Raw genomic sequence first — 288,358 nt, 5'->3', positions numbered from 1 at the left:
AATTCGTTCCGACAAATTTATTTTTATTGCTTTTGACGTGAGTTTTTGACTTCTGAGAAGTGATAATTGTTTTTTGCGCTTCCTATTGTCCAAAATTAGGTTGAGATATGCTTCATTCGATTCTCACTTATTATGAGTCATAATATTGTCATTAAAAATCTTAACTGCAATAGCGACGGTACGATTTTATTGCATTTGATTTGGATTCGGTCAGAAATTAGTCAGAAAAATTTATTTAATCAAAAAAATTTATGACATTTATTGAAATACTATGACTTAATAAAATTGAAAATTATACAAACGACCACTGACTGGCCAACTTTTACCCCCCCCCCCTCCCCGGAAAAAGCTTAACCCTATGGACGCGATAGTCGACTACAGTTGCTCAATTGATTTTTTTATCTCTTTACGCAAAAATCAGTAAAAAAAAATGTTTTTAAGAAAAAACTTTTTTTTGTGAAATAACATAAAATATCATTTTAAATAAATAAAAATTAAAAAATCAGAACATTTAAACACAAAATAAAATTTTAATTTAAAAAAAAAAAAAATTATATTTATTTTTGATTAACGCGTCCAAAGGGTTAAATGAAGTCTATGGACAGTTAGAAAGATGAGTGAAAATCTAAATATCAGGATAGCAAAATTGTAAAATAAATTCTGTTGAAAGTGAAACTATCTGGTATATTAATTTACTGTAGCACAATAGACCAGTGGTTTAAGTAGGTGATTAATACCTGAAAGACCCGGGTAGTAATACCTATATATATATACACAGTTTTTTAAACTTTATAATAGAAATAAAATTAATGATTTATAAATTGTTTTTGAATACGGCAGATGGTATTCCATGTATGACCGATGGTAATAATGGTTTTATTTCTTTATTCCAGCAGGATGATAATTATCTAAAAATTTTATCATACCACTGCATTATCCACCAAGAAGTTTTATTAAGAAAATAAAAGAAAATTACAGAATTTGTGTTTAAAATCATTATACTTACTTTCTTAACTTAGCGTCCATCAAGTAGCGTTCTTTGCGTAAATGCGTGACATTATCTAATGAAGCGTCGATTTGCCTCAATATTGATTTACTATGTAATAAATTATCACAGAGACGCGCTAATATACTAGCTTTCGTAGTTGGATCAAGAGCGGCATACGGACGACTCTTCAATCGTTCTGCGAGCTTCCACGACGGCCGCGAATGCAAGTGCTTATAATATAGAGCGTTACGGCCGTGGCACGATTGCTGCAGCACCTCACTATCGTTCTGGTGGTGATCGGCCACCCGCCTTTCTCTGTCTCTCTCGGGGTTTATACCTAAAATAATCATTTCATCAATTACACACGTAATTTAAGAGTTGAAAATACAGGAAAGGAATGTAACAAACCAGTGAGAACTTTAACTTCATGAGTGGCACTGGCATATAAGTAGATCCTTAACAGTTCACTTATATTACCAGGTGTAATCTCGTTAGTGCGTAACGTTTGACCCAATATAGTCGTATGACGACCAGGATGAGGTATACCAGGATCCTCTGCGATAAATGGGAATCATATTAGTAAGAAAATGTTTGTATCTATAGATCTGATTATAAAACTCACCGATAGCACACGCTAATAAATGCGTTAAAACTGAAATTAGTTCCTCTTCAGAGTCGATGCAACAGTCGGGTAATAGAGCCATTTGTAACGTGTTTAGGGATGGCATAGTTTCCATATCTAAAAAATATATTTAATATAAATACCTCGTTTTAATTGTTTGGTTTAAAATTTTTTAAGAATTTTGGTTTCCTGTTGTTAATAAGATATAATAATTTAAGTTTGCTCCAGTCGATTATTAGATATACTACTGCAAAATTGTGATAATTTTAATGCTATGGAATACGATAAATAATTTTATTTTTATGAAAGACGGTTAACAAGACTGGCTGTTTTTCTGAAAGTACCGTATACGATTGGGTAGATCGATTTAAAATGTCCACCAAAAACTAGTCAATGAAGAATATATTACTGCTATGAAAAAAGAGGGCAGATCCTCAACTCAAAAATAAATGAAACAATTACCGAATCCAAGCGTTTGTCCAAAATTGTTCAAGAACTCAAACACCATCAATATATCGGCCATCGCCTGCCCTGGCAACTTAAGTCCCGGGATCCGGTTAAACGTCGGCAGCTGCTTTTGGTCCGATAGCGTCGAGTCTTCTTGAGGTTTTCTGTCATTGAAAGAGCAAAAAAGATTAAGGTTAGACTATGCACGCATCAAAGAAAATATACAGCATGAAAAGAGTGACTAATCACTGTTCATTACCTTAACTCAGCTAATAATTCTAATTCTTTCTTTCGTTGCTCTAACCTTCGTTCTTTCAACAGTAACTTGTCTAAAAGAACCCGATGCTTTCGTTTCTCTCTTTCTTCGAACCGACGTCGGCCGTCCAGCTGCTTCACTAATGCCATGTGCTGTCGTCTTCTTTCACGCTCCTAAAACAAGCAAAAGTTTACACCACATTATTATATTCCACCGTATTGCCTTACGTGAATAAAAATGTGTAAAACATGGAAAAAACATGCTCCAACTGTAAACTGTAAAGCGTAAAATATATATATTTATATACACATACAAACAGCAAAAATAATGACAAACCAAGGGATAATATAAAGAGCAAATAATATTACCATAACATTTCAGTGAATAGCAAAAAAAATATTATTGCACTTTTCTCTAATAAATAATTTATACTATAATATAAATTAAGAAACTTATTATTATATAGTCAATCGAATTATATAGTATAATTACTAAGCCAATTAAATCATCTGTATAAATTTAAACCTAACCATTCAAACATGAGTAACGGTATCAACCCAATTTGAGTAAAAAAAATATTTATGAAGAAAACCTGATTTATAATATATTATATATGTATATATTATATTTATATATATTTATATATATGTATATATAAAATCAATTTTTTTATCTTTTTTTAGAATTTAGAAAAAAAAAAATTACAGCATAATAATATAAATCACTACAATAACGAAAACTACCATTTTGTAAAAAAAATGGGTGGTTATTTTAACAATTTTTTTACTAAACGAAATTGTGATTTATAGCCAAAAACTAAGTTTAAAATCAATATAATTTAATTGCATCTTAATCAATAATACAATTACAAATGATTTTAAAGTATTTCGTACACAGCAAATGTACTATTATTTTTGCCAAAAAAAGGTACTATTATTTTGTCTATAAAAAAATATGTGCTTAGAAAGTGCTTTTAATTATAAATCAGGTTATCCTATCTTTTCAACTAAAATACCTATTAATATAATATTAAACTGCTTATGATCAGACATGAATTATGGAAGTGTTAAAACGTTGATTCTAATGATTTATAAATAACCATGCAAAAAGAGTTAATTTGATTTATTAAAACGCCAATGTAACTGAAATTCGACATTAAATCATTACAAAATGTTTAAAGTAGATTGTTGACAATTTTCGAAGAAACCATTTCAAAACGTTTGCTCATTCCAAATAAACATTGCGAATTCAACAGTAGCAAATAAAATGAAAATAACAATCACTTGCGTTAAAAATTAACACAAACGAAAATTAAAAAAGCATTATTTTAAAACACCGAAACAAGGATTCTGACTGCTGTAAGGATCCATATATACCTTAATTTGTGATTTGGCTGGAACGTCCGAGCCGTACATCTCAAAGTCTGCTTCGGATTGTTTTGAACGAACGCGTGCTTTTTGACGTTTGTTGGTAACACGACTAGTGGGATAAGAGGCTCGACACGCTTCGGTCATATAATAATTTTCGTACATGTAGCGGTAATCGTTCTCGTATTGCGGCATTGTCTAGAAGAGTCAAGGAAAAACATGGTACAGGTCGAGATCTTCCAGCCAAATCGCACAACGGTGCAAACAAATAAAGAGTAAAAGTAATTATTTATTTCATATTTTCTTTAGAAGAAGAATCAATACGAAGAAAGAAAAATAATATATGCGTTTAGAGAAATAAATATTAAACTTAGTATTAGATTAAAATATATATTGGGAACACAAAAAGGATGCTTAAAACAGTATCAAATTAACGGCAATATCGTTTTCATATCTTTTACGATATTATCCCCTAAGTTGCCAAGCGCTTTGGGATTACTATTACGTAATAAAAATATACATATGTTTGATTTATTAAAGCAAGTACCCTTTAGCTCATTAAAATCTATCCGATTTTTTCTTAAATGATGATTCAGATCCGGCAATTCTCGCTAAAGCAGCAAAAGCCGTAGTATTGGATTTCAGCAACTTAAGGGTTAAAGAAAGAGATGTTGTAGTATTATTGAAATACTATACAATTAGTAGTAAAAATTGAATAAATAATTCTTAAGCCTTGCAATGGTAAATAAACTTTGAATAAAATACAAAGTCTAATAAAAAAAAAGGTTGCTAAAATGCCAACCAGTTGCAACTTGTGTATGCTTTTTTTATTATAGATCGTGCAGACTATTAGTCGCTGCGTGTAACTGTGAAAGCTGAAGAGATTACTCAGATAAATTAACGTTATCTTCGTTTAAATGGCATTTGAGAGTAATAATAACAACTGAAAGACACTCGATCGTCAACATGACATAATGTGATGGTTAGTAGCAGTAGATTGTAGAGAATGAATATTATGCAGTGGTAAGATTCTCATCTTTCAGATTTTTTGGCGTGAAGATTTGACACGCAAGTTTCTGGCAGAGTTGGAAGAATGGCAGAAAAATGCTGGATGAAGTACATTAGCTCAAAAAAATATATTTTGAAAGGAACCAGACGTTTAACTAAATAAGTGAGCTAGTTTTTGTTTTTCCATGTAAATTCGGACACTTTTTGGAAGGAGATAGCAGTTAGGACTAACATAAAGCTTTGAAATTAATAAAGTAAAGTTTTTCTTCTTCTTGCTTTAAAAAATATGTATAAAATTACCTAATACGAATCAAGTATTTTTGTTATTGTTTCTGTACAATAGTGATATTCTTGTTAGATCTTGTTAGATATATAGTAACACTACTCTTATTTAATGATATTAAAAACACTATATAAATAATATACTGCGACTTTTTTGCGATATTTAGGACAAAAACATTTTTTTTAAATAGTCGTAAGTCAAATTGAAATGCAATTTTTATGACTGTTTTTTTGTATTTGCAATTGTAAAATCAACAAACGTCAAACTGTGGATCGTGTACCAATAAAATAAAAAATAAATTCGTGACCAATAAACAGATCGAGAGCGTTAAGATAAGTTAGGGATTGATGAATGTGCATGGGAAAGGCGACAGAATGTGACGGAATATAAGTAATAAAAAATAATCTCGAAATGTGTTTATTACCTAAAGAAACAAAGTGATATTGATTTTTTAAACCATTTTAGTAATTGTGATACTAGAGATGTCTTTACCTAAAGAGATAAATGAATACGTTACAGTGAATATGTTTTAAGTTGAGACTAAGAACTTCCTTTTTGATATTCCAAATATATATTATTACACATGCAAATATATGTAAATATTATATAGACGTTGAAATAACTTCGCGTTTGAGAAAAGTAAACGTGTTAAAAGCACAGTATTGGCAAAAGAAACTCATAAATAGCGTGACATAGTAATTGGTCGGTAGAAGCCGTTCCGAAAATGACCGTTCTAATTATTTACAAATGTATTATTGAGAATGTGTGTGTATATTATATTATATATATTTAGTAACTTTCGGGAGACTATCATGCACATGCATCGATGTTGAACGTACCAACTCCACAGTAAACATCATCTCGCGCTGCTTACTCATCTCTGCAAGGTACATCTGATGAACGAAGAGGAGTCAGGCAAAAGGGAAAGAAACACACACATGTACACACCATAAGACAGATCGCTATTAGCATCTCATTCGTAATAATATCGAAAGTCTTCAAAGATATAAGAAAAAACCTTTCGAGATGCTCGATATTTTATTATTATTTTAGATGGTGTGAAAGCTTTTCCCTATAAATTAAATTATCGCATAAGTTCCGACATCTTTTCGCATGTGCAAAGCTTATTGTAGTTGTGATATAAAAAATAAGTATAATATACACATTATTTTAAAGTAAATATTTCATTCTGAAAACAGCACGTTACCTAGAACTACTGCATGAGGAACGCCTCAATGAAAAATACATCATCTGACAAAATTTTCAATTACCTTAAAAAAAAAAAACTTTCACGATAAAAATATGTAAAGATATACAGAACTTATGCAACCGATAACTTAATATAAAACCCTATTTTTTGCATAATATAATAAACATGCCACAAGAAACCTCACGAAAAACTATAACAATCACAAGCTACACTTGCACTGTCGGATATGCAAACCAATCGTAATAACGTAATTTTGAAAACACTACTGATTCTAAATTCGTGTAAATTTCGACAGAAACAAACCAATCCATGTAATATCAACAACTATCGAACAGATCGTTATGCATTTATCATTATTTTATATACATAATTACAATTTTGTTATAAAATCATACCCATGTTAGTCTTACTTAATTATGATCAATGCTTAACAATCTAAGGTTAATCGGATTAATTATTTAAATGGATAAGAATTCTGAGGTAAAAAGACATACTAATATAATAAACATGACATCTTTCGATATTCTTATCCAATGAGATGATAACACACAACATTTATAATGGAAAAAATACGACAGGGGACTTGAAACCGTGTATCTTTACGCATCATACCTGCTCTTTCAGCATCACGGCCTGCTGCCTCTTGAGTTCGCGCTCCTGAAACACAAAAAAGATACGAAATAATAAAATAAGAACCGACGCCAACGTATTAACGATAACTCCACATATGCATAAAACAGTCAATAATATCCTCTACTTAGAAAAAAGACGCAAATGGACCGAACCTGTTGTTTTCTCGTTTGATCTTCGTGTCTTTGCTTTTCAAGTTCTTCTTGTCTTTTCTTTCTTGCCTGTCAGCATTTTATCGAAACAATATTTTTTTAAGTCGGCGTCGTTAATGAACATACGGCGATATGCAACAAGGAGAAGATATTATTGAATTTTTCATATATACGTATCGGGGTGAAATTGTAATTGCATTTTGTGTATATTATTATTACACACGTGAGAATACTGGCAATTTATTATATACATAATGGATGAGATAGATTCATTCCCACTGATAAAAAATCAATCAAGCATGTATGGACTAGCTAAGGCAATCTAAGAATAAAAATTAAATTAAAAATATACTAAAATAAATCAAGAGCATTCCAATTCAAAGATTGCGTTAACTATAACTATTTTAGATGGAAATAAAAATAATAATAATGCAACAAGCAAGTATTACCAAGAACCGAGAGGTATATTAATATAATAGATTATTTCTTTTAAATAATTTATTTCTTATAAAATTACATATCTTTTTTAGATACATTTTACAGGCGGCACAAAAGATCTCTGAGTTTTCTAGGAGCAATAATTTAGGAACAATTACTAGATCAAAAAAAATGTTGAATTGTAAATTAAAAATAAATAAATATGGTAAGTTTATACAAATAATACGATTATTAAGTATTTTGAGTATTGCATAACTATAAAATTCACCATAAATTCGACTAAATAAATAATGGTAGATATTAAATCAACACATAATTTTACAAAAAATTATTTGTAAGAAAAAAATGTCGTACATTGTAATCTGCTAAGTTCCCAAAATATAGCTTCCAAAATTTTTTTTTTACAAACCATTTACATTTTTAGAAAGCATGCATATGTATTGTTTTCTCGTGCTACAATAAGAAAGGATTCTATCATAAAATTATGACATGCAGTGTAGTTAAAATTATAAAATAAGAAGATGTAAATAATAATCTATTATTAGTCAAACACCGCATGTTAAATTAATCTAAGGTGTATCGAAAAAGCCGCACTACATTTTTGGTACAATGTGTACTAAAACAATACGTTTTAGCTGCGAACGTACATTGAACAATTTTGAAACGAGATATGTATATATTCATAAATAAATATATATGAAAAATAGTTAATATGAATAGAATTAATATTGTTATAACAATAAAGCAAAGCGTTTTCGATGTATAACAAATATATAGAAGATTTGGAAAAATACATGTGTGTAAATAATAATATATAATAACAATGTATATAATATAAAAATATATATTTTTAAATATATATATATATACCAAAATGTAATGCAGTTTCCTTTCATTAAATTGTTATATATATGTTCTCTTCCAACGTACATATAGTCATATATGTATGGTTAACTTTAATAATAAATAATCTTTATTATCAGGTAGGATGGGACATACCGGGACATATTCTTGTTCTCTGTTGTTGGATCTCTTCATTATGGACGCTTGAATTTTATCAGTGCCAACATTGATAACGGGTATGATTTCTGTATCGAACTTATTCGATGCCCACGAGTTGAACCTATGCGCTTCTCTTTTATCATCGACTTCCTCAATCAAATCAATAACGTCTACAACTTTATTCCTCTTCTCGGTGTAAAGAGACGTTATAGACTTTGACAGTGTATTGGAGTTTGATAGTAACGCAAAGTTTTCAGACATATACTCGCTCTTAGCTTTGATGTAATTCCCTTCTAGTTCTTTCAAGTACGATACGTCTTTCTTCTTACCCTTTGGCATGACTGAATCGGGTTTGATCCAATCGCTTTTACCCGACATGAACTCTTTCAATCTGGAGTACGATTCCAACATCTTGCCCAATATGACCGTATAATCTTCCTTCTTGACTGGTTTTATCGTGATTGTGTCGCCCGGATAACTTTTGCTAGACGCTGGATGCTGAGAGCTCAAATTGTTGTGCCTGACGTGATTCCTTACGTTTTTCCTCATTTCTGCAGAGCCTTTCTTTGATGGACCAAAGTCCAAGGCAGCGTTTTCGGCAAAGTTCACAATTTTATCCAACGCATTGTACTCGTCCTTTAACCAACCCTTTTCTGGCGTTAGCGAGGTCGAAGTCGGCACTGCAGTTAGAGTGAGATTCATGGTGGGCATGCTAATAGAAAACGGCGCGTCCGTTGAAGCAACGTTACTCAGACTACTCCACAAATCATGCATGTTTGTTCTATTGTCAACGTGTTTGGATTTTGACTCAAAAGTGGATGGGAGCCAATTCCGGCCCTGCCAAAATTCGATTAATAATTGAAAAATAATAATATAAATAAGCAAAGCAAATATAACGAAATAACATAAAAGTAAATTTTGATCATACATTTATTTCCCAAGACGTTTTATTAGTCCATTTTAATCAACTGCATAATTTATTTTTAACTTTACTTTTATATAAATAAAAAAAAATTACATTAAAACATAAATGCATTCTAAACATGCATAATCTAAACTAATACCAAATGTTTTAATGATGTTGTTTGGAAAAGTATTTTGCTATATACACAAGTTGACCAAAAACATTCTTAAATGCCTTTACCTGGTGATCCACTAATGCTTGTTGTGATTATAAAGAGCATAGAAATCGTTGATATTAAAAAAATTAAAAATAAAGCAACTGTTTTTTTAACGGCTGCCATGTCCATTACAACGGTTCTATTAATTACAAATTATAGATCAATGAACATGGATTTTAACTCGTCTATTTTTTATTTCTTATATTTTTGGCAGTACACAGGATACGAGCCTTTAAAATACTTTTATGTTCTCTTGTATTTATAACATAGATATAACTTTTCCAAAAACATTATCAAAAAAATGTTTTTTGATCTTTGCTGATGCTACAATTTACGTACACACTTATAGTCTGTAAATTAAAAAAAAAAAACTACCCCTATTTAGTGAAATGATGAATGTATGGTATATGAACTATAAAATGAGTATGAAGATAATAATCAGAAAATAAAAAAATATTTTTACCTCCATCAGTTGCTGATTCCTAACTTCTCGGTCCCGTTTGGCCTGTTCTGCTTTCTCACTCCTTTCTTGTTCTCTTGCTAAACGAGCCTGTAAATAAAATGAATAAATTTAGGAATGAATATTAAAATAATTGAGGCGGCAATCTGAAAAGCAGAATAGTATTGAAATTTTCTTCATCATTTTAATTTCTAAATTAACTTTTAAATAAAATTTAATTTCAAGACCATTCGCATTTTTAAGTTGCCTTTAGTTATTTTAAGACGTAATTCTACCATTGATTGACTCTATTGTTATTTTTGGTTATGTATTAATTCACAAAAATCTTACTCTATTTGCGTTAATATAGTCAGTTCAAGAGCTTTCCATTTCATCATTATTCATAATTTAGAAAGAGATGGCAAATTTGGTTTTACGTCCCTATTGTTATAAAAGTCGTAAAAAACCCATAAAAAATACTGTCTGATGCAAATCAAATCAGAATACAAATTAGAAACCCGTACATTTTACGGGTGCCGTAAATCTAGTGTTAAAAAGGACTGTGACCGGGAAGTGGTTAGAAAGCCACTGAATATAAATACATAAAAATAAATATTTATGATTTTTAAAAGGTCACTGATAAGATAGAAAAAATAAAACAATGATATAGAGCAAAGCCTGAGCTGCCAGCAGGCTTGACCTGATCAAACCAGATTTAGTCATGCCAAAGGTTAAGAAGAAAATCATTAAAATATTCTGAAAAATAAAATCCTTGATAATTCTCGCCAATTCCTAACAATTCGCTATGTCGATTCTTAACCTCAACAAAAGAATAATTTATAAGGATAGTCACTCAATGTGATTAATGCTTCTCTTACAAACGATACAACTGGGAACACAATGGCAAAGCAAGGTACAAAAGCTACTTCTTTATAAATAATAACCTGTTCACGGCCTTTGACCGCATCTTTTCTCGCTTCTCTAGCAGCTTGTTGCTGTCTTGCCAATTCGATTCGTTGTTCAACGGCCAATGCGGCTCCACCCATTCCGCCTAATGCTCTCCTCGCTTCTTCTAACCTGAAATACAGATATTTAATTTATTATTTGAATACAAAAGCCATATTAAGTACATAGACAAAGTTCAACGCACCTTTTGGCGACTTCAGTTTCGGACATTTTAACTATTTCAGGTTCGCCGAGATTGAACGATGGAGTTATTTGTAAAAATGATCCTATGAGCGGACGAGATGAATAACTAAAGTTGTCTTTAGTTAACGGAGGCATCGGATTCTTCTCTAGATACTGTGAATAATTAATCACAAAATAAGCTCATTTCATAAGCAATATTAGTTATAAAAGTAAGGGTTTGATATATTACCGATGCTAAGTCTTGCGTATTTTTAAGTTTTATAGACGAATGAGGTTCCGGCGGATAGTAAACGACGTCTCCTTTAATACCGCCGCTTTTGGATAGTCCTTTCATGAGTGTTTCTCTTTTCCAGCCTTTAAATAGTAACGTATAGTAAAGTGTCGATTCTTTTAAGATTATTATAATGCAATAAATACCCATTGCTATCGGAAGTCGTAGATGTGCATGATCCGAAAGTCGCCTGCCACGATTTCCGTAAGGATCTGCGCCTTCAGAATCAGACGGACATGATTCCCAAGGTCCTTCAGATTCACTTTCGGATATTTCCAACGCCGAGGCCGGATCGTTCATCGCAGCTTTTAACTTCTCTTGCAATTCAGGGTTAAGCTACAATGGGATGGAATAATGATATGTTATGAATTCTAATATATTATAATATAAAAGAATAGGATTGATCTTACAAGGTCAGCGGCTTCTTGTAAGTACTGATGCGCCAAAGCCGGTCGTATACCTAACGCCCTCGATTGAGCTAACAATGAAGCTACAGTATTCTTTTTCGGTTTCGATACACCGCGTCCCAAATTTCTCGGTCTACCTTCTTTATTGGAATGCCAAGGACCTACTAAAAAAATTCCAGATGCTATTTAATCAAGAACTATCTCGACGCAAATGCATAAATTTGCTCGACTTTAAAAAATAAAATTAAAACAATATGCATCACACCAGTAAAAATAAAAATAATAATAATAATAACCGAACATATATTAATTTAATGTTTTTAAAAAAATTAAGGAACTAACTATCATTATCTTCACTACCACTAGATTTTGGTCCGGGACTTTCACTAGTTACTGGTGTTCCAAGTAAATGGGCCAATCCGCCAATACTACCCATGCTATCACGGTGAGGTAATGACGGTGAAGATGAGGTTCTCTGTGGAGACGCCGAAGATTGTATAACACTATCTTGGATTACTCGTCGGGGTTTAGCACCAGGTTTTCTTCTAGCTGTAATCGGAGAATATATTTTTAAATAGTTACATCAAAATGCTCCAATAATAGCAACATAAAACTTACAAATTCTTTCAGGTGGCGGTGGTACCGATTTCGAACCAAGATTGGCGGTAATACTACTTAAAGAATGAAGGGAATTGACTGTATCGTCTGGTGTTTTCGATGTACGACCACTACCTACTGATAAATTCATAAGATTAGTTACAAAATATAATATGTACTAATATAAGTGTACACAAATGAGTTTTCATTTACTTCAATCCTGATCATTAAAAAATTTTAGTTTAAGATATTGGCAATATTTTCTTCAAGGTTCTATAGTGCAATTGAGAAAAATTTGTAAGAAATGACGTTTAGTATAATACATATTTATATCAAGGAATGTGGGGGTGGCTGATTTGAGCAGTGTTCTAAAAAGTAACTCGGTTTCATCCTATATATGGTAGAATATGAAAGGATTATGACAGATATTTGGTAGATAAAATGGAACGGAAGTCATATTAACCCTGTGGTTGCCGAAATCCAATACATAAGCTTTTATTACTTTGGCCAAATCCGATGTCATTATTGAATATAGAATTGGATACATTTTTAATGGGCTGTGATTCAGGAGATACAATTATATATTTTTTTAATTAACCACTTCATCCTCGGGTTTATTTTTAAAAAATGGCCAAAAATAATCACCTTTTTTTATTGCGATTTATTATGCGATGTGCTATGAGAATGATGAAAAAAATCAGTTTAAAATTATTTATTCATAATTATTATTATTATTAATTTTTAAATTTTTTTTTTTAAATTACTAAAAATTAAAAGTTGCCTCCTTTTCTGTTTCTTTTCATTCAAACATAAAATAAAAATACATATGTATGCGTGTGTATATATACGTAATGTTTGTTGTTAAATAAAAAAAATACCGTGTAATACAGTATGGTGATTTTTGAAACAAGGTATGCATAAAGCAACCATGCATTCTGGACAATGATATTGTGTCTTTTTTAATTTTTTTCCCATTCGCGTCAAGTAAACTAAATTTTGGTTCTGATTTTTATGAATTTTACACGAATATATTTTACCATTTGGATATAATACGCAGTTCTGAATGAGCAGATCCTCTGGGAAAATATTTGAAACTTACAGTTTCTGTTTTGTTACCTAATTTATGATGACATCCAGAAATAAAGCAAATATATTCGAATTGTCTTTGATAATTTCCGAAGTCCATGGAAGTGGGTGAAATGAAAGCAATCTGAACAGAAACGTGTAAAATAAATACTAGCATCATAAAGTGTCAGTTTTTATTTGATTTATGAGGGTTAAATATCTTCAACATAAATGCACATATGAGAGAATGCATAGATACACGTGTAAAAAAAATACTAACATCGTAAAGCAGGGGTAGCCAACACAAATGATCTTGCAACCACTTTGGAAATGCATCATAACATCGCGAAGCAGATATAAAATTATATATCCCCATATTAGATTTTGATACACTGAAGACATTTTTTGGAGTGAAAAATTAAAATGTAATGAATTATTATTATTGTATTTACCATTATTCCCTCATGTAAACATAGAACATATAATAATAATGATACTAAACGTACATTGTAAAAAATATATAACACTAAAAATTAAATATAAAAAAAATTTAAATAAAAATGTTCAAGGCGAGCCGCGGGTTGGCCACCACTGTCGTAAAGTGTCATTTTTTTTTATTTAATTTATGAGGATCAAATGTCTTCGATACAAACGCACATATGAGAGAATGCGTAGTAACGCAAGGTATTACGCAGAGCGTTTTTTTTTTAATCTAGAGTTCACACGCGCCGGTGCGTGCATGCGTCTAACGCCAAAAACATTTTGAACGCGCCCGTGCATATAAAAGGGTAAAGTGGTTAAGTGATAAATTGATATTTACTTAGTAATCCCAAAAGACTCAGCAACTAAAAGGTTAGGGCATGACAACGCTAGACACAAAGGTGTCCTAAATTAGAGCAGGAGAATTTTCTCATATATAATGTATTCATTAGATATGATTACCGCTTATTTAAATCTCAAATTCACAATCTTTTTTAATTAGGTGTTTGATTGTCATAAATTTTAAGATTGAAGCCAAAACTAAAACTCGTTTGTATACTAATTAATAATGCAATTAATGTATTCAACTAACCACTATCACTACGAGAAGAGCTTTTAACACATAAATTAAGTGGGCCGTCATCGTCGTTGTTTACGCTTGATGGTGAAGCATCCCTTTGAGATGTATTCGATGTAGGTAAAGGAGATTGAGATGGCTTCGAGCTGAGATTCAGTCCTGGTTGATAATAATAAACTTTGTTTTACAAAAAATGTATATTTTAATATGGTATTCTATAATTACCCATATCGTGTGCAGCACTAGAACTATTTGATGCAAATCCAGTAAACGGCGACGATTTGTATGACGAAGCACCAAACTGTTCGGCGAATTGTTTTTCGAGAGCCGCCAAATTTAAACCACTTTGATTTGCTATCGATTGTAACAACTCTTTCGATAATCCTGTATATCCTGACATACTGAAAGGAGGTGAGTTTTGCGACCCACTTGAACCGGGCGGCAATTTTATGACTTCGACTCTGTCTGATGCTGAATTCCCACTCGACGTAGCATTGCTTGAATTGGCAGAGTTTTGATGCGCCATCGGTAAATGACCATAATCTGAATCCTGTAAAAAATAATTAAAAATTAAATATGCAGCAAAAAGATTTTACAAAAATATTTTTTTTACAAAAATTAAATGCGAATATCTATTATTCTTTAATTTTTTAATTAGTGATATTTTGACACAAGTTGAAATCATCAATTTCGTTGAGAATTTAAGAAAAAAATTGTAATATTCATAATAATTGGACTACATATTATGCAAACTATTGGAATTACAGATTAGGTTTATCTAGATTTTCTAATCTCACAGATGAATATCGTGATGATACATTAATATCGAGCTAGGTCGTACATATCTGGCATTGAAACTTCTCTAATAATGAGCTAATATAGCTCATAGAGAATATCTTATATGTATTAAAAAAAACAAAAAAAAATTGCTTCAATTCGAGTATCCTATGCTGGCAGCACTAAATCAGACAGCTGTCAATAATCATGTGTGTTCAAAGAGTCAAATGTTAGTTTGCAACAACACATTTACAAAATGGATCGTTTAACCAGCACTCAACACGTTAAAATTGTTCCACAGAAATAACAACTTTGTACAAACTGCGTATCAAAATGTACGGGAAGATTATGGTCAATTTCATCGTAAGCGAACAATTCGCAACGTAGTGAAAAAATTTGAAGAGACTGAAAGCATTGGAGATAGGGTAAGGCTTATGCAACATCATGGTGCCCGTTCAGCCGAGAATATTGCCGCTGTAAGTAAAAATGTCAGCGTTCGAAACTTTTTGGCTTTTCTTATGGCTATTTTTGGCGCATTTGAACCGAAGCCTAAAGACCGTGGGCAGCGAAGAATGTGTTAGAGCAGCAGTAGGTTGATGCTGATTTTTCAAAGAAAATCTTTTCTGATCAGGCACATTTCCACCTCTCTGGGTACATTAATAATGAAAATTGCTGCATATGGGGAGAGGAAAACTTCATGTGATTCACGAGACCATTAAATGCCCAAAACATTACTGTTCGGTGCGCATTAGGTCAGGCAGCGTCATTGGGCCTTACTTTTTTGAAAACGATGAAGGTCGAACTGTAACAGTCAACGGTATGCGTTATAGACCCATGATAACCGATTATTTTTGGCACAAAATCGAAGATATTGATGTGGAAGACACGTGATTCCAACAAGACGGCGCAACTTGCCACACATCGGATGCAAACTTGGATGTTTTATGTGAAAAGTTCCTAGATTGCATTATTTCACGTTTTGGTGACAAACCTGAAATGTTGGAGCACTTAAAAACCAACATCCGCCAAGTTATAGCAGAGATACCGTCCGAAATGTATGAAAATTACATAGAAAGGATCGGCTGATGCAAAGGGTCTAGAGGCGGCCAATTAATAAATATTATTTTCATGATTAATGAAATAAATCTAATGTTTGATAAGTAAAATATCGAAGATATCCTTAAATTTGTGTTTTTTTTTTAAAAAGTTCAGAAACTAAACTTGAATTATCCTTTAGTTTGTCAATAAGGGAGACATCTAAAGAAAAATGTAAAAACTGTTTATTTTTATACTTTGAAAAATCACAATTTTTTAATTGACATTTCTAATTACTTCTCAACTATTTAAAATATAGAAATTGTTAAAAAGTCAGTGGCTTAAATTTAAACAAATTTATATGTAAAGGCAAAAAGTTGGCTTTCTGTTGTCCGTGTTAGTTCAACTAAAGCCAATTATTTGGCTTTCCATCGGTAATAAATTAACACACATAGAAACAGATATATTTATATTTATTTTTATAGTAATATTCGTAAATCGTCATTTACTTACAAGCTTTGGTCTTTTGGAAGGTCCTCCTCGTTCGACAAGCAAACCAGTTGATGATAGAGCCGGTAATACCGAAACATGAGGCGGATCTAACGATATAGTTTTTTTCCTTCCTCTATTTGTCGTACCAGGTACCTATGATATAAAAAACCACATGAACTATAAATGTCTTGAACATACATTAATACATCGTACTGAAAATCAAAATTTATATCATACCGACTATACAAGAAACTAAAACGAATTGCCGAAGACCAAACCTATTTTTTTCCTATAAAAACTTAAAAAATGACAAATAGTAATAAAAATTGATAGCAAACCTTTCTCACCTTAGGCCCCACGATGGATGACGTGTACTTAATTATTTCTGTATCTGGAGGTAGGCGAACGCCGCCAAGAATTGAAGTATTATCACTGCAATGAAAAATCGGTTTATTAAATGAAACTAAACTTATAATTGATAGATTGAAAAAATCTACATACCTTCCTTCCAAAGCAGCACTGCAAGTCGAGCAAGAAGTAATCGAGATTTAAAAAAAAACACTTGGAAATGATAACTCAAAATAAAGATTAATAAATAAAACATACCTAAGTATTGTGTGAGGAAGATTAGACATGGATTCCATAACATGTCGGTCCTTTTCAGAACCGCTATTAGTCGAACCGAGCCCGAATGGATTGTTGAAAAGGGAAGAGTTCTAAAAAAAATCGTAATTAATTAGTCGATCTTCAGTTTGATAAATAATTCATCATGCATCACAGTACCTTTCCTCCTTTGTGCGAGGCAGCTGCGACTGCAGCTTGATAAGCGTTTTGTGCAATGGCTGCTTGTGCCATTATAAGATCACCGCGCAACATTGCCATCTCTTTCTCTTTCAAAGATGATGAACTATTCGAATTTTTACTAGAGCTTCCGCCACTAGTACCCTGAGCCAAATAAGCACCGCTCAAAGCACTAGCCTTCGCGGCGGCTGATGATGAAGACTTTCCTGTAAAGTAGGCTGACAATAATTTAAAAAAATCAAATCCGTATTCAACTCGGCCTAAGAAGCACCTCGAGAGGGATATTCAAAAGCACAACTCTTCGTTGCACACTTACTAGAATGCTTAGACGACGAAGATGAAGTGGAATGAGTTGTCGCTTTTCCGTGCGATCCGGCTAAGCTGTTTAATCCGAGGGCGGATAATCCTTGAGATGATGAGCTACTTTGTGCACTCGATAAAGAAGGAGATGATGTTTTAGGTAAACCATACGATGATCCTATTAAAATAAAATCAATGTAGTACACTTAAAAACAACACTTAACGTAAAATATCTATCAGTACCATTATTACTATTACTCTTTTCTTTATTATGAGATCGATGGGAGGGAGCACGAGGGGCGCGGGGGCCTCGACTTGAATTACTCCTCACACTGTTGCCAGTAGCAGCACCACCGAGAGCGCCCAAAGCAGCGGCGTAAGGATCAGGGGGAAACGCGGCTAGTCCTGATGCTTGTAGCCTTGCAAGATAATCTTGAGCAGCCAATTGCGATGCCATCGACCACCATGCAGCACCTAAAATTAATTTACATTAATAATATGGGGTATTATGATAGATGTAATAATTTTAATGAGGTACTTACTAGCTGCTGGATGTAGTCCTAAACTGGCAGCTTGACTAGCAGCTACTGATAAGGTGGACGTAGGTGGATATCGTCCGCCTGTAGGACCAGCACTACTGGTGCTCGCACCGAGCAAGCCGAAGCCGCTCATGGAGCCCGCTCCACCAGGAAAGCCACCGCCACCTAGCAACGAAGCCGCCGCCGCCTGAGAGCTTGCATCTCGACCCCAGTACGCTAAAATAAAATGAAAACATGATATAGCCATAGTATTGAAAACACGGAGAAAAGTCAGTGTCCTCCTTAAAAATTAGGCATTTTCCAGCAAAAATTCTACTAAAGAATTCATTAACCAGGACTACTTCACTCATTTATCATACTCTAAAACTATTAGAAGCCCATTCAACCAAGGTCGAATGGGCTTCAAATCACGATTGGGTGTTGTTTAACGGGAAATTATTTTAAAAGATTTGTGCATTTAAATAAATACTTTGTTCCATAAAACGAATTGTTTGTGCATTTATGTGAGGTAAACCTTCAGATTTTTTCTTCGGAAAAGTATTCGTTGCAGACGTTTATTCATTGGTCAGAATGTGTTCACTGTTCTGACCAACCTAAGCTGTCCAACATTAATGCACAAGCAATTCATTTTATGGAATAATTAATTATTTATTTTATTTAAAGAAATAAAATTTATTTTATTTAAAACTATCCATTGCAAGATTCTAGGTCAATGGTCTTACAAATTTTTTAAGAGCCAGTGCACAATAGCACGCTCAACGCGTGATCATCATGTACTCTTAACTCTTCGAAGCACATAAGCCGGTAAACCGACCTGAAGAAGTAATGCATATGTGTCTGAAACCTGAACGGCTGATTTACTGCCCTCAATATCTAACATCATTACTCTACAGGCCTATAAAAATCCGGCCTGCAAAAAAAAATCTTGGAGGATACCTATGAATAGTCAAATGACGTGATTTTCTAATATGGTGAAAATTTTGCTTTGTCCCAATTGTACTGCATTGAGTTTGTGTACCATCCTAGCACCTAATGCGCCACATTTTAGTGCGAAAAAAAAGTGCAGCCGGCATATTTACGCACAATCGAAAAATGTGCTAAATAATCGCAATTTTCTAATTGTCATATTAGTAAAATTACTCTATTGATATTTGTTAAAGTTGGTGTTGGTACTCACCAAATACAATATCAATGAGAACGTTTCGGTCGTAAATATTCAATTTACGCAAAATTTTTGTCGGCTTTTGCAAAATGCCATAAGGCATAAAATGATAATTCAGAATACGAACACATGTGTAACTATCCTAGAATTTGTCGGCATCGATTCTAAATGAGAATTCGTTATGGTGTGACATTTATATAAACCGATTTAGGATAATATATATAGATATTCAAAAAGATTTTTTTTTTTAACAAAATCTCGAACTACTAATTATTTTTTAATTATTTAATTTTATATGGAAATAATTATAAAAATGACATATGTTAGAAGAATATACTATCTGAAATATAATTAATTCCTTTTGGTGCCCTAAAATATTCAAAGATGTCAGTAAGTCGGTTAAAGATCGAGTTTCATAAAAGCATGTTAACATGCGTCCGGCTGTCAAATCCCCAAAAAGCATGTTGATCGGATTCCGGCGCTTTCAGTGCTAAGATTGAATTCTAGCAATAATTGATTTTTATTGTTTTATTATATTATTTTTATATGCAATAAATATTTTTTTATTTTCTGAATTGCTTTTTTTTTGGTATCAAAAAGTGTGTGCAATTATTAGAAATTAAATTATCAAAAACTGATAAAAGTTTTTAAATCAAAAATTACTTGCTTGTTTTTTTTGTTAATTGCTTTTTTAGTTAAATATTCTTTCTTTGTCAAAAATTATTCAGGAGCTCACGGTTCAAAGTGGTAAATTTGTGCAGTGATTGGTCTTTCGCCGTGGAGGATGTGCCAGTACATATAAATACACAGAGCAGTATTGGTTTGTTGTTTTAAATTTTTTTAATTTTCATTAAATTTCGTATTAATTTTTCACTTGCTAAAAATCTGTTATTGCAAATTTTTGGATCCATTTTTTTTAAATATCAGAAAACAAAGTCTAGATGTGCACCATCACAGATATAACAAAATACGTACTCAAGTATCAACAGCCAAAGCACGACAGTCTGTTAAACTTAAATTTAAAAAAAAGACATTCAAATAATGCAGCTTTTATAGCTTTCTAGATATACAATTTGTGACTGTTTGTCGGTCAACTTTAGCAAAGGGATGAAACATATATAATAGATAAAAAAGACAAAAAAAATAAAGGCGCATAAAGGACCATGGATTTTGGAGCAACACTAGTCGCTCGGGTATATTGAGAAATAAAAATGACTACCCGAATTGCTCAAGTATACAAAATATTCCAGTCTAAGATTTTTTCAAATTTCATTCGAAATAGTATAAACGAATATTTGATAAATTATTTGAATATTCATATAGTTGAAAATCGGACAAATAATCGAATATTCGATTGAGAACACTAGTCGGGACCATCCATGATTGTTGCGTCAAAATTGGCCACAAGGACTTACCATAAGCTTATAAAGCTAATTGCTTTATTTGTGATTTTTAAGAATGAATTTTTATTATTGTTGGTGTTTTACAAACCATTAATCGGTTTAAAATGATCTGAAAGTTGAATGTTCAGTGATAAATACAAAAGAATGCACTGCATATCTCAGCTGATCAGTACCTGGACCTTCTGACCCACATTTCATAGAAATTAAATCATCGTCAATTTGACCGATATTTTAATCATTGTACGCAGATAGTACTTATTAGATAATAACAAAGAGTTTTAAAATGATTAAGAACTGGAAGGGAAATGATGGACTCCAAATTCTCAAGGAGTATAAAAGTTCAACCAACGTCATACTGAATTCAATTCCATCGAAAATATACTTTCTTAAATTAATACCTCGTTACAGACTTGGAATAAGCTGTAGTTAAGCCAAACTTACACTAAGTGGAGCTATGTTGTATAATGACCGAGTCAGCTCTTAAAATAGTGAAAAATCAGCCGCTTTCCAGTATCTTAAAAGTTTGACCTGATCTTCTTGGTGAAAACAATTACGTATTTTTACTTATAATTACACAAATTGCACGGAGTGCTTGGATAAGAATAATTCAATACTTATTTTAATAATCAGGGTCTTGCATGCCCTACTTCAAACAATATTCAGGAATACAAACACTGGTAATTAGGTAGCAAACAAAGACGAAGTTTTTCCAGAATTCTTGGATTATGTATATTCCCTATCAGCAGCTTGAAAAGTGCTTTCCCGAATACACTCATTGACGCGACTCAAGGAATCATAACCCAACATAACTTGTAAGAATTTTGTGGGAAATATAAATGAATATTTATATTTCATTATACAGTGGTACTTGGTATACATCTTTAATCCGTTCCAGATCCTTGGACTTGGACCAAATAGGACGTATACCAAACGTATTTTTCATTTTTTATACCAAGCAAAATGTTTCTCGTCCAAACATGATGTATACCAAGATGGACTTATTCCAAAGCGGACGTATACCGAGGTACCACTGTATACAGGTATCTGAGAAACCTATTGTGAACCTTTTATATTAAAATTAATTATTATTTTGAAACCAGACCATACAAGACATACAGTGCTCTTAATTGATATAGCCTCTTGGTCTTTTTATTGAGTATCCAATTAATATTGATATTTAGAGCCTTTTTCTCCATCAATCTTTCAACAATTATATCCTTTATGCAGGGATGCTTTCCCAAAATTTTACCAGAGGGTTCGCATTCGCAGTGAATATTTTCTAACATTTTTTTAATATTAATATTCCCATTGAAATATTATTTGGCAGAGTAGCACACTAGCTGATGATTTTGTTAGAAATCACTTGAAAGTGGCTAGTTCGAGGCCTAGGAGGAAACTTCACCATATTCACCACTGCACGAGAAGTTTGGAAATTAAGGCGAAAAATGTGGTCACGGTCAGTGCATGGTTACCAAAAACTAATGCCGCCGTCTTCGTAGAGATCGTTTTTATCGACATAGAAAATTTAACAACGAAATTTGAATATTGGCGCCATAAATGACGAAATATGATAATATTTGAAAGAAACAGTTAAAAATCGAAAGAGTAGTATAGAAAATCACCGATAATCATAAAAAACGAAAGTATTTTTTTCTGATTTACGGGGGGGTTCGCACGAACCATAGCATTCACATCAAAGGGTTCGCGCGAACCCCCAGGAAAGCATCCCTGCCTTTATGGCTATATAGAATTACAGTTTATGATTGCTTTTTATTATGTAAATCTTATCTTATATAAATAGAATAACTTGTCTCGAGTATTTAAAATCAAAACTATTTTTACCAGATGGTGTTGTTTTTAGTATTAATATTATATACTATTTATGAATAGTCGAACTTAAATATCAAATTACACGTACCTCCAAATAACGATGCAGCATCGAGCAAAGACGTATCACCTTTGGAAGACCCGCCGCCTCCTCCCATTCCATCTGCTGCACTGCCTGATTCACCATTTTCCTTCTCCATAGTTCTCAAGGCACAGATGAGAGGTACTAAAATATATAATCGATAAATATATTATCTATATATTTCGCAATATAATAAAATACGATATATACTGCAAAAATATAATTACATGCATCATATTAACATCTCTATGAAAACATAGAAACATGAGATTGATTGAACGCGTTCCCATTGTGAAGATCACCATGCACCATCATTTCTCAATCACGACATCCGAGGACACCTCAGCGTTGTTTTGGATGATAAAATCTGCAAAGAAAAATTATGTTATAAACTTTGAAGAATCATATAATCTAATAGTTATGGAGCAAATAAAACATAATTTTGATAATAATAGTAGATAATAGCTAAATGTGCATGTTTGTACGTTTACATTATTCGATTCATGCGAAATGGATTTCAGGTTCGATCCCAATATTTTTTTTGTATAATTCAGTTAAACTTATATAATATGCTCAACGTGTACAACGTTAATTATCCTACAATTTACAACAATTGAAATCAACATTCGGCGAGAGTAAATTCCATCGACCCTTGAACCCTCGTTAGCGCCGGAGTTTGTACATAAAAGAGATTATTAAGTTGACAATCGCTGGAAAAAGTCCAATTACAAAATTAACCGTTTAACCGCGCGCTCGCGTGAACCTTTTTAATTTTTATACCCCCAGAAGTTGCCAACAATTATGGAGCGTGCATATTTTATAATTCGCAAACACTCGCGCAACCCTCGCAACCTACCCCACGCGGGGCCAAATTAAGAGCCCCTGATGTGGATTGACTCAAAGGCGCAACCGAGAACGATAATGGGGAACTTGTGCGCACATACTAAAACAACAAAACTCCGATTAACCAAACTCTCCCTTTCGCTCTTTCTTTCCCTACGCTTAACTGAGTGTTTGTTTTGTACACATAAATAAAATTACTGAACAAACTTACAAGAGTTAACTTGGATCGCCATCGCGGCGAAAATGTGACGCTTTCGGATTATTGTAAGGCTATGGTTACTCAAACGTTGCAAACAAAGCGTATCACAAATGTGCTCCAAATAACCGTTTAAGATTTGTTTGACGAATGTGTGGAAACACCTTAAAAGAATTCCAATCGCAGTGTTGACAAATGTCAGGTTTTAGACCACGGTGCAAATAAATTAACCCTTAGAAGCCATATTAGGTGTCCACTACTATATTAATACATTACGGTCCGTTCACGCATTTTCGAGGGTTTAAAATAATATAACTCAAGCTTATAAAAATATCGTGCGAACGTAATAAAGATTTTTTTTCTAGAGATGGCAAAGTATACATTTATAATTTTACGTTTTGTCAAAGCATAGAAATATATATATATGTAAATTTAAAATTCCAAGTTTGTTTCAAGTGTCATTTTTTTAAATTTTATATTAATATTCTTCAAACTTTCGATTTAAATATATAACTTTAAAGGCTTATTTAACCCTTTGGTTGCCGATCTAAATATCCATGTATTCATAATAATAAAAATATATACATGTATGTTTAGAAAAAAAATTATTTTTCTGCGCTGGCATATATGATTATTAAATAGTCATATTAATCGAATAAATTATTATTGAAAATATAAGTTGAGAGCTGTGTGTATTTTTAATCTTCAGCTATAACAGAAAAGTCGTGAGCCCAATGCGTTACAACGGAGAAATTAAATTAATACACAAAAAATACCTCCAAGTATTAAAACACTAATCTGAAAGTCTGAGCATCAGTGACATATATTTTATCAATTATAAACTAATATTATAATATACAATTAATAGATGTCACTTTACAGCTGAGATCTGTTTTTAATAATAGCGCATTTAACGATTACCTTTTGGACCATTCCAGCCTTATATGTTTTTGTCATGAGTTATTTTATTTGTTTTAGTTTTTTAAGCTTCGTAATGCATCTTAATGCAGTATGAATGTAAGATATTATTTACACTAGCTTACAAATTTTAAAAATATGCGCTCTGAATCCAAAAATCAAGAAAGTAGAACAGTTTTCGATATATTGCTAAATTTCCTTACTTTTCACTCTGAAAAGTGTTTAACTTATTTGCAAATATATTAACACATTACGGTTCACGCATTTTTGAGGGTTTAAAATAATTTAACTCAAGCTTATAAAAAATATTGTGCGAACGTAATAAGATTTTAAATTTATTAAGCATATATAATATTGTTGCACAATAATTGAAGCGGGGTAATATAATACTATGTATAGGAAGCCCTCCGCTTATACAAATGTGTATTACTATCCATTACTACCACCTATTTTAAAATTATCTGAGTTGCACTCTAAGGCCATGAGACAAATATAGTTAACCCACACCCCAGCCCCGGATTTTCGTCCCTTCTCTAACTGGACCAAACTTTGCTTACATCAGAAAGGAAACGCATGAGTACTTTCATATTAATTTAAATAATAAACATAGCACATAGATCTATATATATATATATGTAACTGCATTCTTAATATTAATATTCTCATATATCATAATCGATATTTTTAAGCAGTAGTTCAATATTTATTTTATATGAGCTTTTGATTCAATGTAGTAATTATGTAAAAGTGTTTATGACAACACGGTTTTCCACTCAAGAAGCACTGGTGTATTTATGGTTATAATAAACAATTACTTCGGCTTTCGGGGGGGGTGTTTCCTAATAAAACTCAAAGCATTGCACAAGAGCGCTATAATAACGAAACGGCGCTAAGAGGGGAAGCCAACTCAACTCATGGGTTTTACTTTTTACTTTATATTTCATAGGATGAATAAAACAAGAAACGTTAGGTCGAATTGGCGAATCGCAGTACGGATACGGCTCGTATATACAGTACCCCAATTATGTCGGAATAGGGTCGTACGCCACTATCTGATCGCTCATGACCCCCGAAATTACTACATATACACTAGGGGGGAGAACGTATCGTTCATGGGTACCAACATAATGCGTATATGAATACATTACAGAGCTGCCACTACACGGGAGAAAGGGAGAAAGACGACGCGCAATTATATTGCAAATTTTGCTCATAAACCGTTCTTGTTCGGCAACGACCTTGAACCGAAACAATGCACAAATTGGCGAAATTCGCACAAAGCGCAGACGCATAGGTATGCGGGTGACTAATGGAGGCGAAAGCTAGTTTTTAGTCATAAATAGTTTCTCAGTTTTGTCATAACTACCATTACGATAATGTAATTCAGATTTGAAGATCAAGGGGTGCATACTTTTGTAACACCCTCAAGGGGACATAACAAGCGATGCATCAGGCGTGGGACATTTACTACCAATATACAATGTTTGAAACTTCACATGTCTGTCTCAGTAAGAAAAGTCTTAGTCACACTATCTGTTATATTCAGATCAGGTAATGCGAGACCTTGTTTTATGTCTCACGTCATCAATATTATTACTAAATGAATATCAATATCAGTTTTACAACGGACATTTGAAACAGTAGTACGATAACCACTTAGTGCTCGTTTTTTTTTTAACAATTTCGTTAATTTATTTTACATAATTTTTATATATTATTCGCATTTTGTGGATTTTTTTATATCAATTCAGAATAATAATAAATAAAATAGTTTTTGTTATATTCATTTATTTTCTATAAAAAATCATTTATATTAAATTAAATTAAAATAAAAAACATTATAAAAATAAAATGTTTTTTATTTACTTTTTTTCAGTTATATATGTAAATTTATTTTTTATTTTTATACTACAAATATGACCACCGTGACAGGTTTACCAAATGTGTCATCGTGTTCTTTATAAAAAATAGTTGTATTTGAAATTTAATAAACGTGTCAAAAATGCATACAAAATGTTAAAACTATTTTATTATATAAAAAATGAGTGGCGTACACATAACCATCACGATGCTACAGACGTTAGTAGACGTCAACATAAGATGTTAGACAAGTGCTATGGACGTCTACTGACGTCACCCGTTTATGAGGTTTGGGGAAGTAATATTGAAAAAAATAATTCAAGGAAATACAGTTCCATCTCTGGAGAAAAGATTTGGGTTTTATATACACATTGGTATTTATTTTTGTCATGACGCTCCCATCAGTGTTGCCACATGTGAAAAACTCCCAGATTGCGAGGAATTGCCGAATTTTTTATCAATTGCTTTTACTTACATATAATTATATAGATTTTCAGTAGTGACTTTTTATATTATTGAAATTATTTTTTCTAAAAATGGAAGGCAGTTTTGAAAAGTACAGAAATATGTGAGGATCTAAGAATGCACACTACAATATCACTAAGAACGCCAAATATAGTGATATGTTTATTTTAAAAACAATTAGATTACTATGAATATCGGGCGAAAGGATAACAACGCCTATAAAATAAAAATGTTTTAAAATTATTTTCAGTGTCGCCTACCATATATAATAAGTGACAGCAGTTTCAGATGAAATTGGAGACACAAACAATAGATAACTTTCAAAAATCAATTCACTATATGAGCAGCCTTTAACCTAATTATAATATTTCGTATAAAATTGTCGCAACGGTGGCTAATTATTATATTTATATGTAGTAAAGAAAGGGCTTAAATAGCACCATCTCACATAAATTGTTCCAGCTTTTCGAAAACGGCAGTGTGTCTGTAGAATGTGGAGCGTTTTTGAGCGCTGACATCCTGGACGTAACGGTAAGAATAAAGGAGGCAATCGCGACTTTTGATAATATTCCACAATACGCAGCTGAAAATTGCCGTGCATCGACACATATTAGTATAAGCTTTCCAGTTTATGCCGAACAAAAAGCGAACATTTAATAATGAATGTATATAAAAATGTAATACAATCGATATTTGGTACAGCACAAATAGGTGGTGTAAGTAAGTAAACGGGAGGATAGTCGTTTGTCCAGACAATATTATATAAATACACAAGACAATGCTGACTTCACTGATATAGGTTGTGTGGCACATCTTCAGCTAGCGATACGTGATTGAGTCTTACGGTACTAAATATTGTATTTATTTTTCTATGAGCATTAGTTAACATTTTGTTTAAATTAAAAAATATATTTAAAAACTAATAATTTTATAAACAAAATAATTATTTATATTAATTATTGATATAAAAATATATTAAAGCACAATTGTGTTTGCAGAAAATATTAATCTTAAAACCTGTTATATTTTTAATATAGGTTTACACTTGGCAAAGAATAATAAACTCTAATTGATAAACATAATTTTTACCTCATATAATAACTGTAATCAGACAAGCATATGAACTTTAAGTTTATTTGCATCATAATTGCACAATTATTTACCTGAGCGAGTTACATGAGTAACAAGCAAAAGTTTGAAACAGATGTTAACTTCTAGCTTAAATAGCTGTTTCAAATAGAATCCGCATGCAGATATTTTAGGAAAGTTTACATTATAATTGATAAATATTCATATTTTTCATAACATAAATTAATTGGAGTTTTTAATTAATTTTAATCTGTCACACAATTCCGCGAGAATTAAGTATATATCAAGAAAAGGTTTTGGATTATGCAACAGTAGATACGATTGAAAATTCACATCATTCTTGCGAATGATAAGGTGAGTCGTTATCAATAATTTGGCTGCCAATAAGATATCCGTTACGTGGCAATAAATATGTAGTCATTATATTATAGTATCTGTTTTATGCATAGAAATATTAATTCGAGGTTTCATATACATTTACGGTTATGTCATTCGGAGCAGGTGTCCTTTATTTTAAAGTTCATGTGTTCTCTCCCCCATTCGGAACGTGTTCGATGCGGATTTAATTATGTCTGTACATGGTCATTCTTGTTTGAGTGTAACGTTAAAACACTACTTTTATATGTTTGTAAAAAAAGTATCAGTTTTGACGTATAAAAGTATTTTCATGCCCCACATAACACACGCAAGTGCGTGTAAGTCAATTCATCTTTCATTACCGCCAGTTAATGCAGATGAATTACACGTCTTACTTTTATATTATAAAAGTAATATATACAGTGTTAATAATATAGTAAACTAACATGTGTTAATTTATACTTCGAAGGCATCATAAATAAACATTAGCATATTCCGAGTCATCAATACGATTTGATTAATCTATTTGGATTTTTTTTAATCAGAAATTGAAAAGAAAACTTTGTTTTTGTGCAAAGTTTACTTCCTTAGTCGTTAACGGTATGTGTGCTTAGAATTATCCAGTTATTTTTGTCTGGAAAGACTCAAAGAAAACGTTGCATAAGTCAATCATCAGCAGTTGTATGGTATTATCATATCTATTTATGTTTTGGTTTATGTATGATACACACGTCTTCTATGCTCCTGTAAGAAAGTTACTGGATTTGATATGTATATAGTAGACATCTGCAGCGTTTCAGAAATGTATATATCATATTCAACAATTGCATCCTAATTACCGCAATGCACTTTAATAGACTCATGGGTCAAAAATCGCAAAATCCGCGCAGCACGAAATTTTTCGCATGAACTGCCTTATCCTGAGAAAGTACAAAAGCATATTTGTGACTATAAAGATATTTAATATTTTAATCATTTCTTCGTTTACTGAGTATAGTAGCTCGAATAGCAAGTTATGCACGTTGTCTTGTGTAACGATTGGTAGTACTATTTTTCCGTTGCTCTCTACTAGCTCAAAGTTCGACAAACTTTTCAGATAGAAGCACTAAATATGTGTACCACCATGATTTAAAAATAACTTTGAGTCTGTAACATATTATTTTATTAATACTGATTTGGCTGTGCAGCGCGAATTTCTAGCATATTTTGCTATAAGTTGCTCTTTCAAACATCGAACTGTTGCATTTAATGATGCAAAATCTATTAAAAATATGTACAGATATGATGGTTTATCAACACATTCTATATCCACAAGATAGAATTTAAGAAATTAAATACCCACAAAGCTAAAACATAACTGGCATAAAAGTGATTTTGAGATATTATGACATGCAAATTTTTCTGTTCCATTGCAGTAAACAGCTTTTAATCAATTACTAAAATTAAGAATATGATATTTAAATATAAATACACTTAAGTAGCGATATTTTAATGTAATGCATACATAACATAACCTAAATAAGATTTAATCATTGATTGTAACTTGACAGGCGTGAGCCCAATGCGTTACAAAGGAGTAAAGACGAGCAACACCTACAAGTAAAAAGTAAAAGAACAGACTTAAAAAAAATCAGCAATATATATTTTATTAATTATAAATTATAATTACAACTAACAACTATGGTTCTCAATTAATCATAGTTTTTAATTATTCGAATATTAAATAAAAATTGGATTTCGATTTTTACCAATAAAAATATATTTAAGCAATTAATGCAAAAAATCAATTATTTGCCTCTACAATATTATTTGATTAAAAAATAATTATTTTAATTAATCATTAATTATTTGCATAATTGTTAATTTTTTAGAATTTCATAAAATATGTATAACACAATGTTGTGCGTGTCAAAAGGAAAATGCTAATTAATTCAGCAAAATTGATAAAATATTTTAAATACACAATTTTTTCGAATTTATTGTATATATTATACAATAACTAAATGTTTAGAACAAATTTATTATAAATAAAGATCGGATCCGTATCGGGGTTGGTTTTATGCATATTTGCATATAAATGAAATAACTATGAATAAATTAATAACGATCGAATTATTGAACCGATTGAAATTATATCTTTGCATCATGAAACAACAATGGCAAAAACGTAACACTTCATAAACATTTGCGAAGCACGCCTATTTTTGAGATAAACGTTAAACAGTAATAAAGGGTGGGCCATTCCAACATTTCGTTTCGTTCAACGAACGAATTCTGCGAATTTCGTTCATAGTACACACTGATACACTTTATTCACAAATGTTTTTCGAAGGCGTAAAGCATTTTTTTTTGTTGAGAAGAAGCGTTTAATTGTCTCGCATTTCAAAACAACAAAATAAAGGCGCATTAAGAACCATGGATTTTGGAGCGGCATTAGTCACTCGGGTATATTGAGAAAGAAAACGAATACCTGTGTTGTCGTTTATACCAATTGTTTCATTCTAAGATTTTTTTCAAATTTAATTTGAGATTGTAAACGAATATTTTATCAATTATTCGAATATTCATATAGTTGAATATTGGGCGATTGAGAACTCTAGTTACCAGTCAAGACTATATTTTCTTATATATATAATAAAAATTGGGCATGCATGACATAACCTTTAATATTCGGTATAATAAGATTTAATGTAAATAATAAATATTCAACTACTTACACAGATTTATCCTCATAAATAATAATTATAAAACCCTTATATTTAAATATCTAGCTACCATAGAAAAGTGCGGTTATTACGTTCTTAAGTTAATATATTTACACTTTATATTGTATTATAGTAATATTTGAACTATGCGAGTGAAAGAGCTCATGAAACATATTCAAATAAAAAATAGCAGTTAACTTGATTGAATTTTTTAGTATAACTTGACCTGTTTAAAAGACGGACTCAGACAGCCTTGGTTCATTATATGTTTTAAATATATAATTGCAGCGGATTAAGCTTTAAAAGCTGCAGAGTCGCAAACAGAACAAAGCTTTCGATTACCGTTTCACAGGCATACATTCGTAATCCCCGAAAAAGACTTAGCCCTTTACGGCCGTCACAGTTATCAAAACAGCTACATTGTCCAGGTTAATTGGCGATGGGGAGAGCGAGCGCAAAAGGCGTCGCTTCGCAGCGCCACCCTTGCGCCGCTCTACAGTTTTGTGCCCACCCTGCCGCCACCCCCTTTGGCTCGACTTGCATTTCTGTGTGTCGGACGTGTTGCGGGCAAAAGCAAGTGTGTGTCTGCGAGGTATTATTGATCAGATGGCGGGGGGCGCCGCGTTGCCAGATTACCGGCGCAATAATGACGAATGGAGGACCCCTCGAAGGGGGCGGATGCACGTCGACGTGGTCACCGGCGGCGGCGCCGCCCCCACCCCGCGGACCGACCCCAAAGTTGGCAACCCCGCCGACTTTATTTGTCGCATCGCAACACCGATGCGGGCGACATCTATAACGGCGAGGGGTTGATTCGCGCGACGCTCGTTATAAGATGGCGAACGCCCCGATGCGTCCCTTCCATATCCTCTCTCCGTCCGACCCCCATCCGCACCCCCGTCCTGTCCCATTCCGATTACTCGTTGTGCGAACGTTTTCAATCGAACCGACCGCCTCACTCCTCCTCGCAAATCCGGCGAGATCGGCTATACCTAGACTTGTATTTCCAATAAGACAAGCGGCCATGTTCCAATCTGTAGCTTTTTAAGGGATTGCAGGTTTTAATACTTGCACATAAGTGGATAATGTAGTACTTAAAAACATTGACCATCTACTACTATCATAAAAAACTGAGCTAATTTAAAGACGTCGTTTGGAGGGGGAATGGCAGGTGGGGACATTTGCCCCCCTTTAAATTTAACCAGAAAAATGCATATCATTTCATTAAATACTATGAATCTTAATGAAATACAAATATTAAAAAATCTGAAATGACGTCCCTGGTGGGAAATTGATACCAATAATTATCAGGTTATCCTTTAAAATTAATTTAAAAAAAAAACAGTATCGAATCTACACCGAAAATATTTTTTAAAATATGTCGTTTCAGTGAAATCATATCGGAATACATTTTCACCGACAGATATACATACTATATATATTTTTACCAGTGAAAATATAATTTTTCTGACAGATTCTAGTAAAACCAAATGATTTAAGCTTTTCCATATGTAGTAACATATACATACTTCTCATTATTTATTTACATGTGATGTACAAATGTTACAGTGAATGTGTATTCTTCAGTGAAATTATATTTTCACTAGTGAAGCCCAAATTTTCACCAATAGATACATATTTCTACTAGCGAAAATACAATTTAATTGATAGGCACTAGTGAAATTATATGCTGCTCTAAAATGTCTAGTTGCGAAACGTTCATTTGCGGTTCAAACCCAAACCTAACCTAATATAGGTTCATTTTCAAGTCCACAACAAACTAAGCCAACTCATCTCTCAAGGAAAAATAACCAGAAGATGTACAGACAGACGTCGCATCTCGCATAGTTAGTATGCACTTCGATTTTACACTTTACTGATATTACTACGGACTTCGGATACATGAGTATTGGTTAAAATGTATACAAACCGAATTTTGGTCAATAGGAGTGCGCAAAAACAATTATCACTTCTCAGAAGTAAAAAATTCACGTCAAAAGCAATAAAGTCGTGTCACGATTTTATTGTTTTTGACGTGGATTTTTGCGCTCTCCCATAAGTCGAAATTCGGTTTAGATGTGCTTCAGTGGAGTTAACCCAATGCAGAGGGAACGCTCGGTAAGTCACTTTGAAGTCTATCCATTTAGTCATTATTCATAAGTGAAAAAGATGTGTGTACGCCCCCCGCCAATTTGCTCTAAAGTACAAGATGCGAATATACGATCGATATACTAATCATTACTCATTTATATATTTTAAACAAATTTAAATAAATCATTTACGTATCTATAGCAATAACAATTTGAAGATGTCCGTGCGCTGCGAGTGTCGGAATATCAATGAAGTAGTTGGAACGTACATGACAACTTTTCTCTGAAATACAAGATACGCCTCAAAGTGACTCTGTTAAATGAAACGAAGTATAGTTCTGCGAAGAGAACGCTTCAGATTCACGAAAATTGCAAAAAATACTTACAAAATGATTAAATTATTTTCTTAAGAGCAATCATTTTAATACCATACAGTAGACCCCCCAATAACACGGTAAAGTGAGAACGTGTTATTTGGGTGCGTGTAGTTGGGGGTTTAGAAAATACTCTAACAATTTTTTGCAATGCGTACCTACGTATCAGGTGCGTGTGGTGAGATCTTATTTTTTGGCTCGCTCACACAGAGTAACAAGCATCCAAATAGTACGTTCACAATTTACAATGTTATTGGGGAGTCTACTGTACTTACTTTTGATTATTGTTTTGATATTATATCCTATTTTATGCAATTATATGTAACATGGCTAAAAAAGATGTTCAATTAGAATAGAATTTAAATATTATTTACTAGCATTGTATCTGCTAAAAAAAATTTAAAACAAAATATTTATGAACTGTTCGAAAATATTGTTGTATTTTATACAATACATATAGACCTACTAAGAATCATATATTTGTACACCTACATATTGTATTTGTTAAGACAAATCATCTGGGTGTTGCTTATTTTAATTCATTAGGTTATAAAATAAAAAAATCCTAATTTATATTCATAATACGGAAACAATATATCACGACAATGATCCGAGGCACGCCATTATTTATTTATTATTCTATTCTGGAATACACAAATAACCAATTCTGGCCGGATGTTATAAAATCGATAAAGGTGAAAGGTAAATGTAAAACGTTTCTATTATTTCAAGGAATTTCAATAATATATGGTATTTCGCGTTTTGTAAATACATATTGAAATTAATAGTTTAGTATATTAAAATGTATATATAGCATATCCATATATAAAATATCTAAGCGTAGTTAACACAGCATAATTTACTATAAAGTGCTTATAGAAATTCATCCTGAGTTCAAGAAAGTGTGTTAAGAAGTCGAGGGCTTTGTACAAACATGTATGCAATAAGACTTAATAATTAAGATTAGTGTGGTGATAATAATATTATATGTGTTATAATGCGTTCTAAAGCTCACACGCTTTTAAAGCCTATTAGTTCTCAAGTAGTTAACTTAAACTACATGCATATAAATCATACAATAATGCGGATATTCTGTGTACAAAAAAATATAACAAAAATATATTATGTTTATATGAAAGGGTCGTCAAACAGTTCGCAGTTGTAAACATTGCATACTAGTGTTACATGGGGGAGAAGACGATTCACAAAATGGTCGTTTAGCTTCAGTGGTGAATGATTGGGGTTTATATATTATGCTTAAACCAAAGTTCCATAGTGGTAGTGTTCATACATATACATACATACATATGTTTTTACGCTATTGTTCCTCAAATGGGCGTTAAATCTGTTTAGCATCGTAGAAAAGATAAACGATGAACTGTTATAAATCATAATAATAAAATTACTTAATTACACGTCGAGAGTCCATAATCGTTTAATAATAACAATCGATTAATCGGTGAAGGTTTCGCGCTAAGAAAACATTCACTCGCTTTATCTTTGTTATCTTATCGTTGCATAACATAACAGTCGTAACAGTGATGTAAGAGATTAGCCGATATGATTAATATTATTAAACATTTTAACATAACTTGAATAGCGCAGATTTATTTCAATATCCAAGCTTAAGGGTACTTCAAGTATATCGCATCTTCCAGCCAATAAACTAGCCAGTTAATTTGACCGCTCTCCATAACCCACAGATAATTTGCTAATTGCTAATAAAACTCGTTAGCTTGCACCCACAGGAGGAATGTACACTAACTAGTGTTAGTATCTTCAAGTTGTATAATACATACAGTTTTTATAAATCAAACAACGGTTGGGTTATTATTCTATTTTAACTGCACTGTGGTAAAACGGCTCTAGCGTTAACCGCGACTGTCATGGGAGACGAGTTAAAATTAACTGTCCGATGGAGACAACTATGCGATTGAGTGGAAAAAAATATATTACACACTCCAGTAAAAACGGCCGTGCGAACGAGTTAACTACAAGAAATCTGGCTATAAACGCAATGGTTAAGGAAAATAATTGATAATTACTGTCGTTAAAACTGCAGTATAAAGACATTTAAAAGTAAAATATACGACGATCAAAAGCTTTTCGATTAATTTTATTTGTTGGGAGTAGAGCGACCTTTGATTTTTTGCCAAACCATGCAAACCTTCAATCGTTGCCAGGAAGTTGTGGTAATCGATCTTGAATATTGCGTTAACATTAAATTTTGTCAAAACTCAGTGATAATTAAACATATAGATATATGTGATATAATATATGTTTGCTAAATACAAAGTATATTGTCGTTTCAAAAACGTTAAAAGCAGCATAAATCCCAAAACAATTAATTATTACGTTTTATTATAATACATACAGTAATGTGCAAAAGTCTTAACTACACTCTCTATCGTAATTTGAATGTTCAACTTATTATTATTTTATGCATCATTTTATGCTCTCGTATATTTCCTTAACTCCCGGCCTTTGTCTCTAAAGTAACTGAACCCAAAAAAATGAGATTTTTGGAACATAAAACGGATTCATAGAAAATGATGATATCACTAAAATATAGAAAATATATTTTTATTTATTAGAGAATGGCATAACTTAACAAATGATTTTAATAAATTTAGACACCCATATTTTATTTTAGCCAAACTCCTTAATACAAATGTGGCGACCGTCAAAACCAAATTTTAATCAAAGCTGGGCTTATCGAAACAAATTTTGGTTAATCATGCGTTGCTGAGGGATTTTTGGCTGCAAAAAACTTGTCTTATATTTAAAGGATCCTCCGGAGGTAGCATCCTAATAGTGCATACAGAGACTACAGCCTTTCGAGCTGAATTCACGGAATGAGGCACACCTTAGAGCAGTGTTTCCCAACCTTTTTTTGATTTCGAGTGAGGTACCTCTAAGCATCAGACTATTTTAAAGCAATTTCGATTTACATAAGTACAAATTTACTTATGAGATATTAATGTGCGCTTTGGAACTTAACTGTGGAACACACTTAATAATTATTACCAATTGATTTCATGTCAGTACGAATTTCTTGAAGTAGTTTTCGAGCTCCATATTCGAATTTTAAAAATAACAATACACCCAATTATTTATTCCAGTAGCAACGTAACCAGTGTCTTATCTGTATTTGCTTTTCATATACGGTAAATTGGAGACGTGTTATTCGGGTGCGTGTAGTCAGGGGACTAGAAAATATTTTGCAATATGTACATATAAATCAGGCGCGTGGTGATACCTCCCTTTGGCTCGCTCACACATAAAGTAACGGGCATCCAAATAGCATGTCCCAAATTTACCGTGTTATTGGGGGGTATACTTTTTAATTTAATAAAAATGTATGTATAACTATAAATATAATTGTGTCTCCATTAACAAACCTAAGATCCGCACAAACATATTTATATAAAGAACGCTCAGCTTTGCGAATAATGCATGAAGTTAATCGTGAGTGGATTATTATAAATGGTTTAAAAGCTAAATTTATTTACAAAATAGAATCAAATATTTTTTGTAAAAATATAATGATTTTATTTTATATTGATTGTAGATCTATATATACTGTATTAAATACATGCAATGTATTTAGAAGAGTAAGATCACAGTAAAGTAATAATGAAACTAATGTTTTAGTTTATTGTAGTAAAAAGTAATTTCATGCGTTTTAAATAAAAAAACAACAATATTATTCTCACGCGATAAAATCGATTCAGAGAATATAAATAGTCTGTAATATAATACAAAGCTATTTGAGCCGTTCATAAGTATTTAAGATTAAATAAATACTTATGAATAGCAAATAATATAAATAACTATGGATAATATACACATAAAAAACATTCAGATAATTTATTCTTCTTTTGTGTACTATCCGTGGATTTAATAAAAACGATACTATTTAGTATAGTATATATAATTTCTAAAAATAGATTTTTGAGACAAAGCGATTATTATTAGAGCGACAAACTAATTAAAACAAGTTTCATTGTTATTGTATTTTTAGAAGATCAGGACTCGAATCCTATATAGACTCTTGAGTTGTTAAATTTGTATCGTGTTTGGGAGATCTGAATTAATGCTTATTATATAATTACACACTTAACTCTCGTTTTACGTGGTTAAGAAAAAAAAATATTTTAAATACTCCAAAATATTTGGTTCCAAGCGTTTGGCGCGGCAATGTACAAAAGTATCGGTTAATGGCTTACTCTCACTTGCACTTGACCTACATCTGGAACATCTCCCACTGCCCATGCAGTGTGTCCTGAGTTGCTTTTTGTATCGCTCGTTTACTTTATAAGTTAAGGAAACGTTAAAAAGTACAAGTACATACTATTTGATCATTTTATGCCCCGATTTATGCGATATTTCCTGGAACGTATCTACCGCGTAAATCGATCGATTAACACAGGTTAGGTTTTCATAAATTTTCCAAATATCAATTAAAAATAAAATCGAGCTAGGTCGTAAGATCTGATTGTAAGCTGTAAATATATAATGTTATAATCAATAAAATATGTCAATGATATAAATACTGATTTCAGTCTGGTGTGTCACTACTTACTTAGTAGTTGTGATTGTGTTGATATTGGGCTAAAGCTCGTCAAGTAGCAGCGGAAGATTTACAATATGTAAAAACAATGGTTCAAACGTATGATAGCTAAAATATAAGATTAAAATCATATTTTTGATTTATACTATAGAATAAAATCAATTCTTAAAATTTATGAGCCATTCAATGTTAAGGATGTCAAGGTCATGTATTCGAGTAACGAAAAAGTCAATGAGGAATCTTATAAAGACCTTTTTATTTAATTTTATGATTTGACGTCCAGATCAACCTTAGCCCTCATGCGCAACAAGTTTCAAAAAGTTAATGAATGCACTGTCCATTTATATGCAAACGCACATCAACGTCACATAAACTGCGGTTAAAACCGTTATCTCGTCGAGTGATAATATTACAATTGAATCATCGTACGAATGCAAAACGTTTTCGGCAATTTGCCATTTGAACAATGAGTTACGAGGGGAATAAACAGTAACTAACATCAACAACAAAACTGAGTAGCTGTTGCAGAACGGGACAACAAACACAATGAATTCTCGGATATGTGGAGCATAAATAAACGATACATAAAAACTTAAAAGGTTTCATCACGGTGTGTGATTTCTTGAGTCTTGACGTGTAACAACGTCAACGTGTTTGTAAACACAACGCAAATATAAGATAGGATAACCACAAAAGATACACCTTATTTTGCTGTTATCAACTAGTTAAATAATTAAGTTGACTACTAAAAGCATCTGATTAATGTTTCAATCATGTTTGTGTTGTTTTAAGTTAACCTATATGATAAATAGTTGAGTTAAGTCAAACTATAACACAACAAAGAAGAGTATATATGTATGTAAATATAATCAAAACTTAACCAATATACCAAGCAATGTTTACCTAATTCTTACACAAACATAATAGTTCTATAAACTGCTCTTGTACATAATATTGTTCTTTAAAAATATCCAAAGAGAAAAAGCTAGTAATTAAAATAATTTTATATAATCAAAATCGGTGTTTATGCTAATATGGTTTATTTTCCTGGAATTCAGAGTGAAAATCCGAGAAGGTTTTCATTTTTAGAGTTGTAAATTAATCTTTAAATAGCTTTTCATTACTTAAAGCTCTTCATTTATGAATTTTATAAATTAACATGAAATGATCGTTCTGAGAAAAAAGTATATTGTATAATTGTTGTATTCACGTCGCTGTTTAGCTTAATTACTAGAATTCTGAAGAATATAATTATAAACTTGATTAAATATTTTATTAATAACATCTTAATAACAGAGACAAAGTTTTTATTCAAAAAACAATACTTATACATGCTAATATAAATGAAATAACCAATTTTCGCATTTCACCATTATCTCACAGTTACTTTTATAAATTTGCGTATTATAATAATATATAACCAACATCGTACCAATTGTATAAATTATACAACTTAACAGACGATCTAATTTAATACATACCTAACTTTAACGATAAAAAAACTACGATTACGTCTGTGCCTATATTACGTATCGGCAATAGTGGGTGCTGTTTCTGAGGATTATTTCAATCCTGGGAGTCAGGATTGAAAAATTGTAGAATCCTAGAAATTTTAAGGTTTTGAACATAACAATGGAAGATATTAAAAAAAATGTCATCACGGACATTTTTATATTTTCTCGTCCCGGTTTTTGAAACGTAAATCCCAGGAGTCGGGATTATAACAACCAGAAAATTCAGAAAAGGACCAACGAATCAGCAATATATTTTTTAAATTCTGAGAGATCGAAACTAGTGATAATTATATAATTATAATTACGGTAAATTATCACAGATTAGGTTTTCTTAGCTTTTTCTAATCTCACGGATGAATATCGTGATGAATAATTACAAGTGACATATATTGATTAAAAACTGTTGGTGTCTTACTACTTACTTACTTAGTAGTTTTTTATTGTGTTCACCCCGTTGTAACACATTGTACTAACGCAGTGAATATCACGCCTTCCACTTTTTATCCAAAACACACCGATGCTTTACTCGCACAATCGTATTGTAGGAGTTGACAACCAGTTACTGTGATATTACATATATTTTATTTTGTGCAAAATAGACCGAAATATTTATTTTATAACCGAATGTGAGACAGACGAAAATCCTTGAAATGAGCATTGCCGCTTCAACAAGAACAAGCGAGACAACGAAAATTCTTACGTCGCTTTCTAAAGGCGTAGGCGTATTTCGCTGTTCTACGAAGCGACTGCAGCGACTGGCTGGAAGATCGCTGCACATATGCGATTGGCCAACAAGCCTTTAACCCCTAAAGTATATAAGCTCAGACTCTGATGAGGAGAGGCAGACAATCAGAGAGGAAGACATTCGGAGAGTGAGTCACCAGCAGCCACCCGAAGAGACCAACAGACGCGCCCTCAGTGACAGACGCAGAGAGACGACCTGGAACTCCAGAACGACCTTCGCCGCAAGAAGGACTACCTCCTGACGTTCGCTGCAGGCAGCCACAAGAACCCTAAGGATAATCGCGATAATCATCCGTCGCACTCATGTAAATATATCAATAAAAAGTCTTACTAGATTCACATTGAGTCTCATTGGCCGCGAGGTTAATCACCCCTAGGGCCACAACCCCTAAAACCATTAGAGTAAAACTCCGTTAATCTTGATGCAAAAAATACATTAGGGGATCTTTTTATCTGCTCTATTGCAGCAATTTTTTACCATTTAAATTTTTTGCAGTGATCTGAATAAAAGATAATCGGAAAGAGCAAGGTCTGGAGAATAGGTTGGGTGCTTGATAGCATCACAATTCAATTAATTTAGCTTATGTTGGGTCATCATCGCCACATGTGTTCGTGCGTTATCGTGATGAAATACTACTCCTTTTTGTTTACCAATCAAAGGCGATGTTTAATTTGGTCAATTGTTGACAATATTATTTCGCTGTAATTGTTTGATTACGTTCTAAAAGTTCGAAATACATTTGCAATCCCACCAAACACAAAGTTTACTTTTTTATGGATTTCAGCCTTTGAAGTCGTTAATGGGGCTTGTCCCGGTATACTTTAATGTATTTTTCGTGCTACGTTATTATACACAACCCATTTCTTATCTTTAGTAACCAATCGATGCAAAAAAGGGTCGTGCTTTTGTCTCGCACTCAAAGCGACACATAGTCAATAAATTGGCACGTGACAATTGAAGACATTTTGAAAAAAATATAATGACTACTGTACGCTGACTTGACCAAAACTGAATAGAAAGTAAAGCGGTAGTATCATTTATACAAAAGGACATTTGAAAACAGATGTTATCATCAGTCCGAGAAAAAAACTGTTTGCTAGGATCATACAAAAACGTCAAAACTTTTGCATCAACCCAATAAATAAACGTTCGTACTTTAACTTAAAATACTTTAACCTTCTTTCTTAGCCTTAACATTAATACTTGGTCTTAACAATTAATATAGTGGCTAATATTTTAATACTACATAATGGATTTTCATTAAATAAGCAATAAAATTATTTTATAAAGATATAAAATACTGCAATTTTATAAAATATAATATTTTTTAACATGAAATAATTGGCGTATTTAAAATCGGTTAATTTAGGATACGATACTAGTAAATAAATAATGATTAGACATATGACATTCTATAAATGCGAAGGATAGACAATATTGATAATCAAAACAAAAAAATCGTATAAATGTACCTCTATTTACATGTAAAGCAAAGTTGAAAGTTTTATAAGAAGACCGCGACAATTCTGGAGAATAGAATCGCATCAGGTAGTGCTACTCTTGGGAGATTGATCCGGTGGAACGAGGAATTCAAGCTTAAGAATCGCAATACATTTAGAGCTCGTATATGTAAATAGTCAAAATCAATAAAGCAGAGCATCGCACAATGAATGATGCAGAATTTTATTCTCGGAAATACATTTTCTATAAAAATATACACCAATTAAGTTATGTAGGTCGACCTAACATGAAAATACGCTTTGCAACAGAACGATCTAATTGTTCATTAAAATCAAATACAAATACGCGAATGTATTTTGCCAATTATTGAATAAATAATTAAGCCTAACGTAAAATTTATGAACGTGACATCAAAGCATGTAGTTGTCGTATTGTGTGTGAAAGGAAAAGGGCGAAAATATGTATTAATTATTTAAATCAGTAAGGTTATCAATAAATCTTTTGGCATTTATAATACTTCTTTATTCAACTTTACTTTGAATTTAAAATTAAAACTAGTAAACACGTATTTTGAAGCTGGAGAAGGTTACATAATTTTTAATTATGTTTTTCTGTTTTTACCAGCTTCGCTCATTACTAATTAAAGGAAGTTTAGATAATTGGAAACAACTGAGAGAAAGTTTATATAAATTAAAAAGGGTTGGTAAAATTATATGGTTATATAAATCATTTTAGAACATGCCTTTAAATTACGCAATATTCATCAACTTTTTTGACGCAAACCAAAACTCGCGTGCTGATCTCAAAACGCACGATATATAATGCAATTAAAAATCCCTAATCAAGTAATTAGAATCGGTATAAAATTTATAACAGAAAATTCCAGTATTATTTAGTGAATTCACAATGAATCCGAATGTACGTGCAATTGACCCGTAACTAAAACATTGTTACAAGTTTGTAACGGCAAGTCTGCACGTACTTGGGATAGTATCGTTTTCCCTATTACAAGTGGTTTAATCTCTATTCTAATTGTGGAAATTCAGCGTTTGATCAATGCAATCGTGAAAGTGAGACAATAATTGACACGATCAACAGCGTAATCTGTATAAAAATGAATAATTGCAGATTTTTGTTACCTCTTCGACTCCCAATTCTATACGGTTGATTACGGTATTGATACTAATATTGATTCTAAACAGGGACGCCCCTTGAATTTGGTCAGAAAAATGCATGTCAATAAAATAAAAATAGTATGAATTTTTACGAAATCTAAATATTAAAAAAATTAACACTGACTGACTAACTTTTGCCCTCCCCTCTGAAAAAACGAGGTCCCTGCGTTTGACACTTTGAACATGCGTGTTTATTGACAGCTGTCTGATTTACAGTGCTGCCAACATATGAAACTTGAATTCGATCACTCTGCCAATTCTAGACGTTAATATTACTAGCTGATATTTTGCTTTTCAAAAAAATATGTAACAAGTACAGTTAGGTACAAAACAATAAAAAAAATACGTAAGGGAGTTGTAACATATAAATGAACAAACAATAATATTTAGTATTTGCATCAAAGGATAAAAAATCGTCGCGATGTGGACTAGGCGTGGCTTATCAAATAGGTCTATTCCCATATAGTAAATTTCTATATTATGTAAAAAAGATTTTTTTAAAAAACGTAATTTAAAATCATATGGAAGATTGCTTCGGGAAATATAACCAAACACCGAGTATATAAATATATAAGTAATTGTAATGTAAATACATAGATATATTTAGTGTTTCATATATCAAAGTAATAAAAAAACAACATTAAATTCCGAGCGATTAAAAATATGTTGTGTGAATTACAATGGTGAACAATTAAATAAATACTTTTACAAGGGTAGAGAGAAACATTTGTACTTTTGTCATTTTATTCTCAGGTGGTTTTTTTCGGGTAGTGGTCCCAACATCTGGAATGAGTATAGGATATACCCTAAATAAATGATATATAAATAATAGGTAAAAAGCTTAATTTTTGTCATTAAATAAATTGGACCGCAGTGGATTCAATAAGATTTTTTTTGTCCGGTAAAGGTTAATGGATCGGAAGGAGAATCCTATCCTAGTTTAGGACTATTGAGTCGCAGAAGAGCAGGCTTATGTGCCATGACGCATCAAAAATATGAAGAATGCGTTGCAATGAATCAGGCACGCAGCCTAGCATCGAAGTGCTTCGCTCCGATTCGAAGTAGACGAACCGAGGGCTGATCAGCAGCGGGCGACCAAATCGGTCCTCGCGGAGGAGTCCGATATGTGCGTGAACCGGTCGCTTTCACCGCCGATTCGTAATTCGAACGCGTCCGGCGGTCGTCTGTCTCGTTCTCCTCCTTCCTCCTCCTGTACCACGTATATCTACGCGTGTATACTACATACACACAATTTAGCCGGCACGGATCGATCCGCGCGCTACTATTCCGCCGACGAAGGCGAACGGGTCATCTCCTCAGCGGCTCTTTTTTCGTTCCGTTCGCACGATGACAAAGAGCGGTCGAGTTTCTCGACACGTCGCCGCCGTCGGCCATTGTTTGCTAGTGATCGCAAACCTTTTCGGCGAATTGTGCCAAACGGCGGAAATGGATCAGACTTACGTAAGCAAGCCTATGTCAAAGTTACGAATAAAATCAGTCGAATAGTTTTTGAGTTATCACGAGTAACAGGCGACTTGCTATTGTAACAGTTACACACTGGTGTAAAAAATAATTCATATCATAAAATTCATACAGAAATTGATGGTTTTAATTCCACTATATTATGCCGAAGAACGGTGTCTTCAGAGAAAAAAAAGACGATATTAAACTTGTTTCATGATCATAAGATAATAATCAAGGATATATGTTTTCATGATTGGGCGAGTTTTTAATACAATTGGATAAGAATACCGTTTGTTAATCCTCTAAATGTGAGCATTATTTTTAAATAGATGATCCTAAAATAAATTATAAAAGTACATAATATGACATGCATTGGAATGTGTTCAAGTTCACAATCAACATAACACTAGAAGTTTCTCACTAAGTAATTACCATTAAAACTTTTTACAACATAACTTAATTTAACAGCTCGGTCTATTGAAATTGGAGTTTGGGCACCTAAAACAAGATGTTCTCGGGTAATATATGTGTATATTAAATTTGAGTTTGGTTTTGTCGTAGTTACAGATACTTGAGATTAGTATGTTCTCGCGAAATATCTTTCCGCATGCTAATGAGTGTCCGATAATGTCATGAAGTTTTTTAACCCATTCCCGGTCATGCCCGAGTTAACTCGGAAATTTGTTTTTTTGTTAATTCTCATATCAAAAATCAGCAAATTAATCGAGAAAATATCATAGCCTTTTTTTGGTAAAAATTAAATTTGTAGGAATGTTTTTAATTGTTTTACAACATTAGATTTTTTATACCGCTGCATAGGAAAGGGTGGGTCTGTGCCAAACATTTTTGAGCTATTTAAAAAAAGTACTGTGACCAGGAAGTGGTTTTAATGATAGTATAAAATAGAGATTACAATCCAAAATTTTCAAAATTGAATTTTCTGGATTTTTAAAATTTGGATTATAAAAAAATTAAATTAAAAAAACATTATATAAGAGGAACACAATACATCATATTTAGACTTTTAAAATCATATATATTGATTTGAGTTATATATTCCGCTTTTGTGGATTTTTTATATCATTTCAGAGGTTATTTTTAATAAAATTAATACAAAATGTTTTTTGTTACGTTATTTTATTTCGTACTCTTCACAAGAAATCACAAAAATACATATTATATAAATATAATATTTTTTATTTATTATTTCTTCAGTTATATACATATGTATGTAAATATACAACTATCTGGGGTACCTCAAAATAGTTAAAGATGAAAGAAAAATATTTTATATTAATTTTATAAAAAAAGTATTGAGTCTATGAATTGATATAAAAACAATTACATAAAAAATATGTAAAATAAATTTACAAAATTTAATAATAGAAAAGTGTTGAATAAATTATGAAAACATACTCACACAAAAAATAAGTAAAATAAATCAAAGCAATACAACGTTAAGAATACTGTTGTATTCTTGTAATCTATAATTTACTATAAATGCATAAATAGCAACAAAAATAATTTTGGAAATATACGTAAAATTAACTCACTCAAGAAATTAAAAAAAAATATGTACAAATTAGCTCACTACTCAAAGGGTCAATAGCGGTCTAATTAGTTTTTTATAAGTTAATATTGTACCTGTAATGCCAATGCTCTTTTCTGTGAAATATCGGTCTCGGAGCCGCAATGGCGACAAGCACTTTTGATTTGATTTTAAATATTCCTATGTAATCCGATTTACAATTTTTTTCAGTTCTGTAGGGATATTTGTAATATAAATGTAGCTGGTTTAATACAGCCTGCATACATAAGTGAGTCGATTAGTATATAGCAGGGCCGGCCAACAAGTCGATCGCGAAACAACGTATCAAAATATTCACAGTTGATAATCGTGCGTGTCATCTACATATATAAGCATGCGGTTAGAGATATTTTGTCGCGGTTGAATTTTCAAAACGCGTATAAACATTATTGGAAGTGTTGTTTCCGACGCTAGTAGCGAGTTTAGCGGAAAGGATCAGAATCTTGCCAGTTCGCTTTACCCGCTGCGGCCTAGTGACTGTGTGTCGCGGTTAAATTTATTATTATTATTAGCATTGTATTGTTAAATATTCATATTGTGTTTTTTTTATTAATACTAATTTGGAGTAGATCATAAACAATACAAAAAAGGCAAAAACGAATTAGTCAATTCTGTGTCATGATTTAAGAGAAATATTAGTGTTTGGCTTATGGCGCATTAAACAATAACCAATAAAATAAAATTCAGAGCGCCATTTAAAATATGTTAAATTTAATCTAATTTTCCTATTAATAGTGAAAAAGAAGTAGAAGTTATAATAACTAAAATCAAGATTAATTACATAACAAAAGATGTTTTCAAAGCCAATCGAGTTATCAAATAGCTAAAATAACAAGATTGTTAAGTAATAGATTCATATTTTGCATACTTCAAAAACCAAAACAGAATAATAAAAAACATTCAATATATAGAAATGGACGTATAGAAAAAAATAACCAAAATTTAAATGAACATTCCATGAAATATTATTATCGATGTGTTTTATTTTCCTTACAATTGAATCAATCGTCAGATATCGGTGATATTGATTAATAACTAGTTTTTGTTATAATGATTTCTGCAAATATTTTTACTAAACTATTGAGAATAAATCTCCTGATTTTATTGATTTGGCAGAAGAAATGAAAGTACAAACCACACATAACCCACCACTTTATGTACATTGAGTCATCTATAGAGAAACGTTTAAAATTACCACCACTCGATAGCATTCATAAAATGTCGAAAATGAAATGTTAACTTTTCAACGTCGCCAGGGTTGTCAAAAGCAAATTGTGCCTTTGTAATTTTTAATAACAATGGCTGGCATTGCGGTGGTATATTACGCCAAGGTACTTTGGCACATAAAGGGTTAAACCAAACTGAATCGAAAAAAGGATCAAAAGCAGCAAAAGCAAATTTTATTCAACAATATAGTATTTTTCATGATAAAAGGGTTTTAGATTTTACTATGAATTCATTTCTTGCCCAAATAGCTTAAATATGCTTTTTATTTTATATGACGATTTTATAATCTAAAAAGTCGAAAAGTTGGCTACCGCTGGTATATAAGATACTTTACCATAAATATAACAATGCCATCATATTTTTTAATCTTTCTTTGTAATTTGCAACTTTTAGCCCAATGTGTTATAGCGGGGTAAACACAGTCAACACCCACAAGTAAATAGTGAAACACCAGACTGAATCAACAGCTGTAAATCAGTGACTTATATTTTATTAATTATAAACTATCATTACAGCTTACAATTAATAAATGTCACTATGCACACCTTAGCTCTACTTTACATGAATTAATTATAACGATATTTGTCAATGAGATCAGGAAAAAAATATGATGGATCGGAATTTTAATTATATAATATTCACTAATTTCGATATTAAGAGACACGCTAGAAATTAAATAACAATATGGTTCAGATGACATTTAAATAACAAATAACAACAAAGTAAATCTTCTTTTTAAAAAAACTACATAGTGTTAATTCTGGTTAGTGGCCTAAAAAAAGGTCATTCGCGAGAATATTAATTGTTATCATTATTCACATATCTCAAACAATTTAAAAAAAGGGCTTACGTGGGATTTAAGTAAACGACATTTCAATTGGTAAACAATGACTTAGGTACTGGTATTGAAACATTATGTTCTCATAATGAAAGCGTTTCTCAAATATATTTATATGCACGTGATATTGTGTTGACTAATTAAAAGTAAGATAAAATTTCTTATGATGATTTTCTTTAACTAAATGAACAAAAGGAAGCAAAGCAATTTACTCTCAAATAGATTATTGTGATTGAAAAGCAGTGAAAATGAGCATTAAACCAACCGACAATATCTAAATCCAAAGAAAATGGGTTAATCACGTCAAATTACTAGGTCACTTACTCAGTCGATCGCAAAAATAAACATTCATTTTATAGATTTACATCTCTTGGTGATTTTCCCCGCTTTCATCGCCTTGACCAAATACTGAGAAATAACCGTTAAGTCGGTCGGGGTCAGTTATCCTATGACCTACGACTCTCATTCCACAAGAACCCAACCTTACATGATTGACAATATTAACACAGAAATTTCAGAAGGTCTGGAAGTATAAGATTAAACTTGAACATCGTAAAAATTTCAACAATAACTGTTTTGAATAAATAATTGTTTATACATATATATTAATAATGGGTAAAACGTTGAATAAACGTATTTACATCATAATTATCATATAAAGCTATCCCTCAATTGACGCAGTTAAGAAAAAAACTTAAAATAAAAATACACCAAATTAATCATATATGGTTGATATATAAACGCATGGTTTAAATAATAGCTTACTCCTAGTTATTACACTTGACCTACATCTGGAACCTCTTCCAATTCCCATGCAGTGTATCCTGAGTTGCTATTTTTAATGCAGCGTGTCGCTGAAGATTTTGCTTGTTTACTTTATAAGTTAAAGAAACGTGAATACTATTCCATCGTTTTAATACAAATTTCGTTCTGATTCTATTTATTTGATATTTCCTAGAACTATATTGTTTTATTAGTATTTTTGTTGTTTGTATGGTACTCACAATAAATAATGAATTATACCCAAAATCCCATTCAGCAATCGCATATGGAGATTTTATCCCACGCGAATGTTAAAAACCAGTTTTGTTAATCGTTTGCAACGATCTAAAGTTATATTGATGGCTGAATCATCAATCAAATAAAACGCAAGACAAATATTATGACAATAATAAATTAATTACCGTGAAAGAATTGTGTCGGTTTTATGGTTATTAGAAACGTTCGCACAAGCGTCAGATACTTATTATACCATCATACTGGATAATAATGACTATGAAATCGAATTTAACTTATAATTGCGTTAATCGTAAAATCTATATGAAGTAGAAATGGAGATTATAAATAAAACAAAAGGGCAAATTGCCGCTATTAATGGCAGTGACACGCATTGGAGCAATCTATTCAATTGGGCAATAAATAATTAAACCGTGTATAATCATATATAAATAGTTTAGCTCATGGGGTGTTGTTATATTACGCTTTGTTACATAACAGTGAGTATTCTACTGGTTTCGTGATCTATCCTATATTATATGAGCCCTACGAAAGCCTTCAATCAGTTCTGCAATTTTTATCTTCTGACAATGAATCCAAATACCATTAAAATCTGAATTCAGACATATTTTCAAGTATGTGTGCTAGAGAATTGGTCTATCTGTAAAAGGACGAAAATCTGAGATAACTACATGTGGTATTCGATCTCTCAGGTTTTATGTATATGTTCCCATTAAAATACAAAATGCAAATGGAGCACAAATAATAGTGTTTAATGCCTAACATACGAGGCTGTAAAAGCGTATCATTAGAGTGCTGGGCTTAATAAAAATCCGTCGTGCAAAGGCCGCAAGAATTATGTAGATTTCTGTGTATAAAAGTGTGTGAAAACAATGTAATTTATTTTTTATTATTTTAACATCTAATATTTGCGAATTTTTAATTATTTAATATTTCAAACATAATAAGAAATAATTTTTATTTTATTTTCATGAATATAAATGTTTACCCCACTGTAATACATTATGCTAACGTCCGTCATGATACAATTGAACTTTACAATTAATAATTATTTTTACAGTGTCTTAATGTAGAACAAATATCATTTCGATATGACAAAAACTAAAGCAGTTATCATGTCATCAACTATTTACTTAGTAGTTGTTGAATGTGTTTACCCCGCTGTAATACATTGGGCTATCGTCCGTCATATTGCAAATGAACTTTGCAATATATAAATAAAATATTTACTCACAAAAAAATAATTTAAATTTGTTACTTCAAAACGGTTCGATAACAATTTTCCATGTATCGGACAAAATTATTTTTATAAGTTCAAAAATAGCTTTTTAGAAAGAAAAAACAAATGAATTGTGCAAAATTTAAAATATGATACATACAAGATCTATTTTTAGAACAAGTTTTATGTCGATATTTACGGCATTTATTCTCATAAATAGCAGACAGGTAAAGTCAATTTTTATTTATATTTTAAAAAGCTTTTTTAACCAAGCTACGAATTTTCTAATATTTTGAAATAAAGTGGCAGATCTGGCTAAGACTATTTTTACAAAAAAAATTATTTCGATAAAAATAAGATAATTCTAATACGAGTGTATTTAAAAAATATATTACCAGGGTAATGTTATATTTGTCTATTTTTTCTGAAGAACTTACACTTGATTTCTACAGAAGTTTAAAAATCAGAAAGATAAGTAACACCTGACTGATCTTTGCAAATACAATTTAATAACTTACTGTTTAGGTATAAACATAAGCTACCTAAACATATAATATATTAAGAAACGAACCGTCCGAGAAGATTCATGATCTGCATTCAGGTGTTTACTGCTGTGACACCTGCAAGTCCCCGGAGAGAGTGGGGGCGCTAAATATTCGGTTTAAAATCTGCCTAAGAGTCTACCATAGCACTCAACATTGAACCAAAAATGGCATGTAAACCTTTTGTGCGAGTATAACCATTATTATAAACGGTTAAATAGTTATAAGATAAAATTGCATTTAAAATATTTTTCGACAACTCGCCGAAATTGGTATAAAAATTGTTGATTTTAAAAGAGATTTTTGTCTACTTTCCTAATAATTTAGACTAAGTCAATAATTTTAGGAAACTGAAAATGTTATAGATTAATAATATAAAAATGTATTACACCCAAAATGTAAACTTATTAACAAATAAAGAACCTGTTGAATTAAATTTTAATTTCTGAAGAACCTTCTGATCTATGTATGTAATAATGTTTCAATTTAATAACAGATTAGAATATCTTAAACTAAGAGAAAGAAAGAGAAGTAAGAATTATTCTGAATACTTTCTTAGCACTTAATAAAAAAATAGTTTATTACTTAATGCAATTAATTTATATCCATGTAAACATTTTTGGATAATAAATATTCAATGAGCCTCATTCACTTTGATTTAAATCAAATTCGCATCGATACTCTCTAGGACCCCTCTGAAGACACACATAATCCCTACCTATAATCATGAATGGCATACGCTAGAAAATCATTTATATGTAAAAGAATAAATAAGATAAACCTATTTCGAACGTATGTATTTAAAAATTAGATAATTCTATAAAATAGCTATTCTTTCTACACATTTAAACCTATTTATATATATGTGAATATAGGTGTATAATAAGGAGTTATAAGTAACATAAGGTATTTTAAAATAATAATCGATTAAGTTATTTTATTATTGCCTACTCTTTCTGAAGAGCCCCCTTTTGATCTATGTATGAAACAACATTGATTTAATCACATGTTTGCTCGCGTGTTATTTTTATCCTTGGCAACTTATTGTATAATCAATTAATAAAAAATAAAGATACCTCTAATTACCAAAAACCGCTTTAGGCTAACGCCTGTTATGTTACAGCAGTAGATATAAAATAATAATAAATAAAAATAAGCAACAGTTGTTCATAAGGCAGCGAAAAAAACTTTTAGCATTAATACTATTAATTATCCGCTTAGACGCGGTACTTCATTGGTAACTTTTGAAATTATACCAGCGTATTGTCTTACTCTAACGCACACAATTCCATAGATCACATCAATTACTTGTATTAGTTTTTGTACAACATATTATTTTTTTATAACATATACTGTACAAAAGTATAATTAAATTGTTAAAAAAAACTCGATGAAATTTTTAACTAAAAATATAAGGTACTGTCGTTTGTCTAAAAAAAAACGCAGCGCATTTTCAATAGACTAACGGTACAAAACGCCCCTCGTTTGCAAATTGGCGCCCCGGGCATTCGCCCTTTCAACCCGTAACCATACACAACACAATGGAGTACAGCCCGAGACAGTTCCGGAAACTAGGTTCAGAAACGTTTCGACCATTATTAAAAAAATAGCAATTAAAACGCGAACTGTAATTAGGGTAGCTGGGAAAGTTCCAACGCGTGTATTATGAATGTATCATATTACATTTTTTGCGGGGAATCTGTCAAACCGATCGGAGTGATGTCGTGCCACAGTTCCAATTACGAGAATGTTGTTTCTCCGGTCGAAAACACCACAATTTACGAGCACCAAAGAGACTCGCTTGTGTGACCTTTAAAATAATGGAATGACCGGATAATCAAGAGTAAAGGTAACGGTTCGCTATACACGCACTCGTCGTAAAACGATCGCCATTGTCAGATAAGAATACGATTTAACACGAAAAGATTTAGCATTCTCAATATATTGATATTTGCAGAGCATCAAAGGTAAGTGCAATACGTTCAAAATGGCAATAACGGTACAAAATCAGCACCGAAACTCAAGATGGAGCATCATACGAATCTAGTAATTTGTATCGTATTGTTTCTCACGAGAAATGCTACGAAATAACACATCATTAGTTGAATGGTAGAGTTAGCAGACAGTTATTAGTTCATTCCCTCAATTTATACTATGTGAATCTACCTTATACGAAGACGTCAGATTTCACGATAAACTATCCAATATGACGCTTTGAGTTTGATTACACTGGTTCTCTCAAACTCCATCTATTTGAATAATATTTATTTTTTACAGGTGGAGTACAACAATTTATGACAATTTGTGCCTTGTGGATGACACTACACTGACCGCTAAATCTACAAATGATGTATGAATCACTCTTTAGTATAATGAAGTGGACTTTTTGAGATGAATTAATAAAAAACCAAGATCATAATCATTGACTGAAGAATCACGATCTCGAAATCATTCATAAAAAATAACGTGCCACAATAGTTTTCAATAGACATGCTTTTACAGTTAACTATCGTAGTTAATTTTTAATCTTATTTGAGTGATCCGTTTATTTTGCGCAAAAAGAGAAACTGTTGCTTAATTTCATAATCAATTTGATTCTTTTATGATACTGACATAATGAACGGGGAAAGTGTGATGGTGAATTTAAAGCAGGAAGAAGTAAAAGGTCATCCATTGCCACTGATTCGTTTTGATTAAAGAACATCATTGTATCCAGAAATGTTATTTATGAAACGGTTATGCCATTAAAAATTTGAAAAAAAAGTTCTGGAATTGATAGATTAGATTGATTAAGCACCTTTCTGGAATTTATTACCAACATTTTACATAGAGTACCATATTTTGAAAAATTGAATCCATATGCGTTTAAAATAATCAGCAACTTAATAGTTTAACTAAGCACATACGCATTAATTTTAATATGAAAGAATGTACGGATCTTCTAATGTTAGATATAGAAAAAGCTTTCGACATTATATGGCATGACGGTTTGATTCATAAACTATACAAAAACAAAGGTCCTGACTATCTGCTACGCTTAATATGTTTATACCTGAAAAGTAGAAGCTATGTTGTTTCACTAAATAATGAACACTCAATCCCAAGTAAAATTTCATCTGGAGTTCCTCAGGAAAGTTGGCTCAGGCCGTTCCTCTTTATCTTGGATACAAACGATATCCCAAAAATAAAAAATACGCGTTTATCTCCGTACGCTGACGATACCAATCGCGAATAAATTACAACAAAAAAATCTTTGAGAAGTGGATAATTAAAATCAACCAAATTAAAACAATTATTTTCACAAAGCGTAGACAAACTTTGCCGCCACCTCGTAACGTAAAATGGAAAACAGGCGATAAATACCTGGGCTTACACCTGGATTCCAAGCATAAATTTAATAAACATATTTTAAAGGGCTTGCCGCCATTGCGGTACAATTAATTAGACCAATTTTAACATATGCCTGTCCGGTGTAGAGTAACATCAATAATATTATTTTTTAATAAATTGCAAGTCATTCAAAACAAAGGTATAACAATAATGTATAATACACCTTAATATAATAATCTTTAAAAATGCATTAATCTCCAAATACCAACCATTAAAGAACACTGTTATTTTCATACCAAAAAATATATCACGAAACCACACTAACTCACTAATCTCCTGTATCGGTAACTACGATAAAAACAACCTTCAATTTCAATAAAAGCATAAAATGTCCAGTTCTCCAATGAAATACATATACCCAAATTATCACTTAATTTATTGGTTTTATTGATTACTGTATTTTTCTTTTTCTTTCGCTTAAATTATAATCATAGACGTTTTGTAGCTAATAACAAATTGTAAACATGAAAATGGTTATAAATCTGTAACATCTACATACATATATTATATATAATTAGCATGACTTTAAAATTATTTGTTATTTAATAAACTTGTTTAAAAAAACTGAAACAAAGTTTAGGCAATCAAAATTTCTGCGTACGTTGGGTGCCGATAAAGAAAGCTGGCGCGAGACATCTATGACGTTGAAATCAAGAAAGTCGTACCGAGTCTATATTTAAGTTGAAAATTAAAAAAATAATAAAGCAGTAAATTATACTAATATGGAATAATAATATATTATGGAATATATACTAATATTACAATTTCTATGATAATGTCGAATATTTAACTGCATTTTCTTTGAATTAATATGACGACATCTAATTGGCCGCGCAGTAAAAAGAAATTTTTAAATAAACTGTTAGTTTCCATAAATAAAATAAATACGAGCAACGTATTTATTTAGGTAAGTATTTTTTTTTAATAATTAATTAAAACTAGACTGGAAGACGCTTAGACCAGTGGTATAGTCGGTGACTAATACCTGAAAATACCTGGTTTAAAACCACATGTGAACCTTAGTGTTTTTAAATTTCTATAGTGCCTAAGAGAGTTTTTAAATTTCTATAGTGCCTAGTGCGTATAGGGATATATTTCGTAAACTAACTTTGTCGGGCACTAGTGCACACTATGGCGCAATGCCACGACTACTGGGCACCAGTGAATACAATAGTAGTTAACATGTTAACAATGACCTATTAATCGACTGGCCGATCTAGGATATAATTTATAAATATAGGTCATACTGCCATTGCTGCACGCAAAAAAATACCACTATATGGCGGCGGCTGTATCACGTTTTGCACTCATAATTTCGCAACTCGCGCTCGAAATTTTGCACTTACGCACATATTTTTTATTTATTGATTTTTTATTAGTATAACTAACAAATATTTAACTGCATTATCTTATTTATTTGTATGAATAAAATATTGATATTGGGTTATTAAAACAATATATTAACTATATAAATCCGCGATTCTAAAGTAATTGCTAGATATTGTATCATTAAAATATACAAACGCTGGCTTAAATATGTTACAATTAACAGAAATTCAGAAGACACAACTATAACTAGTGAATATTATTATAAGATAGATGTATGCGGAAATGCAATGCCCATAAGTGTTTGCTATTTCCTAGTAAAACTGAACTAATCATCGCAATGCTGAAATAGTAATAATGTTAAATCTTGCTCTTACAGTAATTGGATTGAAGAACAGCCGGGAATGAAACTGCACTCCATTAATTGGCCATTAAAATTCGTATCGACCCACAAGACACAAGAGGACCGAACCTCATCTCACATCCAGCAGCCATCATGCATATTTGCACACAACACACGCGTAACAACACTTGGCAAAAACTGTCTTATGCCCATGCGTGTCTCGGATCGAAACGAGCGTACCTGCAACAGAAAAAAACAAAAGTTAGTTAATAGCTCGCAAAACGAAACCGAAAATCGATTGAAAAAAGGTGAAATGAATAAAGTTATAGATAGAAAATCAGCGGCGGTGCAAGAGGACACATTTTAAAAGGAATATAAGAAAAATATTAACGGCTAAACTACAATGCTTCCAACAACTGCGAGTACCTGGATGAGAACCAAGAATTGTACAATGATCTCAAAGACAGACAGACTAGATTCACCTAAGCATGCTTATTGGTATTTCGCACTAGGTGATTATATAAGGTGGGCCATAAAGCTTTGCATTTTTAAAAATTCAATAAAAAAAAACTACGGGTTGTATGATAATGAATGTTTATTTTAATGAAAGAAAACAATTTGGAAGAGCATGTCTTATAAATAATGTCGTTTAAGTGTTCATCATCCCGCCGCGAGCAGTCATCAAATCCGGCACCTAGGTTTTGAAACACTATGACACATAGCGCGTGGGATGTTGGCTATCTCTTGACAAATGTTCGCCTTAAGCCGAGTTATTGTGGCTGGTTTATTTAAGTAAACACGACTTTTAAGATAACCCAATGAATAAAATCAAGAGGTGGTAAATTTAATTTGGGCTGCGGAGGGGGGGGGGGAGCATTGGATGTCATCTCGTATTGTTAAGAAACATTTATTTTATCCAAATTGGATATACCGGTGGTAAAAGTTAATGGCAGGTTGCCCATTATTGCACCAATTGGATCTTATGAATTTTAGATAGGCTTTGTATTATTATTATTTAGCGTTAAACCGGTCTTCTCATACTTTCTGAGCAACGATTTAATGAAATTAACACTCGGACGTTGATTCACACATAAGAATCGTTGTTTTACTGTTGTATTTGTTTCCCCCGTGAAGCGATCCATTGCAACTAAATTTCCAAAGACCAAACAACCGCGCGGTTTTCACTCAGAAGCGATTTAAAAAGAGCAAGAACTTATGGCCCACCATGTACAAAGCAAACCGTGCCCTCAAGCTCCACTATTGATGCGCGTATCGCAGAATTAATCGCAACATCTTAAGAGACTGTATATGTATTTTTTATGCTGATGAAATCTGTAGTCCACTTAAAAGTTAGCGATGTTAAAAAATTATAAAAATATTTTTAATGGAAGGTTGAAAACAAATTTCAGTGAATGCGATAGTCTTGCATTTATTTAAGCATATCAGCTAGTATGAAAATAAATCGTGCTGATGTTTTTGCTTTTATTTTCCTAAAAGCATACTGAAGGTCAGAAATTCGTCACATTCAGATTCATTAAAATGCATTTACTTAACAGTATCCAAACATCGAATCAATATTTGAGAAATAGAGACTGTGAAAAAAAATCATAGGAGATGCTCTCTATGATTTTTTTTAAAATGGTTGCCCAGTTTTTATATTATAACTAGAGGAACCGGCAGTGCTCCACTATTGCTATACTTGAGAATACATATATGTATATTAATTAAATAAATACAATTGAAATCAATTCATTCATTCAATTAAAATCACATGAATTAAATTGTGTGAAATAATTCATTTTTTCTATTTCATTGCTGTATTTTTTCTTGTTCTTCAGCTTTAGTGCCATCTGGATATTTTACAAAAACAATATCATGTGAAAAATCAATACTAATTTTATTTGAATTAAATAAATTCAAATTAATGAATTATTTACACATACAAATCGCTTGATTTTCCTACACGGGAGCATGCAACGTATAATTGACTATGAGAAAACATGGATTCTCTATATTCAATCCACATATTTGCAACGATTGACCTTGTAATACTAAATTAATATATATTTAAACAAAGTAAAATACGACGATAGCGATATGACATGAACATCGAAATGAGCGAGAGCGCGTTTGAATACAAAACTGTAAAAACAACAGCGCTACCTATCGAATTTCATTCGAATCGTTCTCTAAACACTCCCGGCCCTAATAAGAGCAAACTTTGAAAATTTCAGCGAAATCGGTCCAGTAGTTTTTGAGTCTATAGAGTACACACATACGAACCTTTTATTTATATAGAAGAAGATTAAGGCATGGGTTTATCACTATCAACCTGCATCAAAACAGCAGTATAAATAATGGAAGAATATGGGTTTACTACCACCCTAAAAACAACGTCGTTGCATTCCGTCGGGAAAGTGATTTTTAGGACGCGAAAGGAATATTGATCGTGGATTACTTTCCTAAGGATCAAATCATAACAGTCTTGCGAAAGTTGTAGGAGTTGTAATAAAGTGTAAAGACTTTACTATATACTATCAAAGTAGTATATAGTATAAGTTTTCTAACGTTTTACATTAAATAAAATAGATTGAAGTACCGCTACTGAGAGGCAGCTGCTTATTTATGCAAATGCGCCGAATCGAAACTGCACATCTCGGACCCATCATTTTGACGAACTTGACGCATGCCCCTCTATAATAAAAACAAGGGTGTAGCTTTGAAGCTATTATACACACATAGGAGAGCGAGAGGAGATTGCTCGGTAGCAAAAGGGGGAGTCTCCATGGTGATCATTAATAGAACAATTCGCGTTTTAAAAGCTTGCCAGCGCACGTTTTTATGCATTCGCGCGGCGTGCAGCTCTCGAAGGGCCCAGCATACACTAATAATAGATTCCAAAGTCGGCTTAGGAAATAGGAGAGCGAACGAGAGAGCGCAATCGTGTACCATCGAATGAGTCACCGCAAATCGGATCGAACGGATTTGTCTCCGTAGCACAAAATATGACAAACGCTGCTCGAAACAATAACTAGAGAGAGAGAGAGAGAGAGAGAGACACGGTCGGATAGAATTGAAAGATCCGAGAGGCCTGTCACGATCGATCACTCTCGGCGTATTGGACTTAAAAGGTATATATGTACATATATACAACCTTGATATGGAATTGAGAGAGTAGCAAAAAATAAACATCATGAAATGTTATAAAACATGTCCATCCATCTAGATATGCGTTTTGGATTTTGTACTTGTGAAATATTATATAATATTTTCGAAGAAGATTAGTTACATAACCACATACATACGTACCGAATAGAAATAACTTTGAAAATTCTGATTCTGACATTAATCGGTATTGTTTCAATACTCATCTGTAATTTGCAATAAGCAAGATTTGATCATTCGAAACCCATTAGTCTGTAGATTATATACATTATTACTTACGGACGAACGTATCGCATAAACACGAGAAGCATATACTGTCGAAATATCAACATACTGCTCAACCGATCCAAAGGAGTGTATCAAGACATCAATATCAATGTTGATATCGATATTATTACAATATATTTATAACTAAGAGCTTAGCATTTATTAGAAAATTAAATCAATTAGTGTATCACATAATGCAACCAATTAACACTCATGGAAATATATTTAGCTACGAAATACTAAATTTATACATTGGAAAATTTATAGCCTCATTCATTTCAGATTGATTGGCTTGGTTATTTTCAGCTAAATGGCTTCTAAATACAAATTATAACAAATTCGATTTGCAAGCGAGAAACACGTTGCCAAGACTAGGACAAACTAGAATATATTTGCATGCAAAAACTAGGACATATTTGCACCTATAGCGCACGTAGTGCAAAAATTAGATTCGTCAATTTTTCAAAGAATATTTTGTCCTGATTTGTTCGGACTTTTCAAACCAAACGAGTTATATACTAAAATTTGATTCAGATGCCATATTTTCAACTCCAGTCAGTATTAAATATGACAATCTTTAGATCTGACAATTCAACCAAAAAGTTGTATGGTAAAAATGATAGCCCTGATTTTGACAGCTGTCTTTCAAAATTTACTATGAAAACAGTACGTATTACACCGCTTATGGGACACAAAACAAAAATATATATTTTGAACGTTTACCTTATCCCTATATTTAAGTAAATTCTTATGTAAGTCGGTGTCTTATGCCTTAAAAGACGTGATTCGAATTATATATGGACCTTAGTGTTTTTCAATGTCCATCGTGTTAAGGAGATTGGAATTAGTGATTGTTATATAAATACTTATAATTCTAATCGATTATCACAGATTAGGTTTTCTTAGATTTACCTAATATCACATGTGAATATCAAAACGAATAATTTAAACGAATCGAATCAGGTCGTTTATATATATTAATTGTGAACTGTAATAATAGTTTATAATTAATAAAAAGTCATTGATTTACAGACTTACTTAATATTTGTTGATTGTGTTGTCTCGTCGTAACGCATTTGGGCTAACGCTTGTCACGTTGCAAAGGAATATTTACAATTATTATATAAATTATAAAATTTTTAAAGCAAACACTTTTTTACTTTTTTAGCTATCCGTAAATCTCATGGTCACTTTTATAATCTAAAGCTCCTAATAACCAGGCGCGTAAGGTGAGATACATTCCCTTTCGTTCGCTCGCGTGTTAAGTGACAAGTAAAGGCTTGCGGAGCGCATGTAACGCACGCCCGTCACTCACTCTCGTCACTTCCAACGCGAGCGAGTGAAAAGGAATGTATCTCGCCTTACGCGCCTGCTAATAACACGTTACCTGATATTTTATCGATTTTTTAATACATAATGTATTACCTCATTATTAAAGAATTTTTAATACCAGATATGTACAATCTAGCTCGATTTTAATTAATCATCATGATATTCATCCATGAGATTAGGAAAATCTAGGTAGACCTAAGCTGTGACGATCGATCGGAATTATAATTATATAATAATCACTAATTCCGATCTCCCAGGCACGATAGAAATTTAAAAACACTAAGATCCGTATGGGATTCGAACTCAGGTCTTTCAGGTCAATAGTCAGGAACTTATACTGCCCGTCTATCGAGCTAGTAAAATCCGCTACACTGTTATATATTTTTATGATCAAATGCATTACTTTAAAACCAGCGTGTGAAGAACATGTTAAATGAGAGCCAAATACAACACTTATATCAAGAATATGTTAAATTGCCATTAATAATTTTTGATATTTAGCTTTATTGAAACTTACTTAATGAGAAGAAAAACTGTTTCATGAATCTGTGAAAGATTTGTGCGTTTCGTCATCACGATTTTACACAAAAAAAATACTGTGTAACATATTTATCACGCTATTTAGCTAAAGATGTAACAAAAATAGATTTTTGTGTTTTCGACTACAATTCGAATACATTTTTATTACTTATATACCGTCATCATTTACCGGCCTTCCTACGCAGATTCATCAATCCCTAATTTATCTTTAAAATCTTCTAAACTTTTGCCGCTAATCTTGGCCTGTTTAAAGCTGGTAAGTGGCAATCAACATTTTTTTAAATGCTCGGTTTAACGTTTACTGATTTTATTATTATGAATACTCAAATATTGAAAACGTTGATTAATAAAAAAATTATACACCGCATTGAGTTTGTTACATATTATTGTACTGAAAAAGTAAGATATATTATATAATCCTTCATGAAATATGGTCAGCTGTTTTAAAAGAAAATTATAAAAAAAATATATTTCAACTCTTTTATCAATGTTCTAGAAATAACAAGTGTAACCTCGTTTATACGGAATGGCGCAAAAGACACTTTACATTTTAAAAAGAAAATATCTTTTTTTTTAGAGATATTTGAGAGATTTATTATGAAGAAGTACACAACTAGAAATTGCAATACCGGTATTTCAAAATGAAATACCGATATAACAAAAATAACTAATCCGTACATTTTATCTAAATATGGCTTAGAACTACAAAAACAAAGATTCCCATATTGTTTGAAAATAGAAGCGGAGAATAAAATAATGGTCATTGTGAATGATCAATCTAAGAAGTGTTATCGGCGTAGGATATTAATGTAAAAAATATTATGCAATACAGTAGACCCCCCAATAACACGGTAAATTGGAAACGTGCTATTTGGGTGCCCGTTACTTTATGTGTGAGCGAGCCAAAGGAGGGATATCTCACCACACCACCACACACACCCGCCTGATTCGTACGTATAAAGTATTTTTAGAAGTACCTGAATGTAAGGAAGATTGTTTAAAAGCTTCTTATTCTTTGAAACACGAAACATGCATTAACAGACAGACAGATAACAGGAAAGAGATACCAAGGGATGATTGAAAATTTTATTCGTCCAGAGATAGATCTCATATTTATAGTTTCAGCAAGATAGGCCAACTGCCCACACTGAAAGAGCAACAATATAGATTCTTCAAATATTCAATGACAGAAACATAAATTAAATGGCCACTGCGTTCGCCTGATCTGACAGCTCCAGCTGTTTTCTTTGGGATTATCTTAAGAAAAGAGTTTACATAAACAAACCACAAAACCATAAAATAATAATATTCGAGAATAAATCAGAGCGTTAGAACTAGAAACATTGCAAATTGTCATGGAACGCTTCCTAGAAACAGCTCGGATTTGTGAAGCTGAAGAGGGAGGGCTTTTGAATGATATTATATTCCACAATATGTTTATAGTAATATCCAAGAGTATAAATAAATATAACTAAAAAAAAATCTACATGCTATTTTCATTCAAAAGTTATTCGATTTTTATAATATAAAGTGATTTTTGCGCTACCTTTTGTAAATTGACACTAAGAGTTTCATTTTTCACTAATTAAAGATGTTAAAAAGATTAATGAAGGTTGTGCATGATTGCAAATAGTAGTAGTAAACGTCTTATAAAAACACCAATATGATTTGATTACCTAAGTTAATTTTCATAATCTAACATTACAGAAACTTCGTTTTCATACAATGTTTACCACATTATCTGGTATTTGCAGTCTTTCATCTCCTTCATTCGTCTTCTGAACATCAAAATTGGAATTATCCGTATTAATTAACACCAAGTGAACACGCGAATAGATACCAAACCATTAGTATGTATCCAGATTGTACAAAAGAGATAAAAATAGCAGATAATGCTAATTTGTTGCGTAGCACGTAACGGACAATGTCATCAAACAATGAAAATAATGTCTGTAAGTGTAAAACAAAGATATCAGCATGTGGTTAAACTGATACGATCCTAGATCCCAAATTTTGAATGATGAATAAATAATTGAGACCATATCCAACTTACAATCTGAGGCAGAATTTTCAAGTGGTTTGAGAGACCAAAAGACTCAAATCAACATCAAAAATATACGCGATTTCATTGCTTCGAAAATCTGATGTTTCGTTATCTGAACAATCATTATCCCTATTTAGTCCTACTTTACTTTTAAAAGTGCCACCCACGATAGATACTCTAGTAAATGGAATTGCGATATAATCGCTTCGGTAATTTGCGGCATTCTACTTGTGGGTTGAGGGTCAGTATAAATATCGATTTTGGCAAAATAAAAAAAAGGTTTGCAATCGCTCGCGTCAAATAGTTCCGACGCCGCACTGTGGTTCAAATCGCGATTCTGGCGTGGCATGCGATCATTATGGATGTTTATGAAGATTTTACCCTATACCTGGTTTAGAAGTGAACAAAGAATTAACGCAGGTCTACCACATAAAACATTTAGTTTAGTTAACAAATTGAACCCTTTGGTTAAAGCGCTGATTTCACAGGTAGGTGCGAATTAGACGGCAGTGATTTTAAGCATCGAGTTGAAACGATGGAGCCAAGTATTTAGCATGCAATTATGGATAGTATCAAGAACTCACAGTTGTGAATATATAAAATGGGGGTCATTTATATTTATAGGTATAAAAAATAGTAAAATGGCGATTAAGATCTGAGTTCGAAACCCATATGGACACAAGTATTATTTATTTTATTCTTTCGCAACTGGGAGATTGGATTATTGTGTAATTATAATTCCAATTTATTATCACAGATTTTTTCCTAGATTTTCCTAATCTCACGGATGAATAATTAAAATAATCTCTAACGTCTATCAATTGCAAGTTGTAAAAATATTTTATAATTAATAAAATAAGTCTACATTCCGTTTCTTTTAACAGTCACTATGAAGTAGATCCATTTCGTATACTTTGAAGTATAGTGAATCACTACTTGGTCGTCGCTGTCGCAGTGGAAGCGCTCCGTCATATTAAGACTTTTTTATAACAATATTACGACGTACAATAATTAAGAAGCGAATGAAGCATATCTAAACCAAATTTTGATTAATATGAGAGCGCAAAAAATAATTATCCCTTCTCAGAAGTCAAAAATCAACGTCAAAAGCAATAAAACCGTGTCGGCGCAGTTGGAACGCTCGTTACCGAGCGTTCCCCCTCCCCCGCAATTAACATCTATGCTTATAAATTATACGAAAAATATATTGATTTGATTCGATACATGTAGTAAGAGGTTTCTTAAGTGGCAGCCCATTTTTAATTAAAAGGGAGCGCAATGATATGCAATATTTAACATGATTTATTTTTATTTTTTAATTAAAAATCTGACCATCACGGCATGACAGATTCTCTCCAAGCATTTCATACATATACACGCATTTACGCTCCTCATAGGTATCAACGAAAACATCTTTGTATATTTAACAACAATAATACTGTTTTTTCTAAATTACAAGTCAGTCAAAATAAAGCCATAAAAGTAATATATGATAAACATTTTAATACTTATCTTTAAAAAAATGCATATTAGCACATTCAAATGCTAACAATAAATATTATAAAAATATTTCGCGAAACGACACTAACCCACTAATCTTGTGTATCAGTTAATACGATAAAATCAACCTTAAATTTAAATACAAAATGCCAATCACATATTGCTTTATAGGCTAAATATAACATAATTTATTGTTTTTATTTTCTATATTTTTCTTTTTCTTTCGCTAAAATTGTAAAGGTTATTCCATAAGTTATAACCAACAACATTTTAAATTATATTCTTATTTTTTCATCAAATTTTAGCTAATAACTAATTATAAACATGAAAATAGTTGCTGGTATAATTAGTATGTTTGTAAAATTATTTATATTATTGAAATAAAAGTTTTAAAAAAACTTGTATATAAAACTTGTATGAGAATCTGGATGGCTCGTGTTAAATAAACGGTCGCTGTCTTTCATTATGTTCTTAACCCATTGACGCGCTAATCAAAAATATATATTAAATTATTTACAAAAAAATATTTTTTTGGTAAATAAATCAATCGAGCGACTTAAGTCGATTTACGCGTTCAAAAGGCTTGTAGCTCAAAAATATGTTTTCCAAGAAGGTATAGGTCAAACATAATGGCCCAAAGAGTCTTATAGGTTAAGGTTAGCTACTAGACAGCCCGCAGCATCGCCGGATTGTCGACGCCACCCTTCAGAAATTTCAAAAATGATTCATTAAATACATGTTACAAAGGCACATGCAAATACAGATACGATCAGCAATTTTCTCTGAATCCTTTCCAACAACAACGAGTACTTCACTTCGCTATTATTTCTAACAATGAATCATTTTTTTAATAATACTACGAAATAATGTATCGTACATTATAAATTGTTAAAAATAACGCGCGCTCCACATAACGAAGACGAGCATCTTCGACGCCTTATGGTAAACTTTTGCGATATGCATACTGAAACTCCATCCGTGCATACACGTCATTCCAAGATTTTCATTTTACGTATTTCTGATTAAAAGGAATGCTGAAAGGTAGCAGGTTGTCGAACAACCGGAGCATATTTTAGTCATAAAAATATAATAATTAATTCTATATTCGTAATTGCCGCATGTTTGTCAGTAATAAAAAAGAGCAAAATTATCGTGCGGTACTCCAGAACTGGCGACTGACAATAACCACTTCATAAATGGTTAGCATTATTGAGTTCATGATAAACTTTGTCAAATACTATTTAAAAGTCGATATAGACTAGGTATTTTAGTAACAAGGGATTTTGTCACTGCTTTAGTGTAACACAAGAGGTTAAGTTTGTGAAACGATGCGGATAAAAACCGTGTTACTGGTTCACTAAAGCCTGTCAACACTAATTATGGATATATTTGTGAAGAATTATATCAAACAATTTAGCGGGTGTCGAAGGAACCGGTCTACATACTTACAACACGGAATTCAAAAAAGCGCTGTACTATATTAATTATTTTTGTTATAAATTAAAAATAAATTACTTGCGATATTTATTAGCTAAATCATTTCACAAGTTTAAAAATAAAGTAAAAAAAGAGTGGTTAGGGTTAGATAATAAAGTATTGTATGGTTAGATTTTAATAATGAACTACTGTGCGCCGGTGCACTACGCACACGGACGTTCGCATCTCGCGAGTGTTCTCATTGTGCGTTTGTCGGTTTGTTTGGTTGAGAAAAGTGTTGCGGGCTTTATATCATAAAAGACAATCGGGGGAAAAGTAATTTCGTAGACGGTTCACCGATGAAGAGGAGTTCGGCTGACGGCAACAATGGCGGCCGAGTCGGAGTCGCAGTCGCGAGAGCGCTAGGGATGGGCCGTTTGTAATTGGTTTGTAACGCGTTGCGAACTCGTAACCGTTACCGGCCGGCGCTCGATAATCGACTGACGGGCACTAAAGCACGCGCACACACACGCTCACCAAAACAAACATACTCGCGCACGCACACAGAGACGGACATTATTTTATCGTGCGTTTTGTCATCGGCTCTCGAGACGCTTTCATTGTATTCGCCGCGACCGCCGCCATCTTTGTTTGTGTTTGATGCACGACCAATTTTTTTAATCGGATATCCAATTAACCTTTTGCACTCGCGCGACTCATCCGAAACAATGCTGAAAACTTTTTGTGTGCGGCATTAGATGACACGCTTTGCGAGAAAAGTGTTTCGAATGATGATTTGACATGCTAAAAATTCAAGTAGTTTTTGCGCCACCGCGGACATACAACATTGTAGAATACATGACACCTGACAGGTGGTCAAAATCGACGTGTGTTACAATACCGAAAATACGAACCTTTACCCAGCACGATATACCAGTGCTATAGGTCGGTGACTAATACATAAAATACATGGGTTCGAATCCCTTGTAGACCCTAATATTTTTTAATTTCTTTCTTGTTTGGGAGATTGTATATAATTATAATTCCAATCGATCATCACAGATAAGCTTTTCCTAGATTTTCCTAATATCACTGATGAATATATAAAAATAAAATCGGTCGTGGATAAAAATTGGTATCTATACTAATAATTTATAATTATTAAAATAGATGCACTGCTTTACAGACTTTGATTTTGGCATTGCCCGCCATGTTTCAACGGAAGATTTACAATAAAAAAAAATTATAAAGAGTGAAGAACCGAATGATAATTTTTAAGAGACAATTCATATCATAATAAACCCTAAAAATTTTCAAACAACATTATCGCAATTTTATTGTAAATGTTGACTAATGTTTCGTGGACTTTGAGAAGGCGTTTGACAAAGTAAGATATTGATAAAAAAATTAAATCCACTATTGAGTGAATATTGATAGGATTGCATTTTGTACCCTGTGATTTTTTAACACTTATCCATATAATAAGTTTGGGGAAATATTGATAAACATAAACACAGACAAAGGGAGAAAATAAACGGAGTCTCTTTAATAAATATACTGCGATATGCTGATGATACGATATACTCATAGGAGATAGTCGAGAGGGTTTGCAAATTCACATTGAAAAAATAACAAGCCTGAAAAAGATTATGAGCATATAACCTGAGATAAAATGCCTAATCGAGAAAGTCAGGACATAATCCACTCGATTTAACCCTTTGAGTAGTGAGTTAATTTATACACATTTTTTAATTTGAATAATACCTGGGAGTTATTTTGCGTATTTTTCACATATTATGTGTGTATAAAAAATGTTGAATCAAACTCAAAATAATTCTGAAAAAAAACAAACATTATTTTCATTAATCAGTTTAGAGTAACGTCTAAATACTATCTCACATGTGTGTGGAAAAAATGGTAGAAACTCAATATAATACAAAAAAATGCTGGGATATGACTAAGTATATCGTAAATTTTATTTTCCAGTTAACGAGTATGGGGAGTTTATAAAAGCGGATAATCAAATTTTCGATAATCACTCAAAACATAGAGTGGTCAAAAGCTGGGTGTGATTTAACAGGAAATTATTATAACTAAGAGATATGTGCATTTAAATAAATACTTTGTTCCATGAAATGAATTGTTTGTGCATTTATGTAAGGTAAATCTTCGAAATAGGATTTGTTGCAGAGATTTATTCATAAGGTGTTTACGGTTCTAACCAAAGCTCGCTCGCACCTAATTTGTCCAACAATAATGCACAAGCAATTCGTTTTATGGAGCAATTATTTTATATATTGCTCATTTAAATTGTCCTATAAAAAGTTCAACGAAGTGTTTCGGGTATTAAAAGACCTGGGTTCGAATCAAATATGAACCATTATGTTTTTCAATTTCTATCGTATCTAGGAGATCGGAATTAATGATTACTATATAATTATATCTCCGATTGATCGTGATGATTAATTCAAATCGAGTTGGCGGTACATATTATGTATAAAAAACTAATAATGAGCTACATCAGTTCATAGAGAATATCATAAATGTTTAAATAAAATAAAAAAAAACTACTTGAATTTTGTAAGCGATTTCGAAAAGAGGTTTGTTTTTTGCATGTTTTTTTTTTTAAATTTTGCTCACATTCGTAAACTTGTGTGTACATATTTTCTTTAATTGTTAAATAAAATTGTGTGTATTTTACTATTACTGCGCGGATTAACAACTTAAAAGCTGCTTTTCTTTCGGGAAAATAAAATTAATAAAAAAATCGAAATTCAGAAGATAGCAATTTTTTCTAGATAAAAAACGAAAATAATTCATTTAAAATGACTGCAAAAAATATATTTTTCAAAATTTATATATAGTCAAACTCATTGGAAGCTTTTATATATAAAAAACTTCCAATGAGTTTAACACAAAGAGCTTTTCTGATATAAGTTAGATTTTTATAAACCCGATTTTAAAATGCCATTGAAATCGGTCAGGTAGTTTTGCGCAATAGCGGATATTTTTTTTGTTCACAACGACATTTTACCTCTATATATTACATATGCGAAAGGTAAAATTCGGGGAGTTTTAGAGAAGTTGGGGAGAAAAATACATGGCATACACATACACCGATATCAAAAGGGGACATGATAAATGAAATCTGTCGTTGCCTTTATCATGGTTATACTTTACTGATGTATTTACTTGAAATACAATATTAATTTATTAACATAATTTTTGCATATAACAAAATTCAAACGTTACTTTCAACATATCATACATAAGATGAAGAACGAGATGAAATTTTAAAATAAATAATATCTTGTAAATTAGTATTAACGACCTGACAGGAAGGATGTGTCATCATACCTCACATGGTAACGGGTGAGAATGTGCGATCAAAGATGTTTCGCAGCTATAGCCAATGAACGAAACGCATGCCGAAAATAGCACGTAAATTTTTCTGCGGTACGCTAAGATTTTACTATAAAAAATATTATTTCTCGTTATGGGGCCTGATTAATACGAATGAATCCAATAGTGGTAAATAAAAAATATAATAAATATTGGACATTTACTTATAGAGATGTTATTCGTGATAAAAGTACTTGATTAATTTGCAATTAAATATTAGCATTTTGGCAAAAACCTCGCCATAGAAACAGGTACACGTTTATAACCAAAAAGATCCGCAATGAAATGCTCGAATGTCATGAGAGCGATAGCCATTGGAAGCAGGTAGACCGAACCAGGGTCATTAATGGTATACATATTCTGCAATAGTGAAAACCACAATAGACTGTATAGGGACAAACTAAACCTTAAATAAAAAAAATTACCATCCTCTTTCCTTTTATGGAGTTGAGTCTGTGTTTCAATTTGATCTAATCTATTTTATAAAAATCTTAAGAAACTATTTCCCAATAGTTATTCAGTTATTTAAATCTTTATAAACCAGTGGCAAAACTTTAAATTTTCTACTTTTGTATTAAAAAACGTATAGGAGTATTAGACCGCGCAGTGCAATTTTTTTTAAATATTTTACTAGTAAATATTAATTTAACTCAAAGCGAACTTTTAAGTTAAATTGGTTGCTTGAAATATTTTTATTACTTTATAATTTACTTATAACGCAAAATGTAATACAAATGTATGGGTAATAAAATCCCGGGATCGCGAAAGATTTACGATTAGTTAATATAATCTAGAAAATAAACGTTTGATACGCTTGCACTGTCAGTCAAAATTACCATTACACTCATCCCTTGATTTACACGGTAAATACTTCCAGGAAATAAAGGAGACAAAGAACGAAATTTCTAATGATATTCACGTGTAAATGACTTCAGATTATAAAGTAAACGAGCAAAATCTTCAGCGATATGCGTGCACTCCAAAAAGCAACTCATGACACAGTAGGAGAGGTTCCAGATGTAGTTCAAGTCCAATAAATGGGAGTAAACCATTAACCCATGCATTTATATATCGCCGTGCTACACGATTTGGAGTATTTAAAAAAAAAAAATTTTTGTAAATCCCTTAGCTGCATGTACAGACTGTAGTCAGTTTTTTGATACCTAGTTACGTTTACAAAGAAAATTTTTGAACAATGGCACATTGAATTGAATTTCATTGAAGATTATGGAGATGTCACTAACCATGAATGTGTTTTTTAGGTGGCACAAACCCTATAAAGAAGGTCGAGAAAATATTTAAGACATTCTTGGGCTTATTGCCAAACTAACGGACTTGGATAGAAATATAATTCATAGAATTTTACACCAGCCAAAGTTTCTGCAGAATTAGTGTTAGAATTTTTCGAGAAGTAATTGAGTCATTCTTCACGGCAAAGTGAGGAAAACGATCATTCTTATCGACAGCCGTGAGATTGTGCACAAATATGTTTTACCTCCAGAATAGACAATACATTCTACAAAGATGTAATGGAACAGTACATGGCAGATGATTGGATGCGAATAAAAACACCACCATACTTCCATGGTCGCCATTTGGGAAAGGCAGGTGGGGGCATCTGCTCCCCCCTCCCTCTTGAATTGAGCCAAAAAATGCATATCATTTAATGAAATACTATGAATTTTAATAAAATCAATATATTAAAAAACGATCACTGACTAATCAACTTTTACCCCCTCCCCTGAAAAAAAAGCTAAAATGACGTCCCTGATTCTAAATCAGAAATTCTCGGGTTATTCCTAAATAAAAATCCAAAAAGCAGTCTTGTATCTATCTCGAAAATATTTCTTGAAATATGTCAATTCAGTAAAATCATATCGAAATACATTTTCACCGGTAGATATATATTACTAGTGAAAATAAAATTTATCAGTCAGGTGCTAGTAAAATTATATGATTTCAACTTTTCCATACGAAGTACATAATTATTTATTTACATGCGATGTATAGTAAATGTTACAGGGAATGTGTATGTTTAAGTTCATATTTTCACAAGAAGATATATATTTCTACTATCGAAAATATAATTTAACTGATAGGCGCTTGTGAAATTATATACTGCTCTAAAATGTCTATGAAGCGCCATTTGACAGTTGCGAAACGTACATTTTCTGTTCAAACCCAATCCTAACTTAATGAAAGTTCTAAACCTAATTATAGTTTCATTCGGTCAAGTACAAGTTAACTCAACTCTCAGGGGAGAATAAGCTGAAGATTAAGTCAATACAGACATCACATCTCACATATTGCTCCATGGTTTATCTACATTTCGATATTACACTGTTTTAAAAATATAATAGCTATACTTACAAAAATTACTATGGACTTCTAATATAAGTGGGATGATCAAAGTATATTCAAACCGAATTTTGGTCATTAGGAGCGCAAAAATCAACAGCAGAATAAGTACAAACAGGCGTCACATCTCGCATATTGCTCCATACTTTGTCTACACTTGGATAATACACTGTTTTAAAAATATGATATTACCGATATTTCTATGGACTTATATAGTGTAAATCAAAACACATTCAAAGCGAATTTTGGTCAATAGAAGGGCGCAAAAAACAATTATCACTTCTCAGAAGTCAAAAATTCACGTCAAAAGTAATAAAATCGTATCGGAGCCGTCGCAGTGGGAACGCTCGATAACGAGCGTTGTCACTGCGACGTTGACGGCACGATTTTATTGCTTTTGACATGGATTTTTGACTTTTAAGAAGGGATAATTGTTTTTTGCGCTCTCCTATTAGTCAAAATTCGGTTTAGTCAAACTTCATTCGATTCTCATTTATTGTAAGTCGTAATATTGTTATCAAAATACTTAATATGAACTCTACACAACCGAGCTTTTCTACCGCGACGGCACTACTTTAATGCTTTTGACGTGGATTCTAAAAAATAATTCGCCAGGAAAACGCATGTAATTTAATAATATACTGTGGATCTAAATAAAATGAAAATATTTAAAAGGCGACCGCTGACTTGCCAACTTTGCCCCCCCCCCTCCCCTTGGAAAATTCTGAAACGACTTCGCTGATCTCAGATGTATATACATATATTGTTAACATACCATCAGAGTAAGCAACTAGGGGACTCCCTAATCGTTTGCTTTACATTTTAATTAGGCTAATCCAAGCCAGGGTTAGGCGATTTGGACTCCCACGCGTTCGCACAATAGTAACCGAGTAACAGTTACTGATGCCTGTTCCGCGTTACATACTCGACGCCCACCGACAATATAACGAACGATTCGGCTCAAGATCCGCTCTTACCTGGTCTCACCGGCGATCAGGTATTCACGGAAGGTGAAAAAAATGAACGTCCGAACCTTGTCACACGACGTCAGACGGCGCAAAAGAGGAGAACGGCGGGGCCCCGGCGAGACTCGAAGATAAATCAAACGGTCACGGAATTATACCACCGCCAGCGCGCGTATGTCGTACCTGAGACGGCGGACCTCGAAGAGAAAGAGAGCTGCAAACGGCACCTACGCCGTCCGCCAATTGCGAATTAACTGCGAAAACGACGCCGAAATGGCCGATGCGGTCGATCGCCGCCAGGTCACCGGTTCAATTGCCACCGGTGTGTGTGATGCGGAGAACGCCAAGTTTTGCGCTGTCTGTTGGTCGAGAATGAAACGAAACAAAAATTCGACCAGCTACTCTATCTACCTACCAGACGTGCGGCGACAGATGCACTTTTGGGCTGCATGACGTACATACACACCGCGCCCATAAAAACGCCGGTGTGTTAATTTTTCGATCAATGAAAAAAAATACATGATATGAAACATCTTGCGTGACTTTCAAAGACCCACGAGGCAATCCTCGCCGGGCTGACTACCTGGATCAAGACGTAGCTTTTGTGTGTGGATTTATAATTCATGCTGTGGAACGCACCAAAGATTTGCAGTTTTGTTATGTCGATTTTGCTATTATACATATATTGCCCTAAACTAGGGTTACCAGACATGACCTTGTTCTTAGGGTGTCCTAGCTGAAACTTGTACTTGCTTTTGGGTAGATTTCAATATATAAGGGATAAAACGGTTTTTGAGGTTACGATAACTACCGTATTTTTTATCACATTTTTAGCAAACGTATCTAAAGAATTGACTTTGTAAATATATTTCTGACCAAATAAAGCCAATCTTATATATATATATAATATTAATTTAAAACGGTGGCTATTCAATTAAATTGTATCTAAAAAATCCTGTCTTTATTATAATACGACATTGTTGTTAGAGACAAGCATTTGCTCTAAGTGTAACTAAAATGTTTTACAAGTATGTTGACACTGAGCACAAAATGTCTTTAACCACCAGAACGCCAGTGTCTCACCGGTGAGTCGCTTATTTAGTTATTTTTGAAATAAATTCATCTTATTAAACAAATTAATGAGTTATTTACAAAATATTTCTATTAATTCGTATACTAAGTATTTTATATTTATTTTTAAAATGAGCTACGACGACGCGTGAAGAGAAATGACAGGTGACTTACGGATTTGTCGCCGGCGTTTAAAGGGTTAAATCGTTAATTGAATGGCTTTCACTATTACTTGCTGTTAAACACAAAATAAAAAAATTTGGAGAAATAAATTCGTTTATAAATATATTATATTACAAGATAACGTAACATCATTGGAAAGTAAGGAAAATTCTGCGAAAAATATCATTGAGGATAGAAAAAAGTTGTCATTGATGTTTCATAATTTAAAAATTAATAATATTATGATATAAGGTATTTAAAAATTTTATACCAAACAGTGTTGCGCTTTAATGGCATTTTAGGCAAGTCAGTCGTAAAAAATCGACCGACTCACTCTTGTTTTATCATTTTCTGTCACGTTACATGCCGATGACTCAAATGTGCGTCATGGTAAAAATATTGATTCGCTTATGCGTGGGGATTGCAATAATATTGAAAATTTCAATACCGGTATTACATAGAAAAATAGTATTAACATTATTATTATTATTTTAATTAATCGAGCAAATGATTCACAATGTTTATTGATCAGAAAAACCAAAACATTCGAATACCCCGGCAAGTATTGTTTCAAAATATTAAATATATAATTAAAAATTATTTTAATTTAAACACTTTTTTCTAATTTTGGAACAATATCGTATTTGATCGACAGCTTCTGGGTGCCTCCTAAATTTTTATACCAGGGGCCAGAGCACCACTCGCCAATTTATTCCAATAAAACATATTACTCATATTTTTTTGTCAGTTACGATTATCCGTAAAAATCTTATGAGAAAGGAGTGCATAGAAAATTGTAACTGTTCAAAATGCGACATATTTTTTTTTTAATTGATGATTGTGATTTAAGATTAATCTCTCGCATAATTATTTATTTCTACTCATGTTAAAAGTATCATCTATTAAATTTGAGTTGTAAATGTTTATGTATATACGCAAATTTTTTTTGAAAGATCATTGATTTGCATAATTTAAAAAAAAATGTTGTATGTGTTTTAATAATTTGAAACTTTTTTGTGTAAAGCAATAATATTTAGTTGTTATGACAATAAAAAATATATATATTTATTGACTAACATGTTTTTAAAGTTTTTTTTAAATAGATAAAAGTCAACACATTTTAATTATATCGTTTAGTACAATCTGTCATCGCATTATATTCCAATGCAATAGGTTTTTATTTAAAAAAACAATTCGCGCAATACGTTTTTTATTTAAATATACTTATTGAGACTTATTGTTAATATTTAACACTTATGTTTAGTGAAGCATATTTCGTGGACAATTTGTGTAAAAATATGTCTGAATGGAGATAAAAATATATAAATAGTAGAAATAAACCTAAACAAAAAACAGTCAGTAGCTTTATAAATATTATATTATATTGTCAAGTGCGAACAAAGCCAATACATACAAAGATCCAATCAATCAATCTGTTTCCACCCCCATTGTCGCATTGGATTAAAAGTCGAGAGTAAGAAAAGCAAAAGCACCTCCCTTACTTCGAAAAGCGTATATAAGCGCAAACATAGTTTCTTCCATCAGTAATATTATTTCGCTGAAAAATTACTAATTTAATTTGCAGCAAAGAATAAATAATTATTATAATAATATATGTATCTCAAGTTTGTGTTGGTTATTTCATATTATTATTTGATTTTAGGGTGTAGTGTGAGTCCTAAAGGGTTTTGTATTATATACACTATCTGGAATCAATTGGGGTAACACAATTTCATTACACATCCAGCCATAAAACTACATAAATGAGCCCCAGAATGAGATTCTTCGCCACGACCATAAAATACACCGAAATTTATAAGAATGTGGCTGCGTGATGCGTATCTTAATTTATTTTGCTAGCACTAAATAAATAGATGGCAGCCAGTGTAGAATCTACAAAGTAGATGGAGCGTCACGTAAAAAGAAAGTGGACGCTAGGCGCATTTTAAACGCCTACTTAATAATTATTTTTTGACAATTTCCTGTAGCACTAAACACTTTTCATTGATGTGCTACATAGAAAAGTTGAGCATTCTCATCCATGGTTATCTGCAATACTTTTTTTATATATATATGTATATAACATAATACTGTATTATTTGGCTTCGAGTCCACGAACGAAACGATGACAGCCAAATCAAGAAAAAAACGATAAAACTAAATCCTGATTTTTTACACGCACATAGAAGATAATGGACTAGCTCAATTGTGTTTACCGTCACTGCTTTGAACTTCCTTTTTTTATCTAATCAATATTTTTCATTCCATGTTTAATCGAGTTTGCAACTACAATATCAAGACAAGGTCAAAATGCGCAGTATTATAAAATTCATGAGTAGCTCCAAAATCGAATGTAAATTTAAGATAATTAGTATGCAATAATTTAACTATAAACAACCACATTTGATCATATTACACAACAAACTATTATGCAAGTTATTTTTTTAGTGATTAGAAAAACTCGTTCATTAACTAAGATATGTACAGGTACTTGATTTGTCGCATCTGTCGTCATTAGTATTTTATTAAACATCACCAATTATTTTATTTTTCTTTGAATGCAAGTTGAAAGACTGAATCAGATGGATAATTTGCATCATTACTGCTCAAAATATTAAAAAATAATTCATTTTTCATATTTATATGCACATGATCAAGTAACCATAATTAATTATTATATCGAAAGCATAGCCTTCAATTATAACGCGATACGGCGTAATTCTACGAAAATAATTAGTATACAAAACCAACGTAAAACAATCAACAGATGTCGCCGAGATATAATAACCACTTATAAATATATATTAAATTCTTCCATTAATGGTTAATTATAATATAAATATTATATGGTAGATGAAATGAGTAGTTACGTAAAAAATATGAGAAAGTGGAGTAGTGATATTTTAGTTATTTTAGTAGCCGGCTTTATCGAGTATGTGTCAAACTGTAGTAACACATCACTGGACAGTTTTAATTATAGACTTTCATTCCAAAAACCACAGAGAAAATGCTAAAATAACGCAAGAAAACTCAAACACCTATATTACTACAGTAATAGTACAGTTTTGGAAGTATTGATACTAATGAACGTGAGTATATAATCAAATGAGAGGTAATGGCACATACACTCGCGACCAGAGATACTCAACAGCGTGGCCAGGAGTATACAACTCCGAGCCGAGCGAAAATCATCAACGCATCGATTTTTGCGTTAAGTAACTTTGAGCTGAACTCCACTCCCACACCTCCCTCAAAACATTTTAATTTTATTATGAGGCCCTCCGCGCCTGTGACCTGGCTGCTGCTGGGTTACAAGGTCGCAAGGTTAACGCCTGGTCCTTGACCTATTTACAGGGTTCGACAACCTCGCGGCGGAATTTGCCTAAACGCCCGCCCGACAAAGTGTGCAAACTGCATGTGGGGGTGTAGTGACGTTCGCATGGTATGCAAAAATCTCACTAGATTGGCTTCTTCAAAAAACTAGATAATTAAAAATATTTTTTTTATATTCCCTGTTAATCGTATTGTTTTGGCAAACAAAACGATTAACAGATAATAATCACAGAAGCTAAAAATAATAAAAAAAAACACGTACCAGTGAAATGCTTGCCATTTGTAATAATATCAAAAGAATCAAATCGAACACCGAATAAGTTTGGTTTCCGCAAGATTTCGAACTGTTTATACAAGTTAACCTATGTTTTATCAACTTTGAGAATGCGTCAAAAATGAGAGAATGTTTAACATACATATTTACATCAATAAGAATATACGATAAGGATCTGAAATTATTGCGTATTTGTACTGGAAACAAATCAAGGAGTGAGCCAAACTTGTACATTGATTGATTTTTAACATTTATTTCGAAAAGATTTTTGATCAGCTGCTCCGATTAAAAAATACAACAAAATGATTTTATATACTCCAGACGAAAATCTGAACCACATACTAAATATAAAATGCTGGTCCGAGAAAGCCAGGACAACATTCATAAAAATAAAGAAAGTTGAATGCATGCAGGATTAGAGTTTACGTTTAAGAATGAGAATAGGAAGGCGTTATTTGTTTTTTCATATCATGGGCCGCAATTAGTAAAGGCGTTTTACTAATTGCGGAACAAAAATTAAGTCCTCTCCCCAAATATATCAGCACATTGAATATCATGTGTACACATAAGTGTTTCGTCATTTCAACTACATACAAAAAAAAAACACTCTAAGCTGCGTATTTAATATAACATATTTATTTACTCCTTTAGCTAAAGATGTCACAAATATCATAATAACACATTACGTTCCGTTCACGCGTTTTCGCGTTACTACTCAATAAGTCCGTTCATGAGTTTTCAAGAGCTAAAAATAATGTAAAGCTTGTGAAAATATCGTGCAAATGTAAAATTTTAACTTTTATCAAAAGATAACTATAAATACATTTATAATTATTTTATAAAAAATGTCACCTTTTGACAAAACATACATTTAAAATCCCGCGTAACTAAAATAGTTTTAAAAAAATCGATATCCTCCTCTACATCAATCTTATGTCTCTAGTTATAAAACATGTTTCGGGACCTTTTATTACTTACATCCCTGTCTGTTTTACTAAGCACATTCATCAATTTCTATCTTATTTTATCATTATTATTTGGCTCTGAAATCGTCCCAACTAGGTAAAAATGTCAGTGACTTTTACCCTCATTTAAAACACAAATTTATTAACACAATTTATCATTTACTGATTTTTTTCGAGGCCTTATTTTATTACTTACATCCTTGTCGGGTTTACTACGCACATTCATCAATCTCTAGCTTATCCCTAATGTCTTGTGAAGTTTTGCCATTATTATTTGGCTCTGAAACCGTCTCAACTTGTTTAAAATAGGTCAGTGACTTTCAACCTTATTTAAAACACAATTTATCATTTACTGATTTTAAAAATTGCGAATACAAAAAAACAACCGTTAAAAATTGCATTCATATTTTTTTTATATTTTAATATAGAATTAAAGAAAAAAGCATTTCCATAAAAAATCGCAACGAGAAAGTTTTTAATGCTCTACTCATATACTTCAATAAAAGTAAACGTTGAAGACTAAATAGCTACACGGCGTATTTTTTGCTAATTGACGTTTCATGGCCACACAGAGTGAAAATATGCTATTATGGTTACACGAGTTATTGATGGCGAAAATTTAGTTAATATTTTTCATAAATTACTATTTATTTAGAAATGGCAGAGGTGAACTTAACTGCGCAGCGCAAAATTGTTGGATTTTAATAAAAATTGGAACGTTTAATTACTCACGCAATAGAAACAATTTTGTAATCAAAAGGTTAGGTGCGAGCGAGCGTTGGTGAGAACATTGAACATCCAAACAAATCTAATTAATCGTATATAGGACGCGAAGGTATTCATAATGACGAACGAAGCGGGAATAGCGAAAGAGCGGCCTCGGAGATCACGCTTTGCTTTTTGCCTTAACATCTAGCAATGTTGCGAGCACAATTAAACAAGTTGGCCATAATAACCATGTATTATTATACTGACCATCTGTCAAAATAAAACTGATCTTGCGATTAAAATACAGATAAAAGATTGCTGACCAATAAATTGTAATAAATACTGACTGAAAAAAATGATTCTGACCATCTGTCAAAATAATTCTCACCATTTAATATAAATTCTGACCATCTAATATTTATTCTGGCCGCTTATATACTGATTTTTTTAAATAAATTTTGACCACACGCCTTAAGAAAATTTCTTTACATACATATATCCTCTTAACAAGTGATGTGTAAAAGGCAATGGAAAACCTTTATACATAATTCGTTTTTCCTGAAAAGTAATTGGGAACTCATTGAGAATATATTTTTCTTAAAAGCTAATTTTATGAAAGTATATTTTTTATTTAATTGAAGATTTAAATTCATATTAATTGCCACTAAGCTAGTCATTCAAATTACACTTTCAGGATCACTCATATAAAAATTACACGAGCAACGCATGAACTTTGACCTTATATTTCGCACGCAAACCTCCAGTTTATTACCAGTGACTAATCCACGACAGTAATGAATCATCTCTGCTCTTTCGCGACATTTTTCTTATCCCATTTCACTGGAATTCCCATACATAGTAGCGACGGTCTCGAGACGAAATTTCAAACGAACGAACGGTGCTTTGTCCTATTACTTCACGTATATCATACACATTTGAGTGTGTGTTCTAGAAAATTCCGCAATTTGACCAAGCTCTTTGTTCGTCTTCCGTTTCATACATAGAGAGACACACTTATCGATCATGGAGACAAAGGTGGAGATATAAAGTATAAAACTATACGTATCACAAGCTCGAAAAATATAGTATCCATGTATGTGCGATATACATTTTAGATTACGTGTGTCGTATATATTACAAACCAGTCAAAATTATATAATCACAAGTACATCGGAACAACATGCAAGCGTAATAGAATAATTGTTCTGTTTGATGCTTACCCTAGTATATAATTGACTCATGAATATGTAAGAAATATACGAGTGAAAGTAAAATCATAAATAGAAACACACGCTCATAAACATAAACATACCTCATACCGAAACGTCCGACAAAGATAACGCAATGAAATAAATAATGGCTGATATTATGCAAGTGTGACAAATACATGTGTCATAAATAATTGTTAATTGTGATCTTGGGTCTTTATTTATAAATATTATGCAAAAAATCGATGGACAAGAACAATAGAACTGGGTCAAGAGCCTCGAAAAAAATTTTTGCATGCACTGCAGTGGTAAATATTGTGCAATTTAGACGACGCTCTGTATATCACATAATCGAATCAATTAGACTGTGCCACTTCCTCGATGATCAGCAAGGTTAGAAAGGCAAGAATGTGCGATATATGCAACTGTCTTTGGCGGGTCAAAGTAAAACTGGTCACACGTCACACAAGCTGGAATAATTCACGTTTAGAAACTCTAAACGAGAACATTCGGATACGTACATGATAGCAAATGGCATTAGTTAATCTTGGATTCTACAGCAGTGACCGATTTGAAGCCATTTACCATGGCACCAATGTCTCTTCAAAAATAGACAATAAAATCGATAAGCTGGCGGCAAGTGTTCTAGATAGAGTACATATTTAATTAACGTGAGATAAAAATTAATACGTCTAACGATCTGAAATTTAAAATTGTTTATTTATGGTGATTAGTATCGTAAATATTTATAGTAATATACACATACACTAGTATTTCTAAAAGAGAAATTGAAACATATGTTCATTTCCTAACCTCGGTTAACGAATAGGTGGGAGATCATTTAAACATAAATATTTTAAGAAAGTTAAAACATCGGTTTCCATAAAATCAGCTCAATAGTTTAACGGAGCATATTTAAGCTAATTGTAATATGAAGAAGAGTATGCCTTTTAACCTTTTGCTACTTTGCCTATAATTACCAAAACTGACGTCATCATTGAAGAAAGTATCAGATACATTTTTAATGGGCTATATGACATTTACTTCAAGGGTAAATAACATATTTAATACATCAATATTTAGATCTCGGCAACTAAAAGGTTAATTGTGTATGTAGAAAAATCCTTCACGTGGAAAAATGTCTTAATTTACAAACAACAAATATTTGCTAATACTTAAGAGGTAGAAATTTCCCTCGATAATATTTAGAGATACAGGTAAAACAACAGTGAGTTCCTCGAGGGAATTTGTTCGGAGCGTTTTCTTTCTTATATGTACTAATGATAAAAATACGATTATCTATAAGTGCAAACGCTAACGACACATACGTATATATTAAAAAATGCTTACGGTCTTAAACCAATCGCGAGTCAATTATATGTATGAAACGTAGTCTCCGAAGTGAACAACAGAGTAGTAGTATTTGATGAAAAACGAGCGTTAAATGCTTTGGTTTAATATTGCCGCCATAGAGTCTCTTAGCGTTAAAGAAAAAAAATAATCAAACTTATTTTAACATATTTATAAACTCATGCAAATAATTTAAATATAAGCACAACATTGTTTTAAAGGCAAAGGCGAACATTTATATGGCACACGATACGTTCGATATATTTATCATTACCATATTTTTAATATTGATCAATCAATCGGAGTAATGATAAATATATCGAACGTGTGCTTTAGAGCTAATAGTAGGAGGGCGTAAACCCAAATTTGCCATCTCTTTCTCAATTATAAATAATGATGAAATGGATAGCTCTCGAACTGACTGTGTTAACGCAAATGTAGTATAAATACTATTTCTTTAAGTTCCACAAAAAAAATATTTACGGGTGGCAATTATACATAGATTGGGCCGCTGCAGTGGTATTTGATTTAAAGTTTATTTAATATTTAGTTACATGTTATATGATAGAAAAGATCGGCGGACGAGACGCAAACGGTTGCCCTACATCGCCTAGTTTTTGGCCATTGAAAGTAAATCGGCCCTGACACCCTCATTTTCTTTCTTTCGATGCAAGAATATCGTTATTGAAATGTTTCATGAATTCTATAAATATATAAAAAAAGGCTTTATTTACTTGTCCCAACACGGATTTTAGATATTGAGTTTTATGCAAGACAAAATCTGATTTTTTTATATATTTATTTATATACGCATTTGAGCGAAGAATGACTGTATTTTTAATTAACATCAAGTTATAAATAGAGGAGTCTCCTATGTTCGTGGAGGGGATATTATCATATAATATTCTGTACTATACGGTCCCTCAGGACACTGTTAATATCGATCTTTATTCGTAGTGATAACAATTATTTTAATTCATATCAATAATACACGGGAGTTAATTAGATTACTTAGCATCAAGATTCAGCAACGACACAGAATAACAACATAAAATTGGTATTTTACCTTTATCCGAAAACACATATCCTATCAAGAATTACAGTGTAGAATGCAACAACTGGAAACATTTACATTTAATGCCTAGCTAGGACTTGACACACCAATCCTCCGTAAATGGGAAAAGATTGTTCTTATACGTTTGTTGTATATATGCAATTCAATATAATGTATGACTTATAAGAATTTGAAGCTGTTCCACGAAAACGACACTCGAGCGTTCGCATTAAGGGGCCCGACGAGCTGACGAAGCAGGTGATAGATAACACAGGTAAATTCAGCTCGATGTTCATAAAATCGCAATTGGACTAGAATTAATTGGAATTATATAAATGAAAGCAAAGCAAACCTTTGAAGCAGGAAAACGCTGGACTAGGTAATTTTCGCGGAACAAAGCTCCAACAGTTACACATGGCAAATATATCTGACGTTATTGCACACACAGACACACACATAGAGCACGAGGAAAAAGTGACGCTTCCAAAGCGATGTCTGATTTGCTAAAATGTGACGCCAACGCGCAGATAATGCATATATATTTTCGAATACAATATTCCGCTTTTGCTCGGAATAACGCCAGAGAGCGTATCTTCCATTTTATGGCATGCTTCTATACACAAGATTGGATTGAGAACATCGGCTTGTGATATTCGACAGAACCGGTTGTCCGACTGCATTTAGTGCATTTTGAATTATAATTTTCACGAGAACACACACACACGAGTGAAGTTCTTTTATGGACGTTTCGGCTTTGTTTTAATTGAACATCGCAAGGTTTGGCATCTACTACGTCATGCTTATTTATATAAATAATTAGAAAAGCAAGATTGGGAGACACCTGATCAATAGTGTTCAATATGTAAATGGACGATAAACATTGCGTGATGGTTGGTCAGCTACGAGGCGAACAGTGCGGCAATTATATAATTAAAAACAGTGTGAGCCAGATATGAGTAATAATGCGACGGATAGAACTAAGCGTCGAATTTTATTCGGAACGAATTACGTCATGCAAAATTTACAAAAAAATATCGAACTGCTTGATATTATATATACTGGTAATACCACTACATACTTTGATTTGTACTAATGAATCACATATCGAGTCATAATATACATATATATGTATATGTTACAGGCAAAGTGTGAATTTAGAAATGCATACATTAACAAGTCAATGTATGCACTGTCAAATCATTTCAGTTACAGTACTCACAAAATAATTTATGAACAATGTAACTAGTAATTGTATGCTCTCACTGTTCGGTGTTTGGCAAAATATCCAAAATAAAATAATTTATATATTAAATATGTATTTTGAATCATTTATGTAAAGTAAACCTTGTTGCCAATTAATATAATCCGCATTTTAAGTAGATTCGTTGCAGCGAGTTATTCATGTGGTGTTCACTGTTCTGACAAACTCTCGCTTGCACCTACCTAACCTGTCCACCACGGCATTTCATTTTTTTCTGTGTGGGGGGGGGGGCAAAATCTAGTCAGTAGTTGTGTTTTTAATATTTCCATTTCATTAAGTTTCATAGTATTTCAGCAAATGACTGTTTAGAACCTACGACAAAAGCAATAAAAATCAGCAGTGGAAATGCTCGGTTATCTAGCATTCATATTAAGACATTTTCTAACAATATAGTAAGTGAGAATCGAATGAAGCATATCTAAACCGAATTTCTACCAATAAGAGGGCGCAAAGTATCCCTTCTCGAAAGTCAAAAATCTTCACCAAAAGCAATACAATCGTGCAGTCGACACCGCAGTGGAAACGCTCGGTTATCTAGCGTTCATATTAAGACTTTTTGAAACAATATTACTTACAATAAGTGAGAATCCAATGAAGCACATCTAAATCAAATTTTGACCAATAGGAGCGCAAAAAACAATTATCCCTTCTCAGAAGTCAAAAATTCACGTCAAAAGCAATAAAATCGTGTCGGCGCCGTCGCAGTGGAAACGCTCCGAGCGTTTCCACTGCGACGGCGCCGACACAATATTATTGCTTTTGACATGAATTTTTGACTTCTGAGAAGTGATAATTGTTTTTGCGCCCTTCTATTGACCAAAATTCGGTTTGATTATAATTTGACCAATAATCTCATATCAGAAGTCGTATTACTATCGTTAAGCATAGCTATCATATTTTTAAAACATAGTGTATTATCGAAGTGCTATGAGACAATATGCGAAATGCGATGTCTTCTTCTTGAGAGATGAATTGGCTTAGTTTATATTTTGGACTAACCTAATAAAAGTTCTAAGACTATAATTAGTTTTAGAACTTTCATTTAGAAAGTTGGGTTTGGTTAATTCGCGTAGGTTTGGTTTGTAAGTGCAAAAAAACTATGGAGCAATATGAAAGATGCTGTAATTAGTTTTATATTTCCATTAGTTTAGATTTAGATTTGAACAGAAAATGGACGTTTCTCAACTGTCAAATTGAGTTTCATAGACATTATAGAGCAGCATATAATTTCATTAGCGCCTATAAGTTAAATTATATTTTCGCTAATCGAAATATATATTTACTAGTGAAAATATATTTGGTCTTCACTAGTGAAAATATAACTATTGAAAAATACACATTCACCGCATGAAAATAAATATGTAAATGTATATATGTGTGTGTGGAGAAGTTGAAAATCTTATAATTTTACTATTACCTGCCAGATAAATTATATTTTCACTAAAAATGTATTCTGATATGATTTCACGGAAATAACACATTTAAAAAAATATTTTTAGGTTAGCTTTTTTTAGAATTTCTTTGAGGGATAACAGAGAATTTCTGGTTTAAAATCAAGGGTGTCATTTTCAAAAAATGACCACTGGTTTAGAATCAGTTTCGATTTCATTAAATTTCATAGTATTTTTATAGCCAAATTCAATTGGGGGGGGGGGGGGGGGAGGCGAAGTACGAGATAAGCCTCAAGTGACTCTTATGTAGCATTGTAAGCTTTAACTAAAACTTGTACTTGATACGTAATTTGTCTATATAGGTATTGTTTATTTTATTAAAATTTAACACTTTAACTGTAACATATACTCAAATAACATAATTTACATAACATGATGACATAAAAAATGTGTTTACTGGTATATCAAACGCTACACGTGAACAAATATAATACGGGCGTGGCGGCAATAAACACAAAGACATCAAAGCAATGATCCAACTAGCTTTAAATTACGCAGAAATGCTTATTTATAAGTCGCATATGTCAGCAACTCTTAGTGAACGGAAATATTGAATTAAATTAGAAATTATATCATTAAATTTCATCGTTGACAGACAATCGCAATTTAATTGAACAACAATGAGACTGTGTATTAATGAAAGGTAAACATTTGTGTATCATATAAATTTTTATTACTTATACCAAATCGGCATTTAATGATTCTAAAGTAATCGTTTATACTGTAATCCACTAAAAAATAGTGAATGGAACACTAGCGTTATTAAATTAATTTTACAGAGCAACTTGTTTTAAACAATATTATATAAATAGGTTTTGAATAACTATGTATTTAATGTTTTTAAAACTGAAAATGCCAGTTGCAGCACGTTCATTTTACACAATTGTCAAGATAATGGACGAATATTTAAATTCCCTGAAAGTAATTCTAAAAGTTGGAAGCTCTATAATGCTGTTGAGGAATTTGGATCTATTAAAACTGTGTAATTAAGTGTAGTTGGCTGTGAAGGAAACTTGTTAATACAAGAATTCGCTAGACAATATTCGTTACAAAGATTTGAGTAATTTGTGGAATTTTGTTTGTTGGTTATTATATTTTATGGTCATGATTTTATAAACACAATAAGAAAAATAAAAATAAAACTCCAATATCGTATATAACACTACGTTAACCACGAGTAGCCTATTATAGGGTATTTTTTTATAGTACTTGAAAGTGTATAACGTCATTAGTTGCTACGCAATTTAACAAAATAGCACTTTGTATATTTTGGAAAAAAATACAATTTTTAAAATTGAACGGCTAGGAACGGTGTAGAAAGGTGATGCGTGTATGCAAATATCAGATAAGGTCTATAAAATCAACAATGTGATTTATTTTATCTACGCTATTTTTCATCAATTATTGCAGTAGATATTCGTTCAACCGCAATTTGAAGTGTGATCATTGATGTCGATGAGTCATATTGCATCATGAACTTTAAACTGTATTGATGATCGTAAAAAGCGTAGGCGTCATGTCAAATAGAATCAGCCAATATATTCCATAATTTAGTTAAAAACGTTGATTAAAAAAATACAATAAAATAAAGTATGAAACGTTGAATAAATATTGTTGAATGAGGCTATTTATAAATATAAATATGATTTTTAGACATTAAGACTAAACACAAAAAGTATAAGAGAACAAAAGTTATCAATTGAAACTCAATTACGCACTTACTATGTACGTAATAAATTCCTCACTTGAAAAACAAAATTGCCTTTTGATAGCTCAGGGAAAGAAGCCCTTTTCGATAGAAGAATATTTAATTAAGCTCAATCTTGCAATTATCAGTAAATAGACGATGTACGTTTACCGTTTTGGAATTACGTTTATTTATGAACAAGCTTTCTCATAGATAAAATAAAAAAGAAACTCGATTTCTGTTTCTACTACCTATAACTTTAATCTAATATAATACATTAAACATTAGAAAAGTGGCAGTTGGTTTAAAAATAGTACGCTTATGTAGTAAATTGCGGAATCAAGTGTTCGTTATTCAGGTAAACAACGCGGCTTTTACCTCTCAGGAATTAGCGTTTAATACACTACACTTAATGTGAAGATGTGGGGGTCGTATACGAGGGGAGATTGAAAACTTCGTCGCCTGACACAGAGAGAGCAACACTAGACGAACAATTATTTTTGTGAGGTTATGAAAACTGTTATTAATGCCTTTGCATATCCGTTAAACCGTTAATTTGGGACTTTTATCAAATACCCGCACAAGGTGTTTAAATTTAAAGCAAATTGAAAGAAACTAGAAACATATTGTTTTTGTTAATAAGTAAAATCAAGAATGCTCCTTTTACAGGAGTCGTTTAGCTTCTAACCAAGCTTAGTCACAAAGATATTTTTAGTGATAGTTGCTTGAAGCTGGAACAATTAATCTTATTTGGCTTTCCATCTTTATATTCTATACATTAACTATATGTCAATTGCTATCGAATGTTTTTAAGTCGAACATCATTATAAATCAACTTCAGGGGGCACTACTCAAATTAGCGACGTACTATATAGCCAATGGAAGATAAAAATAAAGAGGTCAAAACTGAAGCGATAATTTTGACAAAAATGAACGTGAAAGATTCACTAGTAAAATGAAGTAAAAAATATATATACCTATGCCTACTTTTAGAGCGTAGATTATACTTTTAATTTATTTAAAAGCACTAGCTAGGAAGCAAGTTAAGTAATAAAGACAAATTAACTTTATTGACCGTTTGTCACTTATGTAGCATCGGTCTGACGGTCAATTTAAAATAGTACAAGTTGTGCGGAATAAGTGTATTGAAAATGCACTAAACGCGCATCCCAGAGCAAGTATTATTCGAGCAGTAAAATAACTATTATAAAAGTGTTTTTCATAGGCAAACCACTTTCATGTATGTACAAAGCATAAAAAACTAAGAAAGCCAACTCTCCCTGGGGAAGAAAGGTAATTAATTACATTATCAAATGCCATACAAATATAAGCATAAGCTTTACAAGCACATTTTAAGGAATGACATATCCAATAAAATCGACCATCAAAGTATGAGCGATAAATGTAACGCATGAATGTCCCCGAGAGATCGCTTTCGCATAGTCGAGGCAAACGTGCACAACATTCGGTACACAAAACTATAAGCTAATAATTTAGCATTAAAAAGACTTTGATCTCTAATGCTGGTGTAAATCTATCATAGTTATATTGACTTAGTAAGTTTGAAACAATCAAAATATTGGCAATCGGAGATTTTTGACAACTTTTCATCCACCTAAATACCCTGTAAGTTGTCGAAATGCTTAAAGCAGTGATTATTTTTGGCGAGATGTCTGGCGAGTATGGTGGATGAGGCAATATTTCATAGCCCAACTCCTTCAAATTTTGAAGTGTCAATCGTGCGATATGTGGTCGATTATTGTCGAGCAAGAAAATTGAACCTTTTCAATTCACCTGTGCGGAGAGCGACTTCGCATTTCTTGATTATGTTATTCGATTTCTTAACAATAGTTCTTAAATGTAATGGTTTCGCCAGGATTTAAAAATGAAGTGTATTACAAGATGTCCAATACTCAAAGTTTATTCAATATATACATATGTATTTTTATTTATAATTTAATTTAATATTTTTTTCATTCATATCTTAAGTGAACATTTAAACGGTTCTTCCTAATCCACATCCTTCTTTGTAAATGCACATTTATTTTACTCTCACTATCACCAAAGCAATATGTTCCAAGGCCTCTGAGCTTCATAGGTGTTATCTTAACGAAAAATACTCGCCTACAACCAGCGTTTTTTTTTAATTTTACAACCTTTTTGTGAAAGGACGCTTTCTCATGAAACAAACATTACAGTCAAAATTAACCTCTCATTGATAATACATAAATGTACGAATATATTCTCTATCTCTCAAATGTGTAATTTTTTAAAGTTCATGACAAAAAAAAAATATTTTACTAGATCCAGTGAGGTATTGGTTGTTAAATTAACGATAAAATACAATTCAAACAAAAGCGCGAAAAGGGAGCACAAAGGGGTGGTTAAGTTATGCACCTGTCGATTTTTTAGGGAGAGGGTCCGAACCAAGGACTCTGGGTTATACTGAGCGCAGACCACAAAACAGTCACCATGAATTTGTTTTGGTGTACATTAGGTTTCGCGAAATACTTGAGGGTTTTCCCATTCTACTTTTCGTCGCACGTTGCAATTAATGATTTATGTTCCGAGTCTTACATATTTGGATGTATTTGCTCTTACCATTCCACTAGTAGGGCACAGAACTTTAACTAAATTACCGACAGATAAGATTGTTTTTGAACTTCAGCAACATCATTTTAAAGTTGCATTAAAATGCATAATAAAATGAAATCTTGAAGAAATAATATATATTTATATATAATTTTAAATTTTACCAAATATTTGATACGGTTTTTGTACAAACATTGCAATGATAAAATAAACTAATAAGAGATTTGCAATTAGTTAATGAATAACAATGGATAAATTATTTAATTTTAGTGTCATTTATTAACCGACTTCTTAGCGAATTTTATGGGAAATAAAAACGGAGGGTATTTATATTTCCTCATGTACAGGTATGAGAAACCTTTTATTAAAAGTGAGTGGATTACATTATTTGGCAAAATTTTGTAGTAACTTATTTTTATTTCTGTTATAATTTACGTTTTTATATATTATTATTTGGCCGTATTGTTTTGGTTAGAATTATTTTGACAGATTTTCAGAATATTTTTTTACAGTTAGTTACGTGATAGCAATAGTGTTGTTATTGCTATCACGTTGACAATTGGTACAATTGGTCCACCTGTCATTTGCATGTCGGCAGTTCATTATCATTATCAACGTGTTTTAGGGCCAACTTGTTTGGTTAGGCTCGAAACATGGTAAAATCTCAACACAACAAGCCAAGCCGCTTTGTCGTTATTCCCGCTTCGTTCGTCGCTCTAAGTATCTTCGCGTCCCACATACAATTAAATACATGGTGGTCCGATTATACGGCTCTCAATAATCACGCGTGTTCATAGTGTAACATTCGACACTTTGATCAGAACTTTGAGTTTGCAACAATGCATTTATGAATAGTAGAGTTCAATTAGGAACTAAAAATTGTTCAAATGTTCTACAGAAATAACAATTCTGTACGAACTGTGTATCGATATCTACGGGATGATTATGTATGATAAAAGAATGTAGGTCAAAGTATATTCAAACAGAATTTTGCTCAATAGGAGTGCGCAAAAACAATTATCACTTCTCAGAAGTCAAAAATCCACGTCAAAAGCAATAAAATCGTGTCGAAGCCGTCGCAATGGGAACGCTCGGTAGCGAGCGTTCCCACTGCGACAGAAGGGATAATTGTTTTTGGCGCTCTCCTATTGGTCAAAATTCGGTTTAGATGTTTTATTCGATTATCACTTATTTAGGCCATAATATTGTTATAACAAATCTTAATATGAACGGTAGATAACTTAGCGCTACCACTGCGACAGCGACGGCACGATTTTATTGTTTTTTACGTGGATTTTTGACTTCTGAGATGGGATAATTGTTATTAATCAATCAAACAGGGATCCCCTTCAAATTTGTCATATTGATATACTATGAATCAGAATGAAATCGAAATATTAAAAACATTACTGACTAACCTAATTTTGCCTCCCCCCCCCCTCTTGGAAAAAGTTGGAACGACGTCTCTGCATTTGAAAGTTTGAGAACGCGTAATTATTACTTGATGATCATTTATTTTTCCAAAAAATATATTTTACTAGTTAGTTAGGATTAACATAAACAATACACAAATACACGCAAGGGAGAAGTTGTAACATATAAAGAAACGAGCAATAGTATTGTAGTATTTGCATGGAAGGATAAAAATCGTCACGATGTGGACTAGGCGTGGCTTATCAAATAATTACTATTCCCATATTGTAAATGCATATATTATATATATTTAAAAATAACGGTGAAAAAAAACAAAGGAAATGTTTGAAAACGTAATTCAAAACCATATATTCATATCGAAGATGCTTCGAGAAATATTTTCAAAAGTTTTTGTCAGGTAAAGGTTAAGAGGTCCAGGACTATTAGTAATTCAAAGAAGTACGGCCACGACCTTCTTCCAGAGCATTTTTTCGAACTACCATTGCACTGTACATTATTTAACGATAACCACACCTAAGGCATTGTGTATTTGCGAGCACTTTTTGTTACTTGTTTTGAGCTCATACTAATACATACTTTTCTATATTCAATAGCCCAATTATAAGCAAAATGAACAATAAAATAAAATTAGAAGTAGAAACAAGTAGAATGATGGAGAATGCATCAGCAAACGAAATACAAATTGTGTTTACGTTGTTATCCGTGTTTATGGTTTGTGTTTATCTGTTGACATTTAAAGCGAATTCGCAATGTTTACGAATCGGCCGTGACACTGCAGGCGAAAATTAGTAGAGGCGGAAGCGTCGCTGTCGAGGCAGAGGCATAGGCAGAGGCAGAGGCGCCGTACCTTTTTGGCGCGCGGTTAAAAGTGAAAGCCGCCCGGCGAACGGCGAACGGTACTCTGCCATAAAACAAAGGCGGCGCGGCCGGTCATCCGCGGGGCCGTCCATTGCGCAAGTGTCTCGTCGGGGTGACACGAACAAAGAAAACGCGTCCACCGCCACCGTCGCTATTGATTTCCAGCCTAATCTAAATATAGGCGATCCGCGCGTCTCCCGTGCGCCGGCCGAAAAAAAGCACACACAAGCGCGCGACGCATCTATACGTATAACATGTACGTACATGACATAATAGTACGGGGGCGACCTAGACCCCGGCTCGGTTCGTCGACCGGTTCGGGGTTGGAGTCGATCGCCGGCTATTTATTTACCTGGCGCAGCATCTCCCGGCGAACAGCTGACTGCGGCGATCGATCGATCGGCTCGTCCGGCGCGAAGGATCGGTCGAAGGATCGATCCGTTCGGCGGATCTTACGCGCGAACTCCGCGCGGCGAATCGATGCGCGATTGATCGGTTGCCGTGCAACGTCCGTCGGCGATAACGCGGGAGCCGCTCGCTACGGCAGACCCGGGACGGCCGGCCCGGCGAGTGTCACTGGAGCCGAGAGACGAGCGACGAGCGCGCGGAGGCAGCCGGAGATGCGAGGCGCCCGATACACGTACGGCATTGTGCGCCGATTTTTTTATTTTTATTATTTTTAGATCATCACTCCGTTTTATTACATATTATATTTACCGATTTTTATATTATAATATTACTTTTAATACATAATTTAGAAACCTGTTAGTTAGCACGGCGCCACTTCTGTGCGCAGCAAATCAACATTCGCGCGTTTATCAATTTATTATTTGGAATGGAAATGTATATGAAAATAACCAATACATAGTATTATTATAATAAGTAAAAAAATAATAATATAAAAATAATAAATGTGCAATACCGGCGTATTAAGGAGTCGGATGGCGACAGCCATAGGCGAGTTGGCAAGTACAGATGTCCTAGCACTAGGGGCGCTAGTCCACGACATCCTGAAAAAGTGTATTATATATATCTATAATATTTTTTTTGTTGAATACACGTAAGATATCCTTTATGAGATGAAGTAAGTAATTATTTTTAATACCTTATATATACGAGACTATTCACCGCTATTTTTATTTGTGAGATTGGAAAAATCAATTTAAACCTAATCTGTGATGATCATCGATCGGAATTATATTAATATAATAAGCACTAATTTCAATTTTTCCCAGACAGTTTAGAAATTGAAAAACACCGTTTAAACTCAGGCCTTTCAAATCAATAGTCAGCGACTTCTACCATTAGCCTACGAAATTTATTTAATATATAAAAGTTTATTTATTGTCTAAATAAAGCAAAATCTTTTGAAAAATACACGATTTCCACGCTATTCGCTATATTTTATAGAAATAATATTTTAGATTTTTCAAACGAAACATTTTTAATAAAACGAGATTGAGGCAATTGCATTTTTGATGAGTAACTATATTGATTTTTTAATTTTCTAATAAACTCTAATTAGTTTTAGAACTTGCATTAGGTTAAGTTGCGGTTTGAACAGCAAATGGACGTTTCGCAACTATCAATTTGCGTTTCATAGATATTTTAGAGCAATATATATTTTCATTGCGTTTTATAGATATTTTAGAGCAATATATACACATTCGCTGTAAAATTTATTTTACAGTGAATGTTAAAATCATATAATTTTACTAGCACTTGTCAGCTATTTTTTTCAAGTAAAAATATATATTTACTTGTGAAAATGAATTCCAATATGATTTTACTGAAATGACAAATCGAAAAAAAAATTTTAGGTTTAGATTTAAGACTGTCTTTTTTAGATTTTCTTTGAGAGATAACCCGAGAATTTCTGGTGTGTGCACTGTTAAGTACGGTGTACATTGTTCTAAAGATTTTGCGCTGGGGTCGAAATTAGGGTTCTCTAATATTCGAATTATTTGACCGATTTTAAAATATATGTATACTATATAACTATATGAACATTCGAATAATTGATCGAATGTTCGTAAAATATTCGTTTTAACTACCTTGAATAAAATTTGAAAAATCTTAGAATGCAACAATTTTTCTACTTTAACAAAACAATAAGTCGCTTTTTCTTTTAATATACCCGAAAGACTAGTGCCGCTCCGAAATTCATGTTCTTTATTTTGTTTCGAAATGCGAGTCAATAAGATGTTTCTTCTCAATAAAAAAATGCTTTTACGCCTTAAAAAACATCTGTGAATAGATTGCTAATTGGCGGTATCTACTATGAACAAAATTCGCAGAATTCGTTCGGTGAAAGAAAGAAAATATTAGAAAGGCTTACCCTTAATAATCGTTCAACGCTTATCTCAAAAACAGGTATGCGTCAAGCAAATTTTACGTTTTTGTATTTGTTGTTTCAAGACGCAAAAATGTTATCTCATTTAATTCAATAATTCGATCGCGATTAATTTATTTATAGCTATTTAATTTATATGCAAATCCGTACAAAACAAACGCCGATACGGAGCCGATCTTTATGCATCAATAGCGAATTCGTTCCAAACATTATTAGCTATTGTATAAACAATAAACTAGATAAAATGATGTATTTAAAATGCTTCATAAATTTTGTTGAATTTATTTAATCGCAACTGAACTTTTTAAGTTTAGATAAAAGGAGGGGTGGGGGTCAGCGACATCATTTCAACTTTTTCCAAGGAGTTGTTGTGGATGTTTTATTATTATTTTCATTTTAAAAAATCATTAAATTACATGCATTTTTCTGGCCAAATTTTAGGGGGAGGGGCAAACGCCCCCACATGCTCCTTTTTCAAATGATGTCCCTGCTTATTTAGAAGTTTAGAGAATTTTTAAATTCTATTGTTAATTAAAGAAAGCTTCATTGGGAGACTTCCTATATGTTATTTTTGATTTACCTTGTCCAAGATCCATGTTACTGGAAGAAAGAAGATACAAAACATCCAAGATGTTAGCACTCATCATCGTTGTGTTGGAAATAAGGGTGCGTGTACGCATGCATACATACATAGTTTTCCGCGAATTTGTTTACACCGATAGGAGAACGTTACAAATACTAAGTCAGGACTTTTTTAATAGTAGGGTGACCATACGTTGGAAATTTAATTAAAAATTATAATGTGTTATATTTTTATTATAAATTATTGTCATGTTGTGGTATTTTGTAATCAATAAAACAATTCCTGTAATATTCTATTGTTTTTTTTAAATATTATATTGAACAGATCTTCAACCTGGAGAGTGATACCAAAACTGCTCTCATGTTTTTGAGTTAAAAATGTATATAAATAAATAAAATAAGTAAGAAAGTGATATTTTACATTATCTTCAACAAATTAAATTAAAATATGAAAAATTAATTGAGCGTTAAATTTTACATGGTTACCCTAGTATATTATCTCACCAATACTGTAGCAATGAGCGTTCATATCTTGGATGGACTATACGTACATATATTATAAGAATTGCTTATTGCCTAAGTAGGCAATAATGTTTTCAATTTAGACAATGTATCAGCGGTGCTTGCTAAAGTTTGGATGCAAGACCGTTCCGCGTTTTTTGCTTCTTTGAGATTATTGTAAGATGATTGACTTTTTAATATTCAACGGCAGTGCAATTAAGTTTGGCGGCGAACTGCGAAGTGGGAAAATATTTGAATACGGGCCACAAAGCAAATAGTTGGCCGGACCCAACTTGACAATTAAAAAAAATGACATCCGAAAAAAAATAGCAAGCTAACTGGTCCTATTGGTGTTGATTCTGTTTAGTAACTTAAAAAAATTCATTCGTGATTATTAATAAAGGGTTACACAAAAAAATGCGTTATGAATTGATCGACTGGTAGTGAGGTTCGTTGCAATAGACGTACTACCGCACAATTTGGCTTTCGATACCGAGCGTGTACGCCGGCCTCGCGGACGAAACAGTGAACAGTTGTGCGCGCAAACAAAAAAGCAATATATGCGATCTGTGGTCGCGAAGGAGACAGACGCCCCCCGCTCTGCGCCGCTCGTCACTCCGACACGTATCGCCCGCCGTGTGTATATGTACCCCGGCGATGAAACGATCGGCCCGTATCACACGCTCACGCACTGCCGCATTTTTATTCGGCCGATGCGACGCGAGCGCCCGCTGCCTTCGGACGGAGCGTCCGTTGCCTCCGTACGAAACGCTGCATATAATTCGCGAACGGCCAATAATGATCGTTGATCGATCACTGATTATGATTATAAAGGACGAATGCGACGTTGCTGTCAGCCTGTCGACGGGGAGGAATCCGACGCGGCGTAATAGGGGCCGAGACCCCGCGCCCCCCTTTGACGGCCGGACGGGACGATTCGAATTCGGAAAACGGCCAGTCGATATTCGCCCTCGTTCGCCTGTTCCCCACCCATTTTTTAGATTCACCCGTTCTGGCGACAATTAGCGTCGATTTATTTGCCGGCTCGTTCTAACTAGGCATCCCCTCGTATGCTGAGTCATTTGGGCGATACGTCGACTAAGCGCAGCCATATCAAACTCATTGCACATTGAACCTTCAAAACAAAACAAAAAGGCAATCATATCAAAATATTGAATGAAGCGTTGTAATATGTGGGCCAACCTACAATGCACTGTCTGTCAGTCAAGATGTTAAATGGTGGGTGTACGGAAGATCACGTGTTCTATGTTGAGTTTGTCTTTAGCCTTTTACGATCAAATTTAACTATTTTCCTCTGTTCTACATTCTAAAATCGGAAAAGTTAAAATATTTTCATTTTTTACTACTTTTTGTTAAAATGCTAAACATAGTAAATATTTATATTATATAATATTTATATACAAAATAAAATATTGAATTGCGAGAAAAATAATTTATAATAATATTTTTTTTTCTTTACGTTAATATTATTTTAACCCTTTGAGCCCTTTGTCCATTCGTATTGGACATCTGTTTTTTACTGGTAGCTCCTATGTCCATAACGTCTGGACATTTTTTCGCAAGTTATTCAAAAATATATCGCAAAATCTATAATATTATAAATAAAATGAATAAGTAAACAAAAAATAAAATAAAACGAATTTTAAATATTTCATTTGTTTTATAAATATCTCTATATAATATATAATAAAAGAAGAAATTAATAAAACGATTCTTATAAATAATAAACTTATATAAGCAAATAAGATAAATATTAGTAAATTTCTTAAATAAATATCAATTTAATTTCATTCAATTATAAAATTAAATTTCAGTAATAAATAAATAAATCAACATAATATAATTTTTTTATGAAGGTGTTTTTTTTAGATGTGTGTTTTTCGAATTAGTAACACTTTTTCCAGCGACATCCAAATTTGCCAGCTGACAGCTGATTTGTGCTCAGTTTGGTTTGCCATTTCACCATGAATAGACTTACGCCAGAACAACGCTTGCAAATTGTGCAAATTTATTTCGAAAATCGTGGTTCAATTCGCGAAACTTACCGTGCGCTACGTCCATTTTACGGTTGACACAAACGTCCATCCGAGCAAGTAATTTGAAAAACTATGGATCGTTTTCGTACTACGCATACTTTAATTGATAATACGCATCCGCAGAGACGTCTTACAGTGCGCATCAAATAAGTTGCTTCTTGGAAAAATCTTGGTTTACGAGCTTACAAGATCCAGCTCGTGCAAGAATTGAAGCCGCTTGCCCATCGTATGCGTCATACACGGCCAGAAACTTTTAGAAAACAAGTATGAGGGGTATATAAAACTTCTTAAGATCTAGTTTCATATTTATGTTATACTTTATTGAGTAGTAATTTGGTATTTATTATTTATTTTTTTACCTGGAAAGATCTGTTTTTATATTTAATAAGTTAGTTGTTATATGTTGCAGTTTGGTTTAGTTAACTATATTTTGCGCCCAAGAGTCATTGAATTATATGCGTAGCTTAAATTATATTTATATAGTTTATGTAGGTTATTTAATATAATATTTTTTTGTTTTATGATTAATATACATATCATAAAACTATTAGTGTATAATTTTAGGAAAGATGATTTTTTGCAGGGGTATAAAATAAAAAGTTCCGCCAACGGTTTTTGGATAATATCGCGGAAATCAAGTATACCATGTGGTAATAACTCACAAAAAGTTTCTCGGTGTACAGCTCTTATGACCACATTACATTAAAGCTAAGAAAAAGATTCTTACCTTATATTTAAGTGTGTGATACTTCGAGGAAATCTCTCATCCGATTACGGTTTTACATCATTAGAGCAGATCTTGCTCTTATAATTGAAAACTGATTCATTAACGAACCATTATTCATTCAAAACGTATCTAGCAATATTTTATAAACCCCTTTTAATCATTTCTAATGCGAATATCATTAAATATCTTAATAATTTTCAAATAAATTAATCATTTAATGGTAGATCTTGTAACTATTAAATATAATTTGCTTCGAAATCACCCTAAAAGAATTGTAATGGTGAACGAGTTAAATCAGCTGGCATTTTGTCGTCTATTCGCGAGTCCACTTTTTTAATTAAAAAGCGAAGAAAGATGACACATGGATTTAAGATACCAGATAAGAAAGCAAACGTCGTATAAAAATGTTTTTTTTACCCTTTTGCAGTAAAATTTAATTATTGTATTACAACCCTCGCTGTACACGTTTTTTTAAGATTAATAAAATGATTCCTACATAATATTTGGGTACTGGCTGTACGATTAAGTTGTTAAGTAACTATCTGCCAAAATATTAAAGAATATGTAAAATAAAAAAAAAATAATAACTGTATGTTAACTTAGTGTATATGTAAAAATGTGCAAAAATTAGTAATTTTAAATTGGAAAAAAACAAATATTATTACGAAATATTCATTGTCGAAACGTATGAAGTTTTACTAACACAAAAAAAACATAACACAAAACGACTATTTCAGACTAAATTATCAGTGCAGTTAGAACTAGCCGACGTAGCACAATAACACCGAAAAAAATAATGTGATTAAGTGGCAAATCATATATCAAGGATTAACGGCAATTTGACAGCAATCAGTATAATGCGCTTTGAACTCCATTTTCAATGAAGACTGTACTAAGACTAGAATTTAGTATGTTCAAAACATATTACTATAATAAAAACTTTCACAGACTTAAAATTAAATATTATTATAAAACAAAAAAAAAGAGTTATTTCGGGAATATCGGCAATCACAAAGAGTTTTTTTATTATTATTATTTTTATAATTTACATCCCTTCATCGATGAAACTGTAAAGGCTATTTGAAGTTGAAATTATTATAGCTAATATTTTTATACTGGCAGAATTGTTATTGTAATTTCTATGAGATCTTTAGATTGTGAAATAGAAACTAATCTTTAGATTTGACTACTATAATTATTTATTACATATAATTATTTATTTTTTATAATTGAATATTTTATTTGAGCTAATCTTGAATAATCGAACCGATTGTTATCCCTTTTTTAAATGACGTCACGAGCAGACTATCCGACCTTATTTAGTAGGTATTACGCACTACCTGAGCGTTCCCACTGTTCCGAGTTAATTTATTTTGACTTAAATCCGAGACGCAAGTAATTTTTTCAAGCCTCTGTGGATTGGTTGATTATCATCATCTTAGATGCGTATTAAAAAAACTTAATGAAAATGTCATTTGTTTTATTTAAAATTTTATTATAAAAACGACGGGCGGTGGTGCGGCAAGGAACAGGAGCGCATAGACGCGAGAAGATATACAATATCGTTCACTCCCCCATGCGAGAGGCGTCTGCAAACGCAGGCCAACAAAGCTAGCAGGAGTACAAAGACGCTTTCCTAGAATCGGAAGAAACAACCAAACTTCTGTTATCCTAAAACCAATTGCCACTCTTGCTCTAGCAGCCCAAACCTCCAATGATGAAAAATTATATAACTTTACTGCTTGGCTTATTAGACCCGATGGTAAGCAAAGGGTTAACAGTTAATCGTTTAGTCCTTCATAGTGTGAACGATCAGTACGTCATTCACTCACTCCGAATCCGATTACCAGCTGATCGCACAGGTGGTCGATGGTAGGAAATTGTTCGGCTCCCCTGGCCGCGTCTCCTGCGTTCGGTTCACGAAATGGCGCTCGTTTCTCGTCCTCGGACCGGCGATACTTCCGCGAGATCGATCCGCGTCGGTCGCGAGACGCACAAAGGACCGGCCGGTTCTTTTCCGATCCGAACGCTCTCGCACCTGCGGCTATGGCCCGAAACGCGTTAATTAGGGCCGCGATTTATCGCTCGGTCATCTCGACCTCGAGAAATGTCGCGCTGCATCACAAAATACCGACGAAAGATTTGTTACTCATTTGTTCTTCTAGCTGGTTGGCAGCTTTTCTATTACTGTCCCACCAGAATTAACCAATTCCAGAAAAAATAATTTTAATTGCACGTACAGTGGTATGATGCCATCCGTTTGTGCAGTACCGGCGCAAGGCATGCAATAGGCTGAGTGATAATATTAATTATATAAATATATATTTTATTTTTTATTTAGTTTTAGTTAACCCTTACATGGGCATAATAATTATATTTTGAAAAACTTGATTAAATGTTGTACAGCTTTTTCGGAGTTTGGCGCTACGCGTATGTGAGGGAGACATGCATATACATACATATGTGTAGTGTGACAATCGTTTCACAACTAATATGCACTCGAGAAAAATGAAAACGGATTTTTTTTAATAACGAATAAACATTAATATGTGAACAAAAAACATTAAATTAGTTAATATATAAACGCAACAAATTAAATGGTCAGAACTTTAATCATCTTTTGGTCAGAATAAAAATTAAATCTCGGTCAGAATTTTATTAACAACCTGATCATAAATATATTATTCAGAATTAAAAAATGTATCAAACAAATGCTTTACAATTTCACTGCTCAGTATCATTAAACTGTATTTGTTATAATCAGAGATTCACAGAATTTTGATTCATATCGTTCGACAAAATGCTACAATATTTAAAATAAATTGAATCAAACCCAGACCTAACCTTAACAAATTAACCTAATAAAAGTACAAAAACTATGGGTAATTTTAGAACTTTTATTAGGTCTAGTTGGGTTTGGGTTTGAACAAAAAATGGACGTATGAAAATGGCTTGCTATTGTTTTACTTATTACATTCACTGTACATACATTATTGCAAGGTTGCGATTTTTTACTTATTTTTACACCAATAAGAATAAGCGTATTGCTTTGACATTTTCAGTAGTTTATAATTGAAGTTAATTTTTTAACGTTTCTTTAATACAGTCTAGAATTATTATCTTAATCATTATCATTTCACTATTTTGTCAATTACAAAGAATTATGCTCACTTCTTTATCCACTTAGACTAGTTAAACATTGATTTATTACCGCAAGGAATAATTTATTCGTACCCTATTCTGATCGAATGATATTTTTGAACTTTTAATTCGTCCTCCAACTTTGTATATAAGCAATTGGTAAATAAATACCAATTAATATAAAATACAAAGTTTATATACTCAGTCATTATATGTAGTATATTGTATTTTAAATCTTTAAGACATGTTATTCGTCCCGAATTTGTTAAAAATGAAAAAACAAACTTATTTTAAAAAAATGTTTGATTTATTTATATTATTTTTTCATATTATTTACTCACTTAGTATTTTAAAAATAAATAATAAATTAAAAAAGCTCAATGTAGTTTCGGAATATATACGCGTAAGATTTAAAAGTTGTTTCATTCTAGCCAAACGATGGTCACCCACTACTTGATTAGTAAAAAAATGGTTCGGAAAGATACAAAAACAATAGAAGACTGCAATAAATCTTTCCTAGGCGGTTAATAAATAAAAATTCGATGTCTGCAAATATTATTAAATTCTTCGATAAATCAACGTGAAAATAAACTGATTAATAAGTTAATTTATTAATGGCCAATGATAATACCTCAAAAGTAACGATTTAACCCAAGATGAAATGCCATAAAATTGGATTTGCTTAAAAATATTACGACGGTAAACTTAATATAGAAAGTCAATCGAAAACATAATGTCTAGTGTATTTTAGGATAGCCCTATAACTATTATTACATACACATATTCTTATAGGCATTGCAGTCCACGCTTTTACTTACTTAGACAACAACTAGTAGCTCATCTGGACCAATCTGTGCAGATCTGCTCGAGGAAAATATGGAGAAAAAAATATTCTTAGCTTATATTTTAGTATTAAGATTTGCATTTCTAAAGATTTTAACAATCTGAAATTGACAATTGTAGACTAAAAGTTTTACACAAACTTTCGAAAGCCTATAATTATTATCAATTACTACAAAAAAAAAAAATTTATAAGCTTCGAAACTCAAAAACACTAATGCCGTCATATAAAAATGGAATTGTATCCTTTGTAATTATTGGACGGTCGCCTAAAATATGGCCTTAAAAATATAAACTTTTACAAAGAGTTGTATTTGGAGGTGGAGTTAAACCATAATGCGATTGGCTCTCAATTTGCCTCATCTCTGATACTGACACCTACAGTTTTAGTACATTATATATGTTGTATAATAAACTGTTATCAGCTCTTCTGGCGTCTAACTGGCTACAAAAGTGCACTAGACCCAAAATAATAATATATAATACATATTATTCTATTAGTTCAGTTTTAAATATATCTTCGTTTAATATTAAACGTATGTCTGGAAAAGAAGATTTACTAGATTTTGAAATCTTAATAGAAAATAATTTGTATTCAGAAAAAAAACTTTCTTTTGGAGTTCCACTTCGCTTCAGACTTGGAATATATGAGAGTTCATTTCGAGCTCGAATCAAATGGAGCTAATGCTAAATCGATCCAGATGATCATTATACAATTAAAAAATGCAGCTGATTTCACTTCAATAGCCGATTTTGGTGTAGCCAAGTAGTCACTATAAATCTTCAAGAGTTGGATTCAATCTTGAGACGTCTTGAAGGCTCATACGACGTAGCTTATAGTTTTTAATTGAAAATAAAGGCGCGTGCCGAGCAATGTACCGCAACAAATTATTAATACATCGATTCAAAACATCAAGGAAAAATAATTATTTACCCTATTAATGAAATATATTTTCAATCAATGTCAACTAAACATCGATCCTAAAAATATACGTTTAATCTGAAATGTAATATATTTTATCGAATGTTTACGAAAAGAAATTCTAAAATAAGCCTCACAAGAAAGGTTTTTTTATAAATAAATGAATTCCGATAAGCAATGTTTATCTTGGATTTATTTTAGAAAAGGTTAAAACCATTTGCGTCACAGAAACAAATATGTATCATTGATCATGAAATCCGTAAATATTCGTATTTACGTTTACATGTATATAAATATGTGAAAATAAACCTACACTCTTTACGTCAGTGAGACTTGATTGTTGTAATTTTGACAGCAGAAAGATCACGGTCATTTGTCAGGAACGGAATAAAAACGTTATTTTCTCTCAAGCGTGTCTTTCGGTTTAATCGTGCATGGAGGAGGTTAGTGGTTTGGTCTTGCTCTTTCCCATCGTGCTAATCGAAAATTAAATCATAGAAGTTCTGCCGATCGATAACTTTTGTCATTATCCAAGATTTGGCACGATAGGCTATTGACTGCAAAAATTGCGTTTTGTATATAAAGTTTTACTATTCAAGCGATAATCGATGTTTGGTTTAGCTAAAAATAGCTAATCGTTAAACCGACACGGGGCTTTCATTTAAATAAATCAACTAGAATCGAATACAGTAATTGGTTAATTGAAACACTCGCCTTGATGACTGTATACAATTTTTAGAATTAATGGCTTATATTTTATTGGGTGAAACGTTAAAATTATATAAAAGTTCTAGATTAAATAAGAGCTATTCAATATATTATACTTGATGTAAATCTAATTCTGAAAAGCGTTTAAAGTCATAATTTTAAATTAAATTTATACTACGTAACCGTTCGTTGTTTGAAGGATACTAATATTATATAATAAAAATATGACACCTTGTTGAGTTCGCCCTTAATATTTTAGACATATAATATGGCGTCTTGGGGCAAATAATGTAAAGGTCGATGAAATATTTTTTTTTCAATTTAAGAGATGATTCCAGTTGTCGTCCGTTAATTTTACTAAATTAACAAAATAATGGACAACGAAAAAGCTTTTGTACGTGTGTTGGAAGCACTATATTGCTGCTGAGGAATTTGGATGTATCAAAAGTGTGATGCCATTACATATGATACAGCGATCTTGACATAATCATTAAAATACGAGAATCTCTTTATTCGCAGAAACCCAGAAATACATTTGCTATAACAATAAAAAAAAGCCATAAAGATGCGCAACATGACAAAAATTAATTTGAGAAATGAATGCTTCTATCCAGGTAAAATTTAAGTACAAATATACATATACTAACACATTAAAATAATTCAACAAAATTATCGTTTATTAGAGTGTTGATGAATAAGATATATGTAGCTAGGAATAAAGCGCAAACCAAAGATATGAAAACTGGTTATATTATGATTAGATGAATGGGAAGCCAAGATTACATCAGGAGGACAAAAACATGCGATTCACAAGTAACATTAAGTTTATAGATTATACTCAGCATATAGTACCCGTGATATAGGATAACCCAGAAAGCATTTAATAGTATATAGTTTTGAATGCTTTCATATAAAAAATGGTCGTATGATATAATTTATAAAGGGTCTTTTATATTAAAGACCCTTTTGAATATCAGATAAAAACAGAGCTAATTTTTATTAAATCCAGTTATTTGAATTCTAATGTTTTCCGGCTTACTCTTCCGATTGATCTGGATTAATAAATAACTACTACTGTATTTGGTAAGGTAAGGTGACCAGATTTTCAAGTTTTAATCTAGGAGGCAGAAATGTTTTATTTAAGAAAAAAACATTACAATATGACAAATATTTATTATTAAATAAATGCTTATGTAATATCAATTTTGATCAGTGGTCGCTTAGCTCAATTGTATTGGAGCAACGTATCTTCAAGCTTAGAATTTTTTTAACCTATATAAATGCTGCAAAATCTGATGAATTTTATTTAAAAAACTGTCTTTAAGATGCAGGCAGTAATTCTATATTTTTAATTAGATTAGAACTTAAAAAAGCTCTCATGACATCAGAATAAATTAAAAAAAACTATGATTAAAAAGTTGTAAAAGTGACGTAGGATAAATTTTAAATGAACTAATAGTATATCTACAATTTAAAAAAAAATAGTTTACACTAAACTGTTCTGAAATGTTTCCGACTAATATGAATCCTATAAAGTAAAGCAAAAGAAATTAAAAAATGTACAAATAAAATTTTCAAGAAACTTTTTTGATCACGAAAATGCTCCCTCAATAATGCTGTAGAAGTTACATTTACTGGTAAAATAAAATTATCGAGATGTAAAGAGAATTGTTTTTAAAATATCAGATTTCAAAAGAGCCTAAAACATATTATATTTTATGCAAAATATATTTACATTATTATAAATATAAAATGCCCAAAACATTTTCACACAAAATTTTTTGCCCACTTTTCCGTCGCCCTCCATGGCTCCTTTATCGCCCACAGAATTCACCCGGAGCTAGCATTGGCCACCGGTGGGTGATATTACTCACTTTGGTCCGATCTGCAACCGCTGTCATAGCTCGATTTTCCCGAGCATTAGCATTTGATTTTGCCTACCATTAAACGTCAAAATAGTTGAGTTCTTTTTATTTTAATATTTACTATAAATCGAAGTAGATTATTATTAGAAAAAAATATATGTCAAATATGTAAGACTTAGATTGATTTCAATTAATCGTCACGATATTTTATGAGATTGAGGATATCTAGAAAAGCCTAATCTGTGATGATCGATCGGAATTATAATTATATAATATTTACTAATTACGACCCCCCAGGCACGATAGAAATTAAAAGAACCAACAAGGTCCATATCGGTTTGAACCCAGGTCTTTCAGGTAACTGTCTATCGAATTCACTTGCCTCCACAGTTAATTTCATTTTTGATGTGTACTTTATTACTAAGTCACCATTCGAATGCAGCTATGTTAATCTTCGAGTTGAAGATGTTTTGTAAGTGAAAACGAACTTTCTTAACTAAGTAATCCATTATTTTTTATAATCAATTATTAATCTAGGATAGCACTATTGAATTTGTGACTTTTCGCTTAATTTCGCTAATTCAGACTGATAGTTGTTGACATACATATGTTTAGCTAAGCTTATTATATGACAATGCTTTGTAAACGCATTAGGCATTAGAAGGGGCAAATTTGAATTGATTTTTTGCACTCAGATCGCCATCATCTCGCATTTAAAGCCATCGCTCCAGTTCCAAACGTTCGTTTGTGCTGTAAGAGAACACACGGTGTGCACACCTATTTATAACGTTGCCGTAAAGTGTCCGTCTGATTTTAGCCGTGCTGTCACACATTTTTAACTTCCAAATCCGTCATCATCCAGGTCACGCGTCGGTCGTTCTCTTGAGGCAGAGCCGCCGTTCGGTTCGACGGACTTGTCTGTTCGACAATGCAGTCGCACCGGTCCTTAGCTCAGATGCCCGAACACAAATGCAATTAAAGATGCGCACACGTACGTTGGCTGCTTGCTGCTGTTCTGCTGGCTTGCCTATGTGTGACGCATTGGCCTGCCGACATGACCAGGCGCAAGGGCCAACGTGACTCACGCGGGTCATCACTATCAGTAGCACGCCCAAAATGTCAGTTAATCAATTTAATCTAATCGATAGACAGGCGCCAAATGTAAACTAGAACTACTAGACATTTAAATTAAAAACGATTAGCACTCTTGTAGTGTTGTGTGCTCACTAGTCACATCCAAGTAACCGACCACAAGTATGATAGATAGTTTGAGTGGTAAATTCGATTAAGGTAAATGGGATATTTCTTAGAAGCTGTTTTCGTTAATAGTTATCTTTACATTAGTTGTATTATGAAAGCGCAAGACTTAATATGCCAATGGAGTGAAAGAATTAGTATGAAAATAAGTAAATTTTACGTAATTTATCATATTAAAACATAGCTTTAAACATATGTAGCAACTAATCTTAAATTATATATCAGTGTTGGCTAGTAAATTCCAATTTTTAACAACAAAAGTATTCATAAAAATAATATAGAAAAGTTGAAAAATTGCATGCGAAAATTCATTAATATTATATATTTTTACTGACATTAAGAAGGCCTTTGACAATGGGTTATTATGAAAAAAATTGTCAGATTATTTCATGAGCTAATGGAGCGATTGTACAAAATAACAAAAAAGTACGATGTAATTTTTTAAATAAAAAAGGGACATATAAGGACGTAATAGCGTAACGTCCTAGCATCTCAGACTAGTAACTCTGAGGTTGCGGGTTCGAGCCCCGGCAGCGGCACTAGAATTTTTTGTTTATAAAAAATGCGATTTTCTTTAAAAAAACGGTTCCAGCTGCAGTGACATCTATTGGTTATAAATTATATATATTACACATAGTAATTTATAATTATTAATATAGGTGTCATCGATTCCCAGACTTTGTCTGGTGGTTAATACTTTTTAGTAGGTATTCATTATATCTGATTGACTTGCTCAGTAGGTACAGATTTTCCCCGTAGTAACGCATTGGGCCTGTCAGGTTACAGCGAAAGATTCAATAAAAATAATTGAATTAATCTTTATTTAGAAGCTTAAATTAAGTTTTCAGTAGTTTAAGGTCTCTAGTTAAGTAAGTGGATATAATTTAAGCATAATATTTGTGTATGGTTACTTACATATGTATTAATCATTTTTATATTCCCCATTTAACTTTTCAAAAGGTTTTTGTATTTCATATTAATGTATTTTATTATTACTATTATTTGTATGTAATATTTTTTAAATCTGATTTTAAAGCAAGAAAATGTTTATTAATCATTAAATATCTTTAACTTCTTATTTATTATTCCTTAATTTGTAATAGCTTTTTTTGTGTTTTACATAATATTTTTTATCTTGGATATAATTTATTTTTACAAATTTCTGAAAAATATATAACTTTAACTATTACGGCGACTCTGTGGTTCTCTTTATATTTTGGTGTTTTAAGCTTAAGCTTAATTAGCCTATAGGCTAATCCAGCTCTGATTCTTAAATACAGATTCTTTAGGTGGGGGAAAGCCTACAAAATTAATACAAAATAAACTGCTGTACACACAATTATGCCTCTGCAAACCCTTCGGGTCTAGGTGTATGGTAAATCTGTTAATATCAATTTTCTGTGGTGTCTCCTTCCCTTGATGCCTTAAGTACGTACTTATTTTACTTAATGGTTAATCTAGCCCTGATGACAATGTTCGGTACCATACTGCCCACTTGCTTTTTACAACTTTACAATATCTGTACTTATTTGCAATATCAAGTGTTTAATCTGTGAAAGAGGTTAATGTCCAACGAAGAGGTGCAGCAGATAGTGCACTATTTTAAATATATTTTAAGTTTTCTATTAACTCTCTCTTTTACATATTTTTCTTGTAGCCCAAGCGTTATATCATTCATTGAAAGGATTAAAAGATTTGAATAATAGCCGAATTCAAACATTACTAAATACCCAATAAAAAATAATTTACACACAATAACAAAGATCATTCTGTACAAACAAGTTTCCCTTGTTATCGTTAATAATAGCGTTCGTATTTATAAGCACCAAATTAGCGAATATGAACGTCTCAAGTTTCTCCCACGAGTACTCCCCACCCCTACAAAAATCACCCTCAGACATCCCCACGGCTCGACCCCAAAATTTTCTCTTAAATCCACCAATGCTGTAATGATGGAGACGGAGATTTCGAGCCTCCTCATTTATGGGGGCGCCAAATTTTCATAATCAGTTTAACCGTTGCGGCGTGATATGGTCGATTTTAGTGTGATTCCGGCAGAATTTTATTGCTCGCTAATACACGCCTTTAGGCCATATATGAGATAAAATCAAAGTTGAACAGTAATATTAATAATAAATCTTGACGCATTTGTTTTGTTTACAAAAACAATTTTAAAAGTTTAATAATAACGAATAACGTTATCTAAGTAATTATTTTAATGGCGTTTTTTTGCAGGCGTATAATTAATTTATTATCATATACAAATTATTTAATAATTATACATTTAACTTGTTATTAGTTAAAAAATATAAAAATTGTATGTTATTATAAAAAATCTAGTGTGTGTGAAATCAGATACATTAAATTCGACGTTTAACTGAATAGTTGTTGCGAATTATAAGTGCTAGGTTATATATTATATATCTGATTTCACACGGCGAATCTCCAAATTTGCTTATAACAATCATATGTGAGGTGTATTGGCACATTAGTATTTAAGCCTATTCAAATCTTATTCGATTTATTACATTAGTATTAAAGATTTATGTATGACCGATTTATTTTTTCCCTATACATTAAATCAGTAATTTTGAATGATATTGGTTAGTAATTTAATTAAACAGTCAGTAGTTTTTATGAATAGGCAACAAATTTAATAAATGGGCTACCCTTGGGTTAACACATGGTTGCCGAACCTTTTGGGATTACTTTCTAAATATCGATTTAAAACATAATGAAAAAAATATTTTACCTAAAATTAAATATTCTTTCTTCAATGATGACGTCAGATCCGGCAATTTTAATTAAAGTAGCAAAAGCCGATATATCGGATTTCGGCAACCAAAGGGTTAAGGTAATTTGTTAGTAATATTTTGACCTAGTTTGGTGTTTTAATAACAGAAAATAATCAAATATAAAATATTTATATATATAATTATAACATATATTAAATTCAAGTATTTTTTTATTTATTTTAAATCTTCCATTATAACATGACAGACGTTAGCCCAATGCTTTGCAACAGAGTAAACACAAACAACACCTAAACACTAAAGTAAGTAGTGAAACACCAAATTATAATCTGTCTGTAAATTAGTAACATCTAATTTATTAATTATAAATTATTAATTGAGCTTATAATCAATAGATGTCACTATGTAGCACCTAGTTAGACTTTATTCTATTTAATAATTACTAATATTTTTTATGTAAAGAAAACATATTATAATATAGTTATTAAACCTTCGTTAAAATAAGTGGTTTCAACAACTTGTACGAAGTCTGCTTCCATATATCTATAGCTTGGTTAAAATTTTCAATGTATATTCTTTTTATGGAGTGACATTGTGGAAAAGTATATGTTTCGATTCTGCCCACTGCAAGAATCAGAATACATGTTTACTTCAGTTCTTTCTGAGAAAAAATCTAGCAATAGTTTTTATAAATAGAACAATATTTTTTATTACACTCAAAGCATATTATAAGATAAAAAAAAACTATTTTTTTTTATGTAAGTAATATTAAAACAAATAAAAAAAGAATTCAAAAGTTGACAGATAGTTAACTTGAAAGTTTTAAAAGAATTAGAATCTCTGGGTGAATTCTAATAAAAGCCATTCGAAACTTTACTTCAAGGTTATAAATTAAGTATTAATTAATTTTTACAATGATACAACTATGAGTTTTTAATATAAATGATTACCACTTTGATATTCTCGGAAAACAACTCAAATAATATTATACAAAGATTAATAATATTCCGTGATTCTCAAAGATAAATAATATTCCGGGGTTAAATTCTGGAATTTTAGATTTCATAGCTGGTGAAACTACGAAGCGAAGTGAAAATCGGCTGCTTCTTCGGTCCTCTATGTCTTTGTCGCTACTCAGCGTTGCTCCGCTTCGTGCGAGCTCGTATACGGAAGCTATGGATGGAAATGTTTTGCGCTATTATGTTATGGATGCGCTTATATACTCTTTAAGCGATAAGGAAGTGGTTGGAATCTTTCATACTCTCAACCGTCTGGCTAATGCCATACTTTGAGGTGTAAACAGCTGGAAATTTGGCATCGTAATTTTAATTTGGATAGGATTTGCAATAGTGCATTATTTTGTGTGTATAGACACCGGCTGTTTTTTAGGTCCACTTGCAAGTGATTCTAATCCGACTAAATAAACGATCGTCAAGTACGCCGGCGTGACGAGAAGCTTGTTCTGCAAGTCGCGAATACTAACATAAATTAGACCATGAGCCGATAATAAACGTACTTTAAAATGCTTGAATGTACAACACGTGTCAACAAAACATCAGTGAAAATACAGCATTGGAGTAAGGCTGAAAACCACCCAAGGTACAGGACAATAATAAATTTCTTTAAATAAAGACACGGTTTAAGCCACCGCCAGTTCTTATAATTTTTAATTACAAAATTGAAGCGCAATACAACAATATAATAAGTTTACCATTGAAGTGCTTACGTTGAAAGTTAATTTTTCACTACTGAATAAATAAAAGACAGAGCTATACAATAACGCATTTACTCTAAATTAGCATTATATCATATTCGTCTAAGTTTCCTCGAACGACCGGCATAAAATCGATTACATATCAATCGTGAATCACTCAACAGAATCACTCGTCACCAATTATTCTATCTCCAAACACAAAGCAGTCACTATTGCATTTATAAAATAGTATTAAAGAGAGTAGGTATGTAGAAATAAAAAAAACACAAAAATCATAGAGCCAAGTGTACTCGAAGCGATTGTTATCCCTTTCCATGGTGACGTCACAAGCGAGCTGTCTGGCCTTGTATACAAGTAAGTGTCATGTATAAAACGTAATCTATTTTCTTCAAGCGATACATTCTTAGATTAACTTGTGTGTGTACATTGTTATGATTATAGAGCATATGAGCACTATTACGTTGAATTATCCAACATAAAGAAATGACACGTTCGTTGACATCGTATTTTTTAATATTCGTGCATCTCGCCTTCTCGCCATTTTACCGTTGTGGTTGTATTCTCGAAAAGCCGTGATAAACGCACGCACGAATTTATATAATACTCGTATATATGTACGTCGTACGAATACGTAGACAATTCATTGTTCTCGAAAAGCGTCGCGCCGTTACGTAAAAGAGACATCGGCGGAAATATGGAGCCGTGAAAGCGCAATTTATTTTCGGCGTTTAATTAACGACGGGTCACGAATTGGGCCGCGGATATGCATTAGTATCGTCTGCATCGACTGCTGGCCGAAATTAGATCGACTCGGGAATAATGCGCTCATGCTCACAATTCGCGTCGTTTGAGCCAAAAAAGAAGTTTCTTATCTGAATCGATTGTAATGTCATTTGAGTCGATCAATGTGGCCATTATAAAAAAAATGAATTAAAAATTAAATTTTATATGCTCATCAATCGTGGGCGATAAAAAGCGCGCTGTGGCCAAGATTCGCCGATTGATGTTTCTTTGTTTGCGCCACAGTATTGACGGGAACCGAGAGCGTTGTTTTTATTTTTGTTTGTTTCTACAATAGCAGCGCAAATTGGGGCCATGACAATAAATTAAAAAAACAAGATTTGACAGCAAATGTAAATTATCGTTTTAAAAGAAGCGTGAATAAATATATGTTTTTCGGGGTTTGTAATAAGAGAATAAAATATCAACAAGGATAATAAAAATAATTGACTACGCTATAACTTTATGTATAAGGATTTAAAATTTTTAATAACACGTAATATTTTACATATATAATAATGTATTGTTCTATGATTAATTATAGTAAACATGTTGAAGAGGTAAGGGTTTTAGATAATTACTCCTTTATTGATTAGTAAGATGTGTGGTACACGTTTTATATGTTATGTATGTTTAAAATAGTCGTGTGAATTTCTAATGTGTAATAAAGACGGAAAAATTTAATGGAACTTGCATGACTAATCAATAGAAATTTCGTTGAGCTATCTAAAATATGATGAATAATGTTTTTCACAACGCTCGTCAAAGGAATCAGGTTCGCCACCGGGGCTCCGCCTTTAGTCAGTTGAACCCATTCTCCCCCTCCAAGGTTACAACTTCATAAATGGTTTAAAGTCTATGACACAAAAATAATTGTTCTTAATATAATTCTTCTGGTTTGGTGATTTTTACGAAACAAAAAATGCGCACAGCGAAAATTTCAAACAACAAAAATTCTGATCATAGATGATTAATATACACATAAATGTATATTTATCATAAATGTTTATTTAGGTGCAATTTCAATTAAAGTGTGACGAATTGTATATACGATAACGGACACTGGATTTTTTAAGGAATCAGCCAAAATAATTGTGCTGATGTTTCATACTCATTAGTACAATTATTTTGGCTTACTCATTATACAAACATGAAAGGTATTCTGCTTTATAATAGGATACGTATTTTATAGGGAAAAAACATATAGCGTTAAAGAAAGGCAGTTTTTACGCGTTCTTATACCGTTCTAGTACATTAAGTTAAATTGATAGTCATAAATTTAAAGCTGATCAATCACTGATACCCAATAGACAATCTGAACTCGATCGACCTTGTGGGTTAGCCGATATCTGGCCCTTGCCTACCTGACCTGCAAAACTATACAGCCGCAAAACATTCAGAACTAGCGCTTTCTTTCTCGATGTTTTAGTAATACACCCGCAAAACAAAGAAACAGTAGGTTTATAACATAAAATAAAAACTTTTTAGTATAGATGCGTAACCAAGTTACTCGTTAGTTTCATCAGAGTTGCATATAGGTGAAGTACACTTTCCCTTATTGAATACATTATATATAGGGGTAAAACGGTAGTAGTACTGGTTAAACATCGCAAAAGTGCGAAATTGCTCATAAACACAATTTTAATCCCCGACATTCATCATTATGGTGCTACGTATACGCTTAAAATCACAATTCCCCCTCAGGCTCGATTCGTATGGGGTTGATAATCGTGAAATTACATTCGCAGGCAGATATTACAAATTATGCAAATTTACGAACGCGTCAGCGCAGAAACATTCGATAACATAAAAAATATATATTATAGCAATAAAAATAGATAAAGTTGTGTGCGGATACAACGAGAGGAATCAATCGATTAGCACGCTTCTTTGTGATTAATTTCGTTTCGCATTAAGGTATTGGAAGATTCGTCTTTCCACGTTTTTATCTCTTTTTGCTTTTTCTGCTCTTCTACTTTTGACGGCGCCATTATCTAAATAAGAAAAAGCTAAAAATTGTACCTAGGTTTCGAGCGATACACATTGTATTTACTACATACATACCTTTGCGACGTTGGCGACGTTTCAAACGCCATCGTTCTTGATTCGGTGAGAGGAAAACTGAGTAAATATATATATATGTATATAGTTTCATCTCGAACGCTTGTAATAATTAAAATTGCATGCAGAAAGTTGAGAATGTATCGATTCATATCAGAATTAGGCATTGCGAGGCTAGAATATAGCCATAAATTCGTCACGAAGCATCTCTCGGCCAATTGTATGAATGTTGTATAATATTGGGCCAGGGGTTGTGAGCCGTCGAGTGTCGTAGCCATAAAATATGCAACGCTCGCCCTCGTACTACGACAGCGACTTCGCTCCGTTTTATATTTATAAGCGTTTATTTGAAAGTTATACTTTTAAATTTCAATTTGGATTTGCGCTGAATAAATAACGCGGCCGCCGAGTGAAAATAATATCAGAACAAAAAGTATTTATGTGAATATAAAATAACATAGGTATTCATTAAATATTGAAAGTTGACTAGATAAATATGTTAATTTATTGAAATGGACTGCTTTGATAATGATTAATTAAACATGACGATTGACGTAAGACAATACGATAACAAATTTATGGAACAACGTATATGTTAATATTTTTTAATAATAACCGAAACCTATTTTTTATTATTATATTAAGCACGATACATTTTTAATAAAACATAGTTAATAAAACACTATGCAAAAAGTAGAAAGTTCGAGTAAGAAAAGGAAGCGCGATGTCCACTCCAGATGCTAGGATTGCGACAGTTTTTGAGCTGCATCGTCGACAGTGAACTTTGGGTCGCCAACGAGAGTAGGTAGGGCGCTATCGGCCTCACCACCTACGGCTGTTAAAGGCCAAACCACATGCCTAATCGCAGGTCTTCATCGCTGTGAGCAGCCATTTGTCAATCCCGTCTTTTACCAAATCACCTATTCAAAGACTACGACATTATCTATAGAGATCTTCGAGATATATTAAGCTGTATTAGCGGATACGAGATTCCCACTAGAGGATCAGCCGGAAGTTTTACGCCAGGAGTTTTGCTGCAAATCATTTTATTTCCTTTTTAAAAATGAGTCGATCAGTTAGAACGGATGGCAATCTTTTAATTTTATTTGTCTTTAAACAAACGTAACCATTTTCCCTGAAAAACAAAGCAAGTTTGGCACAGAAACAACAGATTATTGAACAAACCTCGTTGTAATTAGAAACTTACTTGCTCATTTTAAACACACTGAAAAGCATATGTTTACTGCAATCAGACTAGAAATAAAAAAATGTAATTAAAGAAATAGATATGATATGAGAGTATTGGTCAAAGTATATTCAAACAGAATTTTGGTCAATAGGGGGCGCAAAAGCAATTATCACTTCTCAGAAGTCAAGAATTCACGTCACCGTCACCCTCTCGTTACCGAGCGTTCCTACTGCGACAGCGATGTCACGATTTTTTTGCTGTTGACGTGGATTTTTGACTACTGAGAAGGGATAACTGATTTTGCGCTCTCCTATTGGTCAAAATTCGGTTCAGATGTGTTTCATTCGATTCTCACTAATTGTAAATCGTAATATTGTTATATAAATTAGAATGAAATTAAAATTAAATGGTAATATAATTAAAAAAACTTGGGAAATACCAGGAACTAAATTACATTATTTAGTAAATAAAGCACTCTCCGAAGAAGAAATACATGATAATTTGAAGATGGGTAATATTATACCTTTACTTAAAATAAAAAAATAAAAAGGTTGAAGAAATGAGATAAATTAAATTGTTGCCTTGTATGGAAAATGTGATAAAAGAAGTAGTAATTATTTCACAAAACATTATGTATAAAAAAACAATCGGGATTGGTTTTTGGTTATGGATACTAACAAAATCATTGGAAAATCAAAACTTGGTGAAATATACAAGCGGTACTCAGATTATTATTTAATTATTTTGTTACCAATTAATTAAAATAATAATGTCAATACCGGTATTGACTGTTTTTCTCTTGGTAATACCGGTATTGAAAGTCCGGGTATTATTGTAATCCCTAGGTGCATTGGCATAAAGCTGTTTTGCCATGCACACTTATGTATATAAATACATATGAAAAGAAAGTGTTTTTCTTTCTCTATTTACTTTTCTACATTTACCCGATTTTTAAAAAATATTTTGCTAATTGCCAATCAGAAGCCGACTGCACTGTTTTGCTGTCCTCTTTTGCGGCTCTCCTTTCATCCTTGTTCCTCGGTCCGCATTCGTTTCGGTTGTGTGCCCCTGCGGAGTGTGCCCAGTCGGCGCGGGGCCAGGGTGGCGCACCGCGCCCCGCAGCCCCAGACATTACATAAAAACGGCGTTAACGCTTTGCTCTGCTCTTAAAATCAATATTTACGACTCACCTTCCACTTGTTTTTTTGTGGTTCACTTTATTCGGGCGCGCGCTGGGCGGCCATGTTCGCCCCCTTTGGCTCTCCTTTGTCAATATAGCGGGCCTGCCCCCGCGGCATTTCCTCCTCCCGTTCCTTTGACATTATTTTTTTGCCCGTTTTCTGTTTTGTTCCGCTCTAACGCAACGCCCCCGCCGAACAATTACAATACGGGATCAATGACGGACCGGAGAGGATAATCCACGCGAACATCTATCCTACGAACAAAGGAACCAGCGCCACTTTTCAATTTTAGCGCCGTTTCATTAGCCGGGCGGCTTTTTCTTTTCGGTATTTAATAAGAAGAGCTAACATTGCAAATTTTAACCGGTTAAATATAATATATATTACATTCGAATATTTTACGCACTTTTCAAATTCGGAGTCGATTCAATAGCCAGCCGGACGCTGCGTCATTATTTTTTTAATTCGAGGACCTAACATCGCGCATACTGACCATTTAAAAACAGCATATTCTCGATTATCCGGGGGTAATGATGGGGAGAACTTTTTATAGTACGTTATAAAAAAGTATAGTACGAATTTTTCCAAGCGCTATTGTACCAGGGACTTCATTTGGGAGGAGCAGGTGGGGACATTTTCCCAGAAAAAATGTCATTTAATGAAATACTATAAATTTAATGAAATCCAAAATTTAAAAAAAACGACCATTGACTACCAAATTTTTGCCCCTCTTAAAAAATCTAAAATGACGTCCCTGATTCTAAACAAGAAATTCTTGGGTTATTACTCAAAGAAAATTTAAATCTATCCCGAAACTATTTTTTAAATATGTCATTTTAGTGAAATCATATCGGAATACATTTTCACCGGTGAATCTATATTTTTACCAGTGAAAATATAATTTATATGTCAGGTGCTAATAATATACAGTAAAACCTATATATATCGAACATCGATAAAACGGACAAAACATCCGGGTAAATGTGTAAATTGTTAAAAACATCCTGTTAATGTAATATATGTTTAAATCCAAGTGTCACCGCTTGTTAGCAATGTTCTGCGCATGGTAATCACGTCATACCTCTAACTTTATACCTACATACTAATACAATGTATTTTCGATGTTTATTTAATTTAATTTTATAGAAAATTTTATTGTGAAATAAAGTTTTATACGTACTTAAATATTATGTAAAATCTCATAATATTTTCAATCTATTTATGGAAACTTCACTGAAATTGTATTGTGCCGTTTATTTTCTTACTAAAAAAACCTACTTTTATACAAATGACTCGGCTTTAACGGACACCCCTTCGCCCGCATTAGACCATCATTTCAAGGTTTTACTGTATAGATTTACATATTTATCATTATTTATTTAAATTCACCAGTAGATATAATTTAACTGAGCGCTAGTGAAATTATCTGCAAATCAATTTGATAGTTGCGAAACATATATTTGCTGTGTAAACGCCAATCTAACCTACACGAATTAACCAAACGAAATTTGACCTAATAAAAGTTTTAAGACTAATCGAAATCAAGTACAAAATAAAAACTAAGCCAACTCAACTCTCAAGTAAAAATAAGCGGAAGAAGAAGTAGTGACAAACATCCCACCTCGCATATTACTCTATAGTCAGTCTGCACTTCAATATTACATTATGTTTTTAAAATATAATAGCTATCCTTACCGATATTAGTACAGACTTCTGAAATGAGAGCATTGGTTAAAATATATTCAAACCTAAATTTGGTCAATAGGAGGGCGCAAAAATAATTATCACTTCCCACCGCGACGGCGACGGCACAATTTTATTGCTTTTGACATGGATTATAAACTAGAGGCATTTGATCCTCGTTGAATTTGGTTAGAAAAATGTATGCCATTTAATAAAATACTATGAATACCAATTTTTGCCCCCCCCCCCCAATGGAAAAAGCTGAAATGACGTTTCTGTATCATATACATATTTTTTTAATTTTCAGTTTGCGATGCGTAAGTCAATTGTCATCAATATTGGACGCATAAAGTAATTGCTGAGAAATTGTAGAATGAAGTTGCCGACCAGTCAGAAATACACCAATGCCTCATAACAGGTGACAAATCATGTGTATGGTTATGATGTCGAGACAAAGTTTTAATAGCAGCAGAAGCGAGATGAATTAAGACCAAAAAGCACGGCAAGTTCTATCGATTTTTAAGGTTCCAGTTTTGGGATCCGGAATGTCTTCGAGAATCACGATCGCGTCCTCTTCTGATGCTCATCAGAGCCAGGACGTCCGCGCTAGCCGACACGCTCATGACTGTCGTCGTTATTTAATGTCAGCTACGAGGATCTGGTCCGGTTCGTATCATATACTTTTATTATTTTATGATTTTTTCAGTTTTTTAGTGTGTTTTATTTTTTGTGTATTATAATAATACAATTTATTGTTTTTTTATCATCATGACATATTGTGGAAAACTCGTTAAGTCACAATGGTCTTAGTTTAAATGAATACATACATAAAATGATGCAGAAAGGTAACAAACCAGTTAAAACCATACATCACTTAAAAAAATAATATGAGACCATAATTATGATTGTCAGGAATTTGAAAAATCACTCAAACGAAAATAAAAGGAAGGCTACAAATATTATACCAATAGACAAATAAAAATAAGAAATAAGACAAAGATATTATATAATATCTTTATGTCTTAAGACATAAAGATATTATATAATATCTTTATGTCTTATTTCCTATATATAATAAATGAGATAAAACAATAAAAAAATAACTCAATTAAAAAATATGAAAATTTGACATATTATTAATTTGGAAAATTTTCAATTACAGTTTAAAAAATTTTATAAATAGATTTTCATTGATTTCACCGTAGCAAATTTGCTGAAAAACTGCTCACAGCTGGCTATTGATACTGCAATCGTCAGAAGAATTTGGAGAGAAATGCGTAGATTCGGAAATAAATCATCTCCATATGCAACAATAAAATTCAATAGATCCAATAGAGTTCTTGGTAAATTTTTAATTCGCGTCCTAAGCAACATTTTGCAATTTTTAATCTCCGTTAATTAATTTTTAGCTATTGACGTCGGCGTCGTAAGACAATCCAAAATGTATACAAGTTTCTCGCAATTTGTCGATATACGTTACAGAGAGAAAAGTTTTCATATCTAGTAGGAAACCAAATTTTATGCTTAGATCCTTTATCTTTAAAAATCATCTCGATATTTCTTGTTAAAAACACGATCGATCACGCTTTTATGACACGTATAATTCCTTAACACGCATTAAAAGCAGCGGAATCCGGCACAATCACCAGCAATCTGTAGGCTGGTGGTGTCTTTCGAAAATTTCCTCTCCTCACAAAAAAGAATAATCACAATATTTCTCCTCACAAAAAAAATATCACAATATTCCTGCCGGTTTGGGGCGTCGCGTCGGCTCCAAACAAAACATTATTGAAGGAAACATTCGATAAGCGCATAATTTCGCGTAATAGACATGTGAATTGGCTTCCAAGACTGTGTGATTTTACACATTTGTTTTATTTTTTGTGAGATATGTGAAGTCGCTAGTCTACGCCGATAAACTAGAGACAACAGATGACTTGGAAGTCAACATTCGCCGCGTTATTGCCGATATACGGCCCCAGCTGCACGAAAAAGTGGTCGAAAATTGGACTTCCAGATTGTGCTTTATTCATATTTAAACACTAATGGCATAAAATTATCTTTCCAATAAAAGCAATACCATGGCCATTACCACGATTTTAATGTGTTTTATTTAATTTTAAAGTTCTATGCCTTTTAAAAAACACCCTTTATAAATGCTGACTTAATAAATAGATACTTTATAATAATTATTTTTTCATTTAAAGTATCAGATTACAATCTTATAAGATTAAATATTAATTAGAATGTTGAAGAAATCTTACTATTCTAAGTTGTGATTGTGAATTTAATTTATAATCATTTAAATTCATATTAAAACTATATGTATTTGAAAATTATTGTATAAAAAAGAGGGGCGGGACGCCATCTGTGTAGTTCGTCCCCGAGCCTATAATAATATCCTAGGAACGCCATTGGGTCAGAGAATGTTCAGCGTTCCGGGCTCTAAAAAAAGGTCATTTGGGAAATTTTTCCTGAGAGATCTCAAAAAATAAGGTTGAATAAATTGTTGCAAGAGCTAAAAAAATAGAGTATTTAGAAAATTTAGTTCAAATATCATTTCTATTTTTTTCCCCCAGGAATCGAAGGGATATCGATACTGTGTTAACTATAATCAAATGGCGCCTCTTTTGAAGCTGCCTCCCCGGGCGACCTCACGTATAGCACGGTTCTCGGACCGGCCCTGTTATAAATCAATAACGAAATTCCAGTACCGCTCAAACCATCCGTGAATACTGTACTTATGACTGAACTCGCTACCAGTGACGCTCACACCAAATCGACACAGGCGACCAAGTACGAGCCTAGATCTTCAGTCAGATTTGATCCAACTGTGACATCAGTTCTGAATCGCAAAAAGTTAATTAAGTCTTTTTGTAAATTTAACTTCAATAAACGTTTATGATAAGTATCGGGATTGCACGTTTATTATTTGAATTGCAGTTTTAATTATTGTGCAATATCTTTTTCTGTACATTAAGTAAATATAGAATATAATGAATCAATACAATATCACATAATATTGTTTAACGTGAAAAATACCACAAGCGCATTTAATTCTGGTAAAGTTTGGAGACCTCTGCTTAAATACATGTTTACATCTAATTTTAGTGTTATAAAAAATCTGACTTTTTCATATAACATTTTACAAATTGCATCATAATAGCATATTTTTAGACGAGTTATTCTCGCGTAATAATAACTATCGAACACATCGTCGATAATGTCTATTTTCGCTTCGCGGGACAAAGAAAACGTCGCGAATCACACCGGGCGATCGGTCGATACGATACAATAAAAAAGTACACACATACTCGAACACAATCACACAAGGAGCAACTATCGTATTACGCTTTCAAAGTGAGATATTAGCACCGCTAGCGGCGGCGTGATGGAAAATTCATGGGGTTTTCCGAAGCAAAATACTTCTGAACGACGGCCGTAAACAATCGTCCACACATAGGCGGCAATAAATAAATTAATAACGAGGGGTGTTTAAAACCCTCGGCCGGTCGCCGCGGGGTTCGTGCGTGTGTGCGCCGCACGAATAAACAAATTCGAGAGCGGCCCGAGAGTGCGTGGTGCAGCAAATGGCCGCCGTTTGTCCACGCGAGACTATTTGGCATTCGGCGATGATGGCAATGGCATCCGCAAAGGTCACCGAAGTGGACCAGGGTGTATGCAGGTCACTGGGATGCCGGTGCATAATTTGTGCCAATTTGCAGCGGCCGCGTTCTGTTGCATACGATTTATATACATTATTATTAAAGATATGCGTTTACATAATATATTATGCTCGTTAATTATTTATTTATTTACAGTCGCAAAACGTATGCATACATTTTCATGAGTAATGAAAATTTTTGTTTTTTATCGCAGTTTGGTATGTAAAACGGGTAATTAATTCTGAAATGTTATCGCGATGAGTCATTAATTTTGACAGTTTAGTGAGAGCGGCTTAGCAGAGGCATCTGTTGGATATGCGCGTAACTAAATAAATAATAAGAATAAATTATTACCTTATAAATTTATATTGAAGATATTATATTTTATTTATTATCCATAAATAATTTATAGTAAAAATATAATTAAATAAATAAAATAAATTTTCTGAATTAAGTTAGAAATACAATAATATTTAAGATAATAAATAAGTAAAGTTTCAAACCTTTCATTATATTATTTTCCTTAATATTCAACAGATGGTATTATGATGTGTCAATAATATTAGGGACGAATTTAATAAATGCAATTTTTTAAATAAGCGATTTCATAAAAAGACGTCTTTTGGGGGCATTTACCCTCCCTTGAATTTGGCCAGAAATATGCATATCATTTAATAAAATACTATAAATGTTAATACAATCGAAATATTAAAAAAACGACCACTGACTAGTCAATTTTGCCTCCTCCCCTGAAAAAGCTGAAATGATGCCCATAATTAAAAATGGTTTTAAATATTTTAGAATATCAACAACGATAACATAATACTGTTTATCAGCTTTTTATTCGCCTACCGTATACATTTTTAATAAAGGATACAATTTGATTTTGCTGTAATAGATTTTACCCTTAATTAATCAGTGACTGATTAATAGATTATAACCTTAATTAATCTCCTGGGGCGTCAGCTCCAAAAGGGACGCCAATTACTCCAATTAGAGCCGGTATTTGATTCTATTTAGCACGGTATCGATATCTCTTCGGTTTCTCGAACATTTTCCGGAGACAGTATCTAAACAACACTTTCTAAATGATATTTTTTTAACTCTGGCAGAAATTCATTCTCCTCAAACGAAAACAAAAGAACAAAATTTTTCATGACGACCTTTTTTATTTAAATCTGTTCTCCGTTAATCTTCTCAGATAAAAAAATATAAGATGGAAAACAAACTCTGTGATTTTCTTTTTCTTTTTAGCTTTCATAGGAAAAATATTCCGAATGATTTTTGTGTATTTGAGAGTCCAGGGCGGTGAACATTCTCGGGCCGGTCCTGTTGGTGATTCAATGTGACGGATTAGTTGGACAAAGTCTGACGATTGAAGTGAAAAGGTTGTTTTAAAAAAAATATTTTTTACCAGTTAATTATAAATCTTAAATAATAAATTTCAAAATATTTTATTAACAAAATAAAATAAATTAATATTATAATATCCACGTTTTGTTGTCTTTTTTTTTCTAAAAAAAATAACTTATGTATAGAAAAATAAGAGTAAACCAGGTTGCTGGCCTAAATCGAGGAACTAGCATAAGAAATACTAGACACTAACAATCTGTGCCGTTAACAACCAATATAAAAGTAATTTTATTTTGAAAACAACAACAATAGCTGCACGTGTTTTCATGCAAGACGACCTTTTATAAAATTAGAAATAAAATAGGCACGAGTAAAACGAGGAAAACGAGTGAAAAAAAATATTTGTAAAAGTAACAAAAAAAATCTAGTGGAACTCCTTAACCCGCTGGGCAGTATGGCCGCACGTATGCGGCGACACTCAATGGGTCCAGATAGAGTATCGCCGCGCATACGCGTCCACGACCATTTCACTCGATTTTTTTATTTTATGTTTGTAAATTCGATTTATTTATTATTTATCATGACCATACTATTTATTATCAGTAATATTTTGATAATAAAATTATAAAATTATAATAATTATTAGTATTTAATATGTGAAAAAATCGTAAAAATTGCGAATATTACGTATGCGCTATTTTATTTATATTTTTTAGATTTTTGTAATGTCGATCAATTATTTATTAATCTCGGTAGTACATATCAATGATATTTGGATATCAATGATATCTGGATATCATTTATTTATAGTGAAAAAAAATAGTATAATAGATGTACACAATCTAAATTCATTGTATGTGATTCTTGGAATTGATACCATCAGGATCACAGATGTTCTTTGAAGATTCCAGGCCTAAAATGGAAGTAAATATCGTATTCAAGATTTTAAAAATAATTACGGAAGTAAATTTCAAAAAAATCATATCAGTTTTGTCAACTCTGGTGTTCGTAAGTAAAAAAATTAAAAATAATAAATGTAAAAATATTATTATTTTATAATAATATTTATTTATTTACATAGTAATATCAAACATCTTCAATGAGTTTGTTTTGAGAACAAGCAACATGTGTTTCTCATTTCAATTTAGGTTTTGCACGTGACAAATTGCTTTTAGGCACACAAAAGGGATTCGCATTTTTGGTCAAATCCCACTCTTATCAACCCTCAACAATGCATATAGATTTTTTTTAGTCTTTTCGGAGAACGCTTTGGTATCGGATCGCGACAATTAGTTCGATAATTATTTCATTTCTCTCCCGTATCGTGTAAAAATCGTAAATTTATAAGCATGTCCCGTAAAATGAGTGATCAAGAAATAGACAAAGTTTTCATCGATAGTGAAGACGAAAATGTGATGGAAGATTTAGAAGACTTGGTGCTCCATCTAAACAATTCCTCAGATGAGGAAACAGACTCCGAAGAGGAGGCTGAATCGACACTCGCTCGACGTCCTCGAAGAGAGGAACGAAAGTGGGAAGATGGTGATTTCTCCCCTCAGATACTAGAATTCAACAATTCATCATCTGGAATTCAGTCTTCATTTCAAAGGGATACTGAAATTTACTATTTCACCCTTTTTTTCAATGTTGAAATTATGAATAATATTGTAACGGAGACAAATAAATATGCTAATCAAATAAGCATAAATATGAGTGCAAATTCTAAACTGCAAAAATGGGTAGATAAAAATATTTCGGAAATGTATGTATTTTTAGCTACTATAATGTTGACTAGTTTGGTTGGTAAAAGTTCCATGAAGGAATACTGGTCAACAAATCCAATTATTTCGACTCCATTTTTTCGAGTATTTTTTTCCCAAGACCGATTTTTTCTTCTTCTGCGAGCACTACACTTTGCAGATAATACAATCCGGAGCAATGATGGCTTACAAAAAATCTGTCCGCTATTAGACCCAATAAAAGCCACGTATAAAGCCGCATTTTACCCCTTCCAAAACTTATGTATTGATGAAAGTCTATTACTATGAAAGGGGCATTTGTCATTCAGAATTTATATTCCATCAAAAAGAAACCGTTTCGGTATAAACATTTTTGTCTTGTGCGATGCACAGACTGGCTTTGTGATTTACATACTTGTCTACACGGGAAGCCAGACGGATATTGATGTGGATAAAGCCACTGGGATTTCAGGATCGGTAGTCAAAACAATACTGGCATATTATTTGGGAAAAAGGCACCGATTATATATTGATAACTGGTACTCGAGTCCAGCATTGCACTATTTATTCTAAAATAAAACTCACGCCTGTGGCACAATTAGAGCGAATCGTAAAGATTATGCTAAATTTCCCACAGGAAAGCAGAGTCGTGGGTATGTAAAGTTTCTCCACTCTGATATTTTCTTTGGTTTATTTTCTGTTTTCTGGAAACTTATTCCAATTGTATAACATTTTTAGTTGCTCTTGTTATTCTACCTATGTAATTTTCCACATATGAGATATCGTGACTTGAAAAAGATAAACACCAAAGAAAAAAATATTACAGTACTCGTGGACCCAGAGCAAGAAAGAAGAACTAACTGATTATTTTTTATGTTTATATAATGAAACTTTACCTATATGTACACCTTTATTATTATATATAATAGATTTTTATATTTTACTCTCTTGTTTTTATATTTTTATACATTATTCACATGAAAAAACTGACAATAAAATGTTCAGAACCACTAATTTATGTTATCAATAAAACAACAATTACTCTAATATAACGTGAATAAAAAATTCATAAATTGATAAAAGTGAGACATAAATAAAAAATGCTTATAATAAAATGTTGAGAACCATTGAATTTACTGTATCAATAAAGCAACATTTATTTCAATACATACGGGAATAAAATGATCATAAGTTGAAAACAATGAGACCGTAAATAAAATAATCAAAAGTTGATAAAAGTAATATGTAAATAAAAAAACAAAAAATGGTGAGAACTACTAAATTAATTTACCAATGAAGCAGCATTTACTCTAATATAAACGTAAATAAGATAATCATAATTTGATAAAATTGAGAAATAAATAAAATAATCATAAGTTGATAAATGTGAGATGTAAATAAAAAACTTACAATAAAATGTTGAGAACCACTGAATTACTTTAGCAATAAAGCAACATTTACTCTTATATAAAAAAAATACTATTGTAAATATAAAATAATCATAATTTGATAAAAGTGAGAAATAAATAAAATAAACATAAGTTGATAAATGTGAGATGTAAATAAAAAACTTACAATAAAATGTTGAGAGCCACTGAATTACTTTACCAATAAAGCAACATTTACTCTTATATAAAAAAATACTATTGTAAATAAAATAATCATAAGTTGATAAAAGTGAGAAATAAATAAAAAATGCTTAAATTAAAATGTTGAGAACCACTGAATTAACATTATCAATAAAACAACATTTACTTCAATATATACGGAAATAAAATGATCATAATCATAAGTTGATAAAAGGGAGACGTAAATAAATAATCATAAGTTGATAAAAGTAAAATGTAAATAAAAAGCAATAAAATGTTGAGAACCACTGAATTTTCTTTATCAATAAATAAAAATTCACTAATATATTACAATTTACTCTAATGTAAATAAAATAATCATAAGTTGATAAATGTGATACATAAATAATATAAATCTTATAATAAAATGTTGAGAGCCACTGAATTTGCCTTATCAATAAATATAATACAATAAAAATATAATACAATAAATAAAAATAATAATCGATGAAAAAAATAAACAAAACGAATTTAAAAAAAAAAAAAAAAACTGAAAATTAACTCACTCCCACGATGTATATGCCGAAAAAATAACTCACTACTCAAAGGGTTAAAGCGCGGAGCCTAAGCTTCGCTCGCCTTGCCCCAACGCTACGCCGGAATCAGTAAAAAATGGCCACACTGTCGTTCTATGAAATATTTAATTCTTTCGGCGGAGCAATTTAAGCTCCTTATGCAATTGTCAGTTTCATGTCTTTAAAACTGGTAATGGATACTATTTAAATAAGTTCACTTAGATAGATATTTTTGTTTGTCAACTAGTTTTATGATATCCTCTTAACAAGTCCTTCACGCTGCAACGATTACGGGTGGTCCTTACAATTCAAGGTGTTTTTTTGTGATATTTGAGTTTGATTATTTAAGGATTTGTAACCCTAAAACGTGCGACTTGGCAGCCAGTAAGACGCAGGTAGAAACTAGTGAGAATTTTATTAGATTATATTACATATGTTTTCTCCAAGCACTGGTGGAGAAGCTGGCGGAGGGATGATGTCTTGTAAGTGGTGTGGCAGCAACAGTATAGCGGAGGATGATCCCTCTCTGCTATGGTGGTGCTCGTTTGGAAGAGTCCCTCTCAGGATGTAAGCGCTCGTGACCGTATGTTGTCCGCGGGCGGGCGGGCGGGCGTCTGTTAGTGTCTGCTGGAGTCTGCCAGGTGACTGCTTGTGACTGCCTTCTCCTCGTCAGAGTCCAGGCTTAAGAATCCAGGCCTACAAAGTTTGCTAACCAATCACAATCATGCAGCGATCATCCAACCAATCGCTGCACTTGCTTCTTAGAACACGAAATAAGTATACGCCTTTAGAAAGTGACATTTGCTTGATAGATATGTATATTCGAGGTCGAAATATTGTGTAACGGAATGTTGTAGCCTTATGGTGCTATTTGTCTTCCCGTGACCATTTTGTAACAAAGAAATGTTCATTCAATGCACCGGAGAATCCTTGCGTGCTATTCACGAGGGAATAGTCATAACGAGAGACTTTGTGTGATCGCGCTATTGTCTAAATAATCACTTTTGGTCTGAGTAACTTCGCGAATTTAAAGAATAAGGTCCCCCAAAAACAAGAGCATGTGTCGTCCCCACAAAACTAGTAATAGATAACATTTAAATAATGCTCGCTCAAATAGATGTTTAATAAATAAAACAACTACATACACATTCCAATAATTTATTTCAACCATGGTTTACATTTATACTACTTGTATTTTTTATTCACAACTGGCAACGGATAATTCAAGCTAATAATAATAATAATACTGATTATTCTCTATTCATTTTAAACCTACAAATTATTGTCATCGACAGCAACATTGAAGTTTATTTCAACTTCAATTATATTAATATTATATATATATAGATATTTTTATTTCTTCACATACATATATAATATACGATTTTCATGAACGGCAAAGATACTTGTGATTTAATTTTTATAACATTAAACATATAAAGCATAAACATTGAACAGAGTTATTTTGATTTATCATTAACATATCATTTAATTACACATATAGTGAAACAGCCACATTTTGAATAAACATTGCCAAGAAAATTTAACAGTGAGTAAATTGAATATTCATATACATTTATTTATTTAGAACAACAGTTAATATAATATAATATTTTTCAACCGATGATGAGCTTCGATTAGAAAAGTCTTATTATTAAAAAATATTTTACTTTAATATAAATGTTTTTGTAAACAAATATTGACTTTTTTAAAAGTTCAAAAAATATTTTATTGTTTTTTAATGCCTCGATGATACAAATAATTGAAATAATTCACTATTGACTTTATTAAACAATTTAACACAAAAAATAACACTATTCTATGTTTTACATTAATTATATTCGATTATTCTAACTTACGTTATATGTATATATATGGAAGACATGTGATTAAGTTGCTATTTTCACATTAATACGAGATAAATATTATATATAATAATACCATTACAGACCAAATATATTATATTAAAAAAAATCTATACCTGAAGAACTCAATTCATAATTTTGAGAAAACATTGGTGAAAAATCAGTCTACGATTATAAAAAAAGGCATTTCCTTATCGTAATGATGTATTATAATTTGGAAGTGTAAATGTGTTTATATTATCAATTACGATATATATTTAATTTATTGCGTTATTACACAATTTTCTTTATATTTTAATATAATATATATTTTTCTGTTATAATAGTGTAAATAATGAAATGAAATTTTGGTCGATGATTTATTTTTTTCATTACAATTTCAGACTATTTATTATTAAATAAAAATACTAAGAATAAATAATAATTAGAAATAAAGTATTTATCAATTCCAGAAATCTATTATACGCAGCCCTTATTATTTATATTTTTACTAAGCACTTAACTTTCCATTTCTTTATATTCATTCCTAAACTATATTTGGTTGTTATAACATTATAAAATATTTAATTTTTTTATAACATTTTTATCATTCTCTTTATGGACTTTTTCTTGAAACGTTTTAAACGTTCGTACTACTCCTGATTTTAAAATAGCGACAAGGCAACGCGTTTAATATAAACGTCATACTAAAAATGAAAAGACTTTCAATTAACGATTTTTGAAATCTCTATAAATAACTAAAATATGGAGCACTTATTAAAATTTCGTATTTTAATAGATAAGTATTTTTCCATCGCTCTAAGCACTAAGCAACAACGTTCAACCCTCAAATAACAACGAAAACAACCAAAAAACCAGAGTTACAACATTTGAACAATACACATAATAAATATAAATACATCATTAATTCTTTCCTTTAATTTTTATACAAAGTACACATATAATTGGCAAAATGGGAGACAGTTTCGTTTCGCTTTTTTTCTCGTCGCGTTCGACTAAAAACGGTTAGTATCATTTCAATAATTATATTCACGTAACTAATTCGTATAATATTTTTATTATTATGAAAATATATAACTACTGCAAACTATAATATACGATAATTATATACATACAACACAAAAGTCGTATTGAATAATTAAATTTAATCATATCACACTCACAGATTGAGAGACGATAACAAAGCTGCTATTATTTATTTTTATTGATTTATTCTCGATACATATTTTTATAGAAAACCTATTAAAATTATATTTAAGAAAATGCAATCCTTACCCCTTTTCATTTGCGATATATTTTATTATATTTATTTAGAGCCGTGCTTAGGAATTTTGACGCTAAAAAGTATTAAAAAAATGTATAAGAAAAAAGTGCAAATATTTAAAACAAGAATATATATTTATATATAAGAATATAATAATAACGTGCCAAGGAGAAAAGTAAGGCAATTTCTCCTATAAAAAGTGCATATTAAAAAAAAAAAATTACGATATATCGACCAGATATTAGATAATAGAGAATCAAGTAAAGATACCAAAGAGTGCGTTTTGAGCATATATACCGTCAAGCGAATTGTGTCGAAACTCCCCGCGCGCCGTTCATGTCTTCATACTTGCCGGCGACTCGCTGTTTTAAAAACTTTAGAAAAGTAAGCACGGCTCATTATATCATATTTATAAATTATCTAGCACACGTAGATGTCAATTTAAAATAATTTTTATTTAAATTATTGAAAAAAAGCAAAGAATTACTGTCTGAATAAAATAAATTACTATAGAAATATTTTTCATATAGTGTACTACATCAATCACACACACAAAAAATATAATATATATATATATATATATATAGAACATACTCATTAGTATGTGCACATTGATATGACTCTGATGAATTCTAATTTTTTTAATGTATATTATAAGTATATTAGAGTAATAATATATTAGACATACAAACTACTCAACAAGTGCAATCCATACATGTATTTATTTTATACACATGCGCATATTCATGTTATATATTCGATTCTTTTAACTGTAGTATGAAATCTATAGATTTTATAATGTCTATTTTTTCCAAATGACATTATGAAGTTCTAATCAGTACACGTCTACTGTGTCATTTAAAAATATTTTTGAATAACAATTATAATAGTAGAGCTAAGTCGTTATATATTACAACGATGTAGGATTTGCTTTAGAATAACACCTATATTTTAATGAGAAGTAAATGTATGTTTGTTCGTAACAATCGATAACAAGCCGTAAAATAAATGTAAATAATTTAGTATAAAAAATATTCTTCGATTCAAGTTCAACTCGAATTACGTTTATAACAGTGACGCGCTTCGTTAATTGAATTTAAATATAGAATATTAATTAAATGTGTATACATATATTTTTAGTAAACATGTAAAGAATAATTTATTTATTTTGCAAAAAAATATTTTTTTAAAAGTCACAAATAATAATAAAATAGGTTCCTTCGCCTGATGATATTTTTTAAAAATTTACAGATCTTGTCCAAGCCGGTCCAACTCATTCAGCAGGAAATCTACATCCTTTTCGGTCACGGCAGCCGAAGAGATGATGTTCCTGAAGAAGTTAGGACGACGATCATCTGGTTGATAGCCCACCATCAAAGTTCCAGACTGCATCATGCGACCCTTCAATATGGGGCAGATCTAACAGAAAAGCATTTAATAATCAATATGAAGTTCTGCAATAAAATTGCTAATTTATAAAAAAAAATACCTTTCCAAGCTCTTCCTCGCGACGAGTATCATGACGCACTGTACGTAGTCTCCTTGGCACATACCAGAAGCAAACGTTGACCAGTTCAGGCTCCAAGATCAAGTAGAATTTATCAGGCTGAGCTTTTATTTTGGTCACCATGTATTGGGTCAGATCCATGAGTCTGTCCATGTGGAGCTCAAATCCTTGAGTTCCCTATTTGAATATTTATTTTTTAAATAAAATACATTATGTGATGAATTTAGGATGAGTCCCACCAACCTTAGCTCTCCATTGCAACCACAGTTTGAAGATGTCATTGTGACGACCGCATTGAATGACTTTATCTCCAGTGTCGAATTTGACATCATACAACTTGTCAGTCATAAACAAGTATTCAGCTGACATCTGGTTGCAGCTTATCAGGAGGCCCTATAAAATATAATCTATATAAATATATTTATAGGATGGTTTATCAAGACCAAAATGCTTTTCATATTTTAGTTTATGTATTCGCACTTCAGAACCCTCAGGTTTGAGGTTCTTGCTTTGCTCTGTTTCTCCCTTTAGTGTTCATATATATTTTAATATTGGATTTAAAGCAAAACTGTTATTTAAAGAAGTACTATAAATCAATAATTATTATGATACATGAAAGTCCTCCATGAAACCAAGTGTTATTCAATTTCTATCGAGTCTGGAAGATCGGAATTAGTGATTATTATATAATGATTATTTCAAAACATCTAATAATTAACTAAATTCAGCTCATAGAGAATATCATATATTTATAAAAAAACATTGAGGATTTATTAGTTGAATAAAACATTCCATGCTATATTACTTTGTCAGAGAATTTCGCAAGAGAGAGATGGGCGAGTATATCAGACGGAGAGATGCACAAGTACGTGTGAAAGAGCGAGAGAGCTAGGTCAAGGTGCCTCATGTGCTGACTCACTCTGATGCACGCATCAGACGGCGTTTCAATCGTGCGTCAGTTGGGAGAGTTACGTCAAAATTCTGCGCTTCTCAATTATTTTTCAACTTAACTTCGTTAAATAATTTTTATATGAACTAACTTTAAATTAAAACATATTTATAGCGATGGCCAAAATATATAATTATTCCAATGAATCAGATCTCGAATTTAAAGTTGTATAATTCCTCTCGGTTAACGAATACGTGATTGAAATGTTCGAATCTGAATCAGACGAAGATTATTGCAATTACGAATTAAGTACTTTTCACATTTACATTTAAAATTATTATTTACTATAAGAGCAGTAATAACAACTTTTCATTATTTATAGTTCATATCAAATATGTCAGATTCATCGGAGTGTAATAAATTTTTATTATTTTTATTTTTATTACAAATCTGACTTTAATGATTTGATAGGTTTCCCCCAACAAAATAAATAATTATGGAAACATTTATGGTGCACACCTAAACTAGATGAGCACCACATCAATTTTTCCAGCTTGAAAAGCTGGATGGCTCGTGCAAGAGAAACGTTTTCAAGCGCTGACGTCCCGGCCGCAACGATCAGAAATAAGAAACGCGATCGCGACTCTCTAGAGCTCTTGGCCAGCTGAAAGTCACCGAGCATCGACGGGTTGTTGACACCGCCCCTTAGCAACTTTAAAAAGTGCTTCATTGAGTAGACGCTACGCCAAGAATGCAATGAATTGTATTCCAACGCTCTTAGCAAAACGATACAAATACGGGTACGTTCCGTACTTTCTCTTGAAGAGATATCCTTGAAATTTTCTTTGAGTTCTCTCCAATTTGGATTCCAGACAATGGTGCCATATTAGAGTACGCTACGAAATAGTGTATCGTACAGAACGCGAATCGCCAATAATGTATTATTTTAAACATCGCTTAGTTATTTTTGCTTCTATTGTATAATATATTTAAAATTAATATTAAATTAGCTTATCTGTAGTAGTTGCTAGTTGAAATAGTATGTTTAAGTTCGATATTTGTTTTTATATAAATTTAATAGGTTAAAAATAATTAATAATATTTTTATATACTTGGATAAATTTATCTTTGTTAGAACAACCACCATTCTCACAATAGAAAATTATTTGTAATGCAATGAAGCGAATTCTTCATTTGTACACACATAACATTGGGGTTGAGATTAATTTAAAAATTCCACAGGCATTCCTCCTGCTTGTACGTGCTTATATAAATCTCCCCCTTTCGTTACAAAGCGAATTTTTATGGTTAACGCGCATTTTTTCGTTCTGAAGTTATTTTTTGCATATTTTATATTAAAGTATTTTCAGCGTATGAACATCTCTATACATCAGTTGTTTTGATTTATTTTTTAATATACAACTACTGCACGAGAAGGGTCAGGGGTTGTGATTGATTGGACAGCGGTCGCAGATGTTGCTTAAACGATCCCAAGCTCCCAATAGACAGTTTTCCCCTCGCTCGTTGTATGTATGTATATTCAACATTGTGATATGCACAATTGTTCACTTTGATTACATGTAAATAAGCTTTAAATGCGTTTAATTAAAAATCTTATTATATTAATCTAAGCAATTAATTTTTATGGGCTTTGTGTAAAATATATGAGAAAAAGTAAACTAGGTCGGAAGTATTTAAATGGCAAAAATATGTTATACTACATTAATCAGATAAGAAGAAATCGCTCCACGTGGGAATCAACAGCTTTAAAAAATGTATGGTGGTATATACTAAACGAAAACTTATTTGGAATATTTCTACAAATAGGTTTATCTGTACTTAAGCACAATATTTTATGTCATAGATACAACCAAATAAAGCACTGAAGAAATTATATAAACATACTCGAATCTTAACCCTTTAAGCGCTTGTGACTAATTAGTGAGTCGCTTCACGCGCCAGTATATTTTTCTAAAAATAAATATAAAATACTTGGTTTACTGGTTAATGAAGCTTTACTAATTAAAAGAAAATATTTGTAAATAATTAATTAGCTTAATTTAAAATATATTTTGCTTAAAAAAAAATTAACAAGTGAGTCGCTGGCGTTTAAGTGGTTAAGAAATCATATCGTTTGTTTATATATAATTTATAAATGTATTTTTTTTAACAATTTATAAATTATATATAAACAAACATATATACATATATTTTGGTATAAAAATAATTTACTCAGCAAATTTTAACTTATGTTTTCTAACAACACTGAGAATGGAGTTTAATATTCCGTCGTGTGGCTGACGAACGTCGACTTCGCCATTTTGGATGTGGGGTACTTTTAATTAAATTCCACAAGACAGCGAGTCAAGGGGATGTAACATATGGCCGCTGTTTCCACCCTAGCAAATTGCAGGGAAAGTGTTTTTTTAAAGGTCGTTACTGCGACACTTACTATCTGCACAATTTTAAGTATATAATAACTATAATTTTTCTTAATATTCTCATTTTTAGTCCCTTATTAATTCAACAGAAAACGCTTAAAAAAGTTTTTTTTTCATAAATTTTTAATAATTTTACTATTGATAAGTAATAATAAAATTTTTACGAATTAAAAAGACATTGTAACTGACAAAAGTGAAAAAAACGAATTTTATTGAATTTTATAATAATATTGCCTATTATTTTTTTATCCTAAAAGTAATTTTTTATTACAAAAAATGTTTTTTTTTTATTTATTTATACGAGATTTGGATAATTAATCTTTCAAACACCCATTTATTTATTTTTAAATATCGAACTGAATACATTTGTGAGTCAGGAAACGAATTTCTTGATTCTAACGACACAGAACTCTAGTGACTGATCTCTTTTTTCCGATAGTCTAATTTTTTTGTATTGAATTATTGATTTAAGAACAGTTTTTCCCATTATTCATAAAGTTAAACACCCGTCAAAACAAATTAATTATTCATTATTTTTAAGCAATTTTATTACTTGCATCAACCGACACTTCTTTGCCATAGACAGAAACAAGTTGCGACTACCATAAGCAGCTGCTTCTCTCTTCCTATATTTTGTCAAGAAATTCCTCTACATATTCATAAATCCAATTCAGAAGTCACAAAATATAACACACTTTACTTTTTCAACAAAAAATCATTCGAGTCGCAAAAGAGTGATTTCGAATTTAAGTATATTACTTACATCTTCCTTGAAGTGGATAGTTGAGCATTGCAGCAGCGTGCCCATCAGCTTGTGAGGATTCCAAGTCACGGAATCAGCCCTAAAAAATAAAAATAAATAAACATCGATTATGGAAATTAACATAGAGGGTTAAATAACACCGTCGCAAATTTCGCATGCAGTTCTGCGCCTGAACCAACAAAGATTATATTTTGTAAATATGAGGCTACCTCAAAACGCCACACGGAAGAGTTGTGGTTATTGTGTGTGAAACAACGTATGCTGCATAATATTATGTGGATTTTGGATCCTTCTATAGAGAGGGTGAGTGTGCAAAGTCAACACATTTAGAGCTAAGCCGATTTATGCGCTTTTCTAGACGCAAATCTGTTTTAAAGTATCTAAATGAGGCTAAGAACTCAATTTTTTAGAGTGTCTCTACAAAAAAATATCGATTGAAATTGTACTTGAATAAAATCACACTTTACTGTTTCGTTTTATGTCGATTTACCTTTGTACACGTTGACCAGGAGTGTTTTAAATTTTCAATTCGTGTTAAAGTGCAATGATTAAGTGTGTACATTAGAATTCAATTAGGATTAGCGAAAGTGCACTTTGACGGGGGATGTACGGTTGATGGAGCTGGCAAAATATGCTCTACTGTGGAAATTTAAATACAGGGGTAGTTAATCCTTTTAACATGGTGAGTTTTGTTTGATATCAAATTGATATTTGACTAGAATTATATTTATAATTAAAATATATTAAATTTAATGTAGGCAATAGGGAATCTCGTGTAAAGACAACTCGAGAATTTCCGGATTTTGTGCCACCTCGTGTTTCGGGATTTAAAAAAAAATAGCTCCCTGATTTTCAACTGAAAAAGATGGCAGAGCTAAACTCATAAATTGAGTAGAAAATAAATAATCAGCTAAATTGTTTTATATATTTTTATGTAACCAATTAAAACTATTTTCGAATTTGCTTTGTAAAACTATTTTTAAATGAAGAAAGTTTATTAGAATGAATTTTTTAATTTAGATAGTTCGAAATCGGATATTGCAAAAAATTATTGCATATACTACTGATGAGAATTTTATTAATATGAAGTTGACAATTAAAGAATAATTAAACAAAATTTGTCTCTGATAAAAAATAATATATATAGTCGAGCAAATGAAAGATTTTGCAACCAACCAGAAAACTCATAATCTAAATCTTTGCTCATAATTACGCCAACATCAAAGGAAAGCGAGCGAGTATTCTCAACGGCAGGAATATTCACTAAAAAAATAAAATGTTTTATTTGACTCGTCCCTAAATGCGGTTTTTCTAAAAACTTATATTTCCAGCAAAAATATGTATTCTTATTTTTGTAATATATTTTTTTTAAATTAAATTTAAATTGGGGTTATGTAGTTGCTATAAATAATAATAAAAAAATATGCCTTGCAATTATTTTTATTTAATTAATTAATATGTATGTTTTTTACACATACATATGTATGTATATATATTTATTAAAAATATTTTTTCGCTATAATTTTACCTGAATGATTCAATTATTAAAAAAATATTCCATTTAATAATTATAAGCTGTATTTACAATTATTAATAAGGTGTGAATTAATTGTACTTTAGCTAAAATAGTTTTCACTATAAATTTGATTAATTTTACTTGAATACTTTGTACTATAAATTTAATACTTTGCACTATAAATACTTAAGCGTGTGGTCCGAACTCCAAAAAATAGACCGCATAGGGGGTTTATTTTTTTAATGAAAAGTTTCACATGAGGGGGGGGGAAGGGGCAATTTATTTTTATCCTGCCTTAAATTTGGCGAGAAAAATGCATGTAATTTAATGAAATAAATAAAATTTTAATGAAATATTTTTTTTACAAAAACGACCAATTACCCCCCCCTAAAAACTGAAAGTCCGTTCCTGGACCGCACGGAATAGTGCTTGGGATTTTTTGATTAATTTTCCTATTACGTGTTTTATATAAAATAAAATTCACTTAACCGTTTATGTGCCAAAGTAATAATTTTGAACGTTTCTTCATAGATGACTATATTATCTTAGTCTTGTAATATTATTTCGTAGCGTAAATGAGCTTTCGTGTGAGCCCCGTAAGTCGCTCATGGCATTAGAAAGGTTAATTAACAACTGATTTGTATTAATATAATTTTAAACAAAAATAAAAAGTTGTATTGTAGCGATGGTGATTAAATTTTTAGAAAAACAGATGAATGTGCTATTTTACTCTTGATATATATATATAACATATATATTCATTTAATTTGATAGAACAACTGAAGTTTTTTTTAAACTACAGTTTCTGTTTTACAAATTTAATTAGAAAAAAATATTTGGCAATCATTATATAACTTTTAAGTATATTCATACCAGTGGCATACTCGGTGACAATTCCTAATGAACCGGTATCTTTTGCAATTTCTATTGTGTCTGAGAGATTAGATTTAGTGATTATATAATTATAAGCCCGATAGATCATCAAAGATTGGGTACTTAGTTTGTAGGAAATAGTATGTGTAAATAAAAATATATCTCAATTAATGACATGAAATATTAGATTTTTCTTAACCTCAAAACATTAACATAAATAAACACGCGCAATCAAAATAATTTTATATTTGGCTTCCAAATACACTTTGTATGCGGGAGACGCGTATTTTCGTTTCGCGACATTGATCGGGTAGAAACGGGAGGCTTCATAAGAGTACAGTTACACGAAATAGCATGCTTTATCTCTTTCTTCGTTGCATGCGACACCTCTCCCACTTTTATTTCCAGGGGTCGGCGTCAGTACTGGATTGTTAAATGAGTAAATTTGATTAACATATAATACCACTAACTTCATTCCATAATTTTGCTACTTATGTATCTGATTTTTTAATTTTGCGTAGAATTGCAACGATCTTTTAAATAAATTTAATTATTATAGTCATTATTAAATGTATTCCTTACTATTGTTGTTACTAAAAGCAATAAAATATTTGTATTTATTATAAGAAAAGAGCATTATTACATAACAAAAATAAAATGGTAAATATTTCTTTAGAAGCGCAGGGTAACACCCACACGGTGTATGGCTGAGAGGCAAATAGTAGTGGATTCTAATTAAAATGTAACGGTAAACCGTCGAGCTCGATAGGGAATCTTATGATGCAAACGGAAGATGAAGATAAAACGTTTTTTGTACTGCGGTGTTGAGAATTCGAACATTTATGCCGTTCTACTGTTGAAAATATTTATTACTTAGAGACGGAATTTAGTTTAGAACCCTACTTTTCAACTATGGATTCACGCGATTAAAATTCATTAGATAAAGAAGACAATGAAAAATGTTTGAACCATTACTTATTTTTTTATAATATTTAATACTACTATTGCGACCTGCATAGTTTATAATAAATTGCAAACAATACGAGTTTGATAATTTCATAGAGTATACGAAAATTAGTTTAGAAGATATCATAACTCATTTTTAACAAAAATGTTATTTAGCACTAGTTTGGGTTTCATTTTATACTAATAAAATTATGAGAAAGTTAACCTAGTAAGAGATCTATTATAAACCATCGAAGAGTTTTATGTATTGAAATGATACGCTTCAACAACAAAGGGAGAAATTGATTTTTAACCAATCAAATCGATGCTTTCCAATAACAAGATTTGTTACATAAGTGACATACAAACCATAGTTTATAACTGTGAATACCATAATAAAAAAAAATGTACTAAATCTGGTCATCATCAAACATTTTATTTAAATACATATTTATTATGCATCTATGCAAGATAAATTATATAATAGGTACATCAATGAACAAGATTACCTCAATTCTGATAGTATGATGTAAATTCAGGTAGCGAAATGTAGCCATTTCAAATGAAAGCACAATATCTCTGCTCTCCGCAGGTTTCTGTAAATCGATCACTCTCGTTTACTGCGCACTTTAGAGGTCTCAAAATCCCAAAATATTCTTATCTGCTGATAAATTCGCCGCACTATATCGCCTTTCTATTATATCTACTATATCAACTGCCGTCGTTAAGCAAACACTCTACCATAAAAATCGGATTAAGCGATAACGCTCCGAAGAAAACCTATGAATTCTGATTAAAAATACTATGAAACTCTGCTTTATCTATATTATGGGCGGACATTTTAATATGTATGAATATACTATAACGAAAAGCGTGAATAATTGAGAGCATCTGTGTTTAGCTGCAATCAATCACCGTCAAACCGCTTGAGTGATGACGTCATTATAATAAGCACTTAAATGTGCAAAATATACTTTATATATAATTTTGATAGGCATATTTGTATGATATAGTTTAATCTATGATAAGATATTATAATATTTAAGCTGCCTTTTATATATTTTGATTCGACAATTTCAATTAATAATTAAAAAAAGAACTATTGGAATTAAGATAGAAATATTAATTTGCAATGTAAATATAGTAAAAATAATACTTATATATAAAGTAGAGCAGGGGCGTCATTTCAGATTTTTTTATAGGGGCAAAAGATAGCCATTTCATTAAGATTCATAGATTACATTAAATTAAATCCACGTCAAAAGCAATAAAATCACGCTGTCACCGTCGCAGTGAAACGCTCGGTTATTTAGATTTTATACAACAATATAACGACTTAAAATAAGTAAGAATCTAAAGTGGAATTTGACCAATAGGGGAGCGCAAAAACAATTATCCCTTCTCAGAAGTCAAAAATCCACGTCAAAAGCAATAAAATCGTGTCGGCGCGAACGAACAAAACAGTAAAAGAATTTAAAATAATGTTTTTTATACACTATTATCTGTTTTAAACTTACCTTTCAATTCCTCTGAGTTTGGTTGCACGATGTCTCTTCGAGAACAATATGCCGCCACCCCAAGCAGCCTAAATAAAACAATAAGAAATATTTTCACACAATTATGATTACTTTGCTTTATTATATTCACATTAAACTTACATCAATATGAAGCCAGCAGTTGTGTCTTTCGCAAACATCTGCAATTTCCTCAATGCAATCAAAAGCTCCAATGACCGTGGTTCCAGCGGTCGCGTTAACGAAGAACGGAATCTAGTATCGAAATACAAATCAATCAAAAAGCAAAAGTTGCAAAATTAATAGAGAAATCTAAGATACTTACCTGCCCCCTCGACTTCCTCTCCAGAATGAGTCTTTCCAGTTCAGGGACGATCATCCTTCCGCGTTCATCAGACGGAACCATAACGCAATTATCTGTGCCCAGGCCACAAACTGCAGCGCAGGATTTCACCGAATAATGGCACTGGGAATTTTCCATAATTTTTTAGAAAATGTTGTACTGAAGTTTAAGTATTTAAGTCTCACCTGGTCGGATGTGTACATCACCAACTCTCCAGGGATGCTGTTGAGGCCTTTCTCTTTGTAGTATGGGAACTTTTTGTGGCGAGCGGCGAGGAAAGCGTACAAGTTCGAGATAGAACCGCCTGTGTTTGTGTAAATTGAAATTGTAAATTGAATTGTTATTATTACTATTTAATTATGATATTTACCTGGAGCTAAGATCGAATCTCCCGTGTCCCAGCCGATGATGTTCCTCATCTTTTCCATGACGACCTGCTCCATCAAAATGAACACCGGAGCGATCTCATACGTGAACATGTTGGTGTTGGCAGTGGCAGTTAGCCATTCTCCAGCCATGGAGACCAAATCGAGGCCGCAAGACAGTTGGTTAAAGAAGTGAGGATGGCCTGATGGACGTCAAAAATATTTGTTAATAAAAAATTTATCGACACCCAACAGACGCTTTTATTTATGTGTTTATTCAATTACACGAGGCATATTGTTCGAGAACGACAACCACACGCGAACCCCAACAATGCGGATGCTCACTGACTGATAAACTGTCCTCTGGGATTTAGACCCAAAGTCCCTTGTATGTATTATGTCGCCTCTCACCCCTTGAAACGTTGGTGGGTACATATTTTTTAACTATGCGGTGTCAAATCAGCACGCGCCTATATATTATGCGATATGTCGGATGTGTGGCTGTATGATATTATATCGGGTAGAATGATCTAAGGATTATTTTTATATATTTGATTATTTTGTGAACTAAAATCTGATGTTAAATATGCATTGCTATAAGTCTGTATTTATAAAACATAATAATAAAGACAGAAAACCTAAAAAAAAACAATTAATCTGTACTACTTTTATATACTCTTAGTTAATGTACGATACTTATAAAAGGACAAGAATAAATATATTGCATCAATGTATAGCAATACGAATGTAACACTATATATTTTTATCATCCACCATACGCTCACCCAGTGATTACTATATAACTATAAAAAATGATGGAAAGAGTTTTTGTGAAATTCGATTACAATATTTTATTCTAAATATATATGATCTGTGTCGCTCTGCATTTTTTAAATCCTATATACCAACAGTAGCCAAACTGTGGCTCGTGAAATTATGTAAGAAGGCTAGACTAGATTATATAAATATAGGCTTGCTTTTGATTTATAAAATCTATTTTATGCAGCAGAATCATGCGATCATTTGTCATAATAAATACAGAATTTGCAAAACTAGTGTTTTAAAAAATATATTATCGATTGCATGCCGATTCTCGAGTCATCCAAAAATGCATAGTGCAAATAATTGTGATGGAATTACGCCCGCCAAAACGGGGGATGATGGCACGAAAAGCAGGGGTGGGATTCACCCTCTCGAAGCGAACAGTGCACCGGCTCGTGGGTAAGCCTATAAAAGCGTGCCGTCATCTGTAAATAATGCTTTATTTGTATCAAAACCCGGCACCCCACGCATTCCTGAACCCTGTGCCCCGACACTCGACAGGCGAGAGCTCATTTTTGGCTGATTTTTGGACTTTTCTTTCTATTAAAATAATAACTATTCCATATTTTAGAAATACAAAAATTAGTAAATTAAATAAAACATTTTTAAATCTAACTTTTGATTTTAGATAGCAATATAATTTTGATCTTCAGAATGAAACCGAGCGTTTAGTAGGGTTGCCCTTATAGCAAATTAGCCGCTCGGCTGGGTGTTGCAAGTATTCAATTATGTCCACAAATGGCTCGAGATAATCTCTCATCTCCGCCGTTTGATGGAAACGAAATACTTAAAAACATCCACAAGCGTATAAATTCATATAAAGGGTAATTGCATCATGATTTGTCATACAGTTGGGTTCAGAGATTATATGTAGGTAAATCGTGGATTTGGTTAAAAATACAATAGATCAAACAGTCATACACAAACAAAAAATACCATGCAGTGATTAATAACAATCCTGGTTACTTTTAAACTTAAAAGCCGATTAAATGAAAAATTCGACTGAAGTTATGCTTGAAGTTTTATTAAATTGAAAGAAAAATCTAATGAAACAGTCTTCTTTTTTAGCTACAAATATCATTTGAATTCACTGATATTTATATTTTACTTGTAGTGACAAATCTATACAATTAATCCACTTAATAAGAACGATCTCGATTCATCTATAATATTATTTATTGAAGCAATATTCAATACAATGTGGTAAGATTTAGTAATCACTCTGGACGTTACGCTATAATTAATTATATTCTTCTTCAGCTTCCGCAGCTTTCAGAATATGATATTTTGCAATGAAATAATAAATCAGCTTCAAGAAACCAGAAACCTACTAAATTTTTTGAAGAGAACTGGTTTCTTCATAAAATAAGCTGTACTATTTTTTCCGTTAAACAATATTTTTCCGAATACAATAAAAGTCCAATGCGTGCCTGTAGTATATTCTAAACATCTGCGAACTTAATTTTAACGTAGCCTTACTATAATTTCAATGATGGTATTACAAATAATAGTTTTATAAAACGTTTACGAGCTTATCATTCGATTTTACACATGTGAATTTTACTGAAAAATAATAATTTGAGTTACACATTGGATTTTGCTAACAAACATATACAGGGTGCTCAAAAATTCTATACTGTGACCAAAATTCAACTTTAAATATGTATAAATAAAATCACAGTCTTATGAGCGTATGTATGGTGGGTCGATCGACTCATAACACTAAACGTGTTTTAGAAAAAAAATTTTTTTTTTAATTTTTAATTTTTTTAAACGATATCGTAAGTATATTCGAAATCTTTATTTCGTATCAAAAATTCAAGTCTATATCTTTAAAAGGAACCAAATACAAGCGTTAACTATATGCCAAGTCGCATAAAAGCTTGTACGGGGGCCCGGTCAATTTACCGTAAGACTCGTTTTTTATTAAAAAAAAAATAATGAAAATTTTTTTTTAAATGTAAATTAAGGTTTTGAACACTTTTTACATACAAAATTTTTCAGTGAGATTTTATGTTGCAAGGTTATGACACTTTTGATTTTTACATTGGCCGCCATTTTATAAAAAAAATATATATTTTTTTTTCATACAGAACGTATAAGGGGTGCTCGGTAGTTCTATACGATACTAGAAGTTTAATTTGTAATCTTTAAAACCAAGCAGTTAAGAGCAGTTAAGATCGAAAAATAATAATCCAATAGTGTAATTCAACAAACTAATTGGCAATAAAAATATTTTTGATTAATTTAAAATTCATTGAAAAAAGGGATTTAATTTTATTACCTTCTTTTAACTTACACTGAGGATATCTACTTTTTTTATTTGTGATATATCTGTAGATAACAAATCATAATGGTAAAAGGAAGTTGCATTATTAAGTAATTTTTAACTAATCATATTTTAGAAAAAAAGTTAATTGTTCTTGAATAAATAGTATAATTAAAAAAACACGGAAAAGAAACGTAATTTTTGATATGGATAATAGATAACATTTTCCAGATATTTTTTATTCCCGGGAATATCAAGAATCCGGAGAATTAAAAAAAAAATCAAATTAAATTTTATGCCATTGATTTAATTTTTTTCGCTATGCTATTTTCAAAGAAAAACTGTTAATATTCTCACTGCTCGGCCAAATTTATTATGCTAATTTATTCAAATAACCAAACAGTTCTTTAAAAAGTTTTTGCCAAATTGTCCAAAAAATAATCTCATAATTTGTAAACTATTACTTCATAATAAATAAACTATATAAATATGATACTCTGCGCAACAAATGCGCATCTGATGTGTTTATAAATAAAATAAAATAAAAAAATATTTAAAAATTTCGTGCTGTGCAGCCACATTTTATTCGACTAAATGGCAGTAAAATAACGCATTTTATTAAATTTTCTATCGCGAAATCAGAAAAAAGATTTTTTATTAAAAGCTAAATGCGTTTTAAGAAAATATCAAAATTCACTAAGATTGCAATTTTATAATAAACTATAAACTAGATAGATTCTGAAGGTCGTGGGAAGTTTATGCTGTGTACTTCTTTACTATTATCTAATTGAATTAATAAATAATTAGAATCACTTTATGAACACTTCTATATAATATTGATTATTTCTGTCTTTAATAATATATCAAAAAACATATAAAATTTCAATATCCGGTATTGTCAAAGGTGCTGTGGAAAAGGACAGGGCATTTACGCGGATGGCCGCCGCCGGCTATTGCTTCCGCTTTTGGCTGCGATTCCCTATATTCCTGTTTGTTTTTCAATTTTTGGACATTGCGTAGGGAAGAGTGGGTATTATAGTGTAGGGCAGTGGTGCAGAAGTGCGGGCGTGGGAGAGCACCGACCCGTGGATAATCCGACATGGGATGGGCGGCGAAGGCTGCCGCTGAAGGAAAATCGATAGACATCAGATGCCAATGCTTAATGGAAGCTTTAGCGCCAATATTGTTTGCCGGGTACTATTGGCATAGAGTAAGTGTTATTTTCAGATCAATATATAGTTATTGAAAGGTTGAGAACATACAAAAATATATAATTTGATGTTTGATATACCATATTTGATTCAAAGAGTCTATCAAGCAATTACATGTATGTACATAAAAAAACTTTACTATTTAAATTACATATAGTTGATAGAATTTACTCTATTTTTAAATTGTAATGATTTAATAATGTTACTTTGTTCTCATCATTCTGATGTGTATGTAATGAAAATCGCACATCTCCAAAATATAAAGTAACAATAAAAATATCTTAATATGGGAGCTGCTTTGTCAAATAATAATTAGTAAATGTTAAGAATTCACTTTTTCTCCTTTCTCTCTTCTTTTTTAAATAAATTAGACCACGCAGTAAAAATTTTTATGGTTTATTTCGAAGAAAATTATATTGATGGCTTTAAAGTGAAAAATGGCAAACTCTACTTTTGAGTGAAAATTATTTTAAAATGTCAGTAATCATTTAAAAACGGTCAGTTAAAAATTGAGTACGCAGATAATAATTGGTTTTAAGAATACATTATTTTATTGACACACATGGGACTTATATTTTATGAGAGGAAAATAAAAAATATATTTAATCGAATTAGGCGTTAATTTTTTACTGAAAACATTTTTATTAAAGCGGAAAATCTAAGCAATGTTTATACTTTGTGTCTGATTTTAAGTAATAATATACATTATCACTAATGGAATTTTCACAAAGAAATAGATTAAATTGTCAGTTTCTTAAAAAAATCAGGTAATAGTTATAAATGCTCAGTTACGATCAGTTTAAAATTAAGTAAGTAGATTGAAACTATTTTACAGACACACATTAGACTTTTATAGTATTCCTTAGTGAAGGGAAAAATAAAAATATACATTTCATCAAATTAAGCGCTCATATTTTAACGGAAACATTTTTATTAAAGCGAAAGAGTTAAACATATTACTTATTTTATATTTGCTTTTAAATACAAAATTAAAGAGTGTTTTTTCAATGCAACAGATTAAAGAGTCAGTTTTTTTATAGTAAGTTTTAAATAATTTGTCAGAAACTATGTAGTAAAACAGATCCTCAGATAATTATTTACCTTTTAATATAATTTCTGACTGTTTGACAACTCAGTATTTATTTATGTTACTGAAAATTTATTAAACACTATTTAATTAAGTCACTGACTAAAATTAAACAAAATTATTTTTAATATTATGCATTTTTCAAATTGCTTATAAAATACTAAAAAATATTTTCGAAGATGATTTGTTATTATTTGTAAAATAAAAAATATTTATTATATATTATAATAAAAACATATTAAAATTAGGCATATTTTTCATATATAATTGTAATTTAAGTTAATGTTAATTTCAAAAAAAAATGTGTGTACCTAATATAACTTATTTATAAATATATTAAATTTTAATCGGACTTAAGAAAAGATTATAAGCAATTTTAAGACAGCTATTTAATTTGACATGCATTAGTTTAAAAAAAATTCTCTAAAAGATAGTATAGACAAATTAAAAAAAGGGTTTATAAAAATACATTTACGTGTTAAATTTAATTTAATTAAAGTCAAAAGATAAAATATTGTGTCAATATTATAATATAATTTTTTTTTATAAAAATATATTTTCAATTATTTTTTTCTGGATTTTATTTAATCATGATAAGCTTTCCTGTTGTAGTATTTATTATATGATTATCTGGTTATTTTGAATACAAATGTAAAATATAGTTGTGAACGGTTCTTAATTAAAAAATATAAATTGTAAATACCTGTTTTCACTTGATATTTTAGGGTAGTGGCGCAGTCTTGCACCAGCTGCTGCAGAGGAAAACCGCGTTCAGGCAACTCCAGATCGAGCAATCTCTTCATCTCTTCGGGATGGTGAAACTCCAAAATCTGTTCGATAAAATGGGTGAGTCACCATTAAGTGTCTAAATATATTTCTCAAAAATCCTTACCTTTTCATTCCTGTCGTTGGTGTTCTTGACGAAATCGAACAGCACTTCCATGACCTTCATCAAAAACTCCTTCGTCTGTGGGAATCCATCCTCGCACATGGGCAGAATTTCTGCAACAAAAGCGCAAAAATATAGGTGTGAAACTACGTCAATCAAACTGGCAAATAAAAGATTAAATACGAATCTACGACCCTCGCGTATATTGGTTTGATTGCCATCCCTAGGGCTGAGCCGTCATTATATTGATTCAAGTGTACAATTTAACACGCGTCCTTCTTGATCTCCCTTTTTGGGGATAACGGATTACAACGCTAAGCACTAATCCTTCGAAGAACATACTCACACATTCAATATATTTATTTTTTTGATTAACGATCGGCGTTGAATGATAGAAAAATTGTACTTTTTTCTATTCACTCGAGACGATAGTGTGGCTCGTTCCCTCGGGAGGCTGCGGCTTAAAATGATGGCGTTTATATCAGACAGGGAAATCCTCAAAGATTTGGTATCTTATTCCAACTGACAAAAAGGGGCTTTGGCTGGGAAATCCTCGCGGTGGCGCTCAAACGTTTGTTTTTTACATTTCAGTACATATTTGTTGATTTAGAATAACAAATGTAATTTATTTTGAGCTTACGTATTTTTTTAACACTGTTTATAATTTTTTAACAGAAGCAAATCATTAAAACTTCTCATATCAGACTAAATCAAAATAATTAATGTATGTACAAAGTTCATATTTTACAGCGAATAATCAATTTTTTACCATTGCATTTTTAATATGACGATCTATAAAATTTTTTAAAAATAATTCTTAGATGTTGATATTTTTCCTTGCATAGTTTTAGAAACCGCAATACGTTCGAAAACATTGAGGATAATAGAATTCTCTTCCGAGGGGAGTTTGAAATATGGCATGACTATAAAAGGTACTTTTTTTCACCATTAGATACTTTATATGAACGAATACTGTGTGCCTAATCTTGATTGAGGGCTTTTTCTAAAACGTATTAAGGTACTAAATCCCTGTGTGTATATACCATAATATCTATTTAACCATATATACACATTGCAAAAAGCACATATTTATTACATTGATCATTCATGGCTTGGATTATTTATCATCTTAAATGAGCTAAGAGTTATTTTTGGATGGGATTTGGATAATTAATATTATTATTGATAAGTAAAATTACTCTTAAATGAGAATTTTAAAGTGTAAATTGTGTGTATGGATAGGGGATGTGAAACAGTAAATATTGTGTGTTTAATCCGATGAGGGTGGGGGTGAAAAATATGGTGGGCTATTCAGCTGTCAGTAATCCGTGGCTTGCCGAGATAAATTAGCATTTACACATACAAATCATATATTTAAAATTAAATTGATTTTATATAAATTGAAAATTATACAATAAATATATTGATTATATACTTAGGTATGATTCACGATTGACTGCAAAGGTTTGAGAATAAGAGAAGCCCTTTTTAGTATATAAGTTATAACACAACATTGACAGGATATTGAAGTATATATTTACTTATGTTTAATTGACTTTGAGAAGGTTTTTGACAAAGCCTAACATTTTTTACTTTTTTTTATAAATATATTCTTGCTATGATTTTTTTCCAGAGTCGGGCCTCTCACGAAGAACGGGCTCCGGGAATTTGCCCCCTCTCCCCCCCTCTCGGCAGACCTGATTATATGATCTGAATTATTCACAGATCTAACTTAATTATTTCGTATGAGCTATAACGCGTTATCCTATGAACGAAAAGTCGTAATCTCGAACCTTATAATTGCCATGTTCATGTTTCTAGTAACTGTTAAAAAATTGTAAGATGTTTATTTTTAGTTTTATCTTGTATTTTATTGTAGATATTTATATTTCTCTTTTTACGTCGGTACCTAGAGAGGTCACACGAAAGTCTGTCTTTTTATTACCCACGTAAAAATCGCAAATTCCCCTTTGGGTATTTACGAGCGCGTTCCCTCTCTTGTGAATAAATAGAAAAATGAAACAGTAGAGTCGCCAGTTCTCCCCTGCGCATTCCGCAGCACTACTGGAATCAATTAATTCTTAGTAAGCCGCGGCAGGCGCTGCGCCCCACCGCAATAGCCGGCTTAAGCGCCCCACCAGGGGCCTCACTTTGGACCAATTTGGAGTAATTGTTGAATTAAACGAAATTAACCTTGTGAGGATATTAATTAATGAGGCTTTTGCAGGAGATTTTTTGCAAATGAAACAAGAAAAAAATATAAAAACACTACTTTAGGTATATACAGTAAGTTCTCGACTTACGCGGTTAATTCGTTCCAGAAAAATTCGCGTAAGTCGAAAATCGCGTAAGTAGAGGAATACTCATCCGATATGTATTAAATATTAATACATTCCCCCAATCATCCGAACGATACTTAAAAGAACTAAATGCCGTCTTCTTGTATGTATACATTAGGTTAAAATGAAAATAAAAGCATTATAAAAAATTTTTCTATGTGTAAAATGTCTACATACATTATAATCTTAACTTTTTTTACAAAATAAAATGAGAAACATAAAAATAATATTTATACATACATATTCATTAAAATATCATGTCATATGTCTATACTATTCCATTTCAATATCTTTAGGTGTTGGATTTATTTTATCTAATAAGAAACCGTACTTATCCAGTGAAGATTGTACACTAGATATTTTTTTCTCATAATAGATATTTTTATAAAAGGAAATAGCGTCCTGAACTGCTTTATTGGCTTTCTCAAACCGATCAATGTCGGGATCTTGTGCTTTTAAACCAGCCATTCCTTGGTCTATCAAATTAAGGCATTCTTTCATTTTTTGTACTCAAATTCTTTAATTTCTTTGACTTCCTCCTCCGAATCACCGCCGTTGTTTCTATATTCTTCAAGTTCTATTAAATCTTCATTGTTTAATTCCACTCTATGACTTTCTAACAATTCAATGAAATCATTTTCATTCAGATTTAAATTTAATTGGTTTGTAATTTCAACAAGATCATTAATTATGTTATCTTCCTGCATGGGGTCTTCAACAACTTCAAAAAATTGAGGAGTAAGCTTCTTCCAAACGTTTTTCATGGTAGACTTTGCAATTTCATTCCAGGCAACACCAATATTTTTAACAGCTTCATAAATATTGTGTTCTTTCAAAAACTGTGTGAGTGATATACTGCTTTGCCCTTCAGTTACCTTTATGGCATTTCTAAAAGTTGTCCTTAAGTAATATTTTTTAAAGCTTTGTATTAGACCTTGATTCATAGGTTGTATTATAGAGGTCGTATTTGGGGGCAAAAATGCTATTTTGATATGTTCGTGATCACACGGTGGATGTCCCGGTGCATTATCAACCAGGAACAAAAATTTACGCGCAAATCTATATCAACATCGATATTATAACAAATTTTTAATTTTCGAAATTTTTAACCGCGTAACTACGAATCCGCGTAAGTAGATACCGCGTAACTCGAGAACCTACTGTATGTTGTATTTTTAAGATTTTTTTTATTGGTGCCCACTTGTATATATGTAGTTTTATATATACGCATTTAATAAAGTTTATATTACTAAATTATAAATAATTATTACGGCCGCACAAATTGTGTATAATAAATTGTATATAGATATGCATGTGTAGAATGTCCAGGTTTCGAAGCTAAGGTAAACTCTTAGTGACTCAGAAACGTCAATGGGCTGAACCAAATCTGACGATTGAAGTGAAAAGGCAATTTGGCTCTCTTACTACAGATTTTGATGGTTTCTAGGTCTATTTTCATACTGAATTGTCGGTATCGATTCGATTAACTCCGAAGTATTGAAATATATGCTCAGTGGCGTGACTAGAAAAATTTAGCTCGCATGAAAAAGTTACTAATTCCCCCCTTCCTTACTATATTTTGTTACAAAAATATTTGCATAAACATTGTAACGGTCGGGGGATGAATCAGTTCGATGTTATGATTTGGCGGTGAAAAACGGTCACAGCCTTCGGGCAAAATGTTGATAAACAATAGATTTACTTATGTTTGAATTTCTGGTATTATGTATTTGCAAATATATTTGGCAAATTGCATTAGAACTTATGAAGCCTTTTTCCTATACAATTTTTTTGTTATTATTAACTTAATATATCTGTGCTTTTAGCGTTATTTAGCTAGGTCCTAAAATGTTAATTATTCTGGCAGTAAGCTCAAATGTGTTGCTTTTATGGCGTCCTTGATGGGTTAATTGTTGTCACATAGCTTTGCATAATTTAATTTTGCGCTTATATGGTCGCTACGCATACACTTTACACCGTGTATATTTATTTTATGAAACAATCATAAATCTGTAGTTTTTAGACTAATAATGGCGTTAATCAGTAACCTACGATGTTATGACCTAACTTTTTTTTTATTATATATGTTTCAAAATAATTTACTACTTTTATTTTTTATTTTAAAACTAACAATGATATGGTTTCAAAAATTCCACAAAACTATAGTTCTAAAAAAATAATTTTAGCGGATAATTTTGGATTCAATATGTATTTTTAGACATTAAAAAATATTTCTTAACTCTTCAAAAAAAATTTTAATAAACACGGTGGTTTAAAATATATAGCCATGGATTCGTCTAAAAGCAATAAAAACTATACTTTTTTCAATTATATATTTTTGTAAAATATAATCGTGATAGCAAAAATTTATTATTCTGAGAAAGGTCTGAGTGATTTATTATAATATTGAATATTATTATCATTATTTCACAATTTCGGTATATTTTGCATAACCATTAAAGCTTCTATGCATTTTCCTCAATATTTTTTGCTCACGGTTTTGATATTTAGTTTTATGCTAGGAATATCTTAAACACAATATGGAATAATATTATTAGGTAATTCAAATATTCAGAATTTGGTTTCAAAAACTAATATTATGTCGTCGGGACCACACATAATCGTTATCTGTTAAAATGGTTAAATCGTTACCATAAAATTTACTAGTGATCAGATTTCAACGAGAGCAATAAATGGGATCAATAGTGCTGATGCAAATAATAAGAATGTGCACGTATCCTAACAAAAAACGGTCAGCCCAAGATATCTCCACCGAGCAGGCACTAAGTATAATTTTTCCGAATTGTAACATTCCAGATTCACAGTATTACAAAGGGCCAAACAGTGTGATAATATATGTATTATAGTCATCTTTAAGGATCAAGGAATAGTAGGCACGTTAGATTTCTCCAAGATATATAACACATGACCTTTGTATCAGTGATTTTTTATTTGATTATTATTATTATGCAACAGTTTTGAGTCACAGTTTGTATAATTATTTCATCTGAAGAATCCATTCGTCTCCAAATATCTGGACGTCATGTCTTGAGTAGGGTTAAGATGAAGAGGGAAGCGGGTGCTTTATCGGTCGATCTCTCTTGCGTCTCTTGCGGCCAATTACGAAGATTTGGGGGTGTAACTTGATTTGTTCATGTCTGACTTTTATTTTTGATTATGGCGTTGCGTGATCCTTTGATTATGATATTATGTTATTTTTCTCCTTTTGTTTTTTATATTTTTTTCAGAAGTGGTACCACTCGTTTATGCTTTTGCCAATAAATGGTTGTGTGGAAAAACTGTAATAAACTTTTTCTTGTATAGCTCCAATATAGCATAATCAACAAGGATTAAATTAAAACTGTTCAATTGTTTAATTAATCTGATATTATTTTGATGAATAAAGATAATTTTTGTAACATTACAACGACCATATCTTGCTTCATTATCACGAAGCAAACCTTGCCATAGATTAGGGGTCGGCAGAAGCGGCTTGCGAGCCGCATACGGCTCTTTGCATCGACGTTTGCGGCTCTTCAGACATAAACTCCAATTTCACCTCATCTCCAGCAGCCTTATAACTTATCAATTTATGATATTACATATATGCGGCTATTTCCTTGACAATTTGGCTCTTCTCACTTGACAAACTGCCGACTCCTGCCTTAGATCATAATCACAGTAGTATTGGGTTAATAAAGTTTTAGGAAGCAGACTCATATCATACCATATATAATACGATTCTCTCACACTTATTAGCTTACCATGTATAAGCCAGAAAGTTGCCATACTTTTAAACTTCTATTTAGAATTCGATCATAGAACTTCTATCCAGAACTTTCATTCAAAAGTTCCGCTTCGCTTCTGATCAAACTCGCCTCAAATCTTTAGAAGCCAGTGAAAAGCAGCCGCTTTCTCTTCGATCATTCAATCTGGTCCAAATATCCAAGAGTTCGACTCGATCTTTGATATGTCTCGGAGATTAAAATGACGCAGCATAAATAATTTGTATAAAAAATATTTATATTTAATATTTTAAGGAATATTGTTTAAATTTAAGTTTATGCGTTTAATGTCATCTGCAAATCCTTTTTTTTACTTAACCCTCTAGTACGTTTCGGCTTATAATTTTGGTTCATCGCACATAATCATTAATCACGGGTTGATTTTTAAAGTGGAACACATTCATTAACGCCCCCGTCAGCGGCAACTAGAAACGCAAGCCGTGTTCTTCCTTTAGCCATTGTTTCTAACAATGAATAAGGGAGCACAATGACACGAGGGGCTCATCTGGCGAAAGCGTGACCCTCGACTATTTAAACCACGCTTTTTGCATACGTTCAGGGTCACTTGTGACCAAATAAATTGGACAAAGTTGAATAAAAAATATAATTGAAAAATCTTTAACAATGCTTCCGGTTTTTTTTTGGTATCATCGCGATAATGTTTTTCTTTTTTTGTTGACTTGCAGTCTTCAAAAGTTCTATTCTATTGTCTTGTCGTTTTAATATTCGAAAATGGAACGCGCTTATCCAGCCGGAAGTAACATGGCGACTTTATCGTTGAGACTTCTTCCTCTCTCTCTTGCTTTGGGAAAGAGGGCTGCCAGATTGAAAATCTGTCCACCCTTCGTATAGATTACCGAGGCGGGGAGGCGAAATTACAGCAGTAAACATATGCCGTCTTCCCATTGTTGCGTTCGAATGAAGTTCAGATGAAAAATGCCCACCCTTTTTATGCAGGCGAACTTTCATTCAAAAGTTTGCGATTTGGGCGTTGATCAACCGTGGTTCCAATATAATATTTTTAGATCTGTACTTTAAATTGTTGAACACTTTTTGGTGTCACAATAACATGAAAACTATATATTCTTATATTTTTATAATGAACCAAATTCTTAATAGATAATTTAGTTTCCAGAGTCGATTTTTGGAAACAATTATCTTAACGTCACACTATTTTTGTTTCATGTTTTTTGAAGATCTTCGATAATAATATGCCAAAAATTATTAAGCAATCTACTTTCAATCATTCCCTTCCAACATAATTTAGCACATGCTGCAACAATCATTTATTGGAACCTCACACTTGAGATTTGCATCAGGAACTATTAATAAATCAATCAAAAACCATATTCAGTTGATGGAAAAATTCGTATATCCGTTCTGTCTGCGTAAGGGCGTAAACCCAAACTTGTCATCTCTCTCAATTATGAATAATGATGAAATGGATAGCTCTTGAACTGACTGTGTTAACGCAAACAGGGTATAGGAGCTTTGTGTTATGATTCGCTGTGTTCTCGTAAAAACATTTCTTCAAATTACTGAAAGGTACTGTGGACAATCCTTTTATTCTTGAAAAGACATATTTTAATGTCGATATCGGCGAGGATATGCGCACTTGCCAACTCTCCTATGGCAGTAGTCATCCATCTTTTTAATACGCTGGCATTGTACGTTAATCTGTACAACATCAGCTATGATTCATTTAATATTTTTTTGTATTTTTATTTTATTTTAATATTGTTATGATGTATGTTTTTTACTTCATTTTATTGTTCTTGACTATTGTGATGGAAGTAATGCAATGTTTTAAAAAGCACAGTTTTATTTAATATAATCATTGCGATTCTGTTTGATATTTTTTTCTCAGTTTGGTTAATTCGTGTAAATTATAGTAATCAGATAAATTATAGTTTCGCTAGTAGAAATATATATCTACTGGTGAAAATGTATTCTAATAAGATTTTACTGAAATGACATATTTAAAAAAAAAATTGGTATAGATTTGATCCTGTTTTTTTTAGATTTTATTTTAGGAATAAGCACATGAAACTGACTATTTATTCATTAAATCTAGTTTTTTCGTTACTTCTTTCCTTTTTCCTTAGGCATTTGATCTGAATTTTCAGATCGAATACCTAAATTTACTGATACTAATTTATATTCGTTGCATATTTTCTCTCGTGTCTAATATTTTCTAAACGTTTAAAAAGCAATAAAGTCAATAATAATTTGCAAGTAAATTTTATCACAAACGAAGCCGCGTCAAAAAAGTACAACTTGTCTCTTTTCATAATAATGTTTATTGTGAAAGTACTACTTAGAAAGTGGGTGCTTTTGAAGGCAATGTTCCGCCCCTTTTATTTATTGTATAATATTATGTATAAAAAAGGGCTAAAGGATTTTTTCCAGTTGGGCCCCTGGAATTTGTCCTCTCTCCTCACCCGCTCAGCAGGCCTGCGTATAGGAATATATACATATAAAAAAGCTGATACTGTGAACTCTTAGTTTTAGTTATAAAGCTTTGCGGCTTGAAAAAATAGTACTTGGTCATTTTATAGTACACATATAAAAAGCAGTTTTTGGTAGCATATTATAACTTATTTACGTATGCAATTTAAGTGGTATTTGTAAAAGTTATTTTCTGCACCATTTTGCGTGTAATCTGTAATGAGTTACATTTCCTAGGCGGGAGTGTTGCCACGCGCAACCATTTCCGTTTCCTGTTGTAGACGCCGGAAGCTGCGTCGAGATAAGGGACACGCCGAAACGAAAAAGCGGGAGTGGATACATATTTATACGCAATATATAGAGTTAGGGATTTGCAGGGAGGATTTTTGTGTCCAATTCTACAATATATACGAGGAATATTCGGAAAGTAAAGATGCATTTTAAGCTCTGAAAGCTTTGCGATAACTTTATTATTTTTTTTACAAAGTATTGAAACAATTTCTTGATTCTCGTGCTTCCTCTCCATTCCGGCACTCAATTTGTAATAAAAATATAGTACCGAAATATTATTCTCAATCAGTTTTTAAAAATATTAATTAATGTTTTGAAATTTTATATTTAATTATTGCCTATTTTATTTTAATATACTCAATAGTAATTGAGTAAATATTATAGGAAATCTCTATTCATTCATATACTTTCTCCCCCTTTTTATATGAAAAATCAAATTAGCATTGCGGCTTCGTTGATTGCTCTATTCTTGAGTTGTTAGTATAGATTTATAGCCACAATTGAGTCGTACAAATCAAATTTATCATACGTGATCCAAAAGTATTAAAATCACTCACCATCGTACTTCAGCTGCCCAGTTTTTGCCGACAATTGGTAATTTCCAGAGGAACTGCCTGCTCCGAAAGACGACATCCTGTCGGCCTAAAATAAAAAATATACATATTTTAATTTAATTAAAAAAAACTAAGTTTTATGAATGTAAATATAAATAATAAAAATCAAGCGCTGATTAAATAAGTGAAAGCATAATGATAATAATATTTTTAATTTACATGCATCGAGATACGTACCTTCAGCGACGAGGGCAAAAACATTTTACTACGACGTCACAATTTTATTATGACGTCACGAGATCAGTCTCGATGTTGGTCTACTGAAAATTGAAATAGATATTTTTTGCCAGTCAAAAATATATAAATCAATTGTTTAGATTTGACCCGGTCGCTTCGTGTTCGTATCTCATATCAGTAGCGCAGTAATAAATAAATATATTATAATAATATAAATAATATGGTCTACGTCTACTCATATAGAAAAATCGAAAAAGTGTAAAAAAACAATGAAGGAACCAACCAGTTGTAAATTATCAGCGAAATTTTTACAGTAATTCACAAATATATCCCAACTGAATTTTGCCGACATTATTCTCAATTTTAATTTAAGTCGAGTATGTTTTCATGTGCGGTCGACTGTACGCGGCGTGATGGCAATGGCGGATGATGAGCGTGGAATTTAATTTATATATAAAATAATTAGATATACGAATATAAATCACTATTTTTTATTAAATCATAAAATGACGACTAAGCGTATGAATGGTGTGTGTGTATTTTTTTTATAAAATAAATATAATACCTTTTATTTATGATTTAGCCTTGCGAGCAAATTATAAACTTCTTCAGGATGTTTATTTATTTATTATTTTTAAAGTAACATAAATAAATAAATAAATATATATCTGTAACAAAAATAAATAAAAATGCAGTTAGAGGTGTATTTATAGATTTTATAATTCGGAAAATTTGTAGTATAAAATAATTTTAATAAAACAAAGACTTCAGTTGTAATTTTTAAAAATATGTAGATTTCAAATAAAATGTTTCAAAAAAGCTGAAAAATAAATTTTAAGCTGATATTTTGGTAAAAATTGAGCGTTTTTGTTGAATTTAGGCTGTTTTTGTGTTTAGAAACTGAAAATAATAAGTTTAATAAAATGTATATTTAGTGATCGAACACAGTAGCGTACCAGGCCGCTCTTCGCGAGGAACTGCTGCTCCCGGGTAGCTCCAGAGGGCGTTTCGAAGGTTAAATCCTCCCTACCCTGGGAGAAGCGCGCGCCGCCACTGGACTATACGATCCCGGTAATATAGATTGTTGTGTGCTATATAATATGTGTATGTGTGTATAATTTATTTATGCTATAGACAGCTGTGGCCTATTTGGCGAATATTACATGTCGGGAAAAGCGTTTTTAGTTTGTTCGATAGTCCAGAAATGGCGAAATGAGAATATTACTTTGTGGCGATGTAATAAAATAATGATTCGTAAAGGAAATAAGATGCGAAATTTAGTCATATAGTCTCGGCTCCATTTTTAGGTACTTTAAGTATTAATAATTCCAAAAATCTCTCCGTATCTTTGGCTGCACAAAATACTTCTTCGGTTCGTCCATATGCGTATATTTCGCAACCAAGACATCTTCGTCCGATACAATTTTTATTTTCAATTTGCAAGAAGCTCATATTTCAGATCTTGAATCATGTGTCTGAGGTACTCCATCTTCCTCCATTTGATGGTTGAAAAGAGTTCTTGATCGCGTCCTATCATGAATAGAATTCGGTCATTGGAGACTCCATAATTCAAGGAACTTTCCGCAAAAACCTTATTCTTGTCTGCTCGTTGATGGTAAGGGAATAAATGTCGATCACGACTAGTCATAGCTTATTTTTCTAGGGAAGTATATTTATTGGGAAATTTCGTGAATATGTTTTCGTTGTTCAGATTTTTCAAAACTTCTGCTGGTCCGGTTGACTTTTTTTTTAGTTTTTTATGGCATATTCTATCTAATATGTGTTCAAGTTGCTTCTAATTTGTTATGGCTTCTCTATGGTCCCTAAATAATGATTTTATATACTTGATCCATCCGTTTTTTTAATTTTCTACGATCATTCGTTACTTCTAATATTTCTTCCATCATCCATTGTTGGTTTTTAAATGGCTTCTTAATCTCGAGGAACTTCTTTCGCCACTTGAATCACTGTCGTTCTGATATTTTCCCATTTCGAAACAATCTGTCTGTATAACCATTGATTATTTTCCTGTTATAATAAAAAACTGCAGCATTAAAAACCCGATTAAAAACACCAGAAAAGATCGCAAAAGATCTTATTCAAAAAACTACTCCGTATAATTAATAAAATGATTCTATTTGAGTTTATTTGACACCAGATTACACACCAGCTCATTTGAGTTACTGGTTTAAAATATAAAATACCGGTATGGCTGTTTTGGATACCGATAAGGCTTTTGACACTGTTTAATACATAAACCCTAAAATCTGTAGCCTTGCTTTTGACATAACATTCAAATTCACAGTCACAATCAGAGAGGAAAACTCCATAGGAGTCCTGCAAGGCAGCATTTTTAACCCTCGTCTTTTCCCTTATTTATTATTTTACAAGGTTCTGATACAGCAGACAATTTGTGCTACATATTGATGACTTAGAGAATAATACGTGATCATTGAGCAGAAAAGTCTGGAAAGATGTTTGTGGCAATTGTGATTTTTTAATCAAAATAAATACTAAATTGTTTTTTGTAGATCCTCTAATCAGTGGCGTAGCTATGGTGGGGCGGAGGAGGCGAGCCGCCCCGGGCGGCACTTGCTTGGGGGCGGCATATTCGCGATGGGATCGTCTAGTATCGTCTGGTTCTTAACCGTGAATGCACTAAAACATATATAAATCCACGAATAACAAGAGCTTAATAATAACCAATTTATTATTTTAAGAAATGCTGATTTTATGATTCTGCAAAAATTGTATAGGGGGTGGCAATTTTAAGGATCGCCCTGGGTGGCACATGCCTTAGATACGGCACTGCCTCTAATCAAACTGATTCAAATAACTCTTTATATAAACTCCAGTTTAAATTGAAAAAAAAACAATCTTTTTGGCAATTAGAAGAGGTCTCAGTAGAAAAAAAATAAAATCGTGCTATATAAACCACTACTGATAAATAGAGCTTCTATCAGTCCAGCATAAGTGCTTAACAATTACCATTAATGCTCATCCTAAAACTAGCCTCCGTAAAAGATTTTAGTTACGTATAAACCTGTAACTTTTATAGAAATATCAAGAAATAAAGAAAGAATCAATAACTGTCATACTAATTTTGCCAAATACTGTATATATAATATACAAACATAAGATACCTAAACCAGTTCTAGACGGCCCCGGGCGGCACTTGCTTGGGGGCGGCATTTTCGCGATGAAAGGACCGTTCGTGTAGTGTGTTTCTGAATGCGGTAAAAATATGAGCTAAGTTAAGTATTTGAAAACAATAAGCAATGACACGGCCGGCTTTAAAATGTCGTCTGTGACGTTCCTTGCACTAGATGTTCCACATTGTTTGTTTGATTCGAGCCCGTGCTGAAATAATGAAATGCCTGATAACCATTAACATATGTATATACATACATTATGCATATTATTTGTGAATGGGGGGGGGGGGGGGCAGAGGGTCGTTCTACGTCTTAATCCTTTGCTCAAACCACTGCCATTACCAGTACTTAGGCCCTACGAGTCCAACCCAATGGGTGGCATCCAGCTTTTAAGGGCTGGATGAGCGGGAGCCACCCCCCGTAGTACTACGTTATTTTTGCAAGAGTTTCATTAGTGTTTCTCTCGAGTGTTTGTGGGAAACGTTCTCCTGACACCTGCGTACTATGCTTAGCTATTTGCCCTCGCCTTAGCTTTGCTTGCTCATGTAGTTCCGTTTTTCATCCTTGGAAGTCGCTTTCGCGCTTCCTCCGATCCAGTTCGGTCCCCGAACCTTAATGGCCGGGCCCTTTTAGCCTGCTGGTTGGAATTTACAGTGCTTCGCTCGTCATTGGTAGTCCAAAGGACGCTACCTCGGTTGGGTGTTCACGAGTTGACTTCCCCTTTGAGACCTGGGGTTTTTCAGGCCCCAAAGAGGTCCCTCACTCTCCCACACTTTTATCGGCGTGCTTCAGCGTGTGGTCGGTCTGGCGCCGGAGGGGGGGGGGGGCAAAAGGCCTGCTCAGGAGGCATATTGAAGACATGTATTAAGTACAGATTTTGTATTAAATAATTGTATGAGGTATAGCTAAGTATCGCCACAGAATAGCTACGCCATTGACCTAAACTAAAGTGACTAGACCTCCTCCTTTGAGGAGAATTACCCTGCTCAAATTTTTTTGTCACTATTTTTCTTTCTTGAAAAAAAAATTCAATGACCTTTTTTTAGCTCCCTCGAAACATTTTTTCGGGACGGCGTTTTTATTTGTAGTGTCCTCTTTTTATATCTTAAAAATCTGGTCATCCTACTTAAACACATCTTAGGAGACGATCTGTGCCTAAGATCTTTGCTCCGTAAAATCATATGAAAATTTTAACGAAATCATCTCAAAAGTAACCTCAAATAAGCTTAGCCAATTTATTCATGGTAACTGACGAAATAGCTTTTTTGTCACTATTTGACAAGGAAGTTGATCAAGAAACAAAAGTGGCAAATAAAATAAATTTAGAGGGTATGCCTATTGGATTTCGAGAAAAATATTTTTAATCTGTATAAGGGACATCCTAATCTATTGAACATACATACATCTCTAAGAAATATATCAACTGGTTTACTTCAAGGTTGTGTGATGGGACCAGTTCTTTGCATGTTCATGCGATATGGTGGAACCACAATGGCTACTATTGCGAACAAAGCATCTATCCTTTCAATTAGGTAAACGATAGAAGAATCTATCAATAAATTACAGAGAAAGGACTGCAAGTGGATCAAAATCAAATTGAATGAAAATATTATAAATTGATCAATAAAAATCGATTTTTTACTTATAACAATTACGCATACCTAATTCTATTATGGCTAATCATGTCTACGCAAAATTGTGATTTATTAATAGGTATTACATATTTTTATATAATATAGTTTGAGAACCTTTGACTTTAAATTGCCCTTTGTGTTTTAACCGACATGTACACACACTACAGGTGAACCAAAAGTGTATGGCTTAAGCTTAGTTTCGAGACAATACTAAATCGGCCGGCTTTATTTTCAGCCATCACGTGACATTTTACGTCTGGCCCATCCAAATACCGTAAATTCGAGGCTGACGTCAATATGAATGTGCCACCAAGGGGATGAGGGTGTTTGTAAGGACGTCCTAGCGCATGCGCTTTGGCATGGAAGCAAATCAGAAAGGGCGAATTGATTTGTTGGGTTACGTAATGGCGGTTTTCTCGGGTCATTGATATTTGGTACTCACTGATTATGTTTTAATTGATGCACAACTGACCAACGGCAACGAGATCGATACACTGATGAAATGTCAATATTAAGTATTACAATATTTAAACTGTAAATTGCAATATAATTAGTAGTTTGTCATGGGAAATTTTTATATTCAAGGAAAAACAACTTATTGTTCTATCATGCTATTCTGAAAAATCCTCATCTTTTATTAATATTGTTTAGTTTTTTTGATTAGTTTCCTTTTACTCAATGCAATTAAAGAGTGGGATTTTTGTAATGAGAAACGAGATGGCTTAATTCGTATAAAATTGTACTGCTAATAAAAACCCGTAAATTGTTTTTCCGTTGTAACGCAGTAGGTCTGTTATAAGAATAATAATAAAACTATTTAATTAGCAAAATAGTTATGTACTATTTGTATTTATTAAATTACTACTTAAATAATCAATGTCACATACCATTAAAACAATTAAAATTTAATATGAGAGAAGCATTAATCATTCAATCCTTGTCACATTGAGTGCTTATGACTTATTTATTAGCATGACGAGAGTAATGCATTTTGTTCAATACAAAATGAACGATATTTTTTGTTGTATTATTTTAATTTGTGAGTGCATATAATTGTTATTTAAATCAGAATTTACTTTTTTCATACTTTTGTGTAAACAAAAACGGAACACTGTACAATACTTCTAAAATCTTAATTTCTTAAAATCATAGATTGATAGAAGTTATCGAAACGAGATTTTCCGTTGATTTAATTTATTAAAAATAATTTGAGAACATTACGCCTAAGAAATAAGTAATTTTTTGATTGTTCTCGACTCACACCGTGCAAAATAACTCAAAATTAACAAAAAATCCTTTGTTAAAATACAATTGCTTACCAAATTTATTTTTATCCTTAAAAAAGCTTTTTTATAGTCTCTAGTTATATTCAGATATCAATAAATGATTAAATTTATGAATATGTTAGATTTTATTTATTTTATTTTATTTTTATTTTATTACTTTATTTAGCTTAATAGCTAATCTTTACATCTAACAAATTTAGTAAACATATATAAAAATATATAAAAAATACATAACAGAAAGAAAAAATAAAAATATACAATAATAAAGACTTAATATTACAATTTATTTCTATATGTACGAAGGTGTTTTTTTATTCCATTTATGAAACCCGTTATATTTTTGCTGTTTCGGATTTCTCTTGGAAGACTATTATATAAATCAAAACCTCCGTACATAATTCCCCTAGCCGTACTCGTTTTCTTATACTTAATTATCTTTAAATTTTCTCTATTTCTAGTATTATATTTATGTACATCTTTATTTCTTATTAAATACTTATTAAAATATTCTGGTAACATATTATTTTCTAACTTATATATAAATACTAAAACATTCATACTCAATATTTCTTGAACATTCAACCATTCTAATCTATCAATCATACTTTTACAATTAGTTAATCTATTTTTATTTAAGATTACTCTCATTGCCCTATTTTGTAATTTTTGCAACATTTGTTTGTCTAATTTATTTAACATATTTAATAGTGTTGCACAATAATTAAAATGGGGCAATATTATACTATTGTAAATTATTTTTTTTGTATTTATACTTAATATATTTCTTAATCTAGATAATAAACCTATTTTTCTACTATTTTTTTTAATATGTAATTACAATGTTCTTTAAAATTTAATTTCGTATCAACAATTACTCCTAAATATTTTATATTATCCACTATTTCTATACTAGAGATATGAATAAAATATGCACTTTCCTGTTATCATAGATACTTTTTTTTAATATTATTTTTGGATCAGATAATAAAATGAATCATATTTCAGTTAGTTCAGGGCAAAAAAACGTAACCAACCTAAATTAAATAAATAATAAAAAATGCCCTTTGATAACAGGAAAGTAGTATAAAATAACTGTAAAATTACGTCCAAAATACAAACTAAGCCGACTCATCTCTCAGGGAAATAAATGGAAGAAGAACTACAGATAGACGTCGCATCTCGCATATTGCTCCATAGTCTGCACTTCAATATTACACTAAATTTAAAAAATATGATAGCTATTATTACCGATATTAATACGGACTTGAAATATGAGAGTAATGGTCAAAGTATTTTCAAACCGAATTTTGGTTAATAAAAGGGCGCAAAAACAATTCTTCTCAGAAGTCAAAAATTCACGTCAAAGGCAATAAAATCGTGTCGGCACGCTCGGTAACGAGCGTTCCCACTGCGACAGCATTATATTGCGTTTCCTATTGGTCAAAATTTGGTTTAGATGCACTTTATGTGATTCTCACTATTGTAAATCGTAATATTGTTATAAAAAGTCAAATAAATATGAATACTAGATAACCGAACGTGTCCACTGCGACGGCGACGGCACGATTTTACTGCTTTTGACGTAGATTTTTGACTACTGAGAAGAGATAATTATTTTTTTGCGCTCTTCTATTGATCAAAATTTGGTTCAGGTGTGCTTCATTTGATTCTCACTTATTGTAAATATATTAATATTGTAATAAAAAAATATTAAAATGAACGCTAGATAACCGACCACTTTTGACATCATTGAGGAGAGGCAGGTGGAGATATTCCCCCTTAAATTTGACCAGAAAAATGCATGTCATTTAATGAAATACTATGAATCTTAATGAAATCAAAATATTTAAAAAAGGCAAATTTTGCATCTCCCTTGAAAAAGTTGAAATGACGTTTCTAACATATGATGTTGTACTACATACCCTTATAAGTATATTAATTATTGATAAAATTGTAGATCTTACTTAAAACTTTTATAAAACACGTATGTAGTTCATTTCCGTACAATTTGTTACACATTTCTACACATTCCATAAAAAAATGATGAAAAATGGATTTCAGATGTCACAATGCTAATATTATTAATGAAATAAAATAAAAAGGTTTTAATATGCTTTAGTTCTAGATAATAAAAACGTGCACAAGTTAAATTTAAAATCCTTAAAAAAAAATATTGGGAACGAATAAATTTAAAGTCATATTGGGAATAAATAAATTTAAGTGAACTTGTACACCTTACTTTTATTGTGATCAAGTGGCTTGATCATGAGAAGATTTGTTTGTTATAATATTTTTAAAATAAACACTATTACGTATCAATGACTATATTCTAAAATTGGAGTTGCGTATCTTGTAAAATTCTATCGAACCCTTGCAATCTTATCTCGGCACTATTGAAAGAGAATTTCGGCTTCCGTCTATATTCAGACGCATTAAGGGCTTTATTGCCAAAGGCTTTCTTTGGCGCCGGAATTGATTCGATAGGCAAGACGCCTACCGGAATTTCACAAAGGGTTGAATTATGAATTTGGCAAGGATAGGGGAAGCAGAGCGCTTGCGCGTCGTCCTTTGCCCTATTTCCAAAACAAGGTGCACCAGGGCTACCCACGCGAGGCCTGACCCAGATCGCTCCCATTCTGGCAACTGTGCAAAATGCTCGTTTTGCTGTCCCACGCACTATGGGTCCGACCTCTGGCATTTTAGTCAAATGTAGACGGTGTTACGTAAGGCAAAACGGGGATGGTTATTTAATCGGGTTTCGAAATGTCATAGATGTGGTTATGACCCAAGCGTCATGGGATAGGTCCTGCATATCAATTTACATGAACGAAAATCAAATATGCACAGTCGAGAATATCCAGCGACTAATGAAGTGGTCAATTAACAAGCTTTGAAGTGAAATATTATCATTTACATTTTATGACTGATTTAGTAAAAACTATGACTAAAGATAAAAATAGGTTTAGTATTTATCGTGAAAGGTTGTCCAAAAGTTTGATATCATATTTGATATTGCGAATAAACATTAAACAGATTTTAATTTAAAAAAGTTGATCATATTCTTTTTCATTGCTTATGAATTTCAGAACGAAGATTTCATTTAAGATGCTGTAATATTTACGGATTATAGACGTTAACGTAAGAAAAAAATCAATACAATGCCGACAAACATGGAGTTTTATTTCGTAAAACTTTTTTTAATACTGCTGCCAAAAAAAAATTTTTGCCAACACATCTCAAAGTAATATAATCATATATTTGTACTTTTGTGAGTTTAGTTTTTGGACTGTAAATATTTTATTTTTTAAGCAAAAAAATAATACTACAGTCCTGCGGACCTAAAATGCCCCGCATTATTTTTTATGCTTACATTAATATTTAGGACACAACCATGTGTGTTATGTTTATGGGCTAGTTTTAAAAAAATTATGTAGTTTGGCGTAATACACTTTCATTTTTACTGCAAAATTTGACAATATAAAGATTATAACTCTAAGACACTGAAAGTTATAATTTATTTGTGTCATACTTGATTACTTCTCGTTTTTATATAAAAAATACTATTGATCTGATTACATAAAAAATACAACCAAGGTAAGTGCTAATTAAAATAAGTATTTAAAATAATTTATTTTGCCGTGCATATGTTGTTCGCTTTGACAATTCATGTCAAAAACCAGCTAAGTATGTCATAATGTATGGAATGGCACCCCGACAAAGTCTCGCAAAAAATTAAATGAAGACGTTTATTCCTATGTATTGTATTTTATATCTAATAAAATAAAACATATTCATTATAATAACAAAAAAAAATTTTTGAAGAAAATAAAACATACGCATAACATAAAAAATTAAGAATTATTTAAAACAAAAATTAATTCGAAAAAATTAAAAGATACTCAATAGTCAGTTTTAATATCAATATTGCGCGCCACCCTTCTTAAATTTTCTAATTTACTTTTATCACTGTATAAAGACTAAGGTTTGCAGTCTGTCGTTAATTTAATATATAATATTTACACTTTGAAACACTTAAATGAATTGCTCGAATATTTTATGTACTGAAGGATAAACAATATTTAGAGTTTGCTGAAATAAACGGTGCCACGGTAAGCAGTCCGTAAATAACTACCACAAACATGGAATAGTTTGTGATAGTACCAAGTAATCGCAAATATGCCAATATTTGTAACATAATTTTGGTAGTATATTTGTCGTAAGTATGTAAATATCAATCGATGAGCGGCCCAGAAAATTTAATAAGCCTATAAAAAATGTTTTTTTTTCATTTAATTTATTTAGTTTTGTTCCGCCCGGCATTTTCGGCGCGGGTTTGTCTGCGCGGTTGTTCCGTGCGGATTTGTCTTGCGCGGCTTTGTCGGGACACCGTGTGGAAATAGCTGGTGAAGCACCAGAAAGAAATCGAAGCAGGTGAGTAGTTTTAGAGTTGTGTTAACAACCAGAAGGGAAAAATGTTGTCAACATTTTGACGTCTTTTGAACTTACTCAAATATTTCCTATTAATAAAATATTATGATTGACATTATACGTAAAAATAAAACTATATTTCTCAGAGTAAAAAGCAAACTAGTTTATACATCGGCATTAGAATTTACCAAGAATGCTACTCTAGATATTTCTAAAAAAATAAATGCGTTGTTCTTCAGAACATAAAACTAGAGAACAAACAAAAAAGAACTTGGGAGCAAATTTTCACGAATTACATACAGTACTAGAAAAAAAGCAAATAGATGACTAAAACTGTATTCCTTAATATATTAAATTTATCTTTTAGTATTTATAAATGTATCTATATTATATTCATAAGTGTTACTCCAGAATGGAATTTTAAAAAACATTATTGAAGGCTTTTTATATATATATATTTTTTCTTGAAACAAATTTATAGCGAAACACCGAGAAGAAACCAAATCAAGACATAGAGACAAATTCATAAATATATAAATATTATTCTTTAAGCCTGCGTTAAAAATATTTAACATAAAAAATATTAAACATATTTTTTAATTAAATTGCTTATTAATTTACATTTCAATATACATTATTTTCATTCATAGTAAATTTAGGTTAATAAAAGCTTATTCGAATTTAGGTAATTACAAGATAATGTGTACTGAGAAATATTAAAATGATTTTTTTTCTCAAGATGATGCTGAAACAAATTACAGTGAAACGTTAAGAAGAAAACACAAAATCAACGCAGTTAGAATTATAACTAATAATATTTAAATCTGCTTTAAAAATAAACATATATATAAACAACCAATTTTTTAGCAACAATATAATTAAAAATGCAAAAAACGCTCAAACAGTTTTAGTGCAGATTAATTGTAAGACCGAATTTCTAAAAATCGTGTTCTTTTATATACGAAAGCAATTTCTTTAAATTAAATTTATTCGAGAATGTGTACCAAAGTAATTTTCCAGAGTAGTCATTCTGGTGTTTTAATATTTTAACTTAATATCTTAACTCAATAATTTTCGAGAAATTTTGATATAAAGTAGACCCCCCGATAACTTTTTGTTAAATTGGGGACGTGCTATTTGGGCACCTGTTACTAAAGGTAGGATATCTCATCACACGCATCTGATTCGTATGTACGTATTGCAAAAAAATGTATGAGCATTTTCTAGTCCCCCAACTACACGCACCCAAATAGCACGTTTCCAATTTACCGTGTTATTGGGGGTCTACTGTTTATAAAATTATATAATATATGGTATGTGATTATATTAATTCAAAATGATATTGTAGATATTCTAATATTATTGATGAACAAAGAGCTGGATGATCGTCAAAGAGAACGAACTTTTATAGAATGTTGATTTTTTTATAGTGGACCCAAATAATCGAAGGACCAGATTGATTCGATTTACTTCAATTGATTAGAGTATCGAATTACGAAGGAATTTCGGGCTCTCATATTAATAATTGAATCGTAGAAAAAATTGTCAATAGCAGCTTTTTCCACTTTACATTTTTCATATTTCGATTAAGATGAAGATAAAATATCTTTTTGGGTTATTGAAAAACAGTTCGCCAACTCTGTGGAAAGTCCAGTTTATCAATTTTTGCGCAAAGTGGTTTCTTCTTATCTGATTATTAACGAAGTTCTTAGATTACCAAAGCAAAAAGAAGATCGATTAGAGTAGCTAAGAAAATCAAAAAAAAATTGTCATTTAAATAAATATTTCCGACCTCTTTAATTTTTATAAGCATTTGGTACGGACCCGTCTTTTCTTATGCAGCGGTAAAAAATAACGCAACGGTTGTAGGCTCTTTAATTTTTTTGAGAAATCATCATATTTTGCGGGAAATAGAAATTCTTGATCTAACATTTTTCTCAAGAAGTTTTTTAAGGAGAAACGCTACAATGAAACGTCGAGATTACGACACGTAATAAAATAAAATTATGTAATATTACATTTTTTATGTATGTACATATTCCTAATCTATATTATAACTATATTTAATATCCAAGTTTTGTTTCTAGTTATATCGTATTCTTCAACACTAATTTTTCGATTTATTTCATTTGCGAATTGAATTTCCCATTTTTTCCATTGCGATATAAAACAAATTTTCAAGCCAGTTTGAATCAAGCTTGTGACTGTTATTGTTACTAATTTATTGTCATTGTGAAGGCAAGGAGAATTCAGATTTTGAGCTGCTAATATTTTGGGAATAAGTACATATTTGCATCAGTACACATCAGTACACACTAAATACAATATTTGATATCTTTACAAAAAATCGCGTTACCTTGCAAGATTTAAGTTCCTAACTCTAAAGATTAGTTAGCGCTGTGGTAATGAATCTACTTGGTTTCATGGAACTGGTTAATTTTTATTTGTATGATATATCTTTATGAAAAATAATTAATTAAAAAATATAGTTAAATGAAAATTACGTTTACTTGGAAATATCAACACTGCCATTTAAATAATAATTTCAGTTCACAAATGAGGTAAATTGCTATATATTTTAATGTAAACTTTAATGTCTTCCAGACTACAAGGTATGTTTTTTTTATCTCAAACAAGAAATCTATGATGTTAAATATTATATGATAATATTAAATACTAGTGCACCAAAAATTGGATAATTTGTTATTTTTGCACTTTTTTTTAGAATGTCCTAATTTTAGACAATTTCATACAGATTTATGAATAAATATACGGTGACTTTTGCGTCTCCTTTATAATCGTTCATTTCACTACACAATTTATATGCGAAGTTGAATAAGGCTTCTACCGTAAACAATAGGGGTAATTATAATGAACGTGAGTAAAATGAAAATGCGAACATACAAACACACCCATAAACTCATAAACCGTGCGGGGGCGGTTCTTCGAGCACAAGGGCGGAGCTACCCCCACCCCGGATGACCTAAATGGGAGCGCCAGCCGGAAAATTGATTTTCCCCTTGCGACCGGGAGGGTCCACTCTGCTGGAAAAATCACGAAACCCTTATAATCGTCCATTTAGGACGTCCATCATGCCTTGCCTCTGGTTATTACGTCCCACACGACAAACGATGCCATATTGGGAAAACTTTTAAACGGAAAATTTTTGGTTCAAATAGATTTTAATAACTGTAATTACTTGCGATTAATTTATACGCCTTGTTTGTTTGTAACTAAGTTGAGATTATTGGGTTTGAGCAACTCTTTGTTTGATCTGAAATATTTGTAAAATTTGATCATGTAGTTTACGATAAAACCACTGCAAACTTGAACTCGTTTAAATGCTTTTGGCGAGGTTTTCAGTGTGTAGAGTAAAACCTTCCAATCACGCCATAATTTAGTATGTATTTTATATATATATATATATATTTTAAATATACACTGCCAACACAATCTATAAATATATAACATAAAAACATAATATTTATGTGCACTAAATGATAAGAGCAGGTAGTGGTTTATCTTCAATAAAACAAGCATGATTTATCTGTAAGCTTTCAGGATATAGCCTTATCGTATATTTACTCTTTTGATTGTTGTTATGGCACAATCGCAATATGGACAATGTATTATAATGCTTTTGCTCATCAAAGGAACCTTAGTCTCTACAGTACAATTCTGACGGTACCACACAATCAAAAGTGAGTCTTTGGCATTATATTTAATATTATTAATTTTAATTTTAACTACACTAGTAAATGACAAAAACAATGGGTTGTACCAGCAACTGTTATATGATTTTGCCTAGCATTAACAATAAATAAAAATTAATCCTTGATACAATACAATACATGTATTATAAATCGTTGCAACATGATAAGAGCTAGCCTAATACGTTACAACTTAATAAGCTAAAATCAATCTGTAAATCATAACATAAAATTTATTAACTATAAACTATTATTTTTTTTGGCTCTACAACCCCAAATGGGTCTACGCCTCCTCCTTTTTGGTTTCGTAATCCATTTTTTATGGACAGGTGATTAACCTGCTGCATTATACTATTATTATAGCTTTAAATTATCAGAAATCACTATATACAACCTAGCTCAATTATATTTTAATTATTCATCAGATTAGGAAAATCAAGGAAAATCAATCAGATCTATAATTATATAGTTCTGTTTTTAAAGTATATATTTCAGTTTTAATAATAATAATAAACATATAAAGTATTGTTTTAGATAAAACATTGCATTTAAGGAAACATTTTGCTTTTCAAATTTTAGCGTTCATATTTTATTATTAATAAAAAAATATTTTGTTTGTATTAGAAAACAAAAAATTGACGTTTAAAAACCGACAATAAATAATATAAATTGTTATCTGTTCAGAAATCACAATCAGTAGGCAGTATTTAAAGAAAATGAAATTGATCTGCTTTCATGAATGAGACAATCACACACTTTTAAGCTACAATATTTCATTGTTCATATTCACTACAAGCGAACGTCTATTATAAAATGGTGGATATTTGAGAATCACTGCATTGATTTTAGAACTTTATTGTAGTTTTTGTGAAGCTAACAAAGTTTTTAAGCAAGTGAAATATTATTTGTTCTAAAAAGAAGTTCTTAAAAACTGCATATTTAAGAATAATAGTAATTAATCAGAATAAAGTTAAAGCAATATTGTGTTTTTTTATCATATCAAGTAGTTATGCTTTTATCATGCGATTTTAATTTTATATTATTACATTTTATGTATTGCTCTGATAATAAAATAGTAACTCACTGTAAACTCTTATAACGATAAGGGTAAAATGTTTTCTGAGAAAGTAATTTTTATTATCAGTAAATCAGTGATGAAATGAAAATTTAATAAAATAACTATGCATAATATTTATTTCACAAAAATTGTAATTCTTTTTTAGAACTATATTGAAAGTGAGTCCTTAATATTTTTATTGTTTAACGTACATCATCATTTTGATACAACTGTGAACTAACTAAAAGCTCTCTTTGATTCTATACTAATTGACTGAATTATTGCAATATAATATATATATGTAAAAATATATGCCTTGATTTTTTAATTACATCCCTTCTATTCTTACTGCCTCTCTTCTTGAAATTTCTGTGAGACAAATTTACTGTAACTCGAATTCACTACTGATTAGAATACCAAATGTAAATTACAAATATTTCGCCAAAATAATAATCGATAATATATCTCTTATTCGATAGGAATAATGACTAAAAAAATAAAAAAATATCTTTGGTACATAACATCATGTTAAAAAGTAGAAAATGTGATTTTAAAGTTTAATAATAAAATTTACCGTGTTTACCGGTAATACCAATTTTCACCAAAATATTTTTAATATAATAATTATTTATGTTTTGTTGTGATAATTTACCATATTAATATACAAATACTAACAATAATTTTAATTTTCATAAAATTGTTTAAAATATAAAAATAAGTAATGATGTTAATATCTTTTTTATTTCGAGGTCAATTTTAAGGGTGTAAACTAAATGTTGCCATTCCTTTCTTACTTATGAATATTGACAAAAGCCATGATGCTCCATTGACTGTGATTTCTGAATCTGAATAAAATTTTTGCCATTTATAGGTAATATCGTTACATAAATTATTACAAGAAACATAAAAAACAATTAGAAATAGCAAATTAAATTAAAAATCAAAAATCTCTACATATATATCATATAAACATGTAAAATATTAACTGTATATCAATAGTAGCACCTATATATTACATTGTAGTATATAGTTTTTTATAAATAAAACATTGTTTTAGAGCAGTGCATCATAGATACTTTTTTTTAATTATTTAATTTGTATATTTTTCATAGACTTTCTTTTATATTTTAAAGGGTGTATATTTATTGCTACTTTTTTATATTGTCAAATAAAAGTTTTGTATTAAAAGAAACAGGATTTTTAATTTATATGTGAAAAAATCAGTACTCGTACATATATTATATTATATGTAAGTTATTAAATATTAAATATGTTGTGTAACAATTATTAAGACATATTTCCATGGCTGAGTTCGTAGTTTCCAGCCGTTTCTGGTATGGGTTGAACTCTGAATTTTAGGCATCGAGCTGGGCCAGTGGATGCGAAGAGAGAAGCAGCGGTTTTTGCGATCTTCGCTAGTTTGAAGTTCAGATGCCTTAAACTTTGAAATAGACATTCAAGTGTGAATGTCAGTTTTTGAGAAAGTCTCAGAGTAGTTCTCAGACCGAAGTGTCTGAGAGGAAGTCCACGAACAATAACGAGAATAAGATAACAGGAAAAGTAATTCTTGGATGACTGGGTTCCTGTATTTATATCGATGGCCCCCTCAATGGAAGATTTTATTCTGCCTTTTTAAGGCAAACCTGAATATGTACATGCATTATTTTTCTTAATGCAACGGATATTTTAATGGTACTTGTGTTGTCCTATTTTAACAAATAAACTATTTTTATTTAAAGAATTGTAAAAATTGCCTTTCGATACTACCGGTAGTACCAAAAATATTTTTTATCTTTTTTTATTTGTTGAAAATTATATATACAAGCCTTAGAAAAACTATGAAAGCAATGATGCCCATGTTGCTTGAAAGCAAACGCGTAAATTGACATTATGCTATTTGTAGGGGATAAACATAAGTAGTTTTATCAGGGTAGGATATCAAAATAGAACAATATTATCATTTTTAGTTGAAGAGGGCCGAAATATCGACCCACTCTACCTATGCAAAAATCCCACGGCGAAAATTTTTAAAACTTAATGTTCGATATTTTTTTTTATTTTTTTAACATGTCCGATATTTTTGTATATACGCAACGTGTCAACATAAAATGTATACATATCCTTTACCTCAGGCAAATCTAATGATATACACTAGTTTCCAGTAATTCTGTTATGTAATAGAGAAATAACGCGCCGTTATTATGTTAGGGATGGCTGGCGAAGTGAAAACAAAAGCAGGTATTGCATACACGAAAATCTTTTTACTATGTATACATTTTTATTTCCAATTAGATATATTTTTACCCAAATAATCCACGGAATATGCTTCACTAAATATAAGCAATTAGTCTCAATAATTATATTTATATAAAAAACACAGATAGAATCTTTTTGAAATAAACGAAATGGCTCAGTTATTAAGCCGCATTGAAACAGAGAGCAATCTCCTAGGCCTCAAAATGAACAGATCCAAGACCAAAGTCATGATATCGATAAAAGTGATGTCTCACGTGAAAAAATAAAACAACTATAAGCAGTGGAGAAATATACTGTTGGAGGCGTATGTTTAGTATACTCGACGCACGAATGCCTCCATTTAACAACGTGCATATAGCGAATTATCCGGGTTGTTTGTCATGTTGATCGCGGAGGAGAAAACAGCTCGGAGAGACTGGTGGTGGTCCGCAGCGTGGAAGGAAGATTATGCCTTGGTCTGACAAAATAAAACACAAATGTGCTCTTCAATGGTCGAAGCAATTCAGTCATTGGAATCGAGTGAAAACTGGAGGAGCATTCTGCACGAGTTTGGAACTTGTCCTCAATAATGATGGAGCGATTTAAAGAAGATGAGGCATGATTAATTCCTCCAATAGAATTTGAGCACAATAAGCATTCATTTGAATATAATCACTATTCTTTCACTGTGCTTTATAATAAAATTAATAAAAGCAAAATCGCCAAAAATAAGAACATGGATAAGTGCCTGAAAAGAAAGATTAAGTGCGTATGTATACTGTGTGAAATATTGGGTTCAAATCATTTGTTACATTCAAGATCAGCTATAATATATAACGGAGGGTTGCGGATTAAAGGACCACTTAGAAAAAAAAGAGTGTGAATGACGTGCACTTTGTTATTATTTACTAAGCACTTGTGTTTAATACAGTATAGACCTTTAATACAATTCGCATATTTGCAAAGTTGACAACTGAAAGCTAAAACTGTTGCATGTTGCAATTACGTAACCTTTCCCGTATTGATCCGGTAGGAGCATAGTACGTTGTTCCGTGTTAGACAAGGACAGCTAGCTAAATGCAAAATGAGACAAAAGACCATGCTCTGATTTTCACGCCGTATTGATCGTCGAAATCGCGGCCGGATGTGAGATAATTCCAGGAACGTTACGCAACTCTATCGACCAGTAATAAAATAGAGTGATTGTGCTAAAAATAACCCAGGAAATTACTGTAGCATATACTTTTTATGATCGACCGGTCGGAAAATTCCTTCGAAATAACTTTTCCAATGACGTCAATGGTAGCCTGTTTTTATACCCCACACCACTCGTTTTTAGAGCGTGGGTTCCATTTTGAATTTCCTTGAGCGGAGGCGACGTGAGACCGCTGTGGATGAAAAATAACGTTTTTAACTGAAAACTTCATAGTGGGCGGTGTTAAAGGAAGACCATGATAATTTCCGTTTTGATATATATTTTTCTATGATGGATTATATTGTTGAAATGAGCATAAAAGCTCATTGAAAGTGCTGTTTAATAATTAGCTATACATTTGTTAAGCAACACAATAAGGTGCAGTTAGACATGCAAATTTACCAGAAAATTGCATTACCAGTATATCGTTAAAATACTTAACAATAAGTAAGAAATTTTTTTTTTAGAAAAATAATTTAATGAGCCATTTAAAACACTATTTAGACAGAATTAATTTTAGTACAGATCGCTTCTCTTAAAGAAAAAGCTGTATATCATTCTACATAAGTTGGCTATATTGTTGCAAAATAATTAAATGCTAATTATAAAAGCATATCATTCACAGCAAGTCAGAATAGGGTAGACCGTAAAATCTAGACTAGTAACCGAGATGTCGCGGGGCGATCCACGGAAGTAGACTTTTTATATATTACGTATTTATTATGTTTTCATAATAAATTTATAATATTTAATCAGCCTTAGCTGTAAAGTGCCATAATTTAATTATAAATTAAAATACACACATTCATATATAATTATTTATACATAGGTCACGGATTCCCAAACTAAGAGATCCGAGGGTTAATACATACTTGTAGTTGTAGGCAGGGACGTCATTAGTGAGGGTGGGCAGTAGAGGGAATTTGCCCCCCCCCCCTCTTTGAATTTGCCCAGAAAAATGCATGTCATTTAATGAAATACTATTTTATTGAGATCGAAATATTAAAAAAAGCCCTCCCTGGAAAAAGCTGAAATGACGTCCCTGATTCTAAACCGGAAATTCGCTGGTTATTCTTAAAGTCTCTTTTATAATATTTTAGAATAACTGTATAATGATTTTAATGAGTCTAATGTGTGAAAAAAATGAGGATTTCAGGAGGGTAGGTGGAAACATTTGCTCCCCCCTTGAATTTGGCCAGAAAAATACATGTCATTTAATTAAATCCTCTGAATGATATTAGAGTTATCCCTCAATAAAATTCTAGAGAAAACAATAGCAAATCTATACTGATTTTTTTTTAAATGTCATTTTAGTGAAATCATATCAAAATACATTTTCACCGGTAGATATATATTTTAATAGATGTTACGGTGAATGTGTATTTTTTGGTGAAGTTATATTTTCACTAGTAAAGTTCAAATACATTTTTACTAGCGAAAATCTAATTTAACTAATAGGCGCTAGTGAAATTATACGCTATTCAAAAATGTCTATGAAATCCAATTTGATAATTGTGAAACGTAAATTTGCTATTCAAACCCAAACCTAACCTACACGAATTAACCAAATCCAACTTATAAATAGTATTAGAGCTTTTGACCTAATGGTCAAGTCCGAAATAAAGAGACGACGAATTTCGTATATCGCTTTATAGTTTGTCTGCACTTCAATATTACAATATGTTTTAAAAATATGATAGCTTTATTTACCAATATTAATATGGACTAATTGTATAATATGAGAGCATTGGTTAAAGTGTATTTAAACAGAATTTCGGTCAATAGAAGTGCGCGAAAAACAATTATCTCTTCTCAGAAGTCAAAAATCCACGTCAAAAGCAATAAAATTGTGCTGTCGCCGTCTCACTGCGACGGCGACAGCACGATTTTATTGCTTTTGACGGGAGAATCTGAGAAGGGATAATTGTTTTTTGAGCCCTCCTATTGACCAAAATTCGGTTAGTATTAGATACTAAAAAACACGTATAAAAATAATTTGATTAAATATTAGAGAATTATGACCGAAAAATGGCAAAAAGTAAAAAGTTATTATTAATTAAAATAAAATGTAAAACACAAAATTCACTTATAACGCATGAAGTTAGTCACGAATAAAATAAATGTAACTACATCATTATTTCAATTAATTAAATTAAAACAAACGCGTTTGTCTTTAAGCACTTAGCTCATTGATATTATTTTGATTCATACGTTTAATTTCAAAAACATTTTATTTGATTCTAATAGTAAATAAATAAAATAATATAAAATAATAAATTTACATATTTATATTATATTAATATTACTTTCGGTACTTGATTGGTAAATAATAAAAGCTTATTAGTTTTTCTAAAATTTTATAATTTATAGTTATTGAATACAGCTTTCTAATATTGTATTATGTAAGCTTTTAAGAAAATTAAAAATCGTATATGATATAATATACTATTTTTTTAAATATCAAGTTACCATGGTTTTTCTTTAAGCCGTATAATGCGTTCTTATTTTTTTCTCTTCAAAGTTACACAGTAATCTGTGTGTAAGCCTAAGTAGTGATATTTGCCATAAAGCGATGTTAAATTTTGCATATGTATAAGCTTGAAATATAAATTATTACAGTGTGAAATTTATGCTTTGTCGCTTCTGCTATTTCTGAAATTCGTATAATTAATGTGACGCGACGTACCAAAATATATGTAACGTCATATTGTTTAATTTTCATAAATATGAAAACTATTCATATTATTTTCCAGATGTTGCAAATAAATGCATGAGTTGTATATATTAAAATAATGTAAAACTAATATGCAAATAAAATCTTTTACACTTTTATTAAATAAGTTAAAGATAAAAAATATGTAAGCCAAACTTTATAAAATATTTAGAAGTTCAAGTTATCAAGAAAAGTTTAATTCGTCCCATGACACTTTATAATTAGTTTTGTGAAGACATTTTTATAAAAGTTTTTTTATTAAATATTTTTTGTAATATAAAAGGAGTTTAATTGGCTCTCTGTCATCTCAAATGAATTATTAGTTTTATAGAATACTTTAATTGAAAGAGATAGTAATTGAACATATTAGGTTTTGTCATGAAATAGTGACAATAAATAAAATTTCCTTGATATTTTAAATCAAATTAAAGTAGAAATTATGAAGATTTAAAAAAGCTGCTCATAAAAAAATATTTAGTAGCTTATTGAGTCATACAATGCAGTAATTTACACTTTGGAACAATATTTTTCATACAACAACAGATACACATTTGTAAGTATTTTGCTATGTCTGTGGTTTTGCGTCATAAAATTTATTTTATGAAAACGAGAGAAGCATAAAAGACAGTCAAATTCCTAATATTTATTAATTTATTGTAAACATGACACGTGGTATCCTAATATTTTACAAGGCTAATACAATAAACAATGAGTGAGACACCAGTCTGTAAATCAGTGACATCTATTTTAATAATTATATTCTATTATTACATTCCACAATTAATATATGTCACTATGATAAATTATATTTTAATTTTTCAACACGATATTGATATGTGTGATTAGGAATATCTAATCTGTGATATCGAATGGAATCTAGGTCTTACAGGTCTTAATCACCGACATAAACCATTGGTTAATAGACTGCTAATATTGATATATGTTATTGAGTCTTTATTAATCTCATGGCTACAGCAAGGCGAATTGTAAATTGTTTTCGCTTAATGGGAAAAGGTAGATCGTTAGAAAGCAATTGAGTTCTGTAGGATGAACAAACATATTCTCGCCTTTAAATGTTTCGGTAAAGATCGTTGCCTCATTTTCGTTAAATTCATTAGCAATATAATGGAGCTATAATCTTTGAGGATTAGTTTGCGATTGTATAATCCACTTAGTTCAGAAAATGTATGACCTCAACCGAATAACTTGTAGCTTCTAATTCGTGAATTATATTTGCAAATGATTTGCATAAGTAAATTTATGGAAATCGATACATATATTACTGACATTTATATACATTTACATACATTCAAGTATTGCTTATTTTTAATAAAGCCCTTAATTAATTATCTAAATTAGTAATAAATATAAAAAAATGTATGCTTTGATAGATAGCTCTTACTAAATCTATACTATATTTTTTAAATTGAAATACCTGGCAAAATAACAAAAAATCAATTAAGCTTCAAATATATAAATACTTTTTTTAGAGTTTAAAGATTTATTGAATTTAATTGAATTATTAATAATTTAAATTTTCATCTTTATATCGTTAAAAAATGATATCTCTACAAGCAATATTTTGTATTAATCTCTTTTCATTGCTTAGAAGTTTTATCATATTTTAGGAATACTTTTTATTTATGGGGATTTTTACTTATTGATTGAGTAAGCACTGGCTTATTTAAATTATCTCCTAAATATTCGAACATCTACTTTGGTAATTGCATTCATACCAAATTTTACAAATCTATTATATATCGACAAAAATAAACAAATTTAATCATCATACATATGCTGTGAATAAAGTGTGATTATTGTAACATTAAAATATAGCACAATATTCTGAAGATTTCATTTATGGTAGAGACTCAATGACATTACATGATCATTATATTATATTTAATATAACATATCGATCTTTAAAAATTATTATATTGTAGCAAATCACCATTATAGTTAAAATTACCAGGACTTATGACAAAAACAACTTTTGTAACAATCGATTTTCGAATTACAAACATATTTTAATCTTGACAAAAAACATTTAATTCTGATATTTATGTAACTACAAATAAATATAAAGACTTTCAAGCAATCTGCTTTAATAATTCGTAACGTTCTATTTATACGAACAAGGATTTTATGCATTAGCTGCTACTAAACCAAAATATTAACCACGTTTTGTGGTGAAATATAACCTCGAGTAGTTCTTTCATCGATAAAACTTTGTGCTGCTGGAATTCCATCGTATTAAAAACAAATTCCTTTATAAATAAATCTTATTATTATCATATTATAAATTTCCGAAGGAAATTGTGCCTGAATAATTTTATGAAATCACGGAAAGGGGCAATATTTTGTTCTAAAAATAAGGGGCGAAGTTACGTAAAGCTTATAAACTATTACCTTTAATCTTCTGATTTTTATAGACTTTGATATTGTAAGCTGAGAAGAGAAGCTGAGTCTCATTGAAGACTTTTACATATTTTTAGACCCTCTCTGAATCTTTTACAACAATAGGTTTCATTAACGACAAACAAAATAACAACATAAAATTGGTTGCAAAAGCTTATGTACTTGTCCCAATCAAAGCGATTTTTAAAGGTAATTATTAACATTTTAATTTACAAACTGAAAAGCCCTAATGGTATATTCAGTGACATCATTTGAGGAAATGGCAGGTGGGGCATTTGCCCCCCCTTGAATTTGGCCAAAAAAATGCATATCATTTAATTAAATCCTATGAATCTTAATAAAAACACTTACGAATCTATGCCATTTTTTTTAATATATGTCATTTCAGCAACTGATATTGAAATACATTTTCATCGGTAGATTTATATATTTTTACTAGTAGAAATATAATTTATCTGGAAGTTGCTAGTAAAATTATACGATTTCAATTTTTCCATAAGTAGTAATGTATACATTTACATACTTATCATTATTTATTTACATGCAATATATATAATTTTAAAGTGAATTTGTATTTTTTGGTGAAGTTATACTATTTTCACTAGTGAATTCAAAATCAGGGCTTCCAAAAAACTGTCTAAACTGTACAAATTAAAAACCGATAGACTAGTCGTCACCATCCTATACTTTTCAATATATTTTTTCACTAGTGAAGCTCAAATACATTTAACCAGTAGATTTCAATTTCTACTAGTGAAAATAGTATTTAACTGATAAGCGCTAGTGAAATTATATGCTGCGCTAAAATGTCTATAAAACGCAATTTGACAGTTGCGAAACGTCTATTTGCTGTTCAAACCCAAACCTAACCTGAGCAATTAGACCTGCAATCCTTTTTTACAACTTAAGTGAGCAATTGAATGTGACAAATTCCTTTGTATAGTTCTCAGAATTACGGTTAAAACTACCTGATGAAATATTTCGGTCAGACTATGCACTTGTAAAGAGTTACACACCGTTTTAAGGGGTGCCCTATTATTATGGCTAAGGCAGTATATGCCAAATGATATATAATTTTTATTAAAATTAAGTTTAATAAAATATTTTTTTAATTTCAAACTCATTTTTACGATTTAATAAATTGATTAGAGGAAACGGGTTTTATAATTTTTTTCAAAAACCAACCATTTTTATCGCTTGTTCCTTGAAATGCTGGATTATGTAGAAAAATAAAAATTATTTTATCAATGTAAATCGTTCGCGACAAATACCTACGTTTACTTAATCGAGATATATTTAACTAATATATTATATTAAATATATTATATATCATATCTCAATTAGATATTATTACTATTTTTTTAAATATCTTGTAAAAGTAAACATTTATACTTATTAAATAGGCAAAATGATTTTCGAGCCCAGAAAAAATCATTCCAAATTCCTATCGATCTAAGATCCATTTATGATGCTATCATATATATATTTTAATTAAAAATATTTATTATTTTTACAGAAGATGAATTTTGTGTGCGCTTTGACTGTAATCGCAGCCGTGAGCTTTTCCGGATCTTTCTGCCAGCCAATGAGCAACGAGCCGCTCGAGACTCCGCCTCTGTCGGAAAAGGACGACGAGACGGTGGTGGCGTTCAAGTACGAGGCAGGGATGTTACAAGAAGTGCGAGTGGCTCATAACAACCCCCATCCGCCCACAACCCCCAAAACTTCATTTGACGACCGGCAGCGGCGCTGCGCGGACCTCTGCCGCGCCGGTCGGAATTATTTTTATTTTTTATTATTCTATTTTGCAAGATATTTTCATTTCAAAGTATTTATTTAATTTATACAATCAACATATTTATATGGTGAGTGTAAATTCGTAGGATGAAAGTAATCATCAGAATCTCTCATCTAAATCGATCCAGTGCAATTTTTTAATATATTTTTTCAATCAGGTTTCGGAGGCCAGCCTTGTGGACAATTCTGCAGCAATTTAATGCCTAGCAAGTTTTTGGAGTTGATCATCGATGCCACCAAGAATAAATCGACTGAAGATACCTCAGCGACTAACGGAGTTCCAAGATATGAAGTCTGCAAAGTGTTGTGCGATAATAGCCTAGGTATTTATATATATTTTTTGCTTAAATATTTTTACAATGTGTATAATATATATTTTTTATCAATCAAAGGTCAACCCATGTGCGGATGCAAAAAAACAGAGAATACAACTGCAGTGAAATGGGACGCTGTATGCGAAACATTTTGCCAAAATGGATTTTACCGGTTGAAGGGATGTCCCGAATGTTCTGAGAATAATTTCAAAAGTAATATTGCTCTTATGGACAACTCAAATAACTATAACTCGAACCAGGATGTTTGGGTGCAATGGTGCAACTATCAATGTCGCAATGGCGATGGTGGCGCAGCTTGTAATTGTGATTTGGCTCCTTTGATGGCTTAATTTTTCCAACATCATTCATAAGCTTATTTGCTATGCGCGGCCTAATTTATTTATTTGTATTTTAATTGAACATTTTTTTAAACTTATTTTCAATCGATCGATTCGATGGTTTGTTATGCATTAAAAAAAACAACCATAACCATTTTGTTTTTGAAAATGCACGATAAACCATTCGTAAAATTAGGATTAGGAACAACCAAGAATATACGTTGAAAAACAATATCACTATCGTCTTCCAAAACAGTAGTTAATGTATATCATAATTTTAATATAATATAATAAAATCATATTATATGTGAAAAGAAAATATCACGTCATATCACACATCTGTTCGCATATGTGTCATAATATAATTTATATAAAATAATATCGCATAAAATAAAATAAGTAATAATCATAAAATATATATTTTAATTTTCATTTGGATATGTAAAATATATATAAAAATGTGTAAACGTGCAATAGCAATTATTTAATAAAATAGTAATTAGTATGTTGTTATAAAAATATTATTTATGTTCAATTTTTAATATTTCTATCAAGTTAACAAATTATCAGAAAAATCTTCTTTATTAAAATTTAATTAAATAATCATGATTCCGTTTTTAAATACTATTTTTTAAATTATTGTTATTATTTAACATATTGTATGTTAAACTTATAAATAGATAATAAGGACATAAATGTAAAATATATAAACATGATACTGTTGTGAAACGGACAATAAATATTTTAAAATAAATTGTATTTTTTTTGAGAGAAGCATTCAACTATTTCTTAAGTTAAGCAGATAAGTAATTCAAACCACTCGGAGAAAAACGAAGATCTGTTGCCTCAAACAGATATACACGTATTAAATGTTTTCACAAATAATCGAGTTCTATTGCACTATTTTGGTAGAGCAAAATTCATCAACAGCATAATAGAGCTACCAACCTTGAGCTTAGGTTTGTGCTGTTTTTCGATTCAAGGCATTTAAGAACTCAACTGGATAACATTTGTCAGTCATCTTAGCAATTGGACCTGTGCTACTAATTTTTAATGCCATTCGCTGTGGATAATGTTCATATCATACTTTGCTTTTGGCAGTGGTAAACTTTCTTTTAATCGCTTATCGACGTGAGGTTTTGGTTTTAACTATTATTTATAATGCGATATAACAATTTTTGACTTCTATTGAATTAACTCTTTTATATTAGAATTTTTTAAATAATAATAAGATGTACACAAATATCTCATCTTGCTCATGTTTTATGCTTATTATTTATAAACGATATAGTACCTATTTTATAATGTTGAAATTTTACTATTACTATTTAGTAAAACTTAATAAATTCTGCTTAAGTAAAAAAAAATTTTTTTGTGACTTTTTGATTAAAAACTAAATTTTGTTAATAATTAAATTATTAGGTGTAATTTTAAGATCTTATTAACAAACCAACTGCATAACTTTCAACTTGTAACTTAAAAGTTAAAAATAACACAGTTGACACGAAAATGACTGCCAGAATGACACGTGCAAATTTCTTGTGACAGACAGAGAAACAGTCAGACACATGTATTTTTTGTTTTATTCTATAGATAAGATCATTAATGTAATTTAAAATTTAATATTACCGTGAAATTAAAAATTATGTTTTTTGTATAAATAATATATTTTGCTTCATGTTAATGCATTCCAATATTAAATTAAAATTCCAATATTAAATTAAAATACTATATAAAGAATTCAAATTCCTTTTATTATGGAATTTAATAAAGCTAATTTTTTCAAAGGGTTAATGTTAATAAATAAATGATTTTGATTTAAGTAAATATATTAAAGCTGGCATAATTTCAATTTTTTAGTCTTAGCACTACACATCGAGTTCTAATCTTTTAGTGATTTCAGTATATACCTAATAACTTGAGTTATTTGAGAACATATTAATATGTGAAGATATAGGTGTTTTTTAAATAATAAAAAAATATAGAATTCAACAATATTTGCTTTAAATAAATTTCATGTCCTGTCTAATACAACTTTGCTAATATTTTAGAGTATTGCGGTTGACGGTTTCAATATACTAGTATTTCTCCCCTGACTCATCATAGCACAGAATTAAGTAAAGTACAATCTTTATAACTTTTCTACGCATAACAATTGCATTTTGCTTTGTTAAAATATTTATTTCTTATATTTTAAAAAGGGAATTTTATGAAAATATTAATAGTTTAAAATTTGAACCATTTAAAAATGATTCAAATTTTTTAAATCTAGAATTTTTTGTTTAGAAAACAAGCCTAGATGCAGGACACCAAAAATCCTCGATGTTGACTATATAGCTGCATAAATTGAAGCCAATACAGAGCTGTCGATTCAGGAGTTAACAGATAAGCGTGTGGGTTCCACACGCACTAAGCGACGAGAACAAGGCGACGCGCCTGCCTTATATTGCGAGACTCACGCGAGAAAAAATAAATGATATCGGATGAAAAACTGTTGCTCACCCTCCATATTATCTCGATATAGGAGCATCAGATTATCATTTATTTAAGTCTCTACAATATAATTTAGATAGTAAAAATTTTAATAGTGTTAGTGAAGATAAAATATTTCTTTCAGATTATTTCAAAAATAATATTGTAAAATAAATTTGTTATTGGAAAAATTAAAAAAACCCTTAAATAAAATCTCGAATCTATTCCAAAAATATTTTTGAATTATGTCATTTCAGTTAAATCACATCTGAATACATTTTACCGATAAATATATTTTTACTAGTGAAAATAATAATAAAATTGAATAATTTTAACTTTTCTGTACATAGTAATATATACATCATTATTTATTTACATGCGATGTACAAATATTACAGTGCATGTGTATTTTTCAGTGAAGTTATATTTTCACTAGTGAAGTCCAAATATATTTTAACCAGTTGATATATATATTTCTACTGCCGAAAATATAATTTAACTGATAGGCGCTAGTGAAATTATACGCTGTTCTAAAATTTCTATGAGACTCAATTTGAGTTGTGGAACGACCATTTTCTGTTTAAACCTAAACATAATCTACACGAATTTATCAAACACAACTTGTCCTAATGAAAGTTATAAAACTAATTATAGTTTTAGAACTTTCAATAAGTCAAGTTCAAAATAAAAACTTAGCCAACTCAGAAGTACTAAAGACAGATGTCGCATATCGCATATTGCTCCATAGTTTGTCTGTACTACGATATTATTGTTTTAAAAATATAGTAGCTGTTCTTACCGACGTTACCACTGACTTATAATATGAGAGCATTGGTCAAAGTATATTCAAACCTAGTTTTGGTCAATAGGAGAGTGCGAAAACAATTATCACTTCTCAGAAGTCAAAAATTCACGTCAAGCAATAAAATCGTCACAGTGGGAACGCTCGGTTTTAAATTTTATTATATTGTTATTCAATCCCACATTTATAAATATATATTTGTAGGTAGCGTCAAAACAGTGTAACACAAGTTGGGAATCGCTGAGCTAACCAAATGCCAACACCTGGATATTTCCCTTCAATTTAGCTGAAACTCCAGACATTTTTCGTCATAGTCTGACACCGTCTGTGCAAAATCCGATATGATTTTAATGTAAATATTTTTTATTAAAGCAATATTTTCCGACAACCGAAATTAAAATTCTTTCTATCTCAACAATTTTACACTTTGTTTATTCGTGTATGTGATTATTATTATATTACCAGGCATTATTTTAAAATTAAATATCGCCTTTAACAAACAGTACGGCTGAATATAACCACTGGTTTAAATTTAACTATTAAAACTACGTTCCCAAAAACATATCAAAGATAAATAAAAATAATGAAGCGTGTGTTATAAATGCCATTTATTGAATAAAAATTATATACCATAAAGATGCATACCTAAATAACACATTTTATTAATGCAAAACCATAGAGCAATAATTATCGTATTTTTAAACTGCACTAAACTCACATTTTTTTAGTGCTAATAAATTAAAAGGTATCATAAGAAAAGTTATATCGATTCATTCCAATTAATTTTAGCAAGTGATAAGTAAATTATTTATAATGACTCTTTTTCATTTTGCTTTTTTCAAATCAAAGCAAATCCAGTTAATTTAGTTTCATTGTTAAACATAATGAGAACACATCCAAAAATTAAATTTTGTGAAAATGCATTATAAAATACTTTTTTAGAACATGAGTTCATTCCCTTTTAATGATTAATAAAGTACTTGTATCTTATCATATTTATAAATTATTATAAAACGCCTCATTTGCGGTTATATTTTAATTAGAATTATAATTTAATTTATAACAATAGTAGGAAAACCTTAACGTTTCAATAATCTAGAAACGTGCGATACCCACAAAAGCGATAATGTCTCATTATTATTCCGGTAAACAAACTAAACTCACACACTGCGTCATCACAATGAATTAATTCAAGAGTGATATTAGAGTGTGGTTAATTAAGTTTAGTCAGTATATTATTGACTACTGAACCAACAGGACATAAGATAACAGCCACAATGTTTATTGTCGAAGGAAATTCGCACGTTAAAGAATTAGTTATTTTAGTAAATATACAGTTTTTAATGAATTTACAAACAAATTAACCCAATATTTAAATTAAATAAAAATTATCTTTAGATACAAAGACTGATGAATATGAAAACACTCGACTTGAAGCTTAAATATATTGAATCGAAACAGGACTACGGTTGGTTGAGTCAAGAAAAGCGGAAGACAGTGAGATTGACGACAGAACAAGTTGTAGAAATTAAAAATATTTGTAATAAGGTAAATATAATAATGTGTTACAATACACATAAAATATTTATATGTTAATTATTTTATATCATATTTTTAGTTAACTCCGGCGGATTGCATGAACGTCGCAATAGATTTGGAAAAGTGGGCATTAACTAATGAAGTTTCGAATCCTTTAGATATTTATAATCTAGCCAAAGACAATTTATATAATAAATATTTCGCTTCGTTACTATTAGTATTATCTGCAAGAAATAAAACAAAGTCTTGGAGTAAATTTCGATCGATTCTTACTCGTATTCCACATTTAGATTTTACTGTATCGCAAAGACAAATAAATCGTCCTTTCATATTTTCAACTCAAATATCGTATTAAAAACTGTTTTATGAATAACTAGTATTAATCATTTATAATAAACGATTTAATATTATGCTCTTTGTTTCTTTTTTCTTTAAGAATTCCAAAATCATTCACATTTACATTATTTACACACTACCAGTGGCGTAGCTAGGGTATGTGCCGCCCAGGGCGATCCCTAAAATTGCCGCCCCCCCCCATACATTTTTTTGCAGGGTCATAAAATCAACTTTTCTTAATATAATAAATTTATTATTATTGAGCTCTTGTTATTTGTGGATTTGTATATGTTTTAGTGCATTCAGGGTTAAGAACCACACTAGAGGATCCCATCGCAAATATGCCGCCCCCAAGCAAGTGCCGCCCGGGGCGGCCCGCCCCCTCCGCCCCCCCATTGCTACGCCACTGCACACTACACTTGCATTATAAATTATTATCTAATATGAAACAATCGATTTATCTCTGCAATAAATTATATTCAAATAAATCTTTTTAATTTATCTCTAGAGATATCAAATCATACATATATCCAGGGGTCGGTTAGCGTACAGGCGGGGGAGGTGCACGCCTCAGTGTTTTCGAAAATTATTTTCCGAATGAATTATTATATTTTTTATATTGTAATCCAATACACCATGAAAGTAAATCACTTTACGTAAAAAAAAGCGTTCATTTTCATAAAAGCGTTGGTTACTTTACTAAGTGCATCACATTTCCGAGAAGCTCTATATTTGCACTTATTTTTGGCCCTGAGCATGTTTTTTCTCTAAATATTGCAGACGATAATAAAAGTAAATTGGGCGTTTATGCACGCACGTGCATACGTATTTCTGAGAATGCATGCAAATGCACGGCTTTCGTCTTCATTCGGTGACGAAAAATTTTAAGTTCTCAAAACGAAGGTTGAAAATCTTTGATTTAAATCAGTTATGAAAGTTACGTGCAGATTTTTTTTGCAAAGCTATGTATTTTCTATCATAATAATATTTGTGTAAATTAAAACATTAATCATAAAGTAAAATTCAATAATGCTTTTTTAAAAAAAAATCACTATGACATTAAAAATTTTAAAATACTTTGTGATTTCAATATTGCAATTACTATATACGGGCGGAATAATTATTCAGACACGGGGGATCGGTATATAATTTCCAATATTATAAGCCATGAAGCGAACATACGCATTTGGGGCTGAAAAATTAAAAAAAACAGACGGAAAGTAGATGAGATAGAAGGCAACAATGAAATACGATTGGATTTTTCTCAAGATATCGCTTTATGGCCAGAGGTTGTGTTTGATAAAATGGTATTTTTAATAAACCATGCAATATTGGAAATATAACGTCACTGAAAGTATAATGTAAGGACAGAAATAAGACGTACACACGTAAATATTTCAATGATTAATTTTTATTGTTTAAAGGTTAACGGTACTAAAAAAAATATTTTCGATTTTATTTACTGATGGAATTAAAATTAAATACCATTAATTTGTGTAATATAATTTTAAATTATTAGAACCAATTCCCAATCCACAATCACTTTACGATTTCACGATACATTTTTTTATAATCATCGCTAAGTTTTATTTCTTTACATTTGAAAATATTTTTTAAAATATGTCATTTCAGTAAAATCATATCGAAATACATTTTCACCAGTAGATACATATTTTTACCGGTAAAAATATAAATTATCTGGCAGGTCCCAGTAAAATTATATGATTTCAACTTTTCTATATGTAGTAATATATACATATATTTACATACTCATCATTATTTACTTACATCCGATGTATAAATGTCACAGTGAATGTATATTTTTTGGTAAAGTTATTTTTCACTAGTATAGTCTAAATACATTTTCCCCAGTAGATATATATTTCTACTAGCAAAAATATAACTTAACTGATACGCGTTAATATTCCGCTCTAAAATGTCTATGAACCTAAATTTAACAGTTCAAACCAGCTGTTCAAACCCAAACCTTACCTAACGAAAGTTCTAAAACTAATTAGAGTTTTAGAACTATTATTAGGTTAAGTCCAAAATACAAACTAAGCCAACTCATCTCTTAGGGGAAAATAAGTGGAAGAATTAGTACAGATAGATATCGCATCTCACATATTGATGACAGATATCGCATCTCATCATGATGACGGCACGATTTTACTGCTTTTGCCCTGGACTGGTAAGTCTCTATATGGCAACACTGAGCAGAAAATGAAAGAACAAATTTTATAACAGTTTTGTAATACTTTTTAATGCATAATTATAATATTTCGCATAAAATATGATTTCAGAAAATATTTTGCAACGGTGTCTAATTACTAATTTGGAATTCAGCGTATTCTCCAGATTTGAGCTAATTCTGTAACCATATCAACGTGTCTATTGTAAATGTGAAAATTACTTAGAGCTAAATCAGTATTTTGGTATATGGTTTAATTTTTGGGTGACTAGTTTACATTTATGCATATAAAAAGTATTGAAAATAATGTTTTTTTTTTCACTAAAATTTAACAATGATTTAATATTATTAAATTAACTATATGTAAAATCGTATCTTCATATATTTAAAATGTATGTTTATATATTAAATTGTAGGTTTATATATTAACCCTTTGCACTCGTATTTTTTTTTTGGTTGGGGTAGCGCCAGCTCGTATTTAATTTCGAGACTTTTTTTATGTTCAATTTTTGGAAGTAAAAATGAAATAAAACATGTTTTGATTAATCTTTTTACAAATTAAAATTAATACAGCGAAAGATTGATAGTTTGTCAGTATTTTAGTTAAAAAAAAATTAATTAAATATTTAAAATATATTATAATTTTAATACTTTAATCGGAAAATAACTTTTTATATTGTACTTTTTTAAATAACTTGTAAAACGATAACTATGAAACTTAGAAAAGAATAATTTATTAAAATGTGTTCACGAAGAATTGAACTTACTATTCACAAAAAAAAAAAATTACATAGTATTAGGTATACATAGTATAGGAAGGTAAATGTAATGATGTTTTTAGATGATTTTTCGTCCATCGCAATCAAATGCGCGGCCAAACAAATAAATTAATTATTTAAAAAACAGCTGAGTGTTGTAGCGGCAGGGGTTTATAACCATTAAGAAATTTGTAAATAGCTAGATGTCATATGAATTCTGAATAATTAAAATATTGGACTGATTGTATTTTTTTTGCACCTATCGTTTATTATCTTGCGCAATGCGCTTATTATCTTGCGCATCGCGCTCGTTCTATAGCGTTTAGCGCTCATAACATCGATCAACAATTTGCGTTCATACAAAAAAATAATGGTTACAATAAAATTTAATCAAGATTAAAATTACAAAGAGCACAAGTTTTTTACTTGTAGTTTTTTTTTCTTAGTAAAACCTTAGTTTTTAGTTTTTTTAATTGTTGTTTTTTCTTGGTAAATAGTTAATATATTCCCATTAACAAGTTTTAGACTTTTTAGAAAATCAGATTACAATAAACGTATTATAAAAAATAAAAAAAATATACTGTTAGTTAAATAAAACATATATCAACATATAATAACGTTTAAAAACACATTTAATACGAAAAATTGTTATGCACCTTACAATAAATAAAACACAAACAATATGCACATCAGCACATATGTTTTAAGCAAAAGGATACATTTTGACGATATAACCAATGATTTTTAAAAGCAAAATTTAACACTTTTGTTGCCGATAATGAGATTCCAAATAAAGTAAAGCGAAGGTCCATATATAAAGGAGAATCTAGATTAGAAAATATGGTTCTAGGACACTAACCGCCTGGAAATATACCCCTTGGACAATAACCCCCCGTCAAAACCCCCCTGGACATTGACCCCCCGTGCAAATAACCCCTGACAATTAACCCACCATGCAAATAATCCCCCTGACAATTAACTCCCGCCACGTATAAAGATAATACAGATATTACTTAACACGTCTCGTGACGCTCTATTATACTTAATAAAACATATACTGACGCCATTACCAAAGTTTAGCTGTATTATACATACATATGTATCTAGCCTAATAATATTTTTTATTTTTTTTTAATACTCTTTATAACAATTTTTCTCGCACCGGTCACCGGTACAAAATATACAATACGTATATTTTCTTCGTAAATGTGTTAGTTTTATTGATATTTTAAAAATTCTGTATTTTGCTGAATGAAATAAATTAGTATTGATACTGATTATTCGTATTTAACATTATTTTATTAAAATAATGACCATTTATTATAAATAATAACAACTTATATAAAATACTTATCTCTATACGTGGCGGGGGTTAATCGTCAGGGGGGTTATTTACACGGGGGGTTAATTTTCAGGGGGCTATTTGTCAGGGGGTTATTTGCACAGGGGATTATTTGTACAGGGGGTTAATGTCCAGGGGAGTTTTGATGGGAGATATATCTATCCAGGGGGTATTTGTCCTGCGTTTACATGCACTTAGGATAGGAATATTTAAAATACGAAAAAGAAGGCCAAATTAAATTAGATATTTTTTAATATATTCACTGTCTATGGCAGAGGTCAGAAAATTACGGCCAAATCAAGCCCTCTGCTTATTTTAATCCGGCCTGCAAGTAATTGTTAGATTTGACATATAAAAAAATCAAAGTATGTGCTATAATAGAGCGGCCAACCGTCGAGCTAAGGAGCTAGCTAGGTATCACCTTATAAGGCGCTCCTATTGCTTTGTATTTCACCGTGACGTTATGCACTTTAAATTTGACAGCATCTTCAGTGCCCACGTAACGCCTTTTGCAATACATTTGAATATTTGAGAGAAATGATAAAGCTCATTTTAATTTTGCTTCCTGGCCCGCTGAGCTTAAAATATTTACAATCTGGTCCTTCGCAAAAAAGGTTTGCCGACCCCTGGTCTATGGTGTTACACGAGCAAAATAACCTTGTCTATATTCTTCAGTCATATGTTTTACAGAGAGACATTCAAAACGCGTCATGGCGATTTTACAACTTTATATTTAGATTGTCTTGTATAACCGGAATGTCGTAGTCCTTAAGGCGTTGAACTGATATCCTAGAGACTATCGGTTCAGGTCCCGCAGCAAACTAAACATTTTAATATTAAGAATGCGCTATTATTAAAATTAAGCCCTAACTGCTAAGCGACATCTATTGATTGTAAGCTGTAATTATAGTTAACAATATACAATAGATATCACTAATTTACAAACTGTGTTTTAAATCTTATCCAATTAAACGTGTAAGTGTTGATTATATAACAATAGTTTTTCAATGACGCATATTTGAGTCATCCACCTTTAGAGTGTTAAATATGGATAAATTTATATAAGTGTAATACAATCCTAAAACTCACTGAAAAAAATATGTTTTACAAGACTTTTAACCCTTTCACCGCGGATGACTTCTATAGGTGTCATCAAGAAAATCGCCAGTACTCATTAGACATTTAAAGGTGCCGTAAGCATTTGAGCCTAATAAAATGGCTTTTTAGTATAATTTAAGGCTGTAAATCAATTATTTGAACCATAATATTTTTAAAAATATGGCATGAATAGGTGCCCCCACATATTAACAAATTTCGAAATGGCGCTCAAAAATATCAGCTGTGGTGATAATATAAATCAGGGCTGTGGAGTCGTTAAAAAAAAACACGACTCCGACTCCGACTCCAATTCCGATATTTACCAACAACACGACTCCACTCCGACTCCGACTTCGACTCCGACTCAAAATAGTTTAATTTTATCAGGTATTTTTGGTGTTTTTCTACAAGTTTAATATTCATACGCTATACACATTCATTATTACGCAATTAAAAATTGATAAATTTCATCATTTAAAAAATGCTCGGAGTCGCTCATTTTTCACGACTCCGACTCCAACTCCGGCCAAAACACCACGACTCCACGACTCCGACTCCGACTCCACAGCCCTGATATAAATGCAATTGGGGCCAGGCCCCACCCAATTTTTTCGTACATAAAAAAAAATAGGTGGGGCTGGTAAAGTTTTATTATATTTTGTGAAAATGATCAAATTTTATATTTAGACAAATATTCTACAAGTTTTTCGTATGTATTTGCCCATTTGAGGCAGAAATGATAAATATTACATTGTTTTTTTGTGGGGATCTGTTTTGGATTGGCAGGCGTTTTTACACCTAGAGCGAACCAGCGTAGTTTGGCCTCGTGGCTTTATTTTTGAATTTTTAAGTTTTGAATTTATTAAAACAGTTCTTAAAAATATAAATAAATTAATCATAAAAAATTATTACATTAAAAGATTATCCTAAAACTTGAAACTTTAAATACTTGTACCAGATTTAAAATTGGTAAAAATAGTCTTAGCATAAACGCATACTATTACTGTCACAGTAATAATATCACGGTTAATATCGAATTCATCGTCACGTCCTTAAAAATTCAATATTATATCGTCATTCGTAATTATATGGATAATTTTTAAAAGAAAATCAATATATGTATTTATAAATAATTAAAACACAGATTACTAATTCTGTTTTACATAATTTAGCTATTTACTAGCTCGAAAATATATTAAATGTGTCGAGACTAATATTATCGTTTGAGTTGAGTACCCAGGTCGATAGTTGTCAATCGCTCATTTTACTAGTGCGAGCGAGTAAGCGAGCTCTGCTAGCATAACGGCATCTCGCTCTTTTTTCCGTCTTAAAAATTTTATTTTTATTTCATAACAGACACACAATATAAAGTAATAATTATGCACAATTAGAGCATATGATCCCGTTTCATCCCATATCATAAAAATATAGATGCCCTTAGAAGGAAAAAATCAGTTTTAAAGCATTAATTGACAACCTAAATCTGTCAAGTCTAGCGCGATGCCGTCCTAACAGCGCGCGCTTTGACCATGTTCCGATGAAAAATTTTACAATAAACTTACACTTGTAAATTTAAGATTATTGAGTTATTTGCATAAGTTAAAAATTCAATATTACTGAAATGTGTTTAACAGAAGTCTTTTTACTATTAATAAATTTAAATTTTCAAAATTTGCTTGAACACAAAGCCAATAAATGCATTCAAAGTTTTGTCGACATATTGTCGACGTTCGAGTACAACGCTTGAAATACGATGTCGACACATAGTCGACTTACGAGCGCAAAGGGTTAAAAATAAAATATTTTTTTATTGCATATAATTGTATATTGCACTTCGAAAAAATATGTTTTTTGTCTTATAAGTTTATTAAAAACATAATAATTGTGAGTTTCTTTTTAAATTAATTAGAAAATGTTATTTTATGTAATCACTGTTTTTTCTGTACTTTAGGCCAAATTTTTTTTTGCTACTGGCAGCACTTTGACATCTTTCGTTTGACATTTGACAGCGTTGTTCGCAAACATAAAATTATATTGGTTTTTAGCGCAATTTCTGAATTGTGAAAGATAAGTTAATGAATATTTTTAATTAAGGATGAGTATAAGAACCTTGTTATGAAGTATGTCTTCACAACCCGAGACTAGCGGTGATTTATGTAATTCAGAAAAGCAATCGAACATTTCCTCATATAACGAGTTTACAAAAAACGCATTTAAATCGAACTTGGCTTGTGAAAGTGTATCGCCATCAGAAATTGTTTGCTGTTTGTGTAAGCAAAAGTATCCAACAAATTGCACAAAAGCGTATATATTTGGTGAAAGTGATAAAAGGTTGATAGCGGGTCCTTCAAAACGGCCGAAATTCAACGAACTAACGCCCAAGTTAATATGCAATGAATGCGTCGAAAAATATTTTACACCGTTGCACTCAACCCCAGATATATTGAGACCTGAACACTTTTTGGTTATTGAAGATTGCGCTCAGACAGTTTATAAGCTTCGCGATGTCGAAAAAATGTCATTTGTGACCAGTTGTGTGTGTAGTAAGAAAATCGTCCAGCCAGAGAAAGCTAATAAGAATAAAAAATATGACAACAACAAAGGTATTATTTTTTTTATATTTGAGGTAATATTTTAAATGATATTTAATTAAATAATTACAGAAAATATATCTAAAGATGACGAATATCAATATAAAGATATAATATTTGATACAAACGATGAATACGATATGTTGTCTTTAGAAGTTGATACAGAAAATATTGTAGACATTATTTCTAACGATATGGAAGATCTTGAAAGCAGTAAGTAAAAATATTTTTTTTGTCATATATGTTTAATTAAATATAATTTTAAATTTATAGATTCTGTCGCAACTAATAATAAAAAGAACAATCAGGTTACATATTAGATGCTTCATGAAACATAATTTTCTAATATATTATACTATAATATTTCTTATATTGTGTATAGACAAAGATGTATCAATGCCACATTTGCTCGATGCAGATAAACAAAAAGTCTAGATTTCTTTTACATCTACAAAAACATGACTCTAAGCCTACTTTTTCCAAGGTCCACAGTTGTTTAAATTGCAAAATGGCTTATAAGAATTTACAAGATGCTCAAGTATTATATCTTTACTTATTGTTAAATATTGCAACATAGGCTTGTATTTAAAATAAATTGATTTCAGTCACATATAGATAAGAAGGAATGCGAGTTTAAAATCGACGATTCAGAAGAAGCAAACAAACCGGCAGTGATAGTCGTCGAAATAGATCGAGTTTATAGATGCGAATATTGTGAAAAGTATGGCGAAATATTTGCCGTAATATTCCATATAAATTATTAACTAATTATTATTTCAAATTTAGAGTCTATTGCGAAGAAGCTTCATTACTGGATCATCTCAATATTCACCAAGGAGTTGAAAAACCTTATTCATGTAGCGTTTGCGGTCTTTTATTTACTTCTTATTCTAAGTGAGTGTGAAGTAAATGATTTAAAACAAAATAGATTTGAATTTAATGATGTTTTAAAATATTTTAGGCGCATATATCATGAAACTACACATAGAATACCACGTGTCGGTAGTGTATTTGTAGAAATTGCAGATGCGGATTTGCAATTGGATAAATTTCCAGTTGTTAAGCTGTTTTTGTGCGAGGTACAATTTTTATTTTAAAGCCTGTGATATAAAATTCAAACTACATGATTATTATATATTTATTTAGATATGCAAAAAGTCATATTTCGATAGAGCTTGTTTGATCGACCATAAAAAACAAGCCCACAAATTAAACAATCACAAAAATCAGTGCGATGTTTGTAATATATTTTTTACTAATAGGTATGTTATTCTTATATATGAATATACTGTAAGATAATGTCGTTCATGATTTAATCAAATTATAGATGGTCCATGTCACGACATCGTAGAAAGCACTACCGAGAAACGAATTCTAATTTTGATGAACGGTGAATAATATAAATGAATAACATAGAATTAAGCTCTAACCGCTAAATAAAATTGATTTATATTTTAGAAATCATTCAAAATTAATTTTAAACGAACCTTCCTATCATTGTTCCGAATGCGGTGATAGTTTTTTACGTTCCAATGATTTGAGAACACATAAAAGGTTAAATATATTATACAAATACTCATTCTTAAAGTATGTTTTATATTCAAATTAATGTTTAAATACTTCAGACGGGTTCACACTAAAAAAATTGATAAACCGTGTCCTGTGTGCGATAAAGTGTATCATCGTAGTGACGATTTAAAAAAACATATCAAAACGCACGGTAAAGATAGACCTTTTATATGCGAAATTTGCAAGAAAGGCTTTCGTCACAAGAACACGCTTAACGAACACGTCAAGTAATACTATCAAATAATCTATGTACACAAAAATATTTATATTAAATTAATTAATTGCTACTTTAGAATTCATTCGGATGAACGACCTTTTTCTTGCGATATATGCGGAATGACTTTCAAAAGAGCACGTGCTGTAAAGAGCCACCGTTTAATACACAACAAGAAGAGACAATATAAGTGTTCTCACTGTCAGAAGTTCTTCACTCATCCATCTGATCTAAAAATGCACATTCAACAGTGCAGTGTGCCTAAAGAAGAGGCCCAATTAAGTAAACAATAAGAAATATTATTAATCAATATACAATCTAATTACACTATTATTTCAGGAACAGAATCAGAATTGAACTTGAACGAAGTGGTTAAATGTGAAGAAAGCAGCATCAATTTTGATATGTGTATCAACTCCGATGTAATAATTAACAAAGATTTCATTGAACAGCCTATCAATATTTTTGACAGTGACAATACGGAATTAATGGAAAGTCAAGAGGATCTCGTGCTGGTTGAAGATGGCCAACAAATCATGGATAGTTCATATCTGGTACCGTGTGGAAACGAAATATTTGATCATATGTCAGAAGGGGATTACTTGATATTTAACGAGAATATAGAAGACTATAACACTATTTGGAATAATTTTGAAATATTGGAAGATGAACTAATTTGTACAACTGTTACGGATGATTAATCCTATATGTTCCTAAAACATTTAAAATTCAAAAGACTATTGTGATCTTAAATTTGTCTATATTTATTAAGTTATTTATTGCTTAGTTAATATCAAACAATAAATATTTTGCCCTATAGTTTTTTAATTTATTTATTTCAGTGTAAAATCTTACAGTTTTTAATACTTGATTCTTTATATTTACGTGTAAATACTATCTAATATAATATTAATTATTACTGTAATAATAACAAATGTTTTAATAACTACTTAGTTACTGGATTGTAACTGAATGTGGACCAATTATTATTAGACATATTACAAATTAAAATAATAATTATTAGTAAATACTAAAAAAAATATGTTTTATTCACATTCAATTATCCCTGACCATATTCTTAGCGTTTCTGCAACCCAATTGTTAATTTTAGGTAAAAGTTGGGAATATCAATTATTCTTGAACTTTTCTATTATATTATTCTGTCTGTATGCATATTTAGTGCTAAAAACTGGCAAACATATTTCATTGGTCAATTATGATCAAAGATATTCAGTTTCACATAAGAATATAATATTTTCTAGGAATTTATAACTTTCACTATATCCAAATAGTAATTATATCGATAAAGGTGTGCAAATATAATATTTTGGTGAAGGATAGTGATGGGTGGGAATTACACATAGATTGAACCACTGCATTAGTGTTTTTTTATTAAAAGTATAGAGTTTACATGTTTGTTATTAAAATATATGTGAGTGAACGGTAGACGAGACACTACCAGCCGTCGTCTTCCTGTCGAAGAACACAAAAGAATGTGCTACCCTACGCCGTTGTCACGTCATTGTTTCTGTTCATATTTATATTGCTAAGGGTAAGTACTGTGAGGATGAGATTTACAGGAATCACAAAAGCACTCACATATCTAGAAAAACTAAAACACGTCTTTACAAAACTTTGATAAGATCAGTGCATTTTAATGGCTGTTCTGAGATAGATTTTCAGATCAATGTGCGAGAATATTTAGCTGAGATATAGCAACAAATTTAATGACGTTGATAGCCATATAATATATCAAAATACAATGCTTTATATGCGCCGAAAGTGGTTTAAAAAAACGTAAAAGATGTTCATGTAGGTTGGCAAACTCTTACTAGATAGCCCAGGACAGTGCCAGAGGAAGAACAATCTGATCAGGCCAAGTCTTATTTTGGGCCATAGTGACAAAATGATGGTATTTATCAAAAAAATAATATCTTAATCAGTAAAAGAAATATGACAAATGATGTTTTACTTATTTTTTTAATACATACTCTTTTATGCATTCATTATGGTCAAAACTTGGCGGCACTCTTGTAACACTGGCGTGGTGAGAGTGAAGGGCAGCATATTCTTTTGGTGGACCTCGATGGGAAGACAACGGCCGGTGGTGTCTCGTCCACCATTTACTCGCATATTTTTTAATAACAAACATGTAAACTATTATCAACTTTTAATAAAATACTACTATAGCGGCTGAATTTGTATCTAAGTGCCACCCGTCACCAAACGTCCGCCAAAAAAGTATAAATTGTTTTATTGCAGAGTCTGCGTTTCTAAGTATCGGATCTCCGGTTCTTTAGTTATTAGTTTATGACAGTGAAAAATATATGAAATTGTTTTCATTTACATTCTTTGGTTTTTATTTTCGTTTATACAAGAAAACGCATAATTGTGAGAACCGTAAGTTTTAATTCATTACATTTTAAATGTAATTTTATTATTGCGGGGGAGGGGGGGGGGGAGAATAGTAACAATAAGTACTGGGGCCTAATTTTTCTCTCAGCGGCCCTGAACGTGTGAACAATTAAAATACTTATTCAGACTGGTTAAATGATATTCTTTATTACAAGATGTATTGAAAGCCCAATTCAAATCGCGAATTGGCTATTAACTAAGTTCTGAAGCAAAAACGTATATTTTTTGTATTTAGTTTATTGAATTATTTAAGCTTCGTCAAACGTAAAGCGACGTTCGCGAACGCATAAGGCACGTAAATCTGACCTCAACAGAGTTGTCAAAAAAATATATTTCCTATACTTTATTTGCATTAACACAGTCAGTTCGAGAGCTATTCATTTCATCATTATTCATAATTAAGAAAGAGACGGCAAGTTTGGGTTTACGTGCCTGCTATTACCTCTAAAGCACACGATTCGATATATTTATCATTAGACACAGATTGAGTTGCTGTAGTAGTATTTTATTTAAGATTTGAGGTTACATGTTATTTGTATAAATGAGTGAGTGGATGGCGCGCGGGGTCCGTACCGGTCGTGCGTGCCCGCCAAGTCGCCAAGAAAAAAAAGAGTGCCGCCAAGTTTTTGCCATAATAAAACTTAAATAAATATATATAAATATATAAATGCGCCCCTAGAGTATTATTATTTTTTAATGAGCAAGGTTTTACCAGGACGGTCAGAGATTTTTTGGAAAAATGCAGCGATAAGGGAGGGGTAGGGGAGGTGAGATATTTATATACCTCTTTTCTAAAGCACAAAAATAATTAATTATATATATTAAAAATATGCTTATAGACCATTTGAATATTTTTAAGAAATTCAAAAATTTCAACCAAAATAAATATAAAATAATTTATAAATTAAAACAAGTTAAATATTTATAATCGGCGCACGTTTTTATTATATAAGGGTGTTATTGTATTTTTAAAGCAAAAACTTGTTGCAGTAAAATAAAATATATAATTTTTATAAATAAAGATTTATCTACCGTGGCAACACCGATTATTGCAGAATCGGCTGCGCTGTCAAAGGCTGGCCTCGTCAAAAGTATTCTATTCACCATGTTCATAAATGAAACGCACAAATTTGACTATTGATCAATAACAATAAGGCCCATTGTGTCACGACACTCCCTGTTACAATTGCGCAATTTACATCTTTGACAACAGCAGCCATTGTGTGTTGTTGACAGCTGTCAATCGTATAGCGTGTCTACTACCTACGTGTAGCTTTACGTACTTTTATGTTTATCAATATTAACACAAATCACGATACCTACATAAAATAATTCATTCGTTGCACTCAGTCAATACTTATACATCGACATTATGCAAAAATATGACATTTGATACCCACTGCACTATGGATGCAATGAGAGATATGAATAGTTTATATCGGGAATAATAATGATTATTATATTTATTTACAGGATGCAGGAACTCATTATATTGTATTTATCATATCTATTGAGTTAAATTGATTTTAAGTGATTACAACAAGTAAATCAAAATGACCACTAAAGAGCTATATACAAAGGTTAGTATTAGAATATATTCCTATGTATGTTATATATAAGATTATGCATATTTTATGTATCTAAAGCTTTTAACTTAATATGTAAACAATACGAATTCTCTAATGATAACTAATCTTAATTTGTATTGTGCCTAATACTTAAAAATCCATTGCTATATTTTGTTATGGTAGTTTAATGTCATGTAGACTGTCAGTACAATAGCTTCAATCAATGTTACAATGTATTATCTGTGTTTACCGCTGCAGGTGAACTGATTTGTGCCATTTTATATTATTTATGTTGCTGTATTATTAATCATTTTTTATTTTAGGGTGCCAGAGTATGGATAGCGCATCCGGATAAAGTGTGGGAAGGAGCAGAGGTGACGCAAGACTATCGCAGCGGAGTTCTCATAGTCAAAACAGACGATGAGAGCATTATTAAGCAGATTAAGATCGAGAAAGACAGCGACCTTCCACATTTGAGAAATCCGTCTATACTCATTGGCGAAAATGATCTCACCTCGCTATCATATTTGCATGAGCCGGCCGTATTGCACAATCTCAAAGTTAGGTTTTGCGATCTCAACGCCATATACACGTACTGCGGAATTGTACTCGTTGCCATTAATCCTTATGATGATTTGCCTATTTATGGTGAGTTATATATATTTTTATAGTATTGAAAAGATAGTGTTATAAATATTGTTAATGTTTTAGGCGAAGAAACAATATTGGCTTATCGAGGCCAAGCCATGGGTGACTTAGATCCACATATTTTTGCTGTAGCAGAAGAGGCTTATACCAAATTAGAAAGAGAAAGACGTGACCAGAGCATTATAGGTAAGCTTTTTGTGTAAATGAGGAAGGATGTAGCATTATATAAACAAACCTGTTATTAGTTCAAGAGAGTTGTTCTCGTTATATTTAGATACAGTTTTTTAGTATTAAACCATTAAATTTAAAGCAAATTCCAAGCAGAGGGAAGGTAAACTGTCTAGAAAAGTAGGGTGGGTTTTTTTTTTATTTTTCTCAAGGTCCTAGAGTGCCACTGACGAAATTTTTGAATTTGTCGCATTCAAAATAATACATATTTAAATCAAGGGGATTTTACTTTAGGAGTAACTGTCTATTTTGATTAACCCTTTGAGCGGTATCGCTGTAAATGTACGGTGGTCAATCTTTCATTGTTTTGAGGTACCTTAGATACTTATATATTTACATATATAATTTACTATAAATAAAATATAAAATAATAATAAATATAACAACAGAATTAATTATAGAAAAATACGTAAAATTAACTAAAGAGGGTTATTCTAGCTATTTATTTATATATAAGTATAGTTATTGTTTATTGAAAATAACTGGAATACTAATTTTATAATACCTCTAAAGGAATTGAATTTTTAAAATAGTGTAGCCTAATAATCAACATATTAATAAGATAAATATATAATGCGTTTAAAAGAGACATTTTTGCTGTAAACCCAAATTTCAAAACTTTAATTTAAAGGCTTTTAATGGTTTATGATTATATTTTTTCAAATTATAGTAAGCGGTGAATCTGGAGCTGGTAAAACAGTGTCTGCTAAATACACCATGAGATACTTTGCAACAGTCGGGGGCAGCGGAACCGAGACTCAAGTCGAAAAGAAAGTTTTAGCTTCAAGTCCCATAATGGAGGTATATTCGTACATATATCTCAATCCAAATAAACATATATATTTCGTTTTCTAAAATCGTCTTAACCCGCCGTTGGTCACGCGAGTATTGCATACGCCGTTGGTCGCGTCTGAGCGAATAGCCGCCCCTCAGTTCTTTATGTTTTTAAGTTTAAATATCGAATATTTATTATTTTTTTAATTTTTGGTATATTTTAGTGTTCTATATATAAAATATATAAATACTTTAAAACCTTTATTTACATAACGAAAGAAGAAAAATAAAATAATAAATATTTTAAAAGTAAAATATAATTTTTTTTGATATATGTTTAAAACTTTAAAAGTAACATGGAAAAATATATATTATTTTTGATCTTGATTACTTTAATACTCAGTTATGCAATCTGGACATAATGCCAATGAATGTTCTTTGCATATTGGGTTATAGCACGTATGGCATTTTATGGTGATTTTGCGATTTTTTTCCTAGGGCAAAAAATACATTTTGGACGATTCTATTCACTTCGTTTTGGGTGATGAATTATCGTAGTGTCAGGTTTCTCTCCTAAATACTGCTATATTTTTATTTGTAAACTTTGCGATAAATTTGTTAAATTTGTTTAAATCATCTAATGGATCGAAAAAATAATTCATAATAGTTTTTTTATACTATGTATCAATAAAGTTAAATAAAATATATTCATAAAATAAATTAAAAACATAATAATAACAACAAAAAAGTAAATAATAATAAAAAGAAACTACCAAAAATTTAAATTTCCAGCACGAATCTAACCCCCGTAAATAACGTTCTCTCTCAATCCTTGATATAACACAACTAATACGCAAAACCAAATGTATATCGAATTAGTAAACATGTGTTTGAGCATGCAATATTGAAGAAAACATAATTCTTGAAAAGTAGAGGGACCCGCAAGTTAATATGTTTCATACAAAAAAAACGGCATCAAAAAAACCGATAGGGTGAGCGCTGCGCCGCCGTGCGACCAACGGCGGGTTAAGACGTTCGATTGTTTTTGTTATATATCTAATCATAACACACATAATCCTTCAATAATTATACATTGAAAATTTATGGCATTATTCCCTTATCATTTTTATCTTGAATGTTATTGTAATATGTGCCATTAAACAATTAACTCTTAATACTCCGACGTTTTTTATTAATTATAATCATTGTCGGTGCTCACTCTGTGCTTGCTAAATGTGGTTTATTATATAGGCAATCGGAAATGCGAAAACGACTCGAAATGATAACAGTTCGCGTTTCGGCAAGTTCATCGAGATACACTTTGATCGAAACTTTCACATAATCGGAGCTTCGATGCGCACGTATTTACTGGAAAAATCGAGAGTCGTTTTTCAAGCACCCGAAGAGAGGAACTATCATATATTTTATCAACTGTGCAGCGTCAGAGACAAAATGCCTGATCTATATTTAGGTATTATAAAATAATAAAATAAATACCATATCAAATACTAATTTGTATTTTAAATCTTATAGAACACCAAGACAATTTTGAGTTTTTAAACCAAGGCAAGAATCCGGTGATAGATGGAGTTGATGATGAAAGAACATTCAAGGAGACGAAACAGGTACAATTATATTTAGCGGCGTTAGTTAATCGTCTTTTATAATAATCTATTTACGTTTAGGCTTTGACGACGTTGGGTTTTAACGAATCCGAACAAACTGACATGTTTAAGATCTGGGCAGCAATTTTACATCTCGGTAATATCAAAATTACAGAACAAGATTTCAACACTTCTCATAGCGACGATAAGGGAGAATCTAGTTTTGTCAATGTGAGTGATTTATTATTAGTGTTGCATTATTCAGATTTTAATGTATATTATTTTTTCGACAGTTGGAAGATAAGCATTTGAAGATCTTTTGCAAGTTGCTCGGAATGCAAGCAGAAGAAGTTGCGCATAAATTGACCCATAGAAAGATTGTTTCTAGAAACGACGTTATTATTAAACCGTTGAGCGGATCGGACGCTAGGGCATCTCGTGAGGCTTTAGCTAAGCATATTTATGCTGAGTTGTTCAACTGGGTGGTTTCTGTTGCTAATAAAGCCCTTAGATGCACTCAACCAGTGAATCATTTTATTGGTATGTACATATTTATAATATTTAGTAAGGAGTTTTTAAACAATATGTTATTTATTCAATCATATGATTATGGTTACAAAATTTATTCATAACATTAGTGCAATTAGTTTTCACTGTGTATTTGAGGAGTTAGATATTCAGGAATAAAGGAAATTTAAGAGAATTTTAGTTCCATACCGCTTATAGTGGCTTTTGAATGAAAATGTTCTTGAGATGACTTTGGATAAGGTGATGTCATCCTTTACGGAAGTTTTTCCTAAATGGTCGTTTTATTTTTAGTGTTCTCCTTTGTTATTTTCAAAATTTAGTCACCTTACACCTTAGACCTATTTTTCGTTGTAGTGTGGGTTCTAAATTTGATAATATCTTATCTAACTTTTGTGTAACCATTGATATCAAAATAAATAAACATATCTAAAAATTTAATTATAGGTGTCTTAGACATATACGGATTTGAAACCTTTGAAACAAACTCATTTGAGCAATTTTGCATCAACTATGCTAATGAGAAGCTTCAACAACAGTTCAACTCGCATGTTTTCAAGTTGGAGCAGGAAGAATATCTTAGGGTAATAACATTTTTATTCAAATATTATTTTTCACAGTCAAATCTGAAGGTTATGCATAAATTATCTTATCACAGGAAGAGATCACTTGGACCATGATACATTTTTACGATAATCAACCTTGCATCGACTTAATTGAAGCACGATTAGGTGTCCTTGACTTATTAGACGAAGAGTGTCGCATGCCTCAAGGATCGGATTCATCGTGGGCGGCTAAGTTATACTCGAAATGCAATCAATCATCGCATTTTGTCAAGCCAAGGTTTGGCACTAGCGGTACGTATTGTTAATTTGCTTAAAAAATGAAAGTTAATCAAGGCTGTGCATAACAACTAATAATTACATTGAGCATGAGGAATGCGAGTGTGTTATGAATAAACAATAATTGTATTATAGCATTTGTGATCAAACACTTTGCCGACGATGTCGAATATCAGGCGCTCGGTTTCTTAGAGAAGAATCGAGACACTGTGCTGGAGGAGCAGGTCGAAGCGCTCAGGGAGTCGAAAGCATGCTCACTTTTAAAGACTCTGTTGTCGGTGCAAACACCAGCGTCGCTCGGTGTGCCGCAACCGACGACTAGGATAAAGGTTTCGCCGATTAAACCGTCAAGTGTAAATATCATTTCATTACTTACTAATTATGATAGAAACTTAATTTTTGCTTTTATTATGTAAACGAATAAGACTGAAACTGCATATAAATAATCAAAATTGAGCTTCTATCACATTGCTTTAAATCAGGGGTCGTCAACCAACATCGCAGTAATTATAAACAATGATGAAATAATTTTTAGAAGGAAAACAATTTAAAAAAAACTTAAATCTAACTTTTAATTATACTGTTGAAAGAGTATATAATATATTGAAGAAAGAGTGTTAATTGAAAAACAATATCTTGATTATTATCAATTTTAAAATTACAATGTCTGGTTCAATTTTCGTTAGGAACAAATTAGTGTTTAAATGATTTCTTTGCTTTGTCATAATATTATTAACCACACTAAAGCATGATTCTACAAGCACGGATGTAATTTGGGAGAGGGGAGGTAGGGGCATTTACCCCCCCCCCTGAATTTGACCAGAAAAATGCATGTCATTTAATGAAATACTATGAATTTTAATGAAATTTAAAAGTATTAAAATTGACTGGTCAAGTTTTTCCCCCTCCCCCTGAAAAAATCTGAAGTGACGTTCCTGATTCTAAACCAGAAATTCTTGGGTTATCCCTAAAAAGTCGAATCTAGTTTTTTAAAAATGCCATTTCAGTGAAATCATATTGAAATACATTTTTAGCGGTAAATATATAATTTAAACCAGTGAAAATATAATTTATCTGGCAGGTGCTAGTAAAGTTATATGATTTCAAGTTTTCCATATGTAGTAATATATACGTTTAAATACTTATCATTATTTATTTACATGCGATGTATAAATGTTATATTTTCATTGGTGAAGTCCGGTTTTCGTTTTTCTTTACAAATCAAAAACCGGTTAACCAGTTTTAACCGTTCTCGGAAAATTAGGATATGTTTTAAATTTTTATTTAAAAATATATGTACATGTATGTAAATTTTTGTTTAAAATTATGCAAAAAAATCTAATTACATTGCTTATAAATGTAATATTAATGGTAAAATAAGCAGAAATAGATAATGAAATTCACGAAAAAAGTATGTATTATATTTGAGAATATACATACGCTAATTATTTTGTTATTTAGGTTACATAGTAGATGTACAAAATAATTTATAAATTGTGAAAAATTTGATATAAAATACAATATAATGGACCAAAAACAAATTAATTAACAACAAAAATACAATTGGATTATTATTTTATACATTTCCCAAACTTTGGAGGAATAAATTCAAAATATTATAATACAAAAATATCAAAAACACAAAAATTAGAAATTATAAAATCATGTATTGCAGTTTATTTATTTCTAAAAAAATAATATTCTAAAAATACTATTGCATCAATGTATAATAATAATGAATCAAATTATTTGCGATGCTGAAAACACGTTCATTTACAGTTGACGTTGGTTTAATTGTTAATAAGGAATTATATAATTTTTCGAGATTTATAAATTCGCTGTTTAATATTTACATAGATATATTCAAATAATTTAAAATATGTTTGTATTCATAATACTTTTTTGCATATCCATAATTAAGGAATATTTTTTCTGATTAGAGGCAATGACAAGAGTTTTATCGCTGTTGCTTTGCTTAGAAATTTATTAATCGATTTTGTGCGTTATTTATAATTTTTGAGAAAAAATTATTCTTTATTTGATTTTAAAATAATCGTAAAAATCGGTTAACCGAGTCAAAAAAGCCGTTTTGTTTTTAAACGATCGAATAATCGGTAAATTGGTTTTGGTTTTGCTGCCCTCCCCCTGAAAAAAACTAAAATGAGATCCCTATTTTTAAACCAGAAATTCTCAGGTTATCCCTCAAAGATAATCTAAAAAAAACAGTATCGAATCTATCCCGAAAATATTTTTACAAATATGTCATTTCAGTAAAATCATATCGGAATCATTTTCACGGGTAGATATATATTTTAACCAGTGAAAATATAATTTATCTGGCACATGCTACTAAAATGATATAATTTCAACTTTTCCATACGTAGTAATTTATACGTTTACATACTTATCATTATTTATTTACATGCTATGTGTAAATGTTACAGTGAATGTGTATTTTTCAGTAAAGTCCAAATGCATTTTTATCAGTAGATATATATTATTACTACCGAAAATATAATTTAACTGATAGGCGCTTATGAAAAAAATATGCTGCTTTAAAATGTCTATGAAACCCAATTTGACAGTTGCGAAACATACATTTGCCGTTCAAACTGAAACCTAATTTACACAAATTAACTAAACCCAACTTAACCTAATGAAAGTTCTAAAATTAATTATAGTTTGAGAACTTTCATTAGGTTAAGTCCAAAATACGAACTAAGCCAACTCAACTCTCAAGAGAAAATAAGCTGAAAAAGTACAGACAGACATAGCATCTCGCATATTGCTCCAAGTTTGTCTGCATTACTATTAAGAGTTATAGTGGAATCTTGAAGCTGCAGATCAAATAAAAGGCAACATTCTTTACTGTTTTTAATTGTTGAGGGATATCAACGTCATTATTTTTTCCCAAAGACTGTATAACACTTATATAATGCTACAAAACGAGATAAGCATGAACATTTTGAGATCCAACGAATTTCTGCGTGTAAAAGTAGCCTAATAAAGTGCTTATTATTGTTTTGGCACAGAACAAAATCACTTACTGCTCACCATTGAAGCAATAATCGGCCATATTGACGACCCTTGCTTTAAACTAATTATTGCTAATGCAAATGCATGTTTTAAAGTCACGAATAACATTTGTTGTACATAATATCGATAGCCAATCAATACTAACAAATGTATTAATATCATAATTTATATCTTAATCCTGGTATTAAGAATTTTAACATATTTATTGTCCATGTACAAGATTAACTTGAAATTAAAAATAATTATGTATATACTTGTTTATTTTATTAATACAAGTTTTGCACATTGATCTAATTTTTATTTTTATTCAAATAGACACAGTCGAACACCAAACAAAACAAGCAAAGCGTTGGTGCACAATTCCGAGGATCGTTGACGGCTCTGATGACAACATTGAATGACACTACGCCACATTACGTGCGATGTATTAAACCCAACGACGAGAAAAGAGCTTTTCAATACGATCCGGCTAGAGCTGTCCAACAGCTAAGGTTGCTATTTATTTATATTGTTAACAATACTAATATATTGAATAATATAAAATAACTTATCGAATCATTTATTTTATAGAGCGTGTGGCGTTTTAGAAACCATAAGAATATCAGCAGCTGGATTTCCATCACGTTGGCTCTATCAAGACTTCTTTCTCAGGTAAAAATTAATTTTTAATTATGTAGGTTATTCAAATGCATTTTACGATAAAAGGATAATATGTATTTTTTTAATACATATGTATAAAAACTTTTGCAAAACCAAAATTATGTATGTAAATACACAGTAGGTATTTATTCATACTTATGAGTACAAATATACGTCACAAGTTGTGACTTGCAAACACTCGCGATTGGATAACAATTTTGGCAAATCAAAAAACGAAAGCAAGTGCCATTGATTTTAATATTGAAGTAAAATAATATAGTAGTAATATTGAATAAAGATGAAACAATCAGCTTATACAAGCTGCTATAAAAAGAATCGAAGGCCTCATAAAAAGTACTGTAAGAATATTAATATAGTATCTGGAAAATTGTTTCGGTGGAGCAAAACAATTCTTGTGGATAAAAGGTAGTGGTATTAAATGTCCTGTTATCACAGAAATTAATGAAGCAGGCTGTTATAAGCAAAGATGAATTGATTGATCAAATAGTGATATGTAAAGCAAATATAAATATTTAATTAAAAAATTTTCATCTTTTTCGTAGCAAAATTTTCAATAATATTCTCGAAATTCATGGAGTTTGCTATTTCTCTTTCTATAGAAAGAATTGCCAAAGATGTAAATTGATGATCGGAGATACCTTTTAATTAATTTTACTTTAGAAAAAACTACGTTTGGCTAAAGCCACAGTTACTTGGGTTATCAACATAATTTGAATGCAATTAAATAATTTGGGTAAGCTTCAGAAAGACTGCTTTTAATGAAAAATTTCATCGAATCAAGATTTGAACAATCTTCTTGTTTTATTGACTGAAAAATTTCCTTAAACAATTCCGTTCCATTAATATCACATTCTAATAGTAAGTGTAAATCTTGACAACATTTAAATATATATTGATCGATCGAATTAGCAATTTTATTAGATGCATCATAGAAAATTTAATTATTCTAAGCAGAGGGTTGTAAAAGGGATAAGCGTGAATAATCTGGTCTAGCTGTTAAATATGCGATGGGAAGGGTTTAACAGTTCTTTCAATTTTTTTTCAATGCGTATTCATTTTCGTGCATTCAAAACTATAGAAATCAAAATCTGGAGGATTTTTGTTCCTCTTTTCATTTATTTTTAAAAATAAAAATCTCTTGCTACAATGTGGGGAAAAAATAATTTGACGGCAGAAAAAAGAGCTGCAATTGTCGTTCTTCACCAGAACGACAGAACTGGGCGATATATTGCCAAGAAATAAATATTCCTAAGACCATAGTTTACGAAGCTATTAAAATATTTAAAGATATAGGACTCAATTTTGATCTGAAAGTCCTAGAATTACATCAAAGTAATGGGATCAGTTTATAGTAATATTAACAGCTTAACACCCGCGGACTGCTGTACGAGTCTTGAAAGAACGTTGTTTAGTGGCTTGAGTCCTGCGTTATGGGTTTTTTTTAATTAAAAATATATTAGGATACCATCAAGTTTGCTTCTACATGATAATGAGAGAAAGGTAGTATACTATTTCTACATAATATCAAATAAAAAAATAATTTTATTTTACTTAAAATTTTTGTCTTATCCCATTTTTGGGGCACGTGAATTTTTTTATGAAACGTATGAACCATAATTATTTATTTTATAGGTAAACATAAAATCAATCCAATCAAAAGAAATCGAAACATCCGCGGTTGATAGCACATCAATTAACATTAAGTTTTTCTATCAGAAATTCTATATATTATTGATCAATTCAAAAGTAAAAACGTTACAGTATATGTAGATAAATTAGATAGCACAGTAATCAAAGAACTTCCAAGAAATAACATCCATTAACTTACGAACATTTTTACCGGGTGTTTGTTATTATGATATTTCCTCACTATTTGGAAAACTGCAATGATTCACAGATTAAGAAACCAGGGGAAAAAAGCTACAATTCAGATCATTATCACCGTCATTAAGTAAAATATTTGAAGAAAAAAAATATTGCACTTAAAAGAATTTCTGAGGAATAAATTCATGAACGAATAAATATATTTTTAATTCCTAATATTTTGTGTAAATTTAAAATGGTTGCAATGGTTACAAACCAGTTTATTATAATTTAATAATATAATTTCCACTCACCAAATTTTTGGCGTCCATTTTCAGCATACAACTGTTACAAACACATTTATTTTTATAATTACACTTATAAACTACACTATATCCTTATTTATATTTATTATTATTATATACACTTATTTATCTATTTCACTATTTTATTTTTGATTTATACATATAAAACATTCATCAATATGAAGAGGAATTTCACAACTTTTGCACATGAATGCCGTATCTTTCCTTATTCCTCGTGCAGAACAAACACTACACTTTTTTCTCACATATTCTTCCCCACTTTTTATTTTTATTGGATAATGATTTTGCAGCTTATCCGAAAGCCTTTTTGGCGGATTGACAGCACGGGCATAGCTAGATGTGGTAGAAACCAGTGAAATGTCTTCAGAATCGATAAATTCCACATCTGCTTTTTAGTCTTACTCAAAGGAAAACCTTTGATTTTTATTTTTCTGTTACGATTCAAATTTTGATAGACACTGAACGAATAAAACAATGCACATTGAAATAAATAAAAAACCTTTTTTGTTTATTCCATTGTTTTTCGAAATATAATATTTGGTAACTATGTATTGATCGGCGTGATCAACACCACATATATTTATTATAGTCCATTATACATTCAGGCTTGTATATTGTATGTGTGCTTGTCATTTTGATTTTTTCACCGTGTCTATCATCTGGCTGTAATGAAAAGTAAATATCATTCTGAAATCTCTTATTTTTTTCCAAATTTGGATAAGCGTTTCACCTTTTCTGGCATGTTTCATCTGTAGGGGCCTTAATTTTATATTTTTTAAGCATTCGAAATCTTGATTAAATCTTGTTTATGGCAAAATTATAAAAACATATTATTATAACTATTTTATGTCAAAGTTATAGAACAGCAGCGAGCATCTAAAACTTAATTTATGGGTTACACAAAAAATTGATAAAAATGCAATTATATAGTTTCTTATTTTTTTGTTTCAAAAACACTTTTATATTTTAGTTTCAAGTTTATTGATAAATATATATTTGATCTCTCATATAATGTTTTTTTTATAATTTATCTATCATAATTTATAAAGAATATCAACAGAACTTTTGACTAGTAGTGTAAATAATATCTATGTGGTACTGGTTAATGACACCTTCTGGCGACGCTGCATGAGTATTTTTCTAGACACGATTCTCGACGCTTATGAAAAAAGTTTTAAAGAGTTTTCCGTTGTTGTGGATTGTGGAACTTAGTGATAATTGATGGCTTTTGAAAATGTGTGGCTATTGTGCAGTTTTTGGGTGTTCCAAAATGTCGATTTCTTATGTTTTGTTTGGCCTAACTTAGCTTCTAGAGAAGGTCATTATTGAAACACTCATAGGTTCTTCATTTAAAAACAAAAAAAAATAGATGGTCCCGATGTTGAAAATAACGTAAAAAACTCGAATTTTTAAGCTGGTTCATAAACAATATCAATCATCGCATTCAATTAACCGGCCGTTAGTCATGCGGCGACGCAGTGTTCACCCTGACAGATTTTTTTGTGTGAAAGATATAACTTTAAAAGTCCTTTACTTTCATAAAATTTGTTTTTTTTCAATATTATTTTTAATTAAAAAAACGTTTGCAATTTTTATAAGCATTTGATTTTGTGTATTAGTTGTGTTGCATCAAGAGGATGTCGTTCAGAGTAGTATTTAAACTGAGCTGCATATTTTTTTGGGTATTTTATTGTTATTCTTATTTACATTATTTGTAAATATTGTTTTTTAAAATTGTTTTTGTATTAAAATATTTTTTTAAAACTTTTTTGAGGTAAAAATCATTTTTTTTGTCCTTCGGTTAAAAATGACGAAAATGATAATGTAATATTAGATGTTTTTGACTTTTCTGATTTTAAAATGCTGGAAACGCTTGGGAAAGTTTGCTACTATTTCAGCGATATTGAGTCTTCAGCAGGATGCTTAAAGTGAACCAATATTGTATTATATGTGTTTTTAAGAGCATATATAATAGACTGTATCGCAAGAGCATATATATAATAGACTGTTGCGATTTGAGGACACCGTTACTCAGGATGAGATAAAAAAAGGGATAAATTCGTACTGATAAAAAAATATTTTAAGTATTTTTTTTATTGTGATTTATATTTTATTTAATTTATAAAACATCTAAATATAACAAGTATAATAAAAAAAATATGTAAACATTCTATATAATAGTTTTAAATGATAAGAACGACGTAAGTAATTTACGTTCGACCAATGTCAGTTTAATTAATAAACATCTAAGTTAAAATTATATTTTTGTAAAACCCATTTTCAATGTTTCAGTACCCTATTAAAAAATATTAGTACCCTATTAGTCACATGGTTTTTATAAAAAGAGTAACCATTCGAAATAAGGTTGAAAATCTGTTATTTGGAAGTCTTGATAGCTTCCAGATACACAGATTACAGCACTCTTCTCCATTCATTGGTAAAACAAAGTTAATTCTAGCGAACATGTTAATTTATAAATCAGTAAATTATGTCTTTGTAGTAAAATAATGTTACACTGTGTTATTAATAAATAATATTCCAGATATCGAGTATTGTGTAATTCGAACGATATAGACAGACAAGATGCAAAAGCAACTTGTGCCCGAATCATAGGCAAGAGTATAAAAGATCAGGATAAATATAGATTCGGAAGAGCCAAAATATTCTTCAGAGCTGGACAGGTATATTCAATTAGTTTTATAATAAATATTTCATTTAAACTATGTACTTATCTTTGATATTCATAGGTGGCTTATTTGGAAAAACTTCGCGCGGAGAGGCTCAGAAGATGTTGCATCATAATGCAAAGTCAGTTGCGGGCGTTTGTGTGCCGTAAGAAATATCTGAGGATCAGATCTGCCATTTGTGGCATACAGCGTCACGGACGCGGATATTTGGCTAGAAAGTATGTTTTCAAGATTGCTTATAATCTTATATTTAAATGCTATACTGTTTTTATTTTATTTTAGACTCGCTGAAAACTTGCGTAGAATACGCGCCGCTAAGATCTTGCAGAAACGAATACGCGGATGGCTCGCTCGAGTTAGATACAACCGCCTCAAACGTACTGCTATCGGCTTACAGAGATACGGTCGTGGCTTGCTAGCCAGGAGGCGCTTTAGGGAATTAAAATATAACGCTGCTGTTAGTATCATTTTTAATCAATCGACGATAGATAACTTATGGCTTATTAATGTAATATTTATTCAAGGCCCTCATTATTCAACGTTATATAAGAGGATGGTTGGGTAGAAAGAGATACGAGAAAAAGATGAAGCAAGTCATCGTATGTCAATCTGCCGTGAGTATCGCTTTAAGTTTATGATTATATTATATTAATAATATAATTTAATAATTATATAATATATTTTAGATACGCCGCTTTTTGGCTAAGAGACAATATAAAAAGTTGCGAGTCGAAGCCAGAAGCGTCGAACATGTCAAAAAACTCAACAAAGGCTTGGAGAATAAGATCATCAGCTTGCAGCAGAAGATTGAAAGTTTGCAACTTGACAATAAGCAGTTAACGCATCTGCATGCTGAAATTGCCGATCTTAAGTATGTTTTATCGATTTATAATATATAATAATATATATTTATGTGTATGTTATTTTTTTTTAAGATTCAAACTGGAGCCGATGAGAGCTTTGGAAATGGAGATGAAGAAGATCAGGGCTGTCGTTATAGATAAAGATAACGTCATAGAAAGGATGATCACCGATCTCACTATTGAAAGGGGTAATAATATTGAGCTGATTGAGCATAAGAATAGACAGACGGAGTTGTATAATAAAGAAAAACTTGAGTGGCAAAATGACAATAAGAAGATGACTAAGGAGTTGCTGTCTTTGAAGGAGTTGAATTTGACTAATCAGAAAGGTTTGTGTTCAAATGCATATTAAGATTTTAAATTAAGATTTTAATTGATTGATTTTTTGTAGATTCTGAGAAGAAAATGAAAGAGCAGTATGAGTTTGAAAAGAGAGAATTGATATCGGAGTTGGATTTAGAGAAAACGGCATATCAGCGCTTACTTACGGAGCAATATGAGCTGCAAGCAAGACTTGAAGAAGCTCAGATTGCAAATAGAGAGTGAGTATATATATTTTTAATCGGGTTGTTGCATTTCATATTATATTGTTATAATTTTAACAATTTTATTTTAGTCTACCAAACAATCAGCGACATCAACGATCACTGTCAAATGCCAGTAATGTTTCTCAATCTGAAATGAACGAAGACGTAAGTGACTTTTATACAACATATTTTTTATTAAATTTATAATATATTTATTTTTCATTTAGGATTTTGGATATGGATCTGTTAAATCGGCTCTCAAACCTGGAAGTGATAGTAAAGATTGGTCGAAAACTTCAGGAGATTATTCAATCGTAATATTATTTAATAATATTTAACATTTAACATGTTTGTGTTAATTAATCACTTTATTTTAGCCCGATGCCGGTTTGGTGATTAGACTTCAGCGTTATATCAAACAAATGGAAGATGATAAAATAAAGTTGAACAATCAAATCGAACGATTGGAAATAGCTCGCTTGCAGTCTGCGACGACTTTGGAGCTCGGAGCCAGTCGAGCCGAAGACCAACACAGAATCAACGAGTTGGAGATTGAATGTACTAGATTGAGCGACGATTTGAAGAGATTGAGAACGAGCGTTGCCAGAGCCGACGGCGCCGATGTAAGCTCGAGGGAGTTGGCCGAGCAGTTTGCAGCTCAACAAGACGAACTGGAGAGAAGACGCGAAGAGTGCATTCAGCTCAGAAGCGTTCTGGCGAATCAGGTAAAAACGATTTATCCAATAGCGTTCATCTGGTTATGGTTTAATATTGACATGTGGTGTAATTTTCCTTTGGCCGTCAGCGTCCGTGGCTACAGGCTCTTAAGAATGTCGTAAGTGATCACGTATCACTCCCTGTGTCATGCTCGATGTGGTCCATATGTGTGCATCTCTCTATTCTTCATCAATTGATGATGTAAAAAGTTGTGAGAATATTCTCCGAACCAAGAATTATTGAGAATTTATTTTTTTAGCACTTTTAAATGTAATTGTATATGAAATCTATGTAATCAAGCTTTAGATAGATTACTTAAGAAATATAAGGAGAGAAAAGTAAAGAAGTAAAAATGTATTAAAATTTAAATTAAAATAAAAAACAATGTTTTTTTTTATTTCATTAATATGGGATTAAACGTTTTTTGAAGATACAGTAACGGTTTTTATGGTAAAACAACGAACTTTTTTCTAGGTACATGTATTTATAAATAAAAAAATTCTCTGAATAGTATTTTAGAGAATATTCTCATCTCATCATATTACTAATTTTTATATTTTCTTCTTCCTCAATTTACTTTTCTAACATATCTTAAAGATGCTCATTAGTAATATATTTTTAAATTAATTCTAAAAAAATGTAATAAAATTATAATATACAAGATAATATTTATCATCTTATCTTATCAAATTCTTAATATTGCACTTGGGTCTTGCTTCAACTCATTTCTCTAAATATTACAATTGTATAATTGTGATGATGTACTTTTTTAAGGTACTGTAATAACTCGAAATTTTTAACTCATTCCTCCAATATTTTTTAGTGTTTTCTCATGAATCAATCCTCTATCATGCTTTCGTATTTTTTTAGCTATATGTTTTGTATTTTCTGCTTATAATTTTGAGAAGTATAGTTAAAGAGTAATTTATTTTTCAGACTGTGAATTTGAAATCGTTAGCGACGTCTAATTATGGTTCAGACGTCGACGTTATCAACGAAGACGGCGAACTTGTTCAAGCGTTTGAAGCTCAGAAGAAGATCACAAGGTACGTTTTTAATTTAAATTATAAAGTAATTTTAATTTTATTTATATTTTTCATTTAGACAACTCGAAGATGAATTGGTACATATGAAAGATCATTTCAAAACAACACTCGAAGACTATCAATCGGAAATAAGTATCGTGCGTAAAGATCACGAGGAACAACTCAAGTGAGTGTATATACATATGTTAAATTAAAAAGCAAATCAATATTGTATCGACTATAAATTTTTAGATTATTGGCATCTCATATATCGGCCGATGCGCAGAAAGAGCAGTTTATGCAGATAGAAATTGCCAGGATCACCACTGAAAATATCAATCTACGAGTGCGTATTATATTTGTTATAAATTGTATTATTATTATTATATAACGTTTATTATTTAGGAGCAAAATCATGCTTTGTTGGAAAGTTGCGAGAAGCAAAAACGTGAGATTAAAAATCTCACTAAGAGATTCAGTGAATTGGGTATTGATAATCAGAATGATACTTCAAGCGGTAATGTTTTTTTCTGTTCTATATTAATAATTTATAAATATGATGCTCAATTAAATGATTATATTATAGTTGTTAAATCTGAGGTTAAAATGAAGCAAGAAAAAGACAATAGTATATTACCTGTGGTCAGAAAGAAGGAGAGAGAAGATTATATGGGCATGTTCGAATACAAATGTCCGCTTGGAATGGCTCATAATGGATCTGTCGAGTCTTTAATTATAAAGAGATTAGTTGCAGGTATGTTACATTATAATTTAATAGCTCGATTTACTCCTCCCTGAATTTCAATACTATATATTTTGTAGATCTAATGCCGAGGACTGCCGTGACTTTACTACCCGGTTTGCCAGCTTACGTACTATTCATGTGCATTAGATATACGGATCATATAAACAACGAAGACAAAGTTAAGCTTTTGTTGAAGTTCTTCATCAACGTTGTCAAAAAGGTAATCAAGAAGAAAGGCAACGAATTGGATACTACCGTATTATGGTTGGCAAACACTCTCAGGTTCGTATTTTAATCATTATCTCAATACTTACAATACCATTGATACTTGAACGTAATTTTTAGATTGTTACATTGCTTGAAGCAGTACAGTGGCGATGCATCGTATCAAGAAAGCAATACTCCGACTCAAAACGAGCAATGTTTAAGGAACTTCGATCTGTCCGAGTATAGACAAGTGTTATCTGACATAGCCGTATGGATATATCAAGGATTGATATCTCTGATGGAGCGTCGCATCAATGGAATGATTGTCGGATCGTTGCTAGAGTACGAAGAAATATCCGGTGTGTCGAGCGGAGTGCCGAGAGGCAGAGCCCAATCGGTCAGCGGCGGAGCTGGCATACCGACCGAGAATCCTCGCAGTCCGACACACTTAACTGATGAGTTTACTCATCTGAAGAAGACGTTGAACTATTTCGGCGTTGATGAAGAGTTGATAATTCAGATATTCAAGCAGGTGTATTACTTTGTGTGCGCTGTGTGCTTGAATCAGCTCTTGTTGAGGAAGGACTTATGCCGATGGTCCAAAGGCATGCAGATACGCTACAATCTATCGTATTTGGAAGTTTGGCTGAAGGAGAATTGCGCTAGTTACAATCAAGATGTGGTAATATAGCTTTTTATTTAGTTTATATGCAAGTTTTTCTAATAATTTGGGAGGATTTTCGTATTCACTCATATATGCAGTAAAATAAACTTAAAATTATTTAAATAGGTGGCTGGTGTTCAAGCTACTTTGAATCCTATCATCCAAGCCGTGTACTTGCTACAAGCGCGAAAATCATTGGCAGACATTCAAAGCACATGTGAAATGTGCCCTGATTTAACATCAATGCAGATTTGCAAAGTATTCACGAATAGCTAAATATATCATAATTGAAAAAATATACAATGCACTGCTTATGATTTTAGATCTTGAATTTATATACGCCGGCTGAAGATTTTGAGCCTACCATAACCACGGAATTCATAAGAGAGATCCAGTCGTATCTTCAGCAGAGGAACAGGGACAAATCTCTAAATGTAATATTTCTCTTTAATTTTGCTGTCAATGTGTATGTAATGTTCTGATTGATACGAATGATTTTTATAGGTAAATCTTTTGATGGACACTAAGTACAACTTCCCGGTAAGGTTCCCGTTTAATCCGTCTCAGATACGACTCGAAGACATCGAATTACCAAGCGCTTTGAATCTTCAAGATCTTTTGACAAAGTTGTAAACGAATCTAGTGTACATGTTATTATAAAAATCCAATCCCGCTTCCATCCCACAGTTGCTTATCATATAAAGTGTGCCATAGACTAATATATATAAAAAATATATGTTAGACGTAGGCAGTTGAAAATCAGCTATGCATTTATTATTGAATGCAGTTTAAAAGTGCAAATGAGTCAGCCATATTAGTTTCAATTGAAACTATGCATAATTTGATAGTAGAAAGAGTACAAGTATTTAATTTTGTGAATACATATTTTTTGCGATTTAAGTTCCTTTATTTTTATTTAGATTTATGTATTGAATATAAAATACATTCCTTTTATTATACGTGTGTATATTTTTTATATATTATGAGACAGCTATTTAATATTATTTTATTTTGTGTCTTCATCAAAATCATCTTTATAATCGTGTTTTATGTTTATAATCATAGAAAGCTTACTAGCTTTATACTATAAAATCACATATTTTATGCATATATATATTTGTAGTCCAATTATATATTTATTTTGAATTAATCCATCTGTGATTGATGTTTAACATGAAAAAATATATATTATATTTATATAAAATTAAGTGATATGAAATATTACTTTAACCGTGATTTATGTAACTGGGCTTTATCTAACATCAAATGTACTTAAAAAGTTAGAACTTATAAAGCATAATATGATATTTGAGTATTTTTAGATTATATATTTTTGCTCTAATGAGAGATGAACATTGTCTTTAGTTGCAGCTTACAAAAATGTATTAAGATTTTTTCTGCGACATCATAGGCCAGTGCCTTAGCTATAAATATTAAGAAAAAAACAACTCTCACGTTAAAAAAATAGCTAGTGAAATTATAAGACTTTGATTGTGCATATATATGAAAGAGTGTTCATCTTTCTTGTGTTTTTGAGTATACGTTATATTGATTTCTTATGCAATAATTTACATATCCATGTTTTAAATTTGTGGTATATATTTGCACTTAAGTTAGTGATTCGTAAGGCACTATGAGATAACGATGAAATTTGTTCGAATGATTAGATTTGTAATCGAGGACGCTCAAAAGATAAAAAATCCAATTCAATCAATGTTATCGTAATGTTAAAATATACTAATAATCATTAATTGTCTTTGGTGTTTTGATGTGTTCGGAAGATAACTGTGAGGCTAAGATAATAATTAGAAAATATATATATAGACAGTAGAGAGAAGAAATTATTTAGATTGTTGAAAAGTGCAAGTATATAATATATAATAGATGTATGTTTATGAATCGAGTATTTTCAATGGCATTAAACGCCACGGCCGACCATAGATTCTTCGTTTTAAGGCAAAAATACCTAATTCAAGCCAATTAATAATATAAAAGCTTTTCAAAAACAGTATGGTATAAAAAAATAATACTCCAATACGTTACATGAAATTTAATCTACGACTGTTGGTGTTAAATATTCTACAAAGTTTATTATTGAATATGTATCAATGTTTGAAACATTTAATGAATATATATTAAAGCTATTATCGTTAAATTATTATGCTCGTTAAAATGTTTACTTTAAACATTTATTAAAAAAATTCTTAATCGATTGACTGTTAAGTTTATAGTTTGTTAATAAAATTCAATATCATATATAATAATATATAAAACATATTTATTTGAAGAAAGTTTACATGTAAATTATTTAATTGTTATTAATGCATAATAAAACATATAAATGCTAAATTAAAAATGTGTTTCAATTAATCTTTTCGTAGATGCGGTAATAATATTCTAATCCGTTTTCGACTTGCTTCTCCATTGGAACCGGCGTTGGTTCTTCGCTGTGATCTTCTATCAATTTAAAGTCGTTCTTGAACTCTGGGAAAAATGTATCGCAATCAAAGTTCTTTTGGATCTCGGTGATATATATTTTGTGAAAATTTGGGTGTTCTATTGAAGTCTGAAAGTGATAATTTAAAATATATATAGCAAACTGATTTATTAAATTACTGTTTTTAATACCTTATAAATCGACGATCCACCCACGACCCAAATGTTTTCTATATCTTCATTCTTTCCAAGTGCAACGACAGCTTCATCAAAGTTATCAAACACCAATACATCTCCAGAAACCTTTGATTTTAAAGCATCGGGAGTTTTCGTTAATACAACGTTGAGTCTTTGAGCTAAAGGCCTGTGTTTACTCGGAATGCTCTCCCATGTTTTCCTACCCATTATGACGGCGTTTTGTTTAGAAGTATCCTTAGTGAATAAAGTCATTCTTTTGAAATAAGCCATTTCATTTCTAAAATTAAAAGTAATTAAAGATATTTTTAAAAACATGTCTGGTGAAATCAAATTTTCTAGATTTTCTCTATATATTATACGTACTTCAATGTCCATGGTAAATCGCCATTCTTTCCGATTCCCAGATTCTCACTCACTGCCACAATTAGATTTAATTTAACAGGAGACATTTTTAAACTTTGAAAGTTAATAGTGATATGACAGCAATTTTTGACAGTTTAACCTACGCGGCGGTATTTGTACTTTTTTTATTTTGGCCATAGCAAAACATTTTTTGTCTATTAATAATTTTTTGTATAGTAATATTATTTAATTAAATAAATAAAAGACAGTAATTAAAAAAGCTGGTATCGTAAATTAATACTGAATATAATATAAACATACAGGACCAGCGCTAAGAAATGCGGGGCCCGAGGCAAAAATCAGGTGTGCCACCCCCTCTAAAAAAGTTTCTGAAAATTAGTACAAGATGATTTATAAATGTGTTTTTTTTTATTATTATTAAATTTTATAAAAAAATAGCATTTTTTAAATATCGTATATTTTTCACACCCGGAACTCAAGATAAAAGATAAAAAAGTTAAAAATTTGTACTAATTTATCCTTGGAATGAGTTGAGGCAGAATTATTTCGTTATATTACATAACAGCAAGATTTAATTTTTCAAATATAGTATATGAAAAACTGAAACTCGAAAAAATATATTAGTGATTAAAATGTATATGTATATTAAATAAAATTAATTATTCAATTATTAAATTTATTAGCTTTAAACCATAAAAAAACTTTTTATGTTTGAATTTCAACTTTATCTTAATTAGTTATTTTAATGCCCTAGCGGTGTACAAATAAAAACACATAATTTTCATCTATAAAACTATTTTTTTATATATATATTTTATAAAATAATAGTAGTGACGGACATTGTTGACAAATATTGCGAAATAGCATTAGTGACGGACATTGTTATATGGAGAAGTATGTATATTAGTTAACGTTCCATGGAATATTCCAAACGAGTTCATTGCCAGAGACTGCAAGTGTGAAAGTATTCAAACTGTAATAAAAAATCTTTGCAAAAACTACATAAAAAAACAAAGTACATATTAATAAACTATCTAGGAATTAAATAAGTGTCAATAAAGTAAAAAAACGTAGACTTAAACGTTTAAATATATTATAACGAACTATACTAATCATTTAACAATATACCATATATTTATTTAAGATTTACCATATAAGCTTACACTACTTACAAAACTAAACAACACATATTTATGTATATATGTGTTTATGTGTGTATATGTGTGTATATATGTATATGTGTATTTGTATGTGCATATATATATGTATGTGTGTATATGCATGTATGTTAAAAATAATAGAACAAGTAAAGGATGATTCCCCCGTGCTATACTTTTCCCCTTGTTATTATTAAAAAAGGGAAAGAGAAAAAATGGCAATAAAAATCACCTTTTGTCAATAAACAGATTGTGTAATAAAGGAGATAAAAAAATGTATTGTTTAATTACAATTATCTACAAAAAGTGGCATTTCAGTTCAAGTATATAACATACTAAAATTTATCATTATATATAATCATGTGTCTAAAATATAGGCTGTTTTCAATTATTAGAAAATTTGAAAATGGAATAGAATTTCTGAAAACAATAGATATTTTACAGTGAAATTAATTCCAAAAAATATTTTTAACTCAAAAACAATTTGTGAAAGCACGTCATAATTACCATCGTAAATACAGGGAAATTATAATCTTTTGTGTATTATGGTTTACGTAAATAAAACGCCATCGGGCGATAAAAAAGACCACTGATATTCATTCCTTGCATTATTTTACCTTCGATATCTAGCAAATTTCACTTTTTCAAGACGTGGACATATTTCGTTGGTCGATTAAACAAACGCAACAATTGGTTGATTGATCTATGCATTGCTGTGGTTCGCTAAAGACCTCCCCAATCAACGGTACAAAAGGTCTGATATCCGATAGAGACCATATAGACTGCAGGGAGACGAAACAGTAGGCAGACGGCAGGAAGGTAAAGTAGAAGACAATGAGATAAATCAGAGATACGGCCCCCCTGCGAGTTAAGTCAAGCAACAAAAGACCTTAGAGGAGCATCCAGCGGACAACGTTATTTCATAGCTTCTCTACCAGCGCTCGGAGAAAAGCACATACAACTCAAATTTGTAATACTGAATAAATTGTAAGTAGCTTTCCGGCGTTGATTTCTGGCTGCAAAGTCACACCCATTGGGCCTTAAAAACCAAAAAATATTATAATGTCCATAATTTTTTTCCTAAAAAATAAGAACTTATGAATAGAAAAATAATAGTTAAGCAGGTTGATGACGTAAATAAAATAATTGGCATAAGAAATACTAGAAACTATATAAACATCTGTGACGTTGCTAACCGATACACAAATATTTTTGCATGTAAAATAACAACAATAACTGAATGTGTTTTCGTGCAAGACGATCTTGCTTTTGCAAAATCTTAAGAAATACAAATGCATTGGAAATAAAATAAGCACATTATTTTATCAAAGCGGGCGTTACGAGTTTTTTGTCGAGAAAGTCGCTTGACGCGTTTTTTTTTCATAATACAATTCAAAAAAATATTAGTAAAAATAAAAAAAATCGAGCAGAGCCTCTTAAAGCACAGGCCCACGGCGATTGCCTCGCTCGCCTTGCCCTAACACCGAGCCTGTATACATATAATACTAAATTAGATAATATTACAGCTACACTACAGGGTACTAATTACAATTTATTATTTTATAGCTTAAATATTGTTATCTTACAGTTGGTTTATATTAAGATGTAGATATTTACTACTAGAAACATTATATTTACTCAAATTAAACATTTCATAAACTATTTAAGCTCTACAAATAGCATTATACATTTTTATTTAAAGCTACTATTTTGCAATTTTAATAAATATGTTATAAAGCATATCGAATATTAAAGGTCAACTCACAATTTTTTTTAAATATTTCATTATAATATTCAGCAAGATAGATTAGCAATTACTTACACCTAAAATACTTGAACTCAATTCACACATGAACCGTAATGCCTTTGGACGGTGGATGAAGCACCACCGCCGTTGTCTATCCGTCGAAGTCCACCAAAATAATGTTGCGCCAGTGGTATCAGAATGCCGCCAAGTTTTGTCCACAATAAAATAAATACATATGTATATAAATAGGCACCCATACTATTATATTATAATAATAATATTTTTTGTTGTAGAACAATGACAACGACGACGACGACGACGATAAACGACACGCACACGTTTTATAGATCACCAGGATTGCATAAAGAGAGGTAGAGCTTATTATGTGATTGATTACCCCGTCTGATAATTATTATTGCGCGTATTGTGGCAAGAGTCAGTGTCATTTAAATCTCTGCTTCGTTTGTAACGCGCCACTTTTAATAAATTACATTAACACCATTTATGTGTAAATCTGAATAAGAGATGAAAAAATTTACTCAGGAGAAGGGAATCAATAATAATTGTATCACAATGCAAAAAATCGTATTTCTGAAAGACGACTTTAAAAAAATGATACTAGTTTGATCATACAATATATTTGAAGTATTGCGTATTTTATTACAGTGATGATTTAAGCCTACGGTGTCTTGATAAAATGGGATTTCCCGTACTTTACTCAAGAAAAAAATAAGGAAAACCCCAACAGTCAGAATTTCCGAAAAGCAAAACACTCAGTGTTTTAACATACATACATAGGATATTATTAAGTATTATGTTTTATTATATATAATAATAGTATAGAAATATACAAATACGATTTTGCGTGTCAACTATAATCAAGACTCATTATATATGAAATTTACTGATTTTTTGCATAGACTATTGTAATCGAGGTCATGAGTTTCAGTAAACTTAAAATTAAAAAAATCTTAAACCAATTTAACCCCTTTTATAATGTTATATTTTGATTACAAATAATTATTTATCAAAGTAGAGCGTATAATGATATCTGTCGTATAATAATGATGGTATCTATTAATGATATAAATGATCGGAATGTACTATGCCTATTAATCTTAAATTTAATAAGACATACATATATAGATACGTATATATTATTTTTAAATGAAATAGCACTGAGTTTTGCTAATTGTGAACTAGCGGAATCAGTCAAGGTTAAAGTTTTCAAAGTCCAAGACATTATATTTTCATGACCTTATATGATTTTGATTACATAACGATTTTATTCTTTTGTATTTTGTTTTTTTGTTTCATCGTATTTATTATAAATATAAGGAGTTTGTATATATCATCAGTTTGTTTTGCTTTAAAATAAATACTGATGTATAAAACTGTTGATTAGTAAAAAAAATGATTAATTTTCGGACAACCTGTATAAAGCACGAAAAGATAATGTAGCATTTAAAGCGAGTGAATGTGTTTTATGCCAATAGTATTACTTGTACCTGTTGTTCATCAGTATAAACTCGTGCACTGTTCAACACGGTCACGTTTGAAGGTGTCCTCTCATCTTCTTCCCGTTGATCGTAATTTCAATACATTTCTTTTTAAAACCCGTTTAGTCAGACGCAAATTCCGAGTATTAGGAGAGAGGCTGTACCGAAATCTCTGAACTGTTAGTGAAAAAATAAAATAAAACATACTCAAGTTTAACAAACGTCACATACATATATGTATGTATCATAAAAACGCTTTCAATATGTGTGCAGATTGTGAAATTAGCAAACGTGCACGAGTTTCACTTCTGCAATAAGCATAAATGTGTTGTTCGAACATATTTTATGACTGCGCATTGTAAATACTGTCAATCAATTAAATTAGTTATATTACAATCGTCATAATCAATCACAGAAACAATGCAGTTGATAACGAGATGTGTATCTGAATTATTTTCCATAAATCTTTCTTTCTGTTTTTCTGAATGTGAATAACTTTGTTGATAGATAGCCTTTGCTATAAAAGGTTAGCTCATATGTTTCCGGAAATTATATACATTTTTATTTATTATAAATTATAATACATTAATTATTTTTTCCTGTGTTACAATAGTGATAATTTTATCATAAACTTGTTATCATCATAATCATAATATCATTGTGTAAGTGTAATTATTATTATATTTGCTATGTGAGTGACATACAAACTGTATTTTAGGACCCAAATGGAACTGTATCATTAAACATCAATAAAAATGGAGAATCCAACATATCTTGCTGATTTCGATAGAAAACATGATGAAAATGAGGTAAACACGAATTTAATTACTCTTATGAAACTACTTTAAAATTACTTACATTAAGTCTATGCGTATTAGAACTAAGCATACATAGATATGAATATCTTTCGCAAGTGATTGATGTTTTATTATGTAACAATCCCTTGAATATCAGGGATAATAAAATAATTAGAAGAGTGTTTCGAATGATTTTTAATTGTATTTGTGCTAAATGATTATTCTTGTATTTATATGTACTTATTGTTTTTGATAGATGATAGATAATGAGCTAATAGATTTATCAGATATATGTTAATACTAGTTCTGATTAAATTCAGCTCATTATTTTTGTGTCAGTTTTATTTCCAAAAAATGATAAAGAAATAAATATAACGTGGACAACTCTTATAAGTGACTTATGGTAGGGAATGTATATGTACCAAAAAACCGTTATTGAGCCTTAAAAAACCGTTAAAAATTAACTGTTCAAAAGTGAAGCTTTCGTATGAGAGTAAAATACAGGTATGAGGCGATGCATTACGCTCATCGTTAATATTGCAAAAGATACAGCGATAAATATATCCATGCAACTATGCTAAATCCAGTCAAATGATCTGGAGGAGCTTCTTATATTCTAAAATGGAAGATATAAATTGTCCTGGAACTTTTTCATCCCTTCAATGAAAAATATTCAGCACACTTTCTCGATTAATGCAGAAAAAATAAGATTAAAAATATTTATTTATTTGATTATATTTTTAATCATATTTTTTTCTGGATTAATCAAAAAACTTGTACAGAATATTTTTCATTAAATGAATGAAAAAATCCAGGACAATTTATATCTTCCATTCCGGAATATAAGAAGCACCCTCAGATCATTTGACTCTTGATTTCGCACAGTTGCATGGAGATATTTATCGGTGTATCTTTTGCAATATTAACGATAAGCGTAGTACACCACCTCTGACCTGTATTTTACTCGCAAACGAAAGCTTCATTCTTCAACAGTTCAGTTTTAACGGTTTTTTGGTATGTATACCATAAGTGACATATAAGAGTTGTTCACGTTGTGTTTAACTCTTAAAATTATTTTGCAAATACAACTGACACAAAAATAATGAGCTAAATTTAATCAGCACATAGTTAAGTTAACATATATACGATAAATCGGTTAAAAAATTTAAATTATTAATGCTAAAACTAATACATTTTAACTCAAAGTTTTCAAAATAGTTTTCAATTTAAAATTAGTAAATGAACAATTAACCGTAAATTTACTAAGATATTTCTAGCTTACAAAATGTTTGGATCCTCATTAATCAGTGCGACGTTCAAAGATTTTCTTATAAAAGTAATTGCTTTATTTGCGACTTTTTATGAAGTTTTTATCGATGGCGTTTAACGGTCGTATTTGAGCGGTTTTAAAGCACTTAAAAAAATGGACATGCACAAAAGATACAGTCGCTAATGTTAATTTAATGTTGAAAGCAAACGGTCTAACTAGATAGTTATTAGACAATAACAAATAGTATGTTTCCGCCCCGAATCATCGCATTGGCCAGGCGATTGAGAACTGAAAGAGCGTTAAACTTCCTTCATTACTCAAGAGGTATATAAGCTCTTAAAAATCTGTACTGAATTTACATCCGCAAGAAACACGCTTTCGTCAGAAATGGACACTGAAGTACCACTTTGATCACAAACTTGAAAAAAGAGAGTTTAGCCAAACTCGTACTCGTGCATCATTTTTTTCATTTATTTGTGATATAACGTTTTTTTGTGAAACGGGAACTGCTGTAGTTTTAATTATATCCAATTTATTAAGATAGTCTGGTCCGCTGTTTTGTTATAAAATAGCGGCTATTAAAAAAATCCTTACTACAAAAAGTTTAAAAATATTATAAAATCAAAAAAATAATTTTAAATTGAATATAATTAATCGTAATGAAACTTTTCATTTTATACATTTTTATGTACAGAAATCCACCTTATTTATGCGTACTTTGCCGGACGGATTTTTTTGATATAATTAAGTACTTTTATTATAGCATTTTAGCAGTTGGGTGTTGACGGGTAGCAGTTACAAACAGATTAGAATGCCGCAGTAGTGTTTTATTAAATTAGTGTATTAGTTTTTGCAAATTATATGAATGATTCTTGGACGAGGGTCCGCCGACCGTCGCGTTCCCGCCACCGTCACCAGATTGCCGCATAGTTTTGTGGCCAAATAAATCGGCTCTCAAAGCATCAAATAAAATATAGCACTACATATTAATTTTAAATAAAATAATAAATAGTGCTGCGCTTCAAATAAATTATTTAAAAATTATTTGAATGCATAAGCATAGGAATTTTTTGAAGAAAGCAAAAATTATATTTCAAGATAACGTTTTACCAAATTTTTCTCTTTATAAAAGTAACATAGTCAATTAAGGTTATAAAATAGGTTAGGTACTTAATATGATAGACTAGAATAACTATTTATAAACCACACACATATATACTAAACCTATGTATAATTATGTAAAATAAGAACTGTATAATTCATTATAATGGGTAGAGTTTTTCTGTTGATTTTGTACAACGAAAACACTATGTGAAAAGTACTCTTTATTGTTATTTACAAAAGTTCATAGATCAATACTCAATAACAATCAATATGTGTGAAATGATTTTAATAAATATTTGAGCAATATTATTATAAACATATTAGTAAATTTTATTTATAATTAAAATATTAGTTAACTGTAAAATTATATGCTGATTACAAATATTAGTTTTAATGGCATGACTTTTTTTATTTCGAAATTTTATTTAATATTATAAATAAATTATTGTAACCATATAAAAAATAAAAATCGACTATAACAAAAAAAACTTCAATATGTCATCAGCAACAACAAACTAGTAGCAAAGTCATACCGAAATAAAAATTGATTGGCTTATAATTTTAAAAAACATAATTAAAAGATTGAGAGCAAAACTTATATTTAATCAATATATAATCATGATTTATAAAATAATAATTTCGAGTACTTTGTGAAAAGATGATCTTGTAAGATTAATGGTTAATAAAAATATGTAATGTTTTTCTAGTTTTCAAACAACGGTATGCTTGAGTTATCCATGGACCCAGTAAAAGAGGACAATGAGAGCAAGTTTAAAAATATGTTAAATAGTAAAAGGAATAAGAAAATAATAAAATACTCGTGGTTAGTTGTATTGAATTTAGCAGTATTTGGATACTTTTTTACAGCGCTAAATTTTTGGTACCACTACAGTAAGTTGACTTTTTTGACTTGTTCTTACATGTAATATTTAATTTCATTAATAGATTGATTTTTTCAGCAAATAGAGGATGGGAGCTATGCGATGGGTTCGGCATGCTCCTGATTTTATACTGTGTAGTGTATTTTGTGTTACTTTACTATGCGTGCAAAAGGTTTTTCGGTAAAACCATAGTAAGAGTGGCGCTAAAGCCAATATATGGCGCTTATTGTAAAATATGTGATAATAGGTATTCATTTTAATTTTTAATTATATTTATTTATGTATGAGTAATTGTTTATATTTATTTTAGAAAGACGTATTATATTTTCCATTCGGCAATAATCGGGGTGTTACTACTGACTCTAGTTGTATTTTTATATTTCGATACGTATGGCTCTCGAGAAAGACTGATATCGTTAATAGGACTAGTGTTCTTTTTGGTGTTCGGCTATGTGTTTTCTAAAGACAGATCAAAGATCATTTGGAGGCCGGTTATTTGGGGAGTTGCATTGCAATTTGGATTAGGGTTGTTTACCATACGATGGGAAGTGGGTAGACTGATCTTTAAATGTGCTGGAGATAAGGTAGTTATTTTTTTATAATTATCTTATTAAATATGTGCAAATATATATTATTACACACATCATTCTTTTTTACCAGGTTGAAAAATTCTTAGGCTATTCAGATTCGGGCAGTTCGTTCGTTTTCGGCAGCATGCTTGTTGACGATTTAGGAGTATTTGCATTTAAAGTGAGTGTTTCATCTATTTTTTAGAATGAATAATATTTATTACAGGTTAAGAACAGATTCCCATGACTTTTAAATTTAATAATGCTTTAATAATATATTTTAATTTTTATAGGTACTACCTGTAATATTCTTCTTCAGTCTCATAATTGAGGTTTGTTTCTATTGGGGTGCTATGCAATGGGTTTGCTTGAAGATGGGTTGGTTTTTGCAAGTGACAATGGGAACTACAGTCTGCGAAAGTGTCATATGTGCTGCGAATACTTTCTTGGGAATGGTGAGTTAAAATTTACTATTATAAGATACAAGGGTACCGTTTTAGAACTTAATTGTCCACTCATATACTTGCTGAAGTGACCGACATGCATCACAATACTGAATTTATATCCGTCGATGAATTAAAGATATTTGGCTCGTTTATTACTGAAAAAATAAATACCAGAGCGCTGCCACTCTTTAGTGCACGTTGCAAATGAAGTGGCCATTCTAAGCTACTGTTTTTTTAAACTAAATATTTCACGGTTGCAAATTTACATGACAGTTAAGCGGTGTTTTGATTTTTTTCGCGCGTTCAAGGTTCTTGTTTGGTTCACTCTTATATGCAGGTCTGCCGAGAGTTGAGGGGGGAGAGGGGACAAATTGCCGAGGCCCGTTCTCCTTGAAATATCATAGCAAAAAAAGTAAAAATCTACCCCAAATAATGAATCTGAACTAAACTACAGTTGTTTGAGATGTACCTATATACTGATCCTTTAGCCTTTTTTAATACATATTATACAATAAATAAAAGGAGCGGAACATTGCCTTCAAAAACACCCACTTTCTAGCTAGTACTTTCACAATAAATATTATTATTCAAAGGGACAGACTGTAGTTTTTTGACGCGGCTGCGTTTGTGAGATTATTGATGACTATTGCTTAAAAAATTTGACTACAGTACTAGTTCAATCATATAAATTTAATGTTTCTATAGATTTAACAACTGGATTTAATGCAGAAAATTAAATAAATAATACATTCAGTTTCATGTGGTTATTAGTAAAAGAAAATCTAGAAAAAATAATCTCGAATCTATCCAGAAAATATTTTTTAAGATATGTCATTTCAGTAAAATCATATCGGAATTAATTTTCACAAATAGATAGATAATATTATTTAACAGATAGGCACTAATATGCTGCTCTAAAATGTTTATGAACTCAATTTGACAGATGCGAAACGTCTATTTGGTGTTCAAACCCAAACCTAACCCAATAAAAGTGCAAAACTAATTATAGTTTTAGAACTTTCATTAGGTTAACTCCAAAATACAAACTAAGCCAACTTATCTCTCGGAGGGAAATAAGCGGAAGCTCAATACACCCGAGAGACGTGTCCCTATCCAGAAAAAAAATCATGGTTCTCTACGTTTACTTTTATTTTGTTTCGATGTACGAGACAATGAGACGCTTTTTCTCAACAAAAAAATCTTTTACGAATGGAATATTTATTAACGGTATCTACTATGACCGAAATTCGCAGAATTAGTTTGTTGCACGAACCAAAATATATATAAGGTCCAGCCTTTATTGTTAAACACGCACATCTGAAAAACAGATGTGCGTCGTAAATTTTTATAAATTTTGTGCTTCGTTTTTGTGTTTATTATTTCAAGACACAGAGATTATATTTCAATTAAACAAACACCGATACGAATCCGATATTTATGTATATAAATTCTTTCCAAACATTATTAGTTATTGTATATACAATAAATTCGATAAAAATATACATTTAAAATGTTCGATCAATTTCACTGAATTAATTTTATGATTTAAAAAAGTTAAAATTACGTCCCTGATAAAAAAATATGTAATAATAAATTAAGCATTTTGACGCTTTCACTGATCATTAATTCGCACACCAATAATTATTTTTAATTTAATAATATTTAACTGGCAGTTAATTGATCTTTTGCACTAATTGGTTAAATATATTTATATCGGTGAAAACCTGGGAAAAAATAACGAATATATTTTAATATTGAATATGTGATCTTAAGAAGATTGTATAATATTGTTTTTATATGTATTACTGTACTCAAATTTAATCTAATATCAACTTTGTTTAATATTTTAGTCAGAATCACCCTTACTCATAAGACCATACATTCCAGACCTTACAAAATCAGAACTACATGCTATTATGTCCTCAGGATTTGCAACTGTATCAGGTTAGTAAAAAAACAGAAAATTAAAAAAAAACATAGGATATGTTTTGATAATTATGAATATGCTTTTAGGAACTGTTCTGGCAGCTTATATAAATTTTGGAGTCAATCCAGCGCATTTGATCACAGCTAGTGTAATGTCAGCTCCTGCTGCACTATGCTACGCCAAATTGTTCTATCCCGAATTGGAAAAATCTAAAACTGCAGTCAGTAACATTGTCATAATGAAGAGGTAATTCAGAATCAAGGAAAATTATTTTTAGATTTTATTTATCTAATTATGTAATATTTTTAGCGAAGAGTCTTCAGTGTTAGATGCTGCTTCAAAAGGAGCGTCCGGGGGAATAGTTTTAGTGTTAAACATAGCCGCTAATTTGATAGCTTTCGTATCTTTAATTGCATTTGTTAACGGCATATTGGGATGGCTTGGAATGCTTGTTGGAATTGATTTGAGCTTACAATGGATTTTAGGGAAAGTCTTCACGCCGCTTAGTTGGATCATGGGTAAGTTAGATTTTCATCTTATATTTTTAGTCAATTTTAATGAAATTATTATTATTAGGAGTTCCATGGAGTGAATGCGAAATAGTCGGTGAACTGATTGGAATTAAGACTATTATCAATGAGTTCGTCGCTTATGAAAAATTAGGCAATTATACAGCAGATGGAAGGTTATCTGTAAGTATTTAATTAGCTAATACATTTATGTTCAATATTTATTATTAAATAATTTTAGTCTAGGGGAGAAGCAATAGCTACTTATGCTCTATGTGGATTTACAAACCCAAGTTCTATTGGAATAATGGTAGGAGCTCTGAGTGCTATGGCTCCAAGTAGAAGAAGTGATATAGCTGGAGTAGCTATGAGAGGAATGGTTGCTGGTTGTGCTGTTTGTTTCATGACAGCGTGTATTGCAGGTACACTAGAATATATTTCATAATAAAATAATCGAAAGAGTTGTAATTTATATATACATAAATCAATATTTGAGCAGCATCTCGAACGTGACTACAATCGTGATGCCGGAGAGGCAGATAAAGGAATTTATTAAATACAAACAGAATCAGATAAAATTACAACAAATAATCTTTTTAATATCTAATAACAGTTTAATGTACTTTTAAAGGTTATCGCTTTTAATAATCACATTTTCATGAACAATAGATTAAAAAAATATCAAATCTAGTTATTAATTAGCAGTATATTTATGACAGTTTTATGTGTTTTTACATTTACTAAAGAATGTGATTTGTACTAACGTATAATATTTTTTTAGGAATCCTATTACCGCCTGGAGCATTTTCTACACCTGGAAATACAACGTTTGAAATTTTAAATTTACCATCATATTAATGCGAGTGAATATTGAATTGATTTATCCTATAGACAGAGAGGAATCTATATGAACATTCTCCCATAAAAATATATATCATTTATTATTTATTTATTTAATGTGCCATTATATGTCTTAAGATGTGTAACTGATAAAATTTCAGATTTTAAATTATTAATGTATTTAATAAAATATTGTAGTATTACAAATTAAAAAAAATAAAAATTTACTTATGTTAAAAAATCCAACCTCAGTAATCTAGTCTTTATGTAAAAACATAGGTAATTTAATTATATTTTATATAAATAAATATTTTTATTGACAAAGTAAGAAAAATCTAGTTTTAATTTCTGTCTACCTTTTTATTGTTGATACCTCAATAAAAATCTCATATAAAAATTAATGAGTAGGTTATATATTGTAAAATTATATGTAAACTATACTACACGGCTCTGTAGAGTTTTAAATGTAACGCATTGTCTTTAACGGTTAAAATAATATTTAAAAGATACATAGCGCATGATGAAAATAGTTGCATTAATCTAGAAATTCCAGACAAAATAAACTATGCCATTTTTATGACGCTACAGCTCACCGTAAGAAAGTTTTTGCTGTTTTTGTAAACATATTTGTTGCTTTATGGTTCAGTAATTTCGAATAAATATATTTTTTCATTGTTCAATACAGTATGACAGAAAATACACGTGCCTGTCTGTCAGTCACAAGAATTCCTCCAAATAGTGAACAGTAGCGACGTGACATTTGCACATATTCTGGATGCCATTTTTAAGACAGCTGTGGTATCTTAAATATTTTATAATTTTTAATTAGTATTATGAACGAAAATCAAATATAGATAAACATATTTATATCAAATGCATATTTTTTTTGTTTTATTAATTTACAAAAGTTTAGTTCATTTTTCACAAATTTATAGCACAAGTGTTTGATTCTATGACGCATCTGAACTAGGGCGTGAATAATTTTGTGTATGGAATGCAAAATGTTTGGCAATTATAATCTAGAAAAAAAATCGGATGCCACATTTACTTACTATTAGACATTGAATATATATGTATTTTTGAGTAATTTTAAGTATATACACGCATCCTTCAATTTACGCGTTAAATATGTTCCTTGAATTACACAAAACGATCAATTAGTATTTAACCGTTTCTTATAAACTAAACGATCTAAATATTCAGCGACACGTGGGCAATTCAGGACACACCGCATGGGCAGTGGAGGAGGTTCCAGATGTAGGTCAAGAAGTGGGAGTAAGAAATTAAACACATGCGATTGTACATTGCTGCGCTATACGCATGAAACCAAATATGTTTGATTTAGAGTATTTAAAAAACATGTTTTTTTAATTGCGTGAAGTGAAACTGTGTTAATCAAAGTATAAGTCATATAATTGAATAAATAAAATATATTTGTACATTTGATTTAAATATACGTATAAGTCCGAGAATGAAACTAACTTTACTGAACCTTACTTGTTTTTATAAAAATAAAATAGAGAACGAATCAAGACAGCAACTACACAAAGTAATGGTTGATCGCTTCCTTTGATTATTATTTTTAAAGACTTATTCTACATTTCTGCATATATACATTTTAAAACAAAGAAACCATTAAAAACGGACACGTCTGATTAATTTATAATAAATAATCAGACGTATAAATATTAATTTATAGAAGTAGCAAACATTTTTGTTAATAGTATTTTTAAATGTTAACTCTTTATTGAAACAGCATTTGTATTAATACGTGTAAATTGTTTAACTCTACAGGGAGAAAAAACAACCGTATGTATAGATCTAACATGTTATTTTGACTGGATTTTCTTAATGTTTACTCATGTTACTTTTTGTCAAATTTTCTCGAGACGCTTTTTAAGATACTTATTATTTTGCAGTTGTGAGATTTTTATTGCATATGTGTAATAATGGTAGGAATAATGTAATCGATTGTTATTAATTATAATTAAAAATATGAGATTTACATTACATTTAAAATTAATTCATAATATGTATCTGGTTTATATAAAGTTATCTATATTATGTAGTATTTTCCTGTTTACTGGATGTGTATATAGATATTCAATATATACTGTATTCCAGGAAAAGCCAAGTCGTCAATTAATAAAATTTATAATAATTGTACTAGAGTTTTCATTAGTTAAATGGCAGAGTATGAGTAAAATGGGAGTAAGGAGGTTTCCTCTAGAAACAGAAACAACCTAATAATACTTCCGCGACAAACACTCGGACGTAGCAGACTTGCGAGAATACAAACACCAGCTGATCAGTTAAAATGCTATCTTTAGGGCCAGGTTTAACGGTGACATCGATTAACATCGAAGGTCTAGCAACAACCAATGAAATCGTCTAAGAGAGGTCATACTATTGGCCGCCTTTTGGAGTAACCTGTGAGGTGGACAGAAATAGGAAAAGCGTTAAGGTTGCTACATTTTTATTTTTGCGGATTGTCTTAGGAATTATTATTATACAAATTCACAACTCATATTGTACAATATAATTAATTTTGAAACTCCAATCAATTAGATTGACCGTATGAGAAAAACAATTATGTGAATTATCCTTATGAAAATTAGAGATATGGAAAATTATCATCCAGATATTGTGCCATCAGATCGATGCAACATTTTTTAGATGATAAAACAAGTACAAATTATGAAGATGACAAAATAAAACTCTCTGAAAATTGCATTTTCTGCCCTTATAATTTTATGAAAAATGCTTAAAAAATACAATAGAAAAGTACAAACATTATATATTATGTAATGAAATTACACTTTGTATTATTAATAAAAACGTGATTTTTTTACTCATCTAATATCTGTTACGATTTGTAATGCTTAATTCTGATTAAAATTATCCTTAAAATATATTTGTGATAAGGGTAGTGATTTGTTTACTAACCTACACGAAAAGATTGAGGGACTGCAATTACATGATACATGAATCAATTCCAGATATGCTAGTAAAATGTCTCATATAAACGACAATATAATATTCATAAGCATAAATTATCATGAAAATGTGTTACTATGTGACGTTAATCCTTATCTGGTATATGCAGTCATGCAGCACTGCATCTTTTCAACATCTTCAATTGGTGAAAAATGGAAGTCTTCGTGCCAATTTATTCAAAGTGGGCGCACAAATAGATGACAAAACGTTATTATGCCAACCGTATGCAGAGTTGTACAATTGTTTAATAGTCTCACAAGGATATAGACCTTTTTGAAATTAAATTATATTCTCTGGTAGCTCGAGTAGAACATAAATAGTCTCGAAACCAAAGACTTATTTAATATTCATTATTATTAATATGTATTTTGCATATTTCCAAAATTATGTAATATAATAGTATTCAGCAGAAATGAATTTTCTCTGTTTTATTTTAATTAAATGACAAAAAACTTGATATAGACAAACAGGTAGATGTAATCTACACTGATTTTGAAGAGGCTTTTGATAAACTTTATCATACTTCAATTCTTAAAAATGTATGTGTATGAGTTTTTTTTGAGTTATACTATGTTTATTAATTATATCAATAAATTTATGCTTTATTAATAATTGTTATGTTTTGCCTAAGATCTTAACGTATTTCTTTAAATACATTTAATTGAGGGTTGTAGATAATTTAAATTAGAATAGCATTTAGAATAAAAAAAAATATTACATGATCTATTTTAGAGAAAGAATAGCGCCTTATTTCAAGCTGACTGCATATTCCATCAGCATATGCAATAAAATTAAATAGCTCGAGGGTACTGTCTTATTTGTATAATCATTATAATCTGGTTTCAAATAAAAAGGTTCTCTGTAAATATTATTCAAATTTATTTCGTACAAACAAGCTTTTTATCCAACTGGATAATATTGTACTCGCAGTTGTTGGATGCATTGTTGTCTAGCCATTAATCGTTATGATTGTAAATATTATTATATGTATTTATTTCTGTGCAGAGTGCATTAAAGCTGCTATGCCCCACACGTGTATATAAATAAATAAATTAATAAAGTATAACTATAAATATACTCTGATTAAGATGATATTATTTTACATTAGTACATATTATTTATATATAATAAAACTCTCCCAATATTTAGCCACTGGTAGATTATTATCACTAATTTCAGTGGGGCGTAAAAGTTTGGCTACCCCTGCCTTATACAGTGCAGTATTGGAGAGAGGAACGTGTGGGGGTGTGCGAGTGATATAAAAGGAAGACACTATGAGACCTGTTGCTCGAGTTTTGTCACGACCGGGAACAACTCAAATTGTCTATCAACATCCTGGAGTTTCCCATTGAAAGTCTAAATATTTAAGTAAATATCTAGTGTTTGGCTGTCTAAACAAGGTAAGATTTTTAAATTTAGTTTAATGCTTTGAGAATATTTTAAAACCCTGCAAAATATTATTTTAATAAATTATTAGATATCTAATAATTATTAAACAACTAATTTAATTTAATTCATATACATGTATATATATATTACAAATGATTGAAAAGCTCTCAGTAGATAAGAATTTGATTATTTACTGATCATTGAGATTGCGTTTATATCCAAAATTTATCTTATATATTAAAAAAATTAACTTTTAAGAGAGCATTGTAAAATATATATGCATGCATAAATTCACAATGTACTTATCGAACCAAACGTACTTTAAAGCTACTCGGACTCCAAATCTCGTAGTTGAAATCCAATTTAGCGTGCAAACTCGGTTGGTTCACTGTAAATTTCATTTTGTTAAATAAATAAATAATATTTAACATTATAATAAAATAAAACGTGTATTCAAAGTTGATAATCCAGAGAATATATTGATATTTTAATTAATAATAAAAGGTAATAAGGTTTTAATTTATTCAGTATTACACGAGGTGCGTTTTTATCAGAAGCCTTACTAATGTTAAATTGCTACGTAGTAAAATGGTAAAATACTTGTTAAGTTAAAATATATTATACATTGCCCTATTTTGTGGTATATTTTCTACCATATACATACATACACTATATAAAATTTAGAATTCAAGTAATACAATTGTTATTTTTCAATGAATGAACTTAACAAACTTAGTATAAATAAAAAATATTATATTTCAATTAAAAGTGGTAGTATGTTTGTTAATTTATATACTAAAATGTAGTATATAAATGTTTTTTATGTCTATTAACAAAGCATATTATTTTAATACAATTTTTAAAGTAATGATACACAATATAACTATTAGTATGTACAATTTACCAAGTAGATTATATGATTAGTAATGTGCTTCAACTTCAGTTTGTTGTTCGCTCAGTCATGATAGGATAGTTTTACGCGTTTTAAAAGTATATAATATAGTTAAATACATCTATATCTATTCTAGAAGAATTATGACAAATTAATAAATAAATATGTTACACCATTTTGACATAAAAATGTTACATAAAACGAATAGGAGTGTATTTTATAGATAGAGGCTATTATAGGGGTAAGTTAAATATTTATTCTCTTTATGATAAATGTTTGTATATTTAGTTTTGACTACGGTAAAAATATATTTATAATCAATTTTTTCTGTTAATTTTTATCTACTTAATTACATGAATTATAAATATAGCTTTTGATATTTCCAAAAATAAATTCTTATTCACAAGAATCAGATTTTTTAATAATTATAAATAATTTTATATTATAGTTTTTCATAATATATATTAATTTATATATATATACATATATGTATAAAATTTATGAAATTTTACTGTATAATTTTAATTTAAATTTCAGGTTTTTAAATTATATCGATGCATAACATATACATATTTTTTTATATTCTATATAAAAAATCAATACACATAATCTACAATACTTAAACATTAAAACTAACATATCGATGGCTTAAAGTGTAAAATTGCAAACTCCATATTTGACATAACTTTACAGGAGAAGCAAAAAACTAAATAGAGAATTTGGAAATAGGGTAAAACAATATCTCAAGTTTAGTGTTTAATTGGAAATTTTGGAAATAGCAATTTTTTGAGCATGTGTATATCTAGATTAAATTACCAAAGTAACCAAATTTACACTTTAAGCCAACGATATTTATTTTATTTATAACTACTATGATCGCATTGTTCTGAATATTTCAGAATCTTTCTAAAAATACATTATTAATTAAAAATAAAATACTATTACAATCAAATAAACGAGACAAAAATATTTAACATATTCTTTATCTTACTTATTCTATCATTTTTAAATCAAAATGGTGTTTCGACTTCCTAAATTCAGTTAAAATTTAAATCTATTGTATATATCTAATTTAACTTTTTTCTCATACACCTCAGTTAGTAATAAAATAAACTATTAATATATATATGTAATTTAATTAACATTGTTTTACCAATTATAATATTTTATCCCATTCTTGTACCATTCATTTTATTTAATAAACTATTTTTTACCTCTTTATATCCATGAACTATATCTTATTAACAATATATTTTCATATCTGTTTTATAATATGTATTAATAATAATGATACTAAATATAACTAATATAAGTAACGACCCCTAGATTATTTTTGCAGTATAGGATAAAAATAAAATCTATTCACAATAAAATAAATAAGGCAGTACTATTGTGTTTTATATAATCTTAATTTCATTATTACTAGCTTCTTTATTCTATTTAATACTTATATCAACATTTTTTTACACAATAGGGTATTTACTAAAATATTAAGCTACATCTAAGTTATAATCTATTCTCACAAAGCATATCTAAAGTAAATAAAATTTATTAAATCTGATTTGATTAGCACTGTTTTAATCTAGTTTTTATTTATAAAATCAATTCTTATTTTATTTTTTACACCATTTTTTACATATCTATATTGATATGATATCATGTATTTAAAATATGAAAAAACTAATAATTTAGAATACTATTTTTACTTATAAATAAAATACATTTACAATAAGAAATATTTTTATATTTTTTTATAATATAAAATTTAAATATTCCATATTGGTACTACCTAAAACTAATTTTATAAATTAAAAGATTTACGTTTATATCTAACTTACATTAATTTTAATACAACATTTAAATAAAAAGTCAATTTTGTCTAAAACATTATAGTATATTAAATTTATTAAGTACAATTTAATATACTATAATCTATTTTCATTTTAGTATTTTTTTATGTATAATTATATTTATCTATTATTTTTTTTTATAAATGCAATTCTTTTAAAATATTTTATATTTCATTTAAAACACTATTTTTCTATATTTAAATTTATTAGCTATATATTAAAATTATACACTATTCTTATTTATATTTATATTAGAGTCGGTATTATTTCATATTTAAAGGACTGAATAGCGTAGTCCGTAACATCTCAGACTAGTAACTCAGAGGTTATGGGTTCGAGCCCCGGAAGCAGCACTCGAATTTTTATTTATAAAATTTCGCTAGTATTAAAAAAAACGGGCCCAGCTGCAGTAACATATATTGATTATAAATTGTATGTCACATAATAATTTATAATTAATAATATAGATGTCACCAATTTCCGGACTTTCAGTCTGGTGGTTAATATTTATTTGTAGGTATTTATTATGTCCAATTGATTTACTCAGTTGGTACAAATTTACACGTTGTAACATATTGGGATTACGCCTGTCAGGCTACAACGGAAGATTTATTAAAAAAAATAATATGCAGTTTTATTGGGGCGAGAAAATATGGACATTAAAGAGATATGCTTTGTTTTTATGACTAGCGGTTATAAACAATGTTTTATGACAAAAATTAGACGTATAATTTTATATTATAATAAGTTGCTTATTTTTTAAATAAACACATTGTTAAACATAAAAAAATTCAAGCTTTTCATCAAAAATCATTCAAGGAATTTTCAAAAATTCATGTGCATCAATAGCATAAGTTTTAAAGGTCAGGTTATAACCGAAAATTTAATAAAAATGAATAAATAAATAAAAAAAATTAAAAAACATAATTAATATGATTTTAATACCATTGCATTTATCTACAACTGGGTTGATGTGAAAGATATTACCGTTTTGGTAGCACTTTGTATTCGGTCGTGCAACAACCTCTATTCATAAATAACATGAAAGAATAACTACAGTGATTAGAAATGCACGATCATATTTTTTTAATACATATAAGATAAATGAGCTGAATTTGTAACACCTAATATGGACGAGCTAGCTCGATTTTAATTATTCATCAGATTTGTGAGATTATGAAAATATGGGTAAACCTAATCTGTGATGATCGATCAGAGTTCTAATCATTTAATAACCACTAATACCGATCTACATGATAGAAATTGAAAAATACAAAGGTCCATATAGGATTTGAACCCAGGTCTTTCAGGTTAATTGTCTGCGACTTATACCAATCCATTGTACTGGTTTTAAATGAAAACTCTTAATTCAGCAAGTTTCATTCCGAGGAATTAATCTTGGAAGATAAACCCCACTAGTGATCCCATCAAAGTTGATGATGAACACATCAAAACAGACTATTAACTGATCTAAAAAGTTTTAATATTGACCAATCAAACTTCCATAACATCCTTTATTCTCTCTGGACTCCGCACCTAGCAATAACTATTTATTTTTTCCTTGCATAATTATTTTAATGACTTTAGACGAGTTTTATGCTATACAACATAAATATATTTATATTTATAGGAATGGAATTAAAAATATATCTAATAAATTACATCCTCTTATAAAAATTAAATTTAAAATACTATCGCATTAACCCAGTATTTTTTTCTTAAAAGCAATTCTAGCATATTTCACAGACAATTTCTTAGCAATTTAATCTTTAAAAAACTTACTCCCATAATTTATTATATATTTTCACATTACGTATTTATAATTTGTAATAAAAAGCATAATCTTTTTGCAAAAAGCATAAACTTATTTTACTTATATATCGCTCTAAAAGTATTTTTATTAATTTATAGATATACATAACGAAAGTTGTAGTAACTTTAAGAAGATGAATAGTGAGGAGTATAGAAAACGAGGTAAGCATATTTTTAACTAATATACAGATAAATCATTTCTGATGGTATGCCTTTAATGATTTTATAATGTATTACCAATATTTTTAAATCAATTTGATAGTGACTCACATTTGTATGTGTCTCATTTTATATAGCTTCGATCCTTTGTCGATATTTATATAACAATTTAACACCATATTGTCTATGTAGCTATCAGGCAATTGATTGTTCGGCGACGTAATAAAAACATATGAGGTCTCCCTATGAGAATTTTATTGACACAGTTTGCTCGCATCGATGTAAATGCAAGGATTTAACGCTTATCCGTACGGGATTTGCTATCCTATTCTCTATCGGTATATACCTATTTTATTTATATATATATATAACAACCGTCTCTTCCTTGACCCTTGCCGGTCCTTTACGCTTTTGTGGTAGCAAATTGAAAAGCGCCGTCGTTTTTCTCGTCGATTTTCCGATTAAAGTTTTGCTTTTGCCTCTCGAATGGCTAGTTACAGCCTTTGATTAAAAGAGAAAGAGAGTTGTAATTAAAAAATAGATTATTGTATTCTGCGTATGCATTTCATCAGAGGTTGGAAACTATGTGTTACTTATCTATTAAAATGGACTTTTCTGTAATATTAATTAAAATGTCGTGGAATTCTTCTATATTCAATCATTTGTTAATATGTCAATGGAAAAAATTGTCGTTTTCCGAAATAATGTAATCAACGTATATTATCTTTAATAGATGTAAAGATAGTCAAGTGAGTCACTATCATTCTGAGAGTATATTTTTTGTGGCTATTGAAATTGTTATATTAAAAAAATTATAACAATAGGAAAGGAGATGGTTGACTACATAGCCGATTATCTGGATACTGTTTCATCTCGTCGTGTCTTCCCAGACGTTCAACCAGGATTTCTACATGCCTTATTACCAGAAAATGCCCCTGTGGAAGGAGAAGAATGGCACGATATAATGGCTGATGTAGAAAGGGTTATCATGCCAGGGGTAATATAAAAATAAAATATACGACATATTTCATAAACCTCATTGTGCTATCAAATATTACAGTATCTATTGCTCAATGATGAAAATTTCTGGCAATCACTGATTCATTGCCTCATATATTTCACGTGATAAAACATGATATTTTTTTAGGTGACTCATTGGCAAAGTCCTCATATGCACGCTTATTTTCCGGCTTTAAATTCTTATCCATCTTTGTTAGGAGATATGCTTGCTGATGCCATCAACTGTTTAGGATTCACTTGGGTTAGTACTTTTTATGTCTATAATTTAATGAAATTGTATTTTCATTGTTGTTATCCATAATTTTTTTATCAAAAGCAATTGACACTTAAATGATAATCGAGTACTTAATATGTAATAATGAATGGATAAATGTAATACATATCTATTGAGCAATCAATATAACAATACAAATATTGTGACACACAGTACACAATCGTTTAAAAGATTATAAGGATAACGTTAGATAGAGTTGCATATTGAGAAAAACCACTTTTTCATAAATATGATAAAATCCGATAAACCATATATTGATTTTAATGTAGGCTTCTTCTCCGGCTTGTACCGAGCTGGAGACAATTGTGATGAACTGGTTGGGCAAGATGATAGGTCTGCCTGAAGAATTTTTGAAACTGAACAACGAAAGTCCAGGGGGAGGAGTTATTCAAGTCAGTGTCACTGGATTGATTTAAATACTTGCTTTTATGATGTACCAATATTTTTTTTATAGACAACAGCTAGTGAATCTACGTTGATTTGTCTGTTGGCTGGAAGGTCAAGAGTCATAAAAAGACTCCAAGAGACTAATCCTGATTTGGAAGATGCTGATATAAACGCTAGATTAGTAGCTTATTGTTCTGATCAGGCTCATTCGTCTGTTGAAAAAGCTGGTTTGATTGGTATTAATTTGATATTTTGAGTAGAGGTTAAGATATTATTAAGCCATATAATTTTAATTGAACTATTTTAGGCTTAGTAAGAATGAGATACATCGAATCTGATGACAATCTGAGCCTTAGGGGCGATAAATTGATAGAAGCTCTGCAGAAGGATCGTAGCAATGGTCTAATACCATTTTGGGTAAGTTTTTATTAATTTTATATATGATATTTATTTATTTTTAATATAAGTTGACAAACACGTAATTAATACAATATCATAGTAACTAACTATTAATCAAATGTCAAGGCTTGATTTGAGCCTTAGTAAGGTCAAATAACTCGAATTTAAGCAACGTGTTAAAAGTCATCGGAATTAATTTCTAATAAATATTTACATAGAAAAGGTACAAATATCACACGTACGCAGAAAAATATTTATTCAAGATTAATGTTTATCGATATGATTGTTAAAAAAATAAAATAATTTAAATTAAATACGTATGACTAAGTCTTATTAAAATAAAACTTGTGCAGACAATAAGAAATATTGAAAAATAAATACTTTATCTATTTTATTCTGATTATTTAGAAATAGCATCTCTGCAACGCAATGTTTAAATATAGTCTATGTAAAAATAATATTATGAAAAAATCCGTTAAAAAGTGAAGTCCAAGACGCTACGAAAGGATCTATGTCTCGCGGGCAACTAATCCCCCATCCGTCCCTGGGACAAATTGGTCTCACAGGGACGTATTCTTATTACTTAGCGGCAAATAAATAATTCCCCAGTAACAATGGTGAGCATCTGTTCAACGATCGATGAAGTAATATTAACTATACATCAACCATTATAAAACTAGGGACTTAAACCATATTATAAATTTATATTAAATAAGTCCATTCTACCGCAAACTATTTAACATTTCAATGTTATCTGTTTTAACAATATTAACTGTCGATAACAATATTTATATTTTTGATGTTATAAAACTAACTTTTTTTAATAACTTATTAATTTATTAGTAAATATTGTATATGCACACTTATTACATAAAAAGAATATCTTTTAATCAGAATAAAGTATAACTATATTATAAATATTTATGATTTACTACTATCAAGATGAAAAAGTATGTGATGCCTTAATATATTTTGCTTAAAAATTAGTTAATAGGCAGCAATTAACTGTTAGTTTAAAAGCATCTCCTTAATATTTTTTTAGCTAAATAAGCTCATTATCGAATTTTCAACTATTTCATTGTTTTAGCAATATTGCTTTCTAAGAAAACGTAATTTATCATACTAATGTTGTATTTTGTATTAAACTGGAAATTACTATAGATTTTATCTATTATAAATAATACATATTGGTGCATATTTGAGAATACCGTTTCTTTTGGCAGATCAATGTTTTGTATCCTGATCTCTAAAAAGGTTCGAATATAGCAAACATTATTAATAATAAATAATACTTTGTTAATAAAATAGAAAATATCCTAAAATCAAATAATCTGATTTTTACAAATATAATTTATCATAATCTTGTTTCTCTATGAACTTTAATATACAAAATAAGGGGAAAGAGCAATAAATTTTTAATTGTTTGATCTTTTTTTGCACGTCGAAATACGTTAAGTACTCTTTTGAGTTTTGCGATTGTGGAAGATTTATTATAACACTTATCTCGTTAAGAAATCGGTAAACACAAAATCGATAAGCTCGATAATTAAGATTAAATTGTTAATTTTAAGAGATTTTATCATCTCCTTCCTGAATGTCCAAATATTAGCGATAATAAAACGCGTAGGTTTGTATATTACAAAAAAAAATGATAGCAACCAAATATAAGCTGATTTTCAGATCGGATTAAATACTTAAACAATAAAGTAAAAAAAAAGACGATGCACCTATATTAGAACGCTTTTATCTAAATTTAACCATTCGTGTTTTTTTTTATCAGTGGTTCTGTAGTGTGAAACAGTATTTAGATAATAAATAATTGATTTGGTACGAGTCTAAGAAAATTTATCGCCCTCAATTCACCGCTAGCAATTAATAGCTAGCAGTTTACCGCCGCGTCAATTGATGCATAAATAATTTACAACCTACAAATGAATTTATACAAACTCCCTTATTAATTGGTTGGTTGACAGTGTGGCAAGCCTAATTTTTTTTTAAATCAAGATGTATTTTAATATGTTTAAAATGTCTATAAAATTCAATTTGACAGTTGCGAAATATCTATTTTATATTGAACTTAAACGAATTAATCTAACTAATTAGATCAAAAACAGTATTAGTTTTAGAACTTTGCGTCTTAAAGCAACTGTTACAGTGAAGTTACATTTTAAATAGTATGAATATAATTTTATTAACTAGGCCAATTAAAATGTATCTAACAATTGATTTATAATTCTACTAATCAATATTAGTAAAACTGCGCGAATGGTAAAATTAACACATATAGAAAAACCGTATTGCCTGGCGATAAAATATAATTTGTAGGCGATCAATTGACGCGGCGATAAACTGCTAGCGATTACTTGCTGGCGGTGAATTGTGGGCGATAAATTTTCCGGACTGTATTTGATATATGTAAAAATTAGTAAAGCATAAAAATTCACCTATAAAAAAAAACGATAAAATTAAAAAAAAAATTTAAGACATTATATAAATTATAAATATGTGTTTTTAATTATATAAATTATAAATATGTATATTTCTAGAGTAACGATTAAGAATTTTGAATTAAAGTTTCGCTTTACAATTTTTTTACATGGCAAAATATTTATTTATTACAAATCGGACCATAATGACATAATGATAAATATTTCATACGCGTGTAAGGGGGGCATTCTCGAGCGTTTACGTCCTAGTTCCAACGGTAAAGAATAAGGGACGCAATTGCGACTCTTTAAGGCACTTTTAACTCGCATTTTCAGAAACTTTTTAAAGTAATAATTGAATACACGCTACGTAGAGAATACAATTAACTCTATTCTCACGCTCCTATGATACAAATATGGATACGATCCTTATTCCTTCTGCTATAGATATCTTATGCTCTTTAATAACAAAGTTGCTCTTTAATAACAAAGTACCTTGTTTTGCTTTCAGACGATTGAGTAATATTTGAGAATGTTAACAATCTACGATACGTGATTAGCTATAAACTTGTTAAAGTGACGCGCTCCGCATAACGAAGCCGAGCATCTAAAACGCCCTATTGAAAAATGTATCGATGTGCATACTATATTTTAAAACTAGCTTGAATGTCACTTATAAATCCTAGGCGGAAGTATTTCAAGCCGAAATATTAAATGGAACGCCAGGCAAGAAGGTCTGTAAAATGTTACAATGTGACATTTATCAATGCTAAAAGGTTGTTTGTTGGCAATCGACCACCTCCACAGCAACTTCAGGTACTTTTTTAAAGACAAGGAATCCGCATTTGGGAGAATACTCTTAAACATTGAAGGTATAAAGTTTATTATACACATTCAGAAATTTTAATTGTTTGTTGTATAGAGATTATTCCATGAAAGTATCATAAATATCCTTGAGATATTAATTTTTTATGTAGCAACACATTGTGTTTATTTTTTCCATTTTCAAATTTTTCATATTACTTAATATCAGTGGTATGAGATCGTTATTCTTATAAGTTGAGCTAGAAAGGCTCAAAATTCTGTTAGAGGGTATTGCTATTACGTCACATTAAACATATTTAAGTATATAGCCTCTGCAGTCAAATTTCCTATGGAAACATTGGTTGAACACACCATGAATTTTACTATGGAGAGCGGTAAGAGTTATAAAATTAAAGTTTTAAATTATCTTTTCTTTAAAAGCAAAATCTATCTATTAAAAAATAAAGTCTAGAATACATGCTTTCTTTTTTTTGTACTTTTATTATGTGATTATCATGCATAAAAACGCAGCTCTTTTACACACTGCAAGATAATTTAATAACATCAATAAACATTGGATATATACAATGGAAAATTAATAAAATGATTATTATTATCATAAGTACACAAATATTTGTTAAGATACGAGTGTTCGGAGTAATGTAAACAACGACGAGCGTAATAGGGAAATGTGTTATTCTTCGTCACCCCTGGACCGCAAAAAAATATTCTAAGACTGCAAAGATTTTACGTCACGTACAAATTATTTGTACACTGAACGTTATTCGGGTCAATGTCTCGTGTGCAATTTCGATGCAATATTTTACATTTTTCAGTTGTGCGCAACCTTGGGCACGACCGGCGCCTGCTCTTTTGACAACGTAAAAGAACTTGGACCAATTTGCAAGGACGAATTGCTCTGGCTACACATAGACGCTGCATATGCGGGGAGTGCTTTTGTGTGTCCAGAGTTTAGGTAATGTGCTTTAGAAGAGATGGGTTGAAACCAGTGGCGGTTCGAAGCTAAATATTGGGGGCTACATATATGTTATTTTATTCATAGTTTCAACTGATGGCGCTGCAAGGAGCCGCCACTAGTAGATATTAAATTCTCAAATCTTATAATATGTAATAGTAAGAACTAGTTACATATAAGATGTTTTGGAAAAATATTTTTGTTAGCAAAAATATGATTAAAATTATGAATGTCTTAAAATATTTTGGTGTAAATTTAGTGAGTAGCCTGTAAAACTTAAATAATTTAAAAATTATATTTATTTACAATTTTGCGAATGGTATTGTATAGGCAGCCGGAAAAGAATAGTCCCGATTCTGACCGTGAACTTGGTGGCTGTTTTACCTACTATTTGTCCTTAACCGCTTTACTTGGTCTTAACAACTAACTTAGTGACATTTTCTTATTAAAACACAATTTATTATACATATGTATGTTATATTATAATAATATATTTATCACCTAAAATGTTTTTTTCATCAGCAATAATTATCAATTATTTATATATTAACTTTAAAATACTTTATTTTAAAGTGTATTTATATTATTTATGATACTGAATAATTCCAAAAATTGTGAAAACTTATTTTTTTTAGTTTTTCCGATTATTTCACATAATAGCAGTTTGAATTAATAACACTAATAGTAATTAGTTTAATCAAAAAACATTAATTAATGACAGAAATTACTATAACATGCGATTTATTATAACGATACTATAAAAAATAAGTATCATAATATACAATTGAATTCAGTACGTAATATATATATTATATAATATGGTGTAATTACATCAAAATATTGCATGTAAAAATACGCCACACATTAATACATCAGATCATATCAATTATTTCAATAAATATATAAAACAGAATTTAGTGTCGAATTTTAAAATAAAAAAAATACAATCTTCTTTGAAGATTATATAATTAAAATATTTTGGACTTAAATTAAAATAATACAGTATGTACTTTGTAGCATTAAAAAATCATTTAGATGTAAAGTGTACAAAAAAAAATAATAACTACAAGAATCAATTTATTTTTGTGGCAAAAAATATTTTTTTAGAAACATACACATACATACTTTAATCAGTATTTTTTAATAATATATAGGCATTGGATGAATGGCATTGAATTCGCCGACTCCTTATCGTTCAATCCGTCAAAGTGGTTAATGGTGCATTTCGATTGCACCGCTCTTTGGTAAATAAATTATTGATTCATTATTACTTCCTATTTTATGTTTTTACTATCAATGAGAAATAATATGTTATTAAAAAAAACACTAGGGTCAAGAGCAGCAAATCGCTTCACAGTACATTCAACGTCAATCCGATATATTTGCAGCATGAAAATTCTGGTGAGTCAAAGAACATAGGATTATGATAACCTTATCTATTGTAGATATACATACATATATTATATCCGTATTGAATTTTTATATGTCAATATTATCTCGTATATTGCAGGTCATGCCATTGATTACATGGTACGTCATCGTTTTATATAAGGTGGTCATATATTTGTTATTGATTTTCAACTCTTTATTACAGTCCTATTTTAATTAATCTTAATATTATCAGTAACAAATTATATCGCTGTTGTATTATGCATAATTAAATTTTCACTACAATAACATGTTTTTTCAAAAGCATTGGCAAATACCATTGAGTAAGAGATTCAGGGCTTTGAAACTGTGGTTCGTCATAAGAAACTATGGTATAAGCGGATTGCAAAAGCACATTAGAGAGGTATATAACATCATAATATATAAACTGAATTAAAAACTTTAATTAAATTATATTTCAGGGAGTTAGATTATCGCAAAAGTTTGAAGCTTTAGTCTTGGCGGATTACAGATTTGAAATTCCAGCTGCAAGGCATTTAGGCACGTTTCTATAAATATATATATATGTAAATTAAATCAGAATATTTTTATAGTGCTATATTTTTTTTTAGGAATGGTCGTTTTTAGACTAAAGGGCTCTAACGATCTAACTGAAAGGTTGCTCAAGAGATTAAACGCACGTGGACGTATACATTGCGTTCCAGCTTGTTTGAAAAGTAGATATGTGATTAGATTCACTGTAACATCCGCTAAAACCACCAATAATGATATAATAGGTACGCTTAATAATACTATATTAATTATATTTATAATACATTATATATAAAATAGAGGATTGGGCCGAAATACGGAATGTCGCTAATGAAGTGTTGATGGAAGAATATGGCACCGAAGATGGAAACATTCAACCTACTAAGAAAACAAGAGTTTCTCTAAAACGTATGCGTTATGTGATTACTAATAATTATCGATTTGTTTATTTGTGAATTGTTTTTGTAGAAACGCGCGAATTGAACGCTGCTTTTGGAACCAGTTTGTTGTTGGCAAACAGTCCTATGAGCCCGAAGATCGTAGACGGAAGCTTTGCTGCGATCAGGGATTATGGTGGATTACTTACAAAATGCGCTGAAACATTCAGCTCTTTGCAGTTGGAGACTAGAGACAGTCCAGGTATTGTAAACTGTATTTAGAACATATTTTAAACTTGTGAAATAAGGCTTAAAATTAATTTGCATCGTTCTAGTTTTGGAGTGATTTAAAGGGAGATAATTCAAAGAATGAAAAAAAATGTTCAGAATATAGAGAAGGCAATATTTTTCATTGAATAATTAATTAACTATTCAGCATTAAAAAATACTATTACCACAAGGTCCTTTAAAAAATGTAGAATATAATTTTGAATTATATCCTTTTAAAAAAAGGTACTTGATATAACAGATTTACAAACAGAAATATGTTTTTTAGTACTTGTCAAGTAAAAAACTGATTCTGATTTATCTGAATATAAATAAGTCAACTTACAAAATACTTCTAAATAAATCCAAAATATTAAAACCATTAACATGTTTTTTGTTATTTACTTTATCATTAAAAAATATGATTGAGGCATTTCGCATTTTGTTTTACTACAAAAACAGTGCTTACTTCTTATCCTGAAAGGGAACAATTATGGCAATAATTTTTCCAAAAAGATAGTTGCTCATTAAATTATTAAATAAACTACGCAATGAATAATAGGAACATTCTCTATAACATCTCTCAAATAAAAGCCATATTATTTTTATGTATATACATACAAAACAATGATTGAAAATAATAAAATAAAAATTATATCAAAAATCAGTTAAAATAAATAGTTTTTCAAAACTGTTGGTTTGACATGCTACATTGTTAATATACAAAGAACTAAACTCTAAATTAAATTAAATTTAATCTAAATGTAAAATCACTGGCATAGTTGGTTTTTCCGCTTCGAAAGATAACGTTTATCAGATCTATCAGCTACAAATACTATTTTAAATGAATATTATTATATAATTCTACATTCAGTAATCCAGAATTACTGATCGTTTACACTTAGTATCTTATAGACATGAACCCATATATACGTATTTTTAATTGGATGTAATTTATATTTAGTTCCTATTTCTTTCATTATAAAAATGACCATTTTTAATGGTAAATAGTAATGTTGAAAATTTTAAAATACGTATTACATTTGGATAGTATAAATATTAGTATTTAATACCAAATATTAAATAATAAGAGTTACTCGCTACTCAAAACTCGCATATTCACGTCAAAAGCAATAGAAATGGAACAGAGAGAAAGCTTTTCGATTTAAGAGTTACATGCAGAGAAAGTTTGCAAATAGTATAGGGATTTTAATACTGGTATATTTAAAATAATAATAAAAATAATTCAACTCACTATATAGAACAAAAATATTATACGCAATTTGATTTTGTTGTTGTGATTTTTTTGACATTAATATATACTATGTTATAAGAAGGGAGAATGTATCCATTTGTTCGTCAATCAGTGTAGTTCTAAAATAAAGTTTGCTGGCATGCCTGATATGCAAAAGGTATTGGATTTTACTAGCCATTGATAAAAAAAATATACGTTTGTAGACAATGTTTTTGAATTGGAGGTAAACAATACAAGTAACATTTTTTTCTAATGAAGCTGTGGGTAAGATCTGCAGAAAATAATAAATAAAAAATATTTATTTTATTTAATATAAATTAATAGTTTTCACCTTAAAAATAAAGCTGCTGTAAGAATATACTGAAATGTTAAAGGTGCTAAACCAAAATGTTTAAGGACTATGTTTTTTATATAGTACTTCACCATTACACTTCGATGAGGATCACTTTATTTTTTTATGTATTTTATATATATTTTTGTAATGTAAAGTAAATTTGAAATATATTTTAATTATTAAACATTTTTTTTCTAATTAATATATAGTGTGTTGTGAATTTTTTTATTTTCGTTTATATATGTATGTTACTGTCTGGTTATTTTGCATTTTTATTAATTAAATAATAAAACTTGTTTTGTACTTTTTTCAATTAGGCGCTTTAGTACCTTGTATTATTAAATATTTAAAAATGCTTAGAATAAATATTATCCTGTAAAATAATATTTGCAGCAATATTAAATTTTTTTATTTAATTTTTTAATGAATATTTTACAAAATGATAGTTTTTAGTTTGTCGATATTCTTAAAAAAATAATTTAATAAACCAATGCTTTTACATTTAATATATTGAATTTAATTAGAGCTCTATATTTTAATGATGAATTAAAATTTTAATATCAAAAATTAATACAAAAAATTGTCATATCGATGGCTTAAAGTGTAAAACTGATTTACAGGAGAAACAAAAAATAAATATAGACAACTTAAAAATATGAAAATAAAATTTCAAGTTTTTATTTTTTTATTAATGTGATTAATTGGATATTTTGGAGATAGCAATTTTTTGAGCATGTGTATTTTGATTAAAGGTTATTTTCTCTTTAAGCCATCAATATTTTATTGCTGTTTTGAGATTTTAGTTGAATGTATTATTTCATCAATATGCAGGACTATAATTTTTAGCTTTTAATTTAAATCATTAATAATAAAAAAACTATACGTGAATTAAAAATAGTCGTAACATATTGAATTTGTTACAAATATTATTTTAGCCAAATATAGTTTATCAAATACAAAAATACAATGATATAGAAAATTAAACTAAAAAATACAATTACATCAAAAATTCTTCAATAGGCTTAAAACATGAGCTCTTAAATAATTATAATTATAATTTGTAGCTCAAAACTTAGCTTTGAAGAAATTAAATACTTATTTTTAATATAAATAGAAATAAAAGTGTATTTAAAATAGCTTTTGTCGAACCATTTTTTTAATGAGAAAATACAAAAATATTTTTTTAATCAAAAAATTGATTTTACTAGATTTTTAATAATGCGTTTATTATAGTTGAATTTATTTTTATGAACATTAAGTTGCGGAACTATACATTTTGATATTTAATAAAATCATCAAACACAAAAAGTTATACGTATTATAAAAAAAGCTAGCAATATATTGAAAATTTGCTTATTGAATCTATGTTGCAAACTAATTATAAACTAGACTTAGCTTAATACAGTAAATAAATTTGTATCGAAAAGCCAATAGTAACAAATTATATATATTTAATAAAAACAACTATAGCAATCGGCTATAGTTGTATTACTAATTTGTAATAAAAAATATACTAAGCCATCTATTATCAGAGTTAAAACAAAAAAATGAACAAAATTATCAAACACAAAATACTATTAACATATTGAAAATTAGCTTATTTAATCTGTGCTGCAAATTAATTAAATACTAGATTTAACTAAATACAGTAAATAAATTTGTGGCAAAAAGCCAATGATGTACATTTAGTTAACACAACTATAGCAAAAGACTCTTTAACTTTAAAAAACTATACACACTGAAAAAAGCAATTACACCAAAAGGCTCAACAAATTATTATTTTGTGAAAAATATACTAAGCCACTTTTTATTTAAAAATAAATAAAATAAATAACCATAATTAATAATACAAGTATAATTTTAATGACTTTTGAGTATTTTTCAGAACCCTTTTTTTTTAAAATGACAGTATTAAAATATTATTTTTTTAAATTAGAAAGTCTAGTACTATTATTAGATTTTTTAATAATATTTTTTTTATAGTTTAATTTTTTTTATTACCATTAGATTACGAAACTATACATTTTTTATTTAATAAAATTATCAAACGCATTAAAAAAAAGTTATTAACAAATGGAAAATTAGCTTATTTAATCTGTGCTGCAAATTAATTATAATTTAGATTCCAACTAAATACAGTAAATACATTTGTGCTCAAAAGACAATGAGAAGAACTTTAACATTACGAAAAAAATAATAATGCAATCGTCTCACTATTTAATTGATTTATTAGTATATTGTAAATAAAATACTAACCCACTTTTTTGTAGTTTTAAATATAAAATTTATATTGTAGAGCTTAGAACTAGTTTCGAATAAATTATATGTATAGTGTGTTTAACATACTATCATAATCAATAATAAAAGTTTAATACAAATGACTTTTGAGTATTTTGCAAAATATTTTTAAAAAACGAGACCCAACAGGTTAAATAGGTAAAGTGATACTAAATATACGTTTAATATTACTATACCAAAAAATACGTACATTGCAATCTTTACGTAAATCTCTTGTTTTTCTGACTAAATCAACTAACGAAAATAATATACGTCATATCCAAAAACTACACTAAATAAAAAAAACTTTTTCTATATAAAAAAAATATTATATAGGGCTTAAAATTAAATTTTAAATTAGTGAAATTGAATAATAAAAATATTTCTGGCGAAACAACGATGTAAAAATATTAAAAAAATAAAATTGACTACATCTCAAAATCGCGACATTTAAAAAAAACTAGCTAAAATCAGCATATAATTTTAAAATATTGAGGGAATTGAACTACATTGTCTTTGTAGCAAAATTATGCTTGTAATATTATTGTACCTATGTATAGCAAGTATATTTCGATTTCATTAAACTTGATAATTATATATTTTTTGGTACAACTATAGATCTTAAATAAAAATACTTAATCATCATTTTTAGTATTTATGTATTATTACATATTATACATATTCAATGATAAGATAGCTCAAGTATTAGATTATAGCATATATGAAAATTTTGCTGTATTTATATGTTATTTATTAAGTTGTTTTTGATATCTAAGACGATTTTTTTTGCTTTTATGCTTAAAGATAAAATTAAAAATGTCTATTGTATTCAGCAATGAGAAGGCGTATACGTGGAATGATGACAACTGGAAAACAATTCTCTTTAGATTCGTGCATGGATATGGTTCAAGGAATTTTGGCATCCGCCGCCGATAACAACCAAGATCTCGGTCTGATGAACGAAGACGAACGAGAATATCAAGCGTCCGAAGGTAAACATGAGTAGACATCTGTGTGCAGAAGCAAAAATTAAAATACGATTGATTCATCAAAATATTTTTAATTTAATAACAAATACATAGGATCCAGCCAGGGAGATAAATCTTACGCAAACTCTAACCAAGACATACCGAACCAAGATGATATAAATTTAAAGAAAATATCCGATCTGAACCAATTACTCGTTCCGCAATCTGCCGGTAGACATTACAGGTCCAAGTCGGTAGATGCCACTCTACCGGCATTTCAAGAAATCCATAAAAATGATGCTCTTACTAAAAACGATTCAGTTAAAGGCGACGACACTAACGGATTGAAAATAAAAGATAACGAAAGCATGCCGGAAGTTGATCAATATTTTAAAGAAAGCCTGGAAAAGACAGAGGCGAAGGAGGAAGAAGCGGATGATTTCATGCCCATTTCTTCTAAGCCTTCATCGTCTGGCAGTTATTTGAAGAGATTTTTGCAGCAGTTCAGTGAAGGATCGTTCAATAATGAAGATGAAGATAGACCAAAGGGAAAAATTGCTGTTAAAAATGGCTCTAAGAGCGAGAAAAGTTCTCCTATACGCAAAAAGGTTGACGATATATGCAAAAAGTGTATGCATTACAAGGGGCAAATAAATCCGAATCAGTGAATTAAAAATATTTATCATTCAATCTTAATGTGATATGTATTCTTACATTTATTCCTAATTATCTCAAATACATATATTCCCCTATTAAAATTATTAATATTTTTTGCTGTTAAACATTAAAAATGTTGATAAATGTTTTAAAAACATATAGGTGTAAAATTAATGATAGTAATTAATTAAAAACAATTCTATAATATTTATTATAATATTCTATTTAATTATGATTTTATAAATGTATACATTTATATGTTAATTGGATTGTGATCTCAAATGTATGTATTGCATATTTTCTTCTTTAAGCAATATTTAAAAAATATTGCGATTTATTTTCTCAAAACCTATGGTAATTTCTGCAAATTATTGTTATCAATATTTATTACAATTATCATAATCTAGCCAAAATATAATAAATAATCGAGAGTCAAACAATATGAATAATTTTTCTTATGTAAGAGAAGAAAATATGTTTAATAACTATTTATTATTTTAATTACATAAATTAATTTACTTTTTATTACTCCAATTCAGTAATAAACCTTCAGTGCAATCAAACATTATGCACGAAGAACGTTGAACATTTTCCAATTCGAATAAAGTGAAAGCAGCCCATGCACGATCGATACGGATTTATTTTTATTTTTTTCATAAAATAAATTGGATAAAATTTGAAACGAGAAAGTAAAAAACCACAACGTTATATATGTATTTATTATAAATTATATTATATATATAATATAATACATCATTTATAGGATTATATTACGTATAACACTAAACGTTCTATTATGTATAAATTGCGATTTAATTTATCGATGCTTTTCTCTGTAAATTATATTATAATTAAATATGTATAAATACTCAATCTGTAGATGAACAATGATATATGTAGTTTATGTATGTTATTATTATAAACATTATAAAATTAATTTAGAACATTACGTTGCGATTGTTTGCGTTCCATTTACACATTATACAAAAATGTATAATGTAATGAAAACTGCTGTGTAAAATCAATAATTAATTGTCAATATATGTATTCCTAATTATTATGATTAATTATTAAATAATAAGTGTGTAGTAACATGTTTATGAATGTGTATTAAATTAGAATGTTGCAATAAATAAATAAAAATGCACATTTTGATAATTATTTAATTTGCCAGTGATAAATATTTATAAGCATGATTTATTTTTTCTATCCACGTTATATATAATATAACACATGAAACATTTATAAATTTCTCTTTCAAGATTTTAATTTTAACACACATGTGGAATAATATGATAATGAACATTTTTTATAGACGCAATTGAAATGATAATTGTTTGGAAACAAAGCATTATATCAAAGCAATTAGCACATGCACATGCACCGCCTCTTTCATCACTCCACAAATTTCGATTCATACGAAAGAGAAGATCTTCACATAGGAGAAGACTAGAAGACACACACGCCTATTGTTCCACCTTTGTTTCGTAAACATATATCTACTATATGTGTTAAAAAAAATGTGCAATTGTCGCGTTTTGATTTGTAAAAAAAGTGCGCGTATAAGCCATATCGTCATTGTTATAATTGTTTAAACAGTGTGAACCAATTTCCACGGCACCTGGGAAATTCTCCCATCAAATGAAGAGTGCCTCTTGAAAGGTGACGAGATCACTTTCCAACACTTGATGAATAGGTTTACGCGTCGGCAATTATTTCATTGTGCGAATTTTCATTATTGCGATGTTTCTCTCGTCTAAATCGCTGCGTTAACGAATTCGTTATATACACATTTACATATATATTTGGAACACAAAAACGCTTACTTAATTATAAAGCGCCCAGTCTCTAATGTAATGTACTTCACAGCATAGTGTGTTATAAGATAGAAATTAAATTTTATTCATAAATACACAATTAGATTTTCTGGTACAATACCTTATGAGTACATGATCTATACAAAAAAAAATTAATTAAGCGAACATATCATTTCTAAATTTGGTCCTTTGACTGTTTCATGATAATTAAAATAATAAAGGAGTAAGAAACTATAGTTTAAATCTATTCCCAATTAAAATAATATAATATTAATTTTAAGCATTGTCTTATTATAGTAAAAATGGCACACAAAAAAATATTTGATTTAAAATAATAAGCAACATCACAGGTGATTAATAATATTAAGGATTTAAAGAAGATTGATAAAATCAAAAATATTTGTAATAATCTGAAGCATATTAATAGTTACTACTTATTAAATATTATGTGTTATTATAAAAAGGCCTAACAATATAAGATGACACGATTGCGTAATAATCGGAGATTTCTAACATCCGTTAACCATTTGTAAGCACCAGAAAAACTATTATTGTGTGCATACAGGATGCGCAATAAAATCATGTATAAAAACCGCAATTGTCATCTACTTCTTACGTGATCAAGGGATGCAATTGGCCCACCAACATCCGCATCTGTGATTTGCCAGAGCTGTCTCGAATTAAGATTATGAAAGCTATGGGAATTTGTTACATCGGAATTATCAAACAATCAAACGAATAAGACGGCCGGTAATCAGAAACGAGTTCAGACAGCAGACAGCATCTAATCAGATAATATTTTAAACAATCGACGGAAATTTATTAATAATATAAAACACCCTTAAACCAGTATATGCTAACAACTAATGCAACTGTATTCAGCAAAGAAATTCGGCCAGAGCGAAAACAGTCAAAATTTACAGTTTTTTTCTCGTCGGCGTAAAACAAATCTATATTCAATAAACAATGTACATTACCAGCTTCACAGCACTCGCAAAAAACACAAATTAGGGTACATAAAGTAGCAAGATTATCAAAATTTACTGATTTTTGAATCACTGTTATGCAGATACGTTATATTTTATAATAATAACAAAAAATCTGTTACCGCCCTTAATCATTGAGATTGGACTTTCAATTCTGAAGAGTTTATAAGCCGAATCACTGTCTTTACACGTTATTCAGAAACTTTCTTTAAATCAGTTAAGAACTTCATCCAAAACAGAATTTTTTGTTTTCAACAAAATGGACTGAGATTTTATATTCACGCCTAAATCATATATAATTGTTCATTTGCAACAGATGACAAATGTATTCTTATTTTCTCACAAAAAAGGTCAGAAAATTATCACGGAACAGATAGTTCACACTTCTCACTTCATTTCAGTCAGTTATATGACTTTAGAACTGTTTAGTACTACAGTGTGAGTCCAGTTGAGCTTCCAGGAGCAACTGCGTACTCCCAGAGAGCCACAAAAACTACAGTTGCGCCACACAGAGGGCCTGCGTCATCAAGGTCTTTCGCATCAGAACATTATGTAATATATACAGTGGCGTAGCTAGGGTATGTGCCGCCCAGGGCGATCCTTAAAATTGCCCCCCCTCATACATTTTTTGCAGGGTCATAAAATCAGCATTTCTTAAAATAATAAATTGGTTATTATTAAGCTCATGTTATTCGTGGATTTATATATGTTTTAGTGAATTCAGGGTTAAGAACTACACTAGACGATCCCATCGCGAATATGCCGCCCCCAAGCAAGTGCCGCCTGGGGCTGCCCGGCACCTCCTTAGCTACGCCACTGAATATATACCAAGATTTAATTTACCTAAATCAAGCAAACATATTTATCTTGATATTATATAAAGAAACATCAAAATATTTATTAACCATAACAATCCTAAAAATACTCTGGAATTTTTAATATTTTTACAACAATATTTTTAATAAAAACTGGTCATGTTTAAGAATAACAATTAATTTTACTTTCAGCCAACAATAATATAAGAGGGGAGATGGGTGGCGTACAATACCTACATGTTTACTATTTTACTTGTTTCAATTAAAAACCAATATTTTTAGTCTGTATCTACAGTAAAATATAGAGCGCATATTTAAATTCACGCATCGCTTTAGAGAAAAAAAATTGAGGCAATAAGCGTTAAAAGCGCAATAAACAAAATGTCGTTATTGTGCTGGCAAGTGCATTTTATACGTGTAGAGATCCAAAGGATTAGATAAAAACATCATACTTTGTCATCAACTGACAGAGAATTATTCACAAATTCTAATTGAAAAGAAAATTGTTCCGCAATGAATCGCCTCACGTGCGATTATAAAATTCGTTTATTAGTATATCACATTAATGCACGAAATGCGTAATATTTTAAGTATTAAGATTCAGTAGACAGACACGAAGTGTCAAGTGGCTAAGGTGGCACAAGATGGCGCCGACTTATCGTGATGATAAAACGCCACTTCTAAGTGCGTTTCGTGATGGTCACGGAACGTAGTTCCACGACTGTTGATAACGTTTTTCACATTTAAATGATACGTTTAACGAACGTTGCCCTTCAATAATGTGTTCTTTTCCGTTTCAATGTTATAAAAAAAAATATGGCGGATGACATGCGAGCGACGCTTTTTCGCGATTTGCCATTCGATTTCATTTTCAAGCCGTTGATATTTTCGAACGGTGTATCGATGTATGTGTATATCAGCGGATGAGTTTCGCTTTCTAAATTTCGCAGTTACACAATCTCGGCGATTCGCATATCGCATGCATAATGAATTGATTGGTGATTACATTATTTATTGTTCATGATTTTTTCACAATTTCAATGTCAATGCTACGATTTGTGTGCTGTTATTGCAATACAATAAAATTATCAATTCACTATACATACACTTTCAGTAATTTAATATTTAGTAAGCAAGTGGCACTTTCAAATCGCTAAATATTAATTACTTACACTCAAGTCAAGATCTATTCTAGTAAAATGTTAGCAATGAAACCAATCCCTAGATTTTTTTATTGCTTGATAAAAGATAACTAAAGATAATCTAGTAACTATAAATACCATTGCTTTTAAATTAAATTTCAATAACACGATTTTTCAAACAAATTTTAGCAATTCTTAACATGAAATTTTCGGTAAGTTAAAAAAAAATATATATATATTAAAATATTCTAATTAAGGTAAGCTAATCTAGCATTTGAAACCATCTTTTAAATGAACACAATATTGTGAGATTGACAAAAATTAAGAAAAAAAAATTAATCAATCAATCAATAATGACATCATTCATTAACTATCATCTTTGATCGTAACAACATAAACACATTCATACCATCGTAACATCTTACAGTAAATTTGTACACGTGTATTTGTGAAACTTTATAGATGCATTCTGAGCGGCGACAACAATGGAGAGTGAAAGAAAATAATAAAAAAAAAACGCTTCGATAAAAACAAGTTTAACACTACGAACGGCAGGTGCTTCATTGTAGTACGTTAGTGATTCTGTGACCGTTCCACGGGGAAGTTACAGATAGTCGGATTCGTTCTCATCTACAATACGTAAACAGTGGTGTGATTTTAATTTAATTTAAAGTGTTTATTAAAAACTTACAGTTTGAGGTTTGCCACAAACGTACTAATCCCGACTCAAATTACAATCTCTCGTTTTTGTAGTGAAAACTCTTACAGAAAACGACCGACTTTGTTGTGAAGAAATTTTGATTCAGTATTGTTACTAATAACTTGCCATATTATATCAATATCGCAACCAAGATAAATACTGGCGAATTGCAAGCCATAGCAACATTGTTTCTCACACAGGTCAAGGCGTATTTATTACAGTGTAATCTTCTTGTCTTGAGTATTTAGGTTAACATAAAAGAAAGAAAGGCAGAACATATTTTATATCTTGACTTTAATCCATTTATTATACAAATGGATTCGATTACTCTAAAATAGATTCTTTCTGTATAAATCGGTATAGAAAAGTTGTTTAAAATATCGTTAAAAAGACTTTCTATATATAATTTCACATTAGATAGAACATTTAACAAAAACTTCGATCTAAATCTAAACTTGACTGTGTTATATTTTAAAAGGAAGTTCTACTTCTCACGTTGCGCACTCTAATGAGCGATTCTTATGTATTGTATATACATATATGCATCTATATCGTGTGTTTGGAAGATGTTTTAAATATATTCAATTGCATGCAGCACTATAAATCTGTATACAATATTTCATGTATAGCTAGTTATTAATTAAAATAATAAGTTATCAAGAAGTGGAATATAAGGAAAAATTCTCAAGGGCATGAAATCTTTATCTGAGAAAGAAAGTAAACCGGATAAAAATTATACGGAAAACCCATAATATATGCATTACAAATTATATTATTCGTCATATTTTTTTTAATAGTAAATTTATATAAACACATAAAAATATGATCTAATGCTTTATTTGCAGTATGATTCATAAAATATATATTTACAATCAAATTTTTACGGTAAATACTGTGTAGTAATACGTAATTATTATTTGTCCGCACAGTACGATTTTTTTTTATCTTCATAAAAATAGATATACCAAAGCTGATCTTTACAATGATTCAAACTGTTCAATAAAAAAGCAGTAATTGCTTCAGTGGATTTGTCATTTATAAACATGTTTTATTTGTGTTTAAATGAAAAGCAATGGGGCAACTTCAATGCCAATATTTTTGACATTATATATCATATTTAGTTATGTAAATTTATTATAAAATATATATTATACGCTATGATTTTTTATACTTGTTTGCCATATTGTCACTTAAAATAATAAATTAAGTGTGGGTCAGTATCTCATTTAATATGAATTATATGTATCTTTTACACAAGCTAATCATAACATCAGTGCTGAATATGATTATGGCTTTTTTCAGTAAGAACAGCTCAAATATGGTTTATGGCTCAAAAGTCGGTGATTTGCTATGATACGAAAATTAATATTAAACGATCGATTATGATGGAATTCAGAACCGATTAAAAAGCTAATTCGTACCATAAGGGCTTTATAAGAATAAAACAATAAGAAAGAGCATATTATCATCAGCAATTAGTATAGTAAATTGTTGAAACAAGTTTCTTACTGTTTCATTTGTATGCCAATTACTTAAAATAGTCATAACTCATCCATCCATGCAAAAGTCATTGTTTCTTGATTTCTACAAAAAAGAGTCTCTCTTTTGTATTTCGTTTTTTTTTAATTAAGTTCAGATTTTCCTTTCTATTGGTCTATTGGATCTGTGCAACTTGCGAAAACTTGAAGCGTAAAACATTTGTCGCCTAATGAATATTATTATTTATATAATGCGACTCATTTTATGTATTGTTTCTCCATAACTATTTTTTAAATAGTCTATTTTTTTATTTAGACTGTCAGATCTAATTTCGAAATCACTTTCTTTACTTAAATAATCAAATGCAAATACAAATACAAAAAAAGAATTTCAGTTTTCAGCGCTTTTTATCAATTTTAAATACCTCTGAAAATATAATAAATTGAACCAGAATGTTCTGTATTTTGGACATGTATTTTTCTGCGTTAAAATAATGGCGGGTATTTTTTTGTAAATAGTCCTAATGTTTGAAAATATGTCAAAATATTTATCCGTGAGATATTGGATCATAACTAAAGCTAGTCATATAAACACAGAAATCATAGGTGGTTCTGTTTTTACCTTGTAAATTTAAATTCAACAAATTTAGTTTTCCTGTAAAGTCACACAGCCAATTTTGGTCAAGCAGATTTTAAAGATCATATTTTTTTCAAGAAAATTAATGATTTCGTCCAACAAATATCTAAATCGTTGCAAAAACTTGCTTTGGCTTAACCACCTCACATCTGTGTGTAAAATCAAGTCTAGTTTTTCGTCTTTGCATTGTATTTTAAAAAGTCACCGTTGAAGACATTTTTAATTAAACGGTTTCAAGATTTTAAAATCAATATCTATTACATTTCTCAAGAGTTGTCTCGAATCAGCATTATAAAATATGTGACATTTGGTAACAGAAGGGAAAGACGCCGTGAGAGACGCAAAAGGAAAACGCTGGAGACATACAATTGAGTCACAGCAGCAGAGACGAACAGAGGCTAGGAAACAGCATCAAAATGAGAGACATTAGTGGATTGTCCAAAGAGCACCACGAAAATACACCTCGAAAACTCTCAGCTGCTCCACCGAAATCACAGCCAACAATAATACAACTCGACACGCCAACTAAGACTCTCCGAGTTCCAAGACCTGCCATTTAAACTTGACCGCCTGATAGTGACATCTACATTTCTCTATATATGTCGCAATCTATAAACGTTAATAATTGTTACCAGATTTGGTTGCAAAGTCACACTTCTTCAGTCTCAAAACCGATTGTGAATATGTCGATTCATTGTGTCGCGATGGAAAAATCCTCTGGACGTACGCAAGAATAAAGCGCGGAGCCCCTCCTTCAAGAAAAGGTTATGTAACGAATACAATTTTGTGACAATAATACATAAATAAAATACACATTCACATTCAACGTTTTCATTCTTAAAATTCACAATTAAATTAATTGCGTATACATCAAAACACACACACAGAAAAAAAATGTTTGTAATTTTCAATATCAAAGTAATACATTTTAAAACTATGTAAATATATTGCATAAGGAATCTTTATATTATTAAATCTAAATAAATTTATTTATTATAGCAAAAATATTATTAACTTTAAAAAGGGGCTAGATATAAAAAAAATTGATTCACTGCTAACAACGAAATTTGAAACACCTATTATTTCCGAAACGGACTGTCAGAAGAAAACACAGGATCGAATGAGCCATAGTTTTTTTTATGTATTTTCTTGATTTATTGCGACAAACACAAACGTTAAGGAATGATTCATTGAAGCGACACATTCAAGTTGTGCTGGACTTTGTTTATTTTACACAAAGGGTTCCAAGCGCCCCTCAAAATTGATGATACGGCTAGCCCTACCTATGTATACCAATTTTACAAAGAGACGCAAAACCGACCCAAGAATTCGAACAATTTTGATAAAATCGTGTTTTTTTTAGGAAAATACACACCGTAATTTCACATTTTGTGATAAAAATAATATTAACGTACGTTTTTATTAAAAAAAAATTGGGTCAGACAGATATCGAAGATGTCACTTATGCTACTGATGCTGCATTAATATACAATGTATGTGAAAAATTTCAGTTATTATTACATTCATTATTCGAGGGTTGCTATGGCCCAATCGGTAGCCTTTCACGCAGGGAGGGGAAATAATTAATGCATCTTTTTTCGTGTCCGAATTTCGGCGCCGCAGCGGCGCGGTCGTGCAAAATGTTTTGCATTTATAATAATAATTACTGCGGTTATTAACGCGAGCGAGCGAGAAACAAGTTTCATGTCGGAGAAGGATGATCCGAGAGTACACTTTCAAGTGCACGGAGCGGGTAGAGCACACAGTGAAAGGTGCGAGAGAGAGGCGGAGCTGCGCGCGCTCACGTTGGCCAGACTGAGACGGGCAATGTTGAGGTGGCGTGGCGGGAAAAATATACTCTCTCTCGCGAGCTCTTTTTCAAAGTCGAATTCAGTTTTTTCACGACCGTGAAAGAGCCGCCGAGTGAGCAGCGCGGCCGCCAGTGTTGTGTCGGTGCCCGCGCTCGGAGCAAATCAGGATAACATTTAACAGGTTACACCATCGGCCATTTTCACTTTTCAATCAGTGATAATATCCGCGAACGTTAAAACTCACAATTAAACAGTATATAGTGCTTCGTTTGAAACGTGAGTATAGTGATTCATTCTCTAATATGGAATGTGATTTTAGTAAATTTATACAAAATCTATAGTCTAATTAAATTTGTTATAAAGTGAAAAAAAGTTTTTTTGAACCTTTTTTGGACAGTTTATTTTTTTTGGTCATTACAGAATATTGTATTTCCAGATATTTTTAATTGCCTATTGGGCACTCTGAGAAACATCTGGAAATACAAAATTCTGCTGAGAAATAAAAAATAAACTAGTAAAAATAATTTGATCCTTTTGTTGTAATTAATGAAATTAAATCTGGTACAAAAAATAAACAGACAACAGTTTTATAGTCAAAATATTTGTAATTTTGTCGACGATTGTATATAACACAGGTAGAAAATTAAATTTATCATTTAGACTAACTAAAATAAAGCTTAAAATTATAACACGATAAATATCGGGTTCGAACAAAAAAAATATTTGCAAATCTATTTGAAAAGAATTATAGTAACAACAAATTTACAAACATTTGGAAGGGATGTCAGGTTGGGGAATATTTCCCCCTTAAATTTAGTCTGAAAATGCACGTCATTTAATGAAATAATATAAATCCTAATAAAATCGAAATATTATTAAAAATGACCACTGACTTTGGCCTCCTTCCTGAACAAAGCTGAAATGACGTTCTTAATTCTAAACTAACATTTTATGAGTTATCCCTCAAAAATAATCTAAAATAAAAATATCCATTTTTAAAAAAATATTTAATTTCAGTGAAAGCAAATCGGAATAAATTTTCACCAGTGAAAATATAATTTATCTGACAGGGGCTAGTAATATTATATGATTCCAAATTTTCCATATTTTCCATATTAGCAAAAATATAATGTGAAAAAAAAATAGTATAATATATAAGTAAAAGGCGCTAGTAAAATTATATACTGCGTTAAAATATTTATGAAACTAAAATTGACAGATGCGAAACGTTAATTTTCTGTTCAAACCCAAACCTAACCAACACGAACTAACCAAACCCAACTTGACCTAATGCAAGTTCTAAAACTAATTATAGTTTTAGAACTTTCATGTCGCATCTTCCATATTGATCCATAGATTGCTTGTAATTTACTTCCATTTTATGGTTTAAAAAAAAATAGCTATTCTTACCGATATTATTACATAATTCTGATATGAGAGTATTATTCAAAGTATATTCAAACCAAATATTGATCAATAGGAGGGTGCAAAAACAATTATCATTTCTCAGAAGTCAAAAATTCACGTCAAAAGCAATAAAATCGTGTATACTATTTCTACGTACTATTAAATGAAATATAAATTATATTTTACTTAATTTTTTTGTAAAAAGAGTCGTCTTATTGCAATGCGAACCAATTCAATGAGACGTCGCCTTTTTGAGGCATGGGATTTTTTTTATGAAATTTATAAACCATAAGTATTTATTTCATATAAAAATAAAGTTTAATGTTACACTTCTTAAACAGAAATAAATTTCATGGTCAAACTGTCTGGTTATATAAACGTAAAACCAATCCAATCAAAATAATTCGAAACATGATAGTATATCAATTAACGAGGTATTTCAACCTAAATTTCTGTATGTTATTGCAAAATTAAAAAATAAAATCGCTAAGGTATATGTAGATAAATTAGATAGCACAGTAATCAAACCATTTTTAGCGGGTGTTTGTTATTTTGAAATTTCCTCACTATTTAGAAAAACGCAACGATTTACAAATTAAGAAACCAGAGGAAAAAAGCTACAATTCAGATAAATTATCACCGTATTAGTTTATTGTAAAATTGAAAAAAATAATATTATTGTGCTTAAAAGAATCTCTGATGAATAAAATCATTAACGAATAATTATATATTTTTCATTCCTATTATTTTGTGTAAATTGAAAAAGGTTGCAATAGTTATAAACTAGCTATTTCTAATTTAATAATATGCATGTTTAAATGCTTCTATAAATTTTTATATGAACGATTTATAAAAAATATCCGTTTATAATACAATATAATTTGCACTTACCAAATTTTTCGGCGTCCTTTTTCTGCTTACAACTGTCACAAACACATTTATTTTCACCATTACACTTATACACCACACTATATCACTATTTATATTTATTTTTATTATTTACACTTTTTTATCTTTTTCAATATTTTATGTTACGTATAAAAACACTCGTCAATTTGAAGAAAAATTTCACAACTTCTGCACATGTATGCTGTATCTTTCCTTATTCGACGTGCAGAACAAACACGACATTTTCTTCTCACATATTACTCCCTACTTTTAATTTTTATTGACTGATGCTTTTTCAGCTTATCCGAAAGCCTTTCTAATGGATGGGTACGGCAAGATGTGGTAGAAACTTGTGAACTATCGTCAGAATCGATAGATTTCACTGAATTCTGCATCCATCCTTTAGCCTTACTCAAAAGAAAATCTTTGAATTAAATTTTACCGTTACGATTCAAATTTCGATAGACACTGAACGAATAAAACAATGCGCATTGAAATAAATAAAAAACAACCGTTTTGTTTATTCATTTGTTTATTAAGTAACTAGGTATCGATCGGCGCGATCAATACCTCATATATTTATTATCCATTATACATTATATATTGTATGTGTGCTTGTCGTTCTGATTTTTCCCCGTGTCTATCATCTGGCTGTTATGAAAAGTAAATATCATTCTGTAATCTCTTATTCTTTTCCAAATTCGTATAAGCGTTTCACCTTTTCTGGCATGTTTCATATGTAGGGGTTTAAATTTTATATTTTTAAGGTATTCTGGCAGACCCCTATTTTTCTGAATTGTTCCACAAAGTCCTGTTTTCCGTAAAAATAAATCTTTTGTGAGTAAAGCGCTATTATAAAAATTGGCGGCACAATTGGTGCCATTTGTCCAGATATGGGCTTAGCACATTCATCACCGTGCTTACTAATATTTCTGCATTTCCGGTGTATGATTTGAAATTACAAATATAACCAGTATCCGACTAGCAAACCATTCTATTCAATATTCCATATTTCTTTCTTCTAAATCTATTTCTTGACATAGTTTTTCGAAATATCGGCGTCTCGATTATGGGGATTGTTGAACTTATGAACTATAATGATTATAATATAAACCACTTTTTCAGTTCACTTACTGTCCATTGTGCGGTTTTTTCTATATTTTTGTATTTGTGAGATGTTTGCCGATGATATAAATTTGTTTCCGAAACCATGATTTCGAAAAATCATCGCTAATAAATAAATTGAGTATTTCTTCGATTTTTTCACTATTATTGGGAAACACTTGTTCCCCTGGAATACCATCGAAATCTTGATTATCGCTAGTTATATCAAATTCATTCCAATCTTCTGAGATTGAATTAGACCATCATCATTTGTATTAGAATCACTTTCGCACATATCACTATATTCACAATCACTGGGAATCAAATTTTTCCAAAATGGTTTCATCTATTTCGTTCATTTTTGGGTGATTAAAAATATTTAAAAAAATTAAGATCTCAATCACAAAATATCACTAAAAAAAGTGCAATTTTCGCGATACGTTTCGGTCGATAGTTCAGAAGAGACAAAATATACTGCATTCCTTCAATTATAAAGTGCATTTTTTTATTTGTGTGGAATTCCTGAATTCGGGGTGCGTCATATACTCTAATGGAGGAATTTACAAAAGGTATGTCTCAATATATTTATGCGAAAAATCAAGTGGTTTACAAGCTATAGGGAATTTAAAGATAATTGTTTGCGTAAAAAACCCGGGCGGTAAGCTGTAAAATATGTTGTAATAATAAAGACGCTACCGTATAAATTACAACAACTAGCTTAATATTAGGTTAGAATGAATGAATGAAACATAATAAAATGCTATTATAATTAAGGCAATACAAGCCAAAGTTCAAAATGTTTACTTGAATTTAAAGATATAAAAAAAATTGTGCTACGCGATTTAATGTACATTTGTACTCTCTTAAAATAATATCAATTATAATCTTTGTAAGCAGGTAATATTTTTTTTAATTGTAATATTTAACTATTATATTGTTTTACATTAAAAGAACATTTTTACTACAATTTTAATATTAAAAAAATGATCCACTTAAAATAATAGCATTTTATTTTTAATTTTCAACAATAAACTATTTCCATGTTTAGAAAAATCTTAATTTTTATTGTTTGTGAAGTCGTTAAGAGCTTTTTTAATATCATTCTATCAACATTAAATTTATTATTTCTAATAAATTAGTCTAGTGATAATATGGAAAATTGGTGGAAGGAGCAAATTTTTCAGTTCTAATAAATTTAATTTTAAACATTTATTAGAACTTGCATATATAATTTTTTTACAAACGTCGGTTCTTTCATGAATAATTTTTTATGGATGGTTTCAATTCTCTACATCTGATTTTGCTGTAATTTAAGAAACAATCATATATTAATTTCTTCAGAATATTCCCATTCTTAAAGCATGTTTTTGCGCTTATTTTCTGGATTGGAATCTATTCTGGTTATCGTACAGAATCTATTTATCATTACAAGTAATGGTTTTAATTGAAAAATGTTTTTTATGGTACATATTTTTTTTACCTTTTCTAATGCATCATGCAATAGTTTCAGAAGTAAGTTTGCTGCGAGTGTACAAATAATTGTTTATGGATTACCTTTCTCAATATTTTTCAATCCACTGGACTAATTTAAAAAGTTAATATCGCCAGTAATAAATTTCTTGAGCCAACACCTTACAATTCTTTGACTAACAGTACCCTCCCCAAATCTCAAATTAATATTTTCCGCGGCTTTTGGTACAGTTTAAATTCGTAAAAAAAGGTTTTGTCAATATTTTGAGCCAAAAAACATAAAAAAATCATGTCTGACTCGTGGAATATATAATACATATATATGTATATACTCAGATTCACAAAATCTTTTGCCTAATAAATCCAATCAAATGCTTTTTAACTACATCATTGTTTTACCGATACTGCATATTTGAGAAGTAAGATTTGATCGATACATTATTTCCTGATGTATTTTATTGCTATATCCTGCTTTCTAAAAAAGGTTGAATTCTTATAAACTTGATTCATGTAGTTTGTATGAAACTGGAAATGACTATAAGTTTTTCAACCATTAAAACTGGAATTTTATGTTTACTTAAAGGAGTTTTAAAAAGGTGCATATTTGAGAATGTTGGTTCATTGATTATTTATGTACAAAGGTAGAGGGTAAAACAAAGATTTTCTTTGAAGTAAAATATTTTAATACATCTTCTCAAAAGTTTTGTGTTTATATTTGTAGTTCTTGTTTAAAATAATATGAAGTTTCGCCGATGCAATTAAAAGTATATTATTCTAAAAATCATAGAGTATGAGTAATAAACTTTAAAATATATTTTAAATAAAAATGTTTTTCACAATAATAATATTATATGTGACTCAATAATTGAATTAGTAAAATAATAAATATTAATTTGCTTTAGAATTAAACTAAGCACAAAAATCAGTGCTTCTTTTCATTCGCTAGTGTAGCGATCCATTTTTTATAAAACTTTTCGCCAGTGCTCGTTTAAAATTCCTCTTTTCACATATCGTTTTTTCTATATGCTTCTCTGGCATTCATATTCATGTGAAACAATCTGAATAGCGATTCGAGCGTCTGCCATATGTCAAAAATGGCTTTTCCCACCACTATGCAATTACGCGTGCTTATTTAGCACATTTGTCTTACGCCAATGAGCACGCGTTTTCTTCACCGAGACGTTCTATTCGCCAAAGTATTTTTTAATTCATCGCAAATGACATATTTATTCGATATAAATTTGAAAGAAGCACACGATCGATTCTCTCGTATGTTCTCTAAATAGTCTAAATGGTTTCAAGACCAATTGTCTATTATAGCGACGCTAGCCGCACAGAAACAACTTAATCGTTCGTTTGTGAGTTTAAATTACACAGTTCTTCGATAATAGCAGCCGATCGTTAAAAATGTAACAGTAGCCGAAGAAGATGATGAGGGATAATTGTACAAGACCGTTCGCGAGGTCGTTAACATTCGAATCGCTGTACACTCGTGTCGGGTATCATTACCCCTTTCACTTGTAAAGTGGTAATCGATCAGCTGTGGTAAGGTAGATGCGCTTGCTTTCCTGTCGGCATTTGAACCGGCTGTCTCATATTTAACCATACGATACCTACAGGTTGAGCATAAATCATACATATTCTCATATTTAATAACTAGGATCTAATTTTAAAGTCAAGGAAGAATATTTGTAATATTTAATTTATAAATAAACATTTAACAGTTAGCTTTAGACGCCATTAAAATTAAATTTATAAATATTAAATATTTTAATAATGCATATAGTGACATCTATGATCAAAAATCTAAATTAAAAATTATATCGCGTCACTAATTTAATTTTTAATTTTAGTAATAATACTAATAATTTAATAACATTGAACCATATACATATAAATAATAACGATGTTCTACATCGAGTATTGAGCTCATTAACTATTTTATTCCTAAGAAATTAAGGTACATCTATAATAGTACATCTATTATATTTTTTTTAAATACAAACTTTTATGTTCTGTGATAATAATTAGGATTTTGTATAGGTAGAATTTTGTGGGTCTCAAGTTAGTTCGGAATTCTCTTGGGCAAATGAAAAGGTCCAAAGTTATTTAAGTTCTGATAATCTGAACTCCGAAGTGGATGTTTAAATGTATGTCAGTAAAGTTTCAGTAAACAAAATCATGACTATGGCCCCTCCATAATAGATCTGTGTTCCATCCCTTTCGGTGGAACGGCCAATTATAAATGAATGGCGGGTTTTAGATCAGATTTCCATTGTCCACTAGAGAAGATTACGAACGACCGTTTAGATGGCAATCCCGAGCGCACGTGCTATTTTATCTCAAGTCTGACATAGCCGGTACTTTGACTAAATATGCGAAAAGATTGTCTCACGTTGGTGTCCCATTTTATCATAGAAGCCCTTTCTGTCTAAAACGTATAAGCCCATAACATATGCCATTAATAGCATAATATTTCAATTTTTTCAAAAGCTTTTTGACGGTTTTAGACCAACAAATCATTGGGTGGTCCAATTGTGGAATGGAAAGGTAGTTTAATGGATGATCTAAATTAAACTATAACACATTTTTAGACGTAACAAAAAATATTTTTTATAAAATAAATATGTTACTAAACATTTTTTTCTTCTTTAAAAGCCGCCATTTTAAAACTTTACAAGCCACTGAAAATTCTAAAAGAATGTTTATTTTATGCAAGACTGGCCGCAATTTTATTTAATGATAAATATCATGTTTTTCAACTAATATTTATTTTATGTATATATAAAGAAGATGTTTTCAACATCTAAAAATCGTTTTATTTTAAACAAAATCCAATGATCATTTTTAATATATTTTTGCTATAAATTATATTTGATTGCCAAAGTTTTCAATTTGGCGTCTTAAATGCTCGGTTTCGTTATGCGGAGCGCGTGTCACTTCAAAATAGATTTGCCGATTCGCGTTCTGTATGATACGCTAGTTCGTATCGTGCTCGAATATGGCTTTATTGTCTAGAATCTAAGTGAAGCGAAGTACTCCTTGTTGTTTTCTGAGACATTTCTACAAGAGAATGTTTTTTTGCTAGGAGCATTGGGAAACAATTGATCACATTTTAAGCGTAGCGTATTTTTTAAGTTTCCAAGGGACTCAATGCTCGGTAACTTTCGGTTGCGTGCTTTAGAGTGCCCTAGAGAGTCGCGATCGCGTCCCTTATTCTTACCAATCAGCGCTTGAGAACGCTCCTATTGCACGAGCCATTCTGCTCCGCTTGATATTGAATGACGCGTAAGCAGCTATTAACAATAGTTTTACAATGACGCATATTTGAGTCAACGGCCTGTAATGTGTTAAAATAAGATAAGATCAGACTAGCTAACATATTGAGCCAATAAATTTATTGAAACTACGTCAGTTTTCGTGAATTCTATAGACTACAATCGGAATATTCTAATATTAGTTAATGTTTATAGTAGAATTTAAAAAAAATACGTTTTTGATTAATATTTGCACTCTAAAAATATATATTTTAACAACATAGATAGTATTTTTTGCCTCTTAATGTACTGCTGGAATATCTTAAACTATCTATCTAAAGCCCAAAAATATTTTTTTTCGCATTTCGCAAAAACTTTGTAGTTACAGAAATTCTAGAAATCACTCATATTTCCGAGTTAATATTATGCGGCTGTGGACTTATTAAATTGTTAGCATTGATTTTTTATTTCTTTTTAAAGTATTATTATTTTGAGCATTCCGATTGACAATATGTCCCACAGTAACAGCAACTAAATGAGTCTTTACGGCAGCAGAAATAATAAAAATTAAAACTTTGAAATTTTTATTGCTTAATTAATTTTGGTAATTTTTATTATTATGTTTGAGCATGTATTTATTATTTAGACTCTATTCTTAGATTCTTAATAACCGTATCAATATATTTAAATACTTTACTTTTTACTATACGATATGCTAATAGTCGAAAACCACAAGGACTTAAAAACTCTTGTAATCCAAAAATCTGTTGTTTTTATTTGTTTCGATGTCACGTAATGAGACTTTTTGCAATGGGTAATATTTATATCAGAATCAATCTAAAGTAAATATTACTTAATTAGGTGCTTTAGAAACAGTATTAAGCATTAATTTTATTAAAGGAAATATGCGATTGATTGAATTTACGAAAAATGGTCTAAAAATTATTAAGCTCAAATGCAAATAATTGCATTTTGGATATTAGCTAAAGTGAAGAAATGCATTTCAAGGCAGATACAAAAAAATTGGATGACTTATTTGAGACCCTAATATTATGATACATTGCCTAAAATATATTTAAAAAGTAGCAGTAAATATGAATAATCTAAAAACTGACTACATTAAGGTGAACGCTAAAAATACAATATATTTAAATTCATTGTTAATTTAAAAAGTAGTGTGAGAAGTAGTTCAGTTATGATTAATTGTTTTCTAAAAAATCATAATCTTGCCTGAAATATTGTCTGAAAATATAAATTAAAGTTTATTGTTTTAAAATGCTGGCTTGTCCATCTTGTTTTTATCACCGTCATATAACTTAAACGTAGAAACATATTGTTACATAAACACATGTTAGAAAACGAGTTTTTTGCTTTTGATACAGGTCATGTTGAGATAGATGCAAAAAAAATGCGGAACACCTTCTTCAATTTCCTTCCGTCTCCGATAGGAAATCTTTTATATTATAAAACACGTCTTGACCATTCTAAGACTGCAAAATCTTTACATGGAATTTTATGTTTATATGTCGTTCGCATTAATAAACTATTGACATTTTACTACCAATTTCTAATAATATCGAATCGATCTTGCAATGCTTTCAAATTGGTCACGCTTCGCGGTTAAGAGATTCGAAAATTCCAAAAATGGTTTTGAAAGAGCATGTGACTCAAAGGATTTTCTGTAGTTATCTTACGAGAAAAACCGTTTTGCATCACAACGCCTGCTTCCGGTACAACGTTAGTCATTTATCTAGGTACAGACGAAAGCCCTCTTCCGCATCTTACATTGTTTCGAAATGTTTCAAACATGACAATCCATCCATCGGTCACGCTTGTCGAAGAATCGTAAAAATGTGACAAGCCATTAGCCGTCCAAGGAGTTTAGCAATTCACCCAATGTTTACACCCATTGTTATATCCTCTGTAGAGTTGTGCAACTATATGAAAGTATGGCATTGTTTTAAATTCTTCTCGTGTATCATAAGAGTCTTGCAATGATTCCACAATTAGAACGATTTTATACTCGTATGGATTGTGTAATAAGTGCTTTATCAATAATTGATGTCATATAACAGCGCATTGTTGAAAATGTATAAGAATGATTTAAGACGACTTTCATTGGTGTTTGTTTTCAATTTATTACGATCTATTGATTTATCTTCAAATGCATTAGTGGTTTGTATCGGAGATTAACTTTCGCTCGAGTGTCTGTCTTCAAGTTCCATCCAATTCACAACCAATAACACTACCAGGGATTTCTCTTATTTTATTCGATCTTTTAGATCAATTAAACGGTTACGTGCTGCAACTGTATTACAATTTATAATTGTCCAATACTACGGTTAGCCGTTTATTGTACCTTTCGCTGAAATTGGCGAAAGCTCAACAGAACGCATTCGCAAAAATAAAAACTCATTTTTATGTTGTCCAGTAATACTTTTTCGCAAAATTAAAATACACGAAGAATTTTGGGTCAGGTTGTGTGTCAACTAAATACAATTTGATAGATAAAATATTAAATTATATTAGTTCGTTACGTTAGTTGTTAATTACACTCTAAATACATTAAAATATTTATGGCTAAGAAACGCATGTCAAATGTTCAAATTTAGTTCCTTTGCTTTACTAAACTAATAATATAAATGACTGCACTTAAATTGCATTGCTACATACTCATGACAGTATTGTTTATTCTGTTTCGTTTCGATGCACCTACAACTTTGAATAATGCAATGTGTAATTTTAAAACTCAAACAAAAATATTACGCAACCAAATTCTGGTTGATCTAAGAATGTATTATAAGCAATGAATGATTATGCATCTTAAGCCCATAACTACAGTTATTATATTACATTTGTTTAAGTCAAATATTTTATATTTAGCTGATAAAATATTTATCTATCGACAATACTTTATTTTTATATTTACTGCTTTAAAATATTATATTATATTAGTATGTTGATTAAATATCGCTATTTTCTGTATAGTTTATATAATGTTCTTCAATATACATAAATATACGTTTTATACAAATGTGACATTTTCTGAAAACTATAGTAAAAAATTAGTGCTAAATAAAAAGCGTGTTATATAAGCTGAACTTTTATTTATTCAATTTATTCATACCGACCGCAGTTTGACCATAACCGAGCTTTTTTTAATATATTAAAACGCAAATTTTGCGGTCACCATATAGAGAGGATGCGTGTTACGAAATGTCTTCGTATCACTGTCGTTCATTTGACACAAACCGTGAAACGGTATCGTCGGAAATGGACGGTAATACGATTTTGTATAGCCGCGTCCTTTTCAAGCGCTCACTTTCTTCTGTCACGGCTCTTTCATTTTCACCTTCGATTCGAAATTGTCTTATTTTTATATAACCACCGGTACATGAAACATTCTGTTTTGCCATTATTGAATAATGACGCGGTCGAGTGCCCGATTTTAATCTGGTATATGGTAGCAAGTTCAAGGTTTTGAGCAGATTGATAATGAAAAATATTTACTCTTACTTATGAAATGGATAATATATATAGCTATTAGGACCTTTTTTAATTTTAAGCACTTTCTTATTTTTAACAAGGAATTAACCCCTTTCTTCAAGGTGATCTTGACGAAAGATGCAGCTTTATGATAACACTATAAAAAATATCAAAGGATGGACTATATTTTTTGACTATTTAATCTAAGACTATATAGAATTTCAATTATTGTCTATATTATTGACTTAATAAAAATATTAATTTGTATTTAGAACCTAAGGCGAGAAATGGGTGTAAATATATTATTTCATAATTATCTGATGCTAGCAAATGTGACACTTTATATATATTTAATTTAATTTTTTTAAATAATTTTCCCTATATGACATGGCTTTAAGTTTTAGAATTTATATTATGCAATTTTGCTAGAATGTTAGTTTTTTTCTTATTAATTTAATTTGAGTCATTGAATATCAGCAATAAATAACGACTCAAATTTTATAAGGTCTTGGGTTTAAATTCAATACAATCTATTTTTATAATTTCTTTAGTTGTTTATAGTTATTTTAAAATTTAATAAATTGTTATACTTGTTAAAAATAATTATATTTGTTTTAACTACAATATTAGCTGGTCCAAATTAAAAATAAATACGACGTTGACTCTATAACATAGTTTTTTAGATTGACTCGGTAGCGTAACATATTTATTTTTGGAAAGCCGCAAAAAAATTAAACTAAAATCATCAAATAATCTACAAAAAACTTATATAGGTATATAAATACAATCATTATTTTACACTTGCATATTTACAGAAATAAAACTTCTTAAACTCATGAGTTATATTAACGATTAAATATGGCATGAATAGCGATTTTTTGGAAATTTTACTTTGAACACCCATTCACCTTAAACAAATTAGAGATTTAGCTGCATAGCAATTTTTTGTAAATACTCTTCTTATAAATTATTGCAATTTTATTATGAGAAAATTTAACTGTTCAATTGATTTTCTACGGAGAATATTTGAGAATATCTACTTTAATATCTAAAATAAGGATCGATTTTTGAGAAAATTAAGGCTTAAAAAAACAATAAATTAATTTCTTCGCTTATTAATTTGTCCCCCTTTAAATCTAAATTTTTGCTTAATAATATTGAAATTTTAGTGACAATTTTACTACACGATTTTAAATTATTAAGTTAAACACAAATTATTAGTAAGCTATTCCTGAATTTTTGATACGCAGTCAAAAGTTTTAAAAAATATTCAAACTTTCAGAATCTAAATAAGATTTTTAATAAGAATAACTCATTGGGGTTAATTTGTACCCCATTCCAGCTGACTGTATTGAGTTTATTTTGCTTTATGATTTGTAAAATAATTTGCTAATAGTTTCAGCAATTTAAATTGCATGAAACATATCTCAATGCTTTCTTTAAATAAAATATCAATAGTTCATATTTTTTCGTTGCGCAGGCCACCAAATCATTATTGTTTTTAAAATACTTTCTTAATGAAAATATATCAAAAACACAAAAAAATTTCGCTACACAACTTCATGCATTTTCTAAAAAGAGTTTTCAGACTTTTTTTTAAATAAAACTCATTAAAAATTATATTATTGGTTATTGTTATGATATATTTGCATCTTTATTCTCAAAAAGTAAAATATGATATAATCACCTCTGCTCTAGCTATGCAAAAATATGTTAACTTTCATTAACATATATGAACATTCACAAATTAAATCGTATTTTTACTATCGATAATAAAAATTAAGTGTTTTTGCTGAAAATGATGAAAACGAAGCAGATCTGTCATTTTATTAAAACTTTTGATTTTTTCCCTGTGATGTACATGAAGTGTACATCATATATATTTATCATTTTTTTGTGCTTTTGTACGTTTTCATCATACATAAAACTCGTTATTTTGAATTGTTTATTCTGAAGAGTACTTAACATTTTTTTAATGGATTTAACAATAATCATTGTTGACATTCACACAGTAGTAATCTTCCATTGTCTTTAAATGTAATTTAAAAAATCAATTTAAATTAAATCATATATATATATATATATATATATATATATATATGTATAAAATAACTCTAATTTGTTAATTATAAATTTAATGTCATTTATTCTAATTAAATGTTTAGTTAAATAATGCATAAAACGTTCATTATAAAACAGTTTATATTTTCTCATAGGATGCTTAATAAAATATACCAGAAAAATGTCAGAGCACGATAATAAAAAATTAAGTTTTTATGGAGGAATCACATTGGGTTAATTCAACTTTCACGACCTTGTCTTGGTGCGGCCAAATTGTCTGTTAAACATCCGTCGGAAGATACTAAACCCATAATCGATAGGTCGTTACGTGCTATGAGTATAAATAAGAGCTTAACGTAACATAACTATAAATAATTTTTAATAATGTTTATCCGCTTATGACACACCATAAAAAATATTATGTTATTTTCTATTATATTTTACGTTACGATTGTATTAATTATAAATAAACTTACACAGAATACATGATGGTTAATTATATACTTGACATTAAAAAAAAAAATATTTTTATTTTCTTGAACGATCTCTGAATCAAAATTGGGGAAGTTACGTATCGTTTTATATAATATGTAAAGAATAACATGGCATTTAGACTTTATATAGCTTCACCCTATATGATGCATTATGCAAACACAGTCGGAACTAGTTTCCTTCCAAACAAAGGTGTATCGAATGACATAAGCCATAGTTTAAGACGGATGTAAAAGTACGTAAAAATTGGGTCAACGAAACGTATGACTTGGTCATGTTATGAAATGTGCAAGATGATGGAATTTCCGATGGCTGGCCGCAATACGTTAAAATTCCTATGATTCATACGGAATTTAGTGATGTTGAACAGTATTATAATTTTGGGTTGCATAATATCCTTGGGGTAATACGCATGCGTGAAATAATATTTATGTGTGACGACTATAATAAAAAAAATATTATTATTGCAAAAATATATATCTTATTTTAAAATCACAACAATATGAAAAACAAATACTGTGGTTAACCAAAAACAGCTATATAATAAATAAAATAAGTACAAGTTACATTAATTGATATTTATGTTTAAAAACACTATGGAAAAAAATAATACTTAATATTAAAACATATCTACTTATACCTAAGTAAATAAATAAACAAACACTTCTCATGAATTTAATGATTTTAAAAATCTTGATTTTATTTTATACATGTACCATTGTTTATATGAATACTTTCTAAAAATACTTAATTATGTTTTATGCCCATTTGTTATTCATTATCTCATTGAATGAAAATTGGTCGTAAAATATTTAATGATTAAAAAAGATCCAGCCTAAAATTAAATAATATGAACATGATGTGTATCTTCGTTTTATTTAGCTATTAATTTCAGAATTGTATGAGGCTTTTTTTTATATTTCATTAAATTCCGAAGAAAAATATATTTAATTAATTGAATTTAAATGATATAATAAGTTGATAGGTATATGTTTACATTACGGGAAATTATGCCGTTTCATGAGTACTAATCAAATTCGGGTTTGCCGCTTAAGCGCGTCGATGTCTAATTACCGATTTTAGAGTTTCCCCGCGACGAGCGAAATCGAAAGTGTACTAAAAGAGATTTTCCACGGGAAAATGGACGAAATGTATTATAATTACATATTTTCAATTATGATTGTTGAGATTATCGCTGTAATCGCGCATAATAGTTACTCGTGGCGTCATAAATATTTATTTATTTTCAAAGCGTAACTTTCGGTACTTTGTAATTTAATTATAGCTTGCCGAAAATACCAATATTACTTAGAGAGTGTCTATGTAAGATTAAAACCTTTTATTTAAAAAAATATTGTACATTTGGAAAAAAATCAGTTAACTTTTATAATGGTTTCGATTTGAGTTTAAAGTGTTAGTAATTTATGATTGTATAGCAACATTAGCGTTATAATTTTCATTATGTTAGAAATTTAAGCATTATAGAATTAAATTTAAAATATTTTTCACGGGTACAATAAACAATAGTCAGTTTTAACTAAACGAATTACTTAAAATTGTATCATTACTTTTATATTAAATAATAAAAAAATTGATGTTGCTCTTATATTACAATAAAGCGACTTAGAGATTAAGATCCTTTCTGAAATATTATACAAAAATTACTTGAATAAGAAAGTATTTTATGTTCTAAGCATTGTAAAAGACATACAGTAATAATATATTCGAGATTATCGCTTAGATTTATCGGCGTAATCGCACATAAGACTCGGACGCATCATAAATATTTATTATTCGTTTCAAAGCGTAACTTTCGTTACTTTTTACTTTTGTGTACGCACGCTGAAATGTTAAGGTCGTATTACGAAACGCTTCGTGTAATATTATCATAAGACACAGTGTTAATAAAAATTGAAATGCATTATTCACTGCACGCAACGAAAGCACGAGTAAAAGTTATGAATAATCAAACGATTTGTTTTGCATCACTATTAATTAATACGTAATACACAAACGCGTTGATAATGACCGACAATTTATTTTCCACGCGGTTATATGTTTATCGATTATTGTGGAATTTACCGTTTATTTTTTATTATTTTTTACGCGAAACTTTCGAGTTCATTGCCGCGTTAATCCACAATCAATTAAATCGTACTGATTTGACTTTTAAATGAACAATTAGTCATACTATTTATTTATTTTATTAATTTATTTAGCTTAATAGCTAATCTTTACATCTAACAAATTTAGTAAACATATATAAAAATATATAAAAAATACTTAACAGAAAGAAAAAATAAAAATATACAATAATAAAGTCTTAATATTATAATTTATTTCTATATGTACGAAGGTGTTTTTTTATTCCATTTATGAAACCCGTTATATTTTTGCTGTTTCGGATTTCTCTTGGAAGACTATTATATAAATCAAAACCTCCGTACATAATTCCCCTAGCCGTACTCGTTTTCTTATACTTAATTATCTTTAAATTTTCTCTATTTCTAGTATTATATTTATGTACATCTTTATTTCTTATTAAATACTTATTAAAATATTTTGGTAACATATTATTTTCTAACTTATATATAAATACTAAAACATTCATACTCAATATTTCTTGAACATTCAACCATTCTAATCTATCAATCATACTTTTACCATTAGTTAATCTATTTTTATTTAAGATTACTCTCATTGCCCTATTTTGTAAATTTTGCAACATTTGTTTATCTAATTTATTTAACATATTTAATAGTGTTGCACAATAATTAAAATGGGGCAATATTATACTATTGTAAATTTTTTTTGTGTTTATACTTAATATATTTCTTAATCTAGATAATAAACTTATTTTTCTACTAATTTTTTTTAATATGTAATTACAATGTTCTTTAAAATTTAATTTTGTATCAACAATTACTCCTAAATATTTTATATTATCCACTATTTCTATACTAGAGTTATTTATTACTATTTTGGTACTATTATCTAACACATTTTTATAATTAATAAACATACATTTAGTTTTATTCTCATTTAATTTAAGTACATTATTCTTTAACCATATTTCTAATATACTTAATTCATTATTTAAATTATTTACAATTTCTTTAATGTTATCACCTATGCAATACATTAATGTGTCATCCGCAAATAGATGAATTTTACATTTTTTCACGTTATTAACTATATCATTAATATACAAAACAAATAACAATGGTCCCAATTTAGACTCTTGTGGTACTCCATAAGACACTAATTTCTCTTCAGAATATACATTATTTATTTTAACTTTTTGTTTTCTTTTATATAAGTAATTATTAAACCATCTTAAAACTATATCACTTATACCTATACTCTCCAATTTCTTTAACATTATTTTTCTGTCTATTGTTTCGAAGGCTCTCTTGAAATCTAAGAAAACTGCTCCAATGATTTTGTTTGTTTCCTTAGCCAACAGCCAATCATTTATCACTACTTGTAATGCAGTTTCAGTGGAATGCTTTTCTCTGAATCCCGATTGTTGTTCACATATTATGTTTTGATTCTATGTTGTTCAACAAAATGTTGTTCAAAACATAATATGTTGTTTACATATTATGTTTTGATACTATGATTCAACTTAATTTATTAATCCATTTTATATAAGTTTTTCTGTCAATGTTAATTGTACAAATATAGTTTTAATGTTTGATTATAAAAGGAAATGCTTCCTCATGAAAAAAAAAATATGCTATAATCGTGCAACTATATAATTATATGACATCCAGGAACTTATATAACGCATACCTTATTTAAGTAACTACAAATATGGCATTAAAAATAAATAAAAGACAAGTTCCTATCAACAAGACGTTTTAAGTTCGTTCACTTTTTCTTCGATGGTTTCTTATTTTATATAAATAAAATATATCCTTTCTGAAACTATTTTTTATGTCACGAGCAATTGTATGTTGTTCTCTTAAGACATAAATATATGACCTTATAAAGTATAGTTTAAAATAATGATGAAACGTTTATTGTTATAATTTTAAAATAGTAGTTATTACTAGTGTTTCTCTAGGTTATAATTCAAAGAAAGTAATATGTGAGAGTTGTTATTGTTACCTTTACATATGTATATTATATATAATAGATCTGATATTTCTTTAAATGAATACTTGTATGTCTATTTATCGATAAATTCTGAATTTTTCTGATAAGTTTCAGACAGAGTCTAGTTAGGTAGGGTTGGCTATATTTTTATTTAATTGCTATTATTTTTAACAGCGGTTAAAAAAGTTATCTTGCTATCTTTAAATACGTATATATGTATAATATTGAAGATCGAATATATCTTAGGAGAAATTTACGTATTTTTATGTCACTTTCAAGTCAAGTTGAAGTGAGATATATTTTTCTCATGGTCTAAAAAATTCAATTTAGAAAATAATATGACGAACTAATAACATTCAATATAATATTTACTATATTAACTAATGCTTAAACTAC

The 288,358-nt window shown here is 30.5% G+C and overlaps 8 protein-coding genes and 1 long non-coding RNA gene across 66 annotated transcripts in view; 6 read left to right on the top strand and 3 right to left on the bottom strand.

Moving 5' to 3' along the window:
* The window catches only part of tou (bromodomain adjacent to zinc finger domain 2B toutatis), a 104,976-nt gene extending 11,755 nt beyond the window's left edge, over positions 1 to 93,221 (bottom strand). For 2 of the 50 annotated variants that reach the window (XM_088182604.1, XM_088182607.1), the window contains exons 1-30: positions 92,996 to 93,221; positions 23,155 to 23,294; positions 22,937 to 23,071; positions 18,457 to 18,669; positions 18,158 to 18,388; positions 17,931 to 18,092; positions 17,597 to 17,832; positions 17,420 to 17,529; positions 17,315 to 17,332; positions 17,152 to 17,245; positions 16,835 to 16,966; positions 14,735 to 15,059; positions 14,525 to 14,686; positions 12,409 to 12,525; positions 12,133 to 12,339; positions 11,794 to 11,954; positions 11,530 to 11,719; positions 11,342 to 11,466; positions 11,114 to 11,265; positions 10,908 to 11,040; positions 9,988 to 10,074; positions 8,401 to 9,240; positions 6,967 to 7,032; positions 6,794 to 6,838; positions 3,690 to 3,878; positions 2,317 to 2,486; positions 2,073 to 2,221; positions 1,611 to 1,727; positions 1,397 to 1,543; positions 1,007 to 1,325 (exon numbers count right to left, since the gene is read on the bottom strand). In XM_088182604.1, the coding sequence (XP_088038730.1) occupies positions 1,007 to 1,325; positions 1,397 to 1,543; positions 1,611 to 1,727; positions 2,073 to 2,221; positions 2,317 to 2,486; positions 3,690 to 3,878; positions 6,794 to 6,838; positions 6,967 to 7,032; positions 8,401 to 9,240; positions 9,988 to 10,074; positions 10,908 to 11,040; positions 11,114 to 11,265; positions 11,342 to 11,466; positions 11,530 to 11,719; positions 11,794 to 11,954; positions 12,133 to 12,339; positions 12,409 to 12,525; positions 14,525 to 14,686; positions 14,735 to 15,059; positions 16,835 to 16,966; positions 17,152 to 17,245; positions 17,315 to 17,332; positions 17,420 to 17,529; positions 17,597 to 17,832; positions 17,931 to 18,092; positions 18,158 to 18,388; positions 18,457 to 18,669; positions 22,937 to 23,045 (5,006 nt within the window). In that variant the 5' untranslated portion in view covers positions 23,046 to 23,071; positions 23,155 to 23,294; positions 92,996 to 93,221. Of the gene's footprint in view, positions 1 to 1,006; positions 1,326 to 1,396; positions 1,544 to 1,610; positions 1,728 to 2,072; positions 2,222 to 2,316; positions 2,487 to 3,689; positions 3,879 to 6,793; positions 6,839 to 6,966; positions 7,033 to 8,400; positions 9,241 to 9,987; positions 10,075 to 10,907; positions 11,041 to 11,113; positions 11,266 to 11,341; positions 11,467 to 11,529; positions 11,720 to 11,793; positions 11,955 to 12,132; positions 12,340 to 12,408; positions 12,526 to 14,524; positions 14,687 to 14,734; positions 15,060 to 16,834; positions 16,967 to 17,151; positions 17,246 to 17,314; positions 17,333 to 17,419; positions 17,530 to 17,596; positions 17,833 to 17,930; positions 18,093 to 18,157; positions 18,389 to 18,456; positions 18,670 to 22,936; positions 23,072 to 23,154; positions 23,295 to 56,280; positions 56,487 to 66,867; positions 67,013 to 92,995 lie in introns of those variants that run through there. The other 48 variants (XM_088182608.1, XM_088182615.1, XM_088182621.1 and 45 more) reach the window with 31 other exon arrangements.
* Positions 93,222 to 129,007: 35,786 nt separating this feature from the next.
* On the bottom strand, positions 129,008 to 159,041 carry Gad1 (glutamate decarboxylase). Of its 4 annotated transcripts, none has more exons than XM_088183245.1 (15): positions 159,019 to 159,037; positions 158,640 to 158,742; positions 158,358 to 158,473; positions 157,841 to 157,925; positions 148,424 to 148,533; positions 148,235 to 148,361; positions 142,148 to 142,345; positions 141,963 to 142,081; positions 141,760 to 141,900; positions 141,579 to 141,689; positions 141,438 to 141,505; positions 136,587 to 136,665; positions 132,737 to 132,886; positions 132,476 to 132,670; positions 129,008 to 132,405 (listed from the first exon to the last, which is right to left on the bottom strand). In XM_088183245.1, the coding sequence occupies exons 3-15, from the start codon at positions 158,424 to 158,426 to the stop codon at positions 132,232 to 132,234; spliced, it is 1,626 nt and encodes a 541-aa protein (XP_088039371.1). In that variant the 5' UTR covers positions 158,427 to 158,473; positions 158,640 to 158,742; positions 159,019 to 159,037; the 3' UTR covers positions 129,008 to 132,231. The 4 variants fall into 4 exon arrangements, with proteins under 4 accessions (XP_088039371.1, XP_088039372.1, XP_088039375.1 ...); XM_088183246.1 differs by lacking the exon at positions 159,019 to 159,037 and adding an exon at positions 158,075 to 158,157; XM_088183249.1 differs by lacking the exon at positions 158,358 to 158,473 and having other exon boundaries at positions 159,019 to 159,041.
* Positions 159,042 to 172,227: 13,186 nt separating this feature from the next.
* Positions 172,228 to 184,856, top strand: LOC148236739 (uncharacterized). Its single transcript, XM_088182823.1, has 4 exons — positions 172,228 to 172,275; positions 183,419 to 183,674; positions 183,858 to 184,022; positions 184,092 to 184,856. The coding sequence occupies exons 2-4, from the start codon at positions 183,422 to 183,424 to the stop codon at positions 184,361 to 184,363; spliced, it is 690 nt and encodes a 229-aa protein (XP_088038949.1). The 5' UTR covers positions 172,228 to 172,275; positions 183,419 to 183,421; the 3' UTR covers positions 184,364 to 184,856.
* Positions 184,857 to 188,854: 3,998 nt separating this feature from the next.
* On the top strand, positions 188,855 to 189,571 carry LOC148236738 (uncharacterized). The gene is made up of 3 exons (XR_015809121.1): positions 188,855 to 188,950; positions 189,024 to 189,173; positions 189,244 to 189,571. It is a non-coding gene; the product is annotated as an uncharacterized LOC148236738 (long non-coding RNA).
* A 7,287-nt stretch (positions 189,572 to 196,858) lies between these two features.
* Positions 196,859 to 200,082, top strand: LOC148236737 (uncharacterized). The gene is made up of 13 exons (XM_088182102.1): positions 196,859 to 197,492; positions 197,553 to 197,693; positions 197,754 to 197,788; positions 197,863 to 198,018; positions 198,086 to 198,201; positions 198,267 to 198,374; positions 198,442 to 198,559; positions 198,627 to 198,742; positions 198,808 to 198,870; positions 198,939 to 199,034; positions 199,106 to 199,276; positions 199,343 to 199,545; positions 199,603 to 200,082. Exons 1-13 carry the CDS (start codon positions 197,012 to 197,014, stop codon positions 199,962 to 199,964), a joined length of 2,166 nt encoding a protein of 721 aa, XP_088038228.1. The 5' UTR covers positions 196,859 to 197,011; the 3' UTR covers positions 199,965 to 200,082.
* A 2,640-nt stretch (positions 200,083 to 202,722) lies between these two features.
* Positions 202,723 to 221,790, top strand: didum (dilute class unconventional myosin). Of its 2 annotated transcripts, XM_088182056.1 has the most exons (34): positions 202,723 to 202,769; positions 203,152 to 203,258; positions 203,570 to 203,894; positions 203,958 to 204,080; positions 204,793 to 204,923; positions 206,148 to 206,367; positions 206,430 to 206,521; positions 206,582 to 206,731; positions 206,794 to 207,040; positions 207,473 to 207,609; positions 207,684 to 207,882; positions 208,003 to 208,220; positions 211,219 to 211,394; positions 211,474 to 211,554; positions 216,235 to 216,373; positions 216,440 to 216,597; positions 216,662 to 216,836; positions 216,904 to 216,993; positions 217,066 to 217,250; positions 217,315 to 217,571; positions 217,634 to 217,784; positions 217,859 to 217,934; positions 217,997 to 218,083; positions 218,147 to 218,494; positions 219,423 to 219,532; positions 219,591 to 219,698; positions 219,764 to 219,857; positions 219,917 to 220,028; positions 220,098 to 220,265; positions 220,334 to 220,538; positions 220,602 to 221,145; positions 221,254 to 221,385; positions 221,451 to 221,561; positions 221,632 to 221,790. In XM_088182056.1, exons 2-34 carry the CDS (start codon positions 203,232 to 203,234, stop codon positions 221,758 to 221,760), a joined length of 5,505 nt encoding a protein of 1,834 aa, XP_088038182.1. In that variant the 5' UTR covers positions 202,723 to 202,769; positions 203,152 to 203,231; the 3' UTR covers positions 221,761 to 221,790. The 2 variants fall into 2 exon arrangements, with proteins under 2 accessions (XP_088038182.1, XP_088038183.1); XM_088182057.1 differs by lacking the exon at positions 208,003 to 208,220.
* Positions 221,791 to 223,383: 1,593 nt separating this feature from the next.
* Dhfr (dihydrofolate reductase) lies at positions 223,384 to 224,295 on the bottom strand. Its single transcript, XM_088182058.1, has 3 exons — positions 224,125 to 224,295; positions 223,756 to 224,038; positions 223,384 to 223,693 (listed from the first exon to the last, which is right to left on the bottom strand). The coding sequence occupies exons 1-3, from the start codon at positions 224,208 to 224,210 to the stop codon at positions 223,490 to 223,492; spliced, it is 573 nt and encodes a 190-aa protein (XP_088038184.1). The 5' UTR covers positions 224,211 to 224,295; the 3' UTR covers positions 223,384 to 223,489.
* Positions 224,296 to 228,541: 4,246 nt separating this feature from the next.
* On the top strand, positions 228,542 to 237,204 carry CNT2 (Concentrative nucleoside transporter 2). Of its 3 annotated transcripts, none has more exons than XM_088182162.1 (13): positions 228,542 to 228,617; positions 229,246 to 229,336; positions 232,406 to 232,589; positions 232,658 to 232,826; positions 232,890 to 233,163; positions 233,240 to 233,329; positions 233,442 to 233,603; positions 235,445 to 235,538; positions 235,608 to 235,767; positions 235,831 to 236,039; positions 236,098 to 236,213; positions 236,272 to 236,452; positions 236,812 to 237,204. In XM_088182162.1, the coding sequence occupies exons 2-13, from the start codon at positions 229,283 to 229,285 to the stop codon at positions 236,886 to 236,888; spliced, it is 1,770 nt and encodes a 589-aa protein (XP_088038288.1). In that variant the 5' UTR covers positions 228,542 to 228,617; positions 229,246 to 229,282; the 3' UTR covers positions 236,889 to 237,204. The 3 variants fall into 3 exon arrangements, with proteins under 3 accessions (XP_088038288.1, XP_088038289.1, XP_088038287.1); XM_088182163.1 differs by having other exon boundaries at positions 228,545 to 228,589; XM_088182161.1 differs by having other exon boundaries at positions 228,549 to 228,706.
* Positions 237,205 to 241,153: 3,949 nt separating this feature from the next.
* Hdc (histidine decarboxylase) lies at positions 241,154 to 260,356 on the top strand. Of its 3 annotated transcripts, none has more exons than XM_088182143.1 (18): positions 241,154 to 241,267; positions 245,910 to 245,972; positions 246,794 to 246,966; positions 247,117 to 247,230; positions 247,533 to 247,655; positions 247,718 to 247,886; positions 247,958 to 248,067; positions 252,116 to 252,255; positions 253,410 to 253,499; positions 253,586 to 253,656; positions 253,766 to 253,785; positions 253,949 to 254,047; positions 254,106 to 254,184; positions 254,256 to 254,420; positions 254,476 to 254,583; positions 254,644 to 254,814; positions 259,573 to 259,677; positions 259,768 to 260,356. In XM_088182143.1, exons 2-18 carry the CDS (start codon positions 245,945 to 245,947, stop codon positions 260,319 to 260,321), a joined length of 2,319 nt encoding a protein of 772 aa, XP_088038269.1. In that variant the 5' UTR covers positions 241,154 to 241,267; positions 245,910 to 245,944; the 3' UTR covers positions 260,322 to 260,356. The 3 variants fall into 3 exon arrangements, with proteins under 3 accessions (XP_088038269.1, XP_088038268.1, XP_088038270.1); XM_088182142.1 differs by having other exon boundaries at positions 259,519 to 259,677; XM_088182144.1 differs by lacking the exons at positions 259,573 to 259,677; positions 259,768 to 260,356 and adding an exon at positions 254,888 to 255,205.
* Positions 260,357 to 288,358: the final 28,002 nt, after the last annotated feature.

Source organism: Plectrocnemia conspersa, unplaced genomic scaffold (assembly GCF_051122295.1).
Source record: "Plectrocnemia conspersa isolate PC_06_02 unplaced genomic scaffold, ASM5112229v1 ptg000003l, whole genome shotgun sequence".
Lineage (NCBI taxonomy): Eukaryota > Metazoa > Arthropoda > Insecta > Trichoptera > Polycentropodidae > Plectrocnemia > Plectrocnemia conspersa.
This window is presented reverse-complemented; position numbering and strand designations above follow the sequence as displayed.

Coding starts and splice junctions, on each gene's coding strand:
- Gad1 (XM_088183245.1), bottom strand. CDS start 158,426: ATGTCGGCAAAATTCAGTTGGGATATATTTGTGAATTACTGTAAAAAT. Junction 142,082..142,147: donor AGATTCGATCTTAGCTCCAG/GTAAATATCATA, acceptor ACACAAACACAG/GCGGTTCTATCTCGAACTTG. Junction 136,666..141,437: donor AAACTCAGAGGAATTGAAAG/GTAAGTTTAAAA, acceptor TTTATTTTTTAG/GGCTGATTCCGTGACTTGGA.
- LOC148236739 (XM_088182823.1), top strand. CDS start 183,422: ATGAATTTTGTGTGCGCTTTGACTGTAATCGCAGCCGTGAGCTTTTCC. Junction 183,675..183,857: donor CGCGGACCTCTGCCGCGCCG/GTCGGAATTATT, acceptor TTTTTCAATCAG/GTTTCGGAGGCCAGCCTTGT. Junction 184,023..184,091: donor GTTGTGCGATAATAGCCTAG/GTATTTATATAT, acceptor TATCAATCAAAG/GTCAACCCATGTGCGGATGC.
- LOC148236737 (XM_088182102.1), top strand. CDS start 197,012: ATGTCTTCACAACCCGAGACTAGCGGTGATTTATGTAATTCAGAAAAG. Junction 198,871..198,938: donor AATTCTAATTTTGATGAACG/GTGAATAATATA, acceptor TTTATATTTTAG/AAATCATTCAAAATTAATTT. Junction 199,546..199,602: donor TAAAGAAGAGGCCCAATTAA/GTAAACAATAAG, acceptor CTATTATTTCAG/GAACAGAATCAGAATTGAAC.
- didum (XM_088182056.1), top strand. CDS start 203,232: ATGACCACTAAAGAGCTATATACAAAG. Junction 206,522..206,581: donor CATTCAAGGAGACGAAACAG/GTACAATTATAT, acceptor ATTTACGTTTAG/GCTTTGACGACGTTGGGTTT. Junction 217,785..217,858: donor GCTCAGATTGCAAATAGAGA/GTGAGTATATAT, acceptor ATTTTATTTTAG/TCTACCAAACAATCAGCGAC.
- Dhfr (XM_088182058.1), bottom strand. CDS start 224,210: ATGTCTCCTGTTAAATTAAATCTAATTGTGGCAGTGAGTGAGAATCTG. Junction 224,039..224,124: donor GATTTACCATGGACATTGAA/GTACGTATAATA, acceptor TTTTAATTTTAG/AAATGAAATGGCTTATTTCA. Junction 223,694..223,755: donor GTGGATCGTCGATTTATAAG/GTATTAAAAACA, acceptor TATCACTTTCAG/ACTTCAATAGAACACCCAAA.
- CNT2 (XM_088182162.1), top strand. CDS start 229,283: ATGGAGAATCCAACATATCTTGCTGATTTCGATAGAAAACATGATGAA. Junction 233,164..233,239: donor TTAAATGTGCTGGAGATAAG/GTAGTTATTTTT, acceptor CTTTTTTACCAG/GTTGAAAAATTCTTAGGCTA. Junction 235,768..235,830: donor AACATTGTCATAATGAAGAG/GTAATTCAGAAT, acceptor TAATATTTTTAG/CGAAGAGTCTTCAGTGTTAG.
- Hdc (XM_088182142.1), top strand. CDS start 245,945: ATGAATAGTGAGGAGTATAGAAAACGAG. Junction 247,231..247,532: donor ACTGTTTAGGATTCACTTGG/GTTAGTACTTTT, acceptor ATTTTAATGTAG/GCTTCTTCTCCGGCTTGTAC. Junction 254,815..259,518: donor GGAGACTAGAGACAGTCCAG/GTATTGTAAACT, acceptor TATTGTATTCAG/CAATGAGAAGGCGTATACGT.